Source organism: Magnolia sinica, chromosome 15 (assembly GCF_029962835.1).
Source record: "Magnolia sinica isolate HGM2019 chromosome 15, MsV1, whole genome shotgun sequence".
NCBI classification, from domain to species: domain Eukaryota; kingdom Viridiplantae; phylum Streptophyta; class Magnoliopsida; order Magnoliales; family Magnoliaceae; genus Magnolia; species Magnolia sinica.
In genome coordinates, this window is record NC_080587.1 from 57,232,779 (window position 1) to 57,520,912 (window position 288,134).

The 288,134-nt window shown below is 40.0% G+C and overlaps 2 protein-coding genes and 1 long non-coding RNA gene across 4 annotated transcripts; 2 read left to right on the forward strand and 1 right to left on the reverse strand.

Annotated features, from left to right (window-relative positions):
• Positions 1–13,394: 13,394 nt before the first annotated feature.
• LOC131228041 (mediator of RNA polymerase II transcription subunit 23) lies at positions 13,395–152,199 on the reverse strand. 2 transcript variants are annotated; one of them, XM_058223876.1, is made up of 21 exons: positions 152,043–152,198; positions 151,913–151,956; positions 142,889–142,985; positions 141,778–142,761; positions 134,230–134,467; positions 100,876–101,084; positions 100,422–100,635; positions 97,618–97,898; positions 64,977–65,060; positions 64,250–64,344; positions 50,257–50,419; positions 49,922–50,167; positions 41,265–41,435; positions 40,640–40,753; positions 40,301–40,426; positions 31,166–31,320; positions 21,060–21,300; positions 20,206–20,980; positions 18,359–18,540; positions 14,753–14,856; positions 13,395–14,267 (listed from the first exon to the last, which is right to left on the reverse strand). In XM_058223876.1, exons 1-21 carry the CDS (start codon positions 152,133–152,135, stop codon positions 14,066–14,068), a joined length of 4,818 nt encoding a protein of 1,605 aa, XP_058079859.1. In that variant the 5' UTR covers positions 152,136–152,198; the 3' UTR covers positions 13,395–14,065. The 2 variants fall into 2 exon arrangements, with proteins under 2 accessions (XP_058079859.1, XP_058079860.1); XM_058223877.1 differs by lacking the exon at positions 18,359–18,540 and having other exon boundaries at positions 14,088–14,267; positions 152,043–152,199.
• A 39,718-nt stretch (positions 152,200–191,917) lies between these two features.
• On the forward strand, positions 191,918–200,215 carry LOC131227541 (non-specific lipid transfer protein GPI-anchored 3-like). Its single transcript, XM_058223341.1, has 3 exons — positions 191,918–192,359; positions 197,395–197,619; positions 199,768–200,215. Exons 1-3 carry the CDS (start codon positions 192,032–192,034, stop codon positions 199,863–199,865), a joined length of 651 nt encoding a protein of 216 aa, XP_058079324.1. The 5' UTR covers positions 191,918–192,031; the 3' UTR covers positions 199,866–200,215.
• Positions 200,216–271,729: 71,514 nt separating this feature from the next.
• Positions 271,730–273,016, forward strand: LOC131227943 (uncharacterized). Its single transcript, XR_009162639.1, has 3 exons — positions 271,730–272,016; positions 272,146–272,675; positions 272,792–273,016. It is a non-coding gene; the product is annotated as an uncharacterized LOC131227943 (long non-coding RNA).
• Positions 273,017–288,134: the final 15,118 nt, after the last annotated feature.

The following is a 288,134-nucleotide window of genomic DNA, read 5'->3' on the forward strand; positions in this document are numbered from 1 at the left end:
TTCAGTTGGTACCAGTGGGCCCATGGTTAGTGATCCAGACCTTCAATCTAATGTGAACTCCATTGATTTAATCATTCCATGAAAAATGGGCCACTGGCCTTCTATCAATGTGCGACTTCTTCAACATCTATTTGCAGCCACAAGTTGAAAAGATTGGTTTTTTTTTTTATATATATAATTTTTTTCCTATTAAAAAGGGCATGGTCCATCCACGGGTTTTGATCACACCAACGGCTTGGATCATCAAATGATGGCCGCACTTGTGCCAACTGAAAACCTGAGTACCCGATTGCATTTCTTCGGGTCAAAGATCATATGATTCCTCTCGAGTAGAATTGGGCTGGGTCCATCATCGATGCCTCGAGTATACTCGCTACAAGTGGTCTTTACCTTATGGGACCCACACGTCTTAGTATTTTAAGTAAACGCCCAAAAGCAAACACTCGTGTCGGGTAGCCAGAAACTCAGGTTCATTGCATTCACCGATGCGCCAGCTAAAATTTGGGTTCGGGTCAACCTGTACCCGACAAGTCCTTGGGTTGAGTCCAATTTTGGAAAACGCCAATTTCATTTGAATTCGGGTTAAGTTTGGGTCTAAGCAAATTCAAAGTTGAGTTAGGTTTGGTTGGGAATAATTAAAGTTCTGGTTAGGTAAGTGCGGAGGAGCTGGGTTTGATTTGAGTTGAGTACCTTAGATTGGAAGTCACATCAAGTGAGGATGGAAGTTAGATTTTTTTTTAAAATCGCAAACGGCTTATATTGTACCTCAAGTGACATATGGCGGACACGTAAAAAATCTACACCACTCATTCGACGACATTTCCACCATATTGATATATCTCATTCTTAGCCATTATGTATTTTTCAAATTAGTTTTTTTTTTTTCCTTTTCTTTTCTTTTCTTTTCTGCTGCTAGCAAGGTAGTACACACACTCCATTATTAGCCAATATTGGTGACTTCTGTGCTGAAACGAGGTTATCTTCACTTACTTTACCACTTGAACCATGGTTTAGTGTTGTTTTTTTGAAAAAAAAAAAAAAATTTAAAAATTTTTAAAAAATAATAATAAATAAACTAAAAGAAAATAATCACCTCTCTCTCTCTCTCTCTCTCTCTCTCTCTCTCTCTCAAAGAGAATTGTTTGCTTACATGATGAGTAGTCCAAGTGCATGTGGGCCACAATTTTGATATATAATCATTTGGAGTATTGAAAATCAACTAATTGATCACTAGTGTTGAAAATTGAAAGGGCCGATTTGAATGATGCTAAAGATGAATGGCTCTATTAGACTAAGTCAAAGATTAATGATCTCATTAGTACAAAATTGAAAATCAATAACCTAATTCACTCGATTGAAGATGAACAATTCAATTATGCTAAAATTAGAAACCATTAAATTTTACTGATACTAAAAATTAGTGACTTGATTACAATCAATCTTGAATGTGAATGGCCTGATTTAAACGATTTAAAGATGAACGGCTTGATTGGACTAATATTGAAGATGAATGGCTTGATCAATCCAAAATTGAAAATGAATGGTTCAATCAGACCAATATTGAAGATGAATAGTTAAATTGTGTTAAAATTAAAGATGAATGATCAAATTAGGATGATACTGAAAATCAATTGCCAAATTAAATTGATGAAAGAGTTCAATAACCTAACTTGAATGGTACTAAAGATGAATGGTCCAATTAAACAAATATCAAAGATGAACTATTCGATCACTATAAAATTGAAGAATAATATTCTAATTGGACAAATATAATATGAGTAGTCTAATTGTGCTAAAATTGGAGATGAATGGTCAAATTATGCCAATACTGAGAATTACGGTATGACTCGACCAATGTTGAAGTTTAATCGCCCAATTTAAATAATAATAAAGATGAATAGTTTAATTATATTGATATCAAAGAACAATGGTCTCATCACATTAAAATAAAGATCAACAATTTGATTATATCGATATTGAAGATGAATGATCTAATTGTTCTTAAATTAGAGATGAATGGTCAAATATGATCAATACAAAGTTCAAAGGTTTAATTGGACGGATATCAAAGACGAATGGTTTAATTTGTCCCAAATTGAAGATCAATGATCAATTTGGATCGATATTGAAGATAATTGATATGATTGCATTGAACATTCGCAATGAATGATCCAATCGGGCCAATATGAAAAATTGACCACCACTGTCAAACCGAATGGTCTGATTTGAACGATAATAAAGTTGAATAGTGCAATTGGGCCATTGTTAAAGATGATTGGTCTAATTAAGCCAATAATGCCTTGTTTAACCGTTACGAAGATGAACAGTTCGATTGCGATGAAATTGATCAATGAAATGATGGTCACTGATACGAGTAAACCAGTGGTGATGATCAAAGGGTTGATACTGAATATGAACAATCTCTTAAGATCTAACCAAATTGTTCATCTTCAATATCAGGTCATTGATTTTAAATATCAACCAAATCTAACCATTCATTTCTAATCTTAACATAATTAAACCTTTCATATTGACCAAACTATTCATCATTATTATTAAATAAAACCATTCATTTTTAGTTTAGTTCGAGTTAGACCATGTTGGATATTCATTTTTAGTATCAAACTAATATAACTATTCATCTCCAATTTTAGCACAATCTGTCACACCTCAAACTCGAAAATCGAGCTTACAAAATTTTTGATCGCCGAATCTGGTATCGACAGCTTCCGTAGTACCCCATTCTCGGCTCCCAGCACCCATACGCTAGATTTCGATCCTGAGATCCTACAAGGAGGATTTTTCATCATACATTTATCTCATAAGAAATATAACCACAAGTTTACCTAAATCACAAAAGCAACATCATCTTCACATATCCACTAATATAAACAGTTGAATACAATGCTGAAAGGGAAATACATATATCGAAAATCAAAGTTCCAAAATACCGTCGCACCGTCCAAGCTCAACGTTGCTGTAACCTAACGTCACCTGTACGCATCTATCATGCATAAGCTTATAGAAAGCTTAGAAGGTAGTGTAAGTGTGTGTGAGGCATGTGCCAAGCATATAGATATCAGAGTAAGCGAAAATACTAGCAATCCATAAATCGTACAATATTAGAGTAATGCAAAAATATGCTGGTAAGTCCATAAATACCATCAGCCTTATCCAGGCTATGCGATGCAAAAAACAAAATAAGCCAATATCATATACTGAGAAAGCAATATAGATCAGCAATGCAATGCGAAGATATAATAAGCCAAATATCATATACTGAGAATGCAATGCAATATACAAATCTTAACGAGTCCACGAATGCTGTCAACCTCATCTAGGTCATATAAATGTAAAAACGTAGCAACCTAAAATACTATATGCCACGGTTGTAATGCAATATGCGGTGTGAATGAAATGACCAAGCTGGAGTGTGAAGTCGGGATGATAGTACGTAGTATCGCAGGCTACGGGGTCCATCACAAGGGACTTCTATCCAAACCAGTCTCATACCTAAATTTGGATAGATAGACTCAATGTGGTAAACTCCTGACCTCAGGTTGGTCACGTGCCCCAACCGAAATCCTGGCCATTGTGAAAGTAAACATATTAATTAGTTACGCACCACCAGCCCGAGTGGATAGTGAATGAATGAATGAATGAGTAAAATGCTGAGTATGCAACTCCTGCTTAATAAGTCCACATATCAGTACTGTACATCTCTGGGATCATTACCAGGGTCTAGTACACTCTACACCCGATTGCCACCCACTGGATTCGCAACCATATAAGTGGAAGAGACCTCACTATCCGCCTGGCCAGTAATCAGCCAATATCTATTTGACACGTCCATAGTGGACCCATTTACGAGCTGGTCAAACTCAACCTAGCTATGCCCCCTACCTTCGGGCCAGTAAGGCCACACAGTGGGAGACGCGGCCTACAAGTATTCGGCACTCGGGCGCTCATGTATTCACTCGGTCTAAACGTTGGAGCGTCTCCTAGCCACGAAGGTTTATGGACTTTTACCCAGGGACATCTATAGCACCTCACGTAGAAAAAGATTTTCGGTGTCCCATCTAGCCATCCACGATATGCATGTGGAGGCCACGATCCTGATGTCGTTAAGGCGTACAGTAGTTATATCCCAAAATGTGAGATGCATGAGTCACATAATCCAATTATGCATCAATCTTGCGCATACCGTGCGCTCATGTGGGACGACTCCGCCTATTAGAGAGTCTCATAAACAACTTGCATTGCGGCATATGAAATAGTCATCCACATATCATAACAAACATGCAGATGATCCGTATGAGCATGAATCATGATGCTATGGTGTCACATACTCATAATCGGTATCGATAACCAGCATTGATAATCGGTATCAACAATCGGCCTTAATAATCAGGTTAATAAAGGGCTTAAGGGAAGGTTACAATGTAGACATTTAACCGTTATTGCCCATCAATGTGGACATTTAACCAACATTGCTCCCAAGGAGTGGCCTTCATAGGGCCAAACATATAGTAGGCTCGTGGCCTCACGCAAGGGCTTCATAAACATCAAGTGGGCCACATCAAAGAGCCGCACCAATGGGCAGATAAACATCAAGTGGGCCGCATCAATGGGCTGCACCAATGGGCCTCATATACATCAAGTGGGCCGCATCAACGGGTCGCACCAATGAGCCTCATAAACATCAAGTGGGCCACATCAATGGGCCGCACCAATGAGCCTCATATACATCACGTGGGCTGCATCGACAGGCCGCACCAATGGGCCTCATATGCATCAAGTGGGCCGCATCGACGGGTCGCACCAATGGGCCTCATAAACATCAAGTGGGTAGCATCAACGAGCTGCACCAATGGGCCGATAAACATCAAGTAGGCCGCACCAATGGGCCTCATATAAGTCAAGTGGGCCGCATCAACGGGCCGCACCAATGGGCCTCATATACATCAAGTGGGCCGCATCAACGGGCCACACCAATGGACCTCATAAACATCAAGTGGGCAGCATTAACGGGCAATGTGGGTAAAATATAACATTACAGTGGACCCCAAAAGGGTGTGGCCTCACACATTACAGATGGGCCTCATCAAATGGACAAGGTGGATATAAAATACCTACAATAGGGTGGGCCTGCTATTGGACAACAACGTCCCAACTTGCTAGCCTCCAGATAATAGATGGTCGGGATAAAGCAGCTACATATCAAATGAGGCCCATCGTCAGGATGATGCTGATACAACAAATGCACCATGGTACAACAACACTATCTCATGCCTGGATGGTGCAAATACACTTTACATCAAGAGGGCCCCACCCGTCCTTCATACAGACTGTGTGGATAAAGAATACATGCATCTGGTGGGCCATCTCACATCTCAAATATGGTTAGAGGGCTAGGGTTAAAACCCATACCCCATCAGTAACACCGTCAGATGGATGGTAGGGGTGAAATACATACCTCATGACCAGATCCCACGATCTCGCTGACGTCCTCTGCATAGACAGTTAGGATATAGCCCATCAAGGGTGGGTCTCACCGTCAATGGAGGGTGTGGATGGGTACCACATCAGCTGGGTTCCACAGACCCTGCTGACATCAATACAACAGCTATATAGCTACCGTATGATGCCAAAACTAACTCGATGCCAAATATAAGATGGTGGGTCCCACGTAGGGCCCTTTATCATATAAAATATAATATCATATTATAATAATATTTTTTATTAGGGGGGGAGGGTTTCCATCCAGCGTCCACGCCTGGATGCAAGACGTATGCATCATGGTGCATCCCTGGACAGTGGAGATTAAACACCTATATCAGGTGTGGTCCAGATGAACAGTGTGGATAATCATCAGGTGGGTCCACATGTGTGGCCCACTTGCTCAATGTCATCAGCTGGGTTTTTCCTTGCATACGGTCCAGCAGCCTCAGCTACTGGACGTCCTTAATATGATATGTCCATCAAGGTGAGGTCCACATACACATGGCCCACCAGCTATATACGTCAAGGTGGCCCCACACCTAGGTGCTGAATGGCGTGGATTCACACGTTCACCATGGTGGCCCACGGACGGCCTAGATAAAATACATGAATCATACATCACAATGGGGGCCACAATACTTGGGAAGGAGAGAGAGAGAGGTGTACTGGAGGGACCCCACCACTATGGGCCCCTCATAAGATTACAACACATAGATCAAATTAGGTCCCATCATAAGTGGGCCATCAAATTGAAAATCAAGGGTGGATCATATTAGCCTCCTTCTTTAGCTCCTTGGACTCCTAGGCTTCTTAGCTTGCTCTTTGATTTTGGATGATGAAGATTGGAAGGTAGAGATGAGAGATAGGGTAGTAGGAAGTGGGCTACACTATAGCTTTTCCATGGGAAGCTTGGACGTTGGGCTCTCTCTCTTGGGTTGCTTAAGAAAACATGGTTTGAGAGAGAGAGAGAGGTGATGTAAGAGTGAGAGGGATGGGTGTGATGGGTTTACTTGCCTAGGTATGGGTTGCTTTGACTTTGGGTGAAAGAGGGATGGGTGTTGTACTTGATTGATTGATGGGATTGATTTGACATTTGGTAGAGATTCTCTTGTGCGGCGTTTTCCTCGAAATAAATACGGGCACACATTTCTTAGCCTGAGTATCACATCGGCGCACGAGACGCGACATTAGAACCGTGGCGACGGCACGGTCGTTATGGTACAACTTTCGAGTCAAGCCGCTCAGATATTTGAGATGCGACTTAGGGTCGCGCGCAAACGCCGATTATAGGTCGCGGTTTGTTGGAATTCAACCTGGAGGACCGCGGGAGTTTATGAAATAGTACGGACTAGGATACGGGTCTTACACAATTGGACTATTGATCTTCAAATATTAGTCATATCATTTGCCTTTTATACCAATCCAATTGGAGTGTTCTTTTTCAGCATTATTCAAATCAGTCATTTTCTATCAAGATTGCTCCAATTGGGTGGTTAATTTTCAATATCATCTCAGTTTAACAAATCAATGACAAACACTAGATTGATGTTAGTATTATCAGATCGATTGACTCTTGAGAGTTTAGAGGCACATAGCTCATAATAGGACTCACATCAAAGTTGATCTTTACAGGCTACACTCAATCAAGAATGAAGCTCAAATGATAGACATGTCATATTAATGATTAGACCATTTTTATAGTTCATTTTTATGGGCATTGGTTAGATGATTAGAATGATCTACTCAAAGTGATCTTTATGAGATAAATTCAAGTATTGCCATATGATAAGAGTCAATATTTATAGTCATAACTTTTTTCCTACCATTCATATTTTTGAAGGAAATTTGTTTATTTGTCAATTTAGATCATTTCATTTAGGCCTCATTTTTGATTGACCAAGTTTCTCAGGAATCACTTTGATTGGACCATCCTTACCATCTAGTCAATAGTTAGGAAAATGGGTGGTCCACATTTATTGTATGAAAATGGGTTTAACCATCAATCTAGACCATTATCATGTGGGTCCTTCCATGGGCCATGTGCTTGTAAACTCTTAACAATCACATTGATTAGAGATAGTAATATGTATTCGCCAATCAACAAAGGTTGGAGTTAAATATATTAAAAGGACTGATTAGGCCATATTTTCAAGGAGTGTTATAACAGGAACAAAAAATTCCAAGCTTTATAAAACCTGGCAAATTTTAAAAACATGAAAATAAAATACACTACCATTAGAAAATACAATAATAAAATTTTACAAAATTATTTTCACAATACATCCCAAAACAGCCTAAATAATTTTAAATTTCCGAATATAAAAGTATTTAACTAAATTATTTTAATTTTAAAATATTTTTATATTAAAATCACAATAATTTTGTGATAAATTTGCAGAAAAAAATGATTTTTTGAAAATCTCATGATATTATCAGATTAATATCATTTAATTAATAATCTTGAAAATATTACAAGATTTTGATAATCATCATCATTATTATTTAAGCCTTATCCAACTATTTGGGTCAACTATTTTATTGTTCTATTCTGCTATTTTATTGTTCTATTCCATCAATGTTCATAACTTCAATTACATCATAGCCGCTTCATGTGTTTTCTTACTACCTCCGTTGATGACGTCCTTTTCAGCATTTCCCTTTTGCTTCTTGGTCATTGCCTATGATAAAATCATTTAAAGTCTTATATTCTTTGACTTATCAACTACTAGTGCTACTCATAAGTTTTCTCAAATGTATTAATTTCTGATTCTATCCTCACTTATCTTGTCATTCATCCATTTCAATATCATAATTTTAGTTAAACTTATCCTAAGAACATATTGTTCTTTAATTGGCCAACATTCAGTTCCATAAGGCATTGCTAATCCTATAGTTATCTTATAAAATTTCTCATTTAGTTTATATTAGTAGATGATGATCATATAAAACTCTACAAGTACATCTTAATTTGTTTTATCTAGTTTAAATTATATGGGTAACATCCTTCTCAAGTTATCGGCTCTCAAGAATTATCAATTTAAAATATCAAAGTAGTCATTTTTGTGATATGTATTGGTCAACAATCTTAACAAATTGCTCATTTCAATTCTTATTGTTACCAAAATTGCACTCTACATTATATTTTAGTCTAATTAATTTGAACTCATTTATATTCAAAGGCATCATTCATAAATTTAGTTGTGCATTTACTCCCTTCTTGTCTTATCAATTAGAACTATGTCATTTACAAACATATACAATGAGATCTCTTTAAGTATATGCTACATTAATTCCATAACTAATTTAAAAGGGTACAATGTCAATGCCGACTGCCAATTGCCGACTACTAGTACAAGACTATAGTAATTGAAAATTCACTCGTCTTTCTCTATTGGTGGTCCCACATTTGCTTTTGTTAGTACAATACTATAATTAATTTGGAATTCACCAATCTTTCTGCTAGTGGTCCCACATTTGCCACTTCTTCTTGTACATATCTATAATCTTATCAATGTCTTCATGAAACTTCTTTTTTAATATTTACCCGATTAACTTTTTAGAGATTCCATCACATGCTTTGTCAACAAATACTAGGTAAAGACTCTTTCTCTCACTATATTTATGCATCAATTGTCCAAATAAGAAAATAACTTCATTAAGATAGGCCCAAAAAATAACTGGTAGTTATTTTATCTTCAAATGGTAAAATCATTATTCATTGACTTGTTGACAAGGAATCTAAACCTGGACCCAACCTAATAAAATTGTGGTCAAGTCTAAGTAGGTCCACGTTAAAAATAGCCCACCTACTAACTTAGTGGGTTGTCTGGCCCATTTATTGCATAGGTTAGGTTTGGAGTAGATCTTGGCTGTCTATAGAAATTACAGTGAATTTTTAACATAAATAAGTTACCAAGCTTTCTAATTAGTAGTGACTCTAAATTTTTATGGTAAAAAATAAAATAGCTAGCAATCTAAATTCAATGGGCAAAATCAAATGGATAGGGTAGTTCAATTAACAGTGTTACTATATTTTCCATGTTTTAGCATATTCTCCATCAGCAATGAGACCCACAATTTACACAATTCAAATTGTTACTAGCGGGGGATGGGTAACGAAGTTTTAGAAAATTGTGTTCAACCATTGTTATAGTTTAATCTAATATATATATATATATATATATATATATATATATATATATATATATATATATATATATAGTTTAATCTAATATATATATATATATATATGGGAAAAGGTTCTATGTGGTCGAGCTCATGAGAACTTCCCATGAGGTCGAGCTGTGTGGGCTCCACCGTGACGTGTGTCGAACATCAACACCGTTAGTCAGATGTGCCATTCCATGATGGGCCTAGGGCTTAAAAATCAATTCAATCCGTGACTTTTGTGCGCCACACCACATACAAAAGTTGAGAGGGGTTACTCTCCATTAAAACATTTATAATCATTTGTTGGGCCTTCCAAGAGGTAGTTCACAAATCCAGCCCATCCATTATGTGTGTCCCACTTGGATGAGGGGTCAAACCGAGTTTCAGACGCATCCAAATTTCAGATGGGCCCCACCAAGTGCTTTTATATGTTTTAGGCATGCCTTCACATGATTTTAGATGATATGGCCCACCTGAGTTCTGTATATGGCTGATTTTTGGGATATCTCATAATTTAAAGGGGACCCATCAAATGCACGGTGTTGATGTTTGACACGCATCACGATGGGCCCACATAGCTCGAACATCTACCCCATCAGTTAGATGCACCATCCCATGGTGGGCCATGATCTTAAAAATCAAGTCAATCCATAACTTGGGTGGGTCACACCACATACAAAAGTTGAGGGGGGTTAACCTCCCATTAAAACATTCATAATCATTTGTTGGGTCCACCGAGATGTGGTTCACAAATCCTAGGTGGGCCCCACCAAGTGATTTTATATGTTTTAGGCATGTTTTCACACGATTTTAGATGGTATGGCCCACTTGAGTTCTATATATGGCTAATTTTTGAGATATCCCATAATTTAAAGGGGACCCATCAAATGCACGGTGTTAATTAGGGGTGCACATTTAACCGTTGGATCCATGGAACCGAACCAGAACTGTTGGATTGGTCCGATTTGATCCAGTTCCAGGGTGCTAACGGTCCGGTTCCAGTTCCTAAATTTTTTTGAACCGTTGATTATGGATCGATTCCGATTTAGGGTCCTATAAAATCGAGCCGAACTGTTGATCCGAACCATGACAGGAACCGTGGTCCATGGATCTAAACCGTTGATCCGACTTAGTTTAAAACAAAAGAAAACCTGTTTGAGCGCCCGTTTTTGAGCGTCCGCCCTATTTGAGCACCCACCCTTTTTGAGCGCCCTACCTCTCTCTCTCTCTCTCTCTCTCTCTCTCTCTCTCTCTCTCGCCGTCCCAGTCCCAGCGCCCTCCCTCTCTGTATCTCTCTGTCTATCGTCGTCTCTCTCTCTCTCTCTCTCTCTCTCTCTCTCTCTCTCTCTCTCTCGCCGTATCTAGTTCCCGAATCCGATTCCCGGTCCATTGCCAAGGCGGGGCAGTCCTGTAATTTCACAATATTCCATGGCACGCGTGGATGCCACGGCGAAGGAATCGGTGGGAAAAACGCGACTCTTCCTACTTTTTAGGAGTGCTTTGAAGAAGTAGGGTTTTAATGCCGTTGTTGACTTGTTTCTGTTGTTTCTAGTAGAAATCTGAGGTCAGTAATTCTCATTCATCTACTTCAAAATTTCCAATCTCTGATATACTTCTATTGATGCGTTTCAATGCTCAATTGAAACAATTTGCAATTCATACAGTTTAGTTTACCCTATATGAAATGAAACCCTGGGGCTGTCACCATTTCAGTGAAGTTAAACTAGAAAATCGATGTGATTGCAATTTGGGGATGGTCTCACTTTGGTCATTAACCTTTAATGGAGTTATTGTGATTTTGATTGACCATCCAAACGGACCCATAACTTCTTTTATTTATTTATTTTTTAATTCTTGTTTGTAGTGCTTGTCACCTGCCACTTGCAAACCCCATGCGTATTGCTCTCCTCTTTGACACTGAAAACTGAGAAGGACGGCCATCGCATTTCCTTCAATGGCAGTTGAGGTACGATTATTAATTATTTTTTTTTCCTTTTTTTGTTGAAATGGGTTTTTCTATTGAAATGGGTTTTCAATGGCGCCGGTTCCGGTTCTGGTTCCATTTCGTTTTCACGGTTCCGATTCCGGTTCTAGGGTGCTAATGGTCCGGTCCCGATTCCAAAAATTGTAGAATCGTTAGGAATGGTTCGGTTCCTGTTTCACCCCAGAACCGAACCAAACCGACCAGTGTGCACCCCTAGTGTTGATGTTCGCATCATGGTGGGGCCTACATAGCTCAACCTCATGAGAAGTTCCCATGAACTCGATTGCAAAGAACCATTTCCACACACACACACACACACACACACACACACGAAAACGCTCACTGCGAACCAGTTCGTACGCACTACATACGAACTTTTTTGAGAACTCATCATATCTGATGAGTCTCGCAAATCTAAACGGTCCACATGAAGCAGAACCTCATGAAATCCCCTAGTACGAATTTTTACTTTGATCCAAAACTTCAGTGGGCCATGAAAAATGCAAATGGTTTCTTCCCTTGATTTGAATTTCTCTTTGCTATGGCCCACCAGAATCTTAGATCAGGGTGAAAATTCACCCCATATATATATATATATATATATATATATATATATATATATATATATATAACCACTTTTTATTGTATTTGGATAGAGACTATTTTAATATGACCCAAGTTCAACCCATTTATTAATTGGACCCATAAAAAACAGGTCCAAATTAAGACGGTTTAATTTTAAGAGGACCAACTCGGCTCATTTCTTTTCACCCATTTATTAGTTCAGGTTGACATTTTGGACCCAGACCTTCCCCATCGGCCTAAATTTGAACCTAGAGCCACTAGTCAGGTCAGGTCCAATGAACCATTGGGTAGACTCAAAGCAATTACTCCCCATACAGAAACACCTTTTTTTTTTTGTTAGTACACCCCACTGTCGGTTCACACTTCACTGTTAGCCACCCCACAAGGGAATTGATACCATGACCTCAGTGTTGAAACGAGGTATCTTTCACTCAGTCTACCCCTTGAGCTACGGATCAGGGTGTCCACACAGAAACACCTTGTGTTTGCATAACAACTCATTTCTGCTATATATTACGCCAATAACTTTGGATATTTTTGCTCTCACAATTAGAGTCTTCAAATCATTAGCTAAGGGACAGTAAATTAATTATAAAAATGCAATTGTTTGGCCAGCAAGCATTGAGATTTTAGTGCACCAACTCACTTCTTTTAATGCATATAGCCGTACTTCTTATATTCTCTGCATGTAGCCAGAAAAGAGAGAACCAAAGATCTGTGGGGTCCACCATGCTTTGTATGTAAAACCAATCCCGTCCATCCGTAAGGTGAACATCAGTTTTTAACTGTACAGATGACAATACAGATTAAAAACCCAAATGAGCCACGCCTATGGGAACCATATAAAAATCATTTTCAAAACTGCTGAGTTATCAGGCTGTTTTTTGTATCTTCTCTTCACCTGATTAACAGGCTCGTTGAAAATCATACACCATGGGGTGGCCCACGCAAACCTATGGCCAGCATCCCAATCCCACTTTTCCATGTGATATGGCCCATCCGAGATGTTGATCAAGCTGACTTATGACCTGAGCATAGAACCTGATGGATGGAGTGGATTTTAGATTCCATTCATGACAGTCATAAAATGAAGGTCATGATAATCAGTGCCTTTTTGGTATGGTGTCCCATGAGAATCAGAATTACTAAGATGTACATTTCAGATGGACGTATGGACTGTCCATGGACATGAAAGTCCCTGTATGCATAATCCACAATAACTTTTAACCCTTCTACAAAAATTCAGATTTCCAAATATACAACCTACCATTAGATAATGTTACAAATCGCAGCCCAACTTTGAGTTTTTGCCTCGTCCACTGATTAGTAGTAGAAAATACAATGGCAGGATATGCCCAAGCAAGGCAGCATCTGATCTGACCCTAAACTCCATATTATTGGCCCACGCCCTTTGAAGATGGTTTTAGGACTTGGACCAGTTGGTCGCAACTCAGAAGCGCTGACTCAGATTTGGCACTCTACCTTATTACATTTGATACTACAAGTCGACCCACCGAGTCACCACCAACTCGGGTGAGTCGCGACTCAACCCGAGACCAAACGAGATCTGAGTCTCTAAGTCTAAAAACCATGCCTTTTGAATGATTCACATAGGTGTTTTTGTCGTCTATGCTGCCAGAGGCCCAATCGAACCAATCAAAGAGAAGGCAAAAAGGATCAGTGTCCGTCGATTTTCTAATACAACAACAGTCTCTCTTTTGTCAGTAGTGCAAGCAAGCACTGAAGAATCATGCATTTGTGGTCGCCTGTGAAAAAGAAAATGTGGGAGCACTGAAGTACTACGAGCCCTAAAATGTGCACCAGTCATGTTGGATTTTGGACTAGCTTTGGATGAGTCGCTGCATAAATGGAGGAATTCAGATCGGTCTTTAAATGGGACAGGAGATGCTGCACATCCGGCCGTAGAAGTTCCATGACTTTGCTGCAGAGAGTCAATGTCTCTAGTTTGGGCTTACTGCTGCTCTGTACAGGCCCTCCTTGCCCTTCATATAACACAGCATGGTGCCTGATGACAATTTTGATTATATGCATCTGTGAGTACTTTAAACAGAAATAATCCATATGGAGCAATGGAGAGTTCCATCAAGCTAATCCATTTCCTCAATTCACTGTTTATGCATGGCATATCTAAGCCACTCATCAGAACGGTCCCACCTTGTAAATGACCTCACCCAAAAATCAGGCTGGTTGGCTTTCCAATGGGCCACATGCATGTTGAATTTGAACAATTGATAATTCTTTTGTAACATCTCCCGCTTGCATCGAATGTGGCCCACCAGACAAGTTCACTTGCCTATTTTTATTTTTATTTTTGTTTTATTTATTTATTTATGGGGCCACCTTCACGGTAGAACCCACCTGCTGCAAGATTTTGTAACAATGCAACCACGTGTAGCAGTACATATAGGGTAACCTAAGCTGAGGAAGATGTAACTTGAAATAAAATAGAGCAATGAAGATATCATTCTAGATGAAGAAACTAGTTCTCACAGGAAGTCGATGATATCTGCTATTTCCGATGCCTCGTTAGGAGATGATGGCTGCGAGTTCCTCCCAAACACGTCTGACATGACATTGAACAGCAGTGCTAGGGTCTGAAATATAGGAAGCAAGAGTTAGAATCATTGCATTGTTAATGATGGGAAAAAGGCAAATTTGTCTAACTTAAACACCCTTGTAATTGTGATTAGAAATGATCCTCTGAGAAGAATCCTCTACAGAATAGTCAAGCACAGGCGGGGCCCACCCTTTGATGCACGAGCACAGTAATACTAAAGCCGCACTATATCGTCCCACTTGTATTGCAAAAGGCTTAAGATCAACATCCCAATATATTGGGTGACCTCTTTGCTCTGAATCTTTCCTCCATTTTAACAACCAAAAGAGTTGACACTGCTAGGCATGAACAAGGTGTCAGAGCCTATGCTGTGACTCTAGAATTTGGGTCGTATAAATTTCACTCATCTCTTCTAGGACATGAGACAGGGCTCAGTCTTACCATCTCCCCATGCTTAGTCCAGAACCTTTTGTGGTTGGGTGGGTGTCCCAACCTTCATGCAGGTGTTAGTGATGTCACTAGGGCTGAAAGTCGGGCAGGTTGGGTCGGGTTGGTGCTTAACCCTAGCCCAAACCAAGGTTCCTATAGCTCAACCCTAACCCAACGCAACCCAACCCAACCCAACCCAACCTTGGGTTGGGAATTCTCAACCCAGGCCCAACCCAAGCGGGCTCGGTCGGGTTGGTCGGGTGGATACGTGCTAATATTTTCGTTATTACATTAGTCTATTATATTTCAATACGTCTTATTTTTTGTATCTATGATTTTGTTAATTATATACGTAGTTATTTATCATTAAAAAAACTTCATTTTTACTAAACAAACAAGCTAAAATGTAGGACAACTACTCTTTTAAAAGTCATGTTGTGTAGCACGTAATCTATTTGGGAGAGAAATCCAGCATATCTTGTTATCTTGAGTCATTGGAAATGACGTGGACTGATGATACCCGACGGCACTGGAATTTCCAGTGCCTTCAACACAGCCAATCCACACTCAATTATAATCTATAAGTAACTTATATATAGATCGGGTTTGGGTTGGGTCGGGCAACCCGAGACCTCAACCTGAGCCCAACCCAAGTTTTATCGGGTTGGTGCTTGTATAGCCCAAGCTTGAGGTCGAACCGAATACATTCAGCCCAAGCCCAACCCAACGTCGGGTTGGTCACAGGTTGGTCGGGTTGAGCCTGCCCGACTTGCAGCCCTAGATGTCCCCAAAGCTTTTTAATGACACATGGGAAGGCAATCATCGATCCGGACTGTCCATTCCTTTGTCACACTAGGGACAAGCCATATGCAAAAAAAAAATAAATAAATAAATAAATGAAAAAAAAAAAGAAATGCCAGTCAGATCATTTTAACCCTCTGAATGTGGCCATTTTGTAAGAACCTTTTATTCTTTATGAGCCATAGACTGGTAGTTAGTGCATCTTCAAAGTGGATTGCTTCTTTTGGAACCATAAGCAAACCATGTTGAGACCTATTGAATAGATGTTTCAAGATGATGGTTAGACCTAAGTCGCTCCTCCACCAGATCCTGGATGTCCATTTTCACACCATCGATTGGATGGTAGTGACCATCCCATCAACACATGAACTTTTGCACTATGATTGCTGCTAATTGTATGAATGAATGGACAGTCTGACACAACAATTGATCCTAAAATTGTTAAATAAAGGTTATACAAATTATTATGATTTTTGGATAACAAATGTATATGGAGACGGAGAAAAAAAAAAGAAGGAAATGCAATTCCTTGGAGTCAAAAGCAGGAATCTTTAGAGGGAGAATTCCAGTCCCTGCTAGAATCCAAAAGAAGGTGAAAATCTGTAGCATTCATATGGAGCCATTTAGTAATCTTCAAAATGCAACTTTAAAGGTCTTTTTATGAAGACCTTTAAATTTATTGTTCGGTACAACACGGCTTCCGGGGAGAGAATCTGAACATAGACATGAAAAGTGATTAAAAATGTGTAGGTTCCGTGGAGCATTAAAATATCATAGAAATTATGATTTTGCGGTATTATGATATTCATCCTCTTCAACTTCAATAGATAAAATTGTTTACTGACAAAATAATAATAATAATAATAATAACAACAACAAAGGAAACCAGATAAAGGAACTGTAGAACACATCAATGTGTTTTCAGAAAATGGTAGAATTTCCAGAACTGTGAACTGAGTAGTTTTTCTTGAACACGGAGACCATTCTAATAACTATGCATCATGACTGCATAATGAGATGTGATTTTAGGAATCCTCGCAAAGCTACCATGTTACTGTTATCAATGTAGCTATACAGGCTCATGTACAACAAATCCAGCAAATGGCAGTTTCAATGAGAAATTCTTTATCTCTAAGTATTTTGCTAGGCCCACATGCACCTCCAGATGTGGCAACACGAGCCAATCTGGCATATCCATAGGACAGTGACCATGCAACAGGTGGTATCCACCATGTATATTATCTGGCCAAAAAAATAAAAAATAAAATCAGGTCAGTCATCTAGCAGGTAGGCATGTATGCATGGAAGCATTGGGTGATTGGGGACAAAAATCAGACCAGTTGCACAGAATCAATGGATGGTCTAACAAGCCTACCAGTTTTATTAACCCTATCCATCATTGCTGTATGTGTGGCCTGCCTACCAGATGGTTGTCCAGCTTGATTTTGGGATCAAAACATCTGCACAGTGGGTCATACCTGATGCACAACTCAGATGGGGGTGCACATCGAACCGGTAGAACTGTGGAACCGGACCGAAACCGATCCAACGGTCCGGTTCTGGACTGCACCGGTTCCGGTTCCGGTTCCAAATTTCTAAGAACCGTTGGATACGGTTCGGTTCCAGTTTAGGGCCATGTAGAACCGAACTGAACCGTTGATCCGAACCGTGGATCTGAACCGATGATTCGAACTGTGGCCCGAACCGTGGATCCGAACACTAGATCCGAACCGTTGATCCAAACTTAGGTTAATAATAATAAGAAAAAATCTAATCTCTCTCGCCCCTGCCCCTGCCCTCTCTCGCCGTCTGCATGGTTCTCTCTCTCTCTCTCTCTCTCTCTCTCTCTCTCTCTCTCTCTCTCTCTCTCTTTGGGTGCTGCTGCCGGCTGCCCAGGACCATGGAACCGATCTGGAACCGAACCGTTTTTCACGGTCCGGTTCCGGTTCGGTTCTAGGGTGCTAACGGTCCGGTTCTAGTTCCGAAAATTGTAGAACCGTTAGGAACGGTTCGTTTCTGGTTTCACCCAAGAACCGGACCGAACCAACCCATGTGCAACCTTAGATGTTCTGCACGTGGGGCCACATGTAGAAGTGCATTTGAGGCTAGCAATCCTTGTATCTCAAATATTTAAGAAACTGTGATGATTCCATGACATGCTAGGAAATAGTGGCCATGCAACATTATCAATAAAACAAAAAACTACAGGTCTTAGCCACAATTGGACGGTCCTGTATTGCAACCTTTGATGTCCATGTTCCTTGTCAGAAGAAAGCGAAGAAAATGACTGCATCAAAGACTGATCATACCTTCATAAAGATTTGGCGAGAAAAAGCAAGCCGAGGAAGCAACGGACCCATGATACGAAATGCTATCCTCAACATTGCAACAGAAGACACCGGTCTAAGGTTCTTAATAATTGTGTGCGTTGATTCCAGCCATTCTTGAGGAAGGTTACTGAAGAATGAATGCAGAAGTGCAACTATATTACCTGAAATAAAACCATGACGCAACAGACTTACAATTCTACTGCAAAAGCTAAATAAAACAAACATTGAGCAAATTATAAATGGTTACGAGATTGAGAATGATATAACAATGCTTCCCTAAAACATACGAGCAACATGCTTGCGCTTCTATGCCTGATTCTGGTGATGTAATCTACCATCACTGAATTTCAGTGAAATTATGAGTAGTTCGGTTCTAGGAGAAACCATTCAACAAATACTACTATTCATAGTTTTATCCATTTGGACTGCGTTGTGATAGTTCATAGATCCTTCAGACATGCAACCTTTTAACATGGTGAAAGCAAGAGAGTAAAAGATCAAAAGTTCTTGGGACCATTGCTCAAAGTATCCCCGATATTATCCGTATCTCTAGCTTGGCAATATCAATAACACTGGTACTGATACCAATAACACTAAGTATCACGATGTATCAATATTACCAATGTTTTTGACTGTGTAAATTCCAAGTGTCCCTTCTATCACCATGTATCACCAATGTATCACCAATATTTTCTACTAAATAAATTCCAGGTGTCGCTTGTATCGCCAGTGTATCGGCGATATTTCGATAATATCACCAATGTATCACCAATGTATCAATATTGCCACAAAACCATTCTTTTAAAAAATTATAATTCATTTTTTTATGGGCACGTGGTTGTATGATGATATATATATATATATATATATATATATATATATATATAATGGAATGGATGGATGGTTGGATGGATAGATAGGTATGTTTTTTGAATTCATTTACTTTTTCGTGTCTTAATTATTGTATCATGCCTGCATTTGTATTATATAAACTCATTTTGGTTACTGTTAGACTGATTTCTTACACCAACACATGCTTTTAAGTCCCCATTAAATGGAAACTTATTATGTATGCATTCTTTCTGTAATTTTTTTATTCTTAAATATGCATATTTTAGCATCTCCTGAAGTTTCGCTGAAAAATTCTACCATTTTCCGCATGTTTCCCCAATATTTCTCCGTATTTCCGGGTATAGGCAATATTAACGATGATATTGATATTGTTTCTATATCCCTAGTCAGCAAAATTTGTAGCGATACCGATACTTCGAACACTGCTTGGGACCAATGCAAAAACATATAACATTCAGAAAACACAAGTTCACAAGATTGTTTGACAGCAGAAAATGCAAGGAAACTAGTGAGAGTAACATACATGTCAATGTGGCACAAATGTCAAGATATGGGTGATTCATCAGGTGGGAATTACCATGTATGTCTGAATATAAGGCCCATCCAATTATGCAGGTCACAATTGTATGAATGCATGTATGGTTAAAGGAATTGACCAGCGGTCCATGTTTTCTGCATGTAGGACCCGCCCGATGAGCCGACAGATGCTGATACCCAGGCTGTGAGACAGATGTTTGGGACCATCTAATGAATGACATGAGTTGCATTCATACGTGCTACATTGGAACATGCAAGAGATTAGAGTTCGAGATCCCACTCTTTCAAGCAACCATAACAAGGCTCATCTGGCATTTTACTACTCGCATCTCAGAAGCATTATAATTAGACAATGACTTAATGGTTCCAAAGCTAGATTGTTGAAAAACTGGGGTCCACTAGATTGAACTAAACAGTTACAGAATGCAGCAAAGTACCTATGGCTGTTGAGGTGTTGTCTTGAGCAGCCCAAGTAGGATCCAACAATGTATAGCCAACAGCAGAGTCTAGTTCCCTCAGAGGCCTTTTCCCATCAGTGAGCCACCAACAACTTTTAATTATCCCTGATGCTTCCGAATATAGTTGCATGTGAAATTCTGGTGGGAGTTGGGCCAACAGAAGGCCGCAAGCCTGGATCATCAAACAAGATAATTGCTGGCATGTATAACCGCTTCTGGAAACAAAACTGGCTGCATTTATTCCTGATGTTGATGGGTTTGATCTGCTTGTGTTTAAGGAGTCTGTGCTTCCGCCCGATGGGGAAGTTGGTAGTGCAGAACCTTGCCCAGTACTGCTCGGCATTCCCTGAAGCCCATTGCTAGACTGGATTAATGTCGTCTGGACGTGCACAACTATTTGAACAAGTGATGACACAATCTGTGAAACCTGTACAGGAAGTGAAAGGATCTCAATCACCGCAGTTTCCAAAACAAGCTGTGTGTACGTGCCAGGATCCTGGTTTTGATAGAATGCCCTCTGACCCTCTGAAGTATTTGTTGTCCCAAATTGTGATGTTGCTTGAGTCTTATTAAGTGCCGCACGCCCAGGAATACTTGGAGGATCTCCCATCGATCCTGGTTTTGACTTGCTATTCAAAGGAGGTATAACATTATTCACGAGACCCAGCAAGAGAGTTGCAAAATAGTCCGGTGGCGGGCACATAACAGTATTTGATGAACCAACATGTTGAGGAAATGACTCAGAGAAAGGGATCTGAAGAGAATAAAAAATCAATATGAGGAAGCTAGAAGAGAAAACAAAGAGTGAACTAGAAACCAGGAGAATTCAATACCTTAGAAACATCAAGTACATTCAATATCCGCACAATGAGCTTCCCTGTCAGATGACCGTAGAAATATGCAAGGATGTCACGAACAAAAGTAAATCTCAGTGGGTGGTAGGCAAGCAATGGAGTGTATATTGCAAGAACTTTTTCAGCATATTCCATCACATCATTCTCAATAAGCCTGTAAATGATTAAAGGGATGACTGGAAGCATACGTGCTGCAATGTCATCAAAGAAGGGTGGGTACCTGCAATGATCACTATAGCGATAAGCAAGAATGCATATGACTATGAATGTCCAACCAGACATATTATCGAAAAAATCATAGAGATACAGGAAGTAAAACTGCATGAGATTCCAAAAATCATTATGAACTTCTTCGCAAGTCAATGAACTACCAAGAGTCTTAACATGTGGAGATTCTAATTGCAGAGAGAGTTGAAAAAAACCTGCAAGCATAACAAGAAAATTCAAAATGTGCTGGAACCAACGTCAACAACACACAAAAGGACCACGAAATTGCGAAAAGGACAACTCTCAATCATTTTCCTTTCACCTATTTCCATTCAACCATGTGAGCTTTTTGTGCTTCTCACACTTTCGTTGATCAATAATCTTTTGTGCTATTGTCAATTGGTTCTTCATTGGACTTCGGGACATGCCAAATGGAAATCAATTAGCTTGTTATGCAGTGGCTACTTAAATCTACAAATTCCAAAATAACATAATGCATTTCCTTCATTTCATTGATATCCATGATATAGTTCGTGACTTAGAAACTGCATAATCTTCAGCTTCAACTGAAGCCTAGCCGTCAGTGTTACTAGGATACTTCTAGGGATTTTTTATGAAGACATCCGAGCACCATATTAGTGAAGAGGGCTAAGGCAGTCTCCTTATGGCTAGACGACCATTACATGAGGCCTACTTGGCCCAATTCATATTCGTAACCATCTTGAAGACCCCACATGCATGTTCATGTATCTTTGAAAACCCCACACTAGGAAGATGCATGTGGCCTGCATATAGGAGCTTGATGGACACATCGGACCGTTGAAGTAGGGGACATGATGATTGGACCATTGGATCACCATCATTGGACATCTTGATCATGAACCCCCATGGGCCACGAAATAGTTTAGTTGTTTAAATTGTTTACATGCTTTGTTATTTTTGGTATACCTTATATTTATGTTGAGATTAGGGAGTTAGGAACAACTTTTAATTTATTAAGCGCCTTTATGTTGAGAATCTTATCTGAGAGCGTCTTTTTGTAAAAGGTCTTTTCTGAAACTATAAAAGAGAAAGATGAGTGTGTGAAGCCTTAATGCCATTATTTTGGGGGAAAAAAAAAGGCTGTGTTTTTTTCTTTTTTCCATGTGATTAGAAAAATACTCTATATGATTTGGAGCTTGGGTGTGGTGTGATTCCATTCCCCATTCAATGGATGTGCAAGGCTTCCATCTATTATCGTTATTCTCTCTTCTTCCCTTCTTATCCAAGATAATCCAAATCATCTTTTTCTTCAACTTTTCATCATCCAACTTCAACCCCAACCAAAATCAACCATTGAGGACTCAAAAACCCTGGCCAACGACCCACACATGTGAGCCCCAAGGCTAACCATATGGACAACCGCTCAATCCTTTGATTTTTCCTTGCTTCCCCCATCAAAACCCATTGATTCCCCATCTATAACCCTACCCTAAACCCTAGATTCCCAATTTCCTAATTTCCCCATTTTCTAAAAATCCTAATTCGAAAATCCCAAAATCTCATGAACCATAATTTTCCAAAATTCAGTTTATTCCCTTCCTAACTCTAATCATAAAACCTACAAATATGTCCCTTGAGTGTGGAACGTGCCTATACTAAATTGGAACTTCTATTTTTCCATCGAGCCAAGTTTTAATTGATCTATGTGATTTCTTAGCATGCGAGCATGTGATTTTGGTTTTTTTTTTTTTTTAAACGCGCATACACCCCACACACTCATGCCGTAGTGGGATTTCACCACTTGTGGGTACTCAAACCCTTGACCTGGTGTTGAACCTCCTGAGAGTACCACCAGAGCAAGAGTAAGGACCCTTGTGATTTAGGTTAAATCATATTTTATTTCTTATTGTTTACTCTTAATTACTTTGTGGGTTAGCATCTTTTGTTAATTGAATTACTTTATGGACTCTTTCATAATCTCCACGTTGCATGCTAGCATTAAATTATGTGTCTTGCATCAAATTTGGTATCGAAGCTTGATTTAGCATAGGATTTTTGTGCCGCACTTAGGTTAGAGTCACATCTAAGGTTAGTAGAGGATATATTGCATTTAGCATCTCGGATCATATTGCTGAATTTTGTTCCTAGTTTGGAGTATCCCATAGCTGAATTTTCAGCTATCGTTTTGCACTTATACCATCGTTGAATTTTCAGCGTAGTAATCTCAGGATGTCACCTTGCTGAATTTTCAGTTTGTAATTTTCATATTACACTCTTGCTGAATTTTCAGTTTGGTACTCATATTACCGTCCTGTTGAATTTTCAATATAGTATTTGAGGGTGATAGCTTGCTGAATTTTCAGATTAGTGTTTCTAGTGTGTCCATTTTGATATCTAGGTTAGTTTTGTTGTTGTCATAACATTACCCTAGGATCTAGGTTTCCCTTTTAGAGTTTTTTGGTATATGCCCACTCGTTCTGGACGTGGTTTTGATCTACATCACACTATGAATCTAGAGCAGATTGTCAAAGCCCTTAATACCATCAACCACCGTCTGACGGCCATTGAAGCACACAATAAGACCACCGTGACTCAATTAATAATGACCAATGCACGTGTTGATCAGCTTGAAGCTTCCCTTCAGGCGAACCCTGACACCGGGGAAGATGTCCAATCACAAGCCGAGTATCAAATTGAAGGAGTTGAGACTATGCCACTTGTAATTGTTAGCCTTGCCTTAAGCCAGATTGTGGAAAGTGATGATCGCCATAGGAATTCAATTTTCCACACTTATGCCAAGCGTGGTGGCAAAAATTTTAAGGTGATCATTGATAGTGGCAGTTGCATCAATGTGGTCTCTGCTAGCACTGTGGGCTGCTTAGGTATGCTAGTCGTTCCTCACCATTAGCCTTATCGAGTCTCATGGGTTGATGTGTCTTCAATTTTGGTTTCTCAGCGTTGTCTCATTCCTATCCAGTTTGGTTCTTATACCGACATGTTGTGGTATGATGTTTTGCCTATGGATATAGGCCACATCATTTTAGGTAGGCCTTGGTTGTATGACGGGGACGCAACACTATTGGGTCATTCGAATATATGTTCGTTTTTATATGAAGGTAAAAGGATTATCTTGAAGCCTCTCCCGCCCAAAATCACTTTGGAAAAGGAGGACGTCAAGAAACATGGTCCTGAAGATGAGACGAAACTTCAACTTGAGTCTCTTCCTATATTTAATGCTAAAGAGTTTGAAAGAGAGACTAAAACTGATTTGATGATGTATGCCCATGTGAAAAGTGAGGTCACACCTAAGGTTATTATGGAGATGCAACTTGAGGTTACACATGAGGGTAGTGTAGAGTTATCACCTGAGGTGAGTTTGGTATTGGAGGAGTTTAGTGTTGTTATTCTGGAAGACATACTGGTTGAGCTTACACTCGTGCGGGACATTCACGCGTTGACTCTACTAAACCTTCGTCAAAATCAAATGAGTCTTGGGGAGGAAGTGGATCTGAAAAGACAAGTAGACGAACCTGGGACCCCTTTAGATTACATACCCATGTCAGTGTTCTATAACCTTCAGAGTCTACACATGCATCTACACGACATATGCATGACTTGCATGTGGAGATTAGAAAAATAAAATCAAATTAAGTAATGAAACATACAAAATGATTGTTGACTCCCACCATAGGTTTAAAGATTTTGTTATGGGTGATGAAGTCATGATTAGAATACGTCCAAAAAAGTTTCCACAAGGAACCATAAAAAATTTGCAAGCCCGTAACACTGGACCATATAAAATCTTGAAAAGATTGGGTTCAAATACTTACTTGATAGATCTTCCACCTAATATAGGTATCAGTTCCACATTTAATGTGGAAGATTTTGTACTATTTCATGGATCTTCTCCTAACCCTGACAAGAACTTTAATGATGATTCCCCTGATCTGCCTCTTAAACCATGCCATTACCTGACCCATCTTCTTAACATTTACCACCCGAACCATCAATACCTACGAGAAGAGAGGAGATAGGATATATTAGATGAAGAAACGGTTTTCACACGACATGGAGGTTACCAGCAGTACCTTGTCAAGTGGAAGGGCAAACCAAAGTCAGACAACATGTGGATTACAAAGGCAGATATTCAACGACGAGACCCGGATCTATTTCGCCAGAGGCAAAATCTCCTCAGCCGAGTGGAATTGATGAGGACATCCGGGCACTATATCTGAGGAAGAGGGCTTAGTTAGTCTCCTTATGGCTAAACAACCATTACATGGGGCCTACTTGGCCCAATTCACATTCTTAACCACGCTAAAGACCCCACGTGCATGTTCATGCATTTTTGAAGACCCCACACTGGAAAGATGCACATAGGTTGCATATAAGAGCTTGATGGACACGCCGGACCGTTGGATTGGGTGGACACGATGATCAGACCATTAAATCATCATCATTGGACATCTTAATTGTAGACCCCCATGGCCACAAAATAGTTTAGTTGTTTAAATTGTTTACATACTTCATTATTTTTGGTATACCTTATATTTGTGTTGAGATTAGAGAGTTAGGAACAACTTTTAATTTATTAAGTGTCTTTATGTTAAAAATCTTATCTGAGAGCGTCTTTTTGTAAAAGGTCTTTTTTGAAACTATAAAAGAGAGATGCGTGTGAAGCCCTAATGTCGTTATTTTGCACCCAAAAAAAAAAAAAAAAAAAAAAAAAAAAAACAAAAACAAAAAAAAAAAAAAAAAAAAAAAAAAACAAAAAACAAAAAAAGAAAGAAAGAAAAAGCTCTGTGTTATCTCTTCTTCATGTGATTTGAAGAATACTCCATATGATTTGGAGCTTGGGTATAGTGTAATTCTATTCCCCATTCAACGGAGGCACAAGGCTTCCATCTATTATCTTCCTCCTCTCTTTCGTTCCTATCCAAGATCATCCAAATCATCTTTTTCTTCAACTTTTCACCATCCAACTTCAACCCCAATCGGAATCAACCATTGAGGACCCAAAAACCCTGGCCAACGACCCACACGTGCTAGCCCCTAGGCTGACCGTATGGACAACCGCTCAATCCTTTGATTTCCCCTTGCTTCCCCCATCAAAACACATTGATTCTCCATCAAGAACCCTTACCATAAACCCTAGATTCCCAATTTCCAATTTTCCCCAATTTCTAAAAATCTTAATTCCAAAATTCTCAATTCTCATGAACCCCGATTTTCCAAATTTCAGATTTTCCCCTTCCTAACCTTAATCATAAAACCTACAAATCTGTCCCTTAAGTGTGGAATGTGCCTATGCTAAATTGGAAGTTCTATCCTTCCATTGGACTTAGTTTTAATTTATTTATGTGATTTTTTAGCATACAGGTATGTGATTTAGGTTAAATCAGATTTTATTTCCTATTGTTTACTTTTAATTATTTGGTGGGTTAGAATCTTTTGTTAATTGAATTACTTTATGGACTCTTTTCATAATATCCACATTGCATGCTAGCATTAAATTATGTCCTGCATTAATTTTATTGTGCTGAATGGGAAATAGAATTACACTATACCCAAGCTCCAATTTTTCCCAATTTCTAAAAATCCTAATTCCAAAATCCTCAATTCTCATGAACCCCAATTTTCCAAATTTCGGATTTTCCCCTTCCTAACCTTAATCATAAAACCTACAAATCTGTCCCTTAAGTATGGAACGTGCTTATACTAAATTGGAAGTTCTATCCTTCCATTGGACTTAGTTTTAATTTATTTATGTGATTTCTTAGCATACGGGTATGTGATTTAGGTTAAATCAAATTTAATTTCCTATTGTTTACTCTTAATTATTTGGTGGGTTAGCATCTTTTGTTAATTAAATTACTTTATGGACTCTTTTCATAATCTCCACGTTGTATGCTAGCATTAAATTGTCCTGCATTAATTTTATTGTGCTGACACTTGGACACTCTATGACACAAAACTCTAGGATATATTAAAGATGTTTTGGTGACGTCATCCAAAAGTGTTGCCTGTCAGACAATTCAAAGAGGGTGTCATTAGTCATGACATTTATGACTTGCAAAATTTTCTTTTCTTTTTGTTTTCTTACCTCCAAACTTTGTGTCAAGGGAATTCACAACTTACTCTCTGATAAAATCTAGGAAACTACATGTGGTTAAAATGTAACAAATCAATAGAAACTTCATTTTTTTCTCAAATGTCCGCACGGATTGCAATGAAAATCCATGAATATGCATGATTTTCATGCATTAACATGGATTTGTGGTTTTTTTTTTTAAAAAAAAACATTTATGTGAAAATTGGGAGAAATTAGGGAAATACTAATTTCTCCATTTTTATATTGGAAGATGTGTTTTCCAATGTCAATTAATGTGAAATTTTATATATTGATGAGTGTTGGCTGATCTTTTGATTGGCTACAAATTTTATACATTTATTTTGCATTGATTTTTTTCAATAAGACATGATTGAGGCCCCTATGAAATGGAAACTATGTATAGTTGTTTTCGCAATATTTTGATTCCTTTATATGTAAACATGTCTCTTTTAACATCTAATGAAGTTTCAATGAAAAATTCCAAATTTTCCAAACATTTCCAAATGTTTTCGTCAAATGGCGATTTTTTTTTTTTCCAAGAATTGGCGATCCCTGGTCATCAATAGATGTAACAGAACCGATACTCTGAACATTAGTTACATGTGACTCCATCGAATATTCTTGCTAGTCGTTGGTGATTGTGATGGAGACATCTCGCGCAATGCACGCCCCCCCTACGCACGTATGCAAAGAGGAAGACATCCATGGAGGGCCTTCTAGTTAGAGGACTGTGTTTTGGTTCCTTGGAGTGGACCCGATCGTCATGTGAATCCCACCATTGGATCTCACGATCGTGGTCCACTACTCTAGATGATTTAGTACTTTTGAGTTTTGCTTATTATTGTTATTAGGAATATCATGGACGGTTTAGATTGCTTTGATTAGTTATTATTTTTGTTACTCCGTCTCTAAGTAATAGAGTACGCACATGGCGCGGCTTTTGGGGTATAAGTTTTTCTTATAAATAGGCAACCCCTTGTAGGGTTTTTCTCATTGAAGATTATTAATAAAATTTTGCGTTTTCCTACCTCTCTAATTCTCAGAGTTGTGGAAATCTAATTGCATGTGAAACCACATCCATCCCAAATCGCCCTCACCCCCTACCCCTAATATTCATCATCTTCTACAGCCATCCAGTCATCAAATCCACCCCCTTTTGCAGCCGATCCTTCTTCTACAACAGATTTGCAGAATTAGGCTCTGCAAGAGGGCTGAAACTTCGGCGGATCACCGTGCACAGATCGGACGTTGGATCATCCTAAAATTTGGTGTGTGTGGCCCACCCTTGGTTGACCAGACCCAAGCTTGCCTTGTTCGGGTTCGTGGGCCCCACATACATGTGGGCAGGATCCCATGCACGTGCGTTTGGACCCCGCTGCTATCCACACGTGTGGAACCTCCCGGGTTCGTCTCTCTTCTCTATTTCACTCTTCTCTAACCTTGTTTCCCTAATCCTAACCCTAGATAATCCTAAATCCCACGTTCTATTCCACTTTTGCAAACCCTAGGCGTTTCCGATTTAAAACATGTGTATTGCTTAGATTGGGAAGTAATCCTTTGCATGTGTGGATGAATCTTCTCTCCTTTGAGCATTATTTGTTATATAATTTTTAATTAATCCAACCCTAACATGTGTAGGCTTGGACCCTCATAGATTCCCCTTGTTGAATGCTTGATTTTTTCATTTATTATTATTATTATTATTTTGTGGGATGTGGAAATTTTGTGATTGTTTCTAAATTAGTATTATCTTAAGCCTGAAATCTTGCATATCATAATTAATTTCCATGTCCTACATTAGATTGACTAGAAGCTATTGATCAGATGATTTCTTCTTTTCTTTTTTCTTTTTTACTTCTTCGAAAAGTGATAAATTTTATTAAGAAATCCAAGAATATAAAGATAGACAGCCAGTGACAAGTGACACTTACAACTCCACTAGCTAGTCATCACAAAAAAGCAAACAAAACAACACCAAGGAGAATCCCAGGGACCCCACACGCCATGCCCAAAACAAAACCAAGGGGTTTGTCTAGCACTAGTTTCTTCCTCAAATCATTTCTAGGATTTGGAAGAATAGGCTTGCAGGAAAAACTGTTACTATAAGTAGATCTCAGGATATTACACAACTATCTGTTCTCCGGTCTTCTCTGTACCATAATGTTTGGTTTGCCTTTTACCTACTATCGATATTGCCAAAATGATTAAATTCTTGTGGGTTATTTTACTCGTTGTGCGTCTGTGAAGGCCTGAAACAGACGGCAATTTTGAAGGATGTAATTTTGATAGGTTGTATCCCCTTCTTTCCCAGATGAAGGGTTCTGCTACTGCTACTTCTGCTGCTTGAATTCCAGGGAAGATGTACTTATGGCATTTTCAATTTGTCCATCCTTCTATTTCCAGTCTGGTAGAACCTAGTTTTCCTTTTTATTTTTCTTTGACTCCGATTCTTGTGTCAAGGTTTGTTAGTGATCAACTCTTAAAACATTGTTGGTCTGTTTCCCTATGTACCTTCACTTAATCGTGTAATTCCTTTCTCAATTATTCAATATGACATAAGCCTATGTATCATTACTTGGTTGCAGTTATGTGATATGCTAGGGGTAGGTCAGTCGTTTTTCTGTTGTATAAACAAGGGCAGCAATTGCAACCAGGGACAAAGACACATAAAAGATTGTCATGACAGGATGCCTAATTTACTACTCTGGTTTTGTTCCACTCTTTTCATTGTTTACAACCCAAACTGTCCACCACACAAGTAATCAACAGATGAAAAGGAAACAATAAATGTCTGATATTCTAAAAGGATAAGAATGGTCTCAAATAACCAATGGAGGCCAGGCAATCTATTCAGTTACCCTGTATCTTTAGGACATATTTGGATTGGAAATAAACTAGGGGAAGGCAAGGGAAAGAAAAATTGTGACATAAGCAGATGGTAAACTGACATCACCCTTTGTACTTGTTTTGCTAAAGAAAACTCCTGGAAAATGCTTTTTTCCTTTGCATTTGAAAGTGTTTGGATTGCAATCCCACAAAGGGAAACCCTCCAAGTTCGCTATTTAAAATACCACATCAGGGGGAAACCCTTTTTCCCACCATTTGACTTTTGTGAAAAAAAAAAAAAAATTACTCCTTTGTTGAGGTGGGAAAGGCAAAGGCAAATAGTTTGCTGTGGCATCCTCTACTTCCCAAGCAAGCGCAAATGTCTTGTCGACAAAAACTGAATTCCCCTAGTATACACTCAATCCAAACATGCCCCTACCGTAATCCTAGTTGCACATGCAATTAAAAGTTAGATTACCATTGGCTATTTTATACAAAGGAATGTAATTGAACCCGATCAAGTAAACTTTTTTGGCACCAGTCCCTCATACATGGCAACTAGGTAAAGCATGAACAAGATCCAATCCACACATAAGGTAAGCCCCGTGTAGATTACTTCACCCAAAAATCAAGCCACTCTCCTCAATAGGTGGGCCTCACACGTACAAAAGAATTGGATGGTTAAAGGAAATTGACCAACAGGCCATTTCAACATATATATGTGGCCTACCTGATGAGTTGAACTGCCTACTTTTGGGCTAGCGAACTCATGGTGGGCTGCAACCAATGAAAGTTCCAGACCTAGTACATGCCTGCCATGTCGCCACGTGTGATGAAGCCCTCTGTCCATCTCAGCAAATGCACTTAGCTTTATCAATTTATTAACAATACCCTGGATGTATAGAATGCACTGTAGAATTACAACATGTCATAATTTACTTTCCAACGAAAGAACTACCGGTCCTTCCAAGAGAGATGATTTCCAAGAGCTTTTTGCAGCTCAACTCGCTTGAAAAGTCCAGAATTGAGCCAATGCTCATGACTATGAGGCCCACGATTCATACAAAACATCTTGACTCTCTGTTGAAGCTCCTGCCTGTCTAATAGACTTATCTGCAAAGAAGTGTGTTTCTGTGAGCCACATGGATCTCAAAGAACTATTACCAAATGTACTAGATCAAGAAATAAAGACTGAATTTTTTTGCATCCAATTATCAAGTTGTCAACATCCTACCAGAGAAAATGTGTACATAGTTAGCTATTCATTAATTTTCCAATGCATTAAATCTCATTTATTGGCAGGAGTATTCAATAGAACATATTCATCACCATATCTTATTGTTTCATCCTCTGTGTCAATAATTCATCAGAGTGGAGAGTTTGAGAAAGATGTTGCCCATAATTCAGGTTGGGTGGAAGAAATGTAGATGTGCCTACAGAGTTTTATGTGATCATCATGTACCACTCAAATTGAAAGGGAAATAGAGGATAGTATAAGACAAGCAATGCTTTATGGGACAGAATGTTGGGAATTAGGAACAACAGGTTTCATAGGATGCGTAGTTGAAATAAGGATGTTGAGATGGATGATTGGCAAGATGAGGAAGGATAAAATTAGAAATGATAGCATTCGGCGGAACTTGGGAGTAGCATCAATAGGTAATAAGATGAGGGAAAGTGGACTTGGATGGTTTGGTCATGTGCAACAAATACCAAGAACTATGCCAGTTAGGAGTGAGTTAGTACAAGTTGGAAGGCTTTGAAAGGGCAAGAGGAAGGCCCAAAAGGATGTGGGTGGATATAGTAAGAAAAGACTTGATGACCTAAAAGAAGTGGCCCTTGATAGAGTAGAATGGTGGAACATGATTCATGGAGCCAACCCCAATTACTTGAGATAGGGCTTAGATGATGATGATGATCCTCTATCACGATAGTTAGATCCCATTCTGTTATATTTTTGCATCTTATCCATATATTGGCAGTTTCTCTAGTTCCCTCTTTGAAAAAAAAAAAAAAGAAAAAAAAGAAAATCATCCATTCATAATCAACAACAAAGTTACAGGAAAAGGCTTTCGGGCACACATGGGTAGACAAAAAGATGCCCTGTGCCGCCTATCGTGTGGCTATACAAAAGAACGAAGAGAGATAAGTTAGAAATTAAATCTCCCTTAAAGCTCCAATACCCGCTCTATCAAGGAAACAGAGCCCCCTGATCAGCCTAGGGAGGGCCGACCACCTATCCACCTGGAAAGATCCCTGGTTGGCCACTCCCAATCGAGCAAGCCCATCAGTCGGCCCATTGATTTCCCGGGGAATAAGAGAAATGGGGAAATGACCTTCCTTTTGCAGCTTATTTATTCTTGATATCCAGTAATCCCACTTCCAGTGAAGGACCGACTTCCCCTTGAAGGCATCCACCACAAAGGAAGAATCTGACTCAAGGTGCACATCCTGCGGACCCCGTTCTATACTAAGCTGCATCGCATCATGGAGAGCACGAAGTTCTGCTCTGTTGTTTAAAGCTTGTCCGTAGCCCGAGTAGAAAGCAAAAATAAGGTTTCCATTGGCATTTCTGCCAATGACCCCTCCCCCACTCAAGCCGGGATTACCAGCTGCAGCCCCATCAATGTTAACTTTCACCCTGCCTGTTCGTGGTTTAGACCACTTAACAACAAGACTTGAAGGAGGCACAGTGGGTCTGTGACAGAGACCAAGGTGGAGAGCGATTTGGTTCGGAACATGGGTACCCTGGAACATCCTTCCTAGCAGCCATTTGACATTGTTGATAACCTTAGTGCTAGAAGGGACGGTCCCATCAAACTTGGCTGAGTTTCTCATCTTCCATAGTTCCCAAACAATAATGCACGTAGTTAAGCGATAAATAAGATGAGATATTCTACCAGACTGAGAGGAAATCCACCATGAAAAGAAGAAATCTGCAGTTGAAAAAGGGGCAGACAGGTGGATATCGAAAATATTCATGAACTCTATCCAAACGGTGGTGGCAATTGCCCCAGAGTAGAAAAGATGGCCCAACGTCTCTGGCTGAGGAGAGTAATTTGTCTCACTAACGCAGCACTAGCACTTAGAAGCTAGGGAGATACCCTTCACCTGAGTCCGATCATCAGTGGGGACGGCCCGGTGAAACAACCACCAAGTGAAAATAGAGATTTTTTTGGGTAGATTTTGGTGCCAGATTTGCTTGGCCCAGTCAAAAACTTGCCCAGCAGATCTGCATACCGTCTATCCAGACTTAACTGAGTAACAACCGGTCCGATCGAGTGGCCATATACGGCGATCTGGTTGGTTCGACGTGCAAATACCAGAGTAGATAATGTGTTCCTTGATACCTGATGGAAGTAGGTTGAAAGCCGACGATCGGTCATTGATGCCATCGTTGGAGATCAGATTGTTGACTGACATATATAGAAGGTCGTTGGGAATCGGACGATCAATCAAATCAATTAGTCGGCCCTTCCCTGTCCAATTTTCATGTCATAGGTTCAAGGTGCCACGACCCACCTTCCATAGAATGTGGCTATTAAGAACCGAGTATAGCGCCAGAATATGCCTCCACATGGGGGAGAGGGAGGGCGTGGATGTGGCCGGCGAGGCATCTATCAGTGGGCCGTATCTTGCCGCAATAAAAGCCGCCCACAAACTACTACTCGGCCGAACTTTAGCTATCCAGGCCATCTTCAATCTGAGCGCAGCCATAACATCTCGGAGTTTTTTGATACCCAGGCCGCCTTCCTCTTTAGGCATAGAGATTTTGTTCCACTTTATCCAGTGGCATTTGTTTTTCCCATCTTGCCAACCCCAAAAGAACTTGGAGAAAGTAGATTCCATTCTTTGCAAGATTTGGGCTAGAATCGAGGCCGCCGACATGGCGTGAATCGAAATTCCACAAAGGACATGGTTGATAAGCGTACATCTGCCTGCCTAAGAAAGGATCCGAGCCTGCCACCCTTGAATTTTCTTCTCGATTTTTTCCATCAGAGGGCTAAACAGAGTGAAGCTTGTCCTACCTTTGAAGAGGGGGATCCCGAGGTAAATGAAGGGCGCTGATGAAGAGGGGGTACCAATTTGCCTCTGGATGCTTCTAATACGATTAACTGGCATTGCGGATGGGTGATGAGTGCAGCTTTTTTGGAAGTTGATCCGTTGTCTTGACGCCATTTGGTATGTGTATAGAAAATCTATCACCGCTCTGATAGTTTGGCTGCCACCATTGAAGAAAAGAATCGTGTCATCAGCATAAAGAAGGTGTGTAATCTGCTCACATCCCCGTTTTAATTTGAATGGAATACATCTGGGACTAAGAAACAACTTGGCGAAACCCCTACTCAGAACCTCCGCAGCAAGGATGAATAGGCTCGGAGACAGAGGGTCCCCTTGGCAGAGACCTCTAGTCGACTTGAAGAAACTGCAACTAGAACCATTGATAATGACTGAAAACCAACTGTTACTCCAGCATTTTTCCACCAATTGAATCCACCTTTGAGAGAAACCAAAACCTTGCAGTACCCTTGTGAGGAAATCCCACTCTAGGTGGTCATACGCCTTTTCCATATCTAACTTCAGGATAATATTCCCGCCTCTGACTTTTCGATCAATTTCTCTAACCATTTCTTGCGCCAAAGCTACACTCTCCGCTATAGAGCGACCTCGAACGAAAGCTCCTTGCTCTTGGGAAATAATGTTGGGAAGGATAAGCGCCAATCTGTCAGCAATGATCTTGGCAAAGATTTTATAAACGCTGTTGCAAAGGCTTATAGGATGAAAGTCAGAGAAGGCTTTAGGGGCAGCCTTCTTTGGGATCAAACAGATGAGAGAGGCCGTGAAAGAATGTGGCAACTTTCCGCCGTGGAAGAAATTGATCACAGCTTTATGGATATCCAGACCGATGATATCCCAACTGTAAGCCAAAAAAGCCCTAGACATACCATCAGGACCGGGGGCGCTGTCCCTTGGCATGGACATGACGGCACAACGAACTTCCTCCAATGAAGGGTAACTCATCAATAAATCATGATCTGACTCAGATATCAACTGCGGGATGGAGTTGAAGACGCTGTCTTGAATCGACGTAAGCTCCGATTGAAACAGAGAGGAGAAGAACCGAATTCCCTCCTGTTGGATCTGCTTGGGATCAAAAACTTTTTCACCAGATTCCAGCTGAATTTCATCAATTTGTGCTCTCCTCATCTTATCAGTGGCAGACATGTGAAAAAATTTAGTGTTTCAATCGCCTTCAATTAGCCAATTATTGCGAGACTTTTGTTTCCAAAAAATTTCTTCGGCCACCTCCAAATGATCAAGGTGTTTCCTGGCTTCAACTAGTTCCTCTTGATTGAAATCCTGTAGTTGTTGAGCCTGTTGCTCCATACAGACGATGGACTGTTCCACTGCTTTAATTTGCTGGAAGATGTTGCCAAAAACCGATGTGATCCATGCTTTCAGATGATTCCTAACCTTCCGCAATTTTAGCATGAGGTTAATGATTGGTTGATTAGAGAGATCTGCCCTCCAGGCCTGCAATATAACAAATGGGTACTCCTGATGAAGGGTCCACATTCTCTGAAAATGAAAAGGCTTCGGGGAGGATTGCAATGCTGGGGGAAAAAGAAGAAGCAGAGGACAATGATCGGAGTTGACACGAGGAAGATGCTTGACTTGGAAGCGAGGGAAAACATTAATCCACGAGCCATTGCATAATACCCTATCTAGGCGAGCCCAAACCTGGGAATTTCCTGCTTGATTATTGCTCCAAGTAAACTGATCCCCACTGAAGCCTGCATCCATCAAACCCGCAGACTCCATAGCATCTGCAAATTCCGTGTAGCTGCCCAAATCTTGATTCCTGTTATTCAACCGTTCTACGGTAGATAGTACAGTGTTGAAGTCGCCGCCCAGGGGCCTGGAATTCGCGTGTCCATTCATAATAGATCCATCCACAGCGATCTCCTCTGCATTCTAAAGCATTTTGCATATACAATAGAAAGATGGAAAAGTAAATTTGAATTATGAAGTTGCAGTTGGATAGTTATCACCTGATTGAAGTTGTGAATAACTGAAACGCTGAGGTTGCTGTTGTGAAAAAACCAAATCTTCCCATCTTCGTGCACATTTCATAGGGATGAATGAAAACCAAGTTTGAGCCCCACATAGGTACGTTTTTGCTCTCTAGCCATAGGCTCCAAAATCGCCAAACATAGAGGTTTATAAAGTTTCGCAAACCTAGCCGCTGATCTGAGGGTAGCTGAATTCGCTACCCCACGAGCATTCCAAATGATTGCACTATCCATCAATAAAATTTTCATATGAACCGATATCCCTCTTCTTAAGACGTCTTAGTCTCGCTCCCCAATTGTCCTTCGTGTGCCCTGTTCCTGGTTTAATAGTTCTCCTGACGACCAATCTCTTTCTTCCTTTCTTGGGTGGGGGTTGTGCAAAAGGATGTGTAATGCTTCTGGTACCCTGGCAATCTTCCTGAGTATCCTGATTGGTTGGGTTGAAGTGAGGCTGAAAGTCCTGGGAATATAAGGTGTCATTGTCATTGCCTTCTATTATTCCATCAGGAGCATTGAGGATATTCTCCCCAGCTTGGAATTTGAATGGCGTTAAATCCACTTCCAAGGCTAGGGGTTGAGGAAATTCTCTGTTAGCAGAAGAGCCAAAGGATTTAGCTGGGAACAGGTCCACATCAAGGACAAGATGGTTAAAAGAAAGAGGGAGGCTTCTGCGTTTGAATGTTGGACTGGGTGCAAGGTGATCATCCTGAAATTTAATAGGGGAATTACCCACCGAGCGGGAGTCTCCAGATGACTTTCTAGTATCTATTAGAGCGCTCCACGGAGAGTGGGTGATTTTCTGCCTTCTAAGAACATAAGCCATGGACTTAAGGTTGCAATTTTGACTGGGGCTTGATGCTTGCTCCTCAACAGACAACTACAGGTTGGCCCTATAGTGATGAGAGAGTTGACCGTGGCATAATTGCTCCCAATCATAAAAGCCCCACATCAGGGGCAAGGGCAGAGACCATGTCCGACTGCTGCATTGTCCCAGCGGGGAGATCAGAAAGAGTATCGTGGCCTGGGCTTGAAGTCAGCTGATCATGTGTCCGCTTGGAAGTGAGGGTTGGCGACAAACAGAGGTGGGGCAATGATCTATGTTGGATAATGTCCCCCTGATGAAGATCAAAAGCTGAGGCCAGAGGTGGCACTGGCATGATGGGATCATAATCTGACATAACACTTTTAAAGCTGGTCTTAGGAGGGCCACTGTCTCCTGGGATCTGAATTTTGAATGCTGAAGCATTGGTTTCAATGCCCAAGTTAGGGGGTAAGGACAAGGTGGCTGAGGAGAAAGCCAAGGGTATGATGGGAGGGACGGGTTGATGAGAGGGGTAGAGGGGGGGCATGGTGTTAAGAGCTGTTAGATGAGAAGGTTGGGTGGCTTCTTTGAGAGTAGGGTTGAGGGACATGGAGGGATGAGGGGGTGGTGGAGGGATGGTGGTTGGAGGGGGAAGTTGCGGTAGGTCCCTGGAAGAATCACCAACAACGAGCCTGGGTGGGGGAGGAGGAGGGGGTACAGACTCAAGAGGCTGGGTTGGGTTCTCAGGGGCATTAGCACAAACAGATGGTGAGGGTGCAGTATTGTTGATTTGGATGTTATGGAAAGCCTTTGAAACCCACTGTTTTGTGGACTCTTTGGGAGGGAAGTGGTTGATGAGACTACCCCAATCAAGCTAAGTGGATTCCATAATCCTAGAGATCGGAAAGCTACGACCATCCACCTTGAGAAAACGTAGGCTGAGTAAATCTGCCCCTGGATAAAGATCAACCTAGACTCTAGCAAAAACCTGAAATGCAGCAGATCTGGCAGCCGGATCAATTTGAATCACCTTCCCATATGTGTTCGCAAGTGCTTCAATAGCTGCGGGATACCATGAGTGTGCCGGAATACTGAAAAGCCTTAGCCACCTCTTACTGCCCAATAGCGTAGCTTCCAGGTACCAAGTTGCAACCTCAATGAGATTCAATGTCTTGTGAAGTAGTGAATCTTTGGCAAAAGCTAACATCTCCTGTCTGGATGGGAATTTTAGAATGAAGTGCACAGGGGATACTCTGCAAATGTTCACTTTCAGATGTGCGAAGGAAGAAAGGCGGATGGTATCGACGATATGACAGAAGGAAACGGAGGTGTCTTTAGCCGTATAGATGATGGCCGTCGAAAGGTCTTCCTGGAGCCTTCTAACTTCGTGAATATTAGTTGAGACTGTGAGATTCCCCGAGAGAGAAGGAGGACGATTGAGATGGGGTTGAAGGTTTGGGCGTTCTTGGGGGTTTTTGTAGTGGGGTTGTGGGTTTAAGGGGTTTGGAGGATTTTGGGGAGTTATTTTGAGGGATTCAGAGTAGGAAGGTCTAGTGGAAGGATAGGTTTCTCAAAAGTTGACAACCATGATGTTGCGCTGTCTGACCCATTAGATCTGCGGAGGTCTGGAATCGGAACTGCCACTGGTTTCTGATTAACCTTTTCTAAGGTGATTTTCCTCCCATCGACTCTACGGCCATGGAATGTGTTAATGGCGTCTAGGGCATCCTGCTCATATCGAAAATATATAAACGCATAACTGCGGGACCTGTTCCTCTCCTTGTCCCACGGGATGTAAACAGCCAAGATTTTTCCAAATCCACCGAAGATGCGATTGATGTCCTCCTCACCTGTGTCGAAGGTCAGATTACCTGCAAATACCCCAAAATGTGGAGAGATGCGATCTCCCCTTACCTTCTGCCTATTTACAACCTGCCAACCATATTCGTTACTTTGACGATGGAAGCAAGCTATAGGTGCTGCCTGATGTAGGAACTGCTCGTCACGGCGTTCACGATCAGGGCAGAGACGTCCCTGACGATCGTGTCTTCGTGTCCTTTTCCTCTCCATGACTTCAGATGCTTGGGATATCCCTAGTTCCCTCTTGTATAGACATGATTGAGTATAACTACTCACTCGAGATTATTCACTGTTTAAAGTCTCTAATCTAATCCACATGGAACCGAATAAGGCATGTTTGAAGAATGTATGATGCTCAATTGAAAGAAGAACTTTTTTTTCTTTGAACCAAGGATGGTATAGGTGGGGCCACTTTTGGTTGACCTAGGCTGTTAATCAGGCGGACCCTGTCACTTTGTGGGCCATGCCCCAATGGCTTGACCACCAGATGATCCTCACCATCCACTGCAAATAAACGATTGCAAGCATGGCCCAAGAGTGCACATTTAATGGGGGCCATCTGACTGTTAAGATAATCCAATGGAGGATATTTTGGGGGTACTCCAATCCAGCATGGGGTCTACCATATGAAGAACTTGGATTGCCAAAAAAGGGGTCCCTCATTATAGTTTGTTGGGACAATCATATGGTCGAATGCATTTGTTTATTTCCTTATATATTAATCCCCTTAGTTTGCTCCCATAACCTTAATGGAAGGGTCAAATTGACTCATTTTTATGCATAAGAAAACAAGAAATAGAGAAGTGGTTGCAGTTCCTTTTTGATGAATCATCGAGTAAAGAGACGTAGCAATCCCCAAAAAGAGAAGGCACAAAAGAAGTTATCAATTACAGTTCATTCTATTGGGAACTAGAGGTTATTCAGTAGAAAGAGGTCATAAAGGGTGATGGGAAAAAATCATCATGTATTAAATGACATCTCCTTGTATTTTAAATCACACAACCAAGGTTCCGAAAGGAGAATAATTTTGTGCCATTTTAATATCAGATATTTGAAACATGATGGATCATAGATAAACCATCAAATGCTGCTTAGTTTGAAGAGCATCTCAACCCGTTCTTTATTATCCAAATGTCATCTATTTAGGTTATCACAAGATATTTTGATGCCAGAAACAAATCATCACCATCTAAGCCTTATCCCAATTAATGGGGGTCCGCTCTTCTGATGCAAGAAACTAAATAAATAAATAATTTATTATTATTATTTTTTTAAAGGTAAAAAGAGCATAAAAGAAAAGGAAAAGGAAAAATCTCCAACGAAGAAAAATAGGGTAAAACTGCTCTAGAAAACATACCACAATGTGCAGAGCATGGGGATCGTCGTCTCTGTCAGTAAGTGCTAGAAGCAAAATATCCAAAGGAAGTAATTCATGTGTCCAAATAAAATAGGCAAGGTTTGCGCTAGCTTTCAATAGAAGTTCCTGAAACAGAGAAACAAATAGAGAAAAAGGCATTTCATGATCTGAATGAGAAATCAAGTAAATGGAAGATAACCAATAAGCGTAGAACAGAAAACAACATGTTTTCCCACATGCCATTACCTCTATAAAAATAAAAAATAAAAAAACAGGTTTTCCCGCATGCACCACACTAGACAAAAATGCACAAACCAACAACCTAGACAATGAATATACCTGTAAGAGATGTCCATGTTGCAGTTCAATTTGAATATGGTGAAGAAGGACATCCACCATTGTATAAATGTTTGATGTCACTTCTTCAGGTGAAAATTCTCTCAAGACGCGTCCCTGCATTTAGCAAAACAAATATTAAAGGCGTTAACAGAGCTTTCCCAACCCACACTCTTCTCGGCATGTCCTGAACATGCTAATCATGCGCATGTTGAAACATATGAGTAGTTCATCAGGTAGGCCCCACTTAACGATGACTTGGCACAATGAAATACTGATAGAAATGACTGGCCCCAAAATCAGAGCAATCAACTCATCAGATGAGCCACAAACGTAGAAAAACAATCTGCTCAAGAGAATTTGCAAAAGGTCCAAAACATACATGTGCCAGCTGGACGAGTGAACTAGCCTCACTTTGGACCAGGTCATCTAGATGGCGGGGTCCACATGATGCATGGCTCAGAGTTCCCGTGCAGGTTTCAGTATGTGCTCAAATGTAGAGGTAAACCTGGGACAAGTGCTGGCTTTGCAAATTTCTAATAAGCGTTATAGTAACGGCAGCACTGGCACATAAAAAGTTGCAAAGTTAAACGAAGAGAAGTCACTGGGATGAAGAAAAAGACCATACAAGATTTGCACTATTAATGCTTTCAGGGTGTCCATTCATAAGCATCCAAGCGCCAGCACATAGATACTGTCGGTGTTGAGGAAAACTATGACTGATATAGGTCATAACATAAGTTGGATCAGCTGATGGTGAAAGGAGCTGTGTGCATTGGTTGATGACTGTTGTTTCTGCCTGACATGGAAAATTAACAGGCCCAAAATCAAGGAATTAACAAAGCATGATCTACCCAAAACATGAAAGGTGCACAACACAGCTTAAAGAAACTGGCAACTGTTTATCATGAAACAGTACTAGTGTTCCTTCCATGAGGAATAATTGATGGAAAATTGATACAATTTCACTAGAATTGGAGTTCCTGAAAAAATAAAAGGACACGAATAACAGTCCAATATCAAGCATCCATTTACTTCTGGAAAAGATCTAACATCCATGCCAACATGTAAATATGGCAATCAAAGGAATACCCCTAAAGAAGAGTAGAGTGTCTGCGTATGTATGTGTGTGTGAGTGTCCACGTATGTGTGTATCTGGGATTTTATATGCATGTAAACTCACATTAAGGGTGTGTTTGTGTGTATGCATTGGTGCTCCCTCAGGACAAACAGTCCAATATCAAGCATCCATTTACTTCTGGAAAAGATCTAACATCCATGCCAACATGTAAATATGGCAATCAAAGGAATACCCCTAAAGAAGAGTAGAGTGTCTGCGTATGTATGTGTGTGTGAGTGTCCACGTATGTGTGTATCTGGGATTTTATATGCATGTGAACTCACATTAAGGGTGTGTTTGTGTGTATGCATTGGTGCTCCCTCAGGACACCATTCCTTCATTCATTAGGGTGATAAAACATCATCAAGGTGTGAGAGGAGAGATAATTTCTCTACACAACCCTTTCTCCAAAGTTTCTCTTTTGTTCTCCTTTTCTTTTTCTTTGTTCTCCAACCATGTGATTAACTACATGGTATCAAAGCATTAAGATACCCACCACCTCCCTCCTTTCGCTTCTTTCTTTTTTCCTTCTCCCTTTTGTTATTTCCCTCCTTCCTCTTCCTATCTACCCTCTCTTTCTTTCTTCTCTTTTTGTTTTGTTTCCATCGTCGACCACGCAATCAGATCTCTTAGAGAAAGATTCCTCACCATTTGCTACAGTACCATGCCACAGTGATATGCGGATGGGTATGTCACTTGAGTAAACAAAATAGTTGATTTTTTTTTCATTCGCCACATTGGTAGTGCAAGTCAGTGTTTCTTTTGGGGAGAACATGTATGTTCAAACGATCAGAAAACTGGGGTAGCTAGGGGGCCCGGACAACAAGATCACCATTTTCGGCTCAACGGCTGCCAGTACCTTGAATGGTCTCCGCCAGTACCTCGAATGGTCTCAATCTGCCAAGATGTTCATCGTAGCAAGAGAAAGGTGGGGTATATTATGAGTAATGAGGAGTCAACCAGAAATGACGTATCCCACAATAATTGGGAAAGCGATAATCTGACAGTTACGTCGTAGTTTCTTCATTCTATGGATCCCAGCATCAGACATCATTTAGTCCTCAAAACAGCCAATGAAGTGTGGGGTAACATTGTAGGGACATTTTCTCAGAGGGATAAGCCTCATTTCTATCAGTTGCACCAAGAGATAATGAGTACGAAACAAGGCAAACCTCTAATGGAGGAATATTTTGCATCACTCGTACAGAAGTGGGGGGAGCTTGGTCATTGTCAATCAACTGCTTCCACTCTCGAAAAGCTTAAGAAGCAAATGGAAAAGCAATGTGTATTTGACTTCTCGAATGGGTTGCACCCTGATTTTGAGCCTCAGTGTGTTCAGGTATTGAGGAGAGAGTCCTTTCCTTCTCTGGGGGCTGCCTATAATTATGTCAGTGGGGAGGTTCAACGTAGAGCCTCTTTGGGTATGCAGTTAGAGTTGTTCATGAAAGTTCTGCACATGCAGCAAGGTCCATGCCTTCTCAAAGAATGTTGATAGAGACAATCTTGTTTGCACATACTGTGGTCCCCTTGTGTGCATGAGCAGTGTTATGATATTCAACCCCATCTTTGACCGAAGCCCAAGAGGATGGCTAAAACTTGAGGAGCAGACTTCAGATGGCATTTCAGACTCCAGTGATCAGATAAGTGTCCTTTGCAAGACCATCAATGATCTTCATCAGGAGCTAATCAAGTTTCAAACTTCATTCAGCAGATACTTCTAGCAGGCAGCCAGGTACATACTGCTTATTTTTTACGGTCACAATCACATCCACATCTTGGATTATTGAGTCCAGTGCCACAGATCATATAACCAATATGGAAGGTAACTTTCTATGTATTCTGGTTCCTTGAGCCTCATCGAACTTGCCGATGGTTCATTTTCCAAAACCACTGGGAAAAGAACTAACAAGCTATCCTCTTCCTTAGGCTCCATCTGTTCTTCATATGCCTTCCTTTCCTTCCAATTTATTGTCTGTTAGTCTGAACAGTTGAATTGTTGCGTCACTTTCTTTCCATCCTATTGTATTATATAAGATCTATAAGCCAAGAAAAGGATTGGTGGTGGACATAAAGAGCATGTCCAACTTTGGAATGCCCATTTGGGTCATGTGTCCATGTCTTAGATTATTATTTCCCAATAAATTTCAAGCAGATGTGAAATTCAAGTGAAGATACATATATATATATATATATATATATATATATATACACACACGTTTATCTAATTCATTGACAACTTTTCTCAATTCACAGGGATGTATTTAATGAAATCTACAAGTGAAGTATCAACTATAATTAAAGTATTTCCTTACTCAATTCGATAAGAAGATAAAAGTTCTTCGATCTGATAATGCTAAGGAATACCTATGTCATGATTCTAAGTTTACTTGTGTGATCATTGCATGCATCTTGTCTGTATACTCCCCAACAAAATGGGGTTGCAAACTGCAAAAACTATTATTTTCTGAAGGTTACTAGATTCATCTTAATAGGGATGAATGTTCCAAGAATCTACTGGGATAAGGTTGTCCTTACGGCCTCATGAAGAACACCTATATGATTAATAAGAAGCCATCTTAATTACTTGAAAATAGCTATCCTCTAAAATTGTTAAAACAAAATATGCAATTGTTCTATGTTCCCCCAAAAACCTTTCTTTGTGTTTGTTTTGTCCATGTTTTAGGGTCCTTTGGGGATAAGACCTAAGTAAAGTGTGTGTTCTTGGGATATGCAACACTAAAAAAGGAAATAAGTGTTATTGTCCTATGATTGGAAAAAGGTACATTTCCAAGGACATTTGCATTCTTTGAGAATGTTCCTTATTTCTCCTCACAAACAACTGCTCTTACTCCTAGTAATGATGCATTTCCTCTTGGATTTTTTACCTAAGAAGACCAAGGGCCTGTTGGGGTCCCTAAAATAGACTCCGTTTTCAAATACTTATTTTTTTGTAGATTTTTGACACATTTTTGAATCTTTGTTGGACAAAAATTCCCCCTAACCTTCTTCTCCATATCACCTTCTTTCATCACTACTCTCCGGCTAACTCTTCGTTTACCACTACACTCTGGCGATCTTTCATACTTTCCGACTACTGTCTCTAATAGAAACTCCTTTCTTCTTTTTTTCCTTTTATGCTGAAATGGGCTTGTTTAAGATGAAAATGAGATGAATATATATATATATATATATATATATATATATATATATATATATATATATATATATATTACAAAAATTCTACTTTTAGAAGATGGGTTCTTTCTTTTAAAAAAATCCACTAAGAATGGGCCATAGAACAGCCCATATTCACATTCGATAATAAAGACACTAGTCGATCCTTCACATAGCCATCTACGTGGATGATATTGTTCTCACTAATGACTGTGAAACTAAGTTTGCCAATGTGAAGTAGTTTATACTGTGTTTCTACTATGAGATCATGGGTTTGAGAACCCTTGTGGTGTGTGTGTGTGTGTGTGTGTGTGTGTGTGTGAGAGAGAGAGAGAGAGAGAGTGTGTGTGTGTGTGTGTGTACTCACCATTCGAAAAAAAAAAGGTGAAGTAGTTTCTGGATCCTTCGAGATTAAAGATTTGGGCATGCTCAAATACTTTCCTAGGATTGAGGTTGCCCAATCGAAGCGAAGCATATTCATCTCTTAGAGGAAATATGCTCTAGATTTACTTCATAAGATAGGAATGTTGGGTGCTTGACCAATGCTTATGCCAGTTGAGGTTAACCACCGTTTTCATCATACTGAGTTTACAACTCTCAATGACCTTAGCATGTATCAGTTCGTAGTTAGGAAGCTGATTTACTTGACTATTATTCCACTCGACATTGCATGCTTTCAGTCAGTTCATGCAAACTCCTTGTAGTCACCATCTGGATGGTTGTATACGGAAACCTTTGTTACCTGAAATTGGCTCTAGGCAAAGGACTCTTGTATGTCAATTATGGCCACTTCACCATGCAAGCATATTGCAATGCAAATTGGACTGGGTCTTCTAATGATTGTCATTTCACTTCTGGTTATTGCCTGTTGGTTGGTGACATCCTCATTCTGTGGAAAAGTAATAAACGGTCAGTGGTTGCTCTTTTGTTGACTGAAGCAAAGTATCATTCTCAAGCTGCTTTGTGACGATTTGGCTCTAGTCTCTTCTTCATGACATGTGCATATCCGTTTCTACTCTGATTCTGTCATATTGTGACAATCAGGCAAACATTCGCATTGCATCCAATCCAATCTTGCATCTAGAACAAAGCATATGGAGGTTGATTGTAAAATTTTGTTTGCGACTAGATTTCCTCTGCGCTTATTCATAATCCTCATGTTCGAACCAATGATCAGCTTGCAAATATTCTTACAAATGGCTATTCATCCTTCTCATCTTCAAGCGACTGGGGGCAAGATGGGCATGTACAACATTTTTACTTCAGCTTGAGTTTAGGAGAGAAGACTGCATTTGTATGTACGTGCATTTGAGTGTCTGGGGTTTTATAGGTACGTGACGTATCATTTATGAGGGGGAGTGTGTACTTTGGTGTTCCCTCAGGACGCCATTCCTTTTCTTCATCCTTCTTCTCCACCATGTGATTGATTACAACCCCAATTACCTTTTTCTTAAGTTGGTATGCAAATATATAACTGAATATAAATAAACACACATGCATGCACGCACGCACACATGACAGATGCTAACACCTAGCCACTTGGATTGCTAACCTACTGTCCAACCAGCAGATAATCGCCATCCTGTCACATGTGCAGTGTTTTGAATAGCATGTGTAGCATAGCGCATTGTGCATAGCATACACTACATTGCAGAGCATAGCTATAGCGCCACATAACACACTTAAATAGCACAATCCTAGGAAGCATACAGTATTTCTTGTGTAGCAAGTACTGTACATAGCATACACTATGGTGTATATGTGTTTTCATCTTTAAAATCATAAATATTTTGGTCTTCGATTGTTATATTAGTTCACCAACTATTTTGAAAAACGGTGGTGATTCGTCCCCATCAGCGTGGCACTAAAGTACAACTGTCCAGGTCATCTAAACTGTGGATCCTGTTGTGGATAGAACATATATCTAGACTCAACACTTTTTGACAATTGTAACTAGACTCACACTTGTTAAACAATCATAACTATCTGTACAGGCATGCCAATTGTATAGCTAAAGAGGTACAACCATTTAAAATGGTGTAGAATATCATTGGAACATAGCCATTATAAAATAAAAGCATTCGAAAGAGGACTTTCAAAACCCCTAACATTCAACCACAAAACTCACTTGGCCCCCCAAAAAAAAAATTTTGTGGATTAGATTCTCTCACAGGCATAGATTGGTCCTTTGAGAAGATCCTTCAGCTAAATTTTCACGGGCATTAGAGTCCAAACAAAGGAGAACATTGAGATTCCCACCTTTCATGTTAATAGAGCCGTGGAGCTCATATTTTGGTTTTCTTTATTCATTTAAAGCTAAATAGAGGTATGTTTCTTACTCTTAATCTCAGTTAATCAGTTATATTTCATTTTGGGAGATTTAACGATTGTTTTACAGTATTTTTCTGGTTTCTTTTGTCTTTTTTCTTTTCATTTTTCTTTTTGGAATGCCGGTTCCTATGCAACATTGTATAATAAGCCTGTTCTACAACCAATTTTTAGTGGGGGGCCTACTGCGATGTGTATCACGTGGTACCAAACCCGTCCAATCCATCACATGGGCACCATGCTACAATGGTGGTTTTTTAGTGGTTGTGCATTGTTCTCTATGGTTTGGCCCACGGGATGACTGGATATGCCTGAATTCTTTTCCTTTATGGTGGCTGTCCATTGTTTTCTATGGTATGCCCACCTGATGATTGGTTTTGGCATGAATATAAGTGGGTTGGCTTTTGCTAACTTGTTTTTAACATGCTTTTACTTGAAAAATGAAGCATATTTTTTGGGCCTTCTTGTTTTTATACCTATTTCTACTATTTACCATATCTTCTCTATTATTTTAATTAAAAAATTGAAGTATCGCATAGCCTATACTACACACAACCTAGTTTACACTACACACTGTCGAGGGGAGCATGCTACACTATATGCTACATGCTACTTAAAACACTACACGTTTGTAACGTTCAACCCATCCGAAAGGTTCTCCTCACCATGACAATCACAGCATCAAAAAACAGTGACAAACAATAATGAACAACAAAGAGAAATAAAACCCCAACATGATGAGGACATCACTTCATGTACACCTTTGCATACGTATCAGAGGAGGAGGCGGGCCACACCGATTTCCCTATGGCTAGGCGAGTATCCGTGATCGTGCAGAAGACCCCATGTGTATGTGCGAGCATCTGGAAGACCTCACACTAGTAAGATGCACATGGGCTGCTCTATGAAGTGATTCAGACCATTGGATTAGAGGGACGCGACGATCGGGCTATTGGATCACATGGATTACATGATCGGGCCATTAATCATTGATCGTCCACATCAGTTTTAGACTTTATCATCTTTTAGAATTTAGTTTTTTATTATTTTATATTTAGACACATTATGAGTGTTTTGGTTTATTTTATTTAGACTGGGGCTATTTTCATTAAGATTCACAAGATAGGGGGATTATTGTAATTTTTGAAACTTCTTGGATCTATAAAAAGAGGAGGGCATATGACCTCTCTCCCATTGGATTTTCTGATTTTTTTTTTTTTTAAAAAAAAAAACAGAGAAAAACTCTTGCTTTCTTCTTCCGTTTTCATACGATTTAAAGATACTTCCATGCGATTTAGAAGGAAGATTGGTACGAGGCTAATCTTCATCAACGAAGGTGCGAGGTCTTCATTTATCCCCACACCATCTTCTCTTTTCTCCCTCATCTAGGTATTTTTTTCAGCTTCTTAATTCTCCCATCTCAGATCTTCATCTTCTCCCAAACTCAACTTCCCATACCTATCCACAATCCAAACCCTAACCGACCTCAACCCATCCACCCCATGCCACACATGTGACTGTATGGCCACACATGTGAATCCCACGTTGCCCATTTTTAGTTTCCCATCATCATTATATCAAAATCCCTTTCTTCCATCCCCGAAACCCTAATCCTAAACCTAAAATTCCTTATTTTCTTATTTTCCTAAATTCCCTAAACCCTAATTTTCACCCTAGGTTGTATTAGGTTTTCTATTTTGAAATAGACTACCCTATGCTAATCGGATGTCCTTAATTCATTAGATCTTAGTTTCTTTTTATTTAATGATCTTGTGTTACGATGTTGGTAGCTTAGGCTAGGATTATACATGATATTCTTTTGATTTTCATGATATTTGTAATGATTATAGCAATGTTTGTGTTTTTTGTTAAATATCTTAATTCGGCTACTTGATATCACATGTTATTTGGTTCTTGCATCGGTCCTGCATCACAACAATTGTATGGACAATGAACAATGGCCATTGCATAGTGCAGTCCAACGAGGGAAATGAGGATTTTGAGTGAAAGGAAGGAAAATGAGAGTATTTATAGAAACAAAGATGAGATTATTGGGCAATACCAACTATTCCCACCATGGTTGTGAGCAAAGGAACCTGGAGCCCCATTACCAACTACATATCATATGCATATATGTACATGTGGAGAATGTTCACATGGTAACATTACCACCACAGTTGTGGTGTAATGGTTCTTTGGGGGACCCATGTGCAATGTGTATGCCATCTCATCCATCAGGTGCAGTACATTATGCATGGACCAGAGCGAAAACTTCAGGCTAATCCAATCACCAGGTGGGCCACACCATAGAACAATTGGAGGGGACACCACACCATTAGAAAACATTTTGTGCAGGGCCCAATGTGGTCGCAAGAGAGACACACCAAGTGATGCAGGCCAGATAGATCAAGATGGCAACAGGCCTAGAAGAGGCAACAACAATGGTCACTTTTATTTTTTGCTGTTTCTTTAATAGGTAATCTGGGCCTGAACCAATGACATCAATTTTCAAACATAGTTTATCTGCCATTGAGCCACAAGCTCGAACCCTAAACCTATTTTTCTCTTCAAACTTTTAAGCCCCATCAGAACAAGCAAATCCAAAACAAAACACACTAACAAAAAAAAGGGGGGGATTAAAAACCTTAGTTATAAATACAAACCTGTTGCCAAGCTTGGATAGCCTGGCCCCTTTTATCAATCCGCCCCATTAAAGTATCACGAATAAGAGCAGGGAAGTGTCGGAGTGTCTTTTCTGACCAAGTGTGCTGACTAGTTGCCATTATCTGCTCCAGAAGGGGCGGAAGGAAAACCATGTGCTCAACCTCTGCAATACCACGTGTCTTGATGGTGATCGCAAGACTAATTATTGTTATTCTATTCAATGTTTCAGTAAACTCAGTTGGACCCTACAAAATAGTTCCTTGATCAGAAATATTTCGAATAACTAATGTTATCTTAACAAAGCCACAGCTTTCTAGTTGCTAGATCAATCTACCTTTAATTCCTTTTTAACCAGAAAAAAATCCCGGAGCGACAGAATCAGATTCATGCATAAATTTTCAGCCAATCTGAAGAGGCGATGTTCTCCACGTTTTGCCTTTATCATAGAAATTATTTTTGTAACATCATACATTAGTGCCTTGCTTTTTCCATGGTACCTACAGAGAAAGAACATGAACATAAGAGTATATGTATTAAGCATAAACTGCCAATGGTTAATTTCAACCTTTGACTACTTGCGACCAATGACTGAAAGGTTGGCAAGAAGTAGAAGTTTGAGCATAGACTACAGGAGCAGAAATGAAAGATTAAGGGGGAGCCTGGAAGCAGCAGTAATCCACACAAATGATACAAAGTTTTGTTTGAAAAAATAATAAAAGTAAAGCTAACAAAATACAAATTCAAAGAAACAAATTTTTTCTTTTTTTTTCTTTTTTTTGAAAAATAAATTCAATGGAACAAAAATAGAAAGGAAAAGAAAAGTAAAATAGAAGTCTTCCACCTAAAACATTTTGATGAAGAAATTTTAACAAATTTCAATCCTATTTCTTGAATGGGTTGCATGTAATAAAATATTGTGTGTGCATGTCTTCCAACCAGTGTTCAAACTATCAGTATCGCGTTGTGCATCGCACCCTTGGGATATAGATAAGTATCGGTTATTGCATAGGATATATCGTTTCTATTGGGTAATTTATTGCAATTTTTGGGAAACATGTGGAAACATTGGGAAGTTAGTTGAATTTTTCAATGAAACTTCGGGGATTGTTAAAAAAGACCTTAATACACACTTTTAGATCACAACATCTCAAAAAAAAAAAAAAAATTTGAACATAACAAGATTCCTTTGTATAGGGTCCTAAGCTATGCACTATCTGAACTAATGCAACTATTTTCAAATTGAATTCATAACATTTATAATTGTAAGAAGACATGTATAAGAACACAACCAATCCATTCAAACCAGTGTTTTAAATAGCGGTAGCGTGATGCGTAGTGCCCAACCCTCTATAGTGTGTAGCGTAAATACGTAGCATGTAGAGTAAGCTACACGATACTCCTATTTTTAAATTTAGAAATAGGACAAATATAATAAATAGTGAAAAAAAAAAGGGAAAAAAATATAAAAATGCCTAAAAGATGATTCATTTTATCAATTATAAGCATGTTCAAAAAAGTTATTAGTTATCATTTATCAAAAGTCAATCTACATATATAAGCCAAATCAAATAATTATCACATCAACAACTTTCTAAGCAAACCACTTTAATTAATAATGTCTAATTGAAACCACAAGTCACAATTGTGAAAAGAAATAAAAATCCCATAGGTTAAAAGTATCAAGTACGATACAAGTGTCACATTCCTCAACATTAGAAACAAACAAAATGTGAAAAGATAGTAAAAAAAATACATTGTAGCTTACGCTACGGACGCTACACGCTACGTAGTTGTAGCGTACGCTATGACCCCTTTAGCATACGCTACAAGGGATTTACGCTATTTGGGACGCTACGTAGCGCTACGGCTTGCGCTACAAGGGATTTACGCTATTTGGGACGCTACGTAGCGCTACGGCCACGCTATGCTACGGGCGCTATTTGAAACACTAATTCAAACGCAAAAGAAGAAGAAATTGAGAAATATATTTTAATAATTTTTAAATTTAAAAAATTATATTTTAAAAAATTTGACAAGGACTTTAAAAAATTAGTAGAGGTCTTGTACATGCTTGATTTCATGTTAGGAGTGCAACATTGCAAGTAATTTGAGAGAAATTGGGGAAATTTTGACTTTTTCCCAATTTCCCCTAAATTTGGCCACATAGACCCAATTCTAGAAATTAGAGCGTATGTGATGATCATTTCATCAAACAATCCTAAATAGTTTCAAATTACACTCAATTGGTACCTGGTTGAAGGGAAATTTTGAAAAAAAAATTTATTAATAAATTTTTTATTTTTAAATTAAAAATCATCTTTACTTTCCAAAATTTGAAAAAAAAAAAAAGTTAACAAATCAGTCAATTAGGCCTCATACATGATTGATTTCATTTTGGAGTGCAAAATTGCAAGCAATTTGGGAGAAATTGGAAAATTTTTGAATTTTTCCCAAATTGGGCCACCTACACTCAAATCTTGAAATTGAATGTCCAAAATCCTTGATTTTCCATACAAAACATGAAGAATCAAAGATTTCTTATGATTTCACACTCATTTTATATGATTTAATTTTTTTTAAAATTTAATTTAATTTAAAAAAAAAAAGAAGGTGCGAAACAATGAAAAATTACTCACCGAATGAAGAAAAATGGCCCCAAATGCAAGAAAATCTTGACTTTGATTTCGAATGTCAGTTTTTCTCCCAAATCCAAGCAAAGGATGGACTGAAATCCACCCTCTAACAGGTTAGAAGAGAGAAATCTTAAGAAAAATGAGGAAAATTGAGTTTTGGGATTTTTGGGAAGGGCAGCATGCGTTTCATGAGAAGTATCGACAATATTTGTTGATATCGACAGATATCATCGATACATTATAAAAACCTTCACAAAAAAGTGTCGATATCGTAATACATACTGATACTTTGCGGTATTATTGCCGATATTCAGGAATCTGGGCTTCTGTTTTTTTGTTTTTTGTTTTTTTTTTTTGTTATTACCCATCAATTTCGTATCGCTAACATGCAATATCGATAATATCGGCCAATATTATCGATATTGCAAACACTGCTTCCAACTAGACCATTATGATGAAGATATTTTAACAGATTCAATCCTACTTCTTTGCAGAGTTATATGTATCGCACCCTTGGGATACAGAGACATCGGTTATCGCACTGATTATATCGGTTGTATCACATAATTTATCATTATTGTTGGGAAACCCGAGGAAACATTGGGAAATTAGTCAAATTTTCCAATGAAACTACAGCGATTGTACAAAAGGCACCAATACACACCTAGAAATCAAAAAATCACAAAAAAAAAAAAAGTGCACATAATAGGTTTCCTTCGTATAGGTCCTAATCTGCACATTATCTAACTGAATTCATGTAACTATATTCTAATGCAGTGGCATTTTCACACCGGGCTCGAGTGGAGTTGCCTGTGGGATGTAGGGGCACACTTGGGGTGGGTGGCCTGTGTGAGGCGGGTGGATCATGTGGGGTGGGCCCCATCCGTGTGAAGTGGGTAGCTCGGGTGAAGTTGAACCCATGTGAAGTGGGGCCCACGAGGAGGGTTTGGCCGAGGTCCTAACCCATGTGATGTGGGGCCTGGGCTATGAGATAAAGGGATTAATTCATCATGCTCTATCAGTTCGAGCTTTTAGAGCAAGTGATTAGTTGTCCTGCATCAAAGTGGTATTAGAGCGGGAGGTCTCGTATTCGAGACTCCTCACCGGGGGTGATTAATGCAGGGGTATTTTCACACCGAGCTCAAGTGGGGTTGCTTGTGGGATGCAGGGGCACACTCGGGGTGGGCGGACTGTGTGAGGTGGGTAGCTCGTGTGAGGCAGGCCCCATCCGTGTGAAGCGGGTGGCTCGTGTGAAGCGAAAGTGATGTTGATTTTGCTGGCTGCGTCGACACGAAGAAGTCTACCTCATGTTACGTCTTCGTTCGTCAACGTCGAAACATAAATAAGCAATCAAGTAGGAACAGTATCAATACATGAAGTCAAAGGAGCATGCTTCGTGGTGTCCTTAGAAATAATGAGCTTACGAACATTCCTTTATTCATATATATACTTTCATGTTTGACTTGGTAAAATCAGTAACAATCTTATTTCTAGCATTATCAGGTGCAAAAGACACAAACACTAGCTGATCAAACTCAAGAATAAGGACAGAAAGAACCATAGAATATGTCTCCCACTTCATATCAGAAAAGAAAGGAGCAATCGAGTAGGAACAATATCAATTTTATACCACTTTTATGAAGACGAATATCCCAAGAAAATGTATTTGACAATTTATTTCTAAAAGGATCAGTGTTATAGACATAAAATGAACACTCAAAAGACACACAAGGAAATGTCAGAGATTAGATAAAAGTCTGAAAAATACAAAATGGGAGACTTTCCAACAAAAACTTTGGTGGGAAGACAATTGATTAGATAGTAGGCTGTAAGAACAACATCTAACTAAAAATATTAGGAACAAACATGCCAACAAAAAGAGCCCAAGTGACTTCTAAAATATTTCTATTCTTCCTTTCAACCAAGCCATTTTGTTGTGGAGTATATCCACATGTGGCCTGAGAGTTAATACCATGCTCCTAAAGATAAGATATCATCTAATGGGAAAGGTATTCTTTTTGCATCCTCTATAAGAAGAGTATCAATACTTACATTAAACTAATTTTTAACCCAAATATGAAACACTTTAAAAATAGCGCTAACTTCATCTCTAGATTTTATCAAATAAATCCATCTCATATGAGATGCATCATCAATAAACAAGATAAAGTATTCAAATCCATTAGAAACAATAAGAATTGGACCCCAAACATCCAAATGAACGAAAGAAAATAATGTACTAGAAAATTTCTCCACAGGTGGATAGATAGACTTTACGGTGTTTGGCTAAAACACAGGCCTCACACTTTAACTTTTTAAAATCACTAAACTTGACCGACGCTAGTAATAAAGACTAAAATACTAGACTCGAAGGATGACCAAACCAACAAGTCAAAGATAAAGGTCTTCCTTCTCGACACTAAGACACTCACCTGAAGCATGCAAACCAAAAAAAAAAAAAAAAAAAGGTATAAATCATCCTTCTTATGTCCACCACTAAGAAACTTCCTCATCTTCAGATCCTAGAAAAAAAAACAATGATCATGATAAAAGGTCACACTACAATTCAAGTTCTTAGTCACCTTACTAACAAATAACAGATTAAACGTCATCTCAGGCACCAACAAGACAAATGACAAGGAAAAGGGGGGAAACAAAGACAGTACCCTTACCTCCAAAAAGAACTATGACAATGCTATTGCAGGTCGTGGTGGAGGGTCAAGAAGAGAAGGACATGATGGTGGTCATGGTCGTGGCATCAATCAATTGTGTACCCACTGCAGTAGATAGGGACATATTGTGGATTATTGTTGAGTTCTTCACAGTAGACCTCCGGGCCTAATGGCAAACTCTACAGCTTCAGATGATAGAAATTCTCATATTACTGCGAGGGATGCGGTTACTTGCTCAACTTCATGTGTAGTTCCATCGGTTGGTAATATTGTTCATCTCTCAAAATCTGAGCATAGTACTTTGTTAAGAGATGCCACTCAGAATAAGGGCCTCCTTAAGATTTTTAGGAATGGTAAAGGAAGAACACTTAATAGCTAAAACAAAAGGTTGATGGTGCAGGGACAAAAATGATAGGAAACAAACATTTCAATGGGATGAGAAAAGAGGAAACAAAGAAAAGAAAATTAGGACGGAAGGAAGGGAACCACCAAAGATTAAAAAGAGAAAGAAGGGAAACATCACTTGTTGAGAAAGATTTTAAATTTAAAAATAAAATAAAAATAAAAAAAATAAAAAAATAAAAAAAAGAAGAAGAAGGAAAGAAATAAAAGAAGATTATGAAGGGAACCACCAAAGATTAGGAGGGGAAGGAATGGAAGGAAGGGAAACACCACTTGTTGAGAAAGATTAGAAGAATAAAAGCCATAGAGTTAAGAGGAGGAGGAAGTAGAAGAAGAAGAAGAAGAAGAGGAAGAAGGAAAGAAATAAGAAGGAAAGAAGAAGAAGAAGAAGCCCTCTGATACCATGTTAGAGAAGGAGAATTTGAGAGAGAGAGAGAGAGAGAGAGAGAGAGAGAGAGAGAAGAAGCCCATGCTGGCACGTGTAGTGTGTACATTAGCTTTATTACACATGCATGGTCTTACAAAGCTGAAGAAATAAAATGGGAAAATCTCAACCAACAAACACCATAACTTCAAGCACCACACAATCACAGCTCGCATGCCAAAATTAAGGTGGTGGTTTAATGGTGCATGCATCCTATCTATCACGCTTGTGTTGGGTTGACACGTGCCACAAAGCCCTCCATTGATATCATGTGAGTGAGTACACTTCACAATCCTTGTAAAGTGTGATATCTAGCTTGCTTATAGAAAAGACAACGGATATTTTCAACCCTAAGGGTGCACAAGATGTTACATGCTAACACACCCCTCAGAATATACTACATGACTTAAGCCCCTCTATATAGATAGGAGTTCCAACTTACTTCCCTACAAGTATCCGATATAGTAGCACGAAACACACAGGGCAGCAAACGTAAGATACAACACTATAAAATGTTGAGGTTGTACCCACAACAAATACGTCATACTCTCCAAATCAAAATAATTTGATGATTCTATTCTCTAATTGGTGGACATTTCTTTGTTGAATTTGGATATTTGGTAATTTTCATTTTAACCATCCACTAGATTTCAATTAATTGGCAAATTTGGATCCTCAATCAGTGTATTTTTTGGGTTATGACCCATCTAAAGTGGGGCCCACCACTTGGACTATTCAATTTGAGTTACATGTATGCCACTATGCCAATGCATTAATTAACTCCCCAAAATTGAAATAAAAAACATAGAAATAAAATGAGGAAATCTCGACAATCATACACCATATCTTCAGGCACCAAACATAATCACAGCTCACATGCCAACATTGCACATGTACAAAAGATGGTTCAATAGTGCATGCATCCCATTTGCCACACGTGCCAGGTTGGAATCTAACACTTCAACAATGGCCCTCTCCATCCTTGAAAGTTGGTCCCATGATACAAAGCATGAGAAGGCACGTCAAAGATGTACCACCCTTAGTTAACAGACCTTAAACCCATGGGTGTTGGTTACACTCCCACCCCTAATCCACACTTATGCTCCTGCCCCCACTTCCTACGCATTTACACTTGTTTACAATTTAAAGTAAGTGATTCCCCACTCCTACACCCGAATTCACTCCCACTTCACCTCGTGCTTTGTGAAACTAAGGAGCTTATTGCAAACAAGGATAACGGGGAGAATTAAAATTTTACCCAATTATCCCTTAATTAACCATGTTTTGAAACTTCATTCAAAGTGGAAAAGTTTTTAATATGGGCAATTTTTTGTCAAAAAAAAAAAAAAAAAAAAAAGGGGCGCCCTCTTTTTGGTTAAATATTTAATTCATAAAAGTGGATTTCCTTCTAAACTGTTAATGTTTTCGCTTCACAACAACACCACACACCATCAACCATCAACAACATGGTTTGTTATAATGGCCATTACATAACGGTAACGGTGGCAAGCGCTACGAATTATAGGGTCATAACAGCCATTACAAAAAAAACGATCTTTAATGGCCCCAATAGTTCGTTATGGGGCCGATATAGGTTTTCTTTATATTTAAAATAAATCATAATAATAATAAATTTAAAGGCCATAATGACCGTTACCGCCTGTATCATAACAGTAAGGTGGTGGCCGTTACAGCCAGCGTTAGCATTATGGAATACCTTAATCATCAATCAACGTTGGGCATTACCATTGATGGGGACATCACGCGCACTCACGCCGCCCCCCTACGCGCGTACGTACGTAGAAGGAGGACCCTACTATCGATCTGGCTCGATGACGACGTCCAGGGAGGGCCCCCTAGCATGAAATCAAGTTTTGGTTCAGAAAAGTGGCCCGATAGTCAAGAAAAGCCCACCATGGGATCTCATGATCGTGGCCCACTCATCGGATTGGTTTTATATTTTAGGTTTTGCTTATTGTTATTATTTAGAACATCGTGAACGCTTTAGAATTCCTTGTTTGGTTTTTATTTTAGTTTACTTCATCGCCAAGTAATTGGTGTCGCACATGTGCGAGTTTTTGGGTATAGGGTTCTCCCTATAAATAGGCACCCTTGTAGTTCTTTTCATTCATTAAAGTTAATAAAAAATTCCTGAGTTATTTTTTTGCTCTCTTCGTGAGTTGTGGAAGAATTTAAAAGTGGGTGCGAAGCCCTCCCTTTTCGAAGAGCTAACTACCATAGTGCGAAGCCACATCAATCTCAATTCACCCCCATCTTCCATCATCTTTTCTTCCATCTTCCCCTACCATCCGTACTTCGAATATGTCCTTTTGTTGCATCAGATTTCTTCATTACAGCAGGTTTCCAGATTTCGGCCCGCAGGCGAGCTGAAACTTCGGCAGAGCACCACGCACAAACCGTACATAGGATCGAGCTGAGATTTGAGAGTTTTGGAGTCCATCCTTGCCCGACCAGGGCCAAGGTGGCCTTTTTCTGAATAGTGGGCCCCACACGTACGGTCGGAATCACACGCACGTCCGTCTGGGCCATTGTTGCGATAATCTTTTTGCTCAGGTTTTTATCCTCTTTTATCCTCTCATAGCCGTTTTTCATGAATCCTAACCCTAGATTACATGATCCCTAATTGATTTGCCCCTTTTTATCACCTTAGGGTTCCTTGAATTGAAATTAGGGAATCCCTTAGATTAGGGACTGATTTTTATGCATGAGTAGTTGATTTTATTTCCCTTTGACATCGTTTAGTTTATAATTTTTATTGGTCCAGTCCTAGCCTGTGTCGGCTTGGACCTGCATAGATTCCCCTTTTTAATTGAATGTTTGGATTTTCATGTGGGACGTGGAATTTGTGTGATTGTTTCTGAATTGGTAGGATCTAAGCCTGAAATCTTACATATCATATTTAATTTTCCATGTCCTGCATCAAATTTGGTATCAGAGCCTAGGGTTCTTGTAGAGGAATTCATTACATGTTTAGGGTTTGGTTGTTTATGTCCATTACGCATCAATTCTCATCATATATGGCTGTTTAGAGGTCCATAAATCCTGAAATAAGCTGCTGAAATTTTCTGTTATCCCCTTATTTGAATTATTTTAGAAATTAACTTAGTTTTCTATTTCTAGGTTTAGAAACTTTCCTTTTCTGTTTTTTTATAAACTAATTTTTTAGAAACTTTCTTAATCTGTTTTTAGAAACTAATTTCCTTTCCTTTTTCTTTTTTAAAAACTAATTTACTTTCCTTTTTCTTTTTTAGAAACCAACTTACTTTCTATTTTTAGCAACTTTCCTTTTTTCTTTTTCTTTAGAAACTAGGTTGTTTCTTTTAGAAACTTTTCTAATTTGTTTTTTTTTTAGAAGCTTTCCTAATTTGTTTCTTTAGAAACTTTCCTTTTTCGTTTTTTAGAAACTAGGTCGATTCTTTAAATTAAAAAAAAAAAAAAATTCTCTTATATCTTGACAACTATATTGCTGAATTTTAGTTGGCACCCTACACTAAACATGGAACAATTGCAAGAGTCACTAAACAAGTTGTCCCAGAAGTTGGAGTTTATGATTAAGCGCTTGGAAATGGACCAATGCTTTGAGCAGCTTGATGAACGCATTGCCCGACTAAAGACCAGTGCCAAGACAAACCCCACCATTGGGGTAGATGTCCAATCTCAGACAGGTGGCCTGAAGGATAGACCAATGAATAGAGTTAGCCAAGGAATCAGTTATGGGCGTGCACCCCTGTACCCACCGCATGAGGGACATCAAGACCACTATTTTGAGGGGTACAACATGTGCAGCCTTGTGACCGGAGAGAGTGCACCAGATGTTAGTGTAGAGTTACCCACTAAGGTCATTCCGGTAGTGGATGAGTTTCGTGATGTTTGTCCTGATGATCTACCGGATGAGTCCCCTAGGAGGGATATAGAGCACACCAGAACATGGGACACCGTAATACCTACAACCGAGTTTACGTTGAATAATTTTGTCGATAGGTCCACAGGTCTAAGTCCTCGTGAAGTCGTTACCGATTATAAACCTAGGAAACTTATTGATCTTGTTCCTATGTCACTGTCCCATAGGTCGTCAGAGTCTGCAGAGTCTTTTGCGCATCACATTCATTCATGGCATCAAGAAATCAGGCAGAAGATCATGACTAATAATGAATATTGCACATTTTCTACAGACCAGTATAAATGTTTTAAATGATTCAATATTGGGGACTCTGTGATGGTCTGCATCAGGCCCGAGCGATATCCTTCGAGGGCCGTTCGTAAGTTACACGCGTGTAGCGCTGGACCCGTCAAAATTATAAAACGAAACGGTCTCAATGTGTATGAGGTAGATCTTCCACCTTCCATGGGAATTAGTTTCACATCCGATGTGGAGGATTTAGTTACTTTTCAGGGGACCACTGATACTTTGTCCGGCCCTTCGCCCACCCATCCTGATTCTCCATATTTATCCCTTGAACCATGGCCCCTTCCCAACCCATTTTCCCAACCTCTACCTCCCATATCTACTTTTCCTAACATTTCTTCTCAGCCTCTACCTCTCATACCTACCCTTCCCATCCCATTTTTCCAGCCTCTACGTCCCATACCTACCCGTCCCGACCTATTTTCTCAGCCTATACCTCCCATATCTACCCTTCTCAACCCATTTTTCCAGCCTCTACGTCTCATACCTACCCGTCCTGACCGATGTTCCCAGCCTCTACCTCTCATACCTACCCGTCCCGACCCATCTTCCCAACCTCTACCTCCTATACTTATCCTTCCCGACTCATTTTCCTAGCCTCTATCTCTCATACCTAACCTTCACACACCCAAAAAGGAACTAGAGGATATCCTGGACCATCAGATAGTTTCAACGTCGGGCGGCAGGTTTCAGAAGTACGTGGTTAAATGGAAGTCATGCCCGGCTTCAGACAGCACGTGGCTCACTGAGGAGCAGCTTCAGAGACTTGATCCTGACATCCTGAAGCGGTTTAGGAGTTTTATTTCGCCAGTGGCGAAATCTTTGCAGCCGAGGAGAATTGATGGGGACATCACGCGCACTCACGCCGCCACCCCTACGCACGTATGTACGTAGAAGGACCCCACCATCGATTTGGCTCGATGACGACGTCCAAGGAGGGCCTCCTAGCTAGAAATCAAGTTTTGGTTCAGAAAAGTGGCCCGATAGTCAAGAAAAGCCCACCATGGGATCTCATGATCGTGGCCCACTCGTCGGATTGGTTTTATATTTTAGGTTTTGCTTATAATTATTATTTAGAACATCATGAACGCTTTAGATTTCCTTCTTTGGTTTTCATTTTAGTTTACTTCATCGCCAAGTAATTGGTGTTGCACATGGTGCGAGTTTTTGGGTATAGGGTTCTCCCTATAAATAGGCACCCCTTGTAGTTCTTTTCATTCATTGAAGTTAATAAAAAATTCATGCTTTATTTTTTTGCTCTCTTCGTGAGTTGTGGAAGAATTCAAAAGTGGGTGCGAAGCCCTCCCTTTTCGAAGGGCTAACTACCGTGGTACGAAGCCACATTAATCCCAATTCACCCCCATCTTCCATCATCTTTTTTTCCATCTTCCCCCACCATCCGTACTTCGAATTTGTCTTTTTGTTGCATCAGATTTCTTTATTACAGCAGGTTTCCAGATTTCGGCCCGCAGGCAAGCTGAAACTTCGGCGGAGCACCACGCACAAACCGTAAATCGGATCGAGCTGAGATTTAGGGGTTTTGGAGTCCATCCCTGGCCAACCAGGGCCAAGGTGGCCTTTTTCTAAATAGTGGGCCTCACACAGGTGCGGTCGGGATCACACGCACGTCCGTCTGGGCCATTGTTGTTGTCCACACGCGGGATCATCTTTTGGCTCAGGTTTTTATCCTCTTTTATCCTCTCATAGCCGTTTTTCATGAATCCTAACCCTACATTACATGATCCCTAATTGATTTGCCCCTTTTTATCACCTTAGGGTTCCTTGAATTGAAATTAGGGAATCCCTTGGATTAGGGACTGATTGTTATGCATGAGTAGTTGATTTTATTTCCCTTTGACATCGTTTGGTTTATAATTTTTATTGGTCCAGTCCTAGCCTGTGTCAGCTTGGACCCGCATAGATTCCCCTTTTTAATTGAATGTTTGGATTTTCATGTGGGACGTGGAATTTGTGTGATTGTTTCTGAATTGGTAGGATCTAAGCCTGAAATCTTGCATATCATATTTAATTTTCCATGTCCTGCATCAACCATCCAGCCACTGACTAATGTCCAGCAACAATCTCTGTCTGGCCAACAACCAGAATGATGATGATGATAGCAACCACAATGATCATGACGATGATGATGAAGATGGAGATGATGTTGATGCTGATGGTGGCAATGGCAATGATGGTGACATTGACAACAACGATGTCGGTGGCCACGACAACTACAATGATGATGTGGATAAGAACAACGATGATGGTGGTAGTGGTGGTGCTGATGATGATGATAGTGACAAACTCAAAATTAAACCATCCAGCCCTACATTCGGTGGATCATAAACCAACAAAGAAAGTAAAATTACGTCTTAAATAGCAAATTGGTGGATATCTGACAGACGGTGTTTTATATTTAAATTCAATTCCAAATTACAGTATTTTTCATCTAGTAAATTCAAAATTATTACAGATTAGCATATTGCGTTTCCCAAACAGTGTTCAAGGTTTGTACAGAATAACACTTTTCGGTTTTTTTTTTTTTTTTTTGGTTCATCTTGTTTTTATTCTGTGACAAAATTTACTCTGCATCCAAACAGCCCCTGAGCTTCAATGACCATCAATCATCCAAAGCAGTAGCTAAGATTGCAGCTTTCAAGGACCACAATAGCTACTTGGTTGGCATGAGCACCACTCCAACATGTAGGTGAATATTGTACCAACTACCAAGATGTTAAAGTGCCAGCGTTTATGGGCATGTATTGCCGTGACCAAAGCTTTTGGACAACTCCCTAGCAAGTCCAATCATCGATTAGAACTGTCAATTTACTGCATACCACTACTGGCAGACCACGAGCAGAAAACACACCTATCTGGTGATTCTGACCGCTTTCCATGTTGATCATTTTTGTTATAATCAGTATTTTTAAATAGCTTCACTATGTAGCGTGTAGCTTACACTATGTATCGGAGCTTAGCCTCAACACCATATAGCTGATGAAAATAGCTGTGTCATGTGTAGCATACGCTAAATACTAAATTTGCATACACCAGATGCTACATAGCCTATGGTATACACTACATAGCTTACACTACAGGTTATTTTTAACTAAAACATTAAAATCAATTAATATTTTTAATGATTTGTTATATTTTTCGTTTTTAATAAAAAACAATTAAACTTTTCAATGACTTTAGTAAAATAATATATGCATCAATATTAAATCACTTAAGTTGCTCTTTCTTCACCTTTATACTTGATCTTTGCCTATTTTTCCTATTATTTTAGGTTGTGTTTGGTTGCAATAAATGTCATTAAACTTCATTCTAATCAGACTACTTTGGTGCAAAATATCATAAAATTTTATAATATTTCGCACAACTAAGCACAACCTCAATTAAAAATCTGTAAGTAGCGTGTAGCTTAAGCCCCACGCTTCAGAGGGGTGAACCCTATTCGCTATTTAAAACATAGGTTATAATTGTCCATTTCATGAGCCGTAGATCATTAGTTGACACAAAAATAATAATAAATAATAAATAAGTGCTTCTTTGGAATCATGCATAATCTGTTTCAAGTTGATGAGTGGATTTTATTTTATTTTCTCTACTCAATCCTTTATAGTCCATTTTAGCATGCTATTGATCTGATGGTTGGGATCATCCGATTGGGGTGATTTTCGTATTGTGGTCTGCCAATAATGTTATGAAATGAATTGGTTGTCGGCACTGAGGATTGATGACCGGACTCTAACACTTTTTGTCTGGAAGGGTTTGTGGCACAATGCCAATGCGACCATGAATACAGGCATATTAGCGTTCCCCTTGAATTTTTTTCTAACCCAAGCGATAACTATGAATCCCATTACTTCTCTTTTAATATAAAAATAAAACAATTCTTGGATGCTAAAATTAAGTCCACAGCCTCATCTGACTGGATCACTAAATAATCAGTAATCACCAGTAGAGTTGCTTGCAGAAGTAATTACCTGTATAGTGGAAGTAAACGGTAGTTCAGTATTTCCAGCAGGAGCAAGGATACCCCAGGCTTGCTCAAAATGGAGGGAGTCTTTTGTGTTAATGTCTGCAGTATAGCCATTCAAATGTAATTAGCTCAAATTATGATTGACATACAAAAGCAGAAACACAAAGCTAAAATTCCAGAAGAATTTAATTTAAGTTAAACTCTGAAATAGGTTAAAAATTCAAGTAAACAAGTCACGCATACTGAGGAAAATTAAAATTAACAAAAAAAAAATTTGTGTGTGTGTGTGTGTGTGTTCAAACCAGCTTTACATCAAGCACAAACAAGGAGCCTTTCAAAAAAACAAAAATTCAAGAACAACCAAGGAAAACCATTAAAACCAACATAAGTTCTCCTAGAAATTTACTTGACCTAGAAGCAACATTAAAAATAATTCTGGATAATTAATAGGAAGAGCTAATCCAGTGTTCAACAAAATTGCCACACAAACATTATCAGATTGATATCAGACTGCAATAGTAATTTTTTTTTGGCCAAAAGCAGTGGATACAGTCGCTTCACTTTTGCCACTCTTGAAGAAGAGATTCATGAGCATAAGTGAGCCTTAAATCGATAGGTGAAGTGAGAAAAGAATAATCATATAAGCAGTTCGCCCTGAAATCCATACCATAAAACCATGGATTGACAAAAGAAATTTTAATTGATAATATTTGAAAGGTGATGAAAATTACAGTGAAATGTGGGCGAAACAATGAATGAGGTGCAATCAGCAGCAACCTACAATATGTTTCAACCATCGCAATGCTGGGAATGGCCTGCAAACACACATTGAAAGAGGACATTAAAAGACAGCAGTTGGAATAAAGAAAATGCTGCAAGGGCCCAAATTACCTGAAGTATGGTAGAAGTAATTCAGCCAAAAATAAAAATAAAAAATGAAAGCAAGTAGCATGTAAACATTTCGGACATCTTTTGAATCCAATAGAAAATTTTATGCCACATCACATTCATATGAAATTTCAGCTACCCTGGAGAGTAGCAGATCAAGGAGCCATGTCTCTACTATCAAACAGAGGAAGGAAACCAAAAGGGCAAGCATTAATAATGCTAATATTGCCAACTTTCTTAAAAATGCTTGCCCCAATGCGAGTTGCAGGATAAAAGTGACCACTGACCATAAAGGAAAAAAAAATGCAAAGAATTCAAGAAAAGATATGAATTTCCACAATAAAGGGATTATAAAACAATACATAGCATGATTCACACATTGGAAGATATTTTGGGGCCATAGCAGCTAAACCAATCTTTGGAATCTCTTAATTCCAACATTCTTCAGGCCGAAAACGATTTGGTATCAAATTTTGGAAACAGCTCCAGCTCCACCAACCACAACTAAGTTCAGTTATAATTCATATTTATTGGCTGGCGTTGATTAGCACAGGTAACTATGCAGAAGATAGCGTATCACCGATATATCCCAAGATATATCTATTATCCCAACTGAGTGATACAAAACCCAGCTTTAATATCCATTTTTCATGGTATCGTGCACAATATCACGGGATATGACAATGTATCATGGATATTGCGATATCATGCAATAAATCCACACTCCCCCTCTATAAATTTTTAATGTACCGATATATCGATATCGAGGGCGATATCAAAAGGGATAAAAGGAAATTGGCGCTGTTTTGTCTGGAAAATCCTTAAGAATTACCAAAAATTGATTTTATTTTATTTTTAACTTCTTCCTAGTACATTGTAAGGTGATTTCGACCAGTCCACTCTAATTTGTTGCAAAAAAAACTTTGAATTTTTTTCCAAAATCACAATTGGAAGCTTCTTCGGGCTGGATTCTAAAACGTGTGTATTTTTTAGTTTTGATTTGCTTTTTTATTTTTTATATATTGTAAATAGTGTCAAATAACTTTTTAAAAAAATGAATAGCATCAAATGGTATGAAATCCATGACTCTTCATGTTTTGTATGAAAAATTATGGATTTGGAGCTTCGATTTTGAGATTTGGGGAAGACGGACTAAGTTATGGAAATTTGTTGAAATTTTAAAATTGTCCCAATTTTTCCCAAATCGATTGCAATCTTAGTATCCAAACGTGAAATCAAACATATATATAACTAATCTACATATTCTCGACAATTTAGACATTTTTCAGAAAATAATAATAATAATTTTTTAATTAAAAAAAATTTTAATGTTAAAAAATAATATTTTTTCGAAATCCACAAGTATATTTCTAGTTTCTACTTCTTCTTTTGCTTTTGAATGTAATGCTCGTGAATCCATATATGTCTTCTTACATTTATGAATTTTATGAATTGACTCTGAATATAGTTACATCAATTCAGTCAGACAACGCATGGATTAAGACCCTATATAAAGGAAACCTATTATGTGCACTTCGTTTATTTTTATTTTTTTATTTCTAAGTGTGTATTGGTGTCTTTTTTAACAATCCATGAAGTTATATTGAAAAATTCGACCAATTTCCCAATATTTCCCCATGTTTCCTAACAATAGTGATAAATTACGTGATACAACCAATATATCCCACGCGATAACCAATATGTATTCATATCACGATGGTGCGATACATCATGCAATAACGATACGAAAAACATTGGATGAGGGATCATAGCTCCTGATACATAACCACTTAACAATTTGCTTACAACTTCACCTTATGAATTCCTTTGAATCCCCAACCCAAACTAATCACTCACCCTTTAGCCTTCTCAAATATGCTAATATTATGGCTGTGTAGAAAAACATGTTGTTACACTCCTAGCGAGCAAAGTAAGACACCACAATTCTCCTTACCCCAGCCACCCCCATGCCAGTAACACATCTAGATAAAAGTTTGAATTGTCCCTGGCATCACGCAGGCCTCCTTTAAAGTTCAAGAAACCTGTGCCAAAATGACCTCACATAGTTACCAGTTCCATGCCAATAGATGGTCTACCAATTCGGCGTTATGAAGGCATAGGATTATCATAGTCACCTTTCTACTCAAGTGTTTTATAGTGAGGATGTTATACTTCCCAACAAACCAGGCAAAGGCAATTGCCTGAGCTGGACCAAATCATTCCAAATCTAATATGTCAAAGCCTGCTCCTCTCTACTCACCCTTCTCAAAATCATAGAATAAAACAACTTCGCTAAAGAAGCCCTGGCATTCCCAATATTTCATCTCCAAGCATCCCTTTCCCCTACCAATGGATTCCACTATTCAAGCATTTCTTGAGGCTGAGACACTTAGACTCAATTTCACTGTCATTAAGGTTCCTTTGAAAAGCCGGTGTCCACACCACTTGATCCCCAATCAAATGGTAGCATTGAGAAATCAAAACCTTTCTCATAAATACTATCTGGTATAGCCAAGCATACACATGACAAAGAACCCTATTATCATACCACACACCCTTCTAAAATCTCGTACCAAGCAGTCACCTATATTGAACACAATCACCTTAGAAAAGGCTTCTTCCACCGTGAAACCACTTTACATAGGCCTGACTCTCCGTATTGGGACATAGCTCTTGTGTACGACCCTCTCTATGAGCCTCATACTTGCTCACAATCACTTGCATCCACAAGCTATCCTCCTCAACCCCAAACCTCCAAAGCCGTTTTCCTAATAAAGCAATACTCGGTTTTTAATGAATCTGTACCTACCTCATTCTTTCGACCTACATATCTTCACCCTATATTGAATACAATCGCCTTAGAAAAGGCTTCTTTCACCATGAAACCACTTTTCGTAAGCCTGACTCTCTATATTGGGACATAGCTCATGTACAACTCTCTTTGTGAGCCTCATACTCGCTAGAGGTGGGCAAAATGGACCCGATCCGCCCCGAATCGAAGAGAACTGATGGCCTGGATCGGTCAAGTTCGGGTAGGATCGGTCAGATCCAAACGACAATTGGATCAGATTCAGGTAAGTAGCAAATCCGACCGAACCAAACCGAAATCCGATCCGATTTGATCCAGACCAGACCAGGTGTAGTAATTAGTAAATTACAAGTTTACCCTTCCCTTATATATATATATATATATATATATATATATATATATATATATATATATCTTTTACCTTGTTTTTTTAAACCCTACCCGCATGCCGAACCCTAAATCCCTCTCTACCCGCATGCCGAACCCTAAATCCCTCTCTATCCGCACGCCGAACCCTAAGGGCTTGTTTGGCCGGGCAGATTGGATGGGATTGGATGGTATTAGAGTGGATTGCATGGATTTCAAAGTAATGATAGCTGCGTCAATGGATTGGTGCAAGATCTATGGGATTGCTATATGGGGTCTGTTTGGCACGCCCGGCCAATCTCGAGATTAAACCTTCCAATCCTTTTCAATCCCTCAAACCAAACACGTCCTAGGCAAATTTGAAGGGATTAGGGTGGATTGGATGGGATTTAAAGGCAATGATGGTGATGTCAGTGGATTGTCTTAACATCCATGGGATTGCTATATCCCGAGATCAGGATCCCGTGTCTGTTTAGCACGCCCAGCCAATCCTGGGATCAATCTTCCAATCCCTTCCAATCTGCCCGGCCAAACAAGCCATAAATCCCTCTCTACCCCTAAATCCCTCCCTACCCATATGCCAAACCCTAAATCATCATACACTCCAAGTTTACGCTGAAGTTTATTTTTCCATTTAGTGCCCCAACCCTGACTTCAACAGAACAGAACATAGATGGAGAATGTTGCAGCGGGGACTTATAGAAGCAATCACAGAACTGCTTATGACTGATGGAAAGGTACTTCTCTTTCGTTTTTGCTTCTTTCAACTACTTGGGCCTTTTCCTTCATGAACTTCCTAACTCAAGCTTGCATTTTTTTATAACATATATCTCATATTAGTATGGTGGAGCCCACCATGATATTTGTGACAAATCCACTCCCTTCATATGTTTTTCAAAAAATTAAAATTAAAACTGGACCGATCCAAACCGTGCCAAATCCAATCCGACTCAGTTTTCTTGACCGAGTCGGACTCGGATCGGATCATGCAATGCAAATTTAAGATCGGTCCGAGTCAGGTGACCCGGAATCGGTCCCGGATCGGATCGAGTTCGGGTCAGGTTATTTAGATTTTGGGTCGGATCGGGTTGGGCCCAATCCGATCCGACTTGGACCGATGCCCAGCTCTAATATTCCCTCACAATCACTGACATCGACAAGCTATTCTCCTCAAACTCAAACCTCCAAAGCCATTTTCCTAATAAAGCAGTACTTAGTTTTTCATGTATCTATCCCTACCTCATTCTTTCAACCTACATGCATCCCTCCATTCTACAAGGTTGAACTAATGATTTTCCTCTATACCTTCCAAAGAAAGTCCCAACACACTTCTTTTTTCCTTCAAGGTGAGTCCCAGTACATTCTTTCTAGTTTGTAAATCACACTTATTGGTAGTGTATTTATCAGGGAAGTGGTAGCCATAGATGAAGGCACAAAAGCGAGTGAACACGTATGCATGGCTAGACTCTACATCAAGAAGATGAAGGCCGCCCCAGTCCAGATTCAGTGAATCTAAGGGTAGGAGAAACCAATCTAATGTTGAAAGTCGAAAGGAAAAGGGTGTGAGGATTTCCATGTATATAGGTGGGAGGGGGGGACGAATGGAGGAGAAGGAAGTTTGCTGCAATGTCGGCCATGGCTGAGGGTTGGAGCTTGGGTGAAGAAGCACCTCCTCAGTACACCAACAGAGCATGGTATGAAGGTTGTTGTGCTTGAATGCTACTGGATACAAGAGGGTAGGTGGCTATGTGGGCTCCTACCAGCATTTCGTTGGAATTTTGTGTTCCAAGAGTGCATTGGATAATTACCCCTCCCAACAAGCTATGTGGGGTTGCAAGAGGCCTTGCACGGGGTCGCTCGTTGCACTCGTGTGAGGGATGCCTCCCCTTTGGATTCATCGGTGAAGATTTGGACGAAAAAGCAAGCTCGGGACATCCTTCACTCACACATGGGGGTTTCCAGAGAGTCTCGAAGTGTAGCTCGGGACTCCGATCTTGTAGAAGGCAAAATGATTGCTACACATGGAGAGCCCCTCGATATCTGAGTCTCCATCATGTTGAATATTCTGCCACGTGGTGGCCTCAGCAGTGCGTCATTCTCTTGGCGACAAAGCAAAAGACGTGTTGGTGTTGAGCAGCACACTGGGGAAGAGACATTGACGCATGGCATCTCGAATCCGATGCACATTAACATGTGTCCGTTGACGTCAAACAAAGGAGCTAATTTCCATCCTCTCGACAAGCATATTGGTACGTGAGAGGAACAGTTATCAGAGCCCGCTCATGCATCTTCATGCACATACAAACGAATTGGGTCTTCTTATTAGAGAGACGAGACCTCTTATTCCATTAAAAGAGGGCCAACGACAATCCTTTCATGAAAGCGGGAAGATCCTCCTCCTAAAGAAGTTGCAAACACAAAAGGTCAATATCTCATCTTTGGAGCCAGAAGCCTTATGAAGCCAGGTATGGAGAAGAAGGACATGGACGAGGCAAATCCTCCCAGTTGCGAAGCTAACAAAGGAGCAATACTATGCCTGTCCTGTCAAGATGGAGATGATGATTTTGAGCCACCGTGCAACTCTATGTGGGTCAGAGCCACAGCCACACACATCATTCATAGGTATATTTCTAGTTTTATGCTTCTTTTGTTTATAAATGTATGGCTTGCGTTTTCATACATGTCTTCTTACATTTATAAATTAATGAATTGACTTTGAATATATTTACATCACTTCAATCAAACAGCATAGAGTAGAACCCGATACAAAGGAAGCTTCATATGAGCGCTTTTTGTGATATTTTGATTTCTAAGTGTTGTATTGACGTCTTTTTCTAACAATCCCTGAAGTTTCATTGAAAAATTCGACCATTTTCCCAATGTTTCCCAAAATTAGTGATTCATCTTATATTTCCCATTGCGATAACCAATATGTTTGCATATCCGAAGGGTGCAATACATCCGTCAATACCGATACGGAAACATTAGGCTTGACAACCTTTCTCTCAATCGCCTATTGGAGCAAGATGCTAAATTTTTGGAAAAGCCAGTTTCTGAAGTTGAAGTCAGAGAAGCGGTGGATACTTTGAGCAAATATAAGGATCTGTGCCCAAATGGCTATCCCTTGGGCTTTTTTTCAAGTTGTTTGGAACATGATAAAGATAGATGTCATTGATTTTGTAAAGGATTTCTTTGATAAAAGCTGTTTATCCCCGAAATTAGGAGCTTCTTTCATTGCGATCATTCCTAAAGTCGAAGGGGCAGATTGCTTAACCCACGAGTCTCATAAGAAGCCTGTACAAAATATTAGCCAAGATTCTTGCTTTTAGGCTTTGGTCAGTGAAAGGAAGTATTATTTCTAACAATCAAGGAGCTTTGTGACAAGAAGACTGATAGGGACATCACGCGCACTCACGCCGCCCCCCTTACGCACGTACGCCAGAAGGACGGCCCCATCGTCGATCTGGATCAATGACGACATCCAGGGAGGGCCTCCTAGATAGAAGGCGAAGTTTTGATTCAAAAGAGTGGGCCCGTCAGTCAAGAAAAGCCCATCATGAGATCTCATGATCGTAACCCACTAGTCAGATTGATTTTATATTTTAGGTTTTGTTTATTAATGTTATTTAGAACATCATGGACGCTTTAGATTTATTTAATTAGTTTTTATTTTGGTTTACTTCATCATTAAGTAATAGGTTGCGCACATGGCGCGAGTTTTGGGGTATAAAGTTTTCTTATAAATAGGCACCCCTTATAGCTTTTTTCATTCATTGAAGATTAATAAAAATTCTACATTTTCCTACTCTCTGAGTTGTGAAGCCTAATTGGGTGCGAAGCCCTCCCTTCATCGAAGGGTTAACTACCGTGGTGCGAAGCCACATCTATCCCGATTCGCCCCCATCCGTCGTCATCTCTACTACCCATCTTCTACCATCCCTTCTTCTCATCTCACCTCATCATCTACACTTTGAATCAATCATCTATTGCAGCAATTCTCCTCTCCACAGCAGAATTTCAGAATCTGGCCCTACAGGAGGGCTGAAACTTCGGCAGAGCACCACGCACAAACCGTACATCGGATCAAGCTGATATTTAGGGGTTTTGGAATCCATCCCTGGCTGACCAGGGCCAAGTTGGCCTTTTTCTGAATAGTGGGCCCCACACATGTGCGGCCGAGATCACGCGCATGTGCGTCTGGGCCATTGTTATTGTCCACGCGTGCGGTACTTCTCTGGTTCGACTCTCTCCTCTCTTTCACTCCGCTTTCACCCAAATCCCTAAACCTAACCCTAAATTACTCAAATCTCCAATTTTATGCCCCTTTTTTTACCCTAGGGTTCCTTGATTTGAAATTGTGAATCCCTTGGATTAGGACTAATTACTATGCATGTGTGGATGATTATTTCTTATCTTTGAGTATTGTTTGGTTCATAATTTTTATTGATCCAGCCATATCATGTGCAGGCCTGGACCCGCATAGATTCCCCTTAATTGAATGTTTGGACTTTCATGTGGGATATGGAATTTGTGTAATTGTTTCTGAACTAACGTGATCTTAAGCCTGAAATCTCGCATATCATATTTAATTTTCATGTCCTGCATCAAAGACCAAATTTGGATGGCATTCTCATTTCTCATGGATGGCATCCGGATACAGGGAGGGGGAAAAAGGGAATCATATGCAAATTGGAGATCGAAAATGCCTACAATTATGTTGATTGGGACTTCCTCAATTATTTGATGCATACGATGGGTTTCAGGGCCAAATAGTGAAAATGGATCCAGGTATGCACAGGTTCAGCAACATTTTCAGCCTTTGTAAATGACTCTCCAAAATGATTTTTCAAGGCATCTAGGGGTCTAAGGCAGAGGGACTCGCTATCTCCTTTACTTTTCTTGATCATAGCAAAAGCATTCAATTGATTATTAAGGGTCAGGAGGAAGACCTCATATGTGGGGTCAAGGTGGCAAATTCGTGCGAAAGTCTCCCATCTCCAGCCTGCGGATGATACGATAATATTTTGTGACATAGATCCAACCAAAGTGGATAACTTACATAAAATAGTAGTATGTTTCAAGGCAGTATTGGAGATGATGGTTAATATAGGAAAAAGTGAGATATTGGGCATTCATTTGAAGAAAAGATTTTTCAAGAATAGCTTCGATATTCGAATGCAAGGTCAGGGTTGTCCCCTCCTGATATCTAAGGCTTCCGTTATGCGGTGTTGAGCCAACAAAACACTTGTGGGACAAGGTGATAGAAAAGGATTGAAAGGAAATTATCCAAATGGAAAAGTAGCTACCTCTTTTTGGGCAAGCATCTAACCCTTATCAAAGCTGCCTTCTCAAACATGTCGCTTTATTTCATGTCCCTATTCAAATGCCCATAGTCATTGTTGGCAAGGCTAGACAAGCTAAGGAGGGACTTCCTTTAGAGTGGCTATGCAAAAGCCATAAGTTCCACCTTATGAAATGGGAGGGGGTTTGCAAATAGTAAACTCAGGGAGGGGCAGGTTTGAAGATTTTAAGTACAATGAACCTTGCCCTCCTAGGTAAATGGCTTTCGCGCTTCAATACTGGGAAAGGCGGCCTTTGATGTGAGATCATTGCAGGTAAGTATGGTATTAAGGAAGGTGGTTGGGAAGTGAAAGAATCCTCTCTATATGACCTTTAACATATGGAAATCAGTAACCTCCATAAAGTCAAAAGCTTTGAAAGGGCGTCTCCTTCTCAATAGGAGATGGTTCATATGTTCCTTTTTGGGAAGATATATGGTGCAGCAACCAATCTTTGCAATAATAGTTTCCACCTCCAGCGCGACTAGCTCTAGTTAGAGATATTAAAGTGGCTGATTGCTTCTCTCCTAGCAGGAACTCTGTGTCTTGGATGCCTCTAAGTAGGCAAGGCTTATCATATAGAAACTCAATGATTAAATTAGATTGCTAGACCATTTGCAGGCCTGTCAACTTCCAGCTGGAGGTGATGATGCTATAGTGTGGCACATTCATAGTTAGGGGAGATTTTCCATCAAATCCTTTTATATAGTTGCTAGAATTCACTTGGTTAGTGGGAAGGAAAAAGGTCTTGATGATAAACAATCTCCAAAAGAGGTCCATGATCATTTTAAATATGTTCCTTATGTATGGAAGCAGAGGAGACGGTTGATCACTTATTTATCCATTGCACCTTCACCTTTAAGGTTTAGGTACACTTTCTTGCCATCTTCAATTCACACTGGGTTATGCCCCAATCAATGGGAGAGCTTCTTTGGGCTTGGCATGGAGTGGGAAAGATAGGCAAGATCATTTGGCACCTCATGCTCCCGGCAATTTGGTGGGTTATTTGGGGAGAAAGGAATAGTCGATCTTTTGGAATAGGGCAGGTTCGGAGAAGCTGGTTGTGGGAAAGATTAAGGTGGATGTAATTAGTTGAGCCTCCCTTTTGGAGGATGTGAAAGATTGTGATCTTCCCCACCTTTCTAGATTGAAATTTTCTACCTCTCTTTGTTGTATTCTTTTCTCGTTAAGCTTTTGCTTCTGGGTTTTCTAATAAAATTATTGTTAACCCTCAAAGAAGATGAAAGAAAGACAGGTAGTGGCATGTTAGCTAATGTTGATTTGATCGGTGTGATGTGCCTCCAAGCAACAAATACCTCCTTTTCCAACCTAGAAGCTTCCTTTCAACCTGATTAATCACCATTTCCCAAAGATTTTTTTTTTAAGGTCATCTCCCATGAATGCTTACCTCCTTTTCCAACCTAAAAGCTTCCTTTTAACCCGATTAATCACCATTTCCCAAAGATTCTTTTTTTAAGGTCATTTCCCATAAATGCTTTGGAAGTTTCCCAATGAAGAAAGGAAGAGTGATATAAGATGATGGGAGCTTGCCGAACTTACAGCCTAACTAATTGGGGTTGGGGTTGGGGTTGGGTACAAGAATCCTGCTCGGCCATTCCACTCTATAAAGGACTCCAAAGCATCTCAACACCTTTCTCAAATTGCTCACCATCAGTCATTCTGCAATGTAGAAGAGAATCGTATCCTCTGGAAACTATAAATGAGCTACGTTTAGATTGACAATTTTGGTGTTGAACAAAAAAAAATAATAATAATAATCTCTCTTTTTCTTCTTCTTTTCTTTTCTTTTCTTTCTTTTCTTTTTTTTTGGAAGAAGAAGAAGATGCTAAAGACATTGATTAGTCTAGCAATAGAAGATAACAGCGGGTTGCCAGATGTAGGCAGCTTGACCCTCTTAAAGGCCCCCTTGGGTGATCCTTTTAACCATGACTATGCATTCATGTGCAATTACAGCCACATCAAGATTTTGTCACCCAAAGACAAATGCACCTAATACTTCAATATGACACCACTGAGCATCTTTGTTAGCCTTGTTGCTAAGACTCTAAGAAGAATTTTGTGAGGATCTCCAATAGTAGTTATCAGCCGAAAGTCCCTCAAACCAGCTTCTTTTAAGCGGTTGTATGATAATATACGAAATAGCTAAAATAGGTGTGATAGATATACATGCAAATGAGCATGTACATGTTAGATGGTTTAGGAATGAAACATGAAGAAAATTGGAGGAAAAGGAGGAACAAAAAGAAAAGAAGTCTTAGGGTTTTGAAGTTGATCAGTACGCCTCTACTTTGATATGGTTAATTCACTAATTACAAAATTTCCCTTCACCTAAGTGGATGAAATAAAATCACAACGAAAAGACTAACCTACCCCTATGGTGAATGTAACAAATCTTTCTCAGAACTCAACCCCTCGAGTTGGTGCCAAGATGCTCGTCATGCCTAGCTTGGAGAGGATACTCTCAAGTACACCAACCCTGAAGAAGGAGAATGCCACCTTCCACAAGGAATCCGGGTCCCTAGATGGCCCCAAAGCAGCTGCAAATCAGGTCAAATTCAAAATCCATTGGCAGCAGCCCAAAAGGACTTCAAGAAGGCAGCAAAAGAGAGGCAACGCGTAAACTTTGAAGCTTGGAGAGCCAAAGGGCTGATATCATGATGATGTCACCATCCCTATGGTAAAAGGGACTTGACTTGACTACGAATAGTACACAACTAAACTTTGGTAGACTTCAAAGAGTTCTTATTGGTTCAAGTGCTAGCCCACTTGTTTTTTATGTAGATTTTAGTAGGGGTTTCATTTGAAATAGTTATATGGGCTAGGATTAAAATGAGGGATATTGAAGTGTTCCTATTGGATGAAATGCTGGCCTACTTGTCTTTTATGTAGAGATTAGTAGGGGTTTTAGTTTGAAATATTTATAAGTTTAGAACTAAAATGAAGAGAGTAGATCAAGGTATTCCGTAACAGTAATGGTGGCCGTAACGGCCACCACCGCTACCTTTACAATGCAAGCAGTAATGGCTGTTACGATCTTTTTTTCTTTTTTTCTTTTGAAAAAAAAAAAAAAAACAAAAACAAAAAAACATGTATTTGCCCCATAACGAACCATCATGGCCACCACCGCTACCTTTACAATGCAAGCCGTAACGACTATAACGATCTCTTTTTTATTGAAAAAAAAAAAAAAAACCAAAAAACCTGTATCCACCCCATAACGAACCGTTATGACCGGGGGTTACGGGGTCTATAATGGTAGTTACGGGTCATTTTTTCCATAACAGCCATTACGGCCATTACGACCTTGTACGTGTAACAGTCATCACTATGACCTTTACGTGACGGCCTTTATGGCTCCATAACAACCATTATGGCAAACCATGGCATAGATATAATCTAGGTTTAAGGTTTTATTTAATTTGAACCTTTAGTTGGTAGAATTATAATGGTTGAGATAAACTCAAGCCAAGGGCTGAGATTTCAAGTTGTGTTTAGGGGTCCAATTGCAAGGTTAAGGAATATCTTTAAACCCTAGTTTGAGTATTGAATATTCTCCTCTCCTACAAGTTGCCAGGTTGAATGAATATGCAGTTCTTTTTATTGTAGATTTTTTATTAAATTGATGTAGTTTCCGTAAACACTTACTGGTGTTGCATTCAGGGTCCGGATTCTTGAATATACTTGTAGGAATTAATTTCAATTCTTTTGGGGATCGAGCCCAGTAGCTGGAAATTTAGATTTTGTGGCTGATTTTTTTTTTTATCTCTTACCTAAAATAATCGTATATGTGTTGGAATTGACACGGACTCCGTCCACATCATTGGACATTGCAATCAGCCAGGACACTTCAAAACCTAGATTGATCTACAACACTTAGGATTAGAGCAAGCTCCTTCCTCAGGAAGTTGACCAATCTTGATCCATGGTTTAGATTTGATCCTAATCCAAAATCCAATCAAACAGTGAGGTCCAATCAACAACTTGAATTCAATGGTTGGATCTTGTTGATGCACTTTTCCGGCAGACCCTCCGCAGTAGACCCTCTTGTATCTGCACAAGATGTAAAAGAGAGACAAAGGAGACCCTGGCTAGTTCGGGGGACTCTCCGATGCCTAAGTCAAGAACAGGGTCTTTTTGTAGGATAGGATCTCCAGAAAAGAGACACCAGTCGAATGCTTGGGTTAGAAGTTGCGTACCTTTGAAGGTTGGGGATACCTCTATATATAGTGTAGAGAGTCCGATTGTATGAGGACTCGCCCCGATATCTTGGAGATACATCCGGATCCGGGATCTTTACGAGATTGTTAGACTCCTACGTTATCGGGATTTGATCTTATCCCCCGAAGATTTGAGGAGAGATCCTCGAGATTATAGGAGATTCCTTGAATCTGTAGCTCGGATTTAGGCTGGCTCCCATAGGTGGATGATGGTTCGGGAATGAGCGACCCTGTCCTTCTCGATAGATCAGCATTCACCATCTTCAACCAATAATTGGGTCGGATGATCCGTGTTTACCTTTAGCTAGGCACTGATGGTCCTTGACCTTGTCCTGAGATGCCGCTTGACCTGTAATCAAACGTTGTCTGATCTATGTTTGTCCAATGGACGAGCTATGATCGATCTATCGTCGGACGGTGACTGATCTGGGGTGGATCTAAGATCGACCTATATCTGACCAATGGCTGAAGTGTGGTCGATCTGTAACTGACCCATTAGGTCGGAACACGATTTATCCGATCGGGCTCATTATCGTGTTCTTTGAGTGTCCTTACAATTGCCTCGATCTCCTTGAAGATCGACCTGTTTCTGGACGTAGACGCCTTATCAAGCTCGGCTTCTATTAGGTCCGTGTCGGTTCAGTAGAGTTGGTCCATTCCAAAAGTCGACTTACTAACTTTTCCCCCAACAATGAGCCCCCCTTACTTTTCGAGCCGATCTTCAAGGGTTTGGAACGTAAGTCTAGCCGTAGTTAGGTCGGGTTATGTGTGGACTAGGTCAGGTCGCATTGTCATTAATGCCAAGTATGGCGGCCAGCACGGCAGTCGAAATGTTGTCAGTCCGTAATCATGACATGTCATGTCGTGGCTCGAGGTCACGTGGGCGTCAAACCGTCTTTTCGATGGCAGACCAATGAGACCGTGACGCGTGGCTTTGTACTCGATATTGGGGTCGAGCAGCGCATAGGGTCGCGCCACGTGTCAAGTCGGGGTAGTCGAGGGGACGGCGTACGGAATTGCATTGATGGGTGCCCTTAATGAATGCCACGTGGCATCTCTATATAAGGGAAGCCCTAACCCTTAGGGTCTTTCCGTTTGCATTTCATCTTCTTCCTCTCTTTCATGTCTTTGTTGTTCCCTGGGTGATTTCCGACATCCATTTCTTCTGCAATCGGGCCAGCGACCCGCTCATTTCCTCTCCGGTGAGCTTCCATCTCCCTCCTGTTGTTTTTCCATTTTCGAGTAGCTTCACTCGCAAACACCATGTCCAACTCATTGAGCTCGCGGGAGGGAGCCTCTGGCGGCGACAGTGGGGCGAGTTCTCGCCTTAGGGTAATGTCAAACCCACCGTCGCCGCTGGTGATGATGGAGTCGTCTGACTTCCGGTCGTTGGCGTCGTGGGTGTTGGAGCAGTCTCTTGCCCAGAGGCCTGTGCCTGTGGCCAAGGAGTTGAATTTGTCCCCATTGCAAAGGACATCACCCGCGCCTAGGGCATCAAGCACATCCCCGACTAGGGGCCCGATGGCCATTGGGCGCGACCCCTCTGAAAAGGTTGATCCAGAAGAACCCGATGATGAAGAGGGCCTAAGGGGGCCGATGCCTTGGTCCGGATCAGGCTAGGATATCACGTCCCTGAGTCTGTGGTCCTCCGGCTTCCTTCGTCGGACGAGCTTCCGGACCGACCTCCAAAGGGGGCCGTTGCGATATTCCAGCTCGCGCTTCAGTGCGGCCTGCAGCTTCCTCTGCAGGGAATAGCCAGGCGTCTTCTAGCTCTCCTTGGCTTAGCCCCAGGACAGATGATCCCGAACGGGTGGAGGGCTTTGTTCGACTGTGCGGTCCTATGGGCCGAGCTAACTGTGGACGAGTTCCTTCACCTGTACCAATTAAAGCCAAACAAACTTCAGCCTGGTTGGTTCTACTTCTTCACCTAGCGAAACATTGGCGAGGCCCTTATAACTGACCCTCCGTCCTCTAACAAAAATTGGAAAGAAATGGTTCTGGGCCTCTAGGCGCTGGGAGGCAGCCAAGCCAGAATCGACCTCCATGGTCCCCCCAACTTTCTCCAACCCAAGTTAGCATTTCCGCTGTAGTTGTCCCTTAGTCGATCCGTTTTCACTGACATCTAACCTTCTTTACCTTTGTCTTTTGATGTAGTCGTACTCAAGCATCCTCCTCTGCTCAGCAACTGATCATTAGCTCGGATCCGTGATTTACGGGCGCTCAAGGAAGGGGAGAGGTCTTGGAGGGTACTCCTTCAGCCTAAGCTACTCCTCCAAACGGGCTTGGACTACGCTCTTACTGGTAAGAACTTCAATAAGGCCTTTAACCGAGCTTTATAACTTGGGAATTTTCGATAATCTTCCTGATATCTCATCCATGTACGTTGCTGTAGAGATGCCTAAAGCTCAACCATTCATTCCTCCACCCTCAAAGGTTCGCGCGCCCCCTCGGGACGAGTTGGTGGCACCAAAGAGGAAGAGCCAGAAGACTTCCTACAAGGCCAAGGGGAAGGTTGGTCCCTCTTGCCCGGTCGTCTACGAGGTTGAGGGAGAGGGCGCAGAGGGGGAAATCACCTTCTGGAGCGGCGGGAACAGAAGTTCCAGAAGGTGTCGCTCCTGCCGAGATCCAAGGGGCTCCCGAGCTTCCGACCAAGGCCCGACCTTCGAGGAGGGAGGAGGAAGAGAGGCGAGGGACCCTTCACCGGACCATGGAGGAGATCCTTCCGTGGGCAGACTGTCATGTGGCCGAGGAGGAATTCTCCAATTTGTTCTACTCTCCCATGGATACGCTCCTCAGGCACGTGTCGACAACCCTCCTTGGAGTAAGTACCTTGTCCGAAACTGATTTGAATTCCATTTTTTTGGTTGCTCGTCCTTACCTTCTTATTTTTTTTTGTAGTTCGCCCCGTTGAGAGCGCGCCCCGAGTTTGCTCAGATGCAAACTTGGGCGGAGGTGGCCGAGCAATAGGTGACTCGCTCTGAAGTCGAGTTGCAGGCTCTGAAGACTACTCTTGAGGCGTCTCTTGCTGAGAAGGCCGAGGTAGTCGCGCGCCTGAAGGAAGCCAAGGGCGTGCATGATGAGTGTTATGCTCAGCTTGTCGAGACCGAGGCGAAGCTGGAGAAGCTAAGGAAGGAGACCAAGGCTGCGATCGCCATGGCTCTGAAAGAGGCCGTCCGGGAGTTCGAGATGTCTCAGACGTTCCTGGACAAGAGGGATAACCTTTTCCGCCAAGGTTACGCTGAGTGCACAAGGGCGATGAAGCTGACCTTCCCAAAGCTTGATCTCTCTGCTTTTGAGGAGGTAGAGTCGAGTTCTGACGGGTCAGGCGACGAAGCCGCTCTCGAGGCGGCTCCTGAGGTGACTCCCGAGCAACCTTCTGAAGCCTGATACTCGGCTTTTGCAAAGCAGTATTTCCTTCGTCCTACCTTCCCTTTCCCTTTTTCAGCTTCAAGCACTTCAAGCGCACCTCGCTTGTGCCTTTTTAAGCTTCAAGCACTTCAAGCGCAACTCGCCTGTATCTTTTTTGGTTTTTCAATACTAAGTCATTGGTAGATTGGTGTACATGTATTTTTATGGAACATTGTTGATGTAATCATGCCCTTTGGGCCTTTATCAATGAAAATACTTCTGTCTTGAATTCCAGATTTCTAGGTGAAGTAGGTCTTTCTTTTTCTTTTCTTTTTTTAACTTTTTCATGAGCGTGTAAGACTAAGCCTAAGTTGTAACTCGGCATCGGTCGGACTTTGTACGGAGAATTGCTGAAACATATCTAAACCAGTTAGTTCGGACGTAGTTCAGTCATTGATTGGATCAAGATCTCTTGTTGGTTAGACCTTGGTCGAGAATTGATCGGAGAACGTGCTGACGCTTTATTAATGTAACTCAAAATTGAACAATGCACAATTAATGTCGTACTGACCCAATTTACGGGTAATAGATCTTCAAATGTTCGGCGTTCCAGGGGTGCGGGAGCAGTTATCCAACTAAGTCCTCCAGTCAATACGAACCAGGTCAACTTGTGCTCGATACCACATAGGGTCCTTCCTAGTTCAGACCTAAGGTTCCCGACCCTATCTCCTTAGTATTCTGGAACGTCTTCCGAAGCATTAAGTCTCCGACTCAAAATCTTCTGACCTTCACCCATGTGTTATAGAAGCGCGAAACCTGCTACTGTCGAATGATGGTCCGAGTCCGAGCTAGTTCCCTTCGCTCTTCGAGGAGGTCGAGATTGAGGGTCATGAGCTCGATATTGGCTTGTTCGTCAAATGAATTTGTTCGGGCTGTATGTAGCCCGATCGCTACAGAAGTGACTGCCTCGGCTCCATATGATAAGGCCAAAGGGGTCTCTCCAGTAACTGTTCAAGCAGTAGTTCGATGTGCCCAAAGGACTTTCGGGAGTTCTTCGGCCCACACCCCTTTAGCTTCCTCGAGCTTGGTACGAAGATGATGCTTCGACCTGTCTATTCGCTTACAAATGTCGTGGTGAAGAGTAGACATTGCGAATTCCGAGGTTCTTGCACATCTCCTGGTACTGCTTGTTATAGAACTATTTCCCGTTGTCAGAGATGATAGTCCGAGGAATCCGAAACCTGCATATGATGTTCTTCCAAACGAAGTCCGTGATCTTTTGCTCAGTTATCTTTGCCAGCGGTTCTGCTTCTGCCCATTTGGTGAAATAGTCAACAGCCACAACGGCAAACTTGGTCTGACCTTTACCCATGGGGAGTGGAGCGATAATATCAATTCCCCACTGAGCAAACGGCCAAGGCCCAATCATTGGGGTGAGCTCTTCTGGGGGTCGTCGAGGTATACTAGCGAATCTTTGACATTTATCGCATCTCTGGACGAGCTTCCATGCGTCATGCTGGATGGTCTGCCAGTAGTAACCCTATCGAATGACCTTGTGTGCTAACACTCGTCCCCTGGAGTGGTTCCTGCAGATTCTTTCGTGGATCTCCCTTAGGATGTATTATACTTCCTCGAAGGTAGAATCCTTTCTTGTAAAGTATTCCGTTGAGTATGGTATATTAGGCAGCTTTAACCTTCATTCGTCGTGCTTCCGTTCGATCCTCAGGTAGATCGCCGCTTTCGAGGTATTTGATGATCGGATCCATACAGGTCGTGTCCGAGCTGATAGGAAGCATGGTTGTAAGCTTGGCCTCATTAATGCTCGGCCTGGCTAGGAATTCAATCGGGATGCATCTCGAGATTTGATCTTCATCCGCTGTAGCGAGCTTAGCCAACATGTCGGCTTTTGAATTCTCGGCCCGAAGGATCAAGGTGATACTACATTTTCGAAAGTTGGCAATCAATTCTTTGGCTCTTTGGAGGTAGGCTTTCATGCGTTCTTTCTTGGCTTAATAAGCGTCGGCTATTTGGTTGACAACCAATTGAGAGTCGCTAAAAACTTCGAGGTGTTGAGCCCCCATGCTTGCCCCTAATTTGAGTCCAACGAGCAAGGCCTCGTACTCTGCAGTATTGTTGGAGGCTTGAAATCCAAATCTTAAGGCATACTGTATGTACGTTGGGAATCGAACAATTAAATGATGTCTGGGGCGAGTTCTGGTCTAGGTAGGTTAGTTGTAAATCAATCATGGATCGGATCTAACTCGGGAGAACAAGTTAGCTCAATAATGAAGTCGGCCACTGCCCGACCCTTAATTGCGGCCCGCGGCTGGTAGTTTATGTCGAACTCGCTTAGCTCAATCGCCCACTTAGTCAGCCAACCCGAGGCTTCGGGTTTTTGAATGACTTGACGTAGTGGTTGGTCGGTTAAAACGACAATTGCGTGAGCTTGGAAATATGGCCGCAGGCATCAAGAAGAGATTACCAATGCTAGAGCCAGCTTTTCCAATGTGGGGTACCTCATCTCTATAAGGACCAGAGCTTTGCTGACATAGTAAACTGGGAACTGTTTCCCCTCATACTCTCTAATCAGCGCTGAGCTAACTGTTGCATCGGATACGGCCAAGTATAGTAACAGAGTCTCTCCTAGTTCGGGTTTAGAGAGTAAGGGCGGCGATCCTAGGTATTGCTTGAGTTGCTGGAAGGCTGCCTCGCATTCTTCGGTCCAGTCTACTATTTGTCTCCCCTTCAACTGTTTGAAGAAAGGTAGACACTTGTCTGTAGCTCGGGACACGAAGCAGTTAAGGGCTACTATTCTTCCAATGAGCCTCTGTATGTCCTTGATCGTCTTTGGTGACTGCATGTCGAGTAAGGCTTTAAATTTCTTTGGATTTGCCTCAATCCCTTGCTGGCTGACCAAAAAAAACTGAGGAATTTACCCGAGCTGACGCCAAAGGCGCACTTGCTCAGATTTAATTTCATTCGGTATTTTCAAAGGATGAGGAACATTTCCTCTAAGTGAGCTACATGGTCTGCAGCCGCGATGCTCTTGACGAGCATGTCGTCGATATAGACTTCCATAGTTCGACCTATTTGGTGGGCAAACATCTTGTTGACTAATTGTTGATAGGTCGCTCTTGCGTTTTTCAAACCGAAGGGCATCACATGATAACAATAAAGACCTTTGTCAGTGACAAAGGTGGTCTTAGATTTATCGTTAAAATATATTACAATCTGATTGTATCCTGAATATGCATCCATAAAACTAAGCAATTCATGACCCGCTGTACTGTCGACCAACTGATCGATTCTGGGAAGAGGGAAGCTATCCTTAGGGCAGGCTTTGTTCAGCTCTGTGTGATCTACATAGACCCACCACTTCCCGTTAGCTTTCTTGACCAGCATGATGTTGGCCACGCAGTCCGGGTAGTAGATATCTTCGATGAAACCGGCCTTGAGGAGTTTGCAGACATCTTCTTCAATCACGGCATCCTCTCAGGGCCGAGGGTCCATCGCTTCTATCGAATTGGTCGAGAGGATGGATCGATGTTCAGTCGATCCATGATGATGGCGGGATCGAGTCCCGGCATATCTTCATGAGCCATGCAAAAACGTCGGCGTAGCATCGAAGGGCTATCATCTCATCACGCAATGGTGATGTTAAAGACAACCCAATTTGGACAGTCCTAGATGGATTGGACTCATCCAGCAGGATTGGAATGAGGTCTTCCATAGGTTGGCCTCCGTCTTGAGTTTCTTCACGCGAAGCCAAAGATTCAATGGTCATTGCTTCACGTAGGGTTCTCAGTGCCATCGCGTAGCACTGTCGAGCATCATGTTGATCGCCTTTGACGACTCCCAACTCCTTGCTTGGTCTAGAATTTCATCGCAAGTGGTAAGTTGATACCACGGCTCGCAGGAGGTAGAATGATGGTCGTCCGAGGATGGCATTGTAGACAGATGGTTGTTCGACTACGAGGAAATCAACCATCACGGTGGTTTGATTTCGTCCATCCCCGACCGAGAGGGGGAGTTGGATGGCTCCTTCAGGCACGACCTGTCCGCCCAAAAAACCGAGGCTGGAGTAAAGACAGTCCAACTCCCATTTTGTTGAAAGCTCGAACGAAGAGCACATCTGCTGACGATCTCGTGTCGACAAGGACTCGAAACACTTTTCGGTTGGTGATGGTCAAAGTGATTACTAGTGCATCATCTTGGAAGAGGTGGATACCACGGGCATCCTCTTCGGTAAAGGCTACGCTATATTTCTCCATCTTTTGTCCTTTCGAAGGTCGTCTGAGGAGCAGGATTTCTTCTTCAGAACGGCTAATGCTCCTAGCGTGCGCTTTCCGAGCATTATTTGAGTCGCCTCCTCCTCTGTAGCCTCCGAAGATGGTGTGGATTTCCCTAGTCGGCTGATTGTCGATCGGTTTCTCGGCCTTGATCCGATCTCCTCTGTTGTCGACATAATCTCCAAGATGACCATCGCGAATCAGTGCTTTGATTTCCTGTTTGAGGTCTAAGCAATCACTTATGTCATGCCCATGATCTCGGTGGAAGTAGTATCCATTTTTACTTCTTTTGTTGGCGAGTGGATTTTTTACTTTGGGCGGCATCCTGTAAGATCAAGAATTCCTCGGCGTTAGCATATTTTTGTGATCGGTTCAAAAACTCAGCCAACGTAGTAGGAGGATTCTTGTCCAAAGAAGAGGAATGGCTTGTCCCTCGACCTGCTCATGATAGCGATCAGTGCGATCGCGTCCGAATGCTTTTGAACCTGCAATACTTCCAGCTTGAAGTGTTTGATGTAATCCTTTAGGAGTTCGCCCTCTTTTTGAACTATGTTCATAAGATGGGCGGACACTTTAAGTCTCTTTTTTCCTCCGATAAAGTTTGGGACGAAAGATTGGTTAAACTAGCGGCTCAGGCTGCCTTGGTTAAACTAGCGGTTCTGGGATGCGACTAGTTATAAGCAGTGTTCGAAATATCGGTATTGTATCGCACCCTTGGGATACAGATACGTATCGGTTATCGCACGGGATATATCGTTTGTATCGCATAGTTTATCGCACTTTTTGGGAAACATGGGGAAACATTAGCAAAATGGTTGAATTTTTTTATGAAACTTTGGGGATTATTTAAAAAGACCTTAATGCACACTTTTAAATCATAAAATATCAAAAAAGAAGTGCACATAATAAATTTCCTTCGTATAAGGTACTAAGTTATGCGTGTTATCTGATTAAACTAAGGTAAATATATTTAAATATGATGCATACCATTTACAAATGTATAAAGATATGTATGAAAATGAGTCACATCCAAACATCAATTGGAATTCATTTTAACATGTCATTTTAGGGCATGGGCCGAAAAATAAGGTAGATCCAAATCTGAGGTGGACCACACCACACAAAATAGTGTTCATTGAATGATCATCATTAAACTATTTCGGGCCTATAATTTTTTTGGATAAAGCTAATATTTATGTTTTTCCATTCAGGTTTGTCAAACCTCATGGATAGATTGGATGACAAATAAACATTACGATGGGCCCTAAAAAGCTTCAATGGTGGACATCATTGCCACCACATTTCTTGTAGTATGGTACACGTGATCTTTCATCTGTCTCCTTTTTGGGCTCATGCCTTAAAATTACTTATGAAAATGGATGGAGGGTGTGGATTGGCTGGTGTACCACACGAGGTATGAGCATGTGTCGTGCAAAGATGGGATGCGGATTTCCTACTAAATCCTTTCGCAGGAGTGGGGCACACCGTGATGTTTGTGAGAAATCTACTCCATCCATCAGTTACGTGAGATTATTTTAAGACTTGAGGCAAAAATTGAGCAGGATCCAAGACTCAAGTGGGCCGCACTAAAGAAAAAGGTGGGTAGGGAAATTCCTACTGTTGAAACCTTCCTGGGTCAACAGTGATGTTTACATTCCATCCATACCGTTCATTACGTCATCACTACTGGGATGAATTGAAAACCAAAATATTAGATTGATTCAAAACCTGTGGCCCCACGAATATTTCAACTGTGGACCTTCAATCCTCACGTTTTCGGCCTACTTGAGTCTTGGATCCAACTCATTCTTGGCCCTATGTCTTAAAATGTGTTCAAAAAACGGATGGACGGAGTGGATTTCTCACAAACATCACGGTGGACCCTACCTAAGTTTCCAGCGCATGAACTTCATGCGAAGCCCAGACGAGCGTCCACGAAATCGGATTGCGTACTGAGTTACTCAGTGCGCTTTTATCGTACTGAGTAAACTCGGTTGGACCCACTGTGAATGTATGTGGTTTATCCACACCGTCCATCCATTTTTACTGCTAATTTTAGGGGTTTATACCAAAATTGAAGTAAATCCAAAGTTCAAGTGGACCATTACACAGGAAACAGTGTGGAATAATGATTTCCACCATTGAAACCTTCCTAAGGTCCAAAGTAATTTTTATTTGTCATCCAACCTGTTCATAAGATCACAAAGACATGGATGAAGAGAAACCACAAACATCAGCTTGATCCAAAACTTCTTTGGCCTCCAAAAAATTTTCAATGGTAGAGGTTCAATCAAAATGTTTCTTGTGGTGTGGTCCAGTTGAGATTTTAATTTGCTTCATTTTTGGGATCAAGCCATAAAATTATCTTTTAACATGGATTAGTGGAGTGGAAAAAAAAAACAATGGACCCCACACAGTTTACTCAGTACGCTAAGGGTACTGAGTTACTCAGTACGCAATTCGCTTCCATCGTCCACGTTGTACAAATAGTTGAAAGGAGATCAGAGTTACATGGCCCCACCAATAATGTATTTATTATATCCACACCATTCATCCATTTGGAGAGATCATTTTAGATCGTGAACCCAAAAATGAGTGACATCCAAACCTCAATTGGACCACACCACAAATAGCAGTGAGGACAATGATTCTCACCGTTATAACATTCGTAGGTCCACCATAACGTTAGTTTTCCATCCAATCTGTTCATGAGGTCACAAAGACCTTGATGAATAGGAAAAACAAATATCATACGATCCAAAACTTTTGCAACCCCAAAAGGGTTTCAATGGTGGACGTTCAATATCCAGCTACTTTTTTCCAGTGTGGTCCACTTGATCCTTGGATCTGTCTTATTTTTTGGATAAAGCCTTACGACAAGCTCGCCAAATGGACGAACGGTTCGGATATAATATATACCTCATGATGGGACCCACATAACTTGGTGACGTCAACACAATCGGTGACGTGCGATGCACCAGTACGTCCGCCTCCTTTGAATAAGGGCTCGGGGCCCTTTTTTTCGAAGCAGAGAGGGTTCCGGTCGGAACCCTAAAATCTCTCCCAAGGGCCGATGATTTTGGGGATTTCGACGGATTTTGCGCCCAAATCTCTCCAAATCAGAGGCTTCTATTCGAATGGTCCATCAAACACAGCTTCCGATCATGGCGATCTTCTTTACAGGTATCGAAATCTACCGTTGAAAGTTTTTCCTTTTTCTTTTTTTTTTCTTTTTTTTTCTTTTTTTTCAGATAATGACGCTGTCCCAGGTGCGATATCGATGATAGTATCGGCCGAAATCTGAAGTTTTGGATTTTCGGTATCTTCCGAGGGTTATCAGAGGAGTTTCGTCTCGCTAGGGTCCGATACCGATAATATTGGCCGATAGTATCGATATTTCGAACACTGGTTATAAGTAGGGTCACGATGGGAATCGCTACTGGAGGGGATTAAGCTTTCTTCTTTCCCCTGGCCATCGCTGATGTTGCTGGTAGAACTGAGAACGGCCTAGAACGCCATTCCCACAGACGGCGCCAAACTGTTGATGAAGTTTTTCGACAGACCCTCCGCAGTTGACCCTCTAGTATCTGCGCAGATGTAAAAGAGAAACAAAGGAGACCCTGGCTGGTGCAGGGGACTCTCCGATGCCTAAGTTAGGAATGGGGTCTTTTTGTAGGATAGGATCTCCAGGAGACACTAGTTGAATGCTAGGGTTAGAAGTTGCATGCCTTTGAAGGTTGGGGATACCTCTATATATAATGGAGAGAGTCCGACTGTATGAGGACTCGCCCCGATATCTTGAAGATCCATCCGGATATGGGATCTTTACGAGATTGCCGAATTCCTACGTTATCGAGATTTAATCTGATCCCCCGAGGATCTCTCCCCGAAGATTTAAGGAGAGATCCTCGGGATTATAGGAGATTCCTTGAATCTGTAGCTCGGATTTAGGCCGGCTCCCATAGGCAGATGATGGTTCGGGAATGAGCGACCCTTTCATTCTCGACAGATCAGCATTCACCATCTTCGACCAATAATTGGGTCGGATGATCTGTGTTTACCTTTAACTAGGCGTTGATGGTCCTTGACCTTGTCCTGGGATGTTTCTTGACCTGTAATCGGATGTTGTCCAATCTATGTTTGTCCAATGGACGAGCTATAACCGATCTATCGTCGGACAGTGACTAATCTGGGGTAGATCTAAGATCGACCTATATCCAACCAATGGCCGAACTATGGCCGATCTGTAACTGAACCACTAGGTTGGAACACAATTTATCCGATCGGGCTCGTTATCGTGTTCTTTGAGTGTCCTTATAGTTGCCTCGACCTCCTTGAAGATCAACCTGTTTCTGGACGTAGACGCCTAATCAGGCTCAGCTTCCATTAGGTCCATGCTAGTTCAGTAGAGTTGGTCCATTCCATAAGTCAACTTACTGACTTGTCGATTTTTCCCCCGGCAAATCTTATCCGAAATTTAATCCAAAGTTTTGATATTATCCAGAAATCAATCCAACAGTTGGATCTGATCAAGAAACCGATCCAATGGCTGGATCAGATCTTAAAGCTGATCCAATGGTAACATCAATGGTAGCTTCCGATCCAACAATTAAATCCACAATATGGTGAAAACATAGGCAATCCATTGACAAGTCAGAAGCTAGCATTCAAAATATACGGCCCATGATATGCAACAAATTCGATCTGCTTACACAACTGATGCTGCATACAGAAGAGGCGAATCAAGCAGGATAGACAAAGCAATCAGCAAAAAAGAACTCTAAGTCTTCAGAATCAAGAATAGGAACAGATTTGCAGTGTGATAATGGACTGCAAGAGATGCAACAAAAATGTGACAGTACAAGTGGCGAAGAAGCTATGGTCACATTGTGCAAATGTTGCAAAGCAGTATAACATTTTTATAGTAGATAAAGCGAGCACGCAGACTGTGATCTAGAGGGGCCTAGTGACATGTTGTAGAGAAGGGTGTGCTGCAATCATCATTACAAAGTGTCCATGCAACATGCTTTTAAGAAGGCCACAGCTATACAAACAAAGATGTTCAACTCCATGGGAGCAACACATGTTTCTTCAAGTACCACAAAAATAGGATTACCTTAAATCGAGTACTCAATCTTAGCATTCGAAATATCGCGTTACGTATCACATCCTAGGGATATAGATACATATCGGTTATCGCACGGGATATATCATTCGTATCAGGTAATTTATTGCACTTTTTGGGAAACATGGGGAAACATTGGGAAAATGGTTGAATTTTTCAATAAAACTTCAGGGATTGTTAAAAAAGACCTTAATATATACTTTCAAATCATAACATCTCAAAAACGAAGTGCACATAATAGGTTTCCTTTGTATAGGGTCCTACGCTATGCATTGTCTGACTGAACTAATGCAACTAACTATATTCAAATTGAATGCATAACATTCAGAGCGTATGAAATACTTCAAAATTAGTCTCAATTGAGAGCTTGTAGAAAGGAAATTTTGAAAACAAAATATTTCAATAATTTTTTATTAATTCTTAATTAAAAATGATTTTATTTTTCGAAAATTGACAAGGACTTAACAAATCAGTAGATCAGCCCTCATTCATGCTTGATTTCATGTTTGGAGTGCAACATTGCAAGCAATTTGGAAGAATTTGGGGAATTTTCAAACTTCCCCAAATTTCCCCAAATCGGACCACCTCCATTCAAATTTCAAAATTAGAGTGTATGTGATGATTATTTCATCAAATGCTCCTAAATACTTTGAAATTAGTCTCAATTGACAGCTGATTGAACGTAATTTTCAAAAAAAAATATAGTGAACATGAAGAACCAATGGATATCGAAATCAAAGCTCCAACTCCATGATTTTTCATGTAAAACATGAAGAAGCAATGGATTTATAACCATTTGACACTGATTTAACACAATTTCAACAAACGGGGGGGGGGGAATCAGAAATTGAAAATGCTCACCGGATTGACATGTGGGGTATACTAACACTACCTATGCATTTCGTATCGCACAGGTGGGATACAAGATATATCATGGGATATGTCAGCCGATATCGTCGATATTTAAAACATTGCTCATTCTTTCACCATACTTACAAGCTTTAAGGAGTCCTCAACTCTACATAGGGGCGTTCAGATGATCATGGTGATGAGAAAAACTTTGGAATAAGGACGAATTCTCTCCCCATTCAGATTAGATTGATACGAATATGAAGAAGAAGAAAAATAACATAGGAGAATTGGTGTTGCTAGAGGAATCTAAGTCAGAAGTGGGCCCAAAAACAGCACAAATCAACGGTCTTACCTTGCCACTTCTACTTTATGGGATTTCATCCTGCTGACAATTGGGCACACTTGGACACTCTTGGACACAACACAGCACTTCAAAATCTGTATCGACAAAGTGTCAAAGTGATGTCATCAGAAAATTTCATGTATTTGAACACTTAAAATGAGGTGTCCAAGCATATTCTCCACAATGCTCTCTTTCATTCCTTTTTCTTTGTTATGTGGATATATTTTATCAAGCCAAAGATGTCTCACTCCTAGCCCTCAAGCTTGCTTGCATTCTCTCATTGTTAAAGAAACTACCTGTATGGACTTCCTCCACTATATTTTGGTTTATTTTCATTTAGATACCATGATCCATATAAAAAGGAGCACAAGCTTTGTTGTTCATTTTGTTCTTTTGTTAGGTTTCCTAATTTTTAAGAGAGCGAATGATGTTCATACAAAAGAAAAACTATTTATTTAAATAATTATGCATGATTTTTTATGCTTTTTGGTGGATTAATTCTTTGTTAGATTAACGGTAATTGGTTTTATTGGAATTGAAAATTATTATTTTCTAATTTCCATCTTTCAAAAAATTATTTTCTAATTTCCTTGTTTTTAAGTTTTCATTGTTCTATTTTATTTTTTTTATTCGATTTATTTATATAATTAAATATAATCCATTTGCATAGCGAAGAGTACCCATGCCTAGATTTTTCGAGTTCCCCATTTTCCAGGCAGGACACTTTGGCACACGTGTTACGGGTCCAAGTAACACTGAAAATCAGGTCCAATCAAAGAACCAAAGATGCAGCCCCACAGCATTTCAAGAGGGCAGCAAAAGAGGAACATGTAGAGTGTGGAAAGCCAAAGGGCCTACACCATGACAATATTGGTGCCCCTTTGGCAAAAGGTATTTCATGTGAATAGTACGACAAAACCTTCAGAACCCTTGAAGAGTGACTATTGACCGAGAGTGGACCCACCTGTCTTTTATTTAGAGTTTAGTAAAGGTGTTAGTTTGAAATAGTTATCAGGGCTAAGATTAAAATTTGAAATGCACTAGAATCCTTCTAATGGCACATGGCTGGATTTTTGTTTAGTTTAAGTAAATAGTTGCTGGAGTTGTATTCAGGACTGGATTCTTGAATAAGTTGCTTGATTTTTTTTTCTTTTTTTCTTTAAGATTGACAACTTTATTAAGAAAAGCACCAAAGGTGAAGTAAGGAAAAGTACAAACAGGAAAACACCAAAGGCAAAATGAAAAAATACATACAAGAATTAAGTAGAGCTAAAACAAGATAGCAAACACAACTCCAGAGCCCAAGCTGGAATGAGCCTAGAGGATTACAACCCAGAGATAGAATAGAGGATGCTACAATCTGCCGTCGAAATGCAGAGCAACCACTCTGGAATATCCCAAGAAATTGAGTCCACCACTCTAAGAATAGAAGAGGCTCCCTCCCTCCCCCCCTCTCTCTCTCTCGATGCCCCAGAATCACCAGGATGGTGTCACAAGGCATTCATCCAACAACCCTCCCTCCCTCCCTCGATGCCCCAGAATCACCAGGATGGTGTCACAAGGCATTCATCCAACAACAATCTCGTAAAAACTTTATGAACTCTTCCACACATGCCTAGCTACCAAAACTTTGGTTCTGGAGTCTTCCAGAGCTCTCTACAAAACCCTACCAGAATGAAGATAATAGAATTCTCTACACTACATTACAAGACTCTAGATCCTTCCAGACAACTCTACACTCTTCTACTATGTACAAGCCTCTCAAACCTACAATTAAAGCCAAGAATGGTCAAATTGTAGTCAACCTCCATGCCCATGACAAGGTGCTGGACTCTTTTTGCTAATTTTTGTTTTGTAAGCCACATAAGGCTCACCTTTGCATTGGAATTGAAGCTGGTTCTACGAAGACTCGGATCACGTTGTAATCAATCAGGCCACTACAAAATGCACATCAATCTGCATCACTATTTCTTTCCGGCCAATAACATCACACCAATAAACACAATATCTAGTTGTGAACCAAGCCGTCTAAGAACCAGTGTGGTCAGCATCAGATTTTTCTATGAATATCGCGAAAGTTTATTAAAAAGACAAAAGAGAGAGAAGAAGAAAAAAGGCAACAGATACAAATCCATCAACATAGCACCCTCGCAGAAACCAGATCAAAACCTAAACATGAATTCTTTAGTGACCTCTGGTGTAATGTAAGTCCATGGAAAATATCAGATTTGATTGAGGAAACTTTGGACGTTAGCATGGGTAGGCAGATCTCTTTTATTCACACGAGAAAGATGATAATGGAGGCTGATACGCAAGTTAGATTGGGGACGTCAAGATCAGCTCTTGTGATTGTTGACCAGAGACCTCTGAAGTTGCCAATGTGGGGTTTGCTGTTAGTGTGTCTCAGTTAGTTTGTTTTGATGATCAGTTCTGGTGGGCTATATATATATGTGTGCTGGAAATTGCTTGGATGTTTAAGCTTTTCTAGCGTTTGTTGTATTTTACTCCTGCTTATTAACAGATTCAGTTCAACCATCAAAAAAGAAAAACTAAACCCAGAACCAGAACCAGAACCAGAAAACAAACAGAAATTTCTCTATCTCCCGACATTAAATTTCTCTTATCAGCATTAGAATATTCCTCAACTTTCTTCCAAATGGCCATAATTGGTACATAGAAGTCTTTACCTCAAGAAAACCCAATTAGCATCATCAAGATGGGGATTAAAAGTAGCATGCATAAACTCGCTCATTAGACACATCATAGACAATATCTGGATGAGATATAATAAGATTGATCCACATCGAATAATTACATTCCTAGGCACAAGAACAATAATTCCACACCATAGAAGAAGTTGATCAATTGTCTTTGGGAGCTACAGTATCCACACACCACACAAAAATGCTAGACACAGCTTGGACACAACATGAGTACAGTTTTTACACAACTGCAGTATCAGACACAATAGGATGCAAATCAAGGTGTCCCGTATCGGTATCGGTTGGCGTAACGGTGACCTCCAAAACCGATACGGATACGGGGCGTAACGGCCCGTAACGGCGCAAAATTTTTTTTTGCCAAAAAAATATGAAAAAATATGGATTAAATCCGGAATATTCTAAGCATTCCAAATATGCATTCATTTATAAATTGGAACATGTTTATGGTGGTGTAACGGTCCACTCTTTGGTGAGCAGTTGTATCGGACTGTCTGATGAATTTATGAACCAAATAACCTGAATTTGACTACAAAATTCATATATTTAATTTTCTAACTATCTACTATCAATGATAGATATATTAGAATGAATGTAATATGAAAATATCTTACATTTAGGTGTTTGCAATTATTTTTGAGGGCCAAAATTCATGCGTAAATAGAAAAAAATATAAAAAAATATATAAAATGGCACCCCAAATATGTAAAATGCACATTAACATGTTCTATTATGATTAACACATCATATGACATCATTAAAACAGCAAAAGAATCATTAAAAAATGATTTTTCGAATTTTCAAAAAAAGGGCCGAAATAAATGCGTAAATAGAAAAAAATATAAAAAAAATATAAAATGGCACCCCAAATATGTAAAATGCACATTAGCATGTTCTACTAAGATTAACACATCATATGACATCATTAAAACAGCAAAAGAATCATTAAAAAATGATTTTTCAAATTTTCAAAAAAAGGGCCGAAATAAATGCGTAAATAGAAAAAAATATAAAATGGCACCCCAAATCTGTAAAATGCATATTAACATGTTTTACTATGATTAACACATCATATGTCATCATTAAAACAGCAAATGAATCATTAAAAAATGATTTTTCGAATTTTCAAAAAAAGGGCCAAAATAAATGCGTAAATAGAAAAAAATATATAAAATATATAAAATGGCACCCCAAATCTGTAAAATGCACATTAACATGTTCTACTATGATTAACACATCATATGACGTCATTAAAACAGCAAAAGAATCATTAAAAAATAATTTTTCGAATTTTCAAAAAAAGGGCCAAAATAAATGCGTAAATAGAAAAAAATATAAAAAAAATATAAAATGGCACCCCAAATCTGTAAAATGCACATTAACATGTTCTAATATGATTAACACATCAAATGGCATGATTAAAACAGCAAAACAACCATTAAAATTTGATTTTTCGAATTTTAAAAAAAGGGGCCAAAATTCATGCGTAAATAGAAAAAAATATAAAAAAATTATTAAATGGCACCCCAAATCTGTAAAATGCACATTAACATGTTCTACTATGATTAACACAGCATATGACATGATTAAAACAACAAAACATATTAAAAAAAAGTATAAATACCTATTTTTGACGAATTTCTGAAAAATGGCCCACCGAGCTTTGATTCAAAAAAATCTGTAATATAATGTGTTTTTATCTCAAATACCTAGCCAAAGTTGGTCGAAATTAGTAGTAGAAGGAGTGAGAAACAGTTTGGAAGCAATAGGTTTCAAAAAAACAGCAAAAACAGAGCTTGAAATGAAAAAAAAAAAAAAAAAGTTACCGTTATGGGCCCGTTACGGGCGGGCCCCTAACGGCCCGTAACAGCCGTTACACCCCGTAACGGGCCCGTATCGGCCGATACGGGTACAAAATCGTGTAACGGCCGATACGACCCCGAAACGCGTAACGGTTCACACCGTTACCGTTACGTATCAGCCGTTACAGCCGATACGTAACCGTTTTGGCACAGCCTGGATACATGTGTCATATGAAGGAAACACATGTTGAGCCAATGAAATCTGTAGCAGCGTATAAGTCCATCCTGATGATTGCAAAAAGGTTTTAAGTTAGTCTTGTGAGTTGCTTCAATGCATCGATACATGACTAGATTCTTTTTTCTTTTTTTTTTTTTTCTATTTTGGATTATCAATTCTCTGAACACTAGAGACCACACACACTCAAATAGCCATATGAAAGCAGCATCAATAACATAGGCAAAGAAACCAGATTTGGCACACCCTGATGCAAATATGTTCTGGTTTCAAGCACCCAGGTATCATATATTGAAAATATGCAGGACTCAATGAAAGCAATTCCAAAATCATTTAAGGGGAGAAGACAAGGAAGAGTAGTGTTCTTGAACACATAACCGATAAGATCAATTTAGCTTGATAGAGATGATGAGATTGGGTGGGTGTTCTGAGAAGAATAGGGAGAAAGAAAAAAGGTTGGAGACTGAGTGAAAAATGCAGGAAGCAAATGACAATAATTCCTGGAAATTTGATATCTAAGTTTGTAATAGAGGCTTGGTAGTTGATGAGAAGGCTGGTGGCAGCAATAGTCCAATTTGGACAATCTTCAAATTGCGGATAAGAAGGTAATACAAAAATTGGCTTGCCAGGCCACACCAATGACAACACTGTCATTCTTAACAACAAACTCATGTTCCTAAACATACATTCTGCATGGAAAAGCTTGATCTTTCATTTTTATTTGTTAAATAATTCAATTTACATGTAATGCAATAAGCTCTCAACACAACTCTCAAGCATTGGACATAAGAATCATACTACATACCAGCAAAACAAAGTCATACATGTTACATACAATTTACGATCATTTTTCAAACTTTGTGATTTGCTGTAAAAAAATAAAAATAAAAAAACTAACAAATGTCATATCAGTAAATGCCTAATTTAATATCCACTGAAATATCTCTTTACGAACTGATATTAATTCAAACAAAACAAAAAAAAAAAAAAAAAGTGAAGCATCTCATGTACCAAGTACCTGGCCAAGAAATAAGGTATCCTCAATTTGATGTGCCAGTTTTAAACATAAATTGATTGAAAGGCCAGAAAGTAATGACATTGGTAGTGGGCAACATTCCCGCATCACCATAATCCTGTCATTGGATTGTAAATTAGACCCTTGTAGCAGTTCTGTAACTCCAGAAGAGGTCAAGCAATTCATTAGTGCATCACAAGCAGCTTGTGCCATGGTATACGAAAGAACCCAAAACATCCCCATTGATCTATCATCCAAATTCATGTAATCCATCATTCGCTCCCCTGAGGTAAAAAGAATGTTAGAAAAATAAAACCTGACATGAACCTAACACTACTCCAACATTTGAGGGTAATGAGTGGTGGAGGTGACGGTAATTCATGCATTGATCTTCTTGGCAAATAAAAGATCAGATCACATACTTACGGTCAATAATGATACTGAGATCAGCAAACATATAAACAGTTTGGTGCTATGAAGTTTTCAGAACCATTCAAGGAATCAAGCAGACATTGAGATTATCACCAATCCAAAAAATTCAACAAACAATGGATTACAAATTTTAGATCAAAATAATTCAACTAAAGAAGAGCACCAAATTGTGGGCGAAAGAGTGTCATTACAATAAGATTGATTGCTAAAGCTACTCTACATAATAAGGAGAAACGGACAACCATCACCATCATCATTGTTGTTGTTATCATTTGTCATCGTAATCCAATTTGGGATTTGGCTTGCAAATGGTAAATTAAGTTTTACAGTTAGCCACCCACCAGACATCAACCCTCTTTTATCGAGGCTCTTGGAATAAGCCTAACAGAGGCTCACATCAACAAAACTTGCTTGCAGGACAGCCCCACCCAGTATTGACTGGGTCCAACTACTTCATGCACACCCCAACAGGGGAGCAAGCATAGTAGGGTCTTGGAGGGGCAGTTGCCAGTAAACCACTAAGCCCAAAAGTATCCTCGCACGTGAAAGGTCATGGTCGATTAGTTTGCTGCCAAAAATAGCACAGGACCTGCCGGTACATGAATACCAAATACCAACACCACTCACATCCAGCCAGTCACGTCCCACATGGCACCTCAAGTATTGATACACGATATCTATAACATGTAGTGTCAAACAACCCACTAAGCACACAAACATGACAAGGACAATGATAGTGATAAAATGCACATCAAATGAAACCATCTTCAGAAAACTTCTCTAATGCACTTGAAGGCACTGCATGTAAAGAAACTTCCATGAACTTTTGTAGTAAAAATATCAATTATAATCAGGAAAGACCCAGATAATTGTGATCATCAACCAAAGACTGTAGACAAGAACATAGAAGCACAAGTGAAAGAACATTAGCCTTGCAGAAGGTGAAGTTACTAAACAAGAAGCAGTGTTTAAAATAGCATGTAGTGTATAGCGTAGCGTTTGGCCCTCTATAGCATGTAGTGTATGTTACATAGTGTGTAGCATAAGCTACATGATACTTAATATCTTTTAATTCAAATAATAGAAAATTATGATAAAATTTACAAAATGCGTAATTCCTATCCGTGTTTTATCGCGAATTTGGATCGTCAACCACATATTTCCATGCAAAATCTCTGTCACTTTGCCTTTAGACATCTCCAAGTGTGACCACTTTTTTTTTATTTTTTGAAACAACCATTGTTCAAAATATCGGTATCGTGTTATGTATCACACCCTTGGTATACAGATACGTATCGGTTATCGCATTAGATATATCGGTTGTATCGCATAATGTATCGCTGTTGTTGGAAACATGGGGAAACATTGGAAATTGGTCAAATTTTTCCGTGAAATTTTAGTGATTGTTAAAAAAGACATCAATACACACTTACAAATCAAGACATTACAAAAAAACAAGTGCACATAATAGGTTTTCTTTGTATGTGGTTCTAATCTATGCGTTGTCTAACTGAATTGATACAAGTATATTCAAAGTTTACTCATATAATTTATAAATGTAAGAAGACATATGGAAACACAAGCAATACATTCAAAAGCAAAAGAAGAATCACTAAATCAGGTTACAGATATGTTTGATTTTATGTTTGGACATAAAGATTGCAACCAATTTGCGAGAAATTGGGAAATTTTTTATTTTTTTCAATTTTCCACAACTCGGTCATTCTCCTCCAAATCTCAAAATCGAAGCTCCCAATCCATGATTTTTGCATGAAAAATCATTGATTTGTAACAATTTCACACTGATTTAACATAATTTACAGAAGAAAAAAATGATCGGAAATAAAAATGCTCACCGGATCAAGCATGTGGGGTATATCCCACTACTTCTGCATTTCGTATTACACAGGTGGGATACAAGATATATTGTGGGATATATCAGCCGATATCGTCGATATTAAAAACACTAGAACCAACACAAATTCACAATATGGACCACAATTTGGATGGTCTGGATTGATCTAAGTGCTCTATCCACAAAACAGACCACAATTTGGATGGTCCGGATTGATCAAAAGTAGTGCCAAATGTGATGGGAACAAGTCACCACCATTTTAAAATAGGTGTTGAGCTATCATAGAAGAAAAAATTCAAAAAGGAGAAGAAGAAGAAGAAGAAGAAGGGAGATTTCAGGTAGCATACGCTACATGCTTTGTGGCTTACGCGACATGCCCCATACTCACGGTACCTACATAATATACTACGTAGCATTTTAGCTACGCTATGACGTTACCAAAAACACTGACTAGTTAAAAAAAAAGCTCAATTCTAAGATTAATAGACAAAATATGAATCACCAGAAACAACAAAATTACCTTTTGTTACTTGCTTCCACCATTCATCTATCTGTTTTCCTTTCTGAAGCTGCTCATGATTCAAATGTTCTCTTATTGAGGTGTTGAATGACCAGATACGCAAGGTTTGACTACTGCTTATGAAGTCAAGAAGAATACTTTGAGGACTAACATTATTCGGATCAGAGATCTTGTCTTCTTTGTGAAACGACAGAATCTTTCTGGTAGTTTCCACCTAAAATGAAGAATTGTAATTTCACATCAACGACCATAAAACAAAATAGAAAAGGTGCAGACATGCATAAGAATTTAAATGATTCAAAATGAGAACAGCAGCTGCAAATTAATCGACCCACGCACAGATAAATGCCTTTTCCATAGAAAAAAAGACTGTTGCATCCGTAAATGCATAGGAAGACAGAGGGGGCACAAAATCACTCCCACTGAGACAAACTAAGTTTAGATAGAAAGCAACCTTCTTCGGATCTGAATTTAAAGCATTTGTCACAAGCTCAATGCGAATTATCTGCGCAAGCAGCCATGTCACATGATTGCTCCGAAGAATCTGTTGATCAACTCTGGATACAAGCTTGTCCACAAAATCAAGGAAATCAATACACCAGCTCTTCATGAGAAAGAAAAACACATCAGCAAATATAAGCCACTCCTGCCAGCAGTGCGTCTCTGCGATAACCAAATAACAGTGATAAAAAAGCCAGTATACAAAATTTACAACAAGCATAAGTCATAAAAGTATAGTAATCTGACTCTACGCAAGCAATAAAGATACAAGTTGCCACTAATAATTTTACAAAGCACAAGTGAAAAACTGAAAATACATAGCCTTCTATAGATATAGGAGCAATAAAGATAAGCCTCATTTACCTAGCAGAAATACTCGACATAAAACAATCAAGAAAACAGCTGGAAATATAACACTTTTCATCCACCTAGTTAAAAGAAAATGAAAAAAGGAACTAGAAAGGAACATTTATGACATGACAACTAGAATGGCATAAAGCTAGTTGAGATGAAAACAGAAAAAAGCAATGACAAGTGATGAGGACATCACGTCACGTACACCTTTACGTACGTATCAGAGGAGGCGGCGGGCCGCGCCAATTTCCCTGTGGCTAGACGACTACCCATGATCGTGCTGAAGACCCCATGTAAATGTGTGAGCATCTAGAAGACCCCACACTGGGAAGATACACATGGGCTGCTTTATGGAGTGATCCAGACCATTGGATTGGAGGGACCATTGGATCACATGAATCACATGATCGGGCCATTGATCGCTGATCGTCCGCATCAGTTTTAAACTTTATCATATTTTCAGATTTAGTTTTTTATTATTTTATATTTGAATACATTATGAGTGTTTTAGTTGATTTTATTTAGACTAGGGTTATTTTCGTTAAAATTCACAAGACAGTGGTATTTTTGTAATTTTTGAAACTTCTTGGATATATAAAAAGAGGGGGGCGTGTGACCTCTCTCCCATTGGATTTTTGTGATTTTATAAAGAGAGAGAGAGAGAGAGGCTTTGGCTTTTTTCTCCCATCTTCATGCGATTTGAAGATACTCCCATGCGATTTGGAAGGAAAATTGATGTGAGGCTAATCTTCATCAACGGAGGTACGAGGTCTCCATCTATCCCCACACCATCTTCTCTTTTCTTCCCCATCCAGATATTCTCTTTAGGTTCTTCATTCTCCCCATCATAGATCTTCGTCTTCTCCCAAACCCAACCTTCACATACACATCCACAATCCAAACCCTAACCGATTTAAATTCATCCTCCCACGCCACACGTGTGACCGTACGACCACACGTATGAATCCCACCCAGTGTTCGTAATATTGATACGATTAGCCGATATTATCGTTATCGCTGGCCAGCGATATGAAATACCACAGAAGTCCCCCAAAATTGCAATATATATATATATGAAATCATATGTATCGTGCGATATATCGCAAGATATCGCACAATATCATGCAATATCTATAAAATAGGCATCATTTTCGGCAAGAGTGACCAAATCCCCTCTACCGGTTCCATAAATTTCAAAAAAAAAAAAAATGTTTTTTTTTTTTTTAAATTCTCTCTTACCTAAAATCTGCCTGTGGGAGTAGCCTTCGACTGGATTTGGTGGGCCAATCTCCAAATGTTCCGGATTATGTAAGAAAATTTCGAAACCCCCCTCTTTTTGTTCTTCCGAAGAGAATTGCTTTAAAAAATCGGATTTTTACTGAGGTTTAGGGGATTTGAGAAGGGATTTTTAAAATTTTTGAAATCCGGGCGAAATTTCAGCATGTTGACAGATTCACAGGGGCTTGCAAGAGCGAGCATGCTGCTTTGACAGAGAAGAAGACGAGTGGGTTTCGTCTTTCGAAAGGAGTTGGGAGTCCTTTAGGGAGTGGATTCGGTGCAACTTCGGTTGCATTTAAGACCCTACGTACCTTACAATGGGGCCCACCTTGATGTATATATTTTATATCCATTCCGTCCATCAGTTTGGAGAGATCAATTAAGTCATGATATAAAGAATGAGGCATATCCAAAGCTCATATGGACCCCATCACAGAAAACAGTGGGGATTGAACGCTTACCATTAAAAACTTCTTGAGGCCCATATATGCTTTCGATCACGCTGATATTTGTGTTTCCCCTTCTTTCATATCTTCCTGAACTTATGAACAAGTTGGATCTCAAATAAGCATCATGGTGGGCCCTAGGAAAGTTGTAAATTTCAACAGTGAGAGTCACTGTCCACGTTGTTTTATGTGGTGGGGTCCACTTGAGCTTAGTATTAGCCTCATTCTTTGGCTCATGCCATAAAATGATCTCTCCAAATGATTGGATGGTGTGGATATAACACATACATCATGGTGGTGGCCCATGGTCAAGGTCCCGCCCACTTCATCAGCACGGACTGGGGAGTACTCCAACTCAGGAATGATTTAGGATCCTCAAATTCCCTCAGTGTATCCCTAACTGTAGGGCCCATCTTAATGTATGTGCCTTGTATCCATATCGTCCATCCATTTTGAAAGATCATTTTAAGGCATAATCCCAAAAATGAAGTAGATCCAAATCTTAGATGTACCATAATACAGTTAACAATGTGAATTGACTGTTTACAGTTGAAAATTTCTTAGGGGCCATTCAAGTTTTCAACCAAGCTTATATTTGTTTTTTTCCCCTTCATACAAGTCTGAGTGACCTTATGAAAGGGTTGGATCTCAAATAAACATATGGCGGGCCCTAGAAAGGTTTCGACGATAGCCGGCACTGTCCCCACTGTTTTCTGTGGTGGGATCCACTTGAGCTTTGGATGGGCATCTTTCTTTGGCTCATAACCTAGAATGATCTCTCCAAATGGATAGACGGTGTGGATATAACACATACATCATAGTGGGGCCCACAGTCATGGCCCACCCACATTGTTGTTATACGTGGATTGGGCACGGGACGTGACGTGAAAAGCCTTTCGCAACAAGTTCTTGCGCTGGGATGTTAGGTGGGGCCTACAGTAATGTTTGTGATAAATCTACACTGTCCATCCCTTTTAGGAATTCATTTAAGGACATGCTTCCAAAAATAAAGTAGATGCTTCCAAAAATAAAGTGGGCCGCACGAGAGGAAATAGTAGGGATTCAGTGACCACCATTTGAAACTTTTGTATGGCCACAAAGTTTCATATCAGGCTAAGTTTTTCATGGTTTCACTTCATCGGAGTAGGAATGACCTTATAAACGGTTTGGATGGCATATAAACATCAAGATAGATCCCAGGAAGGTTTTAATGGTAGGAAACTCTTTCCCTGATTTTTCCTCTCGTCCAGCCCACTTGAGTTTTGGATCCACCTCATTTTTGGTTGCATGTGCTAAAATGAGCTCAATGGATGGACAGTTTGGATTTCTCACAAACATCACGGCGGACCCTAGGAAATCCACGTCCACCATAATGGCGCAACTTAGGTGCTGACTGTAGGGCCCACCTTGGTAAGTGTATTATACATTTTTTTTCCATATTATTTTAGGATATGATCCCAAAAATGAAGTTAATACAAGTTTCAAGTAGACCACACCACTAGAAAAAGTGATCATTGAACTTCCACCATTAAAAGCTTCCTAGTGTCTAGAATAATATTTGTTGAACATCCAACCTATTGATAAGCTCATTCAGATCTGGATGAAAAGAAAAAGTAATATCGGCGTGATCTAAAACTTTTGTGGCACATTAAAACATTCCTAAGCCCCACTATTTCTTATGGTGTGGTCCATTTGAGAATTGGATTTGCTTCATTTTTGGGCCCATGCCCTAAAATGAGTTAGCAAGAAGGATGGACAGTGTAGATATACCACACACATTAAGGTGGGGCCCATATAATAATAATTGTCTAATGGTTTTATTTTAATAATTAAGTGTCCATTGATCAGAGGTTTAAAAAAAAAAAAAAAATCCCTAATAATAATTGTCTTTTTATACATGTCTTGATACATTTATAAATGTTATGCATCATATTTGAATATAGTTGTTTTAGTTCAATCGAACAGCGCATAGCTTAGGGCCCTATACAAAGGAAACCTATTATGTGCAGTTCTTTTTTGAGATTTTATGATTTAAAAGTGTGTATTAAGGTCTTTTTTAACAATCCCTGAAGTTTCTTTAAAAAATTCAACCATTTCCCCAATGTTTCCCCATGTTTCCCAAAAAGTGCGATAAATTACGCGATACAAACAATATATCCCATGCAATAACCGATACATATCTGTATCCCAAGGGTGCGATACATTGTGCTATACTGATATTTTGAACACTGATCCCACCTGTCCCTTTTGGTTTCCCACAATCATTATATCAAAACCCCTTTCTTCCATCCCCGAAACCCTAACCCTAAACCTAAAATTCCTAATTTTCCTACTTTCCCAAATTACCCAAACCCTAATTTTCACCCTAGTTTGTATTAAGTTTCCTATTTTGAAATAGACTATACCCTATGCTAATTAGATGTCCATACATCCATTAGATCCTAATTTCTTTTTATTTAATGATCTTATGTTACAATGTTGGTAGCTTAGGCTAGAATTGTGCATAGTTTCTTTTGATTTTCATGATATTTGCAATGATTATAACAATGTTTGTGGTTTTTTTTTTTTTTTGTTAAATATCTTAATTCGGCTATTTGATCTCACATGTTACTTGGTTCATGCATCGGTCCTGCATCAAATTTGGTATCAGAGAACAGTTTTAGCATAGGTCAGTCTATCAAAATTTCCTCTGTGTGATGAAAATTTGTGTAGGTCAGTTTTAGCGTAGCTCGACCTGCGTGACTGGCTCTGCGAAGGGGACATATTTTGTTGAGTTTAATCAGCCCTTTTTCTAGGGTTTTTTTTTTAGTCCTCATATAGATCTAAACCATATAGGATTTTTGAGTTGCATCTAGGTTAGAATCACATCTAGGATTGGTAGAACATTCATTGCATATAGGATCATATTGCTGATTTTTTATTTATTTTTTTTGTAGCATACTGCTGAATTTTTAGCTAGCCTTCCACTTATACCATTGCTGAAATTTCAGCATAGTAATCTCAGGGTATCGCATTGCTGATTTTTCAATTTGGCACCCCCAGATTACTACCCTATTGAATTTTCAACATAATATTGGCGAATAGTGGCTAGCTGAAATTTCTGGTTAGTGTGTCCAGGTTGATCTCTAGGTTAGTTTTATCATTGTCCTAGGACCTAGAGTTTCCCTTTTGGAGTTTCCTTGTGCATGCCCACTCGTTCAGGACGTGGTTTTGGTCTACAACCCATAATGAATCTAGAGCAAATTGCTGAGACCCTTAATGCTATCAATAACCGTCTGACGACCATTGAAGCACACAATAGAACTACTGCTACTCAATTAACCGCGACCAATGCACGGGTCAATCAACTTGAGGCCTCCTTACGAGCAAACCCCAACACTGGGGAAGATGTTCAATCTCAGGCTAGAGATCAAGTTGATAAGCGGGATCGTGGTCGTAGTCGAGCACATGTGCCACCACCACGTGAGGAGCGTTATGTCCATTATGATCCAGATACACAAGTCATGAAAAGTGTGAAAGTTGAGGCCTCCAATTTTGATGGTCACTTGGACCCCAAAGCATTCCTTGATTGGGTGGCAGACATGGACCACTTTTTTGAGTGGTATGATATGTCTGATGCTCGTCGAGTGATATTTGCCAAGATAAAGTTGGTGGGCCAGGCAAAACTTTTTTGGACCAATATGAAGTGTAAAATTGAAAGGAGAAGAGAACCCCCAGTTGCGCATTGGGTCGAGACGAAAGAGATCCTTAAAGAAAAGTATCACCCTCTTTCTTATAGCCAGAGACTCCTAGACCAATGGCAAGCCTTACGCCAGGGATCTATGATTGTGCTGGATTACATCACTAGGTTTGAGGAATACATGATGCGATGTGGCATTGAGGACCAGATGGTTACATTGTCTAGATTCAGGATGGCCCTCCGATTTGATATCCAACGAGAACTTTATTCTCGTGATGCTGGTACATTGGAGCACATGTACCAAGAGGTGCAAGACATTGAATACTACTTCAAGGCACCAGTTGGTAAGCGTTATGACTCTCAGGATCTAAGTGTCAAGACTTACTCTCAAGGGGCTAAGCCTAACATGGGGAGTTAGTCGAGGTCCCAAATTGGGTCCCAACCCAACCATAGAGACGTCAAAGAAAAGGGGATAGCAAGTGCTAGCTCTAAGGGAGGTGAGCAAACGTAATGTTTCAATTGTCATGGGATTGGTCACTTTGCGCATCAATGTCCATCGAAAGCGAGGAACAAAACCCTGGTAATTGACGATGGTGAGGAAGAAGGAGATGAACAAGGCGATTTTGAAGAAGAATTTTATCAGCCCAAAATCAATGGTGCTAGTGATGAGGAAGTAGAAGAAGAAGAGACCACACCACTTGCAGTAGTCAGGTGCGCCTTGACCAACGCGAAGGAGAATGATGATTGGCGTCGGACTACGATATTTTACACCTATGCAAAATGTGGGAGAAGAATTGCAAGGTGATCGTCAATATCGGTAATTGTACCAATGTGGTCTCCATTAGTACTTTGTCCCGTTTGGGATTGAAACTTGAACTGTACCCTCGGCCTTATAAAGTGTCATAGGTGGATGCATCTTCCATACCTGTTACCCAACGATGTCTCGTGCCCATTAATTTTGGATCCTATTCAGATTCGCTGTGGTGCGACGTCTTACCTATGGACATCGGACACATGATTTTGGGACGGCCTTAACAATTTGACCACGATGTGACGATATACGGCCGCTCAAATGTGTGTTCATTCATAAATCAAGGCAAAAAGATATCTCTAGTTCCTCTCCCACCAAAAAGCAATGGGGCGAAGAAAACTAAGGGGAAGTCGGGTAACCCAGGGATACGAGGAAATCCCAACCTAGTCTCTCCATGTAATCAACGCCAAAGAGTTTGAAATAGAGACTACAGTGGATTCGATGGCATACACCTTAGTGGCAAGAGAAGTTACACCCAAGGTTAGTGTAGAGGGATCTCCTAAGGTGAAGCCAATTATGAATGAGTTTCACGATGTATTTTCAAAGGACTTACCAGATGAGCTTCCACCCATGAGGGACATCCAGCATGCCATTGATCTTGTCCCTGGGTCGACTCTACCAAACCTTTCTCATTATCGAATGAACCCTACGGATCATACTGAGTTGAAGAGGCAAGTAAATGACCTCCTCAGAAAGGATTTCATTCAGGAGAGTATGAGTCCATGTGCCGTGCCAACGCTTCTCACACCCAAGAAAGATGGCACGTGGCACATGTGTGTGGACAGTGGGCCATCAATAAAATCACGATCAAGTACCGGTTTCCCATACTGCTTCTTGATGATATGTTAGACATGATGACAAGTGTCACAATCTGTTCAAAGATTGATCTCAAGAGCGAGTATCACCAAATACATATACGCCCAATAGATGAATGGAAGACAACCGTCAAGATGAAGGATGGGCTATACAAGTAGCTAGTCGTGCCCTTTGGCTTGACAAACGCTCCGAGCACATTTACGAGAGTGATGATCCAGGTGTTGACACCATTTATGGGTAAGTTCCTTGTGGTGTATTTTAATGACATTCTTATCTATAGCACATCAAAGGAACAACATCTCCACCATCTAAGGCAAGTTTGCAGGGTCCTCAGAAATGAAAAGTTATACGCCAACCTTAACAAGTGCACATTTATGTCAAAGAGTGTTATCTTCTTAGGGTTCATCATATCATCTGAGGGCATGAGAGCGGACCCTGAGAAAGTCCGGGCCATAGATGAGTGGCTTGAACCACGCAATATTCACGAGGTGTAAAGCTTTCATGGCTTAGCAACTTTTTATAGGCGATTCATCAGAGGATTTAGCTCCATCATGGCTCCTATCACGGATTGCATCAAGAAAGGGTAGTTTGTATGGACTAAAGCTGCCTCTAAAGCATTTAAGGAGATTAAGGGCAAGATGAGTGGAGCCCTGTCATGCGCCTTCTAGACTTTTCTAAAGTCTTTGAGGTCGCGTGTGATGCATCTGCGGTGAGTATAGGTGGCGTGCTCAATCAAGAAGGGCACCCCATTGCTTATTTTAGTGAGAAGTTGAATGAGGCAAAGCAGCAATATTCTACCTATGACAAAGAATTATATGCGGTCGTCTAATCCTTGCACCATTGGCGGCATTATTTATTACTGCAAGAATTTGTCTTGTTCTCTGACCACGAGGCCTTACATTACCTCAGTTCCCAAAAGAAACTAAACTCTAGGTATGCTAAATGGGTCCAATTTCTTCAGGAATACTCTTTTGTTCTTAAACATAAGGCTGGGGTCGAGAACAAACCTATTGATGCCCTTAGTCGTCGTGTGGTGCTTCTCCAAAGTATGAGAGTGGAAGTGACTGGGTTTGATCAGCTGAGAGAAGAGTATCATACATGCCCAGACTTTGGAGATTTGTATGCGTCATTACGAGATGGTCAGTCAACCGACGGTCACGGGTTTGTCATCATCAATGAGTTCCTATTTAAAGGTTACAGACTCTGCATTCCTCGTACCTCCCTCCATGATTTCCTAGTTTGGGAATTTCATGCAAAAGGGGTAGCCAGTGATTTAGGGAGGGACAAGACCATTGCCCTTGTGGAGGATAGATTTTATTGGCCAAGTCTCAAGCGATATGTAGCCAAGATTGTTGGGTAGTGCAGGACTTGTCAACTGGCAAAGCAGAGGAAGCAAAATACAGGATTGTATATGCTCCGTAACAGGATTTTAGTATGGATTTCGTGTTGGGCTTATCGAAAACTATCAAGAAACACAATTCCATATTCATGGTTGTGGACCATTTTTCCAAAATGGCCCATTTCATTCCGTGCTTGAAAACATCAGATGCCTCCAATGTGGCTAAGCTTTTCTTTAGGGAGGTAGTGCGTTTACATGGTCTACCTAAGACCATAGTGTCTGATTGTGATGTGCGTTGTATGAGCTATTTTTGGAAGACACTATGACACATGATGGGGACAAGGCTTCAATTTTCATCTGCCTATCACCCTCAAACAAATGGTCAAACTGAAGTTGTCAATAGGAGTCTTGGAAATCTACTTAGATGTCTTGTGGGTGATTTGTCTGAACTTGGGATACCATTTTGCCTATAGCCAAGTTAGCATACAATAGTTCCATCAATAGGTCCATAGGCATGAGTCCATTTGAGGTTGTGCATGGCTACAAACCTAGGAAACCTGTAGATATCATACCTATGTCTATGTCCCATAGGCCATCTGAGTCTGCACATGAGTTTGCACATCACATGCATGAGTTACATAGTGAGGTCAGGATGCGAATTAATGTAAGTAATCAAAAATACAAAACATTTGTTGATTCTCATCACAGGTTTCATGAATTCAAGTAGGAGATTATGTCATAGTTCGCATAAGGCCCGAACGGTTCCCACATGGGGCCATTAAAAAGTTGCAAGCATGAAGCGCAGGACCATACAAAATAATGCAGAAATTGGGTCCTAATGTGCATGTAGTAGACCTTCTACCTACCATGGGAATTAATTCTACTTTTAATGTAGAAGATCTAGTACAATACAAGGGTCCTGCTACTTCACCTTTTTTATCCATCCACAGACCCTCCCACAAACCATGACCTAATCCCAAATCCATGGCCCTTACCTGACCAATCATCCAAGCCCTTACCACCTTTACCACCTTCCTTACCTGCTCGAAGCGAACAGATAGAAGACATACTGGATACACAACCACTTTCCACTCGACATAAAGGATTTCAGAAATTCCTTGTCAAGTGGAAGCAAAAGCCAATCTTCGACAGTACGTGGATTATAGAGGACGAGCTACAGCATTTTGATCTAGACATTTTGGAGCGCTACAGGAGTTTTAGTCCGCCAAAGGCGAACTCTTCTCAGCCGAGGAGAGTTGATGAGAACATCACGTCACGTACACCCTCACGTACGTATCGAAGGAGGCGGGCCGCGTCGATTTCCATGTGGCTAGGCGACTACCCGTGATCGTGCTGAAAACCCCATGTGCATGTGCGAGCATCTAAAAGACCCCACACTGGGAAGATGCACATGAGCTGCTTTATGAAGTGATCCAGACCATTGGATCGGAGGGACACGACGATCGGGCCATTAGATCACATGAATCACATGATCAGGCCATTAATCATTGATCGTCTACATCAGATTTAGACTTTATCATATTTTAGGATTTAGTTTTTAATCATTTTATATTTGGACACATGAGTGTTTTAGTTGATTTTATTTAAACTAAGGCTATTTTCGTTAAATTTCACAAAACGGGGATTATTGTAATTTTTGAAACTTCCTAGATATATAAAAAGAGGGGGGTGTGTGACCTCTCTCCCATTGGATTTTTGTGATTTAAAAAATAAAAAAAATAAAGTAAAAGAGAGAGAGAGAGAGAGGTTCTTGCTTTCTTCGTCCATCTTCATGCGATTTGAAGACACTTCCATGCGATTTGGAAGGAAGATTGGTGTGAGGCTAATATTCATCAACGGAGGTGCGAAGTCTCCATCTATCCCCACACCATCTTCTCTTTTCTTCCCCATCCAAGTATTTTCTTTAGGTTCTTCATTCTTTACATCATAGATCTTCATCTTCTCCCAAACCCAACCTTTCCATACCCATCCACAATCCAAACCCTAACCGACTTAAATCCATCCTCCCACGCCACACGTGTCCCCATCCAAGTATTTTCTTTAGGTTCTTCATTCTTCACATCACAAATCTTCATCTTCTCCCAAACCCAACCTTTCCATACCCATCCACAATCCAAACCCTAACCGACTTAAATCCATCCTCCCACGCCACACGTGTGACCGTACGGCCACACGTGTGAATCCCACCTACCCCTTTTGGTTTCCCACAATCATTATATCAAAACCCATTTCTTTCATCCCCGAAACCCCAACCCTAAACCTAAAATTCCTAATTTTCCTGCTTTCCCAAATTACCCAAATCCTAATTTTCACCCTAGGTTGTATTACGTTTCCTATTTTGAAATAGACTATACCCTCTACTAATTGGATGTCCATACATCCATTAGATCCTAGTTTCTTTTCATTTAATGATCTTGTGTTATGATGTTGATAGCTTAAGCTAGGATTATGCATGGTTTTATTTTGATTTTCATGATATTTGTGATGATTATAGCGATGTTTGTGTTTTTTTTTTGTTAAATATCTTAATTCGGCTATTTAATCTCACATGTTACTTAATTCATGCATCGGTTCTGCATCAACATGTTACAAAATAACTACTCACTATTTATCATTACATCTCCAATAACATGCATCAAAATAAAGATATACTATGCTAGAAATTCAAATATTGATGCCCTTTCAAGGGCTATATTGGACCCTTGTCGGTGTTTCAGTTTACGTTACAACATGTATTTTGACTCCTATCCAATGAATTAATCACAATAGACGTAATCACAACTGCCCATGGTTTTCCAGATAGGCACAACTCCAGGCTACATCCAAACTCACACACAAGAAAATAGTATATTTTGAAAACTATAAGAATGTTTCTAGTTTACATTCCTTGATTTGAAACTTCCTCTAAAGAAACTGCAGGTAATTGCTTTTTCTCAACACCTTCATCATCACTAGATGCATTTTCAACGATGCCAAAACTTTTACCAACAGCACTGCCCTCCAAGGAATAGAATGATGGAATTTGTGAAGCAGTTAAATTAGGTATTTTGTTTGTTTAAATTTAGTTTATACACATCTCTACCATATATAACACCAATAACTTTGGACATTTTTGCCCCTACAATTAGCCTTCACAACATTGGTTAAGAGAGGTAAATTTAACATACAAATGTACCTGGTTGGCAAGGAATGGTTGAGATTTTACTGCACAAGGGACGGCTTAGATTGAACCCATTTCCGTCACTTCTTTTAATGTGTGCAGCTTGCACAACTTTTCTTCTCTTGAATGTAGCACTTATGAAGAGGAGACTTTGTCGCTCTATGAGGTCTACCATGTTGTATACATAAACTCAGAACCGTATAAAAGATAAGCCTGATTAAAAAAACGCATGGGGCCACACCATGGGAACTATGCAAACTTGCTCCCAAAACCATTAAGTTCACAAGTTGTAGCCCACCTGAGTATTTTTATCAGGCTGACTTCTGTGTCTTCTCTTCATCCTAGTTAGTTGGACTTGGTTCATAGGTTTGATGACAGATACACCACATGATGGTCCACGCACAAATGTATGATTGGCATATGTTTTGACCTCATGACCAGTGTTGTCATGTGCGATCGCACATTCGCAAATGTGATCACATATGCGCATACTTAAGCCCAAATCGCATATGTGCCAGTGGCATATGCGATCACTGCACATATGCAATTGCATATGCCACATGTGCGATTATATGCAACCGCATATGCAATGTAAGTGATCACATATTGCATATGTGATCGCATATTGGCCAACGGTCAGAAATCTGACTGTTTGGATTTTTTACTTTTATTTTTTTAATCTTGATTTTTCTTCTATAAAAAGGGGTTCTAAGCACTCCTACATGCACTCAAAGCTCAAACTCTCTCTCTCTATCTCTATTTTGCTCTCTTTAGTCTTTACACTCTCTCTTACTTACATAATTCCAATTTCCAAGCCCCAAGCTCCACTCCTCCATCCATATTTCTTTCAAGATTGAAGTTTCAATCAAGGGAAGATACAAGTACACTACTACAAGGATTCAAGATTCAAGAGCAAGCAAGACAACCAAGCTCCTCCATCCATTGAACTCTCTTTCTAGTTTTTAATTTTTTCAAGTTATAAAAAATTAAAGATCATAAATTCATAATCATATTCACACAACTCTCTTTCTATCTCTTTCTAGTTTCTATCTCTCTTTCTTTCTAGTTCCTATCTCTCTTAGACTCTTTGTATCTCTCTTTGTATCTCTCTTTCTTATCTCATATTTTGGTTTCTATCTCTCTTTCTTATCTCATATTCTCATCATCTCTTAAAGTTTCATAATCATATCATATACATATTCATATCCAAGTTCTAAGTTCTAACAAATTTTTTTTAGTTTGTTACTTGTCTTACAAGTTACAACACAACTTGTTAGTTGTTACAACTTACAAGTCCTTCTTTTACTACAACTCTACAAGTGTAACTTGTAGTTGTAAGTGTAGTAACTCTCTCTCTCTCTCTCTCTCTCTCTCTCTCTCTCTCTCTCTCTCTCCCAAGTCCCATCTCTTTAGTCTCTCTCATCTCTTTAGTCTTTAGTCTTACTTAGTCTCTTACTTTAGTTTTTAGTTTACTTTTTATGTTAGCAATCAATACACACACACACACCACTAAGGCACCAACATAATGTCTTCTTCCCAATCTTCCTCTTTAAAACCCAAGTCGAATGACCCAGGTTGGAAGTATGGGCACTACCATAGTGTTACGGAAAAGACTAACATTGAGTTTGTGAGTTCCGGTGGCATTGCAAGGCACAAGCAACACCTTACACATTTACCGGGGTCAAATATAAAAGCATGCGACAAAATTACTCCAGAAATCCGAAGGAAGATCGTGGAATATATGGAAAAACAGTCAAGAAAGAGAAGCGATAGTACCCTACATCAAGAGGAATATTTGGAATAATATGCACATGAAGATATAAACGTAGTTAATGTAAATGAAGCTAGTCCTACTCCCCCTAATTCGACAGGCCGGTCTAGACCACAAGTACAAGCAACGAGCTCGAAAAGAACCCAAGGGCATGGGCCCATGTATAGATGGTGTAGACCACACCCTGAGGATGTAATCAACCAAAAGAGTAGAGGGAAAGGGCCGGTTCAAACAACTTTAGAGAACCAATATAAACAAAAAGATAGGAAAACCACTATTCAATATATTGCTAAGTGGTTTAACCAAACCGTCGTTGCTTTTAACGTCGTTAAATCGAGAAGCTTCAAAATAATGGTTGAGGCTATAGGTCAATATGGACCTAGGCTAAAACCTCCTTCATATCATGAAATGAGGGAGACATGCCTAAAAACTGAAGTTGAATATACACGATCCTTCGTAACTGAATATAAGAAATCGTGGAAAACATATGGGTGTTCACTAATGGCTGATAGATGGATCGATAGATTCCGTCAGTCTCTAATTAACTTTTTCGTAAATTATCCAGTTGAGATAATGTTCTTAAAGTCCGTGGATGCATCAGGCCATTCACACACAGGAGTATTTGTTTAACTTACTCGATAGTGTAGTTGAAGAAATAGGTGAGAAATATGTTATACAAGTAATTACAGACAACGCAGCCTCGTACATAATGGTCGGTCGTCTTCTTATGGAGAAGAGACAACGTTTATTTTGGACCCCCTGTGCGGCCCATTGTGTTGATCTTATGTTAGAAGATATAGGTAGATTATTTATAAATGTGATTGCAAGAGCTACAAGAATCACGGTCTTTCTGTACAAACACGCCCTTCTTCTCAGTCGAATGAGAAAACACATTGGGGGTAACTTACTACGTCCAAGAGTCACCCATTTCGCTACACCCTTTTTAACACTACAAAGGCTACATGCAAAGAAATCAGAATTTAAAAACTTTGTAGTGTCGGTAGATTTTACAAGTGGGCCTTGGTCAAAGAAGGCTGAAGGGAAACAGGTTCAACAAACAACTCTTTCTCAAAGTTTTTGAACTTAAGTGGTAAAGGCGCTAAAAGCATCCGAGCCCTTAGTCACTGTGTTGCGATTGATGGACGGGGATGAGAAGCCTGCAATGGGCTACATATATGATGCGATGGAGAGGGCAAAAAATAAGATCATGGACCATTTTAACCATACAAACCGTGATTACAAGTCAATTTTAGATATTATAGATAGAAGATGGGGCAGCCAAATGTCATCTCCATTGTATTCAGCTACTTACATCCTTAACCCAGCCTGTTTATTCGCTTTTGCTGATCCAGCAGAAGCACTAACTATGCATATTGTTGGATTTATTGATGTCTTGGAAAGAATGATTCCAGATAAAGAAGAACAGGACAGGATCTCAACTTTGTTGGACTTCTACACAAAAAGTGAGAGGATATTCTCAAGGGATATCGTAATAAGGCATCGGACAATGAAATTACCAAGTACTAGTACCATTCTATGAATGTCAGTCTTAGACTCTTAGTGTCTTACAAATAGTTTTTCTACAAGGTGTCTCTACTCTCTAACCTACTTAAACTGTTTTTCTCAGCTAACTGGTTGGCTGCCTATGAAATGGACCCGAACAGGAAGGATCCAACTCTAAAGAAGCTGGCTATGAGAATTCTTGGACTCACGTGTTCTGCCAGTGGTTGCGAGCGCAATTGGAGCACGTTCGAGGCGATAAGTTTAAACTGTTTACTGTCTAGTAATTGTAAACTACTAAGCTTCAATTTTTTAGTGTAAGACCTAAGCTAAATTAATTACCTAAATAGCTAATACTAAATGCGCTTTCTTTCTTGTAGATTCATACCAAGAAAAGGAATCGCCTTAAGCAAAAAAAAGCTCAACGACTTGGTTTTCGTTCAATACAATCAAAAATTGCGAGAACAATTCCAAGCTAGGAAAGAAAAGCCCGGTTTCTTTGACCATATCTGCTTAGATGAGTTGGATGCAGATAACGAGTGGCTCATAGAGACGGAGGATCCGGTATTTACTAGAGAGGACCTGACATGGGCACAAGTTGAAGATGCCGCATACAGATCGACACCTGGTGAAGATAGTACCACTCGAAGGCGAAGGACAGGGGGAGCCGGGGGGCAAGTAGTAGCCGTCAACCTTTTGAAGAGATTGAGGAGATGGAAGAAGGAGGTGGTGATAATGATGATCAAGCTGAAGATCATCCACCATTAGATGTTGATGAAGTATTAGTACGTACAGATGAAGAAACGGAAAAAGAAGAAGTGTATGTGGAAGAAAGAGATGACTCGAATGATGATGGTGATGGTGGTGGTGGTGGTGGACCTGGTGGTGATATGCCACAATAGCAACTACATCAATGTATATGATTAGATAAATAAAAAATAAATAACTTCTTCATTTCGTTTACTAAGTGTGTTGATGTTGATTGTTGATATGTATATCTACATTATATGTAGTGTTGAATGTTGAATATTGATATTTCATATTTGTTAAATGTTAAGTTATAAAGTTAACTATATTGTAGAATGCAAGGTATCCCGTATCGGTATCGGTTGGCGTAACGGTGACCTCCAAAACCGATACGGATACGGGGGCGTAACGGTGATACGGGGGCGTAACGGCCCGTAACGGTGCAAAATTTTTTTTTTGTCAAAAAAATATGAAAAAATATGGATTAAATCCGGAATATTCTAACCATTCCAAATATGCATTCATTTATAAATTGGAACATGTTTATGGTGGTGTAACGGTCCACTCTTTGGTGAGAAGTTGTATCGGACTATCTGATGAATTTATGAACCAGATAACCTGAATTTGACTACAAAATTCATATATTTAATTTTCTAACTATCTACTATCAATGATAGATATATTAGAATGAATGTAATATGAAAATATCTTACATTTAGGTGTTTGCAATTATTTTTGAGGGCCAAAATTCATGCGTAAATAGAAAAAAATATATAAAAAAAATATAAAATGGCACCCCAAATATGTAAAATGCACATTAACATGTTCTACTATGATTAACACATCATATGACATCATTAAAACAGCAAAAGAATCATTAAAATATGATTTTTATAATTTTCAAAAAAAGGGCCGAAATAAATGCGTAAATAGAAAAAAATATTAAAAAAATATAAAATGGCACCCCAAATATGTAAATTGCACATTAACATGTTCTACTATGATTAACACATCATATGACATCATTAAAACAGCAAAAGAATCATTAAAAAATGTTTTTTGGAATTTTCAAACAAAGGGAAGAAATAAATGCGTAAATAGAAAAAAATATTAAAAAAATATAAAATGGCACCCCAAATCTGTAAAATGCACATTAACATGTTCTACTATGATTAACACATCATATGATGTCATTAAAACAGCAAAAGAATCATTAAAAAATGATTTTTCGAATTTTCAAAAAAAGGGCCAAAATAAATGCGTACATAGAAAAAAATATAAAAATATATAAAATGGCACCCCAAATCTGTAAAATGCACATTAACATGTTCTACTATGATTAACACATCATATGAAGTCATTAAAAAAGCAAAAGAATCATTAAAAATGATTTTTCGAATTTTCAAAAAAGGGCCAAAATAAATGCGTAAATAGAAAAAAATATTAAAAAAATATAAAATGGCACCCCAAATCTGTAAAATGCACATTAACATGTTCTACTATGATTAACACATCATATGATGTCATTAAAACAGCAAAAGAATCATTAAAAATGATTTTTCGAATTTTCAAAAAAAGGGCCAAAATAAATGCGTAAATAGAAAAAAATATTAAAAAAATATAAAATGGCACCCCAAATCTGTAAAATGCACATTAACATGTTCTACTATGATTAACACATCAAATGGCATGATTAAAACAGCAAAACAACCATTAAAATTTGATTTTTCGACTTTTACAAACAGGGGCCAAAATTCATGCGTACATAGAACAAAATATTAAAAAATTATTAAATGGCACCCCAAATCTGTAAAATGTACATTAACATGTTCTACTATGATTAACACATCATATGACATGATTAAAACAGCAAAACATATTAAAAAAAGTATAAATACCTATTTTTGACGAATTTCTGAAAAATGGCCCACCGAGCTTTGATTCAAAAAAATTTGTGATATAATGTGTTTTTATCTCAAATACCTAGCTAAGGTTGGTCGAAATTAGTAGTAGAAGGAGTGAAAAACAGTTTGGAAGCAAAAGGTTTCAAAAAAACAGCAAAAAACGAGCTAAAAATGAAAAAAAAAAAAGTTACCGTTTCGGGCCCGTTACGGGCCCGTAACGGCCCGTTACGGCCGTTACACCCCGTAACGGGCCCGTATCGGCCGATACGGGTACAAAAAATCGTATCGGCCGATACGGCCCCGAAACGGGTAACGGTTCGCACCGTTACCGTTACGTATCGGCCGATACGGCCGATACGTAACCGATTCGGCACACCCTGGTAGAATGTAGAATTGTTGATGAATGATGACTTAATACTTAATAGTTAATATTTAATTCATTATGTAAATGTAATTGGTTTTATTTTACTTAAATTAAATGTATTTCAAGGGCCAATGACATATAATAATTTATTTTGATTTTTTCTGATTTTTTTAAATTTTTTGAAAAATGTAAAAATAAATAAATAAAAAATGTGCGACTGCATATGCAGCGCATATGCGATTGTGCAACCACATATGTGTACAGTCATATGCAATCGCACACGATCGCATATGCTATTTAACAACATTGCTCATGACTTAACATCGAGTATGAATTTTGCATGTGGTGTGGCCCATGTGAGTTGTGGATCTAGATGAATTTTGACCTCATGACCTAACATCGAGTATGGAACCTGAATGGAAAGAATGCCCTTAGGGTTAATGCCAGGCGCATGTAAAGCCGCTCCTTCACAGGGTGTCGTTTCTCTTCCCAAGGCTATTTTTTCAAGCCCCAAATGTGTGGAATACTTTAACCAGGCCCGAGTGGGATCTCCGGACAAGACTCGCGCTCCTTCGCTCAGCACTCGTATGGAACTATCTCTAATTCCCACCTATGTGCAAGAGCTGCATACGTGGGATGGGCTTATTTCAGGCAATAGAGATCTCAACCCCCTGCACATTAAAAACTCTTTTGATCTCAAAAGCAAGGGCTCCAGGGAAAGATTGGCCAACGACACCCTCTCTCTCCAGGCTTTGAAATCATTGCGGTCGAGGAACGAGGACTTGCAATAGACGGATACGTGATTGTTGAAGCTACTTGTAGTGTGTTGGAATCTTTTAAGGAACTTATCAATGGGCCGACTGTAGTGCGTGGAAAAGACCTTAATGAAGTCTCCCTGGAAGATGTGCTCATCATTACGCCCTTGAGAGCTGCTCCACTGACAATGTCTGAAGCGAATGATGATCGGGGAAATGTCACAACAAACGCGGCTCAATCACAACTTGAACTGGTAAGTGAAGACATCTCTGCCGAACAGCATTGATGGTCGAAGGATGTGCTTGAGTAGGTTGGGGGAAGATTGGCATGTCCTTTGGATCTCAAGACGAGGATGTTACAGAATTATATTACTTTGTCAGACAGAAAGCTATCCAGAGAATGAGGGAAGGCCAACTCTCTTTGAGCAAGATGTCTCCCAAGGGTTAGAGAGAACTCCTAAGCTTAAAATGCTCAATCAATTATGATGCCGATGGGAAAATTAGCGCAGGAAAGAGGGCAAGATCAGGAAGGACCAATTGTCAGTGATTATACTCTCTTGGAATGTGAGGGGATTGGGTTGTAGGGACAAATGAGCCCAGGTGAAGATGTGTAGGGATTCCAAGGCTGATATCATCACCTTGCAAAAAACAAAGTTGCAACGCATTGACAGAGCTATGCTTGATTCTTTGTGGAGTGTTATTAATAAAGACTAGGTCTCGATTGATGCAAGTGGGTCTTCGGGGGGCATCCTAGTTGCCTGGAGCACAAATCGGTGGAGGAAGTTGGATGTTATTCAAGGAAGTTTTTCTCTGTTAGTTCTGTTTAGTGATGTTTCTTCAGGATTTCAATGGTTTTTTACAGGTGTTTATGGCCCTTGTATTCCCGCTGATAGAGACCTCTTTTGGTGTGAGCTGGACTCAGTCAAAAGCAAGTGGGAAGATCCATGGTGAATCGGAGGGGATTTCAACATGACTTGATTCCTTCACGAAAAATCTAATAGGGGTCACGTTACCCGCAGTATGAGAGCCTTTGCAGATTGGGTTTCCAAGCACGAGCTTGTTGACTTGCCACTTCAAGGGGCAAATTTCACCTAGACAAATGGACAGCAGAATGTTGTTCTCTCTCGATTGGACAGATTCTTAGCATCCTCATATTAGGTTGACAATTCGCTTTGGTTGCTCAACAAAGCCTGCCTCATGCAGTGGCAAATCAACGCCCTATTCTGTTGGAGGTCCTTCAAGACAACTGGGGTCCTAGACCGTTCAAATTTGAGTTGGCTTGGATGGAGATAGACGGAATCAAGGAGTTGGTTGCAAATTGGTGGGAATCTTTTGAGGTAGAGGGAATTGTTGGTTTCCTCATATTCAAAAAGCTTAGAATGTTGAAAGAAAAGCTTAGCTAGTGTAGAAAGGAGGGCACGAGGGTGTGGAGACTGAGTTCGATGAAATGGCCAAAGAAATCCACAAGTTAGATCTTCTGGAAGAAACGGGGAGGCTCTTGAAAGAGGGCGGGATCAAAAGGGACACTCTATCCCAATCCTATGCAAGTAAGGTGAAGGAAGATGAAATCAAGTAGCAGCAAAGGTCTAAGCAAGTGTGGCTCAAGGAGGAGGATAAAAACACTCGCTATTTTCACAGCATAACTAGTGCTCGGGCGAAGTTCAATCAAATTTCAAGTATGGTCATTAACAGTAAAAAAACCTCTGATAAGGCAAAAATCTGTGTAGAGAGTAGGAGAAGACATGGGAGATGCGATCATCACAGCGGAACCTCTCCATATTAGAATGGGAGACCAACAGGGGAAGGACGTGGACGTGGAAGATCAGCGAGCGAAGATAATAGAAGTTATCTAGAAGAAGAAATGGATCAGAGATGCCATGGGACAAGTGGGAAGATCGATCGGGCTTTCCTTCAGAGACCATCCAAAAGACTTCATCGCTCTCTTCCACTGTGTAGAGAGTCGGGGAAGACCTCTTATGTCAAACATTTCCCCCGTGTCAAAGAATGGCAAAGACTACAAGAGAAACAGAGCGCGAAAGTATAGACACCATATCGACAGGTCAGGAGGTACTTCAGAGATGATTGGGACACAGGGGGATCGGGGCAGCGTGGTTTCCATATGAAGATTTTGTCTTTAGAACGTGAGAGGAGTGGGGTTAAAGAAAAAGAGAAGAATCATAAAAGATGTTTGCAGTAGAAGCAAGGCGGATATCATCTGCCTTCAGGAAACAAAAGTGCAGGTTGTCAGCGATAAACTGATAGGATCTATTTGGAGAGGAGCAGATGTTACATGGGAGTCTTTAGATGCTAATGGTTCATCGGGAGGAATTCTAATAGCCTGGAAATCCAGGGGGTGGATTCTTCTGGACTCCTGGAAAGGAGAGTACTCCGTTTCGGTTATTCTGAAGGACTCTACTTCTGATTTCACATGTCTAATCTCTTCGGTTTACGGCCCTAACGAAGAAGGCAAGAGAAAGGACTTCTGGGAGGAATTGACAGATAGCAGGAAAAAATTCACCGGCCCATGGTGCATAGGAGGAGATTTCAACATTGTGCGATACGCAGTTGAGAAATCTAATGGTCAAAGAAATTCTACAGGTAGTTCAGCCTTCTCCAGTTGGATTGAAGAACAGGAACTGATAGATCTGCCTCTTCTAGGTGCCAAATTCACATGGACAAATGAGAGAGTGAACCCAATCAGGTCTAGACTTAATCAGTTCCTTGTTTCAAATGAATGGTCAGAAGCTTTTCCCCTCTTAGAGCAGACTGTTCTATCCAGGCCCACTTTGGACCACAACCTGATCATTCTCTCTGTAGAAGAAAAGAATTAGGGCCCAAAGCCTTTCAGGTTTGACATGGCCTGGTTAAAAATCAATGGTTTTCAGCAGCTTATAACTGAGTGGTGGTGTGAATTCAAAGTGGAAGGCTTCGCTGGGTACAGGCTTTACCGAAAATTGAAGCTCTTAAAGATTAAAGATTGGAAAAATACGGTGCTTCGTCAGAGGAAAATAGAGACCGAGGAGATCTTATCGGAGATTCTTGTTATGGATAAGGGGAAAATGGGCAGAGGCCAGCTGAGACATCGATCAAAAAAATGCAGCTTATCCAAAAGTATACAGCTAGAATTTTGGAGGATGAAATATCTTGGAGATAGAAATCAAGAGCTAGGTGGATTAAAGAAGGCGACAAAAATACTCATTTCTTTCACTCCATACTCCATAGCTAGTGCAAGAGCCAGAAGGAATAAAATCGTCAGTTTAATGGTGAATAGGCAAAGAACAGATGACCAACATATCATATCTAAAGAGGTAATTCGTTATTTCAGCGACCTTCTTAGGGGTAAAGAGTGGAAGAGACCGGGTCTAGATTTTTTGCAATTTGAAAAAATCTCTGAGGAAGAAGCAACTGGGCTGGAATCTCCAATATCCATAGTGGAAGTGAAAGGGGCTATTGAAGATCTTGGAGGCGAAAAGGCTCCCAGGCCAGACGGTTTTCCTATAGCCTTTTTCCAATCCTTCTGGGAAGTTATAAAGGAAGATATCATGGACTATATGCTAGAATTTTCTGCTAGAAGCCGTATATCGAAAGAGTTAGGCGCTTCCTTCATTACTCTTATTCCAAAGACTTCATGTGTTGAATCGTTAAAAGACTTTCGCCCTATCAGTTTGATTGGTAGCCCTCATAAAATCCTGGCGAAAGTCTTAGCCTCGAGGTTGAAAAGGGTGTTAGGGAAGATTATCTCTCATAATCAGAGTGCATTCATCCCGGGAAGACAGATTATTGATAGCGCTCTGATTGCTATAGAATGTGTGGACTCGAGCCATAGATCAAAGCATAAAGGTATCTTATGCAAAGTGGACATTGAAAAGGCTTACGATCATGTTGATTGGGGATTCCTACAGTATATGCTTCAACTAATGGATTTTGGAGATAGGTGGAGGAATTGGATAGGGGAATGCATGGGCTCTGCATTCTTCTCTATTCTCATTAATGGCTCCACTAAAGGCTTTTTCAAAAGCAATAGGGGGTTGAGGCAGGGAGATCCCCTATCCCCTTTCCTGTTTTTGATAGTGGTGGAAGCCCTATCGAAAATGTTGGATAACGGTCAGGCTCAAGGCATCATTGGTGGGATTAATGTGGAAGGTATGGAAACGCCGATATCTCATTTACAGTTTACCGACGATATTCTTCTATTTAGCAAGGCAGAGGAAGAAAAAGTTGCCAACCTTCGTACGATTATCCGATGTTTCGAGGTGGTCTCAGGTCTTAAGGTGAATATGACTAAATCAAAGATGTTTGGTATAAACGTGGAGGAAGAAGAGCTTTTGAAATTTGCGGGCCTGTTTGATTGTGCAACGGGTTCTCTCCTGACTTCTTTCGTGGGCCTTCCTCTCTGCATTTGAAAACCTCCGTTACATGTGGGAAAAGGTGATTTCCAGATTCGACACTTTCCTTGCTAGATGGAAATGTAGATACCTATCCCTAGGTGGAAGAATCACTCTTATAAAGGCAACCCTTTTGAATCTTCCCTTATATTTTATGTCCCTATTTACGTGTCCAGGTTCAATTCTTCAAAAACTGGAAAAGCTAAGGAGAAACTTCCTATGGCATGGAAAGGAAGATAAAAAGAAGATTCATCTTCTGAATTGGAAGGAAGTTTGCAAGCACGTTCAAGATGGAGGGGCCGGAATAAAATACCTTAAAACGATGAACAGGGCACTCCTAGGAAAGTGGATTTGGAGGTTGGGATCGGAGGATGGTAGTTTGTGGAATTCATTAATAAAGAGTAAGTATGGTAGTTCAAATGGGGGTTGGTGGACTAAATCTGCATCTTTGTCCAGAACGTCAGCGGTGTGGAAAGGAGTGCTATCTATAAAGGAGGAAGTCTTCAAAGAAATCGGTTTTGCAGTAGAGAGAGGAGACAGGATCAGATTTTGGTCTGATGTTTGGGTAGGGGATGGAGCCTTAAAAGATAAATTCCCGCGCATTTATCGCATTGTGGCTAATCGGGACATCTCAGTAGCTGATTCTTATTCTGTGAATGGGGGCGTGGTGGTGTGGAATGTGGAATGCAGAAGAAACCTCCGTGACAACGAGGTAGAAGAGTTTGTGGCTCTTCTAAACTGTATTTAAGAAGCCAAGGTTGATTCGGGAAGCAAAAATAAGTTGGTCTGGAACAAACACAAATCAGGAAAGTTTTTGGTTAAATCGTTCTTCAGGTGCATCGACAAAGGAGCGGATAAGGAAGAAGAGTCTTTTATCAACAAAATGTGGAAGTATAAAGCCCCTCCAAAAATTGTGGGGTTCGCTTGGCTGGTAGGCAAGAACAGAGTCCTCACAATCGACAACCTAAGGAAAAGAGGGATGATCCTCACTAACGTCTGTCTATGTTGTATGTCCAATGAGGAAACGGTGAATCATTTATTTATTCATTGCCCCTTCATCAACCATATCTGGAAGGATATTCTATTTCGGTTTGAAATGAACAGGGCAGCCCCAAATTCAGCAAAAAGATTTTTAAAGGCTTGGCATGGTATCTCTCTCGAGGAGAAAAAGTTGCTGCTATGGAGAATGTCATTGCTTGCTGTCTGGTGGGCAGTTTGGGAGGAAAGAAATGGCAGATGCTTTAACGGAATATCCAGTTCAGCTGATTATGTCACGGCGAGAGCGAGATTGTTAATTGTAGAATGGGCTGTTAACGTAGATAATCTCAAGGATTATAATTTGCAGTTCCGAGTTTCTTAGTAGTTTGTGTAGCCCCCTAAGCGGCGCAGACTACCTTTCTTGTATTCTCTTTCCTTATTAATATATTATGTGACTTTTCAAAAAAAAAAAAAGAGGCAAAAATCTGAGGTTATCGTCTCCTTCTATAGAATGTTGCTCTTCGCAGATAATTGGAAAAGACCTCAACTTGATCACTTGGAATTTGACTCTATTTCATAAGCAGAATCCACAGCCATTGAAGCTTCTTTCTCAGTTAAGGAGGTCAAAGAGACATAAGATTCGATGTGGCGGGACAAAGCTACAGGCCTGAATGGCTTTCTCATGGCCTTCTTCCAATTATTTTGGCACGCCCTTAGGCCCAATATCATGAGTTTTATGACCGAGTTCCATGAGCGGAGTAGATTATCTATGGAGTTGGGGGCTTCATTTATTGTTCGTATTCCAAAGAGAGATCGCAGAAAGCAACTTAAGGATTTCTGTCCGATTAGCCTCATAGGGTGACCTTATAAGATTCTCACCAAATTGTTAGCATCGCGTTTTCAACAAGTTATGTTGAAGATCATTGCAAAGAACCAAGGGGCGTTTGTGCTTGGTAGGCAGACTCTTGATGGCACCCTTGTAGCTCACGACTGTATTGATTCAAGGCACAAACAGTGGAAGCCGGGGTTGGTATGTAAGCTAGATTTGGAGAAGGCATATAACCATGTGGATTGGGGCTTTCTGGACTATATGTTATTAGGATTGGGCTTTAGAGAAAGGTGGAGGAGATGGATTCGAGCTTGCATCCAGATTGCTTCCTTCTCAGTCACGATGAACGACTCCCCCCATGGTTTTTTCAAGGCTTCTCACAGTCTTAGACAGGGAGATCCTATCCCCTTGTCTTTTTGTGGTTATTAGGGAGGCCTTTAGCAAAATGATGCTCAAAGCAGAGGCATCTAGTCTTCTCAAGGACTACTGTGTGGTGGATGATGAGAGTGACCCATTTACAGTACGCCGATGACACATTGTTATTTTGTGATGCGAATGCAATGATGGTCAACAATATCCGCAAAGTCACTATTTGCTTTGAGGCGGTGTCTAGCTTAAAGGTTATGTCAACAAAAGTGAGATGCTTGGTATACATGTTTCGCGGGAGGATTTTTGCCACTTTGCTAGAGTGTTCAATAGTAAGACCGACTCGTTTCCTTCTACATACCTAGGCCTTCCCTTGTGTATTGGGAAGATGCTGATTGATTTATGGGACAAGGCCATTGAGAGGATTGAGAGGAAGCTCTCAATGTTCAAGGATAGATATATTTCATATGGGGGTAGATTGACTCACATTAAAGCCACCTTCTCAAACATGTCGATTTATTTCATGTCGCTTTTTAAATGCCCGACCAAGGTGGGCGGCAGGCTCGAAAAATTGAGAAGGGATTTTTTCTGGAAAGGGGCCAATGGGAGAAGAAAGTTCCATCTCCTAAAGTGGGGAGAGGTTTGTAGACTAGTGAATGAAGGAGGGGCGGGGATTAAAAGTTTGGTCGTAATGAACCCCACTCTTCTCGCAAAATGGCATTAGAGATTTGGCACCGAAACGAGAAGGTTGTGGAGGGAATTCGTGGCCAACAAGTATGGAGTGATTGGCGGTGGTTGGTTTGTTAGGCGGTCCTCGCTCTATCACGCTTCGGGCATTTGGAAAGGTATTGTGACCAGTGTTCAAAATATCGGTATCGCGTTACGTATCGCATTCTTAGGATACGGATACGTATCGGTTATCACATGGGATATATCGGTTGTTGTGCATGATATATCACTATTGTTGGAAACATGGGGCAACATTGGGAAATTGGTTGAATTTTTCGATGAAACTTCGGCAATTATTAAAAAAAGACATCAATACACACTTATAAATCAAAACATTACAAAAAAACGAGTACACATAATAGGTTTTCTTCGTATGGGATCCTAATTTATGCATTGTCTAACTGAATTGATGCAAGTATATTCAATGTTTATTCATATAATTTATAAATGTAAGAAGATTAGAAACACAAATGATATATTCAAAAGCAAAAGAAGAATCGCTAGATTAAGTTACAGACATGTTTGATGTGATGTTTGAACACAGATTGCAAACGATTTGCAAGAAATTGGGAAATTTTGATTTTTTTTTTCAATTTTTCTCAACTCAGCCTATCTCCTTCAAATCTCGAAATCGAAGCTCCCAATCCATGATTTTTCATTCAGAACATGAAAAATCATGAATTTGTAATAATCTGACACTAATTTAACATGATTTAGAGAAAATAAGAGCATCGAAAATTGAAAATGCTCACTAGATTGAACATGTGGGATATATCGCACTATTTGTGCGTTTTAGATCGCACTAGTGGGATACAAGATATATCGTGGGATATATCAGCCGATATAGTCGATATTTAAAACAATGATTGCGACAACTGAGCACCTAATTCGAGATAGGGTTACATTCACTCTTGGGAATGGATCTCGTATTAGCTTCTAGTCAGACATTTGGTGTGGCGACGAGGCTCCGCAAGAGGTCTTCCCTAGACTAGCGCTTCTAGCACTGGATTGGCATAATTTAGTTTCCGGATGTTTCTCTATCATGGGAACACGATTGTTTGGAGCGCCCCTTCCTTTCCCAAGAATATGAATGAGGCTGAGGAGACTGATTTTATTGCTTTGTCGGACTTGCTTAAGCTCTCGGCCCCCTCGTCGAATGAAGATTGCCTGATTTGTAGAGCCCACCCGTCCGGGAAATTCTCGGACTACTCAATACTTAAGGCGATTCATACCGCAAATCCCTCCTCAGGTCCTCATCCATTTCATCATTAGTTTTATGGGGCTCCACCAAGAGTGGCAGTTTTTATGCGGCTACTTGGGAGAAAAAGGATCTTGCCTATAGACAATTTGTAGCGAAGATCTCCAATTCTTCCCAACATTTGCTTGATGTGCATGAAGGATGTGGAGTCGATTGATCACTTGTTCATTCACTGTCCCATTGCTAGGACAGTTTAGGAGTTCTTTTCTGCTATACACTTGGCCTGGGTAATGCAGGGGACGGTGGATGGTCTGTTATGGGCCTAGCAAGGCGGTGGAGGGTTGAAAGATGGGAAGAAAGCATGGCGGCTGCTCATCATGGCAGTTTTTTAGACTATTTGGAAAGAGTGGAACGACCGTTGTTTTCAGGACATGTTCTTCTGTCGACAAGCTGATTTGGAAGATCATTAACCTTTTGATGGATTGGGTTCCTCATGTGTAGGTAGTTTTGTATGCTCTCTTTCCTTTCTTTTTAGTCAATGCGATGTATTCTTTCCTACTTTGTGGTCTTTTCGAATAAATTGTTGTTTCCACTTTTTCTTAAAAAAACATTTTGATACGGACGCTTTCCCACTCTTGCACAAAAATAGGCTACCGCTTTCCCCCACACTTCATGATAATAAATGGGAACTACTAAACATTCAATGTCAGGTAAAGATGAAAGGAAATAATGAAAGATGATTCGCATTTAATCATTTATGCTGCCCAAAAGGAAGGGGGAAAAAAAGGAAAAACCATTTACGATCTTGACCTATGAGAAATTAATACTTGGTGGGAAAAACTACGAGTGGCAAATCTACGAGGCATCAACAAAGAGTGGAGGTGTCTACAACTTCATGCATTCCTAGAAACGTTGTTCTAGTACCATGAAGAAACCCGCTTCTAGCATCCCTACAAATGTTCTCTAATACCACAAAATTATAAATATATATATATATATAAACACACAAAGGGAAGAAACCATTATCTTTTCTAATGACTTCAAACAACATAGAAAGGCCTTTTAAGAATTTAGGTAGGCAGGGATAACTACGTAGTTTCATATTTCTTTAGTTGGGTCTCTACAAAAGAGGGATTGTAGAGAAAGTAACGGACTTTTGGAATTTTACCATTTTGTGTTTGAGAGAACACTTGTCAAAAGAGTGAGGTTGGGGGGAGCTTCTACCCATCCACCAAAGTAAAACCTTGTCATTTCTCTCTCCTTCCATTATCTTCTTATATTTCTATTCCTTCAACCCTATTTGTATTATTTGGAATCAGAGCCTTCGTTGAACCCGTGATTTCGATGGGTCCCTATGGCGGCAGGACGTGGACAAGTGGGTCGACGTATTCCGGAACGAAATACATGAAGAGAAGAAATCGAGGCATTGAGAAGGCTCCCCACTTGAATCATCATGACCTTCATGAGCAACATGATGATAGTGGTGCTTCTGAAGATGATGAAAACCCTTTCTTCAATTGTGCTCCGCATGAGAAGGCAAATGAGGAAGGATTTGAAGCCCGAGCATTCCAAATTAGGGGCCATAGCAATGACCATGAAATCAAGGCCAACTCATACGAACTGTATGGGAGAGGTATGCCAGTCGCAAGGTGTTCATGGAAATTGAAATGCTTCAATGGACCATGGCGGTAGCATGGACTGAAAGCTTGGGGGGGGCGGGGGGCTTAATGTCGGTGCCACTTAATAAAGAAGGGTGGTGGTAATGTCGGTGCCATTTAAAGTCGAACTACTCAAAATTCGAATTGGTCTGTCAATTGCTTCAAATGTGGGTAACCCGAACATAGGTCACACAAATGCCCTAAGCTTTGAGTCAAGAATTTAGTCACTTTTAAGGAAGGAGGTGAAGTAAATGAAGATCACATGGAATTTGTTGATGACAAGTCGATTTATGACAGAGATGCCCATGAAGTGTTCAATGAGAAATGATTGTTTCGAATGAAGGTGATTGTCTTATTATTCGCAAAGTTTTGGCCACTCCTCGAGCACCCGAAGACGATTGGTTACGGACTAGTATCTTTCGTAGACAGTGCATATATGGCAAGAAGGTATACAATGTCATCATATATGGTGGGAGTGTTGAAATTTTGGTCTCCAAAGAGATCGTGGACAAGCTTCACCTTGAAGGTGAATGAACACCCTAAACTTTACAAGATATCATGGTTCAAAAGGGAATGAGGTAAGTATTTCTAACCGATGTCTCAATTCTCTTATTATTGGAAAAACATAATATGGTGTGACATGGTACCCATGGATGCATACCATTTGTTGTTGGGAAGGCATGGCAACATGATAGGGAAAAGAACACCTACACATTTTGGAAGGATGGTGTGAAGATGATTCTTAGCCCCAATAAAAGAGGAATTTACACCTAACTTTCCTAAGGAGAAAGGTAGCGATTTTCTCTCATGTGGCGAGTTTATTGATGAAAGTGTGGAAAACAAGCTTGTTTACATATTAGTGTTTAAAGAAAAGATAAAGCCCACTCTGATTACCAAGGAATTGGAACCCTTAATGAATGAATTTGCATATATTAGCTGGTTGAGTTACCAGATGGGTTACCTCCTATGAGAGACATACAACACCACATAGATCTCATTATGGGTTGAAGCTTGCCAAATCAAGCCCACTGCCGTATGAGCCCAAAAGAACATGAAAACTGCATAGTCAAGTGATGAGATTGTTAAAGAAGTGGCTAGTCAGAGAAAGCATAAGCCCTTGTGCCGTACCGGCATTGTTAACTCCTAAGAAGGATGGTTTGTGGCGTATGTGTATAGATAGTTGAGCTATTAACAGAATAACAATCAAGTATCGCTTTCCTATCCCGCGGCCGCGTTTAGATGATATGTTGGATATGTTGGTCGTTGCACAAGTCTTCACCAAAATAAATTTGAGAAGTGGCTACCATCAAATACGGATTGGATCCGAGGGATGAATGGGAAACAACATTTAAAACAAAAGAAGGCTTGTATGAGTGATTAGTTATGCCATTTGGTTTGTCAAATGCTTCAAGCACATTTATGAGAATGATGAACCAAGTTCTCCATTCATTCATTGGGAAGTTTGTGGTGGTTTACTTCAATAACATCCTCATCTATAGCGCTAAAGAAGAAGAGTACGTGAAGCACCTATGGAAGGTTATGAGCACCTTACAAAGGGAGAAGCTTTATGTGAATGTGAAGAAGTGTAGTTTCTTAACCAATAGCATTATCTTTTTGGGCTATAAGGTTACTTTGGAGGGAATCAAGGTTGATGAAAGCAAAGTAGAGGCTATTGTAAATTGGCCGGTCCCTAAGAATATTAGTAAGGTCCGAAGTTTTGATGGTTTAACTACATTCTATAGAAGGTTCATTCAGAATTTAGTTCTTTGATTTCAACAATCACTGATTGCTTGAAGAAAGGGTCTTTTCAATGGACTAAGGAAGTGGATGAAAGCTTCAAACTAGTGAAAGAAAAGATGTTAGAAGCATTAGTGCTTGCATTGCAGGATTTTGACAAGGCACTTGAAGTTGATTGTGATGCTTTGCATGTAGGAATAGGGTCCATGTTGAGCCAAGAGAGACATCCTATTGCCTTTTTTAGTGAAAGGTTGAATGATAGGAAGCGATGGTACTCTACAAATGATGTAAAATTTTATGCCATCATACAAGCATTGAGGCGTTGGAGACGCTATTTATAGTGCAAAAAGAATTCATTCTATTCTCCAATCATGAAGCCTTGGAGCACATCAATAGCCAAAGCAAATTGAACTAAAGGCATGGCAAATGGGTCTCCTACCTCCCAAGAGTTCACTTTTGTAATTCAGCACAAGGTGGGAAATTAGAACAACAAGGCTGACGCACTTAGTCAAAAGGTGATGCTACTAGGCACTTTAACTTAGGAGGTTGTTGGATTCAAGTGCCTTAAAGATCTATATGGAGATGGTGCTTACTTTGGCCCAATAATGAAGAATTGCATAAATGGAGCATGTGATGGCTATGTGTTGCATGATGGGTTCCTCTTCAAACGGATCCAACTGTGTTCCAAATTGTTCACTTCGACAAGCTATTATTGTGAAGCTTCAAGGCGGTGAGCTTATCGGTCACTTTGGGCATGACAAGACGATGGCCCTAGTGACAGGAAAATATTTTTGGCTAAAGTTACAACGGGACGTGACTGGTACGAGGAGAGATGTGCAATTTGCCAAGCTTCCCAAGCACACGCACTAAAAACAGGACCCTACACGCCATTGCCAATTCCTATGTCCCCATGGGTCGATATTATCATTAGATTTTGTGTTGGGGCTTCCTAGAACCCAATGAGGTACGAATTCTTTGTTGTTGTGGATCTTTTCTGAAAAATGGCTCATTTTATTGCTTGCAAGAAGACTATGGATGCTACACATGTTGCTAACTTGTTCTTCAAAGAAATTATTCGCTTGCATGGTGTACGGTGTATCGAAGTCCACTTCAGACCGAGACTCGAAATTTCTAAGTCATTTTTGGAGGAGTTCATGAAAAAGGATAGGCACTACTTTGTAATATGGTAGTGCATATCATCCCCAAATAGACAGCCAAACAAAGGTGGTAAATAAACGCCTTGAGAACATGTTGAGAAGCATAGTAGAGAACAAACCAAGACAATGAGACTTGGTTTTAGCACAAGCTATGTTTGCATTTAATAGCTCAAAAAATCGTTCTACTGGGAAAAGCCCTTTCGATGTTGTTTATGGAAGGACCCCCAATCATATGCTAGACTTAGCCCCGTTACCATTTGTAAGGGGACCCAACAAGGAAGTGGAGGACATGGTGATCAACATGCATGACATCCATGAACAAATGCAGAAGAGGTTGGAACACAGGCACACACACACACACACACACACACAAAGATGATACTGACACACACATGCGTTCCAAGGTATTTGCCGAAAGCAATTTGGTTATGGTGTACTTATGCAAAGAATGAATCCTAACCAGCACCTACAACAAGTTGAAGCCAAAGAAAGTTGGCCCATGTAGGATGTTGAAGAAAATCAATGACAATGCATATTGGATTGAGCTACTGAAAGGCTTATATATCTCACCTACTTTTAACCTGGTGGACCTTTTTGAATTTCACGAAGATGATGGGGTAGCAAACTCGAGGGCAAGTTTCTCCCCAACCCCAGGGGAATGATGCAAATAGATGGCCATAATCTCTCCTTTTTTTTGGGATAGTTTTATTTTATTTTATTTTTCATCTATCTTGCTTTTTTTATGGTTTTGTTGGAGTAGGGATAAGTGTAACTAGGTAATTTCATATTGCTTTAGTTGGGTCTTTACAAAAGACGGGTTGTAGAGAAAGTAAGGGACTTTTAGCATTTTACCATTGTGTTTGGGAGGGCTCTTGTCAAGAGAGTGAGCTTGGGGGAAGCATACCCATCCACCATAGTGAAACCTTGCAATTTCTCTCTCCTTCTTCCATTATCTTCTTGTATTTTTCTATTCCCTCAACCCCTTTTGCATTACAAAGGTTAATAGATTTGGTATGCAGTTCCCATTTTACTCAACAACTAAACCCTTGCACAATAAAGCTCTATAGATCAATTATTTTTTCCAATAATTAGGAAACAAAATAATGCTACAGCTAGATAGAATTGAAAAGACCCAACTTCTATCAAATACCCCAGAGTCCAGACAAATCATGTGAAAAAATGTATGAATCCCAATAAGTACTCCACCTAAAATGGAAGAACATAAGCAAAACAAAGTTAGTCTAATTCCAACTCAAAACCAAATACGCATATAGTACATATGTGCAAAGAAAGCACAACTTTGAAATATAAAACAAAAGTATCACCTGAATTTGTCATTTTGAGCAGCTCAATAGCTCTATCAATGGTTGCCTCGCAAATCATTTCAGAAGAGAACACAGCACCAGGAGTTGGCAGTTGTTGATTATGCGGCCTGTAACAGGGAGCAATTAGAAGCACACGCCTCCACCAGTCAGGTGATGGAGTAGTATGAAGAGCATGTCTTAGACAACGCAAAGCCCTTTCCCAGTCCAAACTCCCTCTTTGAATAGAAGTTGCCAGATCCTGTTTCCGAAAGGAGGAAAAAAATATCAAATCAACTTCAAGCAGACCAACCAAGAACGAACATCACACCAGGTAGAGGCCCTCAAAATGAAGCGACACAAATATGTAATCATATTTTGATTTTCCAACAGTTGCTATTGGAAAATGCAACCGCAGTTTTCCCATTTACCAATCATATGATTAACCTACTCAGTAAAAACAAACAAATATGTTTTGTTCTATCAAAATCATATGCCTCTCTCATATAATCATCGATACTAATTAGAAACCAATAGGAACATCAATCTGCATCACATTTTGTCTGATAACAACTCTTGATGGAGTTTTGGCAGTTTATTATCTTATAAAAATATGGTCTGCCAAATCAACAAGAGGTTCTGAGACGGTCAATTGAAATTCCTCATTTGCAAAATTCTTTTGTTTTACAATTTTTTTCATTCCCTAGGTATCGAGCATCATTGCCATATGGATGTCCTATAGCAGCATTATTTGGGTTGGGAACTTCTTGCTGACCTAGGCATTTACCTTCATTTTACTACACCTATACGTGGGGATAACTGAATGCAGAAATTTGAAAGAATTGAACGCAATTTGAATGATCTGAAACTGTGTACAAATAGAAAGCTACAAAATCCTTTAATATTGTCATAAGATTGAATAAAACTCCAATCAAAAGACTTAGTAGGAATCAAACATCCTGCTAGTATGTAGTAAAAAGTAGTTCTCGGATGCATATTCACATTATAAGATGAATAAGCAACATGACTACAGAGGATAGGAGCAACACAAACTACAGATAGACGCAAAACTAATGCTAGAAAACCTCAGAATAACCATTGAATCATTCATAACCATCATATAATCTCATTTGAGTGACCATGCATATATAGCCTTCACAAGTCTCCAATTAATGCAAAAAGCCTAGAAACAAACCGAGCAGTCCTCATGAAATAAAACTATCCTAAAAGGACTTCAAATATGAGTGGAAGTCTTTTATATACAACAATAAGGGTATTTTTATCTATAGAATTGGTAAAATATCCTCTCAAGTCTTTATGGTTTGTATAAAGACTCAAGATATAATTAAAATTCCCAGTACATCAGCCATGTTGGCCTTGCAAATATACCCTTTTCTTACAATTTGTACAAAAACTCAAAAATGGCTACCAGCTAATATATACAGACATTTAATACCATTGGAGATTCAATTTCAATTAGATCACCTCTAAATATCAACCACATGACCGGTTTTTTTAGGAGGTGTTGGTTTTTCCTTGGGAAATGGATAAAGAATTTGGTTTTGGGAAGAAGTTTGTGTAGGGACCTCCCCTTTGAAAATTGATTTTCCCCAAATCTTTTGTCTTGCTCCGGATCCTTTCATGGTAGTGACTGGTTGTTTCTCTATCATCAGGGAAGAGGTGGTATGGGAACCCCCATGTAGGCGGTTTCTCCATGATGAGGAGGTTAAAGAATTTGTGACTCTCTTGGATCACATTCATCTTTGCTCTCCAGATAGCTCCTCCTTAGATAGGATGGTTTGGAGAATTCTTAAGTCAGGTTCCTTATCGGTTCAGTCTCTTTACTCTCTCCTTTGTGAGGATTGAAGGAGTGGGGAGGTGATGCATACCAAGTTTGTTTGGCATTATGATTTTCCTCCAAAGATAGTTGCTATCGGGTTGGAAGAAAGGTCTTGCCTGTCGATAATCTCTCAAAAAGAGTGATGGTTATTCCAAATATATGCCTATGCTACATGAATGATGAAGAAACGGTCGACCACCTCTTTGTGCATTGCTCTTTTATTGGGTCAATTTGTGTGGATATCCTAACTCGCTTTAAAGTCTCTTGGACTTGGTCCTTCCTGAGGTCGGTGGGTGATCTTTTGATTGCTTGGCATGGCGCAGGTATAGGTAAGGCTAAGAAGCTGATATGGAGAATGGCTTTGCTTGTAGTCTGGTGGGCTGTTTCGGAAGAAAGAAATGCAAGACATTTCAAGAATGAAAGCAAGATGGTGTGGGGACTTCCCTAAGAGCTAGGTTGCTTGTCATTGAATGGGCCTTTTGTTGTTGTTATTTCCTTTTGCTTTAATAAATTCTTCTCTCTCTCAAAAAAAAAAAAAAAAACAACCGCATGGCCTTTATACACAGCTACGTGGCGACACAAACAGCATGACTGCCATACAACCTCTAGAGACCCACACGGGTTTGGGCAAACGGCAAGCATCGTAGGTGTGCCCCCCACAAACACGAGTTTGATTTCCCTCCCCAGGATTACTTGATGCACTTGGTTGACAGGTGATTGCATGCATCCACAAGGAATGGTCTCACCTTAAAATGGGGTGGGGACATCCTAACGTCGTCAATATAAAAAAATAAAAAAATAAAAATACAATCTCTAGATATAGTAACCAGTTTATATGAAGTGCTGAAATTTCCACCCAATTGGACTTGTGGATCCCAAAGTCCAATTGGTTCCTACTCTTTAGACCATCCAATTGGATTTGTGCACCTCCATAGTCCACTCCAATGATTCTTTCAGTTGAGCTTCAATGAGCCAGCTTGTGGGGCCCATAAAGGAGATCTAATGGATAGCTTAGATGTGTCAATTCCCTAGCATGAACTCAACCTCAAGTTAAAAGCCAATGTTGATCCTTGAAATCATCCCGCATTTGGAGGGAATTGGAATCTTAGGTTATGGAATTTGTGGATTCTGCAAAATTAGTGTTCTAGGGTTTGGGAATTTCGAGATTTAGCAAATTTAGGTTTTTGGGGGATGGGGAAAATAGGAAAAGTGAAAAATAAAAATATCCTGGGAGACTACATGCTCTATTACCAAAGTGATAGCTTGATGCAGTAATTTGAAAGATTTCAACATAATTTCAAATAATGTGTAGTCTGATTGATAAGAGAGAGAGAAAGAGAGAGAGAGAGAGAGAGAGAGAGAGAGAGAATTGGAATATTGGGTTATGGAATGGATTCTACAAAATTAGCGTTCTCGGGTTTGGGAATTTTGGGATTTGGCAAAATTCAGTTTTTTGGGGATGGGGAGACCAGTGTTTTAAATATCGACGATATTGGCAGATATATCCCACAATATATCTTGTATACCACCTGTGCGATACAAAACGCATAGGTAGTGCTAATATATCCCACCTATTCGATCTAATGAACATTTTCGATATCTAATCCATTTTTTTTTGTTGTAAATCACGTTAAATCAGTGTCAAATGGTTATAAATCTATGATTATTCATGTTTTCCATGAAAAATCATGGATTTGGAGCTTCGATTTCAAGATTCATGGATTTGGAGCTTCGATTTCAAGATTTAGGGAGATGGGCCAAGTTGCAAAAAATTAGGAAAAATCAAATTTTCTCAATTTCTCGCAAATTAGTTGCAATCTTTGTATCCAAACACAAAATCAAACATGTATGTAACTTGATCTAGTAATTCTTCTTTTGCTTTTGAATGCATTGCTTGTGTTTCCACACATCTTATTACGTTTATAAGTTATATGGATAGACTTTGAATATACTTACATCAGTTCAGTTGGATGACACATATATTAGAACCCCATACAAAGGAAACTCCTATTATGTGCACTTTTTTTGTAATGTTTTGATTTTAAGTGCGTATTGATGTCTTTTTCAACAATCCATGAAGTTTCATTGAAAAATTCGACCAATTTCCTAATATTCCAATGTTTCCCAACAACAGCGATACATTACACGATACAACCGATATATCCCATGTGATAACCGATATGTATCCGTATCCCAAGGGTGTAATACATTATGCGATAATGATATTTAAAACATTTGGGGAGACTACTTGTTATGTTACCAAATTGATGCCTTAGATGCAACAATTTGAAAGATTTCAACATAATTTCAATAATCTTTGTAGCGTGACTGATAAAAGAAAGAGAGGGAGGAAGAAAGAATGAAAGGAGGAAGACAGAAGGCCCACCCCCCCGGGGTTTATTAACATGGTTTTCAATAATTACAATAATGTCATTCAATAATGCTCCCCCTCAAGATGGAGTATATATTATATCATGAATGCCCAACTTGACAAAGAGACAATCTAATTAAGTACGACCCAAAGCTTTCGTGAACATATTTGCCAGTTGATCTTGAGACTTGACGTTCGCATGCAAGTTTTCTGGCTAAGTGTGTGATGATGTGTAAATGGAAAAAATCCTTTAAAAGTCTGACATATTCTTCTTTGGACAATGTAATTGTATCACCTATGGTATTAGGCTCAAAAATGGAGAAGATAAGCATGGGGAGATAACCCTCAATGTTGCATCAGAAGAACGAGCTTGATTCAGCCGAGTAGGCTTACCAATAAGGTCCCAACACATCTCAGTTATGGTTACCAAAACCACAATGAGTATACTACCGATTACCATGACCACGACCGCAGCTAAGACTGAAATTTATACCAAAACCTCCCCAATTATCTCTACCTCCAAACCAACCTTCCCTGAATCTCTAACATTAAAATGGCCACCACTACCACGACTTCTCCCATCTCCTCTCCCAGATGCAAAAAAAAATGCAAAACAATCTAACGAAGGTGAACTCTGTACACTAACCACATGTTGAATTCAAGCAAATGCCTTAGTGATGGATGGGATCTCACTGCCTCTAAGGATTTGAGCTCGGACAGGCTCAAATTGGGGATGAAGACGAAAGAAAAATTTTGCAACGCGGAATTCCTCTCTTTATCATCTCAGTCTCATAATTAGTAGACAATGATTAATATATGTTCAGTTTTTCTCACATGCCTCGTAGGGCTAAATAATACTTTGACGTTCTTATCTCCCTATTGAAGAGCGAAGATATTCTGCAGTAACTCGTAGATCCAAGTTAAATTCTTTTCGCCAGAACACATCTCTCTCTCAAATTATCCCAAACTTCCTTTGTTGTCTTGAAAAATATAACATTTACACTAATATGAGGCTCCATACTATTCCATAACAATGCTCTAATTTGAGCATCCTCTATCACCCAATCTTCATATTCTATTTAACTTTCTTCGGGTTTGGGATAAGTTAAATACTTTAATTTCCTTTTTCCCATAAGAAAAACCTCTACCGATGTGGCCCACTGCAAGCAATTTACTCCATTGAGTTTAGTCAATGCAATCTAAAAGTTCATCGGATCAAACATAAACAAAAAAAAAACCCTCATATTTCGTAATTGGTGGCTTGAGAGTATGGCTTCATACAAATGATTGGAAGTGCTGGAGGGCTAGGCCAGGTTTAGAATCATGAACAAGCTTCAGCTGATCAAGACCAGATTGAAAGAGTGGAGCAGAGAGAAAAATGGGAAGAACAAACAACATAAAGTAGAGATCTTAATCAACGCTAGGAAGATTGATAAGGAAGAAGAGGATGGAAATTTGACGAGGGGAAGCTTGAGGAAAGAGAAAGATTTAAGATGGAATACCTCAGCTTGTTAAGCAGGGAAGAAGCTACGGGAGCCAAATAACTAGGGCTACATGGTTGAATGATAGAAATATGCTTTTTCCACATAATGCCAATTGGAAAGGAAGGATAAATCAGGTTCACAGGATGTGTCTGAGCAAGCTAACAGAAGAACCAGATGGTATCAGATCTGTGATTACTGATATTACATTATCACTATATTCTATAAGGCAGAGAGCAGTTTGTGAGACCATAAATCATCCTCATGAGAACAAGCTGCGGCCAAAGTTTGATGCTGGCTGCCACCTGACGCAACCCTCCTGCATCAGGGCTTGGAACCAGCAATGAAAGTGCAAAATTCCATTGGCAGAGGTTTGTAGAAGATAATTAGGCAGCATAAATTTCAGGTGCCTTCCTGTGGAAAAAATGATTAGCTTGAGAGAAAATTAGAAGCTAAAGAGTCAAAAGGGTTTGTGGAAAAACCCTTTTAAAAAAAAAGGTTGTGGAAAATATGGATAGAGACAAAGCATTAGGGCTCGATGGTTTCTCCATGGCTTTCTTCCAAGCTTGTTGGGACATCTTTACGGATGACCTATCACAGTTCGTGCATGAATTCACAATAAAATGACTAGAGAGATAAATGCCACGTTCATTACCCTGATTCCTGAAGTGGAAGATGCATCAGAAATCAAGGGAACCTATAACGTGCAAACTGTTATTAACTAATCTGACACAACTCCAAATAACAGTGGAGCCCACCAGCTACCAAAACAGTCCAATGGTTCGATCAAAGCCCATTATGGTCTGCATCACTGCTTACTGAAGATTGCAACCACAATCCGCAAAACACCAAGGGCATCAAGTTCCCTCAGAAACCCAACCTAATCAACCACAAACTTGGCAGCAGTGTTTTAAATATCAACAATATCGGACGTTATATCCCACAATATATCTTGTATCCCACCTATGCAATACGAAACACACAAGTAGTGGGATATATCCCACATGTTCGATTCGGTAAGCACTATTTATTTTCGATCCTTTTTTTCTGTAAATCATGTTAAATCAATGTCAAATTGTTACAAATCTTTTGCATGAAAAATCATGAATTGGGAGCTTCAATTTTGATATTTGGAGGAGAAGGACCAAGTTGCAGATTTTTCAAAAAAAATCAAAATTTTCCCAATTTCTCACAAATTGGTTGCAATCTTTATGTCCAAACATAAAATCAAACATGTATGTAACCTAATCTAGTGATTCTTCTTTTCCTTTTGAATGTACTGCTTGTGTTTCCACACGTCTTCTTACATTTATAAATTATATAAATAGACTTTGAATATACTTGCATCAATTTAGTTAGAAAGTGCATAGATTAGGACCCCATACAAAGAAAACCTATTTTGTGCACTTGTTTTTTGCAATGTTTTGATTTCTAAGTGTGTATTGATGTCTTTTTTTTTTAATCACTGAAGTTTTATTGATAACTTCGACCAATTTCCAACGTTTCCCCATGTTTCCAACAACAGTGATATATCATGCACTACAACCGATATATCCCATGCGATAACTGATACGTATCTGTATCCCAAGAGTGCGATACATAATCTAATACCAATATTTTAGACACTGCTTGGCAGTACACCCAAACAATACCTAATTTATCACCATGTTGACAAAGCGCATGGTCAAAATAGAATGCAACAAATTACTCATTATTCTTTTACAACAAGAAGCTTTACAAATTTGAACGGAAGGACCAAAAATCAGTGTAGCAATTTAATTTTAACAGAGAAATTTCTTAAGCAGTCAACTAATCGAGCAGCCACGCATTTAAATTTAAAAAAAAAAAAAAAATTCATTAAAAATTAAAAATGTCCTCACCTCTCCATGCAAGGGTTCTCCTAGTACACTAGGATATGTTATTGGTGAGTATCGCAAGTTCGCTATTGATTCACCGGAAATATTTGGATAGGCTTGAGACAAGAACCTATGAGTCGCGAATGTGGGGCACTGAAGGTGCTGATCTAACATTTGCATGTGCATTGCAACCATATCCCGCCTCCGATGAACCTCCAGAATGATAGTGAATAAAGCCTCGTCATCGGGTATATTGTCTATAAACTGCAAGCCACTGCGAAGCAATTCATAAAAGGGGACACGACATTTATCCTCCTCAACCAACAGCCAGATAACATCCAAGCAACTATGCAGCCATTCGTTCAAAGCTCTCTCAGGTTTCCAGGCCTTCATACCATCAGCTTCATCAATTCCCAACTGCCGCTGATCCCAGTTAACCAACCAGTTCATCATGTGTGAGAAAATGTCGGCATGAGTAGCTGGCTTCAGATTGGATTCAAGTGCAGCTAAGATAATCTTGCATGAAAGTTGGCGTAGATAGCTTATAGCTGTACCTCGTAGTGATGGATTTGCCTTTGATGATATCTGTTGTCCGCCACAGGAAATATCGGAAGACTTGACTGGCGAGAGAGATACACAAGATGATGGCTCGGTTGTGGACTGGGTGGGAGATCCAATACCATGAATAGAAGGCAAAGGCGATGCGGGATTGGAGGCTTGAAAATTAGAAGAATTGGGAATTGGAATTGACGAAGAAATTATTCCAGATGCTTGTAAACTTGTAGATGATGCAGCAACCATAGCTTGGCTCCCCTGTCCAATTGAGGCCTCCGCAGAGGAAACCGAAGAAAGGAGGGAAGGAAGGAAAGTGTCCCAATTCACGTAGCCTATGCTGCACAAGCTCCGTAAGGAGAAAAGAATAAATTCCGCTTGTGGTGCATGACTGCTACATTGCACAATCAAAGAAATAAGAACAGATTCTGTCACAGCACATAGCTGTTCTTGGTCCTGCAATATATGTAAGAACCTATAAGATGTAATAGACAACAACCATTCCCAACAAAATTTTCCAAAATGGGTCTATGAAAACAATGGAAGTGAGAAAAGCAGTGAAGGAAGCAGGTATGTAACTTACTGGCAATTGGCCTAGGATCTGTTCAAAATCAAGAAGAAATTGCTCATTGCGAGGAGGAAGCTCTCTGAGAGCAGTTACCCTTTTTTGTGTTTTGTTCCTGGTATCTCCACAAACCGACTAGAACATCAGAACAGAAAACAACTAAAAATAATTTGAAAGGAAATTTAAAACCAAAAAAAAAAAAAAAAAAGTAGCAGTGAAGCAAATTATTTGATACTCCAGCAGCATATAACGCTCGATACATGGGCACCCAGAAACTGTACAGTTGGCAAGCATCAATTCAAACTAAATTGGCAAATTCGAGAACTCGCTATCGCTGGGGGGGTCATTTGGATGCCTGTAAGTTTGGTTAGTGGTTAGTGACATACCTGTAACTCACTTGCCAGTAGTGTTTGGGTATCAAATATCACTTGTAAGTCACAAGCAAAACTCCCATTTTGAAAACTGGGATTTCACCTAACCTTGGTTGGATTTTTTAAATTGTTGTTGCATGGGGGAGACACACAACAGTTAAATTCCCAAACCCTGGTCCAGCCAATGCATCACCTGTTCGCCAAAATCATCCATATTTCCGACTGGCTTCTCCTTTCCCCAGCATGTCATGGCGCAAGGTGCGCTTCTCCTTTCTCCACTGTTCGTTCTTTCTTTTTTCTTTTTCTTTTTTTTTTTTTTGACAACCAGAAGAAGGGGAAGCAATAAGCTACTGTTGCGTCAAGGGAGATGGGATTCACAGCTCTAAGCTTTGTGGCGGCCACCGTGATGTATGTCTTATATCCATTCCATTCATCTGTTTCCTAGCACCTTTTAGGGTATGCGCCTAAACAGAGGCAGATCCAAATCTCAAGTGGACCACACCACAGGAAACAGTGGGGATTGAACACCCGCCAATAAAAAAAATTTGGGGACACAAAAGTTTCGGATCAAGCTGATATTTATGTTTTACCTTCATCTAGGTTAGTGTAACCTTATGAATGAGTTGGATGAAAAATAAACGTCATGATGAGACCTAGGAAAGTTTCAACAGTGGGCATCATTCCCTATTGTTTCTTGTGGTGTGGTCCACTTGAGATTTGGATCTGCCTCATGTTTGGGTTTATACCCTAAAATGAGCTGGCAAAACAAATGGACGGTATAGATAAAACACAAAAATCATGGCGGGGCGTATTGCCATCCTAAAAACCATTCTGGCCCATTAATCATATCCAGCATGCATGTACCTCAAATGTATACTATTGATCATCATTTTCCTAACCGTTGATTTTTTTCCTTACACATATGGCCCACTTGATGAATGGACCACTGGTCCATGCCTAATGGATAATTTTCCAAACCTCCCCTATCCATGATGAGGCCCACTAGTTGGACAATTCAAATTGATGGATAACCTTGCTACATGTAATGTAGGGAGATGGCTCTATTTATTCTCCAGGTCATCTCCCTATGCATGGTATGAATTTTTTTTCATTCAATAAAAATGGAGCCCTTGGATGATCCGAACCATTTGTTTGTTGGGTACCAACGGTGGATAGATCATTTGTAACAAATCTACAAACTCAAACTTCCTTGCCACTGTTCCCAAACCTTTGTTTAGTGACATGTGGACTGTAATTGCACTTTCCTTCTTACCGGTCTATGTGTGGGCCATAAATTGAGAGGTCATGATTGCCCTATTGAGAAGCTTCTTCGAGGCAAGACCATCCATCGAAGGTTCCAACAAACCCACGGATCTTTGAACCATGGGCGAGACTTGCACAAACTGATAACCTATGTGGGTCCCAAATTCAACATTACAGGTATTTTGAATATATGGGCCTACTTTGTGGCCCACCTGATGATTGATTTAGCCTAAGAATCGACTCAAAGATTTATCTACATTTGCTCAACCCAATGACATATCTCATACCAAGCTTTTTTATGTCATTCAAAGATTTTGGAGTGATTCCCTACTCTAACCTTTGTTTGGCATAAATACACAAATGCTTACCTATAACTGATTTACAAGCTACCCAAACACTAAAAACTACTTACCAATGAGTGAGTTACAGCTCACAGACGGTCCCAAAAACATATTTGCTTGAATAGTTCAAACCTCTTATTCGCAAACACACATTAATATTAGTTTTTAACCATCCAATCAATGTCCACCCATCCGATATTCAGATCATGAAGTAATCTTATGTTGTGTGTACAGGATAACCCACTTATGAAAGTACTTGTTAGCCCATGTGGCACCAGTAAAAGCACTAAGGTTTAGTTGGAGTCCAAGTAGGAATTAGTTTTTACGTAGACTTAGTTGTGGTTACAAGTTGTGAGTCTGTTGGTTATTGGCATCTTATTTGTAGGAGTAATGATAAGTCATGAGTCAATTAATGATAAGTCATGAGTCAATCGTGGGTCTATATTTCTTAGCTTACTAGACGTTGTGTGAATTCTATAAATTACAAGGATGTAACGAAGAAGGATAGAAGATTATTATTACTTAAAACTATGGAGGTTGGTTTTGATCTCTATTATTCTCTTGTCCCAAATTCTCTTTGCTTCTTATTAATTCTCACTAATTTGCCGCTCAACAAAGATAGCTCCACGAGCCAGAGGCTGAGGAAGAGGTAGAGAAAGGCAAGGAGGAAACACCAACCTAGTTGAACGCATCAGTTTGGTATCAGAGACAAGCATGACTAATAAAGTGGGTCATTTGGAAGCCAGGGTGGAGTCCCTTAGCTCTGCACAAGAGAGACTACTCAAGGAAATTCACGAGATGTTCTCAACTATTAACTCTCGTATTGACCAACTCTCCAGTGGTTAATGACATGAGTATGGCGAGAGTTCACAAAACCAAAACCGCATGGGAAGTGGACGTGTAAATGTGACCAATGGTAGGGCTCAATCTAACACCTTGAGTTCCTACCAACCAAAGCTCATGAAACTTGATTTTCCCCACTTCAATGGATGCGAGGATCCATCAAGTTGGACCTGTCGAGCATACTAGTTTTTTTTTATTTCCACCAAAAGTGTAAAGAAGAAAGAATTCCACTAGCTTCTTTCCACCTAGAAGGAGAAGCATAGTCATGGGACCAGCTCGTCAAGAGCGAGTAGCGCACCATCACATGGGAGGCATTCAAAGATGAGCTTCACGTGAGGTATGGTCCCACTCAATTTGATGAGTTCTATGGTGACTAAACAAAACTAAAACGGATTGGGACCATTAGAGAATACCAAAAGTCATTTTGAAAGGTTGTTAAGTCTAGTGGAGAAGATGACACCAATCCAGTAGGCCAATTGCTTTATTAGTGGCCTCAAGAAGCGCATAAAAATAAATGTGCTTTCAGTCAGAGCCACCTCGCTCTCTGCAGCCATGGACCTCGCTCGCCTTTCTGAGTCCAGGTCGCAATCTCAACATTGCTTCTTTTAAGCAGAGGTGAAGAAGTCTATATCTATATTGACCCCATTCATGAGAAGCTCGACTACACCTCCCACTAAGAGATTCACACTAACCGAGCTTAGAGAAGGGAGGGAAAGGAGATTATGCTTCAACTGTGATGAAAAGTTCAGGTTTGGACACAGATGCAAGAAATTGTTTCTCATCGAAGGGTGTTGGCCTGATGAAGACAATGACGAAGAAGGAGACGGCGCAGAAAAGGTCGATGGGAATGTTGAAACACCCGAGATATTGCTTCACGCTATCTTCGGGGCCCACGCCCCACAAACCATGCGGCATAAGGGCAAAATGGGCCAGCAATCCAATACTATTTTGGTGGACTCCAGTACTACCCACAACTTTTTAAGTGACAAGGTCGCTAAGGTGGGCCTTCAACCCAAGAACAATAGCCAGCTTAATATCATGGTTGCTAGCGGTCATAAGATCATCGGTGTGGGGAAGTGCAACGGCATGACAATGACACTCCAAGGTATCCCTATTGTAGTTGACTTTTAACTCTTACCCTTGCAAGGGGTATGATGCTGTCGTAGGAGCCCAATGGCTTAGAACCTTAGGGCCCATCATATGGGACTTCTCAAAACTACAAATGAGGTTCAACATCGACAATAGGGAGGTGGGACTGCAGGGGTTATTCATTCGAAAAGACAAGGTGGTGGATGAATTTGAAATTAGCAAAGAAGCAAGGAAACATTGCCAAGGGGTTTTCTTACAACTATTGTCCTTGGACGCAAATAATCCCCAACGAATCTCAATCAAGTTGTTGTGTACGGGATAACCCACATATGCAAGTACTTGTGAGCAAACGTGGCACTAATAAAGGCACTAAGGTTTAGTTGGAGTCCAAGTAGGAATTAGTTTTTATATAGACTTAGTCGTGGTTACACGTTGGGAGTATGTTGGTTATTGACATCTTATTTGTAAGAGTTGTGATAAGTCATGAGTCAGTCGTGGGTCTGTTCAGTTGATATCTTGTAGGGATTTTCCCCATTTCTTAGCTTACTAGACGTTGTGCGAATTCTATAAATTACGAGGAGGTAACAAAGAAGGATAGAATATTATCATTACTTAAAACTATGGAGGTCAGTTTTCCCTCAAAAGTAAAACCAACCATCTCTATTATTCTCTTTTGTCCCAAATTCTCTTTGCTTCCTATTACTTCTCTCTAATTTGTTGCTCAATCAAAATAGCTCCTTTAGCCAGAGGCCAAGGAAGAGGTAGGGAAGGAGGATGCACCGAGTTGAACGCATCAATTTGTCCAAGGGGTCTTCTTACAACTATTGTCCTTGAAAGCGAACGAATCTCAAGCAAATCTCAATCAACACAAACCCAAGCTTCAGGTACTCCTTAACACTTTCGATGATGTCTTTGCCAAGCTTAAATGTCTCCCTCCACCAAGATCCCATGATCACCGAAAACCGTTGCTACCTGAAAGTGGGCCCGTGTGTGTATAACCCTATAGATACCTGCATTATTGAAAGACTGAAATTGAAAAAATAGTGGTCAATATGCTCTCCGTTGGCATAATACGTCCCAGTCACAGTCCTTTTTCCTCACATGTCCTTCTTGTGAAGAAATGCGCATTTATGCATCAATGGTAGGGATCTTAACAAGATTACAGTGAAGGACAAGTTTCCAATACCTATCATTGATGAAATTCTGGATGAGCTTCACAGAGCACGCTTCTTCTCTAAGCTCGATTTGAGATCCAGCTACCATCAAATACGGATGCATGAAGGAGACATCCACAGGACAGCATTCCAAACCCACCAAGGCCACTACAAGTTCCTGGTGATGCCTTTTGGGCTCACCAACGTTCCTTCAACTTTCCAATCACTAATGAATGAGATCTTCAAAATTTATCTTCATAAGTTTATTTTAGTTTTTGGTTGTGATATATTAATTTACAGTAAAACATGGGAAGAGAATTTACATCATGCAAGAATCACTCTTTCCATTTTGAGATATCACCAATTGTTAGTTTTGTTTTTTTTTCTAAAAAAAAAAAGAAAGAAAAGTTTCAATTCGATCAGATACAGATCAAGTATTTGGGCCACGTCATCTCCAAAGATGGAGTGACCATTGACCCAGACAAGGTGTCGGCGTTGGTGGACTGGCCCAAACCAACAACTCTAAAGGCTCTTGAGGATTCTTGGGGCTGTCCAGATACTACAGAAAATTTGTTTGAAACTATGGCAAGTTTGCAGCAGAGGGACTCATTTCAGTGGAGCTGTGAAGCAGATGAGGCATTCGTTCAACTCAAGATGGCCATGACACAATTATTTGTTCTATCTCTACCTGATTTTACTAAAGCTTTTATCGTTGAATGTGATGCTTCAGGGATTGGAGTTGGTATAGTAATAATGCAAGGGCACCCATTGCATATTTCAGCCAAGCTTTGAAGGGAAGGAATTTAGCTCTTTCAGCTTATGACAAAGAACAACTAGCATTGGTCTTGGCAATTCAGAAATGACATCCTTACCTATTGGGTTGGCAGTCCATAGTAAGGTTGATCAAAAAAGTCTTAAATATCTCTAGGAGCAGAAAATTACCACTTCATCTCAGCAGTGTTGGCTCACAAAAGTAATGGGCCATGACTTTATAATTAAATAAAGAAGGGGATGTGACAATAAAGTGGCAGATCTGCAATCACAACGAGATAAGGGCAGAAAATTTCCGCTATTACCTAACCCATTCCAAGATGGCTTGACTAATTAAGGAGGAATTTCAAACTCATCCCAAGCTGCAACGGCTAGTTGAGTTATGTTAGGAAGGAGAAGCTATTGGGCCATGGGAATTCAAGGAAGGTATTCTTCTTTTCAAAAAAAAAAAAAGAATCTATTCAATTGAAGACTCATCCCTTATCCCTAAAATCAGCAACGAAATCCACTTAAGTACCCAAGACCATGAGGGGTGCCACAAGACACTACACTGGATATGGTCAGTGTTTTATCGTCGTAGGATGCATAATCACATCAGGAAGTTTATTTAACAATGTGACACTTGCCAACATCGCAAGTCCAAAAATCTCTCTCCAAATGGGCTATTGCAACCGTCACCCATTCACACTCAAATTTGGGCCGATCTTTCTATGGATTTCGTGGATGGTCTACTTGCATCAAGGGGGAAATTAACCATTCTCGTGGTTGTGGATCGGTTATCGAAATATGCCCACTTCATCCCCATCGCACATCCTTATACTACATCAAGTGTGGCACAAACATTTTTTTATCATATTTTTAAGTTGCATGGCATGCCACAGTCTATCATATGCGATTGTGACCCTACGTTTATAGGCACCTTTTGGAAGGAATTGTTCCGATTATAGGGTACTAATTTCAATTTTAGTTCATCATACCACCCTCCAACTGATAGCCAAACCAAGGTGGTAAATCGGACCCTAGAGATGTAATCGCGGCGCTTCGCCAATTATAAGCCTAAAGAGTGGACCAAGTGGATCCCTTGGGCTGAATTTTGCTACAACACCAGTGTTCATACCTCCACTAAAAAGACGTACTTTGAGATCATAAATGGACGGGCCCCACCCATTCTCTTATCTTACGTACCAAGAACCACAAAGCTAGAAGCCGTTGATACAGAGTTAAAGGCACGAGAACAAGTTCTTGATGAACTTAGAGATAAATTGAAGGAATCACAATCCAGAATGAAGCGTCTATACGATTAGCGCCACACCAATAGGGCGTTTAAGGTAGGCGACTAGGTATTTCTACGAATTCAACCCTATCTTCAGTCTTCTCTCTCACTTCGCAAAGACCTCAAGTTGTCATTCAGATATTACAGGCCATTTCGAGTGCTTCAGAAGATTGGAAATGTGGCTTACAAATTGAACTTACCACCTAGGTTGAGACTTCATCCAATCTTCCATGTGTCTTTTCTTAAGAAGAAAATAGGTGGCCAGATTGATGTTCAACCCACCCTACCAGCACTTGTTCAAGAGGATGACACTCTCATGCCAATTCCCCAAGTTGTGCTTGACAAGAGAGTAAAAAGAAGGCTGAGATACGCATGCATTGGCAAGGACTTTCACTAGCCGAGGTGACATGGGAAGACCTAGAGGAGATGACAATGCGATTTCACGATTATGCCCTTAAGGACAAGGGTGTCATCGGAGGTGGCGAGTTGTTGTGTGTACAGGATAACCCACATATGCAAGTAATTGTAAGCCCACACGGCACCAATAAAGGCACTAAGGTTTAGATGGAGTCCAAGTAGGAATTAGTTTTTAAATAGACTCAGTAATGGCTACACATTGGGAGTTTGTTGGTTATTGGCATCTTATTTGTGGGGAGTTGTGATAAGTCATAAGTCGATTGTGCGTCTGTTCAGTTACTATCTTGTAGGGATTTTCCCTATTTCTTAGCTTACTAGACATTGTGTGAATTCTATAAATTAGGAGGAGACAATGACGAAGGGATGGAAGACTATTATTACATAAACTGTGGAGGTCGGTTTCCCTCAAATTAAAACCAACCATCTCTATTATTCTCTTTTGTCTCAAATTCTCCTTGCTTCCTATTACTTCTTTAATTTGCCGCTCAGCCAAGATAGCTCCACGAGCCAGAGGCCAAGGTAGAGGCAGATTGATGCAATCGTCCCACATCCCATGCATACACGCTCCACACGTGTGTAGAAGAAAAGGACCACCTTCCTTTTTTAGCCCATCACTACTTTCATTTTCTTGCAAATCTCTAAATTAGAAAATTTTCTCTTTTCTTTCATATCTTTATTTTAGGCAGGGAATAATTTTAGATATTTTCTTATCTAAGTATCTTCTTGTTTTAGGCATTTTCTTAATTAGAATGCTTTGTAATTTAGGTACTTTCCTATTTTTGCAGATTTTTAGATTCCATAGCCTTTATTACAAATTGTAAGGTTTGATTATAAATAGGACCTATGGCCTATGGAATAAGACAAGCTGATTAATATTCTCTCTATGAAATTCTCTTATTTTCCCTACGGTAGCTATTTAAGGGAGGGGGAGTGGTCTTTAGTTCAAGACTAGAGGATTGTTGAGCTTGCTCACAATCTTGCATTTGTGACCTCTAGCGTTCGGCTAGAGGATTGTTGGGTCTTTTACCACAATCTGTTTCTTTTCTTATTGATTTATTTGCTATCCATTTTGGGTTTACAACACAGGGGAAGGCAAGGAGGATGCACTGACCAAGTTGAACGCATCATCTTAATTTTTGGCCCATGATACATCTAAACTAGGACCCATAATTTGGACATTTTAATTTGAATTACTTGTATGCAACTCATGCAATTACTGAATAATTTATAGTGCCTGTGTATCATCCATCGCACTCTACCAGAGTGTCAAATTTTTTCTCAATTGAATACACAGAAACGATTTAATCCATAAATTTCATAACAAAAATGCTAATACAGTACACCAAAGACAGACGCATGTGGCAATCAGAGCCGTTGATCGGCGGGCCACCATGCAATTGGCCATATCCCAAAAATCATGAACATCTTTCAGCAGTAAAAAGAATGGTAAGAATTATGAAGAAAAGGCGGCTCGTGAGAAAAAGAAAAATGCTAAAGATCCTGAAGAAAAGACAACTCACGGAGATTCACGAATGGCGTCTTCGGATTTTTGGCGGGAATTTCTCTGCAAAAAGGAAAGGGGGAAAGAGATGATGAGGGAGAGGTATCAACGTAGAGAGAGGAAGAAGAGCGAGGAAATGACGACAATACCCCTAGATAGAGGTTGAAGAGATCGACGATGGCGTTTCTGGACGGATGGTACTGATGAGAAGCCCTCTGTGGGGCCCGCTGGCTTTGATCCATCGTCACTCTTCTTCTTCGCCTTCTTTCTCTCTGCTTTCCCTCTTTCTGTTGCAGGTATAAAAGGGTGCGAGTCTTTTATACTCTGTCCGCGTATGACGCTTGATACGCAGGCACTTCGAAATGCTGCACGTCTTTAACCAAACCAAACCAAACCAAACCAAACCGACTAAACTGTAGAATCAACTGTAGCTAAGTATATTTAAAAAATCAAAATGGTTGAACAATCCTAACCACTGTTTCGTGGACAATTGTTTTGAAGGTGAGACCATTGCATATTTTCATTCTTAACCGTCCGATCAATATCTACAATCAATCTAACTGTCAAGTCACTCAACAATAGTACATTTTCGTTCATGATACATCTAAACTGGTACTCGTATTTTTTACAGTTTTTGTTTGTTTACTTACATGCCACGTGTGCAATGTGTCGGTAATTTCTAACTGCCTGCGGATCATCCATCCATAACACTTGCAGAGTATTTATCGTTGAAATGCTGTTGCAGCTGGGAGCGGATTGGGTGAGACCCCGGCCTCACCATAGACGGTGCGGCCCTTACCGTGGGGCCCACATTCATGCATGTATTCTGTATCCACACCGTCCATCCGTTTTTACAGATTTTTTTATTAAATTATCTCCAAAAATAAGGTAGATATAATTATCAGGTGGGTCATACCATAGGAAATAGTAGTGATTGAATGCCCTACCATTAAAAACTTCTTAGGGCACACCTTAATGTTTTCGTAGTGTTTATTTTCCATCCAATCTGTTGATCAGGTCACATAATCCGGTATTGGGGGGAAAAATAAATATCAGCTCGATTAAGAACTTTTCTGTACCGTTAATGGTTAATCACCACTGTTTCTTATGGTATGGTCCACCTGATAATTGGATCTACTTCATTTTTGTTATAATACCCTTAAATGATCTTAAAATACGTATGGATAGCATTGATATGGAATAAATACATCAAGGTCGGCCCACGGTAAGGGCCGCACCGTCGTAGAAGCATCCAGGTCTCGCCTAATCCGTTCCCTGTGCTGCTCTCCGTCTCTATCTCTTACCCCTTGCAAGTAGCCTAAACGCACCTCTACCTGCAGCCATACGTGCCTACGTGGCATGTGTACAGTAAATCCAAACCGTGAATAAAGTGGGGCCCAACGTATAGATCGGCCGACCAAAATTTCAGCTGTTTCAAGATAATGAGTGAGCCAAACAAGTACAAAAATAATGAACGGTCTAGACAAGCGTGCAAACTTTTATGGAGCAGCCATTGTTTTCCCACGTGTGGCCTACCTTATAACGGGTTAGAGTTTTTGTGAAGTCAGCTGCAGGGATGAATGCCCCACACGCATGGTAAATTGGCACGTGTGTACGCGTGTGTGAACATCTGTGGATGGATGCTTGTGGGGATACCAAACTGTTGACTGGAGAGCGGGAGACTTAGGTCACTGGATTCTCGTGGGGACCGTGGCTTTCATATTTCCAGGTAGTCGTCTTTTAATTAAGAAAAAATGGGCCATACTTCGGTAATCTAAGCCATTGGTCAATTGAAAACCACCGTGGATGGACCACAATATGTGATTTTTCAAGATTAGACTATCAAATTCGTACATTTGAATGTGGATGGATGCTGAATTTCTCTTCTCATCCGTTTATTTATAGGCCACAGATTGAAAGACGATTAGTGTCTTATCTGGAGATAACTGAGTTGTCCATCCATGGTTAAAAGCAACAGATCAATGGCTTGAAATACTGAAATGTTGGCCCAAAGTCTATTGTGGATTATATTAAATTCATCCATGATCATTTAGAAATGGGAAGAACAAGTTGAACCCCGTAACAGCGACAATAAAAGAACAACAAAGGTAGCGGGCATTACAACATGTATACACGACTAGTCATGTCATCGACGTTTTAGGCAACATATGATGTGACCCAACAATCAACGACAATTAAAAACCCGCGGCAATCTCAATATCAACCGTATGCCCCACCAACATATGGGCTCCAGAAATGTTCCTGTCCAGAGACCATGTTAGATCTTTAGTTCTAAAGAAATAAAAGGTGAGACGTGATTAAACAAGGGCAACTAGATCTTTTGTTGGCAGTGGTAATCACAGGTAATCTAGTTAACACCTTTACCGGCAATCACAAGTAGAAAAATACTTTTCTTCATACGACACTTTCTCCCCTGCAAGGCCGAGCAAGGGTGTCTCGAAAGGGTATCGATCCCCAGCAGGGGTGGCTAACACAGAGTGTGTGTAATGACATGGGTGTATACTAACTAGCTAACCCATTTTATTTTATTTTATTTTAAAAATAAAACAAAAAAAGGTGTCTGAACTTGTCGCAATTTAGATCTCCCAACCGCCATCTTATCAAATGTAGTAACGAATAGAATGTCTACCAAGCCACTGGTATCGACCAATATTCGGTGTAACTTATGATTGGCCACAATCATGGTGACTACCAAAGCCATCGGGCATCTTCTTCTGCGAAAGTCAGGCTATACAAACTCAACCTTTGTTCCTTCACAGATCTATCAATAAGGTAGACGTGGTGCTCTTTCTTGCTGTTATTCACACTTTGAGCATGTGCTTGGCGTGCCCAGTTTGAGTCCCCACCACTGGCTGATCCTCTAAATATGGTGCATATCTTACCTATCGCTTAGTTATTATTTCGGTCGTCGTGTCACTCTACTTGTCTGGACGGTCGATCGTCACTTTCTTTGTCGACAAACTCTCATAAATGTTCCTTTCGGACAAGGGACTCGATCTCTTCTTTCAGGTCAAAACACTCTGTCATGTTATGACCACAGTCTCGGTAAAAATGGCAATATTTCCTCTAGTCTCTTTTCTCGACGTCGGCCTTCATCCTACTCGCCCATTTTAGGATTCTTTTATCTCGTACGTTCATGAGCATTTGCTCTAGTGTGATGTTCAAAGGAGTGTAAGAGCAAAAGCGGCTTTCCATTCGTCGGCTAGTACAATGGCCTTTGTTCTGGTCATCCTCCTTCTTTCACTTTTTGTCCTTAGTTGAGCTATTTCCACCACGAATAGCCCTCTATGAACTGAAGAGCTCCTCTGCGTTGAATGTTTTTAGGCTCGGTTAAGCAAGTCAGTGAGAGTAGTCGGGGGATTCTCACCGATCGAGAAGAGAAACTTTCCCTATTCAAGGCCAGCTACCATAGCGACAAGAACTATTTGGTCGAAGTAACAGTTGACCTGAATTGCTTCAGCACTGAAGCGGATGATGTAGTCTCTTAGCAGCTCATCATCTCTTTGAGTAATCGTGAGAAGGTGAGTTGCAAGCTTTCTCCTATCTATCCCGTCGATGAACTGAGTAATGAATGCCATGCTGAGCTGAGTAAAGGAGCTGATGGACTTCAGCTTCATATGTCTGTACCATTTTCGCGTAGTCAGGGAGAACACCCTGCACATCATGGATCCATAAGCACTGTGAAGTTCCATCCACGCTCGGAAGGATTATAGGTGTTTGTCCAAATCCCCCGACCCTATGTAGGGGGTTATCTAGGGCATCCGGAACCAAGATGGTAGCTGGGATCTCATGATATCATCCGTGAACGGGGGCTCGACTTCCTCAAGCAGAGCATCAACGGAGGCAGGGGCTTTTGCCTGGCATGCCTGTTGGATGTCTTCGAGCTGATTTCAGATTTCCTTCGGCTTTACCTCCCACGAAACTTTTCTTTATGTTGTGACCTCAGGAACTTTCCCAAGCCTTCTCTTATATAAAGTGTAACACATATCGGACTCAACAAGCTCAATCATTCCCATGGTCTACGTAGGGACACACCTGCTTTGTGTTGGTCGATCCTTTACCACATATGAGTTGTGAGGTGCTTAAGGAGGTCGAGATTGCTTGGTTGCTTCCCCCAGTTACACACCTTGGTTGGGGAGGGGATGTTGTATTTCTAATATATGCATAATTCGATCAACTTTACCGGTCATAGCCTCGACTCGGTTCTCTAGAGAGACGAGTCAACCCCCCTGTTCCAGGATCTTTGTGGAACCACTGGGGAAGGGGGATTAGGTTGAGGATATGACTGTAGTGCCTAAGGGTTTTCAGGTTGTTCTTCTGCCATTGGCATTGACTCGGAAATGACGGCCAAAGCCCTTCTTTTTCCTTAACCCATCATAGAGTAAAGGTTAAAATGGATGAATTTGCTGGTGTAAGGGGAACTTCGAAATGGCTTTATTGTCGATTCCACAGACGGCGCCAAACTATTATTGTTAAAATCTGGTTGATCATGTTCCACCTCCTGCGAGCCGCTAAGTACCTGTAAATTAATGGAGAACAAGGAGACACTAGGGGCACCAGTTATGACCGGAGACCCTCTGATGCCTAAGTCAGGTGTCTGGACCCACAATAAGCGTAGTTTAATTGGAATAGTTGTGTGTACCTTCCCCTTGAAGAGGGTGATGTATTTATATGTGCTCTTAGGCGACTTTCCTATTTGAGTATATCTATAAAATACGCTGGAAGGGCCCGTATTGGAGTCAGAATCTGTTCTTAAATATGTAACACCCAGTACTTTTCAGTATTCGAGTGTTACCATTTAATCAAATTTAGCACAAGCGAGTGTGAGATAACTAAAGCATCACTTAATTGCCTATGATTCGCCCATCTTAACCGGCTCATTCAAGATACACCTGCCCTTGATCAACCCTTGACTTCTCGACGTGGGATTATACCATCAATGATTATTAAACTCACAATCGAGGTATGTGGTATCGTACGTAAACACCTTAGATCGATTTTAGCCATAAATCAACATAAACAATCTTCATCATAGCCATGAAATAAGGCCTACCATGCAATTGCTGTCAAAATCAACCTATTTACTTAATTATACATCAATCTAACCCTCTAGTATGACCTTCATCCATTAATCAAGCTATTCATCCATTGATTTTCAAATTGACCACTACATCATCAGAGAAACCTATTTCTAGATATCAGACTTTGACAGAATTTTGAAAATCCCATACTGAGTCAATGAATCCACTGCACATCAAGTCTACATAGTTCCATTAGGCAAGTCCACCATTAGACTGCACCTTAGACCATCTGTTGGTGAATTTAATGATGAGTTTCAATCATGCAGCCTTAAAAAGCCTTTTAAGACCAAAAATGATTAGAATTAGAGAGGCATTATTCGTTGGATCAAAGAATTTTCACAATTTAAGTTGGAATTTAGTAGTGTGGCCCATTTGAACCGTTTGATTGGCCACACATCTGATCCCATGCCATAACTAACCTTGCTAAATGAATGGACATACTAGATTTATTGAAATGCCTCCGTGGGTCCCACAAATCACTAATCAAACATGGAATCATTAAGCATGGCCCACTTAAGCTGTGAATCTTCTTGATTCTTGGTTTGATGTCCTAATGGGACTATTCAGAACTGAATTGACAGTGTGGATTATACCATGCAACATCATCGACCCCACTTTAGATGGTGTGTGTGCACAACACATGCACAAACGCAGCACACTGAACCCGAACTCGGGTCAAACCGAGTTTGACCCGAGGTTTCCCACAAGAGGAGGAAATTCTTCCTCCTTTCGTCTTTCCTTGATAACAACGGATAGCCATCCATTGTGATAATCCGTGGGCCACCATCACGATATGTTGACGGGATCCGAACTGGCCATCGTGATTGGAGTACGCATCTGACCAAAACTTGCCCGCCCCCTTGCAGTGGCATGCGTACGCATGCACATGATCCTCGACACATCAGGACAAGTGTGTGTGGTGTATTCCAAAATAGGAGCCATCTCGCTACCATGATGGTAATCCAAGCAGGCCCTCCCCTCTCAACCTCAGCCCTTCATCGGGAGCTTATCCGAGCCCTCTACTCATTGTCGCAAGAGGGAGTTTTTACTATGTCAATGAAAGGAAGAAAGATACCTTCCTCTTCAGGAAAGCTCGTATTTGTGTGATCTGAACGCTGGGTGTTTGATTTAAGGCAGCAGTGGTCCTAGATGTTAGGGCAACAAATTTTTCGAAAAAGCCTCCCGTCGCACGAGAAAATAGTCAAAGAGGAAAATCTTATGAGATGGGAGGATGTTGTGTTTTACCTTAAGATTAGTGGGTCCCATAGTAGTTAGTGGACCCATCTGGTCCATCCAGATGGTTTGGATCGCCATTTTAGACCGTTGATAGAAGTTCATCATGGGTGGCAATTTCATCTTCCCCGTTCAGCTGAGGAAACCGCTGTAATCAAGTGGGCCCCATTTCTCGATCAAGAATGGCCTTTCGATGGACAACGGTGGTGGAAAACCATCCCACATGGTGGTTCGGTACCATGCAAGTCAAGTTGATTAATACATCCGTCCATCTAAACCATATATGGCATAGTATGGACAGTTGTTGGGTGCTGATAGAGCTAACCTTAAGCCTTTTAAAAGGCCGCATTCATCTTGGGATTCCCACCGAAAAGCTAAGGAGAGGGAGAGAGATAAAGCGAGGAAAGAGAATGAGGGAGATGGTGGGTGCAGGCGTAGGCACTGAACTCGGTGCTGCACTGCACCGAGTCGACCTGTTCAGCTTGAGGTGAGTTGGATCAGTGCAGACCGGAGGCACTGTGGTAAGGGAGAAACAGAGGAAGGAGGAAGGATGAGAGAGAGAAAGAGAGAGCTGAGCTGCAAGGTACGACTTGGTCCGAGAATCAACTCAGCCTCCCGACTTGTTGAAATTGTTAGGCATTCTCCATAGGGGAGGACAATGAGAGAAACGAGAAGAAAGGGGGAGAAAAGAGAGAGAAAGAGAAGGCAAGAGGGGGGCAGAGAGAGAGAGAGAGGGAGAGGTAGAAGGAGGATGCTACACAGCCCAAATCAGGTCAACTCACCCAACCAGCACTGAGTCAGGCTGGATTCGGGGTCTGGCAGAGCATCACTGCTACCAATCAGCGACAGTTAAAACCATCCCATGATAGTGCAGGTAAGCTCACTTGAACCCTTGCATTCCAAGGACTCGTTACCAAGTCAACTCGCTGGTTGGTTGCTCTAGCTGCCATGGTGGGTAGGTTCGAGCTTGAATGGCCTCGAGATAGCTGGTCTACCAAGAATCAACCTAGATAGTACTTTGAGGAAGGTTGTTGAAGACCAACACCCGAGTCAAATAGAGAGTTGACTCAGCTAACTCGCCCAAATCCTTTTGGTTAGTGAACTCATTAGAAGTAGGCCATTATAACCCAAATGAGATGATCAAGGATCCCTATCATCAGTGAAGGCTAGTCCTCATCGGGCAGTCCTCAGATTCGAGCTAAAGATTGAAAAGGTAAAAATTATATCCCAAAGATTAATGGGTTATGATCATATTATGATGATGAGTGACTTTGACTCCTAATCAAATTGTAGGCAGCATTGGTCTACATATACTATCATCCAAGCCAAGTGAGTTTACCCCCAAATTGGTTTGAGTCTAGAAGGATATATTAGTCTAGGGGAATTCACGTGTGAGGTGATGACTTCTTCCCCTCGGGTTTTCCACCTTCATGTTAGCTTAAGTAATAGTTCATATTTTAATTTCGGTTGATAATTAATAACTCTATTTTATAATTCCTAGTACTAATTATTAGAATTGATCTTCAAATTATATGCTTAACATGTATCTTGTATAAACACTTATATGCTGAACTTGAATACCTTCTCATGCTTGTGAATTATTGTGGAATATGAATTACTACATTTATTACTAGAAAACTCCACTTATATATGTACATCTAGACTTGTGATGTAACTTGATTGATTGTGATTATAATAGCCATCAACCTAGTGGCTACTTTGATTGATGGGCTGAATATATGGAATATTAATGTGGCCTTACCACCCATGTATTATTATCTATTTAACCCTAAGTGGCTTGATAGATTATTTTTGTGTGACCATGTGATGGTAAGTCCCACTTGTTAAGCTATGATTGGCCACTGGTTGAGGAGGTTATCATTAAACATTTTATATTGGAGTCTCATGAGACAAGGATGGTGGTATGGGACATTATGCCCGAGCTGTCAGCCTATGCTGGTGATGAGTCACCTTTGAGCTTTCTTAAATTGGCTAATTGCAAGTTAAAATAATAATAGATGGGCTAATGTAACACCCTGAAAATCGGGGGTCGAGCAAAGCTCAACTCCCGAGTTCTAACAGATCACTTATGCAACAGAGATAATGATGATTAAATATTGTCCATATTAGTGCATTAAACATGAGTGGGATTACACCAAAATAGCATATTATACTCCAGAGTTAATTTAATTAAGTGAGCGAAAGATTGAGATAAATATATAAAGTATAAATATGCATTTTACAACCTCCAGAGTATGAACGTGCTATCAGGCTGAATATATACATGTATTTGTTTCAAAATGTACAAAATATCTAGATATAAATGTTCAACTAATTTAGTATCCCTATAATCCTCGTGACACAGCTTTAAGTCCACATAGACCCGCCTGAGAGCTGAATGTAAGAGAACTCCTCCTCCTCATCGAAGAAGTCCGGCTCCATCATTAAAGCCTCATCACAACCTGCATCTAAATTAGAGTCTGGTTGGTGTTTAAAAACACCGTCTTAGAGTGGGAGTGAGTGATCAACTCAGTGGTACTATAAGGCAAAGGTTAACATGTTATCAATTCAGTCAAGCAGTAATGATAAAGTAGTACAACAATCATATCCTAATTACTCTTGTTAATGCGGGAATGATATGCGTAATGATGCATGCCCTCGCCTGCACTCCCTCAGCGACATCATCTCACGATCACGTATGGCAAACTCCCTAAACGTGCTCTTCCTCGCCAAAGCACATACAATATGGTGCATGATTGTGTTAGCCAAATAATTTATTAGGCTTATTCATATAATAGATTCGAGAAGCTAAGGTACCTCCCTTTATATCATTTACCCAAATAATGATCCATATAGGGTCGTCAATCCTAGTTAATCACATACGATAGGTAAGTTGTAGAGCATCACCCCTGATGAAAAGCAATGGATAGGTAAGTTCACAAGTTTACACCGAGGTCACTATGGAGAGGCTCTTCACCGCAGCGTAGGCCTAATTTATACTCGAGGTCACTATGGGAAGGCTCGTCACCTCATTGTAGGCCAACAGCTCGAATACAGTGTCCCATATCACCGTATTCGGCTTACAAGTTTGGGTTACTCACTGGTCACTACGGGGAGGCTCGTCACCCCAACGTAGGCCGATAACTCGACCACAGTGTCCCATACCACCATGTCCGGCTCATAAGTCTTAGCAAATCTTAGTACCATAGTTAAAATGGGTTTGCATTGGTAAGTGGTACCTTATATTCAAGCAGTAGTGTCCATACATGGTAAACACACAATAGACCAATCGGGTTATTTGATAAGTGCGATTGGTACAAGCATACGATGAATTAATCAACATAGAGTGCATAAACACTCCTCGTGGCCTAACCACTGTCGACAATCACTGTATGACTTGGATTCCTCGAACGTATCTAACGTGACAAAACTAGTTCAGCCACTCAATTAGGAGCCATTACCGATTGCCTGGACTAAATGGTAGTCCCAAACATACTCAAATGCAATAAGGAATCATATATGTTACTTATAATAACATTTAACACATAATGTAAACATAAATCTCATTTGAGCATTTTATCAAACACATTAGATAAATTATTATACATATGCATTTCATCTATGAATCATATAACAACAAATTACATTATACAATGGAAACTACCAATATGGATACGGTAGTTGAGAATCCCCTCTCAACACCCTTGATAAAAGCGGTTTACCAAACAATTACTCATTCAGACATTTTACCAAACACATAAACTATATAATAATATATACACAAACTAATTAGCTATAACATATATTATGACAAATCCTTTCATAAAGGAGTTGTTGTACACCCAACACACATGTATTTTAGATTAATAGTCATGGCAAGCATAAATCACAATTTCACTTTCATTCAAACATTTCAACAAACACATGGAATGCACTTTATATTCACATAGTTCACACACATGTATAATCTACTGGATACATCGTAACTAAGATCATATGGCAGCAATCAAGTCAGACATAAACCATTGTTGACATTGAAAGCCTTGAAAACCATAACCTAGACATTTATAGTCCGCACCTTTCGTCGGTTTGCTCATTACGAACTCGGTTCGTACACTACGCTTCCGTCTACAACACAACGGCTACCTAAATCACGAAATAGGTTAGCTATTTTGTCGTTTCCTCTATTTGAATTCCTAAAACAAGATTAGGGTTAGGATTCCTTACCTAAATTGGAGTCGATATGACTCGAGTAGCTAGATGTAGAGGCGATCTAGCGCATGTAGTCGTAAGAGAGGGACTCCGCCTCGATCTCCCAAACTCTCTCTCTTCTCCTCACTCCTTTCTCTTCTTTTCTCTCTTCTCTCTCCTAGGATTTGGTGAAAATTCGTATAGAATGAGAGAGGGGTGGTTTAAGGGTATTATATAGGCCCAGAACTGATGTCAATGGCCCCAGGGCCATGGTATACTTAGGTTATAGTCAAAGGGTGTTTGTTTCAGGCAAACAGGACTCATCTGGAGGCCCATTGCTCACATCATGGAGTAAGTTCCCTGACCATAGATATAAGTCAGGTTAAGGTTTCGGTCTAATCAGATTTGTAGATCGACCGTGGAGGACCTGTTTCAGTTCAACGGTCATCGTCACTCAATCAGGGCCACAAGTATACTGACATGTGCAGGAAAATTTCCCTGATCCATGGGTAAAGTTTGGTCAGAAACTAACGGTCTTAAACCTTCAATTTTCCCCGCAAGTGAATGGTCCAATTTACTTAAGTTTGAGTTCATTTTCTAAAGATATTTGCGTTTCTCACACACTTTACTTAGGGTTCAATTTGTGCGTTTCTGGATACTATTTGGGTTGGATTCCCTCGATGCTTGTCAAGCCCAGTATGGCGGTCATTACTTTATAGTTTTGCGGTACTCGGACTTTCGACGCACGGTCGAGGTCCGATACGGAGTTTCAATGTGCTCTTGAGAGCAACTGGGTTTTGAGATTGCTCCTAGGTCTTTAGGTAATGTTGAGTTAGCGTTTCTAATGGTTTTGGGTCTTGCAGTTCAAGATAATTCACCGATTAATTTAGCTTAGTACTTAACTAATTTTCGTTTAACTTCTAAAGGATTCAGTCATTAAGGATTTCTGCCTGAGGTGGTACTCGGGTCTTTATACGAATTTTTCCGAAACGTTACAATCTACCCCTTAAAGAATAATTTTGTCATCGAAATTAGACCTTTTCATACTCCTCGAAAATCTAAGGGTAGTTCTTACGGACCTCGGCTTCTGTTTCCCAAGTAGCCTCTTCCTCAGTGTGGTGAGTCCACAATACTTTCACAAGAGGGATAACTTTGCTGTATAGCACTTGTTCCTTCCTATCAAAAATACGTGTTGGCTGCAGTACATAGGTAACATCTTCACTCAACTACACCTGCTCCCACTTGATAATGTGAGTAGGATTAGGAACGTATTTCTTTAACATCGATACATGAAATACGTTGTGCACACCTGCGAGTGGTGTAGGCAAGACGAGGCGGTATGCTACCACACCCACTCTGTCTAGAATCTGAAATGGGCCAATGAATCGCGGTGTAAGCTTCCCGTTCTTACCAAAATGAAGAACTCCCTTTATTGGGGAAACCTTAAGAAATACATGGTCCCTAACCTTGAATTCCAACTATCGCCGTCGTGTACTGGCGTAGCTCTTCTGTCTGCTCTGTACTGCAAGAAGTCAACTCCTGATAATGTCAATCTTCTCGAGGTTACTTATACTAAATCCGGGCCAATCAGGCTTCTCTCGCCAACTTCTACCCAATAATGGGGTGCTCGACATGGGCGCCCATACAGTGCCTCGTAGGGAGCCATGCCAATGCTCGCTTACAAACTGTTGTTATAAGCGAACTCTGCATAGGGAAGACAGTCATCCCAACTGTCTTTGAAATCAAGAACACATGCCTGCATCATGTTTTCTAACACCTGATTTACCCATTCTGTTTGCCCGTTAGTCTATGGGTGGAACGTGGTACTGAACTTCAATTTCACTCCCATTGCTTCTTGGAGTCGAGTCCAAAAGATAGACGTGAATTGCGTGTCTCGATCTGACACAATGTCCATAGGAATTCCATGCAAATGTACTATCTCCTTGTTGTAGAGCTTAGCTAAATCATCTGCTGAGTTTGAGGCTCTAATCGTGAGGAAATAAGCCGGTTTCGTCAATCGGTCCACAATCACCCAAATGGAGTCATGTCCCTTCCTTGTCTTCGATAACCCGATAATGAAATCCATAGATATGAAATCCCACTTCCATTCAGTTATGGGCTTGGGCTGAAGCAATCCAGGAGATCGGTGAGGCTCGGCCTTGACCTGCTGGCACGTGAGACAACGGGATACAAAAACTGCTATGTGGGCCTTCATGTTGTCTCACCAGTACGAACGCTTCATATCTTGATACATCTTTGTACTACTAGGATGCATCGCCATCTTCGAATTGTGAGCAGCTTCGAGAACTCCCCTCCTCAAGTAATGAAGATTTGGGATGCATAGGTGGCCATGATAACGTAAACCCCCATCTGAACCAACTCTCCATTCTGAGTTTTCATTATCAGTTGCCTGCTCTCTCATTTTCACCAACAATGATTCGGTCATCAACAAGTGGCTGGACGCGGATATGTGCGACGCTCTTGAACAGCTCCTCTACTGTAAGCTTCTATTCGAAGTCTCGCACAAACTCGATCATATTCCATTCCTGTATCATTAGCGGAGCTACAAATGCTATCGTCTTCTTGCGGCTCAATGCATCTGTCACAAGGTCGGCCTTGCCGGGATGGTAGGAGACCTCAAACTTGAAGTCTTTCTAGGTTTTCATCCATCGTCACTGCCTCATATTCAGGTCCCTCTGCGTGAATATGTACTTGAGGCTCTTGTGGTCGCAAAAGAGCTCGAACTCCTCTCCATAGAGGTAATGTCTCTAGAGCTTTAATGCGAAGATGACTACTGCCAATTTCAGGTCGTGCGTAGGGTAGTTTTTTTCGTGCTTCCTCAACTGTAGTGAGGCATAGGCGATCACTCTATCCTTCTGCATAAGAACACAACCCAAACCAATATGTGACGCATCGGTGTATATCGTATATTTGACCCCTTACTCTGGCAATATTAGCACGGGTGCGGACGTCAACTTGTCCTTCAATTCCTGAAAGGTTGCTTCTGCCTTCTCATTCTAGGCAAACTTAAGATCCTTTCGCGTAAGCTGAGACAACGATTTGGCTATCTTCGAGAAATCTTTAATGAATAGGCAATAGTAGCCAGCAAGTCCCAGAAAACTCCTCACTTCTGTAACCGAACCGGGTTGCTCTCAATCCTGAACTGCGGCCACCTTGGTAAGGTCCATAGCGATACCTTCCTTGGACACAACATGTCCCAGGAACTTGACTTCTTCCTTCCAGAAGTCACACTTCTTGTACTGAGCAAATAACTGGTTCTTCCTGAGAGTATTGAAGACTGCTCGCAGGTTCTCTTTGTGATCCTTTTGGCTCTTAGAGTATATTAAAATGTCATCTATAAATACGATGATGAACCGATATAGGTACGGCAGAAACACCCGGTTCATGAGGTCATTAAACACTACTGGTGCGTTCGTAAGTCCGAATGACATCACGAGAAACTCGTAGTACCCAAAACTGGTTCTGAATGCCGTCTTTTGCATATCTTCATCCCTGACGCGCAACTGATGGCACTCGGACTGTAAGTCGATCTTTGAGAAATACTGTGCCCATTTTAATTGGTCAAACAGATCATCTATCCTGGGCAAAGGATACTTGTTCTTGACTGTCACTTGGTTCAACCTGCAATAATCAATACACAATCGCAGTAATCCATCCTTCTTCTTCACAAACAACACAGATGCTCCCCAAGGAGATACACTCGATCGTATGAAACCTGAATCTAACAAATCATCAATCTATCTCCTTAATTCCTCCATTTCACATGGAGACATGCGATATGTGGGTAAGGAAATGGGTGTCGCATCAGGCACAAGGTCAATAGTAAAGTCGATCTCACGCCGAGGAGGTAATCCAGAGATTATCTTAAACACTTCCCAGAAGTCCTGGACCACAAACATGTTTCCAAATGTCGAACCATTATGATCTTCCAATAGGGAAGCATAACAAAGAACCCGGAAGGGGCAACTGACCTAAACAGAAAAAGTGAAGGTCATGTTTCTAGGCCCGTGTACCGTCACCAGTCGGGTCTCGCAGTCCATCTTGGCCTTCATTTCAGTAAGTCAATCCATGCCGAGGATGACATCATAATGGTATATAGTGGTGATGATCAGGTCAACAGACACCACCCTACTTCCCAAGTCTATCAAGCAATCCTTACAAAGCTTAGTAGCATTTGTGAAGGTTCCTACTGCCGCAATGACTCTCCCCCCAGCCATAAGGTAGTATTCAACCCCAAATGCTTGACTGTAGAGTATAATATAATCGAAATAGTGGACCTGGTATTCACCAACAGAAAAACTGGTATACCTTGGATGTGGGTAGTGACTTTGAAGATTAAAAGCATTGTAGTTGCTGCCTCAGATGCTTCAGTTGCAAGCACATGTACATGCGCTTATTGAGGATGATTTGGTTGTGCTGCCATAGGCCGTTGAGGCGGCCTATCACGAGGTACATTTGGTTTGTAAAAAGCAGTGCTGGCAGTGCTGATCGTAGAGGTGGAACTGAAATGGCTTGTGGGAACTGACGGTTGATCTTCTGAGGCAGCGTAAAGCTGTTATCCCTCATCTTGGTAAAGCAATAAGTATCTGTATGGCCTAACCACTTACAGTAGGTGCACCATAAATTAGATCACTTCTACTGAGTCGGTGGACCCATAAGCCTGGGAGGCGAATCTGCACGTGGCCTCTTGTTGAGGAATGGTCGGTTTGGCAAGTCAGGTCGGGGCCTCGGGCCCATGGGCACACGTGTACGGGACAGTCTGTCCCCATCTTACTCAGCTCGCAGGGACATGCTCACTAGCTCAGCATAATTGAGGATGCTAAAGTAACACATCTTCGTGCGGATTTTAGGTTGCAGACCCTCAGAAAATCACCACATCTTCATCGGCTCATCTGCTAGTATCAAAGGAGCATATCTGGCTAGCTCCGTGAAGCGGTTCTCATACTTTACCATGGTCATCTCTCCCTGTCGAAGGTGAAGAAACTCACCCTCCTTTTCATTACGGTAAGTGAGGAGGAAGTATTTTCCATGGAAGCGAGTCTCAAACGCATCCCGCATCCATACATACCCAGGGGCAACTGTTCGTAGGATGCTGTCCCACCAGAGACTTGCCTCTTTCTCGAACATGTACGTAACTAACTCTACCTACTCTGCCTTAGTGCAGCAGTCGAGCCAGTATTCGGCCTCCTCGGGCCTATGAGTGCCTGCGAAGGTGGGAGGTTGGAAATGCTAAAAGCGTTTGAATAAACTGCTGGCGTTTATATTTTCAGCAGGCTGCACAGGTGGTGCAAGCGGGACCACATTCATGTTTTGGGCAAGGGCCCCCATAATTGTGGTCTAAATTTGCTATTGTTGCTGCATTAGGAGCATCATCTGCTCCAACCTATCAAGAGGAGGAGCCACCTGAGGCATGTGTGGCGTCGAGGTAGACGGACAATTTTGTTCTGGAACCGGTGGTGCACTAGGTGTTGGCCCATTTGTGGGGCCAGTGGCCGGTTGAGAATCCAGCATGGTGTCACTATCAGGGCCCAAAGTAGGGTCCGTGTGGCTATCGCTTAGGGGAGGTGCCCCGTTAAATGATCTGCTAAATACGAGACGTGCAATGCTCCTAGTGCTCTTAGGTGACATTCCCTATATGCAACATAGGGTGCAACCTGTGTAAGATTTAGCATAATAATATACACTTATCCAAACATCATTCACATTCCAAATCAAAAGAAGCTTCATGCATTTTGTTTCACCAAAATCGTCATAATATATGAGATGTAGCCTTACATAGATCATGATAGAAGATGCATGTGAGCTATTCAAACACAAGTTTTAAACACTAAACACATTAACAACCAACCAAGCCTACCAAGGCTATTACAAAAGAAAACTAGAAACAAAGTAAACTAAAAGACGACTGCATCGTATAACTAGCTGTCCAAATCTAGTGATGGTGGAGGAGCACCCTTGTTCTGTATAAAGTACAGGAGGGCCTTCAGAGTGCGGGACATCTTCTTAAATCTCTGCTTCATGTAAGCCTGACTCTCTTTAAGCTTTTGCTTCAGTTCGGCCTGGGTCTCCTTGACCTCTTGTCTCAGGGTGGCCTAGTTCTCTTCAATCTGAGCCAGGCAGGCTTCCAGGGCGGCCTGATCACGGTGATGCCCATGTATAGTAGTAGGAGGTCTCTCATCAGAATCTTGGGACTCCTCCTCTTCTTCCTCACTTCTTCCTTCCTCACTTCCTTCTTCTATTTCATTTTCTTCCTCATATTCATTACTTTCATCCTCTATTTCATTACTTTCTTCCTCTTCACTTTTTGTCTCGCCCTCGTACTCATCGAGTTGGGCTCGACGTTGTCGAGGGCCAATTCCCATGTTGTTGAGCATAGTGTCATTAATGAAGTGGATCGATGTAAGCTCATCTATGTTAAGTTTATAGCCAAACTCTCAAGCAACCTTGCATATAAGTCGACCAAATGAGAGTGAAACATCTCTCTTGATAGAGCATACGGTCTGACTTCTCTATAGCAGGGCGAATGTAGGCAGACACAGCTTGTTTCCCTGCCTAGCTCTATACAGGAAGTCCACCATCAAACAAGTGCATTCGGTACGGTCGCCCCACCTAGGATACACATTATATGTGAATATGTGGTAGAGCAGGCGAAAATAGTCTGTCAATCTGGTCGATAGGGGGCAATTGCCTCGCTTTCAGTGAACCAGTCGGCCACAAAGAAACCGCATACGTCGATCTCTTTCTCGCTCACTCTTGAGATGGGATTCATTAGCATGCACTTCACCACGTGCAATTCCCATAATCCGAGCCATCACATCCACATTGACTATTGCTTCCCACCTTCCTACGGGAATAGTTAACTGTAGAGGCTCCAGTAGTGGATCCCGAATGTGGGCATAGAAGGCTCGGACAGTGCTCTCGCATGCATGAGACTTGCCTTCAAATATGGGACCCCACCCGAAGTCCAACAAGTGGTCCATTACCGGATATAGCCTAAATATTCTTTCATCAACATGTGCTTCAAACACAACTTTACGGCCACAAAACTTATCATGTCCGATGCCTGCCGGTAGAACCCTTTCGAGTGGAATCTGGGGATCGAGATCCTGCTTCATCCGTTGCTCTCATGTGGCACTTGTACTTGCTTCTGCGCCCGCTTTCTTCCTCAGACGGGTTAGGCGGCTAAGCCCGGCTTCATCTATGGATGCTCTTCTCTTTCCCATGAGGGAAAGGAGTATGGAAAGTGAAAAGATGGCAGCACTAGCTCAAAAAGATCTATGAAAGTGAAGAAAGCTTAATGAAGGAGATGGATTGGTGGGTTTATGAGACACAATGAGGGATTTAGGTGCCCAAATGATAGGAAATAGTGAGATGGGAGGTTGTATGACATAGGTTTTGAGGGAACTGGTGGTGGGTGTATGTGTGTCGAAGAAGAAGAAAAACATGGAGTATAGAATGAAGATTTAAGAGGGAAAATGAGGTTTTTGAGATCTAGGGGTGAAATGGAGTGGAAATGAGGCAAATGGGGCAAAATAGAGGGCCCCACACGTGTTTGCATGGCCCCACATGTGTTTGCATGGCCCCACACATGTGGGAAGGGCGGCGGACCGCGGGACCTGTGGGCCCGCCGCAGCCCGCTGGAGTGGACCGTAGTCGGTGCGGTACTACCACCCCTGGGCGGTGGCCACCCCCCTCCCGGGGTGCCGAAAATGTGCGAGGGAACCCTTCGGTCCCACCGATTTACGTGGTTTGGGCCCCCTTATCTGTTTGAGGCGGTTTCGGGTCCCAATGAATGCGTATTCACGCTTTCCAAGGCATTTGAGTATGGGATGCACTGAATTATCATCCAAACCCGTCGATTGACGGTCTAGAAAGGAATTGGGATCATTTCACATGATGATAGATGCATATGGGTCACCTTTCAAGGGTTAGTTTCGCCCGTTGGTGAAACTTGGGATCCTATGATTATTTCTACGTTTTATCACCCCTACCTAAGTCAAAGTATGTCAGTGTGCACCATGTTACCATAACCTAGGTTCGGTTTAATCCAAATCATGCTCTGATACCAACTTGTAATGCCCTGAAAATCGGGGGTCGAGCAAAGCACAACTCCCGAGTTCCAACGCATCACTTATGTAACAGAGATAATGATGACTAAATGTTGTCCATATTAGTGCATTAAACATGAGTGAGATTACACCAAAATAGCATATCATACTCCAAAGTTAATTTAATTAAGCAAGCGGAAGACTGAGATAAATATATAAAGTATATATATATGCGTTTCACAACCTCCAGAGTATGAACATGCTATCGGGCTGAATATATACATGTGTTTATTTCAAAATGTACAAAATAGCCAGATATAAATGTTCAACTAATTTAGTGCCCCTGTAATCCCCACAACGCAGCTCTAGGTCTAAATAGACCCGCCTGAGAGCTAAATGTAGGAGAACTCCACGTCGAAGAAGTCCGACTCCATCACGAAAGCCTCATCACAACTTACATCTAAATCAGAGTCTGGTTGGTGCTTTAAAACACCGTCCCAGAGTGGGAGTGAGTGATTAACTCAGTGGTACTATAAGGCAAAGGTTAACATGTTATCAATTCAGTCAAGCAGTAATGATAAAGTAGTACATCAATCATGTCCTAATTACTCTTATTAATGTAGGAATGATATGCGTAATGATGCATGCCCTCGCCTGCACTCCCTCAGCGACATCATCTCATGATCACGCATGACAAACTCCCTAAACTTGTGCTTCCTCGCCAAAGTACATGCAATGTGGTGCATGATCGTGTTAGCCAACTAATTTATTAGGCTTATTCATACAGCAGATTCGGGTAGCTAAAGTACCTCCCTTTATGTCATTTACCCAAACAATGATCCATCTAGGGTCGTCAATCCTACTTATTCACATACGATAGGCAAGTTGTAGGGCATCACCCCTGATGAAAAGTAATGGATAGATAAGTTCACAAGTTTACACTTGAGGTCACTACTGAGAGGCTCATCACCTCAGCATAAGCTTAATTTATACTCGAGGTCACTACAAAAAGGCTCATCACCTCATCGTAGGCCGACATCCACCGTATTTGACTCATGAGTTTGGGTTGCTCACTGTTCACTACGGGGAGTCTCGTCACCTCAGCATAGGCCGACAGCTCGACCAAGGTGTCCCAAACCACTATGCCCGGCTCATGAGTCTTAGCGGATCTTAGTACCATGGTTGAAACGGGTTTGCATTGGTAAGTGGTACCTTAAATTCAAGCAGTAGCGTCCATACATGGTAAATACATAATAGGCCAATCAAGTTTTTTGACAAGTGTGATTGGTACGAGCGTACGTTGAATTAATCGACATAGAGTGTATAAATACTCCTCGTAGCTTAACCACTATCGACAATCACTGTACGACTCGGATTCCTCGACCGTATCTAACATGCCAAAGCTAGTTCAGCCACTCAATTAGGAGGCATTACCGATTGCCTGGACTAAATGGTAGTCCCAAACATACTCAAATGCAATAGGGAGTCATATATGTTACTCATAACAATATTTAACACACAATGTAAACATAAATCTCATTTGAGCATTTTATCAAACACATTAGACAAATTATTATACATATGCATTTCATCTATGAATCACATAACAACAAATTACATTATACAATGGAAACTACAAATATGGATACAGTAGTTGAGAATCCCTTCTCAACACCCTTGATAAAAGCGGTTTACCAAATAATTACTCATTCAGACATTTTATCAAACACTTAGACTACATAATAATATATACACAAACTATATTAGCTGTGGCATATATTATGACAAATCCCTTCACAAAGGATTTGTTATACACACAATACACATGTATTCTACATTAATAGTCATGACAAGCATAAATCATAATTTCACTTTCATTCAAACATTTCAACAAACACATGGAATGCACTTTATATTCACATAGTTCACACACATGTATAATCTACTGAATACATCATAACTAAGATCATATGGCAGCAATCAAGTCAGACATAAACCATTGCTGACATTGAAAGCCTTAAAAACCATAATCTAAACATTTATAGTCCGCACCTTTCGTCGGTTTGCTCGTTATGAACTCGATTCGTACACTACGCTTCCATCTACAGCACAATGGCTACCTAAATCACAAAATAGGTTAGCTATTTCATCATTTCCTCTATTTGAATTCCTAAAACAAGATTAGGGTTAGGATTCTTTACCCAAATCGGAGTCCATATGACTCGAATAGCTAGATGTAGAGGCGATCTACCGCGTGTAGTCGTAAGAGAGGGACTCTGCCTGGATCTCCCAAACTCTCTCTCTTCTCCTCACTCCTTTTTATTCTTTTCTCTCTTCTCTCTCCTAGGGTTTGGGGAAAATTCGTATGGAATGAGAGATGGGTGGTTTAAGGGCATTATATAGGCCAAGAACTGATGTCAATGGCCCTGAGGCCATGGTATACTTAAGTTATAACCAAAGGGTGTCTGTTTCGAGCAAACGGGACTCATCTGGAGGACCATTACTCGCCTATGTCATGGAGTAAGTTTCCTGACCATGGATCTAAGCCAGGTTAAGGTTTCGGTCCGATCGGATTTGTAAATCGACCGTGGAAGACCTGTTTCAGTTCAACAGTCATCATCACTCAATTAGGGCCACAAGTATATTGACATGTGTAGGGAAATTTTCCTGATCCATCGGTAAAGTTTGGTCAGAAACTGACAGTCTGAAACCTTTAATTTTGCCCGTAAGTGAATGGTCCAATTTACTTAAGTTTGAGTTCATTTTCTAAAAATATTCGTGTTTCTCACACACTTTACTCAGGGCTCAAGTTGTGCGTTTCTGGATACTATTTGGGTTCGATTCCCGCGATGCTTATCAAGCCCAGTATGGCGGTCATAACCTTATAGTTTCGTGGTACTTGGACTTTTGATGCGCGGTCCAAGTCTGATACGGAGTTTCCATGTGCTCCCAAGAGCAACTGGATTTTGAGATTGCTCCTATGTCTTTAGGTAATGTTGAGTTAGCGTTTCTAATAGTTTTGGGTCTTGCAGTTCATATAGATAGCAGTTCAAGATAATTCACTGATTAATTTAGCTTAGTACTTAACTAATTTTCGTCTAACTTTTAAAGGATTCAGTCATTAAGGATTTCTGCCTGAGGTGGTACTCGGGTCTTTATATGGCTTTTTCTGAGACGTTACAGCCAATCATGCATTCATGACACTTGGGCGTTATCAGGTGCTTGGTTGACTATTTGAAATATCAGCGCACCGTTCGAATGACCCTTTTTGCATTTTGAATAGACTAACTATTTGAAAGGTCTATTCTCTTATATAAGCAGGTCGACTGTTTAAAAGACTCGTTTATTAGCAATTGAATGAGTTGACTGTTTGAAAGACCTGTTCTATTGCTTGAATGAGTCGACTATTTGAAAGGTGTATTCTATTGCTTAAATGGATCGACTGTTTGAAGGGTCCATTCTCTTACATGAGCGGGTCGACTGTTTGTAAGACTCGTTCCTTTTTAAGTTAAATGAGTCAACTGTTTGAAAGACCCATTCTCTTGCTTAAATGGAGCGACTGTTTGAAAGGTCCATTCTTTAACTGAGTGGGTCAACTATTTGAAAAACTTGTTCTTTTGCAAGTTGAATGAGTTGACTATTTGAAATACCCATTTTCTTTACTAAATGGAGTGACAGTTTGAAAGGATCATTCTCTTATTAAGAATGAGTTGATGGTTTGAAAGACTCATTCCCTTGCATGAATGAGTTGATTGTTTGAAAGGCCCATTCTCTTGCATGAATGGACTAACTGTTTGAAAGGTTTATTCATTTAGCCAACTGGATGTGTATCCCTAGTTGATGTGCATTTGTAATACCCCGTACTTTTAATACTCGAGTGTTACCATGAAAACAACCCTATATGTGATTAAGTTTTTAGGACCAACTACCCACATTTTAGTCTGAACCTAACTGTTAGGATTAATTTGCATCTATAGGTTGAGTCCATGATACTCGATTTGCCGATCCAGCACCAGGCTATTAAATCCGCCATCAGATTCCAAATTAGCAATTCTTAAGGACCTTAGAAATATGGAATGATTTGACCAATAGATTGTCTGGAACTGACAACAAACACCATCTAACATCCTAAAAAGAGCAAATCAAACCATTCACCTTTCATGTCGTGAATCGGATCATCAAATCCACCATTTGTCGGGCCACAACTTACATTTATATGATCTAATGTTATGTCACCGTACTTTGGATCATTAAGATGTAAGGTAAAGATATATAAACACCTAAATAAATTACTGAAATCCCCTAACATCATTACAAAGTAATTGAAACTCAATCAGACTGTTAGTTTGTTAAAAATCGACGTAAACTCAAAACTCACTCTTACCAACACTGATGAATGGAGTGGATCTCATTCGTATATAACAAGGCGGGTCCCACCGTAACTGCGTGTGCATAAGGTGCATAAGCGCTCCCAGCGCGCTGAAGTTGTCAACATGGTCAAACCGTGTTGACCCGGGAATCTCCGAAAGAGGAGAGTTCCTCCCTGTTTTTCGCACCGCTCACGGTTTGAATGGACAATGCCCATTTGGAGTTGTTGTGGCCCACTATTATAACCATCTCGGATGATCCAAACCGTCCATCGTGTCTGTAGGACAAATTTGGCCAACCCTAGGCAATTCCGCATGCATCATGCAACGCCAACATATAACACCCGAGCCACATTTCAAACAAGCACTATTTGTTTGATCCAACAGTGGCCCATTTTGAGACAATGTCAAAGTGATTTAAACCATTCATCTTGCCTGGAAGGGGTTTTCGGACAAAACTGTAACGTCTCAGATTTTTTCTGGCTTAGAGTTGGACATCATTGGGTATTAGCTTTGACTTACTGATTTAAGTGCATGTCCATACATACATTCACACATGTTCTAGACTAAAATGAGTGATGCGAGGTCCACCAAAAGCACCCTAAAGAATGTGAGTTCAAACTTTAAAGAGCATGGACCAACCCCAGCGGTGCCACCCCAATCCGGGGTGCCACAGCAAAAAAAAAAAAAGGGGTTTTAGATAGTCCCTGACGGTGCCACCATTGCAGCGCCGTAAAAAATGGACAGCAGGAAGCAGTTCCACTGCGGAATTGGCGGTGCCACCGCCACCCCCTGTTTAGGAATTTTCTGCATATTCAAATTTTGACAGTTTTGGTGCACTGACTTAAAAAATTCATATCTTTTGATTTACAACTCCGATTAAGGTGATTTAAAAGCTAGATTGAAGCTGAATGAATCTAGTTTTATATAAAAATAAATAATAAAAAAATATTAAAAGGAGATTAATTTTAGAGAATTTTAGAAATTATACAAAAAATTTTAGTTTCAGGCAGCTGGTACTTCCAAAATTTTTAGAATTTTTATAAAACTTTAAATGTAATAAAATTTGGTGAGACTAAATTAGACTTAATTATGAACTACTATAAAAATAATAAAAATAATATAGCTACTAAAGTACCAAAAATATTATATGAAATGGATATATTGAAACTAAAAATTTTTGCAACTATATGTTGCCGATGGACCGCATATATCTTTTCATCTTAGAGTTTTTGTATTTATTGTCTTCTTAGAAATTTCTTCTAATTATACTAAGAATCATCCTATGTAATTAAATTAGAATTTTATATTTTTAGCATATTTTACTAATTCAAGTAGTTTCTAGCATAATTGAATTAGGGTTCTTAATTAGGGTGATTAGAGTCAAAATATTGTTTCTAATAATTATAAATACGTCACACTATGAAATTAGCTAATCCAAATCCTAGTCGTTGCCCACAAGAAATCTTACTGCCAATTCATCCCGAAAATGCCCAGATTCACTAGATTAGATTAAAATCGCACATTAGGAATCCTGTAGACTCAAAACTATAAAATAATGACCGTTAACTAGGCTTGACGTCCATTATGGATGTTGAGCCAGAATAGTGTCTCGAATCGCTCAACTTGGACTCGTAAGGTAAGTGTATGGGATATTTGAATATTCTTGAAATCAATGTAGAACTTAAGTTAGTTTTCTGTGTCCGGTCTTTGTCAAAAGTTGTGCCTTTCAGGCCATTAGATTATGACCAAATTTAGGGCAACAACCTAGAGTAATGTCCTACATAAATCTGTATAATCGCTGCTCAATCAATAGTCGGTGACCGTCGAACTAAGTTCTGATCATACTCGTCGATCGACGTGTCCAAATGGCGGGCTAATTATGTTTATGCATAGATCATCATTAGGGCCAACTATCTTACAGTGGGTTTCAACTCCTATGCCCCACAGTGGCCCCAAAATGGTAGAAACATTCCCCTAGAATTAGTATAGTAAAACCCAACCCTTAGGGCCATTTGCACAAAATCTGGTGCTATAAATAGGGCATTTGGGGGCCCTCCACTCCCATACGAATTTCAAGCCTTATGATAGAAAGAGAAAAAGGAAGAGAAAAAGGGAAGAAGAGAGAGAGGAAGAAAGTGAGTGTGAGAGGGAGGGAAGGATCTTGGTGTTTGGGTGTTAGTATCTCATCAATCAAACTCTTTAACTTACCGAATCATTCGCCGAATCCATCGCCACTTACAACCGAAGGTAAGAATTATATTCAACTCTTTGATTTTACAACTTATACCTACTTTAATTGTGATTAACGATTCTTCTTTGCTTTACATTACGAATTGGAGATTTTCCCCAAAATCTCAACCTGGGAGCTCAAAGATTGAAAATTCCCTCTTAAGGTGTAGACCATTATGCCTAAGTTTTCATTTATTGACCCTTGAGGGTCTCAGTTAATGATGTCTGGTTGTGAATAGTTTTTTATTGGTAACATATCCATATTTCCAATGTGATTACAATATGTGTTATTAGTTGTTATGGATGCTCACATGTTTGATGAAATACCTAAGTGATTAAACATGTTGTTCTATTGATGCTCACATGTTTGATGAAATGCCTAAGTGAACGTATTGCTCTATTAAAGGGTTGCTCGAGTTAGGACCGCCACCCTAGGTTTGTTCGATCGACTTGGGTTGAACACGGACGACCGACAATAGCTGGACTACACGAGATGCTCTCACCCAATACTGATTGCGCTGGAGTTCTCCAAGCCAATCGAATTAGCCTAATAGTTAATTGATCATGTGTGTTCATAATGTATGATGACACCAAATAGAATCTAGGATATCCCAATTTCATTGAATGAGTCTACTTTTAACCATTAGTGGTATGATCCATACGACTCATGGGTCGGGCATGGTGGTATGGGACATTGTGTCCAAGCTATCGGCCCACGTTAGAGTGATGAGCCACCCCGTAGTGACCAATGTGCAATCACGAAGGCTATGAGCCTGTTGCATCTAACTGTAATGATGTCGCGACCACTCCACATTTATGTTTAGGTGATGACTCTTATATCAATTATGCCGCCCTCCATCTGTCAATGGGCCACTTAACTATGTGCATCTAAGTTGTGTCATCCGAGTCCTTAGTAATAGGTCGGGCTAGTTAGTTGGGTCGGTGTTAGCCTCACATTGAATGAGGAGTTGTTGTTTAAGTGGTAAACCCGAATACAGATCAAGGGACACATGTAAGGAGCCGCTTCGGCCACCCTGAGCGTAGTGATTTAGTTGAGACTACGTTAAAATGAGGGTACCCTAGCTTCTCCAATATGCTGGATGAATGAAACCTAATAACTACTCAACTAAAATGCACATTCACCGCATTGCATTAGATAGGACTTACGATTTGGTATTAAGCCGCCTATGATGAAGTGTTGACATATGTGAAATAGGCGTTGAAGTCGTTTGGGAGGGAGTGTTGTTTGGAAAGTGCATGCATCATGTCATATCTTCGTATACGCATTTAACAAGAGTATTTAGGAATTGTTTGATTTCTTGTTTTATCATTACCTACATTGGTTGGGTTGATAACATGTGAAACTTAGAACTAATGGAACCACTAAGTTAGTTACTCACTCCCACCTGGGACGATATTTTAAAATACCAACCATGCATTGTTATTGATGCAGGTGCTATTGAGGCTTACGGTAGGTAGGTTTGGGTTAGCTTACATTTTCACCGTGATGCCTTGGGAGTGTCAGGTGAAACTAAAAGAATTTGCCTTTATTTAATTTTGTGCTTGTATATGTTGGAGTCCTCGACTGGGTGTGCTCCATATGTTGATTTTGTTGTATGTTCATTGTGGCTTATATAATCTCTATTTTAGGTGATCACCACTATTGGAATTGTATTTTTGATTCTTAGCCCTATGTTTCTGAATTTTTTGTTATCTCTACATCATTTTGGATCCACTAAGTAAATTGCGTTACTTTGATTATTCGTGTGTGGAATGAATGTGAATTTAAACGAGGTCACATGTGCATTTCATTTGGTTTACACCTGAGAACTCGGGACCAGGGTCTCTGTATTCGGGTACTGATTTTCAGGGCGTGAAAAAAATTCAACTCATTTCAGACATTAAAGCACAAGTGCATGTACATGGCTATTGGTGCAAAAAGGTGCATGTACATCATTACTCCGAAAATGGAAACTGTCTATCATAGTCTGGCAGTCCGCGTGCAATTCTCTCCCTTCATCGTAGCCATTCAATTGGAATCATCTTAGCCCTCTGCCCTAGTGCTTTCCAAACCACGGTTTGGGCTTCAACAACCATTGTTTGAGTTTCCCTTCTGCCACAGGATGTTGCATGTGAACCCATTAGGGAAAACGCCAATAATCGTCCCTTCGGTGGGTCTCATAGTGATTAGGGGACCCATCCAATCTATCCAAAAGCTCTGGATCAGAGGATGGGGCCATGGATTAAAAATCACCATGATCGCACCCATCATCTTCTCTGTTTGTCCAGGAAACCCATCTCCTGCTGATGGGGCCCATTTTCTGATCAAGGTCGTCCATCTGTAGGACCATGATGTCAAAAATCCAGATGTAACATTAGATTAGTGCCATGCAGCCATCTTAGTCAGTTTTAGGAGAGAAATCGGCTAGTTGTACTTGGGTTTAATCGCACTTAAGCATAACTAATCCCATGGATTAGTTGCCTTTTTTCCTCGAAACACCTAAAATAGGAATAAAGAATAGTTTATAAGCTAGTCTTTTAATGTTTCCTTTTCGAAAATAGAAAGTCTAAAAGAGGGTGAGAGACGTCGTCGTTCAACGGCGTTGAGTGACTCGGTCAAGTCCTGAGCCATGTACATGTGTAAGTCGAGTCATGGGTAGTAGTGAGAAGATGCGAGAAGAAGTGAGGGAGGAGTAGAAGAGGAAGAGAATTAATAGAGGATGCTGAGTTGTTGCTGTTGATGACCCACTGTCGAGTCGATTAAACTCGACTTGCTGAGCTTAAGTTGGGTCAACTCGGTTTGTGCCATGTGTCGAGGGGAGAGTCCAGAATACTTCTAGTCGAGCAGAGAGAGAGAGAGAGAGAGAGAGAGAGAGAGAGAGAGAGAGAGAGGGAGGAGGAGGAGGAGGAAGAAGAAGAAGAAGGAAGAGAAGAAGGAAGGGAGCAAAGGAGATATTGAGTCGGTTCACCGAGTCTAACTCACTGACACGTTGAGACACAGTGAGTTCTGTCTAGTTTTCAAGGTGCTCAACACCCTAGCTATATGTTCCTAAAAGAAAATGGGGAAAGAGAAAGTAAGAGGAAAAGAAAAGAGAGATAATAGAGAAGAGATGGAGAAAAGGAAGAAGGAAGGAGAGAGGAGAATAGGAGCTGATTGTTATGGGAGTTGAGTTTTGAACTTAGTACAATCGATTCACTCCTGGGGATGGTTGTGTTTGTTGTGTCGAGACTGACCTCCGTCCACCGAGTTCTGAGTTGAGTTTGGGTATGTTTTCATCCATGCTCTACTATATGTTGCAACAAAATAGGGAAGAAGGAAGAAGAAAGGGAAAATGAGTACTAGTGGTGTGGCGGCATCGCTACTAAGCCTCTGACAAGTTAACTCGGTCCTCTTCAAGTTTAGATTCAGACTGTGTCAAATCTGAACACGGTTTCGATCCAGCAGCCTAAACTTGGGGATGTGCAACCTAGTTGTTGTTGTTCCAGTGAGTCAAAAGCTCGATTTTAAATCAAGCTATAGGAAATGCATTCTCTGTCAAGTCAACTCGGACGGTTTTCAACTAGTCTTGGAGTAGCTTCTCAGCTGCTTGTAGTGGTGTCGAGGTTGCGAATGCGAGCTTGTATTGCATCAAGTTGGGATAGGTCATCGACTCGGAAAATGATTTCTTCCAAGTTGGGAATCCAACTCTTATGACGAGCCATGTTGATTATGTTAGTTGAGGATTTCTAATTCTAGATACAAGCTTGGCTAGTGGACCCTCTTGGAACGTATTTCTAGGTGCACATTTAAGGCCATCCCAAAATCGTAAGGTAATTGATCTCCTTAATCATTCAATTAAGCTTTTCTTGGACATATAGATGTTTCTCGTTGATTTGAATATGTACAATTGGTTTTCTCCAACTTTTCATATTTCAATCCCCTCCATATAGAGTTCATTAGGATTTAACTAATCTTAATCTTTTGCATGTAAGCATTTGGGTTTGATTAGGTGTTAGTGCTCCTTAGTTTTATCAAGTTAAAAGATGGTTCATCTTCCTAAGGTGAGGATTACCCTTCAAGATTTTCTATATTATGATAGTTAGTTTTATTTATCTCTCTTCGTTCATTTACCTTGTTGATTGCTTAATATAGTATCATGTGAAAATGATGACAAATATTAGTTTCTAATTAAGTAATTTTGTATAAATGATTGATGGATGGATTAAATTCAAGTAATTAAACATGCTATGAAACTGAAATATTCATATTCTTGTTTAAAACGAACATTTTATATGTGTAGAATGCTATTGATAATGCATGTGTCTTGTTTTACCACTTGCGATTACTTGATGGTGTTTTTAGAGATCCTCAAACTAGTGGCCATTTTGTGTATTGAATTAAATGGAACTTTATCGTGAATTTACCATTTTGTGGATAATTTGCACATATGTGACTTTTGGGGATAAACTTTTTTTATCGCACCCTCAAATTAAATATTTGCCCCTTGCGACTTTAATGGAATAATTGCCCTACGTGGCTTTGATGAATTATTTTCGTACAATCTTGTGATAAGTTTCACTTGTTGAAGTATAATTGACCACTCGTCAAAGAGGTTGCCTTTAAAACATCCTATTCGTTAGTCTTATGAGCTCGGGATGGTGGCATGGAACATTATGCCCTAGCCGTCGGCCTATGTTGGGTGACAAACCCTCCATAGTGACCTTTGAGCTTCCTTAAAGGGGCTGTTTGACATTGAAATAATAATGGTTGGGTTAATCATACATTTTTATGGCATACAGACTTTACCGGGTGGTTGATGTAAGTCACGGGTTTCTTGGGTCACTATAGGTTATACTATAGAGTATTTTATCGGGTAATCCTAAGTTATTATCGCATGCATTCGAATCACTATGGGTTGTCCTTGTCGCATGGACTTTTTAGGGTGCCTAGTTCTCCTTAGGGTATACCTTTGAGTATTTTTTCAGGAGACTAGTTCACCTTGAGTGTCCTCGTTGCATTGTCTTTTCTGGGTGGCTAGTTCTCCTTAGGGCATATATTTAAGTACTTTTTCGAGTGACTAGATCTCCTTGGATGACCTTTTTGCCAGTTGAATGTGCATTCCCAGGTCTATGAGCATGTGTATATATTCATGCATTTAAATAAGAATATCCCTATGAAATTTATTTAATATTTGTGTATTTGATGAATTCTACATTATTATTATTATGATAATTGTGAAATGTTTATTATAGACTGTTCCTAATAATTATGCTTAACTATTATAATGTTTTGATAAATCTTAGGGGTTATGCCTCACTTGGATAACTACTGACTATAGCGCCCCGTCCAAAAAGAGAACAGTGTCCTGAGGCGCACGTGCGAACTGACGCAGGATCGGATAATTCAGTTGCATGTGTGGGCTTACTATGGACTAATTAATATCAAACTTAACTACTAATGAGATTAAATCAAATCGTACTCGAGCCGAGCATGGGCTGTAGAGCCATGCAGCCGAGCTATACTTGGCGGCTGTCCGTACGGGTTGTGTATCACTTGAGGAAGGTCCAAAAATTCTGAAACTGTGTCAGGCCTTAGGTCTCACTGGGCTTGTGGTCTCGCGCGGACGCCAGGCCCCGAAGGCACCCAGAAATGGTTAATTAACCCTGCCCGGCACTTGCAAACCACAAGTCGCCTGGCCTAAAGAAATAAATTCCTGAAATTAAATCAAATAGCTTTGCTGCTTGAGTCTACAAATCTGGGTGTTCCAGCCATTAGATCTCTTCTAAATTCACACTGAAGATTGAAAATAATTCCCGGCCCTTGCCTACGAAATCTGGCCGTTGATCATGGGACGGTGACCGTTAATCACGAATCAGGCTGCTGTGGCAAAACCCTGCATCTGTTTGCGATCAAACATTGCCCAACCCTTCATCGGGCCATGGGGCGCCTATCCCATGAATCAGATGGGCCAGGGGCTCATTAGAGTAGCTCCAATAACCTAATATGAGCCCCACTTGGCTATTTGGGGAATTACCCAAAACCCAGGGTTAACTGAAATAATTCTGGGCATATTAAAGAACTGCCCTCTCTCTCAAACCCCATTTCTCAGCTGAGAGAGAGAGAAGAGGAGAGAGAAAGGGGCCATTGTGCTTGCATGTGGTCCCGATGTTCTTATTTGGTAAATCTTAACGTCCTCTCCTCCTCCATCAACTCCTCGTCATTCTTCGTCGTTGGAGAAAAGGAATTCCAGCCCATCTAAGGTAAGCTAGGATCATACACCCTATTTCCTTAATTTTTCACAACATACATGTAACTATTAACCGTTTTATGCAATGTATGGACCTAGTACTTCGAGCTTGCAGACCCGGTGTCGCTAGAACCATCTCAGCAACATCTGACTAAGAATAGGTGAGGACCATTACCTTTAGGTGGTCGGTTATCGCGCCTAGTAGAGGTTTAATAAACTTGTTTGGTGAATGTTAGTGCATGTGGCCGAATTTTCCCTTTAATGGTATAATTAGGGTAATGAATTAAAAATTGTTGAAATTATGGAAGGGCATTAGGCCCCAAACCTCAAAATAATTGATTAGTAAATTTGCATGCCACGTTGGATACGAAATTGTGGATTTCTCCAAATTATTGCTAGTTAATTGTGTTTTTCCTAGTTTGGTGTTAACTATGCCTAACATGATGAAATGAAGTACTGTAAATTGCTATTTGGTATTTAAGTCTTTAATTTTCTGAACTAGTGATTAATTATATTTTAATGAAGGCATGAAATATCGTGGATTGGCTGATTGGTCGAGTCACTTATTTGGATTATCAATGCATGGCTGAGTTATATGATGTATGTTGACATGTGGAAGATTTATTTTGGTGCATCGCTATATGGCTGTCCACATAATTGTATTGGCTGGAATATGTTATGTAGAACCTGCAAATTTGAGTTGAACTTTGTGTGTGGCTATTCATGTACTGATTATACAGAAATTGTGCCTGCTATATACGAATTACATCCAAGGAATCCGTGTTTTGTTGTGAATTGTTGCATATTACCCTATGGATCAGCCGATTACTTGGAATTTCTTGGGCGGTCCTTGTTGGACCTATTCGTGAATCTGGCCTGAATAGTTGAACCGTAGGTTGTTGGCCATAGTTGGACTACACAAGGCAGTGCTCTTAGGCTGATTAGTTAAGTTTAACCCGTCGAGGCATATTGACTACCAGTCAACCATCCTTGTACGTTAACCATGTTTAATCACGCTTGTATGAACCCGAAGTACCCTAAAACCATTACGCTCATTATTAACTATAATTACGGCCTGCAAATTCTCATGAGTCAGGGATGGTGGTATGGGACACTATGCCCTTGCTGTCGGCCTACACTGGGGTGACGAGCCTCCCCGTAGTGTCCGTTGAGTGCTTAGACTCGTAAGCCGGGAACGGTGGTATGGGACACTGTACCCGTGTTGTTAGCCTGTGATGGGGTGACGACCTCCCTATAATGACCGCGAGTAGGACATTTAAGTCCCAATCTATTTTGTCTATGTTTACACTACTTTTTAGGATTGACGACCCTAATATAGGGCAAAAGATCGTGAGAATCACATGACCACGGCCCTTGAGTCACGCGTTTGGGTTAGGGCAATAACTCCATTAGGGTATTTTGGTTTCCCTAACCTGCTAAATAAATGAACTTAACTAATCAACCTGTTTAACATGTTCCACGACATTACATTTATTATTTTGGTGATTATGAAGTCGAGGTCGCTTCGAGAGAGTGTTGGTTCATTGCGAATGTGAGATGTCATCGCTTAAGGGAGTGTTGGTTTGAGAGGAGCATGCATCACATCATAACCATACATTTACATAAACAACAGTGTTTAGGATTCTATGATGTTTGTTATTCATTAAATATATCTTATACATGATAATTCGTATGCCTATTACTAATAGTACCATTGAGTTGATCACTCACTCTCACTCTAGGACGGTGTTCTAAAACACCAACCAGAACTCGATATAAATGCAGGTACCCTGGTGCAGCATGCATTGGACGATGTTGGTGCCGACGATGATGAGGAACGAACGTACTACCAGGAGTTTGGCGGGACATATTAGCGAAGTGGATGTCGGCAGGATTGAGCCAGAGCCCAAATCATTTTGGGGTGTGATAAGTGTATGGGATTGACTCCCTGGACGACTGCTACTTGAATTTATTAAGTTGTCATGTGGATATGAATCTACGATGGAACTTTTTTTGTCGTAGCACTTGGAACTTAGTTATCTGATTAGCGATTAAACATGCTTAACTTAATTCATCATTGCTTGTTAATATCTGATTAACTATATGCTTTTGTGACTCATTATTGCACACGTGGCACTCAAAAATTCGGGGGCCGAGTAGCTACTCGGTCCTTGAATTCGGGGCGTTACACTGACGCTATCAAACCATATTCAGTGTGCAGGAGACGTAGATGATGCACATGTGGGTGGTTAGGTGGAGTACAGGGAGCTAGATGATCTTGCAACTCTCTATTACCGATTTCATTCATGTTGAATTTATATTTTCTTATATTTGTAAAGACTTAGGACATTGGTTTGCATAAGCGTTCAGGTAGCCACTTGAATATTTTAATATGTATACTTGAACTTCCTTGAAGCTTGATTTGTTTCTCTCTTACTGAAATGCTAACTCTAAAAAGCAAAAAAATATACGTGAAATTTGGGCTATCGTTAAAGGTTAACAATCGCATTTTTGTATATATATTTTTTAAAAATATACTTAACTAATGTGGTGGTGTGTAATATTGAGGAGAATTCACACTAATTTGGCCACTCATTCCTCGAACATATAATTGTATAGGTAGTACAAGTAGTTTAAATGATATTCATGTCCAGATTGATGAGAAGCATGGTACAATTGTTAGAGATACATGGCTGCATCTGTAAGAGAAGCTGCATGATTTTGCAATTCAAGACTAATTGCATTTTATTTTGTTTCATATGTTAAATTATTTCACTTTTTAATTACAAGTATTGAGACATTGGTTTGTATAAGCCTTATCGGAAGCCGCTCGTATATTCTGAACGTAAATGTAAATTTCCTTAAAATTTGATTTGTTTCTCTTTTGCTAAACTGCTAACTTTGAAAAAGAAAGAGAAAAGAAAAGAAAAGAAAAATTACCTGAAATTTAACTATATTTAAATGTTAACACAGGTTTTTGGAAAACGAGTCGTATACTCGGGTTTTAAAAATTGGAACGTTACTAAATATTTCTCTAATTATGTCTCGATTGGCGTGATCTTCACTGAGATCTCGCTCAAAAGTTCCGCCATATATAATATGAGATTCTCTCTGGATGTTTTCATTCTAAGCCTGAGATCAACATCTGAGGTCAAGATCAACATCTGACTTTGAGGTTGGCATTCAAGGTCAAGGTCGTAATCCAAAGTCAAGGTTGTCATCCGAAGTCAAGGTCATCGTCCAAAATCTAGGTCGAGGTCAATGCTCATAGTTAAGATATGTAGGTTTGTTCATGAATCTTATTTCGAAACCAGTTTAACTTTTTCAGCTTGATTTTCGAGTCTTCTTACTCAGCTCTTCTCTAGCCTTTTGTTAGTTCAGAGAGTCTGTTCTGATTGCTCTTTTGCCACGTGTCCCATACGTCAGGTCATCTCAACTTTACCCATAACAAAGTCCATAAGCTAGGGATTCAGGTCTTGAGTAACCTTAGTCGAGTACTTAGATTTTAGAGTGTGACAGTTAATATGATGTACCGTCCTGATTTCCATTTAGCCAATTACACACACACTTAAACATATACATATACCTCCCGAGGAATATATTGAAATATTAAAATAACGAATCAGTACAAATGGAACAAATAAATAAATTTTGGGGACGAAATTTTGTTTAAGGGGAGTAAATTGTAATACCCCAAACTTTTCAATACCTGTGTATTGAAAGTTCTCGAGTGTTACCATAAAATTTAACCTATTATGTACATGTGTATGGTACCAATCTAGCTAACCTAACCTTACATCCATTCCCCAACGTAAATCTGACCATTGGGAATAGTCCCCATTCATAGATCAAGCCATCTGACCATTGATTTTAAGACAAGACCATCCATCATGTGCTTTGACATATATACAATCCCGTAAATGAATTGGTTAATAATTTTTTAATCTATAATGATTTAGATGTAAGTTCTTTTGTAAGAATTATTTAGAAAAGTGTATATAACCATGTAGAACCATTATATTTTACAAAACTCTTAGATCAACAATAATTATGAAAATGTCATTAACCTATACCATTGAATTTCAAATCACATGGTTCTCATGATCTGTTTCATGTGAAATTTTATTCCTGTCCTAATTATCATAAATTAACCATACACGTCGAATTTCAGTCGTTAGATCATTGTACAAGTGGCCCGATTAACAAATCAGCCCTTAATAGTTGTAGCTGGATATTTTCCTTCATATGAATGACTCAGATTGGCCATCATATGGACCAAGTGTAAAATATGAAGACCTCACTTTGGTAGGCTTTTACTTAGTCACCAAGTTATCCTTTTAGGGCTTGTTTGGATTGACCTTGATTGAATTGTATTGTATTAAAGAGGTTAAAACACATTATACAATGTTTGATTTGGAGTTGAGATCCGTGGAGTACCATGCGCGCGAATACATCTTTTTATCAAAATATTCAAACGACGGTAGAGTATTGTCAGACGACTCTATTTCCAGTAGTACAGCCTAATCAAGACACTGTATTCATGTGCGATAGAGGCTGCGTCTGTTGCAAGGGTTTTCTATCTGAGGACGACCTAATATTTCTACTCCAGCATCGCCCTAGATCATCTCCCACCTTCTACATGTCGCCATTCAGCTGAGAAGGCTCACTTCCGAAGGTTTGACTTCTTAATATAGTTGTAAATTACACTTCTTACCATGTTGGATCGTGGCAAATCGGAAAATCGTCCACCACATCGTCCAGCAGAAAGCCGATCATTCAAGTACGAATATCTCCCTTTCCAATCATACCGCGATATGCATATACCTTATAACGTGGTTAGATTTAGGTTAGAAGTTGCATGTCCCTCTTGGAGTGCAAGAGGCCCCATCTTTGATGGGGTGTATATGGTCTGTGTATATGTCCCTATCTGTGAAATCCCTATTCCCTTTCTAGCTCTGCCTATACCGCCGATTGAGGAGATTATGGGGGGAAAGCTCAACACGTCGAATCATCGAGTTTTACAACATCCGCCCGGTTGGTGTGGAGATTTGGAAATGGCAAATGCATGTGACCCTAAATTAGGTAGATGATGTATCTGTGGGTCGCAAATTATGCTTCTTGGAAGGCTTCTGTTTATATAAAACCCTCACTCGTTTTATCATCTTCAAAACCATATGTTTTTGGGAAGTTTTCTATTTTCGTAAGGCTCTACATCATTCGGGTTGATTTGTTTTCGTAAGGCTTTTGTTATCGTCTTCTACAATGTATGATTTTCCTTGACAAATTGTACAGATCAAATAAGTGGGCCAAATCATGGTGGGTCCCACAACTAGTAGATGCATGGTTAGAATCGGATCACCTCACCAAAACGAAAAAGATTTCTGATGTTGGATACTATGTGCCCCAAAATTCTGATCAGACGACTGTTTGGGCCTAATCGAATCAAAATCTTACAACTGAAATAGATGGACGGCATGGATGGCTCGCGGATGTCATCGATGGACCCATATGCCCCTTAGAATCAACTCTACTCCAGCAGCTGTTGAAAATAGCCATTGTCGTACAACTTTTCTAACCAGTTGTATGTGTTGTATGTGTTGTATCTGTACTGTCCATCTATTTTTAGAGATCAGTTTAGGTCATGAGCCAAAGAATGAGTAAGATCCAAAGGTTGAGTGGACCCCACCACGGAAAACAGTGGAGAGAGTAACGCCCACCATTAAAAACTTCTAAGGGCCCCAAAAGAGATTTAGATCAAGCTAACATTTGATGGTTCCTTTATTTAATGTCTTTGTTAACTCATGAACAGGTTGGATCTCAAATAAACATCATTATGGACGTTAGGAAGGTTTCAACGGTGGACGTCCCTCGCTCGTCTGTTTTCTATGGTGAGGTCCACTCCATATTTTTGTCTGCCTTAATATTTGTCTCATGCCATAAAATGATCTCTAAAAATGGATGGACGGTACGGAAATAACACATACATCATGGTGGACCCAACAGAACTTGGTGACGTCACTTCAGTAGCGAGCATCCGCGTCCTTCAGCACAAGGATTTTCTGTCCCTATGTGTGCAGTGGGTTGCCACATGCCAGGGGAGAGAGTGAGAGAATCGAAGTTCATCATGTTGGACCAAAATCCTAATCGTAATAGGACTTAGACCATCCAACGTTTTTTTTTTTTCAATGTGGATGGTTAAAAAGAGTATTATATGCTACATGGACAAGTTCTAAATTCATGTGTGTCATTACAAGAGTATCAAATAACTCTTACTCTACAAAACTAGTGTTTAGGCAAGTTTGGACAATTTGGATCAGTGATTGGTGTGGCCCACAATAATGTGATTGTAAACATGGTTACAAAAGCTTCCATGCACATGCCATATTCTATATGGAATGTAGTTAATATATGTATGGTCCTATCTTGCTTAATATAAGAGGTGTGGAGAAAAAACTATAAATGCCACCTCATTTTTATGGAATTTACATTTTGGTACATATTTTAAAATTTTCATTAAATGATCTTATTAAATTAAATAAGTTTCGTTAAGCTACCTTTCATTGTATTTTCCGAACAGCAGTTAGAAGAAGTGATACAATTTTTTTTTTTAAAGTCATGAAACTGCCTCTCCCTCTCATAAACAACTATTGAAAAAGAGAAGGTCTAACCAATTCTACTTAAGCCTTAAAAAAAAAAAAACAAAAAAAAAAAAACCAGTTGTTCCTCTTTCATGTTCTTGCATATGCAAGTATGATGATTCACACCATCAATCAGGTGTGTCGCTTCATTTTAACCATGGTTCTTAAAAAATCTTGTAAGCAACACCATAAGAAATTGTGTAAAATCATGTTTAAGACCTCTAAATCCATGTGTGGCCATTTTTGTCTTTAAACATCCTAATTTTCTAGTAATCCATTCATCCTGGTATGATACGCCCGATGAGTGGATAAGATAGCATTTACACACCTTTGTAGACCTTATACACAATTTGAATGGTTTTAATAGTGGGATTTCTCATCTCAAATATTCCCAATGAGTGGATCTCATCCACATGAAATTCTTCATCCACAACGAGCATGATAAAACAAACATTTTCAATACAAAAATCTTGGTGTAAGTTGTATAGGTAGGACAATAATTTGTATGATTGTCCCTATAGGTGGAAGCTCTATGAGGCCTATTGTAATGTGTACATGACATCCACTCCATCCATTAATTTCACAAGCTCATAGTAGGACCATCCTGATTTTTGCATATGTCATCCAGAAATGATCTTGCACACAATAACGCTAGAGATGGTTCTTGGGCTAAAATTTCATAAAGATAATGAGGTGGGTCGATGCATTTCTGACATCCATTCCGAACATTAGATGCGTCGCCACCAAAAAGACATGTTGATTAGTGATTGAGGTGGGTCACACCAATGGGAATAGTTGGGAGGTGGACGGACACACCTTTGATTTTGTATGAGGCCACCATGTTGTATGTAGAATTGGACCGTTCAGGCCGTTCATCTGCCCTAAATCAAGGAAAGTGCAAAAGATAAAGCATTCTTTAATTGCCCTCAATTGGACCATCCATCCATAGTGGCCATCAATTGGACCAATGAAGTAATGAGTAATCAATGGCCCACTTTAAACCTTTTTTTTTTTTTTTTTTTTTGAGAAACAAGGCTTCAAATTGCTTGCATTACTGGACCAACTCCAACTACATGGATCCCACTAGATGGATAGTTCCTTCAGACATGTGTGCGCCCATCAAGCACAATGCTAGACGAGCTTATATCACGGGTAATGCAAAACAAAGTCGAAGAAATGCCTCTAACTTCACTAATTTGCTAAAAAGAATCAAACAATATCATGACACGTGTTAGGCGAAGGGATGGATCCATACCATCCGTCCATCAAGTGGATCAAGTACTTGGATGGCCCACAGTTGATAATTAAACTGGCTGCCTTCAAATGTATAGTAAAAGTGAAAATGGTTAACAGTGACGACGATGATGGCTATAATTCCGATCCTGGGCAATCTCATTGGATGGATGGTTTCAATCTACAACTAGCTGCATGGTCTAGATCTAACTTCCTCGCCAGGTTTCAACTATCAGGTGACAAAGGCCCATTAACGGTCTAACGCGTTGCACTGGAGTCGGCTTCGCACAAGTCATGTAATAACAGAACAAGAAGTTACGTGATACGCTGCGAGAGTATGATCGTTCATACACGTTCACAGTTATAATGTACACGTGGCACGTATGTATTGCAATCTAAACGCTTCATTTCCTAGGCCTCAAAACCAATTTGTCATAGTAAAAACAGTATACTGATCAGATGATCATATTCATTCATTACTGAATATTATTTTCTTGAATTTGGTCCACTAACTCATTTTCATCTCGATTGTCCATTCATGAACAACCAATCAGACACTGAAAATGATACCCAAGTTCAATCTTTGGCTAATAACCCATCTAAAGTGGGCCCCATCATTTAAAATGCTTGAATTGGGGTCATGTATGCCACACATAAGGTAACAATGCACACGTGTATGAAAGTTCATGCTCTGGCCGAGCATTAAAACTACTCTCTTAACGGAACCTTAACGGAACCACAAATGAACACCACAGCCTCCTAACCGTCTCTCCCTTTAAAAAGAAAAAAAAGAACAGAAAAAAAAAATCGTTCTCTTTGTTTTTCAAATCCTCTGTCATTGCAGGCATGGAATCCAAGATCTTGTTGAGTGCAATCCTCATACTCTCTTCATGGGTGTTTGTGGGGTCCTCTCAAGGACTTGGGCTTACAATGCCATGCATGTCCAAGCTCCTTCCATGCCAAGATTACCTCCATCCATCAAAGACGACCCCACCATCAACGTGCTGTGATGCATTGAAGGATTTGATAAAAGGCGATCAACATTGTCTATGTGACATATTCAATAACGCAGAGCTTATGAATACCTTCAATGTAACCACAGAACAAGCCCTGGAGGCACCCAAGGCATGCGGAGTACCCGTCGATATAAAGATGTGCGAGTCGTCTTCAGATGGTAAATTTTCTTTTTCTTTTAAATATTTTTATATTCTCTCTATTTTTGTTGGATCATTGGTGATTTTATTTTATTATTCTTTTTTTTCTTTTTTTTTTTCACGTTGGTTTTTACTGTTTAGTTTGTTATTATGATTACACGCCATACAATCTAATCATAGATACTAATACAATCTCATCTGGTGTTCTCCATGATCTTTATAGGTCCCACTCTATTTATCTCTACATGCTTCATGTGTGTGAGATCATGGATGTTGAGTTCTGACATAGGGATGGCGTGATGAGGTCGATCACCATCTTCCTCAAGGGGATAATTACTCCAAAGCCACAGAGTTTCTCTAGACTCCTCATAGAGATTCCTCAAATCCATGAGGAGAGATAGAAAATAGAAGTAAATTCTAATAAAATTGAAAATAAATTGATTAATCATTAAAAAAATGACTTTACAATCCCTTAAATGGTGATATGAACCTTAGGAAGAAGTTTTGTAATCAAACTACAACTCAAACTCCATAAAATCGTGACTTACTATAAATAGTAAACTTTCTATTTATATATGGTCGTGATTTCCAGTAGGCCTCATGATTTTTGTCCAAAAATAGTAAGTGTCCTATTTGGCCTTACCATGTTATTCTCCTAATTTTTCAAAGAACTTTTCATGTTGAACACAACTCCTAAAACTCAATAGACCAAAAGTTATGATCTAAAGTTACTATAAATAGTAAAAGTAGATTTTTTTTTTTTTGTTAGTACATCCATTGTCAGTTGACACTTCACTGTTAGCCACCCCCACTAGGGATCGATACCAAGACCTTAGTGTTGAGACGAGGTATCTTTCACTCAGTCTACCACTCGAACCATGGATTAGGGTGTAATAGTAAAAATGGAATTAAAAAGGACTTCGACCATCGATTTGATGGAATCTTGCAAATTCGATGTGGGTAACCCAACATAGCAGGTTGGTTGGCTAATGTAGCTTCTCTTACCCAAAATCATATATGGTACGTCAAATAACTTATTCTGGTTTACAAGATATGCCTGTTTTAAGGTTCTGACAGTCCAGATCACTTTCACCTCCAATCGGGCCTCCTCTTGTCCATCTTGGCCATGAAATTTTCTGCAACCCGCTTTAGATCATGTTCTAGCGTAAAAATTAGGTCAGGCTACTCATCAGGTGGCCACCCAATTATTTTGAATTTGGATCATTGGTTATCTTTTTCTAATGTCTTTTTTTAAAATAATTTTTGCCCACTTGATTTGTGGACCATTCTGATTTCTTAGCTAAGGAACATTTGTCATTAGGTTATGGCCAATTAACAGCTTAGATACTAAAGGTGCATGATGCGTTTGGTTGCAACAGTAGTCATGGAATGTCATGATATTTGATTGAATAGTCTAATTTGGTACATGATTTTATGATATTTACCGCGACAAAACGCTCCTAATTATTATTCTTTTTTTTTTTCTCTCTTTTTTAAAATACTTTTTTACTTTTTGTCTTTACTAATGTTGTGTTAAAAAATTTACTTTGCTTGTTGTCATTAGTACTACTACTATTATATTATTAATGTTCTTGTTGCTGTTATTTCTTTTTACTCTCCTAAGAAATTTCCTTTTCTTTTTAGTTGGTTTTAGTTTAGTTGCTTAGCTTAATGGGTACTTGCAAGGGATCCTGAGCCCAACCTTCAGATTTTATAAGATGTTGGATAGGTGAAACGTACCATGAATTTCATAAGGCTAAAGAACCATGATCAAATGATCCTAACCATTTGATAAAGTGCTTTATAGTCATTCTAACCTTCCTCTACGTTGTTAATTGATCAAATGACTAATATCACTCGAGAGAAAATATACAATGCTTAGAAAGTTTTAGCGAGAGTATAAAAGTTTGGTTTAAAATGATTCACTACTCTAGCCCTTTTACTTCTTTTAAGTTTAGTAAATTCATTTAATGAAATATCTATCATTTTATTTCTTAGAATTGAATTTTCTACGCTTTCGATTGTAGTAGCTTTAGTTTTTAATGAAATTTTATTCTCAGAAAATTTAACATTTGAGGATTCTATTCTTGTATTTAGTCTAGGTTATTGTAAGACTTTAATACTAAAAAAGTATATGCATTGCTATTATATGCATATTCTATAAAAGCATAATTTAATATTTTTTCTTCTAATTTTATTTTCTTAGGTAAAAGTAACTATACATTGGCTAGGCTCCTCCGTACTTTAAAATATTTAAGGTTTGATGGATTATTATTTTTTATAATTCATAATTTCTATTAGAATGTTTATATGATACACAATTTAATTATATTACGTGTAATTAAAATCACTTCTCCCCACATAGTTAAAATAATATTTACCATATCAATTAATGTTTTTTTTTTTTTTACCTATACTGTTTTATTGAGATGAATAAGGAGTTCTTACCTCGTGTATATTACTTTTTAATTTACATTATGATGTAAAGTCATTAGAAGTGCATTTTCCACCACTATATGATATAATAATTTTAATATTTTATTTTTTATTTTTAAATTTTTATCATTGCATCCTTACTCTGAATATATATATTTTAGTGCATATAGATTAATCACATATGTCACTATGAACTAAATAAATCATTTTTTAATTCCTTGCTACTTGTTTTAAGAATTTTCTTGTAAATTTGGGCTATACACATATTTCATATTTAATGTTATTCTCCTTTTCCATCTTAGGAATTAATCCTATATTAATCATGCAATTAAGTAAATGATCATTCACATATATCAATCTAGCATGCCAAATATTCAAAGATTTAATCAAATATGTAGAAGAACTAGAAACATTTTAATTTATAACACTAAGTTTTAAAATGTCATATACCACTCTTAGAAATAGCATACTGTCCAGATTCAATAACTAACTTAAAACCATTATTGTTTAATATTGACTTAAAGATGAGATTCTTTCAACGGTCTGGCACTTGAAACACTTCTTGTAAAATTGATGCTTTTCTATATGTGAGTTTTAAGCTCACATTCTCTTTGCATACAACCTTAGTTCTAGTGGATTTGGTATATAAATATCCATTCCATCTCCTACCTTTTTGTAAGTAAAAAATGTATTTCAGTTGGAGTAAGAGTATTTGGTGACATCATAATCTATCCAATACCCATTCACGGCACTTGTTATGAGTGCTTCAATAATAACCCCCACAAATTTCTCAACCACATGAATTTGAGTCTTTTTTTTTTCTTTATTTTTTATCTTTTCAATGATAATACTCTTTATTGATATGACCTCCTTTTCTACACACAATGCAATTGAATTTTTTTTTTCTATTATTTTTAAAACTATTTTCTTATTTTTGAAAATGAAAATTCTTACTCTTTGAGGGCTTAAATTTATGATTTTTTTTTTATTTTTTTAAATCATCTACTTTCAATAAGATGTACCTTAGTTACAGGTTCCAATTCTATATATTGGTTACTGTAATTCCTAGCTTCTTCTTATATTTAAATGTGGTGGGTTCTTCCAAACTCATTTCTTTCCTCTTATATTTAATAGAATTTTTATATTCTTTCTATATAAGTACAAGTTTTTCTATTATCGTAGTAGATTGAAAGGCCTCACCTTTCTTCCTCCCTTTGGATATAATTTGTTCATATACTATTTTTTGAAGATCATGAAATTGATCCAACACTGATTTTCATTCGATATTTCACAATTAATATATTGACCAACGACATATTTTTCGCTACATCCATCTTCTGTTTTTAACTTTCTCTAAATGTTTCTATAAATCTTTGGCCAAAGTGCGATGACAATATATATCATAATTATCATTTTTTATCACACTCAAAATATGATTATGGCACAAGTAATCTTCTTGTCATTTATATCATTCAATAGAAGTAGCAACTTTTAAAGCATAAGAAGATGGGATCATATTTTTAATAATATAGACCGAGTAATCTTCTTGTTATTTAGATCATTTAATAGAAGTAGCAACTTCTAAAGCATCAGAAGATGTGATCATATTTTTAATGATATAGACCAATTTTGAAATTATTAGATAAAGTTTTCTTTTATTTTACCACTCTTAAAGTTTATATATATATATATATATATATATATATATATATATATATATATATATATATATATATATATATATATATATATATATATATATAAATTTTTTATGTTCTCTAAAATAAATGCCATTCGAATGAAAATTTTAAATGGGATGACTTAATCTAACTTTAATTGTTGGAAGAGAATTAAAAGATAGATATAAACAAAAATTGTTACAATATACTGTTAAGAGATAACATAATAAAATAAAAATAATAAATAAAAATAATGATAAGAAATCTAAGAATTAAAAAATTAGGCATGTTACTGTCGTTTTCTAAAAAATGTATTGGCCCTACCTGTATATCTTGAAGAAGATCTAATGATGTACGGAGTTGCAGCTCTTTTGCCTACTCTCTTCATGATCAACAGTTTAGATGAGGTAATTTAAAATTCAAAATTAAAATGAGATAAGTAAAAAAGGTTATATTATACTAACACACGCACCATACCTGTATATCATATGTGGTAAATAAACTTTTTCAAAGTCTCAACATAGTTTATTTCTTTGATTTGCTTCACAAACCTAAAGGTCAATGTCTACATATAAGGCTTAAAAGATTCTCTTCCTATCCATTGTGGGACAAGGAAATCTCTATATAAAAAATAAACAGTTACCCTACTTTTCCTTTCCATCATATGAATAAAATTTTTTAAATTTCTATTTATATATGTAATATTACCATGGTCTTAGCTATCCATTTGTCTAAGACACTGTAGCCTACATGAGTAGTGAGATCGATTGATCTTGATCTAAACTATATGTTCCACATAATGAAAACATTAGATATTGTATGCATGATCTATGTTGGCATGGGTGGTTGCATGTAAGATGGACAAGTTATAAGAGACACATGGGCTTAGTATACGTGTTTGAACAAAGTCTGATTTATGTGTATGTGTGTGTATTTGCAGGTGAAGAATCTGCATTACCCCCATCTGTTGCTAAAGCATTTGAAGAATATGAAAAGCATTTAGATGCTAAAAATGCAAATTCTAAAGATGCACCGAAAACTGATGCTGAATCTACACCAGCGAACGATACTGCATCTGCACCAACAACCAATGTTATACCTAAAACAGTTACCCCTTCTTCCGATTCTGGTATTGCATCATTTCCATCTCTATCTCCATCTCAAGGTAATGTTTCAAAGATTCTTATTTGATTATAACTTCACACATGACTGTTTCTTCATTCAATGAAATGTTTTCACCACACTTATAGTGCAAACGTTTGAAACTATATGGTGTGTGCATAACATCCATTCCCTACATCAAGTGCGGCCAATCACATTGTCAGGCCCAACAAAAAAATAAGCTTGTCCAGTCATTAGGTAGGCCACAACATGGGGAATGATAGAAATGGATGCCTACCATAATAAAAGCCATGGATTCAGTGTGAGGCTTACAGAGGCATGTGCATTTCGTCCAACTTATGCATCAAATGGTGTGTCCCATCATGATGAATTGACCTCAAAATATCAACCCAATCTAACCATCAGGTGAGCCACACCGCTTGGATGTGTAGCTATAGCCATTTTCATTATTTTCTATGTTATGGGGTCCACTATGGGGTACTACCAATTAACACGTGCATTGTGCATCAGTTGTGTCGCATTATGATGATGATAGGATGCCTTAAAACTCATGCCTATCCAACTATTAGGCGAATCCCACCACTTAGAATTTATAGGTTTTGATTATTTTTTTTCCATTATTTTCCAAGTGATTGATTGGCAACGGATGGTCGGTTCAACTTGATTTTTGGGGCATCCAATTTTCATGGTGGGCACTTCTTGAATGGATTATATGTCTTGCATACACCACATGGGGTCATTTTTTTTTACGATTTTTAGCGTGCACGTATAAAGAGACGGGGCAATTTAGTAATCATGTGTGAATGACAACCAAATTATTCATAAGGTTGGCACCACCATAATGATCACCTAGCGCAATGATCAGACTGATTAACTCATGAGGTGGGTTAAACATGTATTCTGGAATAATTCGATGGATGTTAATCATTTTCTATAAGGTGGCCAATTGGTGAGTAGATCGTATTGATTTTTTGCATAATATGTTCTTCAAGATGGGGCCAACCTTTTGGATGGGTTATTTTCTAACACACTTAACACTAGATGCTTATGTATGAATAAATATAGCAACAAGCTTTCTAGTTAATTCACAGGCAACACTCACAATATACTTGCTTAACTACGCAAGGACTTTGACCTAATCAAACTTGGTCTAATTCAAACATTTCCACGTTATACCACATGGATATGTACAATATTCTTTACTTATGATATCATACATATATCCTTCAACTTATTATCTTAATGCCCACTATCCTATGCCTATCATTTCCTAAGGTCGTGATTGAACACTTAAAAACATATTTAAACCATTAATTTTACAAAATAATGCATGTAACTCCGCCTTATGTAAAGTTGCCAGAGTAGGATTAACCTCAGGATTTGAAATCTTAATGATTTTAAAATTAATAATTAATTTAAAATGATTTACAAATTAGTTTGATCGGCCATATTGATTAATTATTTTGATTCCTAATATAAGGTTAAGCTTATAAAAGTTGTAGATCATTTGTTGAAAATATTAGTCCCCACAGGAATATTATTGATCACCCAACCCACCATAGTTTGCCTAACAATCTTGCATATTGGTGAATCAAAGTAACCATTCAAAATCCCCACGAGGAGCCTAGGTCCTCTCAAGTTTAATGACAAGTATAACAAGCATAATAAGTGTCAGCCAATATCAGATAATGAAACCCACCTTGATTTCAGTTAATATATACACTTGCACACACTTACACATGTGTGGGAACAATGTTTATTGGTAGAGATTTACCATATGCACAAAAGTTACAACAAGTATGGTGATCCATGAAATGAGTTGTTTCAACTTATTTGTTGATAATGATAATATTATAGATCTATGAAGAATTAGATAAGTTAAGCCTCACAATTATATTCTACATCGAACTTGTTCTACTTGATTTCGTCATGATATAAATAGTTAGATGAAGCCTCCCACCAAAATTTGTCTCGATCATATCCATTCCATGCATGCACAATTAATAATAAATAATGAATAAAATATTAATGAAGTAAATATATAAATCATTTAACTAAAACAGCATACACTCCAACACTTATAATATATCATCTTTGTGCAATCAGGATAATCTTAATCAATAATACAAATTCATAAATTTTATTATATAAAACTATTTTTTAATTTAATTCTCTTCTTCATGAACTTCAGGTCCGACTTCAAGCACTTCAGGCGCTGAAAAAGGCTTCACTCGAGGATTTGGTGTCTTCATTTTCTTTGTCATCACTTGGATGACTTTATTTATTTAGAATTTAGGGTTTGACTAAAAAAATATTTTATAAAATTTTAATTATTATTGTTTCAATAATTTGGAGTGAAGCTATTGATAGAAAAATATAGAAGTGAATAAAATAAAAAAGATAAGATGCATGGAGGATCAGAGCCCAGATAGAGGGTTGATCTCTAGTGGACAATCTATCCTTAAACTTCACCAAGCAATCATGTGAATTTGTGTAACCGATACAATAGTAATGATGATGGATCAAAAGCAATTTATACATTTATTTAAAATGTTTTGATAATGATCTCTTTGTAAGTGGTTTATGCACTTTTATTACTATTGTAAAAGTTTTTCTTTTTATTAATAAGAAGTGGGTCCCACTTAACGAGGACTTGAACATTGTTGACATGTACCATGTTGTCATATGTAAGGCCAGTGTTAAAACAAGAGTTTACTTGCTTAATTCAATTCATCGCCAGCAAAATTTCATAGTTTTGAAAGAGATAAATAACTATTACAATTGGTTTAATATTTAAACATTTAACATTTTAGAACATTAGAAAAAATGTCTCAATTTTATTCAAAAAACACTTTTGAGAGTGATTTAGAGAGGGATGTTCATTGTTATAATCCATTGAAGAATTGAATGAAAATGAGAAAGTTTAGTAGAGAAGAACCATCTGTGCTGAGATTACTTACAAAAGAAGAATTTGAGAGGCAAAGCATGAGATCAATCAAATATTAAATTACTGATGTACATTATTATGTTACCATTATTAGTAGTTTAAGCCAATCATACCATGCTAGTCATCAAATACATGTCAAATTCAGTCGTTAGATGCCTAAATGCGAGCATACTAGTGGTGACCATATTGTAGTGAATATAAAAATCATGACCCAATTATTACATATACTACTCACAATTATCATATTGAGAATTGAGTACCTACAAGCAAGGTACTGCAACTTGTGCTACTGAACCATCTTTTGTTTTTTTTTTTTTTACCAACATGGCCCTTGTGAAGGAAATCTGTATCTAAAGATCCTCTAGTGCAAAAATTAAGTTGGCTAGCTCTCCCATCACTTAGGCCACACCATTACAATCAATGGATGAAAGATGCTCTGATTCAACGTACAGGTGAAAAGTTTTAATCTATAAGGAGATGTATAATCAGTTACACTTAATTGTTTACAACTATATAAGATATATGAAACAATCTAAAGACATTAGAATGAGGTGATTGGTTACAACTATACAAGATATAACATAATTTAAAGATATTGGGATGAAGTGGGATTTCCTATCTTATTCACAACATTGAGTTGGTGATCTTTTTGCATGGTATTGAAATCTTGAAATATTTTTAGTTTTTATTAAATAAAATTGAAGACGATCAATTACTAGGTAGTCCATTACATGCATGGCCTGCTTAATAAGTGGACAACCTCATTTTTAGTAAATATTGATATTCACAGTAGATTTTATAATTAGAGTTTGAGATTCCCTCTCCCCTCTACTTATATGAATAAAACATCATGCAAACGTTTAGTTGTTTGTGAGACCACCCAATATATTATACATACCATCATCTAAATGCCCCCTCTCAAGCTATAGCTGTATCACCCCAAAACCTAACAGTTGAGTACGTGGACTTAAATTCTAAATTGGAGGGTGTTAACACTATAACGGTTAGGTGCATTGGCACCAATACTACCAACATCCTGATTTTCACCACTTGAGCACAATGTTCTTACTACGAAAACCCAAGTGTAGCCTAGGGATGCCGCAAGTGAGAAAAATCTCTCACGTGTGTACATAGTCAAATGAGCATTCATCTCATAAGGTAGTTGGGAAGTATCCAAAAGGCACCCATAGGGAACACTACAAACTATGAACATCCCAATCTACGAAAGATACAAAAGTCCAAAAGAAAAGAACTAGAAATAAATTAGCTCGAGCTCTTGAAGCTCCACCAAGCTAGCACTTCTCTGCTCAATCATCCATCTCTCCATCAAGCTCTACCGAGACTTCCTAAACTTTATGCCACCATTTACCTGCATCAATTATTATTTTTTGAATTCGAGACATGAGTGACAAACTTAGCGTTAAATCCCTCCAAGATTACATAATGACATATTAATCAAGTATAGTTTTATAAATAAAAATGTACAATATAATAATCATTACAGTGCAATCTTATTTAAATGCATGAATATATGAATATACATCAGCCTAAGAATGGATATCCAGTTGGCTCTTGGGGATAGCTACCAATGAAAATACCTCTAGGTACATAACTTATTAGTGACTACTCACCCACAATAATAAAAGTGACTAGGAACCAACAAAAATACCTCAACTAAAGGTATGTGCTACCACAATATCTACCTCACACTAAAAGTGGCTAGCTGCCAGTAAAAGTAAATTGAGTAAGTGCTCACAATGGATAACATAGCAAAAGGGTCATTCGAATAGTGGATTAAGAGCCAACGAAAGTAAACTGAGTACATGCTACCATAACAACTAGCTACCCAAAAATGCCTACATGCTATGGATGCATGATTAATCTAACATTTATTAGTTCGATTCACAATCAACCTATCTAACAAACCTATGCAACTAGTGGCTAATCCAGATCTAACAATTAAACCTTATCATCACCAAATAATATATGATTCCAAATATATGTTTCCTCCCAACATAGTTAACAACATTAATAAAGCCATTTAGGCATAAGTAAAGACAACATGGCATAAATAAAGCCAACAAGTAAAATAAGCCAATAAGGCACAAAGTCTACGTAAGGACACAACACAAGGGATTCCACCAATCAAAACCGACAAAGGCATAATAATTTTCTAGATGGTAAGTCTACAACCAATTACATTTAATTTACTCACATGATGGTCAATAGTTTAAGGTGTAAATATAAGTATACGTTATATCAATACAAATCGCATATAACTTCAGTAAGGCATGTCATAATTCATATCCACATGAAACCCACAAGATAAGGATTATATTCATATGATTGATCATTTTAAGGTGTGCACGTGTGTGAATTAACTTAAGCAATAGGCTAAGCATGTTATGTGCTCTTCTACAAAAATAATCCCAACACTAACACATGTAATGTAAATTGTAAGAGTTGGTACATGATTCATAGGTTAATTTATATGATTATCAAATATTGAGACCATTGGAAGATAAAAAAATGTCGTAGGAAAGATTGTATAATAGATCTCATCTTAGAATGGGAATATTTCAGTTCTGATGGAACTCAGGCATAGAGAATTTATAGATAAAGCCACAAGCCCTAATTCAGCGTAAAACGAAGCCCACATGAAGCCGTACTCGATATAACTCTCAAATGAGAATACGCCACCTCTATTTGCTTGTGGAGACTTCGAAAATTAATATGAACAAACCCTTACTTCAAAATCAGAAGATTCGGATAGATGAAAATGATTTCTTACCATAATAATTCAAAGTTGATAGAAATCAGGGGAAACGATAGACATGCACGACTAATTGAGCTCTTACTTGACTAGCCGATGGTTATCTAGTCGAGGAAGGCACAAAATAGCTTGCACGGTATGAATCTACACTTGATCTTCTCGGTCTTTCTCTCACTCTCACACTTACATTCTCTAGCTTCTCCCTCTCTCTATCTCTCCATTTCACTTTTAAACCTTAGAAATGAAAGAAAATGGGTAGAATGGACTTTTATAGTCTCAAATAGAAATTTGGTGGTCTGCAAGTTATTAAAATTCGGGGACTATTGGTTGGTTGATGTTGTCAGTTGGACCGACTTGAATCGATAATTTTGTCACTCAAACTGACAAAACATGGATTTCTCATATTTTCAAGCTACACAGGTCGATCAAACCAATAAATCTATAGGTTAAACCAATAGAGCATGTGCTCTACTTATAGATGGGGTTTTTCACTGTTCTAAGGTTCTAGGGTTCCAACTTATGTGTTTCATTGGCTAACTGTCCAAATGGGATGTTCTATCCAATGTATCTTAATGTGGTTTTCATCTATTCTTGCAAATAGATCTAAATAACTAGGGATTCGATGACCCAAGTCCCATAAGTGCTATAGTATGGTTTGATCTACTAGGGTACAAAGTTTAATTAACTTTTGGATTTCTAGATTTAGATTTTGGCTCACGACTTTTAAGTCTTCAAGTATACACGTGCATAAGTGTTCACACCCCAAGTATAGGGTTGCGATGTAGTAATAATCTCGGTAAGACCGAGGTCGAATCCACAAGGACTGAACCTTATACGTAATCTGAAAGTAACCAGAACTAGAACTAGACGAAGATGTAATCTAAATCAGAGGATTTTAAGAGAATAATTATGAATTATTAAACTAAAACTTGTAAAATTGAAAGGTGGGAAACTAGGGATTCCAAGGATCCACTTGTAGAGATCAAGGAGATCCATGCTTGATTCAAGAATACAACTAGAATTAGAGTCCTATCTTCATCCAGTAGGAAGATAATTCATTAAAATCAACTATGAACATCCTTTGATCTAGTTTTCAAGAGATGAGAAGGATGCGAATTAGAATTGATTCCATCACAAAACCATGCCCATGAGACAAAGCAAACAACAGAATTTACCCAATTCACAACCAATTTAAGAGATGTATGAACGTTAGGAAGGATTCCATCATCCAACCATGTCCAGGGGGCAATGGTGAACAATAGGGCTTCCTGTAACGCCCTGAAAATTGGGGGTCGAGCATAGACTCACTCTTGAGTTCCAACGCATCACTTATGCAACATAGATAATGATGATTAAATGTTGTCCATATTAGTGCCTTAAACATGAATGAGATTATACCAAAACAACATATCATACTCCAGAGGCAATTAAAGTACGTTAGCGAAAGATTGTGATATGTATATAAACTGTACAAAAATAATAGTAAGCCCTCAGAGTATGACTGCCACTAGGTTAAACAATTACAAGTTCAATTCAAAAATATACAAAAATCAGAATGTGTAATGTTCTATCCAAACCTTGTAGCCCCGTTAGTGCAACTCCAGGTCTATATAGACCCACCAGAGAGTTGCATATAGGAGAAATCCTCATCATCGTAATAGTCCGGCTCTGCCTCATAAGCATCGCCATCACCTGCAGCTAAGACAGAGTCTGGTTGGTGTTTAAAACATCGTTCTAGAACGTGGTAGTGAGTGATCAACTCAGTGGAGCTATAAGGCTCTGCCTCATAAGCATCGCCATCATTAATAGTTAGTTAATCAACTTAATGATCAACTAATAGTCCGGCTCTGCCTCATAAGCATCGCCATCACTTAGTTAATTCTCGTTTAACTTTTAAAGGATTTGGTCCTTTATGATTTCTACCTGAGGTGGTACTTGGGTCTTTGTGTAGATTTTTTCGAAACGTTACAATCTACCCCCCTTAAAGAAGAATTTCATCCTCGAAATTAGTACCTTTTCGTACTCCTCAAGAATCTGAGGGTAGTTCTTGCAAATTTCAGCTTCTGTTTTCCAAGTAGCCTCCTCTTCAGTGTGGTGTGTCCACAGAACCTTCACAAGTAGAATCACCTACTGCGCAACACCTGCTCCTTCCTATCCAAAATACGCGTTGGTCGCAGTACATAAGTAGCGTCTTCGCTCAACTATACCTGCTCTCATCTGATAATGTGAAAATGATCGGGAACGTACTTCTTCAACATAGATACATGAAATATGTTGTGCACGCTTGCGAGTGGTGTGGGTAAAGTAAGGCGGTATGACACCACACCCACTCGGTCCAGTATCTGGAATAGGCCAATAAATCTCGGCATGAGCTTCCCATTCTTTCCAAACCGGAGGACTCCCTTCATCGGGAAAACCTTTAGGAATACATGGTCCCTAACCTCAAATTCTATCTGTCGCCGCCTCATATCAGCGTAGCTCTTCTATCTGCTCCATGCTGCAAGAAGTCGACACCTGATAATGTCGATCTTCTCTGAGGTCGCCTGAACTAACTCTGGGCCAATCAGACTCTTCTCACCAACCTCTGTCCAGCAATGTGTGCTCTACATGAGCGCCCATATAGTGCTTCGTAGGGAGCCATGCTAATACTTGCCTGAAAGCTGTTGTTGTAAGCAAACTCGGCATAAGGAAGACAGTCATCCCAACTGTCCTTTAAATCTAGTACACGAGCTCGCAACATGTCCTCCAACACCTGGTTTACCTATTCTGTCTGCCCCTCAGTCTGTGGGTGGAATGTGGTATTGAACTTCAATTTCACACCCATTGCTTCCTAGATACACGTCCAGAAGATAGATGTGAATCGTGTGTCTCGGTCCGACACAATCTCGAGAGGAACTCCGTGCAGACGTACAATCTCCTTGATGTACAATCTGGCCAACTCGTCTGCTGAGTTCGAAACTCTAATAGGGAGGAAATGAGCCGATTTCTTCAACCGATCCATGATCACCCAGATGGAGTCATGTCCCTTCATCATCTTCGGTAGCCCTAAGATAAAATCCATAGAGATGAAGTCCCATTTCCATTCAGCTATGGGCATGGGCTGAAGCAGTCCAGGAGGTCGGCGATGTTCAGCCTTGACCTACTAGCATGTGAGACAACGTGATACATACTCTGCTATGTAGGCCTTCATGTTGTCCCACCAGTACGAACGCTTACTGCCAGGATGCATTGCCATCCTCGAATTGTGAGCAGCCTCGAGAACTTCCTTCCTCAGGTCATGAAGGCTTGGGATGCATAGGCGGCCACGATAACATAAACACCCATCCGTACCAACTTTCCATTCTGAGTCTACATTATCACTATGCTGCTCTCTTATCTTCGCCAATAGCTCGTCATCTGTCTGAGCTGCGATGATCCTGTCATCAATAAGTGGCTAAACCTGAATATGTGTGATGCTCTCAAACGGCTCTTCTACCATAAGTTTCTGCTCAAAGTCTCACACAAACTCTACCATATCCCATTCCGCTATCATCAGCGAAGCGGCAAATGCTATCGTCTTCTTATGGCAGAACGGGTCTGCCACAAGGTTGGCCTTGACAGGATGGTAGGAGACATCGAACTTGAAGTCCTTCAAGGTTTCTATCCACCGCCGCTGTCTCATATTCAAGTCCCTCTGCGTGAATATGTATCTGAGGCTCTTGTGGTCGCAAAAGAGCTCGAACTCCTCTCCGTAAAGGTAATATCTCCAGATCTTCATAGCAAAGATGATGGCTGCTAACTCTAAGTCGTACGTAGGGTAGTTTTCCTCGTGTTTCCTCAACTATCGCGATAGATAGGCAATAACCCTGTCTTTCTACATCAAAACAATACCCAAACCAATACGAGAAGTGTCGGTGTATATTGTATACTTGACCCCTCGCTTTGGCAATACTAGCACAAGGGCAGACATCAACTTGTCCTTTAATTCCTGAAAAGCTGCTTCTGCCTTCTCATTCTAGGCAAACTTGAGATCCTTCTGAGTTAGCTGAGACAATGGTCTGACTATCTAGGAGAAATCTCTAATGAATCGATGGTAGTAACCTGTCAGGCCAAGAAAACTCCTCACTTCAGTAACCGAACTAGGCTGTTCCCAGTCCTGAACTGCGGCTACCTTAGCAAGGTCCACAACTATCCCTTCCTTAGATACCACATGTCTCAGAAATTTGACTTCTTCTTTCCAAAAGTCACACTTCTTGTACTGTGTAAACAACTGGTTCTTTCTGAGCGTATCGAAGACTGCTCACAGGTGCTCCTCGTGCTCCTTCCGACTATTGGAGTATATCAGGATGTCATCTATAAATACGATGATGAATTAGTATAGATACAGCCGAAATGCCTTGTTCATCAGGTCCATGAATACGATCGGTGCATTTGTAAGTCCAAACGACATCACTAGGAACTCGTAATGCCCAAAGCTAGTCCTGAATGCTGTCTTCTGCACGTCCTCATATCTAACGCGTAACTAATGATACCCTGACTGCAAACCAATCTTCAAAAAATATTGTGCCCCTCTCAATTGATCGAACGGATCATCTATCCTGGGTAAAGGATACTTGTTCTTCACTGTCACTTGGTTCAGTCTGCGGTAATCAAAACACAATCGCAGAGATCCATCCTTCTTCTTCACAAACAACACAGGTGCTCCCCACAGAGACATGCCAGGTCGTATGAAGCCTGCATCCAATAGATCATCAATCTATTTCCTCAGCTCCTCCATCTCACATGGAGGCATGCGATAAGTCAGAAGAGATATAGGTGTTGCACTAGGTACTAGATCGATGGTAAAATTAATCTCACGCTGAGGGGGTAATCCAGGTATCTTTATGAATACGTCTGAGAATTCTTGGACTACAGGGGTGTCCTCAAGTACTGGACCATTAATGTCCTCTAGTAATAAAGCGTAACAACTAATGCGATAGGGCCAACTGACCTGCACTGGGAATGTAAAGGTCGTGCCCTCTGGTCCATGGGCTGTCACCACTCTAGTATCGCAGTTGATCTCTGCCTTCACCTTCGTGAGCCAATCCATACCAAGAATGACGTCATAATGGTGCAACGGAGAGATAATCAGGTCAATGCGCACTATTATGCTCCTTAAGTCTATTGAATAACCCTTACACATCCTGGTAGCGTCCGAGAAAGTCCATGTGGTGGTAAGGATTCTCACCCCAACCATAGGACTAGTTTCCAATCCCAATCTCTTGACTACTGTGCACGATATTATAGAGATAGTGGACCCGGTGTCCACTAACAAAAAGACTGGTGTACCTTCAACATGCACCGTGACTTCAAAAGCCAATGGTACTGCAACTGCTGTCTCGGATGCCTCAGTTGTAAGTGAGTGCACGGGAGCCTGCTGAGATTGGTTCGATTGCGGTACCATAAGCCGTTGAGGTAGCCTAAATCGGGGTGTAGGCAGCCGAAAAGATGGATGCGCTAGTGCTGACTATAGAGGTGGAGCTGCAATCATTTGAGGAAGCTGGCGGTTGATCCTCTGAGTTGATGAGAAGCCGTTATTCCTCATCTTGGTGAAATAGTAGGCATCAACGTGGCCAGATCTCCTGCAGTAGGTGCACCACACGTCTGGTCGCCTCATAGGGACTGGTGGAGCTGCAAGTCTAGGAGGTGAGTCTGCATGGGGCCTCTTGCCGAGGAACGGCCTACTCAAAAAATCTGATCGCGGTCTAGGAACCATAGGCATGCGCGTGCGGGACAATCTATCCCCATTCTGCTCCGCTCGCAGAGACATGCCCACTAGCTTAGCATAGGTAGATATGCTAGTGTAACACATCTTCGAGCGTATCTCGGGTCGCAAGCCCTCAGAGAAGCGCCACATCCTCATCGGCTGATCGGTGAGAATCAAGGGAGCATACCTAGCCAGCTCTATGAACCTGTTCTCGTACTCTGCCACTGTCATGCCTCCCTATCGGAGATGAAGGAACTCAATCTCCTTCTCATGGCGGTACGTGAGGTAGAAATATTTCTCATGGAAGCGCGTCTCAAAGGCCTCCCACGTCCACACATGTCTGACAGTAACAGTATGGAGAATGCTGTCCCACCATAAGCTGGCCTCCTTCTCAAACATAAAGCTGACCAACTCCACCTGCTCTACCTCAGTGCAGTGCAGCGGCTTTAGCATCTTAGAGATGTGGTCAAGCTAATACTCGGCCTCCTCGAGTCGGTGAGTACCCGTAAAGGTAGAAGGCTGCAAGTGCTGGAATCGCTCGAAATGGCTCTAGCACCCGTATTCCCAACAGGGGGCATAAATGGAGCAGGTGGAGCCACACCCATGCTCTAAGTAAAGATTCCCCCAAGGGTGGCCAAGAGCTGTTGCTGGTGCTGCTGGTGCTGCTGTTGCATCAATAACATCATCTGCTCCAACCTATCTGGAGGAGGGGCCGTTTGAGGCATATGCTGCGTCAAAGAGGACGTACGGTTCTGCTCAGGAGCCGGTGGTACAACAAGTGTAGGCCCATTAGTGGGGCCAGTGGCCAACTGAGAGTCCGGCATAGTCTTATGAGGTGGGCCCAAACTGGGGTCCATGTGGCTATCACTTAGGGGAGGAGCCCCGTCAATTGAGTTGCCAAGGGTGAGACGGGTCGAGGTTCGCATGCTCTTAGGTGGCATTCCCTAAATACCACATACGATGCAACCTGTGTCAGATTCAGCACATGCTCACAAACTCAACAACACAGCATTTGCATCATAGCTAAAAGAAACTTCATGCATTTCATTTAACAAAATTATCACAATACATGAGATGCAGTATTACATGAATCATGACAGAAGATGCATGTGAGCTAACCTAAGCAAGGCTTCAACACTGAAACATACTAACCAGTCTGCCACACCATTAAGCCTATTAAGGCTACACATAAAAACAAGAAAACAAGCAACAAAGCAAACAAACAGGGCGACTATATACACGACTAGTCGTCTGAATCAGGTGATAGAGGAGGTGCACCCTTATCCTGCATGCAGCACAGGATGTCCTTCAAGGTGCGAGACACTTCTTGAATTTTTGCTTCATGAAGGCCTTGTTCTCTTTAAGCTTGGCTCGGGTCTCTCCAAGTTCGGCCCAGACCTGCCCGATCTCTTGTCGCAGGGCAGCTTTGCCCTCCTCGATTCGAGCCTAGCAGGCTTCTGATGTAGCCCGATCACTGTCACGCTCATGCGTAGCAGGAGGAGAGCCCTCATCAGTGTCCTGGACTTCCTCTTCTTCTCCCTGCTCTCCTTCCTCCCTTATCTCATCTCTGGCCTCTTCATCACTCTCCTCTTCTTCGCTTTCCGTCTCATCCTCACTCTCATCGAGTCGGGCCTGATGCTGTCGTGGCCCAATCTCTATGTTGTTGAGAGTGTGTCGTTGATGAAATGGATCGGCATAGGAGGTTTTGTTGCAAGTCTGTAGGTGAATTCATGTGCAAGCTTGCATATAAGTTGGCCAAAGGGGAGCGAAACAAATGTCCTAGAAGAGCACGCAGTCTGCACTATCTATAGTAGTACATACATAGGCATGCACAACTTTTCTTCCTACCCAACTCGGTACAGAAAGTCTACCATCAGGCGCTTGCACTCGCTGTGATTGCTCTACTTAGGGTACACGTTGTACGTGAAGATGTGGTGGAGCAGGCGAAAGTTGTTGCTCATATTGGATGCCAGGAGACTATTGTTTGGATTCCAGTGGGCCAGTTGGCCACAACGGAATCATGTGCGGCGATCCCTTTCACATGCACTCCTAAGACTCTTCTCACTAGCATGGACTTCGCCAAGCGGCATCCCCATGAGTCGGGCTATTAAGCCAACATCAACTGTGGCCTCTCACCTTCCCACGAGAATTTTAAATTACAAGGGCTCCAACGTTGGCTCCCGTATGTGAGCGTAGAAGGCTCGGATAGTGCTCGCATTTGTGTAAAACTTGCCCTCAAATATGGGACCCCACCGAGCATCCACCAGGCAGTCCATCACCAGATATTCCCCAAAGAGCTTCTCACCTACGTGTGCTTCAAAAAGGACCCTACGGCCTTAAAATCTTCCATAGGACAGATTCGCCAGTAGAACTCTCTCAAGGGGAACCTGGGGATCGAGGTCTCGCTTTGTCCTTATCTCTCGATTGATGCTTGTACCCACGGCGGTGCTTTTCAGTCTCCTTGAATGAGTAGGGCGGCTAGGCCCGGCTTCCTCCGTGGAAGTCCTCTTCTTTCCCATGAGAGAAGGAAGTGTGGAAATTGAGAAAATCACCGCCACAAGCTCAAAAAGAGCCATGAGAGTGAAATGGAAGGGGGAGATAAAAGGGATTGTTGGACTTCAAATGAAAGGAAATGGAAGAAATAGAGGGGTGTAAGAAATGAAGGAAAAAGAGAAATTTTTGAAAATGGAAGGGAGATTTAAGGGGGGGAAAAGGGTTTTTAGAGAAAAGGGAGAGCTTGGGCGTGTATAAGATGGGAGTGGGTAGCAAATGGAAGAAATAGAGGAGGTACCACATGATTTCGTAGGCCTCACAATGTCCCACTGGCGTCGGCCCGTGCCGGCCTGACAGGCCCGGTCCGCCCGATCGGCGAGGCCTCGCTGATCCGGCGATGCCATCGCCGGTCCCTCCCCCCGGGGGGGGTGCAAAAAATATGTGGGGTCCACTTTAGGTCCCCCCGTATTACACCGTGCAGGCCCCCGACTTCGTTTGAGTCATTTCGGGTCCCATTTCGCGTACTTTCGCACCTTTCAGTTTGTTTGAGTGTGGAATAGGTTAAATTAGGGTCTAAACCCATCGATTGACAGTCTAGAAACGAATGGAAGCCCTCTTGCATGGTCAAAGAGGCCTACGGGCCTGAATTCAACGGTCAATCTTAGTTGGTTTCGCCAATTGGCGAAACTGGGAATCCTGTGCTAGTTTTTACGTTTCAAACCTCCCACCTAAGTCAAAGTACGTCAGTATGCATCGTGTGACCATAACCTAGGTCCAGTTTAATCCAAATCATGCTCTGATACCAACATGTAACACCTTGAAAATCAGGGGTCGAGCATAGACTCACTCCCAAGTTCCAACACATCACTTATGCAACATAGATAATAATGAATAAATGTTGTCCGTATTAGTTCCTTAAACATGAATGGGATTATACCAAAACCGCATATCATACTCCAGAGGCAATTCAAGTATGCTTGTGGAAGACTGTGATATGTATATAAACTGTACAAAAATAATAGTAAGCTCTCAAAGTATGACTATCACTAGGTTAAATAATTACAAGTTCAATTCAAAAATATATAAAAATTAGAAAGTGTAATGTTCTCTATCTAAAACCCTGTAGCCCCGTCAGCGCAACTCCAGGTCTACATAGACCCGCCAGAGAGTTGCATATAGGAGAACTCCTCCTCGTCATCGTAATAGTCCGGCTCCGCCTCATAAGCATCGCCATCACCTGCAGCTAAGACAGAGTCTAGTTGGTGTTTAAAATACCGTCCCAGAACGTGGGAGTGAGTGATCAACTCAGTGGAGCTATAAGGTAAAGGTTAACATGTTATCAATTCAATCAAGCAGTAATGATAAAGCAATACAATCAAACATTCCTAAGTAATCTGGTTAATGCAAAAATGATATGTATTAATGATGCATGCCCTTGCCTGCACTCCCTCTGCGATCTTCCTCTTACGGTCGCGGCATGCACCCCTTCCTCTGTGCTCAACACCAACACCAAAGGCATATGCAATGCAGTGCATGAGCATGATTATTGAGTTCTTATTAGACTTTTTCATACAGCATGATTGGAAAACTAAGACACCTCCCTTTATGCCATATACCCAACATTGATCCATCTAGGGTCGTCAATCTTAGTAGTCACATATGATAGGCAGTTTTCAGGCTGCCAAGGAGAGGCTCGTCACCTCAGCGTAGGCCTGGTTTATACTCTAGTTTACTACGGAAAGGCTCGTCACCTCAACGTAGTTTCTAGCGTACACTCAAGGTCACCACAGGCTCATCACCAGATCATAGGCCAACAGCTCGAATACAGTGTCCCATACCACCGTATTTAGCTCACGAGTTTGGGTTGCTCACTGGTCACTACAGGGAGGCTCGTCACCCCAGTGTAGGCCGACAGCACGACCACGGTGTCCCATACCACCATGCTCGGCTCATGAGTCTTAGCGAATCGAGGTACCAAGGTTAAACAGGTTTTCCACTGGTGAGTTTGGTACCTTAGATTCAAGCAGTAGCGTCCATACATGGTGAACAATCATCGGGCCAATCGGGTTACTTGACAAGCTTGACTGGTACGAGCATATGTCGAGCTGATCGACATGGAGCGCGTAAGCACTCCGCGTGGCCTAACCACTGTCGACTAGCAGCGTACGACTCGGATTCCTCGAATGTGTCTAGTGTGGCGAAACAACCTCGGCCACTAACTCAAAAATTATTACCGATCGCCTGGACTACGTCGTAGCCTCAAACACATTTCATGTACATTAGGCATTCATATGTACCAGTCCAAAACCGCATGTGCCAACCAAAATTAGATACAAATCTTACTTGAGCAATTTAATCACACACACACTACATATTATCATACACAGACATTTCATTTATACAACACATAATAGTAAGATAGGTTATAGAAAGGGTTCTATATCCATAGTTAAGGGGATTGAGAATCCTATCTCAACACCCTCCATACATGCATATAAACAAGCATTTTTCTCATTTAGGCATTTTATCAAACACTTACACTACACATATTACACACATGTACTTAATTAGTTTAAAACACATATCATAGCAATTCCTTCTACATAAGAGTTGTCATATCAACAACAATCATGTATTCTCTAACGACAATCGTATCAAACACGAATCATAATTCCACATGCATTCAGACATTTCAACAAACACATGGAATGCATTTAAAACCAATATAGTTTACATATATGTGTAGTTTACGAAAAATATCATATCTAGCATCTGTGATAGTAATCAAGTCAGACATAAATCATTGGTGACATTGAAAGCCTTGAAAACCATAACCTAAACATTTATAGTCCACACCTTTCATCGATAAACAAGTATCGAACTTAGTTTGTATGTCAAGTCTTCGTTTACGGCACGACAGCCACCTATAGCATGAAATAGGTTAGCTATTTCATCACTTACACTATTTGAAACCCTAAAACAGATTAGCATTAGGTTTTCTTACCTAAGAATAAAGTCAGAATCGCTGGAATAGCGATGTAGAAGGGTTGATTCAGCCCGTGGAGTGATAGGAAAGGATCCTAGGGACGGTCTCCCACTTTCTCTCTCTTTCCTTCTCTTTTCTCTCTCTTCTCTCTCCTAGGGTTAGGAATTCGTATAGAATGAGAGAGGGGTGGGTTTAGGCCCTTATATAGGCCCAAAACTGATGGGAATGGCCTCAGGGCCATGGTATACTTAGGTTATAGCCAAAGACTGGCAGTTTCGGTCTAACGGAGCACATCTGGAGGCCCCTTTTCTGCGTACGGTCGGACTTATGCTCCTTGACATTGGATCTAGGCCAGGCCAATTTTTCGGTCCGATCAGATTTACAGATCGACCGCGGAGGACCAGTTTCAGTTCGACGGTCACCGGTACTTGATTAGGGCCACAAGTACACTGACATGTGTTGAAAATTTTCCCTGATTTGAGGGTATAATTAGGTCAGATTCCGATGGTCTGAATCCTTAGATTTGACCTACAAGGAATGACTCAATTCACTTAAGTTTTAGTTCATTTCCTAAAGATATTTGCGTTTCTCACACACTTCGTTCCGGGCTCAAGTTGTGCATTTTGGGATACTATCTGGACTTGATTTTCGAGATGGTAGTCAAGCCCAGCAAGGCGGTCATAATTATATGGTTTCATAGTATTCAGACTTTCGACGTGTGGTACAAGTTCGATAGGAGTTTCAATGTGCTCCCGAGAGCAACCAAGTTTTGACATTGATTCTAAGTTTCAAGGTAATGTAGCGTTAACGATTTTACATGTTTTGGGTCTTACAGTTCATATTTAAAGTGATTAGTGCTAATTTCACAAGTAATCTAGTTTAACACTTAGTTAATTCTCGTCTAATTTTTAAAGGATTTGGTCCTTTGTGATTTTTACCTGAGGTGGTACTCGGGTCTTTGTGCGGATTTTTCCTAGACGTTACAATTCCTAATTTCATAATCATAATAATGAAAAGGACATGCTCAAAGATATCATAGATCTATTGTAATTCAAGTCACAACAAACTATTAAAAACTAAAAGCATTCCTTAATATCAAACTATAATCAAAGAGAGTTCAATGTAACATAAATTAAAGCAATAAAAGACCACCCATCATGTTACAAGCTTCACCTCTTAGCTCTAACTAAGAGGTTTAGCCTGACATAATCATGCTAAACTCTTAAAGGAAAGAAATAAACCAAACTAAGAAGGAAAAAGGAAGAAGGAGGAAGAAGGAAGAAGAAGGAAGAAGTCAGCCATGGCTCTCTCTCTCTCTCTCTCTCTCTCTCTCTCTTTCGTGCTCCACTCCACACGTCCAAGATGCCTCCACTGCTACCCAGATACCTGAATGGATTTCTCTCTCTCTCTCTCTCATCTCCTTTTATAGCCAGTCCGGACCTAGAAAGAGTCTCTCCGTAAAACTTGTTTACAAAGCAAATTTCTTTATGCCAGCTATTTGTGTAATCGAAAGTAGGGCTGCGATTTTCTATCCGATTCAGTCGGATTGCTTCTTGTAGTGGCCATCAAGCAATGGTTCTTGATCGTCAAAACTGTCTGTCCGAATTCATCGCCAAACGTCTAGCTTTAGTTTGATGGATGGCTTTGTTTCAATGCCAGATTTGACCATGATTATGTTCTGTACGAACGGATCTTCTTGGACGGCCCTGATTTGGTGTCCAACAGTCCCTGACCCCTAGGGAGCTTGTGAGACCCACAAATCCCTCATTTTGTTGCTCTGATCGTTGGGTCTAGCAAAAACGTGATCGGCCTCTGTTTTCTTACGCATGTACCTGGTCGGTTTTGTAATTTTCTTTTGAATTCCCAGAATAATCAGGATTCTTCCGCACTCCCGTTTGTTTTCGAGTTAGAATCGGTTCTCTCCTAAGTGGGGATTGAACGGTTCAGATCTCCTCAAATGTAGGGAGTTTCCTAGTAAGGAACTCCCTCTTTCGAACCGTAGCGGCCAACTTCCGCTTATAGGCTGATTTTCATGATTTGATTGGGTCACTATCCTGGTTTCCAGAAAATTTATTCCCTCTATCAGTTTTGTAGGGTTATGTTAGGCCAGGGGCCAACATATGGGGTGAATCCGAGTTTTGGGTGGGCCACAACACATGTGGTAAGTGGGTACTTCCCAATGGTTAAACGTAACTGAGATTATGTAACAAGTTATATGTGATTGGCTGTGGTATTGGTTGGGGCCCACATAATTATTTCCTTTAAGGATCTACTCTGTCTATCCGACTTATTACCATAATTTAGGGCATGAGATCAAAAATGAAATGATTCCAGTAATCAGGTGGGCCATACTACCCGATCAAGCACCGAGAATATTCACCATTGAAACTTTAATTGAAGTTCTCATGCAACAGTGCCATGCACATGGTATCACTTATTTACGATTCTACCATTTATGTTGTCCAAACTTCCGCCATCCGTTACTCCTGACTGCATCGTACGAATAAGACGAAATTTCACCAGTACTTGTTATTTTTCACGCTCTTTCTAATGCCTAAGTTTGAGCCTTGATCGCTTATGGATTAACAAGATACTCTTTAATGGCTAGTGCCCTCTGATTTCTCTGTTGGGCCACTTCCACAAAGATCCAAGGGCTGAATTTTGACGTGTACGGTTAATTTATGGTCCTTAAGCTAGATATAAAGTTTCGAGCCGAACGAATGGTGGGAACCCTGTGATCTTGCATTCTGGATGATTTTCAGGCCTCTTTAACGTGAATGGCTTGATTTTCTCGGATCTCTAGCGTGTAAATTCTTTGATCTCGGTCCCCTAGGGTCCGTCCCTTTCTTTGGTGACTTCGGAGTGTTAAATCCATGCTCTTAGTATCCTTTTTCAGTCCAGGCTCCTAAATTCACCTTACAACACAAACACGATTAAAATAGGCCATTAAACAGTATCATGTTCGTAAATTCAGGTAATAATTGTGGTCTAATATGCAATATTTGACCCTTAACAATAAGAAGGTGTGATCGCCTATTTTAATTGAAGTTTTATTGATAACACTCGAGGACATCCAATACTCAAGTATTGAAGGGCTGGGATTTTACAAGATCATAGAAATCATGCCTGCCCAGCTTGAATGCAATATTAGACAAATGTATTCGAACAGCTGCCTTAGTAAAATATTAGCCAGTTGATCCGCATAAGAAAGGTGTGGAGTGCTAATAATTATAGTAGAAGTTTTTTTCTGAACAAGTGGCAAACAACCTCTATATGCTCTGTATGCTCATGAAATACCAGATTTAAGGTAATATGAATTGCTTCTTGATTGTTACAAAAAAAAAAAGAAAAAAGAAAGAGAATAGGTGTTGTAATGTAATACCTAGCTTACAAATAAATGATCGTAATCACAAAACCTTACTAGTGACATGTCTCATGGACTAACACTAAATACCTGATAGAAGAATTGTAATGCACTGGATTTCGTAACCCAAGTTTAGTATTTGTTTTTCAAAATTCAGAGTGTTAACCTTGAAAGGGAAACCTCATTCTATACAATCTCATTTAACATTCTTTAAGTGGGCACTATGGCATAAGTAAAGCAAAACCATGTATTGAATAATATCCAAACCAAACATTCAAGCATAATAAAATAATTGTCCATGGGGCTTATACAAACCAAAGTCCTCAAGTCCAGCATAATGTTAAAATACAACCACTAATGTCTCTCAATATAGAAAGAAACTAAAAACAACTATTCTTTAACCGTGAGATCATCGATCTCCTCCTGGGACAAGTGAGACCATTTATCCATGGCTTCATCATTGTGCTCCACATCTGCATGTACATGTTCACCATCTACATCACATCTTGGTGTAATTGCATGTAACATCTATATGTGGCTATCTCAATGCGAAATACCCCCGAAGATTACACATCCATCGTAATAGTCAAGAATAGTTTATAAATATAACTCAAGAAGATGCAATATTTAATCCACAATTTTGCAAGTATAACACAATAAGTTATAATTTTCAATCCATAATTGTATCTTGATTAATACATGGATTATGAATGCACAAGTCATAAGAGACGGTCATCAGTATTACACGGAATCTTGAGTGACATAATTGTCATGCCCTAAACTCGGGAACCGGGCTCACAAAATTCTCAACCGCCGAATCCAGTGTCGACAGCCTCCGTAATACCCTATTCTCGGCTCTCAGCTCCCATGCGTAAGGTTCCGATCTTGGGATCCCACAATGAGGATTTTTAGGGTGATTTTCTTTTTAAAAAGGAGCATAACCACAAGTGTACCTAAGTCACAAAACTTCATCACCACATATCTACTAATATAATCTTTGAGTACAATGTTGAAAGGAAAATACATGATATAACAAAACTCTAAGAGGTCAGGCATATGCTCCTGTATCAATGCTTCTGCGGTCTAGCATAACCCGCATATAACGAACGTGTGTAAACTTACTATAAATCTTAGAGAGTGCGTGTGTGTGCGCACAATGCATGTACCAAGTATACAAATGTCAAAGTAAGCGGAATGATGGAGAGCCAGGCTGTCAAGTCCGTAAATACCGTCAGAACTATCCGGACTATACGTAGAGTTGGGCAGAATTTGACCCGATCTAATGGATCCGATCCGAACCAAAGGCCAGGATCAGCTCGGATCGAGTAGTCCCACTTAGATCCGACCGTACATCGAGTTGATTTCGGATCAGTGGCCAATCCAGACCGATCTGATCCGTACAATGTTCATTCACCACTGTTTCCTATACTGTTGTCCACTTAAGATTGGATATACCTCATTTTTAGTTTAATACCATAAAATGATCTAGAAAAATAGATGGACGGAATGGATGAAGTAAATACGTCATGGTGGGGTCCACAGAGCCTCGACCACCAGCCATTGGCTAGTTGCAGGGGGAGTAGCCAATCTGTCTTCTCAGGCCTCAACTCTCAAGGTGCATCGAGCACTAAGCTCTGCCAGACTGCCACAAGAAAAGAAAGAAAATAGGGAAATGGTTCTATGCGGTCAAGCTCATGGGAACTTCCTATGAGGTCGAGCTATGTGGGCCCCACCATGATGCATATCTAACATTAACACTGTGCATTTGATGGGTCCCCTTTAAATTATGGGATAACCCAAAAATCAGCCGTATATGGAACTTAGGTGGCCCATACCATCTAAAATCATGTGAAGACACTCCAAAACATATAAAAGCACTTAGTGAGGCCCACCTAAAAATTGGATGCATCTGAAACTTGGTACGACCCCTCATCCAAGTGGGACACACATAATGGATGGTCTGGATTTGTGAACCACACCTCGGTGGGCCTAAAAAATGATTATGAATGTTTTAATGGGAGGGTAACCCGTAACCCCTCTCAACTTTTATACATGAAGCGAACTGGCAAGTGTACCACGCTGGTGTATTGACGTTAGCAAGTTCTGTGGGTCCCATCATGAAGTATGTGTTATATCCAAACCGTCTATCCATTTGGCGAGCTCATCTTAAGGCTTTAGCCAAAAAATAAGATGGATCTAAAGATCAAGTGGACCACACTACAAAAAAATAAATAAAATATTTGATCCGAACCGTACCCAACCCGATCCGACTCAGTTTCCTTGACCGAGTCGGACTCGGTTCGGGTCAGGCCAGCAGTGCAACGAATTGAATCGAGTCAGAAGACCCGGACTCGGTCCTGGATCGGATTGAGTTCAGGTCAATGCATTGAAAGTTTCAGACCAAGTCGAGTTGGACCCAATCTGGTCTGACTTGACTCGATGCTCACCTCTAGCTATACGATGCAAAGACATACTAGGTCAAATATCATATGCAGCTATCCAATGCAAAAATGTATGATGAAGGAACGAGGTGTAGTGCGTAGTATCGTATGCCGGTAAGGGCCTCACACCAAGGGTTATAACACATGTTGTCCAATACCTAACATGTAAAGTAATTTCGAGATGATAGACTCCTGATCTCAAATAGTCCCATACCTATTGGGGATTGGGCCCACGATTGTATAACATTGAATTATATTTAGGCATCTACAATCTTGAGTGTTACATGCATGTATAATTACCATATGTCATATGTCTATCCAGATGTCTAATCCATATCTCAGTACAGTTCAATTATGAAATTATCAGGATTTAATACTCTCTTACACTGGCCTACCGCCCCATCGCACACACGACCCAACGAGTGGAAGAGACCTCACTATCCACCTCATCAGTGGTATGTCAATCCTCACTTGGCTCGCTGATAGTGAACCTATTTTACAAGCTAGTTAGAGTCAACCTAGCTTATAGCCTCCTTCACCCGGGCGAGTAAGGTCACACCCCTTTCCAACCGACCATGACACAGTGGGAGACACGACATACTGGTATTGGGCACTCGAGCACTCATGTTATCCACTCAGTCTCGACATTGGGGAATCCTGTTGGCCCACAGAGTTTATGGACTTTCACCCATAGGCATCCTATGCGCCCAGTAAACGTAACTAGATTTCCAATGTCCATACTCAAGTTGCCAAACACGATGATCCTGTGGTGGCCATAAACCTAATGTCGCTAAGGTGTGGATGCAAATGCATCATGCAATGCATGAATACATGAGACCATCATCCAAGTTATGCAACTATGTCATGCAAGTCGTGCATACATGCAAGGTGGTCCTGTCTCATATAGGTCCCATAAAATATCCTAAGCCATAGGGTCATCAACTTTGTTGTACATAGGTAGGCAAAAACTATGAATGAGCCATCATCTAAGTCATGCACACATGATGTGAATGAGCTATGATAACATACAACCATAACCACTATGCATGAGGTGTGTAATACTATATCAAGCATAAAGCAAGGCTAAATCAATAATAAGCAATGTTAACTCGAATATAAAAGCAATGATACATCTAACATAAAATAAGTTCCACATCGATTTTTTTAAAAAAAACACCATATTAACGTAAAGGAAGTGTTATGACAATCATATGCATAAACATCGCACAAATCACTAAGGTAATGTTACATAAATTATTAAGGAAATATTATACCAACACACATGTAAAATATCGCACGACATGATGAGGGAAATTCATCATTCAAAATCATAGAACCTCCTTAGAAACCAAGTTCATTGAGGCCCACTAGTCTATACTTAAGTAGTCTTTCAAGTCAATGAGCCCACTCAGTAAGCCCACACACAAGTGGCCAAAACATACAGCCATTGACATCCAAATGGGGTCACAAATTATAGGATCCATGAATGATCGTGGTAGGCCCAGAACGGACATCAAAGCCAACCTTACAACTATCCCCAAGCAAGGTATAAGAGAGCAGCCAACCATATACAATAATAGGTCCACATGGGCTAAATCATAAATAATGTGTAGGACCCGAAATAAAGATGGGTCCTAATGTGGGACGACGCGGGTACATCTCATATATAAAAGGAAATAGGCGTACGGTGCCAATACCATATGTACAATAAGGTTAGACCCATGGTCCACGTACAACTCGTATAACAAGATGGCCCCACGGTGTAAATGCCATAACACACTAAGGAAGGGCCTATGATGTGGGCACCATACACTCATTGCAGTAGGCCCTTAAAAAGGTTCCAATGATGGGCATCATTAACTCCACTAACCCATGAAGGGTGGTCAATTTGGGACGTAAATCTGCCCCATTATGAGGCTCAAGCTCTTACCTAAGCTGCAAGATGGCCAAGATATTCAACGCATCAGCAAGGTTGGTTGCCACAACGGGCCATGCCCACTGGCTAGTAGGGTACTCCACCTACTGGATAGTATCCAGTGGGTTTGGCTCCCTAGCCAGTACGGATGGATCACACATAAGGTGGGCACCTCACATCATAGTGGGCCATGGTCCGATGGCTTGGATAAAACATGTACATCATGACAGGGTCCATTGCGGGCCCTGCAGGCTGGCCAACACAGCCCAACAATCAGTGGCCTAAGAAAGATTTCCATGGTAAAGGTTGAATCACACCGTTAGCTGTGGTGTAGTCTTAGATGAGCTTTGGATCTACTCATTGGTGTGACTTGGAGGAATGAATGGATGGTGTGGATTTCACATGCCTCACGTGGGCCTCATTGCATGGTGGGCCCACTCCCAAAATGGAATAGAAAACAGATGCACTACATGGATGTAAGAAAGATACATCCTTATGGAGGTTCCCATGGTGACATTAATTCACCAATGTTTAAATTAAGTGGGTTCCACTACTTGGACTAAGATGATATTTGTGATTTCCCCTCATTTAGGACTGCATGACCTGATGAGCAAGTAAGATGGCAAATAAATTTAGGAATACATGACCTGATGAGCAGGTAAGATGGAAAATAAACACACGGTGAACCCTGTAGAGTTTTCAACGGTGGACATTCAATCACATTGTTTGTGTGGTCCAACTGAGATTTTGATCTATCACATTATTGGCTAGAAGATAGGCATAATAGATGAAACACATACATCATAGGGGATCCCACGTGTGGGCCCCACTCCACGCCCCAAGTGGGCATCCGTTGGCCCAAGCAGCTGGCTTTTATTATATATATATATATGATTTAGTTTTGGTCACACCATCAAAGTGGCCCCCACAAGGATGATATAATCCGTTCACCACGTAAGCCAGCTTGAACAGAGACAAATGGTCCTAACTGGGACTAGTTTGGATAAACAGGGACCCCATGTTAGGCCTTGAAAGATTTTAACAGTAGGATTTGTTACCCTCCATGCGGCCCACTAGAGACTTAGAGTTGCCTCATAGCCTAAAATGATCTGGAGAAGTCGGTGGACGGCTCAAATTAAATATATACATCAATATAGGTCCCACTTGTGAGACCCATAATTGGCTAGAATGGGTTAATGCCCACACTATGCATGGCTATAATTTATTATTATTATTATTATTATTATTATTATCCCTTATATGTTTTACATACACTATCAAGGTGGCCCCCAAGTCGATGATCTACTTCATCCACCATCTGGGCTAGCTCTAGTGGGGTCCGATAGACTTTGATTTGGCTAATTTGAAGGTTTCAACAAATGAGCATTGTTTCCCTTAGTACGGCTGTGGACACTAGAAATCGGCGCCCACGTGGATTCGAAATGTTTTTGAATTTGGTTTGGTAGGTTAGAGTTAGTTGGCTGATTTGTGAATGTTGGAGTCACCACTAGCCAAATGATCTCAGAATCCCGCAGTTGACTAGAACCCGTGAAATATATAAGGTTGGGGAAATCCGACGATTCTCCTACCTTAAATTGACTCCTGGTTTACGATCCGGGATTCCGGGTAAGGGACCTCGGTTACAAAGAGGGAAGGTGTTAGGCACCCTCTTTGCCTGTATAAATGTACGGTCTCTACTTGGTATGGTAAAACAATCTCAAGGGATGATGTATTTTGTGGTTGAGATGAGACTAGACACACACACAGATTTCTGATGTAGTAAGATCTGAGATTTTGGCAAGTCACAAAGCATACGTCCAACGGCATGTCTAGAAGGCGGATGTGATGATGCTTATGCAAAGAGATAAAGAAAATCGGACTAGATCGCTAGGAATTTCTGATGTGACAGGATCCGGTATACGGCAAGTCACAGAGCATACGTTCACTAGAAATCTAGAAGAGCAGGGGGGTTGAGAAGGGAATAAATGTTATGATGAATGCTTGTGTATGAGATGAATGGATCTTTGGCTTGAACTTGAATAGGCTAAGACATGGACTGAGCCATGACCACTTTGGGTTGGGTCTAAAGGGTTGAGATGGTTGAGGTGAGGCTAAGAGGTGGCTGGAAAAAATCTAGAATTTAAGGTTTGGGACCTCCTCCTCACCCTCACTCTCACTTTCTTCTCTTCTCTCCCTCTCTTTCTCTCACACTTGGAAAGTGAAGTGGTTGTTGTGAAAATGTGAAGGGGAGAGGGCTATTTATAACCTTCTACAATGGTCTTATAGTAAATGTGAGGTTTAGGAGGGGTAAAAGCTGATGTGGCAAGTTATGAGTGGTTGAGGGGAGAGAAACGCCACGTGGCGCATTCCCATTGACTCTTGGGTTTGGTAAAATAGTAAATAATGCTGGCTGGAGGGGTAATTTCAAAAGAAAGTTAACCTTCAGGCGTAGAGACAGCTGTTACTTGGAGGACACATGCGTCCCGCGAGCGAAGGTAATTGGAGTACTGCTGGCGGTAGTCAAACTACCGCCCGGGCCGGGCTCGAGCATGTGGGCTTCGTTTGGTACACTTGTTCATCCGATAGTCTTCTTTCGAGCTTTTGGGTTCGAATAAGTGGGTTAGGTTGTGGGGTTTTTGGTTCGAGTTAGGGCTTTGGGTTCGGATTAGGGTTTTGATTAGGGCTTGGGATTTGGGTTATTGATCATGATCTGGATTGTCCTTGCCTTTTCAAGATGTTAACCTCGGTGGGGTGTCTATAGATGTCCCTCTTTGGCCGAGGTTGAGAGCAACCAAAGGTCAACGCGAGTGGACACCCCACCCTTCTTGTCAGAAAGGGTAGTAATTCTAATTTATTGCCTGCCATTGTATTATTGTCAGTTGACTGTTTGGAAAAGAGATGACTTGCACATATCATGAGGGTTGAGGAAAATGTTGTAATTGTCCTTGCGCGTTGGTGTGGCATTACGGGTCACCAATCATAACCCTTTTACGTTAGATTGTTAATAGCATTGGAGGGTAAATCTGAAAGTAGGGCCTCTGCGCGTTGGTGCGGCTTTACGAGGATTCCCGTACTATTTGATCTGTCGTTCCTTTGTTATGTAATCACCCTAGGAGTATTCGGACTATTTGCTCCTCAAAGTGGTTAGCTGCCCTGTGCGTTCATGCGGCCTTATGGGGAACTCACTATGCCAACTTGGACTCAATCAAATTTTCCTAACATCCCGGACTAGGTATGTGCAGGTAATCGTTTGCCATGCAGTCTGCTGATTCTGATACTTTGGTTACAATGGATTCTTGTCACATCGAGTTTGATTATTCTTTCCAGAGATAGATCCACTCATTTCTACTAGCATTCGTACGACTGTCCAGATATAGAGATCGGGCCAATCGTATATGTATCATGTATGGATTCAATTATCCTCTAGGGAAGCCGGAAAATATTGAATCTTATTTAGCTATTTGCATTAACCGCAACTGGAGAATATGGAAGATTCCTCAGTGTACTGCATGCCGCATGCATTTTTAGAAATTTTGTTTGAAAGCTATTCCCTTTGGAGCTAGACTCTTTGGGGATTTTATTTGAAAATATTTTTTAGATTTTTTGGAAAATATCCGTCCGATCTCGTGGGTGGGCATCGTCGTTCAGTTTTTATTATAAAAAATTGTCAGTTGCATTGCCTCCACGGATAAGCTGATGGGGCTAGTGGTTTGGAATATTTTTTAGATTTTTGAAAGATCCGTCCGATCTTGCCAGTGAGCACAGACGTCTGATTTTTATTGTATGGTTTAGATTAGACAGCCAAATGGCCTCCACTAAAAAATTAATGGGGCATTAATCATAGTTCATTTACATTTTTTGGGGTTTTTCCTTTTCCTTTTTTTATTTTTCTATTTTTTGTGTATTTTTGTATTTTCTAGTAATTTCAAGTCCTACTTTATCAAGATTCTCAATTTCTCGCGAGATTTTGAGATGGAATTATGAGCGAAATCTTCTCTCTCTCCTTTTTATCTTTTCTTACCCTTAAGGTTATTGTCCATTAGATCCAAGAGAGGTCCGGACGTCCCATCCTATTAAAGTGGACCATTCTGCTGTCCCATGCAAATCTGATCGGGGGCGGCAGTCCGATTAACGTCAGTCCGTGCATTTGTCGAATAGTTTGGGCTGGACATTGGTCCGATCGTGGGGTCCTTTTTATATCATCCCCTTCTTCATCCATTCCAGGGATGCCATTGTAGCTCCCTGGAAAGCTTGAGTTGTGATCTTGCTGTCCCTGTAGTCCCCACTTGCTCTGTTTCTTCCTTCCTTTTCTCAGGTGCCTTGATGGGTATTTTTCTGCTATGTTAGTTGGACCTTTGCTGGATCGTTTGTGGGGTGTATGGAGGGACCATTTGTGACTCTAGATCTTTTTTTTTTTTTGGGCTCAGGAGAATCATGATCGAGACCATTGATCATTTTGTCTAGATCTCAACCGTTGGATCTTGTTGGATTTTTTAGTTTTGGGCCAAAGAGTTGGTTGGATTTTTCTGGTTTTGTTTGTTTATTATTTTTATATATTTCTTTTTGTTTTGTTAGAGTGAGGTGTGATAAGAAAGGGAGCCCTACTCTTTTATTTAGTTTTTTATCTTTTCTTATTTTTTGGTTTTTGGTTTTTTGGTTTTTTTTTTGTGATGATCTGGACCATAGAATGGATGATTTAGGGTCCGCTTGAGCATTTTAATGGCATGGATCTTGATGGCGGGCCACCACTTGTGGAGTGGGTCGCACACCTTAGCTTATTTTTTTTATTCTATGGATGCAGTCTTTCAAGTGGGCCTCAAATCATGATCCTGATTTGGTTGAATTGGAATGTACCTTGATTTGGATATGTGGTCCCAGGAGATGGGCTTGTGAGAATATGGACTTACGGAAGTGGGCCTGAACTATGGACATGTGGGCTGAGAGAATGAGCCTTGGAGAAGTGGGCTTGAGCCTTAGAAGCATGGGCTTTTTGAAAATGGGCCTTGATGGGTTTTGTTCATTTGGGCTTTGACGGGCCTTGAAGAAGCGGGCTCTTTAAAGTAGGCTCTTGGGCTCTTGAAAATGGGCCTTAATGGGCTTTGAACATTTGGGCCTTGACTGTTGACTTGGCCCTTTTATCTTTGGATTTTGACCATTGACTTTGACTTTTGACTTTAACCATTGACTTGGACTTTGAACTGGTAGCAAGAAGGATACTTACCTACAAATCTTGCTTTTGCAGCATGCCTCGCCGTAGTAGAAATGAGGTTAGCCCTTCCCGTTAGTCTATTGATCTGTGTTACATTCCTTGTAAGGGCCGTCACTTATCCGACGTGGCTAGGGAGGGTGGTGCTCCTGAGATCTTGAGGGGTCGTGGAGTCAGAACGCATTGGCCCGACTGGTTTCATGATCCTCAGCCTCTGTTCTTTGACGAACTGGAGCGTACACCTTTTGCTGATCTGTTCCGAGTTCAACTTAGCAAGATGAATATGTCCTTGTCTTTTTTGACGGAACGGTGGCATGCAGAGACCCACACTTTCCATTTTCCCTTCGAAGAATGAGGGATCACCCCATACGACATTTATATGTAGCTGGGTCTGAGGTATAATAGCGGATCCATCTCATTTGAGGATGATCTTCTGATACCTTCTCCTGACGATTGGATGAGCCTGCTGGGGATGATGTCGGATTCTTCTGAATTCTCTGGTCATTGGTTCAAACTACTTTGGTTGTTTGCCAATTTTGCCTGGCGCATCCCTGAGACCGAGGCTGCGACCATTGTGAAGGCCCGTGCCTTGATATTGTACACCATGGGGGTGATGATTTTCTATCACGGGAATGAGCTGGTGAGTTCCCATTTGTTGATTCTTGTGGCTGACATCACCTTTCCCACGCCATACAATTGGAACGCGGCTTTCCTTGCTCATTGTATGAGGGGTTGGATAAGGCCAGTCATTGTCTCAGTAGGTCCTTGACTAGTTTCTATCCGATCATTAAGGTACGATCAAACCCTTTTATCTGTATACTCCCCTTGAGATGATTGCCTGTAGTTTCTTATTAAGGCCCTGTGTAGGTTTGCTTTTTTTACTACCTTCCGCATCTAGCGCCCACTCTGATTGATCGTTCCCCTCTTTTTCCATGCATGATGTTGTCGTATAAAGATAACCGCCACCGCACGTGTAGCTTCCCTGACCTTGCATGGAGGTCGAACATTGATGCCTACATCCTTGATGATGTAAGTGATTGTTCCATCCTCTTGTTAGTTGCTCCTACTTGTTTTGCTTTTTATTTCTAATTTTCCAGTTTTGTGTAGTTTCATACCAGACCGTACCTTCGGTCAAATGTGGTGCTTACTCCCGAAGCTTAGGAGGCTTTTCAGGCTTCACGACGGCACCGCATCCTGGAAGATCTTAGCGTGACGAAATGGTATCTTGGGAAGAGGCTCTTTTCGTAGTTGACAGGCAGTCCCTCGGTTCCGCTTAGCCCTCCGGTCGGCCCGTTGGATTGGAGGACGGTGCCCAAGCGGGAGCTGATCGCTGCTTTAGAGGGGTTTGATGCCAGTGCCTTTATCGATCAAGCAAGGGAGTACAGCTCGTGGTGTGAGCAATACGGTATTGGCCTGATCTTGCAGCCTGCCTATGCTCCGGGCAATGGTGCGCGTTTTGCTGGAGGAGGACTTTTGGGGCAGCATGTTCATCAGAAGGATACAGGCGGACTATGTACCTGATGATGATTAGTTCCATTGTATCATGTGATCACGAATCACCAGCTGTATTATCTTCTATATATATGAAATTTTGGTCGCTTGATGCTGCTTCTCGAATTGTCTTTGATCATTTTTGTAATCTCACTTTGACTTTAGGTAGATGTTACATGTTCTAAGACCTCTGAAGTGGACCCTGCCTCGATTTTGCTGAAAAACGGGCTCGGGCGGTGGTCGGACTATCGCCACTAACTTTTTCCTCTCCGTTCAGTCTGTCAGTGATGCAGAGATGTCAAGGTTTGAAGCGGTACTTGGATTACTGCCTCCGTCCATGTTTTTTTCCAGCAAACTCCCTTCTTCTCTATCTGCTTCCAGCCCTTTTCTTGTTTATTCTTTCCTTGTTCAGACTGTTCGATCATTCTCCCTTTTATCTCCTTCCCTTATTTTCATCTCGTTTATTTGTCTTTTACTCTCTTTTGTCCTTTATTATGGCTGGATTTGGTGGATCCCACATCAGTGGTGATGGTATGGTAGGTGGGGACCTATTTATGGGTGTTGAAGGTGGTTAGATGGAGGTTAATGGTGGAATAGTGGGCCCCTTTGAGGAAGTTAATGCTATTTATAGCATTGCTCCTCCCACTATTAATGGTGAAGATGGGATGTGGTTGGGAGGATTTGATGGCTTGGATGGGCTTGGTGGGCCTATGCCAAGTGGGTCACCAGGGTTTGTGGATATTGGTGGGATGAGGATGGACGAGTTTGATGGTGTGGATGATGCGATGATGGTGATGGGTGGTTTGATTGGTGAGCCTATGGGAGTGATTGGTATGGATGGTGTGGATGATAAGATGGTCATGGTGAATGGTGTGGATGGTAGGGTGGTGATGGCAGATGGTGTGGATATATGGATCTGGCTTGGATGGATGGTGGGTCACACTTTGATGGTTTGGATTTGGCGGGTGATGGATCTCCTTCAGCTGGCTTACGTCAGATATTTGGTGCAGATTTCGAGGTAGTGATGGGACATGCTATTGTTGTCAGGGATCAGGGTATCGGTCCAGTCAGCTACTGGGGTATTGCAGCTCCTGGGGCATGCACTTTTCACACTACTCCTGATATGGAGGTTGTTGGAGGCTCGGGCCCATCTGTTATAGCTTTTTAGGATACGCTTCGGGATGCGTTGGGCGAATCCGGCTTTTTTTGGCACCATGAGATAGATCTGCTAGATAAGGGCATGCTCGTTTTCAATGATTCACCTGTGGATCTAGGGTTCTAGATTGTAGAGGGCGTTCCCGTTCGGACTTGTCGGTTGCAGTCGCGCGACACTTGTTCTGAGCGGTTGCATATTTGGATTGAGAGTTTGACCGAGTCTGAGATCTTTAAGTTGGGCTCCCTGGGCTTCTGAGAGGTTCTTCATTTCCACCGATTTCGCCTAGATTGGCGACTATTGAGTGCGGCTTCATATGATTGGGTTCTAGCGTTGAACGTATTTTCCTTCAATGAGTTGGAGTTAGGCCCATCTTTGGAGGATTTTGCACTCTTGTCTTGTCTTCCTCTCCTTTGGGAGCATTATATTCCTTCATCTAAGCCAGTTCGTCCTGCTGATCTGACCTTCTGGTTTGGATTTTCAGCTGTTTTTCCCACTGCAGAGGGTAGGGCCGGTGAGCTTTCGCTCGAGCTTTTGTATGATCGTTGTTCACTTGCTCGAGGAGGCCCTGGATCTGATCGCCAGCTTCAATGCTTGAATGCATTGATATTCTATGTCCTGGCTAAGCTGCTCTTCTCAAGCTGGCGGCAGTCCTCATTGGCAGTTTTACTGGATGTGTTCCGCTGCGTTCTATGCCGTAGGAGTATCATTTCTATGGTGTTGGCGGAGCTCTTTTTGGGCCTGACCGAGTGCTCTCTTGGTCAGACTCATATCCTCCGGGGTTGCTGCTCATTTCTTCAGGTATTTTTTACTTTTGTTCTCTTTCCTTTCCTCTGCTTTGTTATTTGCTTGCAACTTGAGCTCGACTCGTACCTTTCTCCAGGTATGGCTGTGGGAGCACCTTTATATGACCCCTTCGCTTGTGTGGCTTGTCTCCTGTCATGACGACGTGCTATCTCTGTTGCTTGATGGCCTTCCTCTTGGTGCAGAGGCCACTGAGTCATTATACCGTCGTATGCTTTCTTCGCTCTGAGGATGAGAGATTAGCTGGGAGGCTCCATGGCTCTGTCGTACTCCTTTGATCTACAACGTAGCTTGCACTCCTCTGTTGTTGCTAGGCCTTTGTGGGTACTGCTCATATCATCTCATATGCTTTCTCCAGTAGTTCAGCTTTTGGCAGGATGTTCTTGACTTCGCCTTTTTTGGATTTGGGCATGCTCCTCTTCCTTTTGGCTTGATCGCTCTGTATCGGCGAGTCTAGACTTCCTGGCAGGGCTCTTTGGATGCGGCGGTTCTGGAGTTCGAGTCTTGTGCTGCACCCTTGGCGACAGTACCATACCAGCGATGGGTGGCTGAGTAGTCGCTTTATCGTCAAGTCCCTAGTTGGCACTTGGCGGATAAGGCTGATGATCGAGACATGGCTCGCAATACTGCTTCATCCTCCTCATGTGTCAATGATTCGTTGGAGGCATTCGAGGAGCGGCCATTCATTGATCTGTCGTTTCTTCTCGTGACACATGACCATCTCATATTTGAGATTGTCGTCCGTCGCCATTCCTGTGAGGATATGGCTCCCCGATTGGCAATGGGGAGACGGTCTGATAAGGGTATGCTTGCTGCACATCGCTTGGAGAGGGATGAGATCTTCTACCTGCGCATGGAGGTAGAGCGACTCAGACAGAGATTGTTGATGTATGAGAGATAAGAGCTTACCTGAAACTTCTAATTTTGACTAGCCGCATGTCCTGTACGGATGGATACATTTTTTTTTTTAATTTTCTTGTTGTTTTTGCAAGTAAAGAAAAGACAAGTGATATAAAAGACTTTTGATAAGAAAGAATATTTTTGTGTGTGTCAAAACTTGTGAATGCTAGCTTAGGTTTGGATTTGTGCTTTGGATGATCGGAATCAGAATATTGGGCTCAGCCCATATTGCGTGTAGTAGTCTGGATTGTATACTAAAGATCTTGGTTTCCTAAGAGTGTGTCTAGGATCATGTCCTTTGGATTTGAGCAGAGTTTGATAGAATACTGATCCGGAGTTGGTCCTTTCCTTGTATCTCGTTGTTGCGCTTGTTGCCTCAGCTTCTTCTATTCCTACACTTTTATTTTTTTGTTTTTATTTGTTAGCCATTTTTGCCCGTAGCGCCCTTTCGGATTTTCACTACGTCCCGGGATTTTGATCTTGCCTACCCCTTGGCAGCTATGCTTTTTTTTTTTACCATTGGCGCCCTTTCGAGTTTTCACCAACTCCGCTATTTTTACTCGAGCCGCCTTTTCGGATTTTCAACTTACCCTTTTGCTTAGGTATGTTTCTCTCTCTTTTTTTATGTTGTTTGAAGTGCCAGAGGAGACGGAGAGGTTTCCTTTATTGCCAGCCAAAAGGTTACCCTCCTGTCCTTGTCTTTGATCACAATCACAAGCTATTTTATGTCGGTTGGATAATTTGGGGATGATGGTTTTATTTTCCTCTTCCTTTTTGTCTCTTTTTTTTTTGTTTCCTTTTGTTTTTGTTTTCTTCCTCTTTTTTGTTAGGAGAAAGGACAGATATATATATATATATATATATATATATATATATATATATATATATATATATATATATATAGGAAATGCTCACCTGCGAACCAGTTCGTACGTACTACGTACGAACTTTTTTGAAAACCCATAATACGTGATGTGGATACAAAATCTAAACCGTTCATGTGAAGCAGCACCTCCTGAAACCCCCCAGATCCAAGTTTTACTTTTATCTAAAACTTTGATGGGCCATGAAAAATGAAAACAGTTTCCTCCCTTGATTTGCATTTCTCTTTGCTATGGCCCACCAGAATATTAGATCGGGGTGAAAATTTGTCACATGGGATTTTATGGGATTCCGCATCACATGGATTGTTCAGATTAGACACCCATGGCACGTGTGCAAAGGTGCGCACGTGCGTTGGTGCGCAGTGGAGCATGACTCTCTATATATATATACTGGGAGAAGTGATGGATATTCTTTAATAAGAGAAGTGGTGGGTATATATACTCTTTCTTTCTTTTTTCTTTTTTCTTTTTTTTTACAAATGAAGGGTGCTTTTCTCTTCTCTTCCTTTTTTTTTTTGGTTGGGGGAAGTGATGGGTACAGCTTTGCGATTGTAATCATTAACAAGGTTAGGTATGATTACCCATGATAGATCTTCAAGTTGTCAGCGTTAATGGAGCTCGGGAAGATCTTCTCCTTTCAGATTGGTGAGCCAAAGAGCGCCTCCTGAAAGTACCTCTGGGATCTGGCAAGTGTGGCGGTAGGATACACTTCATGACCATGTCACTAATTTTGAAGCTCCTCTTTTTGACCCTCTTGTTGTAAGCTCTTGCGATCCTTCTTTGGTAGCATTGCGAGTGACTTATCGCATGCATGCGCTTTTCATTTGTCAGATGCAGTTGATCGTATCTTACTTGTTGCCACTCGCCTTCGTCGACATTGCTCTCTAACAATAAAAAAGGAAACCCCGAATCTCTTTTTTGGTACTAGGCGACGGCATCTTGAAGATTGCTTTGGTTTTGGTCTCGTCTATTCAGATACCGTCTTCACTGATGATGAAGCCTAACAGCTTGCCTCTGGTTGCGCCGAAGACTCATTTTTGCGAGTTGAGGTGGAGCTTGAACTTTTCTAACCTATCAAAGAGCTTTTTGAGGTCTTCAAAATGTCCTTTGATCGTGCGAGATTTGACGATCATATCATCCACATAGACTTCCATTTCCTTGTTTATCATGTCGTGGAACAATGCAGTCATAGCTCGTTGATATGTAGCTCCTACATTCTTCAACCCGAAGGGCATAACCTGATAGCAAAAAGTTCGCCATCGTGTGATGAAAGAAGTTTTCCCACGATCTTCGATGGCCATCTTGATCTGATTGTAGCCAGAGAAGCCATCCATGAAGGAGAAGATCTTGTGTCTGACAGTGTTATCTACTAGCATGTCGATGTGAGGTAGAGGGAAATCGTCTTTAGGACTTACTTTGTTGAATTCCCTAAAATCGATGCACATCCTGACTTTGTCGTCATTCTTTGGAACTAGTACGATATTTGCGAGCCATTCCGGATAGTTGGAGACTACCAGGAATTCCTCATTGTATTGCTTGATGACTTCATCACGGACCTTCAGGGCCTATTCTGGCTTCATTGTTCGTAGCTTCTGTTTAATAGGCTTCATGTCTGGCTTTGTTGGTAGATAGTGTACCACCAAATCTTCATCGAGCCCTGACATATCTTCATAAGAGAAGGCAAAGTTGGACAACCTCAGTTTCAAGAATTCCATCATCCTCTGCTTGTATTCCGGAGACAGTGATCTACCGATGCGCACTTCTCTAGGGAGTTCTTGTGATCCTAAGTTCACAACTTTGAAGTCATCTGCCATAACATTAGCCTTTGTTTCGAAACTTTCAAGGGAATCCTTGAGTTCGAGAGCTATATCATCATTTCCCTCATCCTGGGCCTCATCCAAACCCATGAGCTCGAAGTCCAACTCTAGATCGAAATCGTGTGAGTCGACCTCAAATTCGGGAGCTGCGTGTGGAGTGTTTGGCACAGTGATTTTTAAAAGTTTTTTCGATGTTTTTGATTTTTGAAGGTTTTCTGATGTTTTGTGGTTTTGAGAAATATTTGATGTTTTTCTGGTTTTTGAAATATTTGTTATTTTTGTGTTTTGAAGGTTCTCCGGTTTTTTTGTGTCGCTAAGGGTTCCCGAACAGGACGGTGTCGCAAACAATGATTAATCTTGTCCTGATTCGGGGTACCAACTGTTATTTACATTGACATTTTTTTTAAGCTGGTGTCCATGGGTGGCTCATCGGCCGATTCGATCGTCAGAGGGATGGCTATCCAGCCTGGTTCTTTTCCCCTTTCGATGCTATTGTTCTGCTCTGTTTATTCCTGCGGGGTCATCCATCCCAATGACCATGATGTTTGTTAGGCTGCGCTAAGATTTGGAGCCTAATTAGATCTCTTCGCTTAGAAGTTGGAGGTCCTAGGGCTCATCGGGTCCACCTTGCGGTGAGACCCTAATGTCTGTCCAATCAAAGGAAGGTCATTTCCCTTTCTCGATCCAATGAATGGGCTGCCTCTGCCCCTTGTGCTGCTGCATTGTTGGTGGATGTGTTTCCCCTTGACTGTTGGTGGAGATAGGTGCATCCCCGTTCTTGCCTGTGTGACTTGTAATAAACACTCTTGGTCCTGGGTCCTCTATGGGTGGTCCTGCCTCCGTGTCCCTGGCATCGAGCGTACTTTTGATGCCCTGAGGATCTTATCCCATCGTATGGGCGGCCAAATGGATTCATGGCTAGAAAGTTCTGTTAGTTTGAGCCACTAGAGGTGATCCTCAAGAGAGATCATCATGTCACCACAGACAGATCCAGCTTTGACAAACTTGATGGGTGTGCATTTGAACGGTTGCCTCTTTTTCGATCTTGCGGTCTGATCTTCCAGTGTTGGTTGATACCCCAGTCCCTGTCTTTGCATGTTGGTACGAGCTGGCTTTACTACCATACCTTTCTCATGGAACTCAGTACGGTAGTTCAGGATTAGCCGTTTGGCAAGAGGGATGACATATTCGATTGCGAGTGGGTAGGGATTGGCGATGGAGTTTACAATTTCAAACTCGAAACTATGATACGATGTGTCACCCTCTGTGTGCTGGACATCGATCACTGGAATGCCAGTTTCTGGGGTATTGACCGCCACCAGTAGAATGATTTCTGGCTCGGCCAACACTGAGATGATTCAATTTCCCGAAGGGAATTTAACCCTTTGATAGAGAGTGGATGCGATGACTCCAATAGCATGGAGCCAAGACCGTCCCAACAGAAGGTTAAACGAGGCAGGAATGTCAATGATCTGAAATGTGACAAGAGTCATGTCTGGTCCGATTTGTAACTCAATGTCTATTTCTGCCTCTACCTACCTTCGAGAGTTATCAAAGGCTCTAACGCTCATGGTACTGGGCCTGAAAGAAGATGGTTCTATTCTCAGACATTCGGCAGTCCTCAAAGGGAAAATGTTCAAGCTTGATCCGTTGTCTATAAGTACGAGTGGGACTTTAAAATTCTTGTAACAAACAGTTATATTTAGTGAGCGCCCATGTTTGCGACCTTCAGGTGGCAACTCATCATTAGAGAAAGTGATCGCTCGTGGTGCAAGGAGTTGTTCGATCATACTTACCACCATTTCAGGAGGTATTTCAGGAGAGATATGTGCATCGTTCAAAGTTTTCGTAAAGATTTCTCGGTGCGATCTGGACGTACACAAGAGTTCCCAGATGGAAATTTGTGTGGGAATGGATTTGAGCTGAGCCGCTATATCGTAAGTAGCATCAGCTTTGTGGGTTGTTCCCGACAAGCTCCGTGAGTTTCTTTTAGGTTCTAATTGTCTCTCCTGAAATACCTACCGTTGTTACCCACTTCGACGCATGTCATGTCCCAGACTCGTTAATCGGACTCACAAGGAACCTGATGGCCGATTCTATTCGCAACAGCCTCCGTAGTACCCCATTCTCGGCTCCTGAGGTAGGTTCTAATCCTGGGATCCTACAAGGAGGATTTTCATAACAATATAATCATTTTCAACATGAGCATACCCAAGATCACAACAAGTAAATCTGAGAATAACAAAGGCACACATCACAAAATTCACTGTGAATTTGAACTTTTATAAGTTTCCATAAGGTCCAAAAGGACATACACAAGATAACAGAAGAAAGAAGGAAGAGGATCTGTAACACTCGGTCCTCGGCTCGCACACCTATCCAAGCTCCGCTACTAAGACGCCAACTTAGGATCTCCTGCACGCATCAATCATGCATAAGCTTATAGAAAGCTTAGAGGATGGTGAAAGTGTGTGACAAAGGTGCTTAGAAGAAAATAGAGAATGCAAATGGGAGTCATGATCAATACCAATACCACTAGCCTTACCAAGGCTATCATGAACGTAAGAAGCTATACCAGGGTTGTACGATAATGCAGGAAGCCATACCAAGGCTATATAGTGCAATGAGTACTGTAATAAAATGAGTACTGGGCGCCATGCCAAGGCGATGCAATATGAGGCTTACATAGCTGATGCAAATGCAATGCGAAGTAATGCCAGTGCTCATATCCAATCCACATATCAAGTACATTTCCATCATAAGGAAATCACCGGGATCTATTACACTGCTGGATGACTGCCGCTCTACAGACCTCGCACAGTTAAACGAGTGTAAGAGACCTCACTACCCACCTGTGGACAGCCAATCACCAGCAAGGCCTGACGGTAGCGGACCCATTCACGAGCTAGTCAGACTTAGCCTAGCAATACCTCCTTACATCAGGCGAGTAAGGCCACACCCCTACCCAACCGACTACACGACAGTGGGAGTCACGGCCTAACGGTATAAGGCCCTCATGCGCTCATATATTCCACCCGGTCACGGCACTGGAGTAGATCCTTGGTACCATGGAAGTTTTGAAAATTTTACCTATGGGCATCCTATGCACCTGGTATGCTCAAGTAACATTTCTAGTGTCCAAACATGGCCATCCATGATGTATCTATGGAGGCTACAGCCCTGATGAAGCAAGGGTGATAATGCTCACATATTATGCAATGTCAGATGCATGAATCACACAAGCAACCATGCATCAATTCTAAGCATCCAACGTACTCAAGAGGGAATACTATCTCCCTCAAAGAAGGTAACATGCAATGCCTAATGACACAATATGACCACACACAGACAGTGTCAACCAAGCATATAATGATGTACATGGTTATGAGGATGAATTTAATCATACTATAAGGTGATATACAATGTATATTACATTCCTCCTATCCAAGAAGGAACCAAGACTAGGTACTTAGACAACATCCTTAAGGAACTCAACTTCTAGTGGGGGCCCATTTTCCTGGGGTAGCCCACAAGACTAAGTATATAAGCTATGGGTCTAAGTAATGTAGAAATGAGCCTAGCAAGAGTCTAAGATGAATATCCAATCACTCTTAAATACAACCGGACCTAAAGGATTCCATAATGGGGACATTTAACCACCATTCCCCAAAAAGGCATATTAACCATGAATTATATGGATAAAAGGCCCAATGCCTATATTTAAGATAAAAATAAAGGTAACCACATACATATATTCCTCATAATAGGCCATAAAAGGATATAATACTACTTTTAACAACATGGGCTTTAAGAGGGGAATTAAGGCCCAAGGCCTAATTTTCAATGGCCATAGAATCCATGCATTAAGTTAGACTTGGTGGGCAGCTCGCGTACACAATGTACGGCCCAAAAAAAAAAGTTCACGTTTAGATGAAATGGGCCCCACTACATCAGCCTAATAACTAACAATTTAAGTGGGCAACCAAGGGCCCAATACTATCCTTATCTCAGCTCATAAGTCCATCAAAATGGTGAAAGTCGGCCCAATATATGGCTGGGCCAAGCTGGGATGTCCCTGCCCACTCTAGGCTCATTGAATGTCCCAAAATTCTGATCTTAAGATGGGGTCCTCATAAGATCACTAAAAGTGACCCAAAAGAATGCACTGATTAAGCTCAAAGATTATAAGAAAACATAAGCATGTAACACGTACACAAGTTCTCAATATGGTGAGCCCCACAGCCAAATAAAGTTTTAACCATAAAATTGTACATCTAAGGCCTTTTGATAAACGTTTGGCCCGTTTGACTTCTTGGGCCTGCTAAGGTCCAGAAATTAGTTGACTATGTGGAAATAATCTCATGAAGGCCAACTATACTCACTGGGGGACCCTACCAGATGGAGAGTGTGTATATATCATGAAAAGATCAAGTGGGCCTGCTACTGGATTGTGAGTCCAACAGCAACCTAAGGCAGATAGTGCTTCCACAATCGGGCGATCCAAGGCTTAAATGGCCTGGACCAAACATGCTTTAAGGTAGGTTCCACATACATGCACATTGAGCCTTAAATAAATGGCGTAGGGTCTATGGTGGGCCTTTAACCACCCATAGAGAAACCTATGGGCCTACCTTAGGATCATCTAGGAGGACATCTAACCTCAACTAGTTTCCAAGAGGTAGCCCGCCACTACTCATATAATGTAAGGTCTAAAGCCCAAGTAATGCATGGCCTAATGGGCCATACACCAAGCCCAACTCATAGGCCATATAGTGGGCCCTCAAGTAAGGTTTGGGCCCAACCACAAAGGTCATAATTCCACATATTGTGGTGGGCTTCATGGGTAGCCTAATAGTTCATCTACATGGGCAAGTTTGCATTTAACACAAACGAGTTGGGCCTCACCTTTGGCCCAAGTACAAGGTCAATTTAGTGGGCAGCCAAGGGCCCAACTTCTTGTGTATTATTGTCCCTAAGCCCATCACAATAAATAGGATAGTATAGGCCCAAGATTAATGGGCCTATCTAAAAGGTCTTAGTCCACAAGGCCTAATTACCATCACAAAGAGCGGCCATATACATTATATCACATAATGGGCCCTAAGGAAATGGCCCAAAAACAAGAGCTACCTAATTCATGCATTATGGTGGACTTAGAGAGCAGCCCATAAACCTAAGAGTACACATGGGCAAGGCCTAAACCGACGGTGTGAACCTTACCACATTAGCCCAAAGGCTTAGCAAGGCCCTCCACAATATGCATCAATGTGGGCCTTGCAAGTCAGCCCACAATTAAACACTTCATGAGGGCATCAAGGCCCATTAATACACATGATCAGCTTATAGACAGCACATTGGGCCCGTAAATTAATAAGGTCAGCCCTTGCACAATCTTGGGCTCAAGAAATAAATTTTCAGCCCATTGAGCCTATAAAACTATCAAAATTTCTGGTTAAGGCTAGCCCACAAAACCACCACAAAGGTGGGCCTCAAGGGGGCACTGATTAAGCCCAAAATGTCTAAGGAAGGAGGGCAAAGAGTGTGTGCAACACTCATTTAAATCTGGTGGGCCGCCACGGCTATAAAAGATCAACTATGTAGCAAATTTGGGCCCTTGCTGGAATTCTAGCCCACCCACTTTCTGGGCCTGCTGGAGTCCAGAAATTTATTTAATTTAAATAGTTTATTGACCCATGGTAACCCACACATATCACAGTGGGTCTCACCAGATAAAAAGGGGGATACACAACACTTACTTCAAGTGGGCCATGCCGTTAGAATGCAGGCTCAGCAGCCTAAGGCAGGGGCGTCCCATGGTGGGTTATCCTACTGGCCTGGGTATTTGACCCAAAACTGATCCAAATTGCAGGCCGAACCATAGTCGGTACAGGGGCCCGATGGCCCTAAAAATTTTTAAGGTGTTCCTTCCATAGGTGGGACATAACTCTATAAAATTTTGATATTTTTAGATAACTAAAAGCATTTTAATTAATTCAAATAACACAGTCTGTTCAGAAAATCGGACTGACCTAGACGTCCCAACGTGGTGGGCCAGTCCAACCCTTGCCACGGTGTGCACAGGAGTTCATTGGATCTAAAATTTGTTATTTGTGTCATAAAATGAGTGGAACATATTCACACAAAATTTTAGAATTTTTGGACATATAGAAATATTTTAATTCATTTAAAGAAATCAATCTGTCCTGAAAATCAGACTGATCTGAACACCACATTATAGTGGACCGGTCCAGCTACCACCATGGTGTGTATAGGTATCCATTAGCTCCAAATTTGGTAGGTGGGTCCTACCATGGGTGGGCTACATTCTTATAAATTTTTATAATTTTTAGACACCCAAAAGTATTTTAATAAATTTAAAGAATACAATATGTCCAGGGTGAACTATTCATGGAATGTAATTGCCCTGAATTTGGGCCATCCAATGGGTAGGTTGTAGGCCTCCAAAATTCCTGAAATTTGGACCCAAGGTCCCTTATCAAGCCTACAACAAGGTGGGACCTAGAAATATGGCCCACCTTCTAAGAAAATATTTTTAAAATTTTATTTTTTTGGGACTATGCTGCTGGACTGCACAGCAGAAATTTCTGGCAGTCCACTATGTTGGCCCACCCTTTTGGATGCCCAAATGGGGTCCATTAGGGCTGAAATTTGGTATGGTTGTAGGTGGGTCATGCAGCTACAAGAATCACATATAAATTTGTATTAATCTTCCCATCAAATTCCCAGAAATTAGGCCCCAAGGTGGCCTAAAAATCTATCTAGACAGTTTCTGGATAGCAACATTACATTGGAATAAAATAATTTTAATCAGTAATTAAAATGAGATTTAATCCCAGAAAATTAGAGGATGGACCACCCTAGTGGGCCCCACAAATATCCAGATCATCCTACCATAAAAAACACCTTTGCATGTGCCCCAATTAGTTAGATTTTGGGGACATATGTCATAGGATGAGATGTCATAGGCATCCTCTCCTTTTTGGGTGGCTGAATTTTTTGTTGGCCCACAAGGTGGGCCACACACCATGTTCATGGATGGAAATAAGGGAAAAGAAGAGAAGGAAGGGAAATCCAGCCATAAGGAAGGGCTTTGCCACTATTAAGCCCTCTCAAGAAAAAAATCCAACCACGCATCATACACTAATATACATTTACACTATAAATCTCATACATGCATGACTAAAAATTAACACGGATGGTTGGGATACCATCCCCACCATAAAATGAAGGTCTAGATAACCTTAGAATGATTTAGATCATGAGATACATCATGATGGGGTCCATGGAGAATGGCCCCATCATGGAACAATGCATGCATGTTGGATGGGCCAAGGGCCACATCCAAGGGATCAAATGGGATCCCCACCATGGATTAGTGGGTCCCACATGTTCTATACATGAAGAAATAAAAAGATTAAGATAGAGAAGAAAATCAGAAAGTTGTAGACACCCCCTTCAAATCAAGCTCTCAATCTCCCACACAAGATAGATCTTGGAACAAGGAAGAAGGTTTAATGGCTAGGATGAATTGCTAAGGGTGGGATTGAGGGATTTTGAAGCTTCAAGGGGCTAGAGTAATGGAGGAAAATGGAATGTTTGGGAGAAGAAATTGCTGGAATGAAGAAAATGAGAAGGATGGAGAGAGATAAGGAGAGAGAGAGAGAGATAGTAATGATTTATTTGTAAGAAAAGAAATGATTACCTTAGGGAGGAGAAACCAAAGTTGCTAGGGATAGGGTAGGTTTGGGTGGTGTGTGAGGTCTTGGTAGTGTGAGTTATGGAGATTTAGGTGGTGTGTGTAGTGTATATTGGAACTTGTGCAAAGGATGGAGTGTGGGCCACATGCACCACTCCAAGGTGGGCCACATGATCAACATCAAGGGCCATAGAATGAAACGTACATAACTTATGATCTATACATCGGATGGACGCATGGGATGCGGCATCGGAACCGCAACAATGATTTGAACGAGATGGCATAGGTTTTGGCTCGATCCAAGTCGGGTCTACGTGACCGGACTCAAGGATGACTGCAAACACAATTCGAAGGTTGCGGGTCGCTGAAATTTGACTGGTAGGACTGCGGGACCAAAATAAATGAATTACATCACACACACAAGTACACATGTGAACTTGGGTCAGGTCTCACAGCGCACTCTGGATAGTGTTACGGGACTGCCTTTGTGTTATAGGAGGGAACCATCCTCCCTTCTAGATATATCATCGGCTCTTGAGACTGAGTGGTTGTTATCGAAATTATTTGTGGTGGACTTGATAATTTTTCTTGGAGTATGACTGAATCTTGGCGGGATTTGACAATAGGATTTTCCTTCTCCTCTAGATGTGTACTTTGTGAAGGAGGGTCCCTCTGGGCATGTACCAGTTGGTGAGGCATTAGGAAAGTTGGTGATTGGACTGGGGGTGCCCCTTGTAAGGTTAACGGGGCTAAATCAGGGAGGCCTATCGAGAGAATGAGAGGTTCAAAATTCGACCTGCTTGGATATTCCGAGGATGGGGCTGGATATGCCCCTTGGGGAGAGAGAGGCTGAAAATGTGACATGGTGGGTGTTGTTGATGCCCTTTAGAGGATGAGAGGCTGTGCTGTTGGTGCAGCCTCGAGAATGAGGGGTGGTGCTATTGGTGCTGCTTCAAGGAATACCTGTGGCCCAGGCGGGGACGCTTGTCGGTATCCCCATGTCCAATTTGCTATATCGGACATGATTACTTATATGGAATGATGTAGGAGGAAGTATGTGGGATGCTCCTTCTTAATGTTGTTGACAGTAGAGGTGTGGGATGTGCTGGGTCCTGCTAAATATGATGGCAGGGGATTTTGGAGAATGTTGGCTTGAGTGGTACTACCAACCTGTGGGGTGATCACAATCTTTTGGCACTCGATCAAATCTTGGACCGAATGTTTCAAGGCGAAACAGCGGTCTGTTAGATGACCGGGAGCCTGGTGATACGTGCAATATTGGTTTTCATTGTAACCCGCTGATAGGGGGTTTGGTAGAAGTCGAGGTTGGAGTGGTGTCAGGAGTTACTTTTGCATTAACGTTGTTAAGACTTGATTGTATGTTTGTGCTAACGGGGTGAACTTCCTACCTAGCATTGCCTGTTTATATGGGTTTTGCACATTTTCCTTAGGCTGTTGATGTTACTGTTGAGGTAGCTATGCCCAATATCCCTATTAGGCTTGCTGTGGTTGGTACTACCTATTCGGTTGTGGCTAGTATTGCTTGTCTTGCTGTGGCTCTAGTGGTGGCGCGTACTGGTTGCCTTGAGTGTTGGTGACGATATTATTGACCTCTGTAGCGCGCTGCGAGGGGGCAGTGCTGTTTCCATTCCCATATCCGACAGGTTTCCCCTTGACTTTGTTTATTTTGATTAAGGGGGCCTGATGTGGCCATGGAAAAATGGTCCCGGCTCTGATCCCGGCTTCCACCTATTGAGCTGGGAGAAATTCACATATGGGTACGAGATCAGATATCCTGAAATGTTTGGGTTTGTTGAATGGACAATCATGGATATCTACTCTTCATCGTTGATGGGGTTTCTCATTCGTGCCACCGTGGCTGGCCATCGTCCCACGTATGTTGACAATGATTCGTCACTTTTTTGTCTCAAGGCAGCCGGATCTGCCCTTCTCGGAGCCATGTTCAGATTGTAGGAAAATCTGTCGATGAATGCCTGGGAGAGTCTCTCCCAAGTCGTAATCTGATGGCTCCAGCGATGTATACCAATCCAAAGCATCGCCCTTAAGGGATTTCTGAAAGAGCCGTATCAAAGCTCTATCGTTCCTTGCAATCGCATTGAGTTCCCCACAAAATACTTTTAGATGTGCTGTGGGGCACCCACTACCGTCGTATCTTTTGAATTTAGGTACCTCAAAGTTTAGAGGCACCCAAGCATTTGGAAAGGGACACAGGTCCCTGAATTTGGTGGATGGATATTCCACTCCTTCCTGCCTTTGCAGTTGATTTTGCACCATTTGCAGCTGCTCCTTGATTTCTGACTTGCTGTGTTGTGGATACCTTGCCCCTTGTTGTAGGGCTTGCGCTACTTCGTTCTCATAAGGATCAACTTCTTCAACCCTTTGGTATCCGAGAATGTGGGGTTGTTGGAAAGAGGATGGACTCCCGGTGGCGGGAGGTAGCTAGAATTGAACGTCGCTCTCTTTCGGAGGAGGGTGTGATGTTCGAAAATGGCTCCCGCCTGGGGTATCTGCCAATTCCGGAATGTTACTCCTGTTAGAGGGAGTGAGCTGGACTCGAAACTGACCCCCTTCATGGGCATCTGCCAGTTCTTGTCTGTGACTCCCTTTAAGGGGAGCCTGTATTGTGAGTTGATTGTTGTGATGTGCTGAGTAATAATGTGTGGGAGGGTTGTCCCGTTTGTCGGTTACTGTTGATCCTATGCTGACTCTTCTGGAAGAGGGAGGATATGATTTGCTGGAGGAATGAGGGAAAAAGTGAAAGGCGTTTGAGGGAATGAGCTGTTATGAACACTAGACTATGTTACCTGTGTGTTTGGTGCAGCACATGACACTAGGCAAAGCAATATCTCTTGCAATGCTCGAAAACTTTGGGCCATCTCACTCATGGTTACATTGTCTGGAGGATTTGTTGGAAATGTCAGAGGGGTTGGCACCGGTGCCAGTGTTGGTGCTGGTGTTGATGTTTAAGGAGCTGGCTGAGCAGCCGACTCTTCTTCATGAGTAGCATGAGAAGTCATGGCTGCCCGGGATCGAGTGGTCATGATTCGAATTTATGCCTAAGCAAGTGTAAGCTAAAGACTGGTAGATTTTTTTATTTTTATATGTGAATGCAGTGATGAATGTCCCTTGAGATTAGAATTCCACACGTTTTCGAGTCGGGTCATAGCTAATGTGCTTTAGCACATCCCCAGTGGAGTCGCCATTCTGTAGACACCGGAAATCGGTGCCCATGCGAATTCGAAATGTTTTTGAATTTGGTTTGGTAGGTTGGAGTTAGTTGGCTGATTTATGAATGTTGGAGTCGCCACTAGCCAATTGATCTCAAAATCCCACAGTCGGCTAGAACCCGCGAAATATATAAGGCTGGAGAAATCCGACGATTCTCCTACCTTAGATTAACTCCTGGTCTACGATTCGAGATTCCGGGTAAGCGACCTCGGTTACAAAGAGGGAAGGTGTTAGGCACACTCTTTGCCCATACAAATGTACGGTCTCTACTTGGTGTGGTAAAACAATCTCAAGGGATGATATATGCTGTGGTTGAGATAAGACTAGGCACACATGCAGATTTCTGATGTAGTAAGATCCGAGATTTCGGCAAGCCACAAAGCATACGTCTAATGGCGTGTCTAGAAGGCAGTGATGATGCTTATGCAAAGAGATAAGGAAAATGAGACTAGATCGCTAGGAATTTCTAATGTGACAGGATCCGGTATACGGCAAGTCACAGAGCATACATTCACTAGAAATCTAGAGGAGCATGGGGATTGAGAAGGGAATAAATGTCATAATGAATGCTTGTGTATGAGATGAATAGATCTTTGGCTTGAACTTGAATAGGCTAAGACATGGACCGAGTCATGACCACTTTAGGTTGGGTCTAAAGGGTTAGATGGTTGAGGTGAGGCAAGGAGGTGGCTGGAAAAAATCTGAAATTTAAGGCTTGGGAGCTCCTCCTCACCCTCACTCTCACTTTCTTCTCTTCTCTCCCTCTCTTTCTCTCACACTTGGAAAGTGAAGTGGTTGTTATGAAAATGTGAAGGGGAGAGGGCTATTTATAGCCTTCTCCAATGGTCTCATAGTAAATGTAGGGTTTAGGAGGGGTAAAAGCTAATGTGGCAAGTTATGAGTGGTTAAGGGGAGAGAAACGCCACGTGGTGCACTCCCATTGACTCCTGGGGTTGGTAAAATAGTAAATAATGCTAGATGGAGGGGTAATTTCAAAATAAAGTTAACTTTCAGGCGCAGAGACAGCTGTTGCTCGGAGGACACACGCATCCCGCGAGTGAAGGTAATCGGAGTACCGCCGGTGGTAGTCATACTATCGCCGACAGTAGTCAAACTACCGCTTGGGTTGGGCTCGGGCCGGGCTTGAGCTTGTGGGCTTTATTTGGTGCACTGGTTCGTCCAATAGTCTTCTTTCAGGCTTTTGGGTTCGAATAGGTGGATTTTCATGTTGATCTGGCTCTAATGGGTTAGGTTGTGGGGTTTTGGGTTCAGGTTAGGGCTTTGGGGTTTGGATTAGGGTTTTGATCAGGGCTTGAGGTTTGAGTTATTGATCATGGTTCAGATTGTTTTTACCTTTTCAAGATGTTAGCCCGGGTGGGGTGTTTACAACGGCTCACTCGATACTCAAATCTGCCTCATAGTTTGGCCCATGGCCTAAAATAATCTGGAGGGTATGGTGGATGGTATGGATTAAACATATACATTATAGTGGGGTCCATGAGTGGGGTCAGCCCAAGGAGGCTTCCGCCCTTCACGTCGCTGGGCGTTATCGCCCAGTGTCACTTTTTTTTTCTTTCTTAATTTTTTTTTTAAATTTTCTGTTGAGTGGGGGTCCATGAGTGGATGATCCACTCCATACATCTTGTCGGCCAGCTCTCCCTGGACCAAAAGAGTCCAACATTTGGCAGGTTTCATACCACACAAACATAACAGCGGGCCTTAGAAAATTTCAACAGTGGAATTTTGTTTCCCTTAGTGCGGCCCACTTGAAACTCGGATCTGCTTGTTCTGGGCTAAAATGATATGAAGAAACATGTGAACGGCGTGGATTAAATATATACATCAAGGTGGGGTCCACAACTGCCCGATGCCCGCATGACTGGCATGAGGGGGTGCTCCCAGCCCACCATCGTCTCTGGTGTGGTCCACTTGATTGCTAGATCATCTAGATTTTTGGGCTCAATGCCTAAAATGAGAAGGGAAATTGAATGCACGACATGGATGAAACATATACATCTTGGTGGGTCCCATGAGTGGTCCTCCTCCCAACGCCCACCGAGGGGCTGCTTTAATAAGGATGCTGTACAACAACATCCAATGGACGTGCTACAGCGTCTGCCCATTTCTCTCTCTTTCGTTCTTTTGTTTGCAATGTGGTGGGGTCCACCTAAATAAATCCACTCAATCCATCATATTAGCAGGGTTGTTGTGGACTAATGAGCTTTAAATCATATCAATTTTGGCGTATTTCCACCATTCAGATGTACTTACATAAATCAATAGGTTTAAATGGCAAATAAACATCATGATGGGCCACACAAGGTGGTCCACACTGTGATAGCATGCGGGGCATGCTCTCCAACAGTGTGGCCCAGTTGTGGGTCCCACAATACCATGAATTTAAAAGGAAAAGAATGAAAAAAGAAAGGAAAAGAAGGAGAAGCAAGGGAAGGGATCCGGCCATTGGGGTGGCCCCTAGCACTATGGGGTCCACCATACAAGTTATACATGATCAAGGCGGGTCCCACCCCTGTGGGCCTACCAAAATAGAAAATCATAAAGAAAATGAGGGTTTTGAGCCTCCCATGCACTCATCTCAAAGGATGGACGGTTGGATCGGCTCGGATCGGCGATCGGACAGTCCACCTAGCTCCTTTCTGCCCTTAACCTTCTCTAATCACTCTTTTCTCTTTTCTCTTTCTCTTACTCTCTTAATCCTTCCTAATCCTCTCACAAGCTCACTTTTTTCTCTTAATATCTTCCTAATCTTTCTTTCTTTTCTCTCTTTCTCTCTTAATCTCTCCCTAGTTCTCTTTAATCCTTTTTCTCTCTCTCTTAATCTCTCTGGTAGAAATAAAAGGGAGTTAGAGATTTTTTGAGTAGATAGGGAATTATAAAATGAGAGAGGGGTAAAATGTGGAGAAAAAGAAGGAAAGAATGATGGCAAGCATGGGTAAGGGTATGGATGATTGCTTGTCTCCAAGTGCAGAGGTTCGTAAGTAATATCCCGTGAATATAGGGTCAATCCCATAGGGAGATGAATGTTAGAAGGAGAAAATCAAATGCAAAACAAACTAAGTAATAAAAACTAAACTGATGATTTGATTTTGGGATTTTTGAATAGATGTAATTTAACTAAATTAAAATAACACCCAAGCTTCAAAATTCCACACATAGGTTAATGTTTCAAAATCATGATGACTTGGATAACACAACTAGGATCTGAGCACTATGATCAGCCTAATCGGAAAATAAAACAGTTTAAATATTTTAATAAATGATATAAAAGATTAGAAAATCATGGATTTGCACCATTGACATATATTCTCAAGCGCCAGTGATTTTAAGTATTTAATATCCATAAGATAATGAAAATCAAAGAAATATAGCAGGTTAAGAACCTCTCTTATCTAGGAAATCTGATTGATTTAGGGTAAACCTATCCATCAACGTGGATCTTATATGATGGAAACATATGGATCTCACAAGAGGATAAAAAATAAAATCTAAACAATAGATAACATGCATATACCATTCTTCTCATCATTAAAACAATCGATCATCATAACTTAAAGAATTATTAAACCCATGTACTTCCCTTCTAGTTTGGGCTAGAAGGAACTTAGAAAAACATAATTAGAATAGAGAAAGAAAGCAACAAGAAAGAAATAAATGCAAATAAAAAAGATCTTTAAAAAAAACAACTTATAAAACTGAAAACCCTTTAAAAACCCTAAATCTTGCTCTTGAATGCTTTTACTGATGCTTAGGAATGCCCTAGGAAGCCCTATTTATAAGTGGAGAACTTTAATTTTCGTACAAAGTTGGAAAACTCTAGAAACAGCCTCAAATTTACGCAGTTTCCCAAAATAAACTCCACGCTACATAGTTTATTTAAATTATATTTCCTGTTGCGTAGTTTTTCAAAATAGAATTCAGAACTTCAGAATACGCTTTTTCAGGACGATTCTAGGATTCTTCACTTCAAATCTTCGATTCTTTTCATTCCTCATTTAGTTTTCTTGGATTTTTAGCATGCGAATTCTTCAATCTTAGTCTCCTAAGATCCATCCCTTGCCTTGGTGATTCTTGAGCATCAAATAGCACCATTTTTAATCCAAGCTCGTAAATTCACCTTGCAACACATGCATGAGTAAAATAGAACATTAAGCTAATTCATGTTAATAAAACCAAGATATAAATGGAAAAAATTATGCAATATTTAAGTCTCAATAATGGGTTGCATGAGAAAGGCATAGGTTTATTTGATTAGTAGGGAGAGAGTGACATGAGTGATGGATGGGTTGCTTGATGGCTTGATTGATGGATTGATTTGACAACGTAGGGATTTGTGTAAGTAGAGCCCGTGCTATGTGTACATTGCGATGTTCACCTCAGATTACGCCAAGAACTATAACTTCTAATCTCGGATCGCAATAAGGCATGCCGCGCGGCGTTGGAATTACGACACCCACGCAGTCGCTAGGGTACAAGTATCGAGGTATTGCAGTACTGAAATAGGGTTACAATCAAAACTCATCAATATAGTCTGCCTGAAACATGCTGACACCGAAAACGAATCATACAGAGTTAATTAGGGTACAAGTCTTACAATAACAATGACCCAAAGTCACAAGAGACGGTCATTAACATAACCCAGAATCTCAGGTGACACAAACAAGAACACATAATCATAAAAGACGGTCATCGACATTACCCAAAATCTCTGTGGAATCACAAGAGATGGTCATTGACATTACTCAGAATCTCAGGTGATAATAACAACTTGAAATCACTAGAGACAATCATCGGCATTACCTAGAATCTCAGGTGACTGGGAAACGTAAGTATTATATATGCATGATTAGTTGAACCTTTATTAGTCCAATTTGTAAACAATTCATTTAGGTAAAACCTCTAAAACTAGTGGCCTACCGAGTCATGATCTATAAATTAGTCATTACCATCATAAATGGGTTCATCAAACAAGCCACATTTGGCATAAAGTTCATTTAAGAAAACAAAACAAGGGCTCAACCCACAAGCCACTTAGGCATAAATGATCTACAAAGATGGTAAGTCTACATTCGAATTTCATTTAGTTCTTACACAAATGGGGCCATTAATTTGAGGAAAAATTCTAACGACATGTCTACCATCATATGAGAAGAAAAGTTCTCATATAATTCATCCTTTTAATAATATGACAATCAACAATATTAATTCCATTCAAACGTGTGGCAACCAAAACCACCCATCAGTCCAGACTTCAAACTTTATATACATATATCCCGTCACTTCCTTTCAAATACATCATCCTTACCTATCCACGGGCAATATACTCCATTCACATTTAAATTATAGCAACTAATTTCACAATAGAGTACCTTAAAACATGTTAAAATCTATACATGTAAGAATACTCAAACTGAAATCTATAAGATATTAAGAATCAGAAATAAATCCAATACACACATGTAAAGAATTACTCAAAGTAGAATTCACATTTGTAACTCAATCTACTATTAGATCATACACGTACGTAATTTAAGAATGAACACAAGATTAAGAAAATTAATGAATTAAAATAAGTACTATACTAAATTATTATAATGGTAGAAAACTTAAAGGGTAATCCTCACATTTTAAGAGTCGGATCGTCCTACCACATTTTAGACAATATGTGCAGTTAGATTATAAAACTACACAATTTATACAGTTAGGATTAATTAACCTAGGGTCTTGATAACTTAGATTTAGGGTTTCAACCTATAATCTACATCTAAGCTTTGATTTTAGAATTTGAACTCTATTTGTGCAACAATTAACAACAATATTAAAAATTAATAATAATTATGAGTTATAAAAAAAGATTAACAATCACCAATATTATTATAGCAAATAATAATCTAACACTAACTATTATCAATATTAACATTTATAATATTTACTAATAATAATGAAAAAGTAATAATAAACCTAATACAAACTAATAACAATGACAACAATAATAATCAGATGTAATAATAAAAATAATAATATTAGCTAATAATAATAATTCTATCTAATAAAAAATATTTTTTTTACTAATAATAATAACAAAAAACAAATCTAATTTGTAAAATTAAGGGAGTCGACTTATGTAAGTTAGGATCCGACTCGCACCCTACTTGGACTCAACCAGAGGCCAAATTTCTCCAACGCTAGAGCGATGCATGACCTGCTCCACCACGTCTTGGATTGCATGATACTTGGTTAGGAACTGCCCAAAACGGACCAAATACAATGTTGGACTCGGAGGACCCAACTAAGTTAACTCAGCGGCACATGGTGCAACCCAAGAAGTCACTCGGCAGTCACTCTCCACCCCTTCGTCTTCTTCTTCTTCTTCTTCTTCTTTCCTTTATTCTTTCTTCTTTTTATTCTCAGTCCAGAACCAGGGGTTGGACTCAACTAGACTCTGAACCAGGCCTGACTCGGCCTCGAGTCAACTCAGCGGGTAATCCCCACTCAATCTCTCTCAATCTCTTCCACTCTCTCTCTCTCTTGCTCTTTCCTCTCCTCTTTTTACTTTTTCTTTCTTTCTTCAAACACAACCATGACCAACGACTAGATGGAATTAGCAACCCAAAATCAGTCAACGACTCAGTAAGTCGGACTTAACCCGCACCTTCTCATTTTTTCTCTTTCTCACCCAAGTTCTTGCCTTTTTCTTTCTTGCTACGGCTCTTGTTCACTGACCTAAGGAGAGATTTTAATCTCTCTCAAGATCTCCAAACATTCCAAATACTCAAGTTGTAAAAGGATTTGCCATCGAGTCATGCTATTACAGAGTGCGCAAACGAAAGTAACATATAGTCGACATGAATTGTTGCTTCTACACGGTGCCACACGTTGTTCATTTCATATCTTGAAATGAGGCCCACTAGAGATTGCACAGTGGCATCTGTTTTGCGAAGAAGGTGATGACCACAATGGCGATTTCTGCTCCACTCTAATTTTCTTCAATCCTAGGCGAGTGGATGGTGTGGATTGCTTATAGGGAAATTGACGACGCCTTGATTCGAAGCTTCGGTGCCATTTCCCTAGTGGGTTTGAGGGGAGAAGTGCTTGACTCTCACCGCACTTGCGGCCAGTAGAATCGGTATAGAAAGGAATCAGAACCTGCCTATTTATACATAAGCGTTGGTAGTAGCGGATCCCTAAGACTGTGCATAGGACGGTGGAGATTCAAGGCTTATGGATGGACTAGATCCATTTGAGATTAATTCCATGGATCATGGTTGCGTCAGATTGTTAGAGAAGGAAGCGTCAGACAGGTTCCATTTGAAACTGTTTTGGATGGGAATCTTTCCATTTCTGGCTTTGTCTATGTGCGTGCGTTGTGAGTCTGGATGGCCGAGATTTCTCATCTACAAATAGTCTAGATCGCTCAAGATGTTGGAGCACAAAAAATACAAAATATGAGAATAAATTATGAGAAGAGATATGTTGCGCGATATCGCAACAAGGGTGAGTTGCCAGATCAATGGTTTGGGGGCAATTTGTCGAAACCAAGGAGGGAGACATGTTGTACGATGGCACAATAAGGATGAGTTGTGCGATCGCGTTGCGTTACTGCATTTTGTTGTGCGGAATTCCAGCTCGCACATGTGGAAGCTTATAAATACCACTTTCCTCTCTCATTTCATTCATTTACAAATGAGGAGCTCCAGAGAGGAGAAATTCTAAAGATTCTTCAAGAGCTTCATGGCGGTCTTTACATATCCCGCGGTGCGATATGGGAGAAGCATGGAGGAAGAAGAAGAAGGAGATGCGAGAAGAAGTGCAGGGCAAAGACAGTTTGCATGGCCTCACAACAGGGACAGTTTGCATGCACGGCCGCGCAATAGTCATGTTCACATGAGCATTGAACATTTGATGATACGCTTTTGCGGGATCCGGAATCTCTCGCGAATTGATTTCTTATGCACCTACTCTACATATACCTGCATGAAAAAAGGGTTTTGAACCCGCGCAACCTCTCTTTCTTTGCGACGGATGCTATATGGGCCGAGATGCTATAAAAACCACTGTTGAACTGTTTCGTTTATTGATTAAATGTACTTTGTTTTGCAATCTACGGAAATGTGAGGGATATAATAGGAATTCAGAACTAATAAATTATGTGATGAGATTTGTTCTTCAAACTACCTTGTTATTATTAAATGTAGATGTTCTAATCTGTGCTACATCGTTTCTTGTTGACACAAAATGGCGACTCCACTGGAGTTCGAACATAGAATCTCTGGTTGGAATATTTATATTTAATATTAATAACAGGATAATTGAAAGAATATTCATCATCAATTGGTGCTTTAATGGTGCCAAAATGGTGACTCTCAATGGGAACATCCCTCCATTCATCTCCAAAACAAAGTACATTCCGGTTTAATCCAAATTATTGATATACTGCTTCATCTTCATGTACTTCATTTTGTCTCAGTCACAATGAATTCTCTTTCGATTGACATGGTCTTCTATTTCATGCCCAATATATTCGCCATTGATTACACCGACAATATGCGATTGCTGCCCAAGAGTCCCCACAAGGAAATTTTGACCGGTTGTGACTGGGAACATCAAACAATAAGCGATGTCGGGAGTGATTTTTTACTTCACTGACAACGCTGAAAAATGATGAAGAATGGACGGTAGTGACTGTAGGAGGGCAAAGACCCAGTCCCCTCCAGTGAGAAGTCCAATCCCACTCCGGGCAGTTAGAGGGCCGATTACACGCAATGCCACAAGACACAATCCTGCATTAGCTCCGCCCTCGCTTTATCCCGGACAGGCTGAAACTTCCATCTTCGCTCCACAAGTTTTTCTCGTCTTGCCCATTGCAGCTTCACGACCTACACTAAAAGAAAGGGAAAGACTCCATTAGTAAGTGAGCCATCATCTTCAGATCTTATTGCAATAGCCCCATCACAAGTACAGTCGCCAATCATACCCTAGTCAAAGTCGTTAAAATCACTAGATCCATGTGAACGCATTGTGAAAGGCCGAGCTATAGATGTCCTAGAGGAGGGGTAAATAGGACAATGCCAAATATTTCGATACAATGCGAAATAATAAATCAATTGAATATAATTTTGAATTCTTGATATTAAATAGTTCATAGTTCGTAGGACAACCTTATGCCTAAAAGATTTAGGTAGGACAACCTTATTTCCCGACGTCTTTGAAATCAAAATATCAAACTATTGTAATGAATAAATAAATCACAATATAAGCGAAAATAATAATAACCAATCACCACAATGCACAAAAGAATTATAATGGTTCAGTGCCTCAATGCAACCTACTCCATTCCTAAAATTACTACACTCGTAATTTTGGTTTTCCCTATTTCAAGGTTTTTCAGGGTCACGTTAACAACCTTATATAGTTATTACGATTTTCACGGGCTATCACAATCAAACCCACTTTCTGCTTTTCACGGGGTCACCATAAACAAACCCGCTGAGATTTACGGGCTATCTCAGAAAAACTCAAACCGAAATAAATGAATAGACAGTACTTATCTTCGATTGACGAGTCGAAGTCATATTGTAGCTTGAATGCAGTGATCTTCTTCTTGGGATATAGATGAAGTCTTTGTATGAGTTCAACCCAAAAAGAAATGAAGGAATCTAATGTATTTTTCAATAAAATGAATGATGCCCTATGTTATAAATTCGATTATCCTTTTCTCAAAGTTGAGAATAGATTGCTCTATCAAAAATAATTTAATCTAACTTGAGAAAGAGAATAGAATTAGCTAAAATAAAAATAAGAATTACAACTCAAATAGCTTAAGGAGGCTTGAAGAATCTCTCTTTACAACACAATATGAATTTATGAATTTTCGTGGTTTAAAGAATAAGAAAGAACCTCTATTTATAGCCAAGGATTTATGTAGTTCGGTTGGCCGAGCTTCAAAGATTACGTTCCAACGGAACTTGGATATCATGGGATAAAATCTTTCAAAACTTTGGGTACCAAACCCAAGTTTGACTGACTTATTTGGCCTAAAATCCAATTTTGTTTCATTACTGAAAACTTGACCAAACCCACCTTGGGCTGGATGAAGGTATGTTTGGTTGGCCGAAACTACCATAAAAAGATCTTTTCAGATCTTTCTTTTTGACTGAATATTGTGGGGTTGGCCCAAATAGTTAGGCTGGCCAAACCGAACGTCGGGCCGGCCTAACTTGAGTGTATTTAACATGAAATATGATTATAAATATGCATGAGTGAAATACATCTACCCTATGGTCAAACTAGGTTTATGTCACCTGAAGGTTGAGTCATACGAAGTGTTCTGAACTTCAACCCACGAATGACCTTACTTTGAGATGTTAAGTCTTCTTTCCAGATGCTTGATCGAGTTGATAACTTGTCTTCAGTCAAGCTCGCGATCTTAACCAGACTACGAAATTTGACAAACTATAACATGCTTTATGTATAAGCACTTACAATCTCCCCCTTTGTCAAATTCGTGACAAAATTCACTCATATAATAATAACTTAACACAACATATTACAACATCTCAATAATACAAATCATTTGAGTCGACATATTGAATCTTGTTACTCCCCCTGAGCACTTAGTCATATCTGCAAAAATATAATTCATAGAGTGTGTATGCATGCAAATGTGTGTGCTCATGATGAGATGATCATATTTAAATAAATATTTCTCCACCTTTTTGTCAGAAGTTGACAAAGGAAGAAGTAATCAATGAAGCATGATAGGATATAGGAAAAGGAGCAAATGACATAAGGATTAAGTTGCATAATCATAACAAAGTATCCAGATATGTGTCAAGCAAGAGTAAAAAAAATATGTCTAAAGTTATTACAGACTAAAAGAGTTTAAGCAAATAGACCAGTCAGAACTAAAGGAGGACGGTGCCGGCATGTCAGGGTCATTAATCTTTAGACTCCTATTGAAATGATGAAAGTACTTTTTCATGTACTTCATCTATTCTTTCTGAGTTTAGAGTAATGTTTCCTGAGACACATGTAGGTTGTCCACCCTCTTCTCTAAACTCTCTAACCTCTTTCAGAATTACGAAGGCTGAAAATCGGAGTCATTGATATCGTCAGATTCTTCCAGGTCGGCAAAGATGTCATCCATATTGACATCTTCTTCAGGAGAACCTTCCTGATATCCTTGCTGCTTAGGCCTTAATTCAAGTTGCATCATATTTAGATTAGAATTACCAAATGGGAGCTCCGATTTCGGTGCTTCAGTTGCAGGGATTTCATGAACATTAAAGCACAATGCAATGCAAGTCATGAAGTAAGCAAAAGGAATAGAGGCATGACGAGGTGAAGATGGTACTGAATGATCAGGTAGGTGATCAATGATGGATGGTAAATACGAATGCCAGAAATGACTAAATGTAGAATACACATCATATTGTGAGGATACCATGAACCCAAATTAATAGTACTTAAAACATATCTGATTATTCTTTTTACTGTAATCAGATGAGATTCCTTAGGGTTAGATTGATATCTGACACATACGCCTACGTTGAAAGAGATACTAGGCCTACTAGCTGTTAAATATAAGAGACTACCAATCATATACTACTGTAGAGATGAGGATCAATGCTTTTACCTAAGTCGTGTTTAGATAACTTAAGTGTTGTAGCCATGGGAGTAGAAAAGTTTTTACCATTCTCAAATCCAAATTTCTTAACTAAATGTATTACATACTTGGTTTGAGATATGAAAATTCTATCTTCAAGTTGTTTCACTTGAAGTCCAAGAAAATAGTTCAGTTCTCCACTATGCTCATCTCAAATTCTGATTTCATAGAGTTTGCAAACTTAGAAGAAAGGTTAACATTTGTTGATCCATAGATAATATCATTTACATATATTTGAATGATTAACAACTCTTCATTAATTCTTTTTTATGAATAAAGTTTTATCAACACTACCCATTTTAAAATTTTGACTAAGAAGAAATTTTGTTAATTTTTCATACTAGGCTCTAGGAGCTTGTTTCAAACCATACAAGGCCTTTTTAAGACGATATACATTGTTAGGAAGTTTAGGATCTTCGAAACCTTTAGGTTGTTCTACATAAACTCCTTCATTTAAATCACCATTTAAGAAAGCACTTTTAACATCCATTTGATAAATTTTAAAGTTTTTATGACATGCGATGGAAATAAATAATCTGATGAATTCAAGACGGACGACTAGAGCAAAAGTCTCATCATAGTTGACTTCTTCAATTTGGGTGTACCCTTGTACAACCAATCTTGATTTGTTTCTTAATATATTCCCAAATTCATCAGATTTATTTTTAAATATCCATTTAATTCCAATCACATGTTTGTCAGATGGTATAGGAACTAGATACCAAACACCATTTCTGACAAATTGAGTTAGTTTATTTTGCATAGCCAAAATTCAATTTTCATTAGCTAAGGCTTCATTTACATTTGACGGTTCTACCTGGGAAGTGAAGCATACATGATTACAAATGTTTTTTACTTGTCTTCTGGTTGAACACTAGTGTAAGTATTACCAAGAATTTGATCGGATGATCTTTGACTAATCTATTCTCAGTTGTATCTGATTTTGATGAAGGTTCCGATGGATTGAATATAATAACCTCATCATTGTCTTTATTAGTGGGAGTGCTAGTTTGATCATCAATTTTGACATTTATGGATTCTTGTATCACTCCAATCCTTTTATTTAGGACATGATATGCTCTGTTGTTTAGAGCATACCCTAGAAAAATGCCCTCATCTCTTTTTATTTCAAAATTTTCCAGATGTGCCCTATCTCGTAGAATGAAGCATTTGCTTTTGAAAGTATGAAAATATTTTATTGAAGGTTTTTTTATTGAACCGGAGTTTATAAGCCGTTTTATTTAAACCTGCTCTTACATATACTCGATTAATAATATAAGAAGCAGTACTGATGGCTTCAGCCCATAGATTTTTGGTTAATTTTTTACTATTAAGCATAACGGTCCCCATTTATTGTAGAACTTTATTTTTCCTTTCAGCTATATCATTTTGTTGTGGAGTTTTAAGAGAAGAAAAATCATGTAATATTCCATGGTCATCACAGAACTTCTCAAAATTGTTATTTTTAAATTCTGTTCCATGATCACTTCTTATCCTTTTCACAGGCAGTTCTTTTTCTGTCTGGATGCATTTAAATCACTTTTTGACTTCGTCAAAAGCATTCGACTTTTCTATTAAGAAGGCTACTCATGAATATCTAGTGTAGTCATCAACTACAACTAGAAACTATTTTTTTACCTCCTCTACTCTCTGTTTGGGTTGGTCAACTAGGTCCATATGGAGTAATTCGAGGGGTCTAGATGTGGTTAAGGAGTTCACCTTTTTGTGACTACTCCCGATTTGTTTGCCTCTTTGACAGACACCACATACTTTCTTTTCCAACTTTTTCAACTTGGGTAAGCCTCGAAGATGATCTCTCTTGCTAAGTTTGTATAGATATCTAAAATTCACATGTTTAAGACGTTGATACCATAATTCAGTTTCATCTATTTGGACCATATAACAAGAGTGATTTGAGGAACATGACTTGTCAATGATATAACAATTTTCAGAGGTTCTTCGACTATTTAATATTATATGACCTTAATTATTAAGTATCTCACATCCGTGATTTGAAAATTTAACATTATGATTATTATCACAGATTTAAGATATGCTTAGCAAATTATGTTTCAAACCTTCAACATATAAGACATCTTTAAAAACGAAAAGATTTGGAAGTTTTACATTATATCTTCTACTGATTTTGTAGTTGTTGCCATCTCCAAATGTTATTGAGCCTCCGTCAATATGATTGATATCTGAAAGTATCGCCTTATCACCTGTCATATGTCTAGAGCATCCACGATCCATGTACCATCTTGAATGGCTACTAGCTTTGAAAGCTATGTGAATGATAAGACACTTATTTTTTGGAACCCATTTCAATATGGTTTTGGGTTTAGGAGGATCTCTAATAACATGATTAGTTTGAGAGCAAGATTTTTCTTTATTCTTACTTACTCTGTTAGTTCTAGAGTTGGATTTCAAAAGTTCCTTAAGTAAGTCCACTATCTTATCTCATAGAGAATGATTATAATTTTTTCTTTAATAGTTGGGCTTAGTTTTTGAAGAAGAAAAAGTTTTTGATAAGGTTTTTTAATCTTCTTTATTTCCTTCGTAGTTTCTTCTTTATATTTTGAAGATTTACCTTTAACAAATATAGGAGTAGTACTTTTAGATTTTTCTTAACGATTCTTAATATATCCCGAGCTGGATTTGTTATTACTTTGACGAGATGCAGTTAATAGCTTTTCAAGTCTCGGATCACCTTGGGTATATATTCAAGTCTCTTTAGAATTTTTAAGAGAAGTAATTTCTAATAATAAATTTTTATTTTCAGTCTTGAGATCTTGAATTTCAGAATTTTTTAGATTTAGCTCTAGTTTAGTTTTCTCAAAAGAATCAGAAAAATGTCATTTTTTCAAAACAAAATTTTCAATTTCTAATTTTAAATCAACAAATTTATCTTTTTGAATTTTTAATTTTGCTATAATCTTACAACTCTCTTCAGATAAAGCATCATATGCAATTTGAAGATCTTCTTCATTTTCAATATCACTTCCTGGTGTTTTATAATTAGAAGTTTCATCTTCATTTGAGGAAGTAATTCTAGCTATGGTCATGAAGGCCTTTAGATCATTTTCAGTTTCTTGATCTGATTCGTCAGTTTCTGAATTGGATTCAGATTCAAACGATTCATCCCATGCAGTGATCATGCCTCTTATTTTATATTTATCCTTCTTAGGACATTTTGCAACTACATGCCCATATTCAGAACAGTTGAAGCATTGAAAGTCTTTAGATTTAGATTTTCAAGTATTTCTGTCACGCCCCGAAATCCGAGTACAGAGTGTGCACCCTCAGACCCGAGTTTCAGTTTGTAACTCGTACACAAAGTGTACTAATTTAATTCATTAATCAGTTTAATCAGAGATAATAATTATATTCAATATAAGGTCCACCATAATCTCAATCACATATGCATAATACTTAGCACCAATCAACTAAACATATATAAATCTTGACCACTCTTAAAATAAAATGAACCTTAAAATTATTAATTTATTATACCATTATAATATAATGATATTTATTCCATGCTAACATTATTACAAAGAAATAAATATAAATAATTGCTTAAAGTCTCAAAATAAATGCCAGTATGCATTATTCGTTAATTAAACTGTGCTAACAAAATAAAACATAATTAAAAATTTTCTAATGCCGCCACTTCATCCTTGGATAGGTATGGCCATGTTTCAGGCAGGTCGTGTTCAGGTATAGTAGATCCTTCCGATTCTTGCATCACATCATCTGCTAATGGCTCCTCTGTACGGTTTTTTTATCAATAAAAATGTAAGCTGGCCAGGCTTAGTGGTATGATATTTAATAAAAAAATTATTATTACCACTTCAAGAATCGATCCCTAAACCTCTCTCTGAACTAAGAATTTCACTACCAACTCAACTATTGACTTGTTTTTATTTTTTATTTAAAAATAAAATCTTTAAATATTTAATTTAGTTTTTTAATAATGTACCAAAATTTAGGGTTGTTACAATTTCCTTTTCACTTGTTAGTTCCTTCGTGTGTCATTTCAAGAATATACCAAGCTTGTTTTGTTATATCACATGAGATGATTCTTTTGAACTCGTCTGGTGATAAAGCACAAGTGATAGCATTAAGTGCTTTTGCATTAGCACTACTTTCACTTTTCTGACCTAGAGTCCAAAGATTATAAATGTCAGGCCCATGTCCTAGTATCCGTTCCGTTTTGTAGGGTTTCACAGTCCTCCTGGTCGAATTTCGGTGACCCTTGACCCGTAGATTGTATTTGCACGCGATCTTGAGTCACATCGTGTAATTTTGAGCCGACTTGACCCAAGACCTATGCCATTGCGACTGTGTCGTTGCCACGGTTCCGACGCCGCATCTCGTGCGCCAATCTAAAGCTTAGATTACAATATGTAGGCTGCGCATGATCATGGCCGTAGACCGTACGTTACGGGACCCACCCAACTTATGCACTACCAAAAAAGGGACAAAGGATATAGACCACGTTAGTTTTTTGCTATGGATATAAACCATAGTTATAGTTACTACGGTTTTAATCTATATCTAAAGAGTTGCCACACCATTAATAATTAACGGTGTTGTAAGGGGCTCTATAGGACCTACAAAAATATATATATTCTATCTAAGCCGTCCATCTATTTTAAAATGTTATTGTAGGACATGAAACCAAAAATCAGCTAGATTGAAGGCTCAAGTGAACCACACGGTAGGAAACATGAAGATTAAATCACATGTGCTTCCTATGGTGTGGTCCACTTGGGCCGTCAATCTACTTTAATTTTGGGATAAAGAACTAAAAATATTAATGAAAATTAATGGATAGAATGGATAAACCAAATACATCATGGCGGGCCCCACGGAGCCCCTGACAGGACCGTCTATGGTCCGTCTTACCCATCCACATCCAAAAATGGGCGCGAGCTCAAAACAGAGGCGAGCCCAAAAAATCTCCTCTATTTCTCTCTCTTTGTTCCCTAACCCTATCTCTGCTCTATCTCTGCTCTATCTCTCTCTCTCTCTCTCTCTCTCTCTCTCTCTCTCTGTTCCTCACTCCCTCTCCCTCTTCATCTCGTACTCCATCTCCCTGTCTTGTGCTCCATCTCCCTCTCCCTCTCTCGTTCTCCATTCTCCCTATCCCTATCTCGTGCTCCATCTCTCTCCGTCTCTTGTTCCATCACCCTCTCCGTCTCGTGCTACCTCTCCCTCTCGGCGCATTGTCTCCATTGCCACCATCATTGTCTCTAGATCTGGTGCAGCCAACAGCTCCCACCCTTCACATCTCCCCGACAGGTACTCATTTCTCTCAAATGGAGATTTAGGTTTTTTGTTTATAGATCTACAAATTCGCAGATTATAGAGAAACAATATTGGAATTAGGGGTTTCCTAAAATCTGTAATGGGAAAAGGATTAGGGCTTTCCCAAAAAAAAAAAATACTTTTATAGTTTAATGGTTTGATTTTCTTATGTGCTTCTCATTATTCATGTTATGTGCTTCTCATTATCCATATGTTCATGGCCCAAATCGCAAGCAGATAGTGTTAATCATTTATTAGTGGTTCAAATTCCGATCAAAATCAAAATCATGCTATAATTTTCACACATGGGGAAGCACTTTAGACCATAGACATGATTCAGGTACCAACCATTACAGATCATTCCCGCGGAAAAAAAAGAAGAAAAGATTGTTCCCACAAAAATGTGGTTATTGAATCAGTGTTTTCTTACGCCATATTTTTAGGATAATTACCTTGAAGAAGCTTTCAAAATGAGGAAAACCCATCAAAAAATGTGGGACTAGTTTCTGAAGTTGTTCATAAAGGAGGAGGGCATGTTTTAGGGTGAGAAACACCAACATAATCATAAAAAAAAGGAATAATTTCTAATATGGTTTTTTGCTTTTCATTGGATTAATGAATGGTTTTTGACCTTTTCTTTGATGGGTTTTCTTTATAGGATCATACTGAGGACTCTCATGTGCAAAGAAGTAAGTAGATGCCTTTCTTCTCTTGCTTCTACCATCTATTGTCATTTTCTTATACTGCTAAAAGACGTTCTTTAATGACAGATTACAGGAGAAACAGTAGGAGAGGTGAAACCAGTGGCCAACATGAATCAAAGGAAGGCAATGATGTATTGCCTGGTTTGCAAATAAATACCAATCATGGGAATGATATATGTGATTTATGATTGATTTTGCTTATATGGATTATTATACCTTTTTATTTTCTTTTGAGTGACCCATCTGTCATTACTATGATGTATTGCTTGGTTTGCAAATAAATACCAATCATGGCAATGATATACGTGACTTTTGATTAATTTTGCAAATTCCTTAACAAAATCTCAAATTTTTCAGCAACTGGCAAATGAGAACTTAACTACTCTAGTTGCTTCTTTGTCAGTTAGAATAACAGGAAACCAGAGTGCACCTATTGAAGAAATTGACCTTGAAACAAGATCAAGAGATCCTTCAGCTGTTGCAGGAGCCTCGATATTGGCATCTCTATCAAATCTTAGAAAAGATTTAAAAGTTCTTCCCTCAGCACCCACCCCAAACAATGAGGATTTCCAACAAGAATTGGAAAGGGCTTCCCTGCCTTCCGCACATATAGCGTCAGACAGCTATATGAAAGCATCACTCAAGGAAGACAGATTGGTATAACCAATTCATTCTTTTAAAGATCTGCTAAATTTTTCTTCAGCAAATAGTATGATGGTTGATATTTGATTTGTCATGCTTAGCTTCTTCCCAAGTTCTTCAACATATCATTTTTTATTAGATGACCATCACTTGCATTTTCAACGATTTATACATGCTTATATGTTTAATGCCATGTCACATCTTAGTGTTGAGATGAGATTCAATGATTTGAATTTGTCTTGAAATTGGATGCAATGCATAGGCACTTCAACATATGGACATAAAAATCCTCAAATTGTCCTTTTTGAACAATTCAGGGATAGGCATTTGCATTGCTTACACCTTTACAATTATAAATGTCTCTATCCAGATGCTTTAGAGATGATTCCAGTTCAGTGTCATCCCTAGTGCGCAGAATCAAGCAGCTTATCGTAGATTGGGCTATCGATGTTGACAAGCTAAAAGGGTGTGATCTTCTTTTTCTTGGTGCATAGTTGGTCCTCCTTCTCAGCGGCCCTTCTATTTTGTCTGTTTTTTCCCTTTATTTTGTTTCTTGTTTTTCTTTTCCCTGTTTTTCTCCTCTTCTTTTTAATACAATCCTCATGAATCTTTAAACAAAAAATAATTATAAATGTTTGTGTAAATTCTCTATCATCTCCTAGTATTCCTCTCCAAATATATAATTCTATACTAATTCCTTTGTTTTTTCTCCATTTAGGAAACTTAACGACATAAAAATCAGCACATAATTCTAATATATCTAGAACGTTGAAAACTACTAGAATTCACACATGGGTGTTTGGGTTGTCTATGTCTAGCAATGCAACTATCAACTCTTGAATGGATATCCAGAATAATGGCTATCACTTGCATGTGTTAGGACTCCTCTATTGCTGTAGGTTCAATTCCCTCATTGTATGTTGGTTTTGTTCTTTGTTGGTGATGTGAGTGATGGATTGTTTCTTTTATGTCTGTAGGTTTAGTGTCTTCATTGCACAAGAAATGAACTCACACTCAAACGTCAATCCATGTAATCAAAGAGTAAGGGAGTCACAGTCACACGTTAATCCATATGATCAAGTGATAGATCTAGAGTTACATGTCAATCCTTCTAATCAACAACTAATGGACTTCCCTCAATCAGAAGAAGTAGAATCAACGGACGAAGAAGTGATTACAACTTTGCATCCTAACCAATTCATCCCACAAGCACCTGATGAATTAAAATGAAACTTGGGAAGGAATTCATTTCAAAGAATGTTGTGCATAGATTATAAGTGCATATGCAAGAATTTGCAGGTTTAACATACAAAAAAGTTAATGTTGAAAGTCTCAAAAACTGGTGAACTGCTAATGTGGATTTTGAGATGTTCGAAAGAAGAGATACGTTGTAAGTTTAATTTGGAAAGAACATATATGAGGAAGAGACCAGGAATGATAACAAGATGTGAATGCCTGACAAAGATTGTTGTTAATAAAATAAGAGTGTAGATACATAGGCTCTAATCAAGTTTGTAGAAAAACATAGTGACAAGTTAATAACTCCAACAAATCTCATTGTCTAAGATTGCATAGAATGCATCAAATTCTCAATTGAATGTGATTGAAAAAATGAATGTTTAATCCAAATGGCATTACTACCCATTATCAACAAAATGACTTGAACTACACCCATTAGGCTTTTTGAATGACTAGTAATGCCATCTGGACTGAAAAAGAGTTCCCTGTCCCAATTTCAAAGGCAAATGGATGAAAATTTCAAATCATTTCATCACCAATTATATTGATGACTTCATGATATTTTCAGAATTTGCGCAAGAGCATCTCCAGCATTTAAATTGTAAGACTAGACCCAAGTGCGTGTGTGTGCATGTGTGTGTATGAGTGTGCATTTCATTTCTCTTATTCCCGTGGTCCTACCGGTCGAATCCCGGTGACCCGTGACCCTCGGATAGTGTTTGCGGTCATCCTTAAGTCCGGTCACGTAGACCCAAATCGAGACGAAACCTGTGCCATCTTGTTCGCATCGTCGTTGCGATTCCGATGTCGCGTCTTGTGCATCCATCTGATGTGTATATCATAAGTCGTGTGCATTTCATTTCTAGCCCTTGATTATGGTCATGTGGCCCACCTAGGGATAGGGTGCACAGATTTCTAGGTAGGTCCCATCTCTTGGCACTATTTCCAACACACACTACACACATACACACACTACCTGCCCTATTCCCACACCACCTACCTCTAAACACCACCCACAAGCCTAGAAAACCTACTAACCCTACAACTTTGGATGTAACTCCCTATTGCAATCATCATTCTTCTCTAACCAAGGCAAGAGAGAAATGATTACCTAGCTTAAAAGGCTCTCTCTCTCTCTCTCTCTCTCTCTCTCTCTCTTTCTCTCTCTCTCTTCACTCCCTCTCATTTCTCTCTTTCTCTTTCTCATTCCTCTTTAGCAAGAGAGCGTGGGACATCCACCCCATTCCAGCCCCATCTTCCCCTATTTTCTCTCAATCTAACCATCCATATCCCATCTCACCCATTGATATGGTTCCCTTGGTGCACTAGGAGCTAGAAGATACAAGCTTGGAGAGATCTAAGGTGGGTGTACTTTTAGGATGTAGGATTTTCATTTCTATGTTCTTAGATCTCTTTTTCTTTTATATGGGAAGTGTAGGACCCACCAATCAATGGTGGAGATCCTACGTCATTCCTTAGATGTGGCCAAATGGCCTATTTCATGCATGCATATCCCATGCATGGGGTTTCCCTTTATGGGCCCCATCATGGATGATTATTTGGATTCCAATGCATGATAGATCATCTAGACCTTAGAATCATAGTTGGGATGGTATCCCAACCATTGATCTTGATTCTAGGACATACATGTATTTGATCTATGTTGTATTATGTAAATTAATGAAATGTGTAGTGTGATTGATGAAGGGGAGGGCCTTAATGTGGCGGAGCCTCTCCTCTTGTGGTCGATCTTTTAATTTTTTGATTTTAGAATTCTGATCATGCATATGTGGCCCACCTTGTGGACTAACAAAAACCAGACCATCCATGGAGGTTGGACGTCTATGGCGGTCCATCCTTAGACATGCGGCCCCAATATCCACCTAAATGGGGCACATGTAAGGGGTTTTTGATGATGGGGAAGGTCTGGATATTTGTGAGGCCCATTGGTGTGGTCCACAACATAATTTTTGGGGGTTAAATCCCATCTTAAATGATGTCTATATTTAATTTCTTTCAATTACATGTTGTTGTCTAAATTTGTCTGGACAGATTTTTGAGCCAACTTGAGGCCAAAATTTGAGACTTTTGGTGGGGTGTTTTGTACCAAGTGATATATGATTTTTGAAGGTACATGTCCCACCTATAACCATACCAAATTTCAGCTTCAACTGACCTCATTTGGGTCTCCAAAAGAGTGGGCCAATATGGGTACCTTGTTAAAATTTCTGCTGTAATTCCAGCAAGGTTGCAATTTGGAAACTCAAAATTTTAAAATAGTTTTTGATCAGGTGGGACACTTTAGTGGACCTTACCTTATACTACATATATGTGGAAAGGTTTAAATTTAATTTTTCCAATTTTTGGACATCCAGGGCCCACCCCATTGGGTGCTCAATCCTGGTCTATCCAGAATTCTGCACTTAGCAGAATTTCTGGATAGATTGTATTCCTAAATTTATTTAAAATACTTTTGAGGATTTAAAAATCATGAAATTTTATAGAAGTGTGTTCCACCCATCTTAGGACCCACTTACCATTTTTTGGGGCCAACGGACCCCTGTACACACCGTGGTAAGGACTGGACCGGCTCACCATGTTGGGACTTTTAGGTCAGACAGATTTTCTGGACAAACTATTTTCTTTAAATTAATTAAACTTTTAGTTATCCAAAAATTAAAAAATTTTGTGGAGGTATGTATTACCCATGAAAGTACCAACCTACAAATTTTCAGGGCCATCGGGCCCTTGTACTGTCCGTAGTGCGGCCTGGAATGGCCCACCAAGCTGGGGCATCCAGCCTTGACTGGCCGTCCAAGCTACTTTGTGGGCCCACCTAAATATACTGTATATCCCACCATTCATCCATATGGGGTCCATAGGGGACTTGATTATCAACCCCTTCGGTAGCATCCAATTGGGGCCCATTGGATGAGTTTTTGGGCCAAATACCTAGGCCCATAAGGCTACCCACCATGGGACGCCCAGCCCATTGGCCTACTGTTGGACGTCCACTCCAGCAGCATGACCCATCTGATTTATGTGTTTAATCCAATCTCTTCATTTGGTGGACCCCCCCTGTGACATATATGGGTCACTAGAAACTAAAATAAACATATAATTTAATTAATTTTTGAATTCCAGCAATGCCAGATTGTGGGTGGGCTGGAACTTTAGCAATAGGCCCATAGTTGCTGCCCATAAATGAATGTTTTGGGGCAGCATAGTCCACCAAATTTAGAGATTTTGTTACACATATCTTGTCTTATTTTTAATTAGATTTTGGGCTTAATTAGTGCATATTTAAAGCCCATTCCAATTGGGCTTTTATTGGACTAGTCTTTTTAATTATTTGTTGGGTTTTCCTAGGCCCATTGTCTTGAAACTTTTTGATAGGCCCATTGGACCTTTAGGGCCTATATTATCATGCCATTGTGATGGGTTTTCTAGGCTAAATACTTAAGTAGTTGGGCCCTTGCTTGCTCATTAAAATAAACCCATACTTGGGCCGAGATGTGAGGCCTAACTTACTTATTTTAAATATAAGGATCACCCATATGTTGGAATAATGGGCTGCCCATTAGGCCCACTACAATGAGTGGACCCATGATCTTTATGGTTGGGTCCAAACCTTTCTTAAGGGCCCACCATGTTACCTATGTATTGGGCTTAGTGCATGGCCCACTAGGCCATGGATTGCTTGGGCCTTGGACTTTACTTTATATGCGTAGCGGGATACCTTTTGGGACCCAGTTAAGGTAGGCTTATAGAGTCCTCACAGGTGGTTAAAGGCTCACCTTAGACCTTGTTAGGAACGTTTCCTCCTTGAGGCTTTATGACTATCTTAGCTTGTGGGCCATCCTAAAGTATTGGGCCCCCACTAGAAGACTTCACTTCTCCTTAGAGTACCTGTCAGTGTATCTAGACCTTGTCCCTCCTTGGAAAAGAGGAATATATTCTATAGGTAGCGCACTTACATCATTGTGACCCATATGCATCATTTGTGTGAATTTATTGCATCGTGTAGTGGTCATAGAGGGATGGAGTTTCTCCTCTTATGCACATTGAGTGCCTGAAACTAATGCATGATCTGTATGTGTGACTCATGCATTGGCATCGCATTTCATGATCATACGACCTTTGCTTCATCAGGGCCCTGCCTCCACAGGGATGTTCACGGATGGCCATATGTGTGGATACTGAAAATATTACTTGAGCATATCGGGTGCATAGGATGCCCATGGGTGAAATTCTCAAAACTTCCATGGTACCAAGGATCTACCCTAACGTGGTGACCGAGTGAAAATTATGAGTGCATGAGGGTCTTATATCGTTAGGCCGTGACTCCCACTGTCATGTAGTCGGGTGTGGCCTTACTCACCTAATGTAAGGAGGTATTGGTAGGCTGAGTCTGACCAGCTCATAAATGGGTCCGCTACCGTCAGGCCTTGCTAGTGATTGGTTGTCCACAGGTGGGTAGTGAGGTCTCTTACGCTCGTTTGACTGTGTGGGGTCTGTAGAGCGGTAGTCATCCAACAGTATAATGGACCCCGATGATTTCCTTATGATTGGAAATGTACTTGATATGTGGATTGGATATGAGCACTGACATCACTTTGCATTGCATTCACATCGGCTGTATAAGCCCCTTTATGCATCGCCTTGGTAAGGCGCCCAATACTCATTGTATCGTATTCATGACAAGCCTTGGTAAGGCTGGTGATATTGTCATTGAGCATGTTTCCCTTTCTGTACCTTCTATTATTCTTCTGCGCACTATTGTCACACACTTTCACCACCCTCTAAGCTTCTATAAGCTTATGTATGATTGATGCGTGTAAGAGATCCTAGGCAGGCTTCGTAGCGGTAGAGCTTGGATTAGAATTGAGCTTGAGGACCCCGGTGTTGTTGACCTTTCTCTTCTTCTTTTATTATCTTATGTATGTCCTTTTGGACCTTATGAAAGCTTGTAAAAGTTCAAATTCATAGTGGATTTTGTGACATATTCCTTTGTTATTTTCGATATGTTACTTGCTATGATCTTGGGTATGCTCATATTGGAATGGTTATATGGTTATGGAAATCCTCTTTGTGGGATCACGAGATCGGAACCTGCCGCAGGAGCTGGGAATGGGGTACTATGGAGGCTGTTGCGATCAGAACTGACTATCGGGTTCTTTGTGAGTCCATTTACTGAGTCTGGGGCGTGACATAAATGAAATTTAGCAACTGGTCCAGAATCATCAGCACATAGGGCCAGTTCCAACTCTTCCATTTGTTCCTGAGTTGTGGTTACATAAGCTACTTTTGGGGGTCATTCACCATCAATGGCCATTGTTGTTCTAAGCCTTCCTCTATAGTGATTTGTGCATATCAAACAAAATGAAGGGTTTAGTAACAAAGATTTTTTTATATGATGCTTGCGGATAAGACTTGCCAGCATGTCAAATGTATTGCTTTGTGAGGGCCATCCATCAGGTAGATCCACCAAGTATGTTTCTTGGCCTCACTAAACTGGTTGGCATTCATGTATAGAGAACATGGACAGTTAAAAAATGTTGAGTAGCAATTCACCCATCCCATATATTTAGTTCAGTTGAGAGATTTTGCATTTTCAGCAGTTACTGTGTAATTTTCATATATTTTGTACTCAATGATCTTGGTAATTCTTATGGAATGTATGAATCCATCTAAAATGAAAGTTTCTATATAAGGTCTTTTTCAATGCTACTACAGTGCTTGAAAAGTCGTTGTTCTTGGTTTTGTTAATGTGTTAACTGAAATACTTAGAATGATTGAAGTCGTTAGCAAATGGGGCTGCGTTCAATCTGGAATCCAGAACAAATTGATCATATGCCATTGTCTACTTTTTGAATTCTCTATCCTCTTAAAAAGACTAGGTACATTCCTTTTAATCTTTCATTTCGAAAATAGATGGCTACTTAATGTGCGCAACCATCCCAAAGTTTAGGTAATGTTTGTTTTTTGTTTTTTTTTTGGTTTAGTGAGCCAGACTGTTGATTTGATGGTTCCATCATGGAACAAGACCTCCATTGTTAGAAGTTCCTAATAAGCCCTTTTATCAATCAGCCCTTTTGCATGATTTAGATTGTTGTTTTGTGATTTTAAGGGCAAGCTTAAGTTGTTAATTTCTTTCTGCAGGAGGATATTTTTTATAATATTGCATGACACCCTAGCTGAAAGGGAACAAGTGACCGAATTACAACCAATTCTAGATGCTCTTGTACCAGTAATGAAATTCAAGTTCTGCAGAATATCAGTTGATCTTCTTTATGCTAGTATCTCTCTCTTGGTTGTTCCTGAAGTAAGTCAATTAAAACATAGATTTCCCTCTGGTTTTCTGTTCTTTTGAGTGATTTTTTCTTATGTATAAAGTGAATGAAGATCTTGCAAAGCTGATGGAGATTGAGGGTCTGAATGTTCAATTGAGCTATGATGGCCTACGGATATCAATAATTCTCTAGGCTACATATTTTTTTTTGAAGTGTCATCATTTAAAATCAAATCACAGGAACACTTTCTTTCTTTCTTTCTTTCTTTCTTCTTCTTCTTCTTCTTCTTCTTCTTCTTCTTTTGAGTATTTGTATTATCTGGTGGTGGTTTTTGGTCCAGAATATCTAGAAATTGATGACAATGGTTTGGGTTAGTATTGTTGTCTACTTCCCCTCTCTACTTAAATCAAATTCATCTATTAGCTTATGGTCATATATTTATTTGGATTATTGGACATTGTAAAGAAAAGCTAACTCCAGAGCTGATCAGGAAGACGATGATAGTCATGATACCACGTCCGAGGAAGAGTCAGTAATTGGATTCTTCAGTGCATTTGTTTGGTTGGTGGGCATGACTGCTATCATTGCTCTTTTATTTGAATATATCATAGGTACAACAGAGGTATGGTATCTGATCTTTCAAGTGTCTGTGCCGCCACTTAGATGGAGCACCTACTTTATTTCTAAAGCTGGGGGACAAGGTGGATTTTCAATATTCTTCTCATTAAATACTTTTTGGCTTTTCTGGTCATTTGTTGCATACTGCATTTAAAAGCCCCATGAGCAATAACAATATTCACATATTGTAATTCTCCTTTAAACTATACAAGAGCAAGTAGTGGGCACATGTCAGTTACAGATACTTCACAAAATGAGACATTGGAGGTTGGACCTGGGAATTTGAAGATGCCCTTTTCATCAACATCTAGACAACTGAAATGTATGACGAATTATAGAACAAGGATGAGTTGCATTTTCTTTCCTGATTACAAGCTCCTGGGTTAATTAGCTTCAAAGTTTCTTGTAAATCGGGCTTCTTTGACATATATAACTCCAGAATCTAGGCCTTGTAATTAATTAAAACTTTACATATGCTATCCATTGGATTCCAGCACTCCTTGCCATGTCATTCATACCCTTTTACATGGTTATTGCTATGTTTATAACTCTCGTAAATGGTAACATGCCTACCCAGGTGAAAGATTTGGATGTGGAACTTGAAAGTACTAAGTAGAAAAGTAAACAAAACCTGCAACAAGCCATCTTAATTGAAAGGGAAAGAGTTACTCAAATGTAGTGGGATATGGAAGAACTTCGTAGGATGTATTTGGAGATGGAGTTGAAGCTCAAATTCGAACAGGTTCCTTTTTTGTAATTCTTATGACAGGTTCCTTTTTACCTTCTATTCCTTCATGAAATGATCTCTTAAATCCTTTCTATTCATTATGATCCCATGAATATGATGATCTATTTTAGGATGAAAAGATTCGTTCGGAGTTGGCAAAAGTGTCTGCCATTCATGAGGAGCTGTTGCTAAGGAATTAGATGTTGCAAAAGAACAACTTAAGAACCTGCAGAAACATCAAGAAGAGCTAGAAATGAAATCAAAAGAGGATATTAAACTTCTTGTTAAAGAAGTTAAACATGTTAGATTGGAAAGTTTTAGGAGAGACTTGAGCAAAGTGAAGTATTGTTTATGTAGAAATGTGAATGTAGGATGCATTGTATGATTTAATTGCTATTTGTAATAAATGCATCATTTTTTTCTTGATTGAATTTTACGTACTATTCCTATTAGCATTAATTATATTAGCTTAGATGAGTTGATCAATCTAGCAGGTTCTTGCAATGGTAACAGACACCATTGTTATAATTTTTTTATTTTTTAAAAATAGCTATGGATTTTAGCCGTAACTCTTGTTCTCAAAACCGTAGCTATTGCTAACTTCAGTATATTGCTACAGATTTCATTCCACTTTTAGCTACAGATATTATCCGTAGCTGTGAGTACATTTCGCTATAGAAAGTATAGCTACGGCTTCTATCCGTAGCTATTGATATCTATTGCTACAGATTTAATCCATAGCTATAGGTTTTTGACCTTTATCTACACCACCAATTGCTGCGGACGTGCTACGGACTATAACCGTAGCAATAAGCCTTTAGTTACGATTTTTATCCGTAGCCTTTGCCCCTGATGACACATTTCCCTAGGTCATCATGAGGATGACATTACCCTTACACCTAACTACCCTACCACCTTACTCCATAGCCCCATGTCTCTCACAACTCATGTTGCTCCCTCTTCCCAAGCTTCTTACAAATGCAATCATCACCTTACACTCTCTTACAAACAATCATTCCTAGCCTAACATATCCCTCTCTCTCTCTCTCTCTCTCTCTCTCTCTCTCTCTCTTATCTCTCTCCCTCTCCTTTCCTTCTCATTTCTCCATTGCTAGCAACCTCCAACCCTCCATGAGAGCTCCAAAAATCCAGCTGCATCCCAAGCTTATTTCCTCCAATCTAACCCTCAAAAATCAATCTCAACCCTTCAATCTCACCTCCTTGGAGCTCTAGGACCCATTGGTGGAAGAAGAAGATCAAGAGCTTAGGTGGGTGCTCCCTAGCACTTGTTTCTTTTATATCTTTGCATGGATCTTCATCCTCTTTAGCAAAGGACAAGTGGGACCCACCAATCAATGGTGGAGACCCTATCTTGGTCCTTAGATGTGGCCTCAAGCCCATCACATCATGCATGTATGTATCCATGGTGAGACCATTCTCCATGGATCCCACCATGAAGTTTCTAAGTAATCCATCTTATAATGGCCATCTAGGCCTTGATCTTTGTGGTAGAGATATGGTTTTCCACTTGATTTTCTGATTCGAGGCCCACCTATTTTGGGATATCCATATGATATATGCATGTACATGGAGGAGCTCATAGTGGCGAAGCTCCTCCCATCTCCGCTATTCTCTCTCTCTCTCTCTCTCTCTCTCTTCCTTTTTGTATGGTGATGATGATGCTGAGGTGTGGCCCACCCGATGTGTGTGTGTGGCCCACCATGATATGTTATATCCATACCATCTGCCTATGGGGCCCACCTTGTTGGATTGTCCAGCGGATGGGCTTGCTGCCTGTCCATCTGAATAGGCCCAGATGAAGGTGAAAATACAAATATCAGCTTGATCTTACAAGCTAGTGGGTCCCACACGTGTGGACCCACCTTTATGTATGTGATATACCCACACTGTCCATCCAGACGGTGGGTCCTAACGTGTCAGCAAGTTCTGTGGACCTCATCACGAGGTATATGTTATATGGAAACCATCCACCCATTTGGCACGTGTGGGGCCCACCCCACACATGCTACACATGTGGGATGGGACCCACCTTAGTGCACATACCTTACATCCTAGCCGTCCATTCGTTTGAGAACGGTGGACCCTACCGTAATGTATGTGTTTTATACATTCCGTCCATCTGTTTGGGACGTGGGGCCCACCCCACATGTGTGACACGTGTGGGGGTGGGACCCATCTTGGTGTATGTATTGTATATCCACTCCGTCCACCTGTCAGGATAGTGGTGTGGATCCCACTGTGATGTATGTGTCTTATACACACTGTCCATTCATTTTAGCATGTGTGGGGCCCACCCCACACGTGCTGCACGTGTGGGATGGGACCCACCTTGATGTATCTATTTTACATCCACTCTGTCTGTCTGTCCTGGGCGATGGACCCCACTGCAATGTATGTGTTTCTCCACACCGTTCGTCTAGACGTGTGGGCACTCCATGATGTATGCGTTCACTCATGCTATCCATTTGTGCGACCCGCCATGATGCATGTATTGTATACCTACGTTGTCCATTGTTGCGGCCCGCCATGATGCATGCATTATATACCCATGCTGTCCATTTTTGTGATTCACTGTGATGTATGATTCAGGCTGCCCATCCATTTTTCCTGGATTATAGGCTGCCCCATTGGGCCCATTTTAGTGGTGCAATAGGCCCACCTTGAGGTATGCATTATAGGCAATCTGTCCACCTAATTTTCTGGACCATAGGGCTAATCTGTGAGGCCCACCTTGATGTGTATATTGACCTTGTTGTCCATTCATTTTCTGGACTATATGGGCTGCTCTATTAAGCCCACTGTGATGTATGTGATGCACTCACTACCCATCCCTTGTGCCTAACCCATGGGCCCTTGTGTATGGCCCAATGTGATGTATTGTGGCCCTTAGTGAGGCCCATTACGATGTACATGAGATCCATGAGTAAGGCCCAATGGGATGTGTATAAGGCCCTTGTGTATGGCCCAATATGATGTTTTGATGGCCCAATATGATGTATTTGTAGCCCAATGATGAGGCCCAATGTGATGTGTTTGCGGCCCATTTGATGAGGCCCAATGTGAGGTATTTATGGCCCATTGATGAGGCTCAATATGATGTATATGAGGCCCATATGGTGAGACCCATTGTGATGTATATTGGGCTCTTGTGTGAGGCCCATTATGTTATATGTGAGGCCCTTATGTGAGGCCATGGGCCCATTATATGTTAGGGTCTACGTGGGCCACTCCTAGGAAGTAATGTTGGTTAAATGTCCACATTGATGGGTAATGATGGTTAAATGTCCACATTGTGACCTTCCCTTGGGCCTTGTTAGGCCCATTCTCATCATTCTCTAAGTGGGTTGACCCTAACTATTGGGCCCCATTGATATTACATGATCCATCTATTCTTCTTAGGTTAACCCAAAATGTTGGGCCCCATATATTGCCAGTAGGATTGTTTTAATCTTGGAGTCCATCTAGGACTTCTTTGGGCCCCCCTAAGGCATCTAGTGGGCCTTATGATAGTATGGTTTAGATCGGCTGTCCATCTATGGACCCCGCCTTGTATATAGGCTGATTATCGATGTTGATTATGAGTATGCAATAACACAACATCATGATACATGCCCTTATGCATCATCTGCATGCTTGTTGTGAGTTGAGTTAACTATTGCATATACCATTGGGCAGGTTATTCATGGGACTCCCTGATAGGCGGAGTTGTCCCACATTGCACATGGTATGTGCAAGATTGATTCATGATTGGATTGTATGACTCATGCACCTTTCATTATGTGATTGTGATTACTATTCGCCCTAGCGACATCAGGGCTGTAACCTCCGCAGGTATAGCGCGGACGAAACGATTGGACACTGAAAATACTATTACTAACATTGGGGCGCCATAAATGTCCCTGGGTGAAAATTCCTAAACCCAATGGTACCAGAGGATGACCTCAACATCTAGACCGGGTGAAAATTCTTGAGCACATGAGGGCCGTATATTAGTAGGTCACGTCTCCTACTGTGTCATGGTCGGTTGGGAGGGGGTGTGACCTTACCCGCCTGAGTGAGGGGACAATATCTAGGTTGAGTTTGACCAGCTTGAGAAATGGGTCCGCTATCGACGAGCCGGGCCTGATATTGGCAGACAAATAGTGAGGTCTCTTCTACTTACCCAGTTGTGCGCTCGGATAGGGGCAGTAAGCTGGCATAGAGTGTAATAGACCCCGATGATATATATTCCAGAAATGAGTAATATTATAATAAGGATCCAGAGGAGAATTGGTATGCTTGAGTTGCATTTCGCATCGCATAGCCTTGGTGTGGCCGATAGCATTCATGCCTTACATCACATAGCCTTGGTACGACTGTTAGCATTCATGGATTCGCCAGCATATTCCGCATTACTCTAATATTACATTCTAAGTACGCTTATATTGCGCACACACTTTCACCACCCTTTAAGCTTTCTATAAGCTTATGCATGATAGATGTGTGCAGGTGACGCGATGACGCAGTCGTAGCTAAGCAGGAGTAAGAGTGTTTCGCAGAGCTTCTGGAGTTTTTGGTTATTATCACCATTGTATTTCCCCTTATGCGCATTGTATTTCAAAGTTTTTTATCATAGTGGATTTTGTGATGGTGTTCTTATTGTTATTGTTCGTGGGTTATGCTATGGTTATACTTATTATGAAATGAATTCATGTTTAAAATCCTCCTTGTAAGATCCTAGGATCGAAACCTCGTATATGAGTGCCGGGAGCCGAGAATGGGGTACTACGGAGGTTGTCGGCGCCAGATTCGGCGATTGGGAATTTTGTGAGCCCGGTTTCCAAGTTTGGGATGTAACAATAAAATTGTACTTCCATGGACTTGGTTCCATTTTCACCCACTACTTTCAACATTGGAGGGACCCATTGGGTCATGATGGCTTGTCAAATACTTTCATCAATAGATTTGAGGAAAATCCTCATTCTAGCTTTATAGTAGGAATAGTTCGAGCCGTCAAAAGAAGGTGGCCTGGAAATGGATAAATTATCAAAATTTGACATTCCAATAGCTCTAGATCTAGCTCTAGGAAGTTAATCCTAAAAAGAGCAACCTAGCTCTGATACCACTTGAAAGGACGAGTTATAGATGTCCTATAGGGGGTGAACAGGACAATCTTAAATATTTCGATACAATGCAGAATAATAAATCAATTGAATACAATTTTGTGAAGTATTTAATTCTTGATATCAAATAGTTCGTAGGACTACCTTACACCTAAAAGATTTAGGTAGGACAACCTTATTTCACATGTCTTTGAAATCAAAATATCAAACTATTATAACGAATAAATAAAGCACAATATAAGCACAAATAATAATAACCAATCACCACAATGCATAAAACAATTATAGTGGTTCGATGCCTCAATGCAGCCTACTCCAATCCTAAAATTACTACACTCACAATTTTAGCTTTCACTATTTCAAGGTTTTCCAGGGTTTCCTTAACAACCATATACAGTTATTGAGATTTTCATGGGCTATCACAATCAAACCCACTTTGAGATTTTCACGGGGTCACCACAAACAAACCTGCTGAGATTTCCGGGCTATCTCAGAAAAACCCAAACTGAAATAAATGAATAGACAGTACTTATCTTCGATTGGCGAGTCAAAGTCGTAGCTGTAGCTTAAATGCAATGATCTTCTTCTTGGGTATAGATGAAGTCTTTATATGACTTTAACCCAAAAAGAAATGAAGGAATCTAATGTATTTTTCAATAAAATGAATGATGCCCTATGCTGCATATTTGATTTTTATTTTCTTAAAGTAGAGTATGGATTACTCGATCAAAAACAATTTAATCTAACTTGAGAAGGAGAATAGAATTAGCTAAAACAAAAATAAGAATTACAACTCAAATAGCTTAAGGAGGCTTGAAGAATCTCTCTGAATCTCTCTTTACAACACAATATGAATCTATGAATTTTTGTGATTTAAAGAGTACGAAAGAACCTTTATTTATAGCGAAGGATCTGTGTAGTTCGGTTAGCCCGAAGGTCAGTTCAGTTGGCCAAACTTCAAAGATTACGTTCCAACGGAACTCGGATATCACGGGATAAAATCTTTCAAAACTTCAGCTAGCCCAAACCCAAGTTCGGTTGGCTGAACACCAGGTTTGGCTTGCCTATTTGGCCTAAAATCCGATTTTAATCCCATTGCTGGAAACTTGACCGAACCCACCTTGGGCTAGCCAAAGGTATGTTCGGCTAGCCGAACCCCAGGTTGGGCTAGCCGAACCTACCACAAAAAGATCTTTTCAGATTTGTCTTTTTGACCAAATATTGTAGAGTTGGCCTAAATAGTTAAGCTGGCCGAACCAGACGTCAAGCTGACCTAACTTGAGATGATTATAAATATGCATGAGTGAAATACATCTACCCTATGGTCAAACTAGGTTTATATCACCTGAAGGTTGACTCATACAAAGCGTTCTGAACTTCGAACCATGAATGACCTTGCTTTGAGATGTTGAGTCTTCTTTTTAGATGATTGATCGAGTTGATAACTTGTCTTTAGTCGAACTTACGATCTTAACCAGACTACGAAATTTGACAAACTATAACGTGTTTTAAGTATAAGCACTTACACATTGGAAAATCCAACAAAGGCTCTCTCCTTAAATTCCCCCACGACGTCTTATCCTCTCTCTCCTCCGACGACCGGATAATCAGGAAGCAGGAACGTAACAATTTTCATGGAAGGGACAAGTCAAACTCAACTGTTGTCTACAGATGAACATCTGGCTGAGATGGCTCGGGCACAGACTGTCTTGATGGAAGAATGTATAAACCTTATAAAGGCGTGGCAACACTTACCCACAATGTAGCCTAAGTTACCGCCCCTCCTATGATGGTAATGAAAAACATGAACAAACAACAAGTGGAACGTTCCCAGCCACTAGAGCAGGATTGCATGGGTCGGCACCTATGGCTCGCATAATAACCCATGAGGAAATATGAAAAGTGGTAACTGAAGCCATCCAAATGAAAAGAGAAAGGGAGCATCCATGGATATTTTATTTTCAAACGCCATCCCCCCGTGAAGTTGAAGACGTGCTGTTCCCAGCAAACTTCAAATACCCAGACTTCTAGAAGTTTAATGGAGACGGGTCGCCAGAGGAATACCTGATGCATTTCATTAAAACCATGGGCAATTTTTCTATGGTCCCACAATACTGTTTATGGCTGTTCGGATAATCAATTACGGGAAAAGCCTTAGATGGTATTCTAGCTTGGCACTGGAGTCTATATGCACTTGGATCAAATGCAGGATACCTTTATGGTAAACTTTTTTTCGTCTGATTGAGACATTAGCCTGACTAAGTTGGCTTGCAAGCGACAACGAGAAGGTGAGCCGGTGAAGAAATTCATCGATTGATGAAAGACTCTACGGGCATCATGCCGACAACTCTCGTGGGAAAAAGAACAAATGAAAATGTGTCTAAACTTCAAGGAAACAGGAGTCACATTTGGCCCAACAAGCACCGACATATGGACTTTCCGTGATCTTTCCACCAAAGCCCATGCACTCGAAGCCATGATTAGAAAAATGCTCGATTTTTAGAAAAAAAATGACGTGTCGAGGTTTGAATTAAGTGGTGGCGAATTGTTCACAACCCCAAGTTTAGGGTTGCGATGCAGTAATAATCTCGATGAGACTGAGGTCGAATCCACAGGGACTAATCTCGTGAGTAATTCTGAAAGCAACTAGAAGTAGAACTAGAAGAAGATGTGAATCTAAACCGGAAATTAAAGAGAGTAATTGTGAGAGATTTAATGAAAAACTTAAGAAATTAAAGGTGGGAACTAGGGTTTTCAAGGATCCACTTGTAGAGATCAAGGAGATCTATTCTTGATTTAAGGACACAACTGGAATCAGAGTCCTATCTTATCCAGTTGGAAGATATCTTAGTAAAACCAAATCTGAACTTCCTTTGACCTAATTCTCAATGAATGAGAGTTGTGAGAACTGGAAGTGATTCCATCACAAAACCATGTCTAGGAGATAATGGCTCACAATAGGATATACCAATCTCATAACTAAACATAAGAGAATTAAGAAGATTAAAAGGGATTTCATTATCCAACCGTGCCTAAGGGATGATGGTGAACAATAGGATTTCCTAATTTCACAACCTCAATACATGAAAAGAGATACTCAAAGCTATCGCAGATCTACTGTAATTTGAGTCACAATAAAACATTAAAAATTGAAAGTATTTCTTAAATATCAAACTAGAATAAAAGAAAATTCAATCATAAACATGAATCAAAGCAATAGAAAATATCCCATTACGCTACAAGCTTAACCTCTTAGCCCTAGCTAAGAGGTTAGCCAACCATAGACATGATTGGATCTAAAACCCTAAAAGAAAACATTAAAAAAAAAAAACTAAGGAAGAAAGAAGAAAAACACTTGGCGACGGCTCTCCGCCCTTGTGCTATGCTCCTCCAAACCCTAGAGTGGTTAGATAGATGCCCAGGGATGCTCTGGTGTCACACCTCGAAATTCGGGTACCCGAATAAGGTCTTCAGGACTCGAATCCCACGGTTCGTGAGTTATAATATAATGATATTTATTACAATCCACGTGATTCAGTCAAATTCAATAAATATTCAACATTATCTAAAAGAAAATACAGCTGAAATGTTTATTAAATTCAACTCTCTTGATAGCTTTCCTTTTCTACATCGAAATTTGAACATAAATTAAACCTAAATAACAAAAAAAAAAAACTGAATTGAATTAAAACTAAACCTAATTTTCTAGAAAATAAAACTAATAGTAGAGGCCCGCCTACTCGTAGTAATCCAGCTCTGTACCCATGCATTTTTTTAGTAGGATGAGCATAACAGCATAGTAAGATCATTTCTTACTCAAAATTTAACATGTTCAGATAATATCAATTTTTTTAAACAATTGAGAAAAATAGAATACAGATAATGAATTTAAGCAACAGAAATGTGAAAATGCGATGCATGTAATAATTTTTATGAATACTCATAAAATTTATATCATTTCTTACAATACCGTACCTAAGTGGATGGTCACATTGCATTAATGCCCACGCACTGGTACCTCATGGTGATAACTCATTTATACGTTAGCTGGTCAGACTACTGCTCTAGTTGTACCTCTGATGTATGTCCACGCACACAATTGTATTCATACGCCGTACACAAAGGAGACTCCAAAGGATCCAGTGGGTTCTAGGGTCTTTCACCCAAGAAACATGATTGCCCTACTTGTTAGCTTTAGGGTCTTTCACCCAAGGGACATGATTGCCCTACTTACTTAGGTTACATCCAACATATTAAAATCGATACTCAATGAATGATAGACATGCATGTAAGATGAATCACTATTTCACAATAAAAAAAATATCAACAATATAATTTTTTTATTTCTAATTAATAATGCTAGATATAATTTTGTCGAAACTTCAATAATTCAAATAGTTAAATAAAATATTATTTTACTATTATTTAATTTAGAAATTAGTGTGAAATAATGTACAAGAAATTTTAGTTTCAATTCCAAAATTTTTAAAAAATTCCTTAAACTTATGTTCATTTAAATTTAAATTAATTAACTCTTTAAAATTTGGATTTTAATCTTTAAAGAAACAAAAATATTACACTGATTTGTATAATACAACATTAATAATGTAATTAAATTATTATTTAATAATTTAATTTAATCTATCTTAAAATTTTTTTTATCTAATTATTTTAAATCTAAATTCAGAATTTCATTATTATTTATTTTTATATCTAAATTTAATAAATTTAAGGAAGTTATTAATTTGGACTTTGGATACTATTGTTTTTTTTTATTTTTTTATTTTTTTTACATTCAACTTTTAATTATATATTTTATTATTATAATTAATTCTAAGTATTATAAATTATTGGAATTAAAATTTTTGGTTTATTTTTAACTTGAATTATATATATATATATATATATATATATATATATATATATATATATATATATATATATATATATATATATATATATATATATATATATAGATATATAAAATTTGGATTAATTAAACGATTAAATTTAATAACTAACATACTCATTAATTAAAAATATTTTAAAATTAATTCAAATTTACTAATTTAAATAAATTCACAAATTACTTTGAATTTAACCTATTTTTAATGATTTACTTTCATATTAATTAATTTTAAAAATTTAGAAATAATTCATATTTAGTGTTTAATCTTAACAAAAAAATTTAAGAATTAATAAATTAAAATATAAACTTAGATAAATTATTTATTTTTTTCTGTAAATTTATTTTATTTTATTATATATATATAAAAATTATTTCAACATTAAATATTAGAAATTTATAAAATAGAAATTCATAAATAAGTAGGATTCCCAACATAATAATTAACTGATAATAATATTCCTATCAAAATTTTGGAATAATAGGCATAATAATTAACTGAAAATGATAAATCTCAAGATAAGATCACCTACCTTAAAAGTCTGATGATTCGACCCCGTTCTAATCTCTCTCTCTTGATCTACAGAGCTCTCTCTCTCTCTCTATTTTTGATTTGATTGTTTCCTTCATTTTTTATTTTTTTAATTAAATTTTTTTTTTATAAAGGGGTGCGTAATGGAATGGAGGAGTGGGGATTATGAGACGGTTTCATTTAGTGAGAAGGTTCGACGCCCTTTACCATACGAAAAAGAAAGAAGAATGGAGAAAGTGGTTTAGTCGGCGTGCGGAAGATATAATTTTTATTTTTATTTTATTATTATTTTTTTAAGATATGGTGGGTCCCACTAATGATAATATAAATCTACTCCATCCATCATCTCGGCCTGGCCAAGAGAAGATGTAAGGCCAAAAATGAGGCCGATCCAAAACTCAGGTGGGCTACAAGCAAGCGGACGGTGGAGTTAGTTCCCACAAAAAAAAATGGGTTGTTACACCTGGGGACTCTTATTTATATTTATGCAACACCTCCTTTCGCACATCTTTGGAAAAATCTGAAAACTGCCTCAAATTTACGCACTCTACGTGACTCTGCATAATTTCGCGCGATCCGTTTGATGATATTGAACTGCCTTCAATGTCATTGAAGGTGTCTTTTATATGTGCTTTTTCTGCGCTTTTGTAGCTTCATCCGTACTCTGCGACCTTCTATGCCATCGAACCTACCATGTGTGAGTGAATTAGGTACGACCCTGGCCTTTTATTTATTTATTTATTTTTTTATATTTACACCAGTGCTTACACCCCACAAACACCCATACACTCACACCATAGTGGGATTTCACTACAATAGGTACTCGGAATCCAATATAGTGCGACCTCACCCAACATAGTGCAGCCCAAATTATGGGGCCCACCTCAATGCACGTATACCCATGATGTCCATCTTTTTTTTTTTTCCAACTAACTTTAGGGCATGAGCCTAAAATTGAAGTAGATCCAGATATCAGGTGGGCCACCCATAAGAAACAATGGTGATAGAATGCCCACAATTAAAAACTTCATAGGCTCCATTGTAACGTCTGTTATTTGACATACAACTTGTGGCACACAAGAAGTTTTTAATGGTCAATCTCCATTGTTTCTTGTAGTGTGGTCCACATTAGATTTGGATTTGCTTTATATTTGGGCTTATGCTCTAAAATGAGTTGGCAAAATGAATGGACAATATGGATATACAATACATATATCAAGGTGGACCTCATGGTTAGGATCGCATCGTGCTGGGTGAGGCCTCTGCCTAATCCGCTCCCCTTTATGTGGTTGTGTGCGTACCAACAATCACACTATTAGATTACATGTATAGGCATACTCTACTGTAGGGATGTCAATATGCTAGGTTGGCCTGTCAGGCTTTCAGGGTCGGCCCACCTCAGGTTGGATTTAAGTCTAAGGACAGGGTTCGGACTTAAAATTCAAGTCCCTTTTTTGGGCCAGGCTTCGACCATGAGCTATCATAACCTCGGCAGAAACATGTCAGGCTGAACTATTTTGGCTCATTATAGGTCTAGACAATGTGGGCCAGCTTTGACAGAAGTTCATACTAAAAATGAGAGGTATATAAATCTCAGGTGGGCCACACCACATGAAAACAATAGTGATTGGATATCCACCATTAAAATCCTCCTAAGGCCCACTGTACCGTTTATTTGACATCCAATCTATTAATTAGGTCATGCAGACCCAGATGAAGGGAAATAACGAAGATCAGATTGATCCAAAACTTTTATGGCCCCAAAATTTTTTTAATGGTTGACGGTTCATTCAACACTGTTTCCTGTAATGTGGTACATTTAAGATTGGGATATACCTCATCTTTGGTCTTATACCATAAAATTATCTAGAAAAATAGATGGACGGCATGGATGAAACATATACATCATGGTGGGGCTCACAGAGCACTGACCACCAGCCATTGGCTGGTGGCAGGGGGAGTAGCCAATCCATTTCCAATGCATGATGTTTTTGCTTCAAAAACAAAAACAAAAGTTAGAGAATCCAGAGTACGATGCAGCTACTTCCAAAGCAAAAACAAAAGTTATAAGAGCAATTATCTCATACTCTGCAAAGTGTTTTAAACCATGCGACAGGACATTCCTCTGCACACGTGTGGGGTGTCCCGGCCTATGGTGTGGACATGTGGGGCCACTTTGATGTATGTGTAGTGTATCCATGCCGTCCATTCATTTTTCCAGCTCATTTTAGGCATGAGCTAAAAAATATATCAGATCCAAATCTGATTTTACTGTAGTCTGGTCCGAGGTGGACCACCTGGCATTCCATCACCACTATTTCTGATAGAATGTTCCACCTGAGATTTGTATTTGATTTATTCTGGGGTTCTTTTCTTTAAATTAGCCACGAAACTGAATGGATGGCGTGGATATACACAAATACATCAAGGTGGCCCACGGTCAGGGAAACGGATTTTCTACTCGGTGCTCTGTGGGCCCCACCATGATGTATGTGTTTCATCCATGCCGTCCATCTATTTTTTCAGATCATTTTATAATGTTAGACCAAAAATGAGGTATACTGCAATCTCAAATGGACCACAATACAGGAAACAGTGTTGAATGAGTTTCTACCATTAAAAACCTTTTGGGGGCCATAAAAGTTTTGGATCAAGCTGATCTTTGTTTTTTTCCCTTCATCTAGGCCTGTATGACCTAATCAACAGATTGGATGTCAAATAAACAGTACAGTGGGCCTTAGGAAGATTTTAATGGTGAATATCCAATCACTATTGTTTTCCTGTGGTGTGGTCCACTGAGATCTACATCCCTCTCGAATTCTTAGTGAAATTCTAAAATGATCTGTAAAAATGGATGAACGGAATGGATGAAACAAATACATCATGGTGGGGCCCACAGATCACCGACCATCAGCCACCGGGCTGGTGGCAGGCGGAGTAGCCAATCCGTTTCCCACGGTCAGGGCCTCACCGTGTAGGGTGAGGGACCGCACCTAATCTGCTCTCGCATGTGTGTACCTTCAGAATCTCTGTACACCTACTGTATATGGATGAATATAGCATACAAATAAGCTGAAAGATCCAATCCATCTATTTTACTGGACATTTTTATCCCATTTTGAACCGTTGATTGAAAGAAGGTATATGATTCTAATTGGTATTAAGATCTAAACAGGTGGGCCTCACAACTTGAAAGGTTTGGATTAGGGAAAAAGAATTCAAATACTTGTAGAATGTGTGTGCATGCGTCTGATGTTTCATAGTCTGGCAGCGTGCTAAAAGTCCCTGAAAAGCAGAATTAAAAAGCTGCGTCTGAATACGACCGTTGATTCCAGCTGGCTGCCATGTCATCACTGACGTCCTCGTTGCTCGCGACGGGCTTTCACAGGGAGCGGATTAGGTGCGGCACCGCCCACATCCAAACGGTTCAGTGCTTACTATGGGGCTCACATTGATGAATTTTTTCGATATCCATACCGTCCATCCGTTTTTTAAGATCATTTTAGAGTATTAAAAAAATTAAATCATATATAAATCTAAATTAAACCTTATTTTAGTAAATATCATTGATTGATCATTCATGGAACACAGAAGTTTTAGATCAAGATGATAGTTGTTTTTTAATTTAATCCATGTTTATGTGACATTAATAACATATTTTATGGAAAATAAACTTTAATAAAACATTACGGTGGGCCCTATGAAGTTTTTAATGGTAGGACCTTCATTAACCACTGTTTCCCATGTTATAGTAATTGAGAATTTAAACCTCGTTATTTTTAAAATAATACAACAAAAATGATATTTAAAAACGGATGAACGGTGTGGATATATAATAACTAAATTAAGGTGGGCCCCATGGTAAGTGCCGCACCGTCTTGGGTGAGGTCGGGGCCGCAGCTAATCCGCTCCCGCTTGCGCACGCCAAACGCCTATAACAAGTAATATCAAGGAGATTTTCACGAGGAAGATTGAATAGGCGATTCGCTTAATATTTGCTGAAGTGTTATTTGAATAGAAGATCTGAACCATTTAATAACATGGGGTCCACAATAAATATTATAATTATTAACGTTCCAATATTATATGATCCAATATAGTATATTGAAGGGTGATCATCAGAGATAATTTTTCTAACCATCTATCGGATTCATGTATTTTTATTCCAAATTATGTATAAATTCTGTTGTCCCACCAGATGAATGGTTAAGATTCCTTAAAAATTTATAAATTTGGCACGTAGGCAAGCAACCGCTACTTAAAACTCTTCTCGCGCGAATCCAGATCAGCAGCCATGGGGCTTCAAATGCCTTCCTGAAGATGTGAGAGGACGCTGATTGTGTATTGAGGCGCTCACCACTCCTTCCCGTCGTGTGAAGACACTGTGGGGCCCACCGTGATGTATGTGTCTTATCTACGCCGTCCATTCGTTTTTTCAGCTCAATTTATGACCAAAATTAGAGCATGTAAAATTTTCAATTGAATCACACCACAAACACAAGTGGAATAATAACGTCCACCGTTGAAACCTTCCTAAGGCCTGCAGTAATGTCTATTTGTCATCCAACCTATTCACATGGTCACACCGATGGAACGAAGGGAAAAACCAAATATCAGCTTGATCCAAAACTTCTATCGTCCAAATATGTTTTCAACGGTAGGAAATTAGTTCCCACTGTTTCCTGCAGTGTGGTCCACTTGAGCTTTGGATATTCTTCAATTTCAGTCTCATATCATAAATTGGTCTGAAAAAATGGATGAACGGCATGGATGCAAAAACAAAAAAAAAGAAAAACATAACGGTGGGTCACACAGCGTTTACATCACGGTAAAGGGCTGTGAGCGCCTCACTACATAATCGGCGTCCGAGATTGTGAAACCCCACGCCCTCTGTATAAACAACGGAGAAATCT

What these genes read in the sequence shown, in the direction of transcription:
- LOC131228041 (XM_058223876.1), bottom strand. Translation starts at nt 152,135, where the DNA reads ATGGATCAAAGCCAGCGGGCCCCACAGAGGGCTTCTCATCAGTACCAT. An exon ending in CATCTCTCTTGGAAGGACCG is followed by an intron (nt 21,301 to 31,165) that starts GTAGTTCTTTCG and finishes TGATCATTGCAG; the next exon opens with GTACCCACCCTTCTTTGATG. An exon ending in CAACACCTCAACAGCCATAG is followed by an intron (nt 18,541 to 20,205) that starts GTACTTTGCTGC and finishes GTTTTATTTCAG; the next exon opens with GTAATATAGTTGCACTTCTG.
- LOC131227541 (XM_058223341.1), top strand. Translation starts at nt 192,032, where the DNA reads ATGGAATCCAAGATCTTGTTGAGTGCAATCCTCATACTCTCTTCATGG. An exon ending in GTGCGAGTCGTCTTCAGATG is followed by an intron (nt 192,360 to 197,394) that starts GTAAATTTTCTT and finishes GTGTATTTGCAG; the next exon opens with GTGAAGAATCTGCATTACCC. An exon ending in ATCTCTATCTCCATCTCAAG is followed by an intron (nt 197,620 to 199,767) that starts GTAATGTTTCAA and finishes CATGAACTTCAG; the next exon opens with GTCCGACTTCAAGCACTTCA.